Source organism: Schistocerca serialis, chromosome 1, assembly GCF_023864345.2.
Source record: "Schistocerca serialis cubense isolate TAMUIC-IGC-003099 chromosome 1, iqSchSeri2.2, whole genome shotgun sequence".
Lineage (NCBI taxonomy): Eukaryota > Metazoa > Arthropoda > Insecta > Orthoptera > Acrididae > Schistocerca > Schistocerca serialis.
In genome coordinates this window covers 1,249,361,900-1,249,650,257 of record NC_064638.1, presented here as the reverse complement: position 1 = coordinate 1,249,650,257, position 288,358 = coordinate 1,249,361,900, and the positions used below count along the sequence as shown (strand labels likewise).

Here is a 288,358-nt window from a genome sequence, read left to right as displayed (position 1 = left end):
AGTTGCATTACCCATAGACAGGCTGTGGACATTGAACAAATACAATGACAATTGACGGCAGTAGTAAACGTCAGTTGTGGTCAAATTAGGTAAGCTTAAATTTTTTTGAAAATCAATGTTAAGTGCCTCGGTATCCTCCCTTTTCCTTGAAATTTTCCTACATTTTTTCTTTGTGCCATAAAACATGTTAGCTTTCCTAAGTGTAGTTCATTCTCACATTGTTTTGCCTCAATGCTGATTAAAATATTTGCTTCTTCCTTGTCATTATTAGTCTGTTCGAGCTGGAGGTTCAGAGCTATCAGTTGTGCTTGGTACTTGTCACATGCACTGCAGGTGTCGCTTCTGGGATATCCGAAAGCTATGTTAAACTTAGATACGAATATCTGTCTATAATATCCATAGGACACAATCTTACGACTAGGCATACCTGTCTTGTACAATGTGTAAATTTTTTTTCAAATTTAAAGTGTCTGGCAAGTATTTTTTTTAGTTTTATCAAAACTATAATGGCTTGTACGGCCCTTAAAAGATGCAATGTGATCAATGACACTTTGCTCAACTTCTTCTGAGGTCCTACAATTTATGTGGTCATACTTTTCTCTCTTGTCTGTTGGCGGTTCACCTGTTTCTTTCAGACTCGTTTGCATAGTTTGAACCCTTCTCCCAGTTACATCAAAAATAGACTTAAATGCTTTATAACACACAGGGGTGTCGTTAAAATTATCACCATCTTTCATTCTTACTTTGTAGGTGTAGCTCTTATCATTAAAACGTGATTCATTTTCAGGGTTTCTTGGTCTGCGATTTTTGACCTCATAAACATTGATAAGCCCAGCCAAGTATGTGCACTGAGCATCATTAGATTCTAAACTATTAAAATGAGAAATTAATCTTTTTCTTTCACCTTCACAAACTCTATCAAAACACTGTAGTCTTTTACATCTACAATCGTGCCCAGTTTCGTGAGTACACACTTTAAGTTTTTCAGCACATCTCTTACCCTTCAATGGGATTTTCTCTTCTTTGTGCTAGGTTTACTGACGTTTTCGCAATCTTTATCCACACTTGACTCACTTAATTCACTCATTTTCACAGAAACTACTACCAAGAACACAAGCTATAGATTTTGGCAACTTTCTAACCACAAACAAAAACATGAAGACAGCACGTTGAACTCCTGATCAAGCAGGTTTTGCCAACCTTATGAAATGACTCTCATCATATGTGCCATGAACACAGATGACATTCATCACTTTTACCGTGCACAACAAAAATAAAATGGCAAATAACTTAGTAACTGCCAGCATTCTTGCCGTGTACAGCCCTCTACAAATTCGGCCTATTTGAGCTACAAATTGCTGTCCTGGCCTGAAAATGGGGAAAAATTGACTATCATCATTTTTGCCTTGTGCTCTTCATATATGCCTGCCTAGAAAATTACCTAGCTATTTTTCGCTGCGTATCTTCATAAAAATTATTTCACTAAACTCGCCTTTCTAAGAGGTTACTAATAAATAACTGATGATAGTCGAAGTAGAGACGATATAAAATGTAGACTGGCAATGGCAAGGAAATCGTTTCTGAAGAAGAGAAATTTGTTAACATCGATTATAGATTTAAGTGTCAGGAAGTCGTTTCTGAAAATATTTGTATGGAGTGTAGCCACGTATGGAAGTGAAACATGGACGATAACTAGTTTGGACAAGAAGAGAATAGAAGCTTTCGAAATGCGGTGCTACAGAAGAATGCTGAAGATTAGGTGGGTAGATCACGTAACTAATGAGGAGGTATTGAATAGGATTGGGGAGAAGAGAAGTTTGTGGCACAACTTGACTAGAAGAAGGGACCGGTTGGTAGGACACGTTCTGAGGCATCAAGGGATCACAAATTTAGCATTGGAGGGCAGCGTGGAGACCAAGAGATGAATACACTAAGCAGATTCAGAAGATTGTAGGTTGCAGTAGGTACTGGGAGATGAAGAAGCTTGCACAGGATAGAGCAGCATGGAGAGCTGCATCAAACCAGTCTCAGGACTGAAGACCACAACAACAACAACAACTAATCGCATTAGATTTCGGGGCATCCTAATTACAAGATTCACCTTGTATATTCCTCAGTATATAAATATAGGTTCAATGTCGTTTCTCAGGCGTTGTTTGTACATATTTTCGTACCCCTTCTCATCTCTACGCATGGTCATGGTAGACAAAGTGATAATTCGGAGCCATTGCTCCGTTCTTAAGTATCAGAGGAAACTGGCTCCAAGCGGAAAGACAAATACTGAGAAAACTTAAAGTACTTTCATAATTCCACATCAGGTAAAGAAAAACTAAGCGACTTGCTAGTACATGAAATGAGGAGTGCTGGTATGATACACCCGATGGAAGACTGTTTCCATGAGCAGTAATAGCTAACATGGCACCTGATTATAATATGTATTCATAAATTAGTTATTTGGTCAATGGAAATAGATGCAAATAACAAGGATTGCAAAGATAAGTAAAGCCACACTCTAGATTATGATTGTTAGGGAGGACAGACGCCGGGAAGGAAGAGATGTAGAGGCACAAGATGCAGTGCAAGCTCCAGTTGTTTGATTAGGTGAAGCGTAGGAAGTGTGAGGATCTCTGAGCGCAGCTTTGGAGTGCCTAGTAAACGAACAGTGGTCGGAGTTGACCGACTATCTCGTCCCTTATCGTCAGAGGTGGTGAAACAGGGCGACCTCTCAGCCTGAGGGGAGTACTAGATTAAAAATCTGATGCTCTCGTCGCAGCTGCCTCGGCTTAGAGGCAGGGCTCTGCTAGGATACTCTGACTTGGCTACGAGTGGTGTGGACGTTCCTCACATTTTAACTGAACGTTTAGCTCTGCGTTGTGGAAATCGGCGAGAAGAATATGCTTTTCCGGTTAGACCTTTCACCAATTTATCTTTTTCAAATCAGTTTTTGAGACGTAGTGTCTGACAGTTTATTTCGTAAAATAGAAATCTCGAATCTCAAGGAATGTCTTGAATTCAAAACTTTTTCTAGCCACAAGTTCCTTCAGATGTGGCACATAGAGCGTGCTAAATTTGGTGGATGTGACAATAAGTCATAGTTAAAATCTTTCAGCATTTCCGTGCTCAGAGCGGCATGTGATAAAATACGTGTTCCTTTCACAAACCAAACCCTCACTTTCGAGTTTACTAATCCATTTGATTAAAAAAAATTGCATCGCTTATGCCACCGGATATTTCACTCTTTTCAAGATGATCAATGACGAAAAACCCATTTCCATAGTATACAAAACTGGCCAGAAGCCTGCTGCCACGTGATGTCGACTTCACTTTTTTATTTATTTATTTTGGTGGATGGAAGATAGCCACTTCCACTCATTGATTTGATTTCCGTCTGGTATCTGGGTAAAGAGACAGACCACGTCAAATATACGGCAGGAACAACTGTTCTGCACTGCGGCTCGGCGGGGGATCCGAATCGCTGTCGGATGCAAGAGTTCTCTCTCTCCTTCTCTCTTTCTCATTAACAATGCTTTCTTGCTTACTTGTTAGCGAACCACTTCTGAGAAGTACGTTTTCGCAAACATTGTGCTCAATATTTAACAAATATAGCAGCAGTCCTTCACAGTGCTGTCCCATTTTCCTGTAAATTGTACTAAATCTACATCTACAAGCCACACTACGGTGCGTGGTGGTGGGTACTAGTGGGACTACTAGTCACTACGTTACGTTACATTAATACTTGTTCCATAGATCATGAATACGACATTCGTAATGATATGGAAGGTGTCAGTTTAACATAGGGTTTCCTTATACAATATAATTTTCAGTTACTACTTCTTATCAAAAATCTCATCTATTGAACAGAAGAAGCCTTTAATCTGTTTTTAAATGCTGGTGGGCTACCTGGTAGACTTTTATTACTAGTTGTTAAATGACCAAACACTTTTGTGGCAGCATAATTCACTCCTTTCTGTGCCAAAGTCAGATTTAACCCAGAGTAGTGAAGATCACCCTTTCTTCTAGTGCTATAGCTTTGCACTTCGCTATCATTTTTTAATTGGGACAGGTTATTAATTAGAAATTTCATATGTGATTGTATGCCTTGTGAACATACTCTGAATATCTCTAGCTCCTTAAATAAATACCTGCAAGGTGATCTTGGGTGGTCTCCAGCCGTTATTCTGACTACGCGCTTTTGTGCAACGAATACTTTTTCTCTTAATGAAGATTTACACCAAAATATGATACTATATGAAAGCAATGAATGAAAATAGGTATAGTAGGCTAATTTAGTGATGTGTTTATCACCAAAAGTTGTAACAACCCCAATAGCATAAGTAGCTGAACTCATATGTTCTTCCAATTCAATTTCTCGCCAATGCACACACGCAGAAATTTTGAATATACTGCCTTAGAAACAGACTTCTGTTCAAAGTCTATATTTATCAACGGCGTTATGCCATTTACTTTACAGAACTGTATATAATGTGTTTTCTCAAAATTCAGTGCGAGTCCATTTGCAAAGAACGACTTAATAATTTTCTGAAAGACATTATTTACAATTTCCTCCGCTAATTCTTGTTTGTTGGGTGTGATTACTGTGGTGTCACCGCCAGACACCACACTTGCTAGGTGGTAGCTTTAAATCGGCCGCGGTCCATTAGTACATGTCGGACCCGCGTGTCGCCACTGTCAGTGATCGCAGACCGAGCGCCACCACACGGCAGGTCTCGAGAGACTTACTAGCACTCGCCCCAGTTGCACGGACGACTTAGCTAGCGATGCAACACTGACGAAGCCTCCCTTATTTGCAGAGAAGATAGTTAGAATAGCCTTCAGCTAAGTCAATGGCTACGACCTAGCAAGGCGCCATAGCAATTGATAGTTATCGTATGAAGCATGTCTCATCAAGAACGATGTATACAAATGATGGATTAAAGTTAAGTATTCCAGCAGCTACGTACTTTTCTTTATAGCATTCATTACGTATCCTGTTTCAGACCTCACGCCATCCTGCGAGAGTTTAAGCGCGTGCCTTTCGGTTACCCGTCACTGTGGACTGGCTGTCTTGTCAGTCCACAACACTTACTATACTTCTATCATCAGCGAAAAGAACTAGCTTTCCACCTTCCTGTTGCACTTGCAGATAGAGCGAAGGAAAAACGACTATCTATATGACTCTGTGAGAGCCGTTATCTTACGTGAAATGTACGTTGACACCAGTAGAATCGATCTGTAGTCATCTTCAAATGCCGGTTCGATAAATTTTCTGATAGTGTTCCGCGGAAAGAATATAGTCTTCTCTCTCTGGATTCCAACTTCAGTTCACGAAGAATCTCTGCCTCCCGTGCTGATCGAACCCACCGGTAACAAATCTAGCAGCCTGCCTCCGAACTGCTTTTATGTCACCCTTTAATCCGACCTGGTTGGGCATCCCAAACACTCGAGAAGTATTGAAAAATAGGTCTCACCAATGTTCTATACGCGGTCTCGTTTACAAATGAACCAAACTTTCCTAAAATCCTTCCAATTCGCCTTCCCTAAAACCGGCCTTACATGCTCGTTCCGTTTTTTATAGCTTTGCCACGTTACGTCTAGATGTTTAATCGATCTGAATCTACATCCATACTCCGCAAGCCACCTGACGGTGTGTGGCAGAGGGTACCTTGAGTACCTCTATCGGTTCTCCCTTCTATTCCAGTCTCGTATTGTTCGTGGAAAGAAGGATTGTCGGTATGCCTCTGTGTGGGCTCTAATCTCTCTGATCTTATCCTCATGGTCTCTTCGCCAGATATACGTAGGAGGGAGCAATATACTGTTTGACTCCTCGGTGAAGGTATGTTCTCGAAACTTCAACAAAAGCCCGCACCGAGCTACTGAGCATCTCTCCTGCAGAGTCTTCCACTGGAGTTTACCTATCAACTCCGTAACGTTTTCGCGATTACTAAATGATCCTGTAACGAAGCGCGCTGCTCTCCGTTGGATCTTCTCTATCTCTTCTATCAACCCTATCTGGTACGGATCCCACACTGCTGAGCAGTATTCAAGCACCGGGCGAACAAGCGTACTGTAACCTACTTCCTTTGTTTTCGGACTGCATTTCCTTAGGATTCTACTGTAAGTAGGCTGTTTATGTTTTCTCTATGTAAGTAGGCTGTTTATGTTTTCTTATTGGCAACATTACGTAGCGCTCAATATGAAAATCACTGGCTGTGCTGTGTGCAGTCTGTGGCTGCTTTGCATTGTTGTAATACTCGCCATTGTAGTGTTAGGCAGCTGGCTGTGAACAGCGCGTAGCGTTGCGCAGTTGGAGGTGAGCCGCCAGCAGTGGTGGATGTGGAGAGAGAGATGGCGGAGTTTTGAAATTTGTCATGAACTGCTATATTTATATGTGATGATATTAAGGTAAATACATTGTTTGTTCTCTATTAATATCTTTCATTTGCTAACTATCCCTATCAGTAGTTAGTTACTTCCATAGTTTGAATCTTTTATTTAGCTGGCAGTAGTGGCGCTCGCTGTATTGCAGTAGCTTGAGCAGCGAAGATTTTTGTGAGGTAAGTGATTTGTGAAAGGTATAGTTTAATGTTAGTCAGGGCCATTCTTTTGCAGGGATCTTTGATAGTCAGATTGCGTTGCGCTAACAAAATATTGTGTGTCAGTTTAAGCACAGTCTCATATATAAATTGTTCAAAGGGGACGTTTCATATGTCGACCCTTAGCCTAGGATACCTCACTGGAATCTTCTGATTTTTTCTTGTAGTTTGTGTAATTAGTGTAGATTTTGTTTATTGCTAGCGCGTAATTGTAGAGAAAATCTCCTTTGTAGTTGCAGTCTTTCATTGTTGTACAGTAAAACAGTTGTGGCATGCATATAGATTTGCACCAAGTATTTCGCAGCTGTAATTAACTAGATATTATTTTCAGTGTTATGTTAATGTGTTCTCTTATTTTTGCTCTTCAAATTGTGTTTTTCTGTGTTGTCGTGTGAAATACTGTGACAATAATGGCGTGTGAAAAACGTAATACTAGGCTCCAAAGTAAACTGAGAAATGACAGTGAAAATGAAAGTAATGTGTTAGCGCCACCGAGTAATGAATTTACTAATGTTCAAAGTAGTAATTTGGTAACTGTGCACAGGGAAATGGAGCGGGCGTCAAACAATGGCGTGGACAGTGAAACAATTAGTGAAGAGGGAAGCATTATCGATCGATCGGTCGGCAATAGCTCGCCTCAGGAAGCCGAAATGACACGACACGATCTCGCAAATACTGTAGATTCAGGTTTTGGATCCTCACCGTTTTCTCAAATAAGTCAAGACACATTTTCTGCTTGTCAAAATGTGAATGTTTCCGGTGTAAATTCACTGCCGAAAAGCACTGAGGAACATGTTTCAGACACCAGTGCATTGTTATTACAATTAATGCAACAAATGGGACAAAAGCTTGAAAAGTTAGACACAATGGAACAAAATCTTAAAAAGTTAGACTCATTGGAGCAAACTCTTGAACGAACACGTGAGGATTTAACTGCTGAGTTACATCACATTGAATCGAAATGTCAAAAAGTCTGTAATGACGTAAAAACACAAATTTGTGAGCATTTCCAACCTATTTTTTCGCGTCATGAAAATGCACTACAGAATCACGAAGCAGCCATAAAAGAACTGCAAACTATTGTTCATGAAAATCATGAGACCTTGCAAGCAAAATTTGACTCAGTTGCATCTACCGATACGGTTATGCAACTTGCAAAAACTCAGGAAAACTTAAAGGTCACAGTAGACACGATTGCAACACAAATGGACACTCTGAAACTTGGTTCAGAAAAACATAGAGAGGCAATGATTTCACTATCGGATAAAGTAGCCGAACTTTCGGATCAATTCACTAACTTATCTATAAAGGTAGATGATGATCTGAATGACACAACACCTGTAGCCTTCATGGACACTGAAGAGTATGAACAAATTAGAAAATTCAAACAAAATCAAAATCAAATCAATACACAGTACAAAAGAGAAATCCGAGCAGTGCAAGATCAGTTGGCACAAGTAGTACAAGAATTACGTGTTTCAGAGGACACTCGCGCCCCAATACGGGAAGAGGGACATACAAATACGGAACAGACACAAAATAACAACACAGGGCACTTCGGAAATTGTGAAAGAAGTTGGCAAGGTACGCCGAATTTTGAGATGGAACCGCCGAAACGACGTAACAATGACCGACATGCGACTTGCCGACATGATGATTTTGACTATAAGCTGTTCATTACTACACGTAAATTCAAAACATTTAAGAATTCTGGCAACGACATTCATCCACAAGCATGGCTCCATCAATTCTCTCATTGTTTTCCTCCCAACTGGTCGTTAGAACACAGATTAGAATTCATGTGTGGCTATTTAGAGAATGAACCAGCTGTAAGAATGCGATCGGTCATTCACGATTGCCACAGTGAAGGAGAATTTTACCATGCCTTCCTCTCAGCATATTGGTCTCAAGCTACACAAGACCGTGTAAAACATAACATCATAATGATGAAACACTTCGAACAATCTGAATTTTCCAGTCTTGTGAAATATTTTGAAGACATGTTGCACAAGAATCAATACCTGTCAAACCCATACAGCCCCTCAGAACTCATCCGCATTTGCTTAATCAAAATGCCTAAACATTTACGACATATTATTTTAGCAGGACGTTGCAAAGACGACATTGAAGCTTTTCAGGGACTGTTACAAGAATTAGAAATTGACACTGACAATCGCGGAACGCGAAACCAGGAACACAACAATTACAGGTCACATCCGTCGCAAATCCGCGATGAAAGAAGTAATAACTGGACACGACAAGGCTATTCTCACAACACAAATCGTGACCAAAATAGACACCACCCGTATGACAACCGTTGGCAGAGTAGTAATAACTACAGGGAAAGATCACCTCTCCGTGGTAATGACTATCACAGAGACAATCAGAGAAACAGACAATATGGGAACCAAAATAAATATTATCAGGGGAGACAGAATAACTTTAGACGCAACGGTCCAGCGCGCAGTTTCGATTCAGGGAGAAATTCTCCACCACGTGACCGACACGAAAGAAACTATGTAGACTACCGACAAAATGACAGACGTGAATTTCATCAGAACTGGCGGGATTCTAACAGAGCTGGGCCCTCTCGGCAAGGCGAATTTGTAGAAGTTAGGTCTCCGAACCCGAATAACGGCGCGCGCCAACAAAGAGACAGACAATGACTCGCACAGCAGGCAGCCACGTGCGCCGGCTGGCTCCGAGAAAAATAACATTATACTGGTACTGCTAATGAGATTTTAATGCAACATTTTGGTTTACTTGAAAATACATTCGGAATTAAAGTACTTTCTGTGAGATACCAGATGACACAGTGGTTAGTTTATGTGACAGCTACACGATTTTTATCACGACGCTACTAATGAGTGACAATTTACAATGTTGCTTTTGCGGTGTATCTGTTTTATATCTGCACAGTTTTCTGAATTCTTCTGAAAGAAAAACATGTTTTAGTAGTAACTTTTGTGGTATAGCAACAATGAGACAGCCTTTTTCGTGGCATAACAATACGTTACTGTACAGTACTTTCCTCATCACGGCAATAAGCGTAATAACTAAGATATCTATACGCAAAGCATTTCACTTTTGTGTATCATGAGGTAAGTACATTGACTTTAGCAGAACTTTGCTTACAGAGGAAGATAACTACGACAGTTCCACAGAATTATCTTACAGCAAGACGCACATTTAGCGCTACAGGACACGCATTTGAGAGATTTTGTACTTAAGCCATTTATTTTTCAAGATTTTTGAATTACAAAGAAAGTTTTCCGTGATATATTTCATTCTATTCCTGTAATCTGTAACACCTGAGGGTATAATTACATTAATCCTCAGGGGGGTACACGTCTACTTTGTGTACCATGTGTGTGGCAACCACAAGGAACCCTAGCTAATATGGTATTTGCTTATACAACTTTACACATCGGTACCATATTTCTCTAACACACAAATGACACAGCTATCTGATCATGTAACTGAGAGAGACAAACATTTATTTTACTATATCAGTGACAGATGTTTACGTAATTACACCGTTGGATAACTTCACACTTACGAAATTGTATTTTGTCTGTACTGTGTGAACTCTTCATATTTTTTCGGAACCATTGTGATACTATGAGAGCTTTGAATGATGTATTTGGTATGAGATCATGATTTTTAAAGTACGTTTGAGGCAGCTGACACTTTTGACATGAGCAGAGAATTTTTTTAGGTTTTGATATTATTGCAGAAAGCTACGACGTTTTTGAGATTTGACTGAGGTGTTATGATGTTATTATTACGACGACGATGTGTATTATGCTGTTGAGGTATGTTTATGATCAATAAGATGATGATACCGTATATGAGGAATTTGATTATGCTACATGTTTCTCAGGATGAAATATTGAAGAAGTGTCGACGAATATGTATATGTATAATAAGGTAAGGAATAATGAATAGTGGTTAGGGACTCTGATTTATGAAAAGGATGTTGGAAACCAAGAAACGTACTTTAAGAGTTATGAAATGTGTGTGTATATGCGTGAATGTATTACAATGCAGACGAAAATTTTTTTGGACACTGTTATATCAATAGCATTTTGTTTCTACAGATTTGTAACGCAAATTCTTGACCTGTGAAATATTTTTATATCAGACTGTCACTTTAGCGGTAAATATTTCCGTAAGAAAGTTAAGTGACCAGCTGCACGTAATGCGTCGCGGGCACCCAGCTGTGTCAGACGCCTGGAGAAAAAGCCATTATTGCGAGCCCTTTTCAGCGGCACAGGTAGAAAAAAAGAGAAAGGGAAGGCCATTGTACGCGCTACTGACATCTCCTTGTTGAAAGCATACTGTGGAGCTCGTAATTTATGATATTTACTGAAATGCCTAATGAATCGATGAGAAACATTTCACAGCTATTGTCTTGCTAGTTAAGAAAAATGCCATATGGGTTGCTTTATGTATTTATTTACACATTTTGTTTAATATCAAGTTTCTAGCTGCACTGCAGCAATGGTTAAAATAAAATTTAATATATGTACTGATATAAATATTTTATGCCTACAGATCCAGTAAATAATTTTATGATCCATCCAAAACAAATGAGGGAGCACAAAAAGAAATTTCCCTTCACAGGAATTGCATAAATAATTTTTTTACGATTTGGTAACTTATCTACTAGCGTAAGTTTTTGTGATGCATCACTCTAATGTTAAGATGTGACATAGGTATTAGACATGGCCATTTTAGTGTAATATTTTTTCTGCTTGCGCTATGTCATGTTTAGGTATAAGTTGCTGCTGTTTGCCAGGCATAGTGTTATTGAATTTGACTTTTGCTCATTTATGCTGCTAGCTTTGCCAATTTGCATTTTTTTGCATTGCTGTTTGTGTTGATTTGTTATGTGATGCTGCATTGCCTCGTCTCTTAGTTTAGCATCTGAGCTCAGTAGATTTAAGTTAGCTTAAGAGGGGGTAGCCTCTAAGAGAATGAGTTGCGATGAATTGGAAGAAATGCATTGAGAAAACAGGTTTAGGTAGGATTTTCTTGGAAATAAATGTTGAGGTACGAAATGTGTGAACATTTAAATACAGAAAGCATGCTTAGATAGAATTTTTTTGGTGGAAACAACGGATGAAATAAAAGGAAAGATATATGAAGTTTTAGGTTGGACTGCAGTACCAAATGTTACACTGAAAACGAACCCTGTCCTTTCCTTTTGTGTTATCCCACTATATGTTTGTGTATCCTTGTGTATTTGTTTTCTTCCTGTCTCTGTGTAGTTTCATAGAATTTTTTCTTCTTTTAATATTAAGCTACATTCACTATGATGAGGAATACTGTTATCCTCAAATATAATTTGCATTAATAATATGTTATTTACCTTGTAAATATGCTTAGACATTATTGATTCTGGTTTGTTGCTCACATGTGAAGGTGATGTTTCAAAAGTTATTGTGATCTTTTATGTATGTACTCATGTCATAATTCCACTGATGTATATGTTAGTTCGATTCTTTTGTAAAGCCTGTTTTACTACAAATGTTATCTGTATTATTATGTTCTTTAATGATGTATTTTGTACCTTTGTAATTGTATTTTCATGTTGTAAATTTATAATTGTATAGACACCAGTTCTTCAAATTAAGTTACATTTCACTGCACACGTTTCTGTTGGTCATAGTATATGGACAATATGTGAGAAGTAGGGACTGTTAGTGTTTGCACGTGTGTTAATAATTCAGCAAGGGACTGGATAACAGCATTGCTGGTTCTAAGGACAATTCCAAAAACTTTGTGAGTGCACAAGTGGTGGTTTATGGACTTGCTATATTCTCCGCAAGACTCTTTGATGGTGATTGTGCACCTGCACAGATGGCTGCTGGCCATCTCTACAAGGACTACAGTGGGTCTGCACCTCTGGTGGCCCACCAATACCATTATCTCTGCAAGGACTGCAGTGGGTCTGCGCCTCTGATGGCCCACTAATACCGTAATCTCTACCAGGACTGCAGTGGGTCTACTCTGTGATGACCTACCTACCAATGTTCTTCAAAACGTCGAATGACTCTGCTGTGGGTTTGCTATGTTGTGGCCCATTATCCGTCAGCATGTCAAGAGTCAGCACTGTCTTTCTGATGGAAGGACACTACTTCGTCAAGACTGAATGGAAATCCACTACTTCTGTGTGCAATTTCTTTTACTAATGAGACTTTGTGAAAAAAAAACTGTAATTACTATTTTACCGTAATGAACGGTCAGGACTGTCTTTATGGACTGTGAGAAAACTTGAGCTTTTGACCAACATTGTATCGATAAGTGTGTGCATTTGATTTCTTTGTTATTGTAATTATGAAAAATTTTTTCAAATCTGTATTGGCCACTGCCCAATCCCATTTGTAAAATTTTTTGTGGGGAGCATGGGGGCTATGTAAGTAGGCTGTTTATGTTTTCTCTATGTAAGTAGGCTGTTTATGTTTTCTTATTGGCAACATTACGTAGCGCTCAATATGAAAATCACTGGCTGTGCTGTGTGCAGTCTGTGGCTGCTTTGCATTGTTGTAATACTCGCCATTGTAGTGTTAGGCAGCTGGCTGTGAACAGCGCGTAGCGTTGCGCAGTTGGAGGTGAGCCGCCAGCAGTGGTGGATGTGGAGAGAGAGATGGCGGAGTTTTGAAATTTGTCATGAACTGCTATATTTATATGTGATGATATTAAGGTAAATACATTGTTTGTTCTCTATTAATATCTTTCATTTGCTAACTATCCCTATCAGTAGTTAGTTACTTCCATAGTTTGAATCTTTTATTTAGCTGGCAGTAGTGGCGCTCGCTGTATTGCAGTAGCTTGAGCAGCGAAGATTTTTGTGAGGTAAGTGATTTGTGAAAGGTATAGTTTAATGTTAGTCAGGGCCATTCTTTTGCAGGGATCTTTGATAGTCAGATTGCGTTGCGCTAACAAAATATTGTGTGTCAGTTTAAGCACAGTCTCATATATAAATTGTTCAAAGGGGACGTTTCACTACCAATGAATCTCAGTATGGCATCTGCTTTACCGACGATCAACTTTATATGATCATTCCATTTTAAATCACTCCTAATGCGTACTCTCAGATAATTTATGGCATTAACTGCTTCCAGTTGCTGACCTGCTATATTGTAGCTAAATGATAAGGGACCTTTCTTTCTATGTATTCGCAGCACATTACACTTGTCTACATTGAGATTCAATTGCCATTCCCTGCACCGTGCGTCAATTCGCTGCAGATCCTCCTGCATTTCAGTACAATTTTCCATTGTTACAACCTCTCGATATACCACAGCATCATCCGCAAAAAGCCTCAGTGAACTTCCGATGTCATCCACAACGTCATTTATGTATAATGTGAATAGCAACGGTCCTACGACACTCCCCTGTGGCACACCTGAAATCACACTTACTTCGGAAGACACCTCTCCATTGAGAATGACATGCTGCGTTCTGTTATCTAGGAACTCTTCAATCCAATCACACAATTGGTCTGATAGTCCACATGCTCTTACTTTGTTCATCAAACGACTGTGGAGAACTGTATCGAACGCCTTGCGGAAGTCAAGAAACACGGCATCTACCTGGGAACCCGTGTCTATGGTCCTCTGAGTCTCGTGGACGAACAGCGCGAGCTGGTTTTCACATGACCTTCTTTTTCCAAACCCACGCTGTTTCCTACAGAGTAGATTTCTAGTCTCCAGAAAAGTTATTATACTCGAGCATAATACGTGTTCCAAAATTCTACAACTGATCGACCTTAGTGATATAGGTCTACAGTTCTCCACATCTGTTCGACGTCCCTTCTTGAAAATGGGGATGACCTGTGCCCTTTTCCAACCCTTTGGAACGCTACGCTCTTCTTGAGACCCACGGTACACCGCTGCAAGAAGGGGGGCAAGTTCCTTCGCGTACTCTGTGTAAAATCGAACTGGTATACCATCAGGTCCAGCGGCCTTTCCTCTTTTGAGCGATTTTAATTGTCTCTCTATCCCTCTGTCGTGTATTTCGATATCTCCCATTTTGTCATCTGTGCGACAATCTAGAGAAGGAACTACAGTGCAGTCTTCCTCTGTGAAACAGCCTTGGAAAAAGACATTTAGTATTTCGGCCCTTAGTCTGTCATCCTCTGCGTCAGTCAGTATTCTGTTAATACTATATTAGAACATTACGAGTTTGTTTTTCCTACTCATTCGCATTAACTTACATTTTTCTACACTTAGAGCCAGCTGTCATTCACCACAGAAACTAAAAATTTTGTTAAGTTATCTTGTATCTTCCTAAGGTCACTCAACTTCGACACCTTACCGTACACCACAGAATCACCAGCAAACAGCCGTAGATTGCTGCTTAGCTTGTCCGTTCAGATCATTTATCTATAGGCCTACAGACGACTCGTGACGGTACCTATGTCTCTTATGAACACTCGCCGTCGATGACGACGCACTGCGTTCTATAAGAAATCTTGGAGCCACTCACATATCTTGGAACCTATTCCGTATGCCCATAATTTCGTTAGCCGTCTGCAGTTAGGCGCCGCGTCAAATTCTTTCCATAGATCTAAGAATATGGGACATGCCTGTCGTTTTTATTCTCTACTGAGCAAGGTGGCGCAGTGATTAAGGCACTGGCGTCGTATTCGTAAGGATTGTCGTTCAAGTGTCTGTTTGGCCATCTCTGGTTACACCAGTAATCTCCAAACGGCTGTGAAGTACATGTCAGAGATCACTTCTGCCTGTACCGCTTCTTAGGACTACTTCTCGTTCCATCCTCGTATAAAGCACGAGAAGATTGATCGTGCTACCCTTCATTGCATACGTTCAATGTCCCTGATGGTCGTAATTGGTGCGCGTCCCAGTCACTGGAGCGGTACTCTGGGATGAGCAGCACGAGTGTTTTGTAAACAGTTTCCTTCACAGATTGATTGCATTTTCTTAGCATCCTACGAATGAACTGAAGTCTGCCACCTGCTTTACCGACTACTGAGCCTATGTGATCGTTCCCTAAAACTGTGACAACGAGGTATTTATGCGAGTTGACTTGTGACTTATTAATACAATAGTTTTACAGTACTACCTTTTTGTTAAGCCCACGATTCTGAACATTAAAAGCAAGTTGCCAATCTTTATACCGTTTTGAAATCGTATCAAGATCTTAATGAATATTCGTGCATCTCTTTGTCAGACAGTACCTCATCGTTGATAGCTGCACGTCTGCAGGAAGTCTGAGGTTAGGCCTACTATTAATGTTGTTTCTCAGGTCATCACTGTAAAGCATTCAACAACAAGTGTCCCAGCACTCTTCCCTAGCAGCACGCCTGTATTTCTTCCTACATCTATCAATGGCTCTCCTTCCAAGATAACACGCTACGTCCTCCCTACAAAGAAATCATCGTCTAGTCACAAATTTCCCTTAAAATCCTCTACTATCGTACTTTCATTAATAAGCATTGGTGTGGTAGTAAGTTTTGGGTGCTTTTCCTAAATCGCTTTAGGCAAATACCTGTTTGGTTCTTGAGAACAGACACGGCCGGGTCCTTCCTCAAGTAGAGCCTCGCCGTCGACGGGACGCTAAGCCCTAACGCCTAATCTTTCTTCCTTCCTTTATCAAAGGAATCATCCCAGCATTTGGTTTAGGCGATTTCGGGAAGCTACGGAACATTTAAATCAGAGAGCCTGGGCGGGAATTGGAACCTCCAGCCTCGCGAATGCGAGTGCAGTACCTTACCGCTGCGCCACTCGCTCGGTTTCTGCCTACCAGAGGCTTTAACAAGATTATTGTGTGTGGCTCCATCTTAGCCGTTTAATGAGGCAATTGGACTTTCACATACAGGGTGACTTCGAACTCCAGTGACAAAATATCGTACAGACTAATGACGTAATTATGAATTACTCCGTTTATTGCACCTATTACCTACAATTCTTTGAAAACACATTCACAACAGCAAAAGGGTCTGTAATACACCATCATCAAAACGTACAACAAAACACAGAGAGCAATGCAAAAGTACCCTCACGCAGCTCAGCATAGCGCCACGCCGTTGTGTGGCTGGCCTGCTCTACTCAGTGAGCCTACACACGATTTGACGAAGCAAGCTGGGATACTTTTTCTTCCCCTCTTGTTTTGCCGTCTGTCGCCTTAAATTTGTTTTTCCAATTTTAACTGATTACCGTTAACATACGCGAACAGAATCTGCATTTTCATAAAAGAGAGAGGTTGGCCCTAAGTTTTAAAGAATAGTTCACGCGTAATGGCGATTTCTACCAACAGCTGGAAGGCGTCGCCATGGGTAGATCTCTTAGTCCAGTGGTGGCCAATTTCTTCATGGAACAATTCGAAGTACAGGCACTGGACTTGACGACTTGCAAACCTAAGGTGTGGTACAGGTACGTCGATGATACTTTCGTTGTGTGGAGCAATGGTGAAGAACAGCTCGGTGACTTCCTAAGACACTTGAACAGCCTCCATGCCAACATAAAATTTACCATGGAAGTAGAAAAGGACAAAAAACTGCCATTTCTAGATGTGCTGGTCACAAGTGATGGTGAAAACCTGGGACACAGCGTGTATCGAAACTGACACACACGGACCGATACCTGCACAAACTATCAAACCACCACCCGAGCCAGAAAAGAGGCATGATTAATACCCTCGTAACGCGAGCAGGACGAATATGTGAGCCGCAGCACCTCAGACGCGAAATGCAACACCTGGAAAGTGTTCTGAGGAGCAAGTTATATTAGGAGTGTAACAGAGCCAAAAACACTCGGCGAAGTAAGGAATCAGAAAAAGAAATGTCGGGTACGGCATTTCTGACATACATTCCCAGAGTGACGGACAGAATCGGCCGTATATTGAGCAAACACGGCGTAAAGACGATTTTCAAGCCGACAAGGAGGATCAAAGAGTGTCTTAGATCGGCAAAGGAGAAAAGGGACCCTCTTGCAAGGAAGGGAATATACCGTATACCATGCACATGCGGAAAAGTTTATGTCGGAATGACTGGACCATCAATCAACACCAGGACCAAAGAACATAAGCGACACTGCAGGTTGGTGCAGGTGGAGAAATCGGCCGTGGCAGAGCACGCACTCAATGAGACCGACCACGTCATAAAATTCGCCGACACGGAAGTTCTGGCTGTAGAGAAGCACTATCACACGCGCTTGTTTAGAGAAGCTGTAGAAATACAAAAACACGCGAACAGTTTGAACAAGAAAGAGGAAAGCCTTAAGGTAAACGGATCCTGGCTTCCCGTACTGCAGCGAACGACCGTCGCAGGAAGCAAGAGGAGAACCGCACCGGAAATGACCGCGGAGAAGCCCTCGGACGTTGGCGCGCCAGGTACATATAGTCTGCGGCCGCGAGCTCGGCTCCAGTTCACCACCGGCAATGGAGGGTGAAGCTTTGTCAATGCCAGCCACCCGTGCTGGCGAAACGTCAGAAAAATCATTAGATGAACGTAGGTCGAAGAACCCGAGACAGAAGCCAATAGGCAGTTTGTCAACAAGTGACCACGAAAGCCTTAACAATTTTGTATCATGGGACAAGCTTATGAGGACTGTGGTAGGGAATGCGAAAGGTCGACTTGGGTTTATGGGGAAATTTTTAGGGAAGTCTCGTTCATCTGTAAAGGAGACCGAATATAGGACGCGGGTGCGACATATTCTTGAAAACTACTCGAGTTTTTTGGGATCCGTACGAGGACGGATTGGAGGCGGACATCGAAGTAATTCAGAGGCGAACTGCTAGATTTGTTACCAGTAGGTTCGAATAACATGTGCTACGGAGATACTCCGTGAACTCAAATGGGAATCCCTGGAGGGAAAGCGACATTGTTTACGGAGAACAATACTGAGAAAATTTAGAGAACCAGCATTTGAAGCTGACTGCCAATGAATCCACTGCCGCCAACATACATTGCGCGTAAGGACCGCGGAGATAAGATTCTCATTCTATTTGCGAGTGGAACAGGAAAAGAGATGACTAATAGTGGTACAAGGTACCCTCCGCCACGCACTGTACTGTGGCTTGTGGAGTTTCTATGTAGATGTAGATGTTAGTGCCGCGGTTTCTTACGCGTAGCATCTATCGAAAGCACATACAGTAATGCAGTCCCAAAGACGGCCAAATCTATTGTTCCTGTTTTTATCTCTTTTAAACTATGTCTTTCTGGCAATACAAAATGTCTTGCGAAGAGTTGGTAATTCCACAATGAAGGTACACTTCGAAAGGACTCGGAAACTACGTGAGAAGGGTGTCAAATTTTCTTTCAAAAGCAGCTAAATCCAGGACAACTATCTTCATATGTTCATTTCAGTTTGCGCTTCAATAGGACAGAAATCTACCCAGAAATAACGTATATATCAAGAGGAAATGCTATGGTATAAAATCTTGAGAAGTTCTTGATCAATTTGCATCAGATTTTTACACGACGTTAATAAATATTCGACCGGACGTAGGCACTATATTTTTTTAAACAATAAGAGAAAGAAAATGCTGTGGTGTGCTGTGAAGATGCGTGTTCTCATTTTCTTCAGCGACAACAGGACATTTAAAATATTGGACAAATTGTTTTCACATTTATATTGTTTCTCTGTACACCTAGTTTTAAACAAAAATTGTATTCAAAGCAATGTGCTGCTTTATTTTCTTCCTTCCAGTCGTTTTAATAGAGAGCCTATCCATTAGGGAAGTTGTATTTATGGTGTATGATTAGAATAGTACTACGCACTCCGATTAGTTCGAAACTTTGTAATGCCACCGGTTCGCAGATTAAAACTATGCGAATAATATCGCTGAAGTTACTACCCTCACAGATCTAGCAGCTGGACAGGTCTCTCTCATACTCTGTATACCAGTGATCCTAAATGATTAACCCACTCAATTTAAGCGAATCGGGCGTTCGCTTGCAGTGACAATAAACAAGGTTCAAGGGCGGACATTCAAATGCGTTTGAATTGACTTACGGTCAGACTGGTTTTCGCGTGGTCAATTGTTTGATGCCCTATCACGAAGTGGTAGTTCAGTAAGCCAGTTCATTCTCTTACCACACAGTATCGAAGAAATCAAAAATATTGCATATTCTGAAGTCTTACAATTGTATTTCGTACAAAAAATAAAAAATCATTAACAATAATATAACGAAAAAGATAACCAAGGAGCAATTTTCATTCGTAGTCTATATTATTTATTATAATTTCGAGTTCTATACCTTCAAAGTAGGCGAAGTCACAACGAGGAGTCGAAATTTGGGCCGTGAAGCTATTCCTTGGAGTGCCCCAGGTGAGGACGGATATACAGTTCCCATACAGTAACTACGAACCATTGCCGGGTTCGCTAGTATATACATACAGCCAATTATGGAACCTACACTCTTCATAAGGAAAGTCGGATGTCAGTTTACTCAACTCTGCTGTAGTTTCTTGTGCACAACAGCTATTACACGTACCTACAAAACCAAGTGCCCCTCCGACATATCGGCTGCATACGCTTGCGGTAGGGGCTGGTGCTTTAGAAAGCGGTTGCCAACGCAACCACGAGAAACTTGGCAGCACATCCCGCGCGATGACGCGTCGCAAGACGCAATATTTCTTAAGGGAAAGCGACCGCTTCGCCGCCGTTCACTACCTCTAAGTGTTTGCCCGCAAGCTTCTTGAACACTCCACAGAAGAAGGCCACACGTATGTCACTCCATCAGACGTAAAACTGTCTAACCGTCATGGTGATACGAGGGATACGTTCGTTGTTGGCTTCACGTGTCCGGGCGCACCAGATTTCACCCTCTCTCTCCTCTCGTATCGTATCACACAAGTATGACACCACACTATGCACAGATCTATTACAGATATCAATACACAAAAGAATACAAAAGAAACAACTCCACATATCACAATGAAATGAGCCATTGCGCGTGGGGAACGAAACCCCTTTCCTATCAGGGGCTGCACCAACAACTTGGACTTTCCCCGCCTACAGTTGTATATGGCTCTTCCTGTTTTTTCTAAAATACCTGTGCAAACCAATACACTCATTCTCGGGCTGTATCGAGAACACAACTTTACCTTCCAGAACACAGCAATCAAATGACAGAATCAGCGAGTCCAACAACCTTTTCTCTGGATAATAGAAAAGACCTTAAAACTGTTCCGACAGCGAGCACTGTCCCTCCACCTGATCTTTCATTACATTTATTTCACTAACAATCTATAGCGTAATGAAACTAAGCTAAAATCTTACCTGCATACACACCCACACCCTGTAAACCAATGGGAAGTGCACAGAGAGAGTAGTTTCAGTCGAAACACGTATTACAGCCCCTTCCCATTCCACTACGTGTGGGGAAAATGATTGTCTAAATGCCTCTGTGTACGCTGAAGTTGATCTTGTCTCCGTGGTCCCAACGAAAGCGATAAGTAGGGAGTTGAAATGTGTTCTTAGATTACCGTTCTTGAAACTTTACAGGTAGGCTTCTGCGGGGTGTTTGGCTGCTGTCTACTGCAATCAGCATTTCCGTCACGCTCTCCTGTGAGTCAAAAAGACCTATGACCCACCGTGCAACCCTTCTTCGTAAACATTCAGTGACACCTGTTAGCCTTTATACTGGTGATGGAGATAAAGTGATGATCGTACTTTCTTACATCGCGACCTGTCAGTTGCGTACTGTTAACATCGTTTATACCGGCTGAAAATTTCTGCCCAGAGTCAGATCGCTCATGAGTGTTATGTTGGAGCAAAGCATTCGTGTGAGGGAGAATGAAGTTCAGTGGCAAGCTACTGAGAAAAGCATGCCTTTTTTAACCTGTAGTTGTGGTTTCTGTTGTGGCCTGTAGTCCGAAGATTGGTGTGATGCAGCTCCCCATCGTAGTCTATCCAGAGCAAGACTTTTCATTTGTTTATAATGAGTGCAACCTACATCCATTTCAAATTACTTACTGTAGCCAAATCTTCGTCTCATCGTACAATTTTTACCCCAACACACATTCCTCCATAACCAAATTGATTATTGCTTGATGCCTCAAAACGTAACCTTTCAACCAATACCATATTTTCGTCAAGTTCTGCCACACGTTTCTTTTTTTCGTCAGTTCCTTTCAGTAAATCCTCCTAATCTTCATCATTTTTCTAGCACCACATTTCAAAAACTTCTTTTCTCTTCTTGTCTGAACTGTGTAGCCGCCATATTTCAGTTCCGTACAAAGCTACATTCCAGACAAACATCTTCTGAATATATTTCTTAACACTTAAATTTGAGGGGTTGCCGGCGAAAACCCCACCGCTCAGAAAATCGCAATTTTAGGGAAAACAAAAAAAACTGCATATCTCTCTCATAAGTAGCTAATTTGTTTTTGTTTTGTCTAAAGATTCCGCAGACATTAGGAATGTTATCAGAACTAAATGAGTGATATCAAATTATATTCTCTGGATGTGGATAAGGAAAATTGATTGGACTAGTTGGGGTTTTGTGCAATTCCATATAAACGCCACTAATATAGTGCATAACAATATTATAGTTATGTACCACATGGATGTTTTTGTCAGGCTGAAGTAGTATCTTACGATTTGCATTAGTTAAACAAGTATTTGCTAAAGAAATAGAATGAAAAATGTGATATATAGCATACAATGACATCTCAAAACATTAATCTTCACATCCATCACAACTGTCATCATTGTCTGTTTCATAGACAGAAATGGTTGTAGGTGAATCCGCTGATGCAGCTGTGCCAAGCAGTCTTGAGTAGTATTCTTTGCTTGTAGGATATTCGAGGTATTCGGCAAGTTTTAATATCTCCTTAGCCTTCGCATGTCGCACTGCAGGAGGGGATGTGAAAGCTCCTGGTAACTTGATTGTGTCGGAAGTAACAATAAGAATGACAATAATTAAGATGACCATTCTTACTGGTTTTTCCAGTACAATACTCGTTCTTTCGTCATTGTCGTGCTTAGTCGTGAAATGAAACCAACATGGTTGTGAAATCAAAAAAGTAGGAAGAGTTTAAACATTAAATATATATTTTGTTTTGCAAAATTACTTTTATAACATAAGTAAAAGAAGTACATTTATGGCGTTCTTTATCTTAAATTTAAATGAAAGATGAAGACAAAGGAAGGTAAAAACGAAGTCTGAGCTATTTCAAAAGTACTAAATTAATTTTTTTTAAATTGGTCACCTTATGATAATGCGCACGATGCCAGTGACTAACGACAATACAATAAACACACAGTACTATGAACTCGCTGTCGCCCCAGTTATGCGAGCTGGTAACAATTTCCCGACGTGATTAATGTGTTCTTCCCCGCGTACTTTGGCATCAATGATATAATCCTTCTTTCTTGTGTTTTTTGCTTTTTTTTTCGCGGCCGCTTTCAACCGTTTGTGCCCATATTAACGTAAAAACTTGGAGAACAGGAGTATAAGCTAGAAGAACGAGGGCGGTTGTAAATCAAGTGTAGGTTATCAGTGGTTTATCGGGAACTGAGCCGCTCTCGAGGAAGCTGCCTAGTGGTGTTCTTGATAGGGAGACAGTCCAGACTTGTTGGGGTTTTTGCCGAATATATATGTATAACCTTTGTCCGTCAAAGCACTTATTGAGAGTACTGTATAGAAATTTGAAACATCATAAAGATAGTTTCGAGAGCCACGCTAACAATTTTTGCTTGGTAAATATTTATATAACATGCATCCTATGCCCGCCCAAACATTTAATAGAGTATCGTGTAAAAATCTGAAGTGAATCGGTCAAGAATTTTTTAAAAGTTTTGCTAAAACCTTTCCCCTACATGTATACAGGGTGTTACAAAAAGGTACGGCCAAACTTTCAGGAAACTTTCCTCACACACAAATAAAGAAAAGATGTTATGTGGACATGTGTCCGGAAACGCTTAATTTCCATGTTAGAGCCCATTTTAGTTTCGTCAGTATGTACTGTACTTCCTCGATTCACCGCCAGTTGGCCCAATTGAAGGAAGGTAATGTTGACTTCGGTGCTTGTGTTGACATGCGACTCATTGCTCTACAGTACTAGCATCAAGCACATCAGTACGTAGCATCAACAGGTTAGTGTTCATCACGAACGTGGTTTTGCAGTCAGTGCAATGTTTACAAATGCGGGGTTGGCAGATGCCCATTTAATGTATGGATTAGCACGGGGCAATAGCCGTGGCGCGGTACGTTTGTATCGAGACAGATGTCCAGAACGAAGGTGTCCCGACAGGAAGATGTTCGAAGCAATTGATCGGCGTCTTAGGGAGCACGGAACATTCCAGCCTATGACTTGCGACTGGGGAAGACCTAGAACGACGAGGACACCTGCAATGGACGAGGCAATTCTTAGTGCAGTTGACGATAACCCTAATGTCAGCGTCACAGAAGTTGCTGCTGTACAAGGTAACGTTGACCACGTCACTGTATGGAGAGTGCTACGGGAGAACCAGTTGTTTCCGTACCATGTACAGCGTGTGCAAGCACTATCAGCAGCTGATTGGCCTCCACGGGTACACTTCTGCGAATGGTTCATCCAACAATGTGTCAATCCTCATTTAAGTGCAAATGTTCTCTTTACGGATGAGGCTTCATTCCAACGTGATCAAATTGTAAATTTTCACAATCAACATGTGTGGGCTGACGAGAATCCGCACGCAGTTGTGCAATCACGTCATCAACACAGATTTTCTGTGAATGTTTGGGCAGGCATTGTTGGTGATGTCTTGATTGGGCCCCATGTTCTTCCACCTACGCTCAATGGAGCAAGTTATCATGATTTGTTACGGGATACTCTACCTGTGCTGCTAGAACATGTACATTTACAAGTTCGACGCAACATGTGGTTCATGCACGATGGAGCTCCTGCACATTTCAGCCGAAGTGTTCGTACGCTTCTCAACAACAGATTCGGTGACCGATGGATTGGTAGAGGCGGACCAATTCCATGGCCTCCACGCTCTCCTGACCTCAACCCTCTTGACTTTCATTTATGGGGACATTTGAAAGCTCCTGTCTACGCAACCCCGGTACCAAATGTAGACACTCTTCGTGCTCGTATTGTGGACGGCTGTGATACAATACGTCATTCTCCAGGGCTGCATCAGCGCATCAGGGATTCCATGCGACGGAGGGTGGATGCATGTATCCTCGCTAACGGAGGACATTTTGAACATTTCCTGTAACAAAGTGTTTGAAGTCCCGCTGGTACGTTCTCTTGCTGTGTGTTTCCATTCCATGATTAATGTGATTTGAAGAGAAGTAATAAAATGAACTCTAACATGGAAAGTAAGCGTTTGCGGACACACGCCCACATAACATATTTTCTTTCTTTGTGTGTGAGGAATGTTTCCTGAAAGTTTGGCCGTACCATTTTGTAACGCCCTGTATAATGTGTGGCCTATAACCGTCCGAACGTTGATTAGAGTAATATGTAAAAATTTGAAGCAATTGGTTAAGAGCTTTTCGAGATTTTTGGTAGCAAACTACACCACCGTCACATTTCATTGAATTTTCGTACAAATTTCCAACTTTTCCAGAGGATTTGCCAAAAATTTTCTTTCCTACAAACCCTGTCCTGACAATTGCATTCACAAAGAAAACCAGTCAAATCAGCCGAGCCATTCTCAAGTGATGATCTTTCATACATGCAGGAACTGATTTTTATTTACCAGGTGATCAAAAAGTCAGTATAAATTTGAAAACTGAATAAATCACGGAATAATATAGATAGAGAGGTACAAATTGACACACATGCTTGGAATGACATGAGGTTTTATTAGAACCAAAAAAATATAAAAGTTCAAAAAATGTCCGGCAGATGGCGCTTCGTCTGATCAGAATAGCAATAATTAACATAACAAAGTAAGACAAAGCAGAGATGATGTTCTTTACAGGAAATGCTCAATATGTCCACCATGATTCCTCAACAATAGCTGTAGTCGAGGAATAATGTTGTGAACAGCACTGTAAAGCATGTCCTGAGTTATGGTGAGGCATTGGCGTCGGATGTTGTCTTTCAGTATTCCTAGAGATGTCGGTCGATCACGATACACTTGCGACTTCAGGTAACCCCAAAGCCAATAAACGCACGGACAGGGGTCTGGGGACCTGGGAGGCCAAGCATGACGAAAGTGGCGGCTGAGCACATGATCATCACCAAACAATGCGCGCAAGAGATCTTTCACGCGTCTAGCAATATTTTTTTTTTTTTACTAATAAAACCCCATGTCTTTCCAAGCATGTGTGCTCTCTATCTACATTATTCCGTGGTTTATTAAGTTTTCAAATTTATACTGACTTTTTGATCACCCGGCATATAGATGTTAACAAATTCCTCTTTTCTTGCTTTAGCTAGTCACCATTTTATATCCGAAATACTGCAGCCGTCATTAGTTATTTTGCTGCCTAAATAGTGAAACTCATTCCCTGCTTTTAGTGTCTCATTTCCTGAGCTAATCCCCACAGTGTTGCCTGAGTTAATTGCACTGCGTTCCGTTAGCCTTGTTTTACTTTTGTTAATGTTGTCTTATAACGGGACAAAAGAAATGTATGTAAGAAATTCTTTAGTGATGACGGATATAACAGAATGCGTCGTATATATGTGACATACTTCAACAGAACAGCCCTCTTAATTTAGGCATATCTACAATAAATTAAATAAATTAGCTCCTTGTTTGCCTTTATTAATTTGAGTGGTACCATACTTCCACTAATCTTACGAGTCCCTTTTATATGGCGTCAGCGCTCGTGCAACTGGTTTCAGTAATTTTTGTAGTGTCTCTTAAGTCGTTATGATACGAAGGACGTAGTTCTAGCGCGATCTCATTTTCAAGAACTAGATTTAAACAATCACGAGAAGGTAGTTTGCAGTTTGTTGTCTTCCGTTTAACAAGCCCAACCCTGTTCCTATCTTCTTCCTTGCGTAACTGAATTGCTGTTCTGTCTCACTACAGGCAATACATTGTAGCCTTTCAGCCTTTCCTCTTTTTTATCTTTGCTAAAACTTCGATGAAACATACCTTCCACGACGTGACTGAACATAAATCTGTCAACGCCACAAATGCTAAGACCTGGAGACACCGGCTCATGGAGTTTTTCATTCGATGACAGTCAAGTATCAATTCGTTGAATGACGTCTTCACAAAACGTCACACAGGATTGGAACCCGGGACCTCTCGCAGCCGAAGAGAGAATCACACCCCAGCCCAACGAGCCACAGAGTACCGTAGATACCTCTGCCTCAGTTTCTGTCTGTAGTTAAAAACATCGTGACAATGGTACACAGCTAGGGAACACATCGGCAGCGCATACTAGAACACAGGCGACCGTGTACCGGAACACGAGTTGTGTGTTGCTTTCACGGCGACCTGGATTCCGGGGAATTCACAGAACTTTCCCTTTCATTGTGAATATCCTGCCGTCCACGATTCACCTACGAGACCTTCGGAATCGCAATTAATCGCACACGTTTCTTGCATCGTCATCGTAGTTTATTCCCTTGTCAGATCAGTGGCACACATAATACATTTGGACACACCATTCTCCAGCCGTGCTGATCATTTTGCCTTCGCGCACAAATTCCCGCGACTATATCGTGCGCAGGAAATGCGCAAACATCACCTCGCCGAGAACACCTCGGAAATGGCGAAATACATTTGATCCAAGAAACAGCAGCAGTTGCTCACTAATCACATCTTTAAGTACTATTCAAAAAAGCGTGTAGCGCCCAGCAACATAGGTTTTTAGTAGGCTTTGACGAGAAGTTAAAAGCTGTTAAGTGTGAAACAGTACATTTTCAATCTCATCTCGTAGCAAAACACTGCAGATTGGGGCGGACAGAGTTTTGTACCCGCGGGCCGCCCGTGCTACACATGTTCCCAACTTAATATTTTAAAGCTTCGAATAAAGAATAAGTTACATACAAGATACTTTCCACAGCACCACAGAATAAAAGAGGCTGTCACAGTTAACACAGATCAACAACTAAGAGACTACAAAGCAGGATTCATCTACATCTACATTTATACTCCGCAAGCCACCCAACGGTGTGTGGCGGAGGGCACTTTACGTGCCACTGTCATTACCTCCCTTTCCTGTTCCAGTCACGTATGGTTCGCGGCAAGAACGACTGCCGGAAAGCCTCCGTGTGCGCTCGAATCTCTCTAATTTTACATTCGTGATCTCCTCGGGAGGTATAAGTAGGGGGAAGCAATATATTCGATACCTCATCCAGAAACGCACTCTCTCGAAACCTGGCGAGCAAGCTACACCGCGTGGCAGAGCGCCTCTCTTGCAGAGTCTGCCACTTGAGTTTGCTAAACATCTCCGTAACGCTATCACGCTTACCCAATAACCCTGTGACGAAACGCGCCGCTCTTCTTTGGATCTTCTCTATCTCCTCCGTCAACCCGATCTGGTACGGATCCCACACTGATGAGCAATACTCAAGTATAGGCCGAACGAGTGTTTTGTAAGCCACCTCCTCTGTTGATGGATTACATTTTCTAAGGACTCTCCCAATGAATCTCAACCTGGCACCCCCCTTACCAACAGTTAATTTTATATGATCATTCCACTTCAAATTGTTCCGTACGCATACTCCCAGATATTTTACAGAAGTAACTGCTACCAGTGTTTGTTCCACTATCATATAATAAAGGATCCTTCTTTCTATGTATTCGCAATACATTACATTTGTCTATGTTAAGGGTCAGTTGCCACACCATGCACCAAGTGCCTATCCACTGGAGATCTTCCTGCATTTCGCTGCAATTTTCTAATGCTGAAACTTCTCTGTGTACTACAGAATCATCCACGAAAAGCCGTATGGAACTTCCGACACTATCTACTAGGTCATTCAGGAAAAGAAGGCCATACGCAGAACAAAAAAAAATGGTTCAGATGGCTCTGAGCACTATGGGACTTAACATCTGTGGTCATCATCCCCTAGAACTTAGAACTACTTAAACCTAACTAACCTAAGGACATCACACACATCCATGCCCGAGGCAGGATTCGAACCTGCGACCGTAGCAGTCGCGCGGTTCCGGACTGCGCGCCGAGAACCGCTAGACCATACGCAGAACAGATGACCACCAATAAGACTCTGTTCCTATCCAAAATGCTAGTAAGAGGTCAGGTGATCGTGATATTCGTTGATTTTAACAACTCAACAGATCGAGACACGCTTATAAAAGTGCTGAAAGAGTTTCGAATACGACAAATATTAGCGATCACACTATCACATTCTAAGGTGAGCTAATCATTTGCAACACAGTCACATTCTAAGGTGAGCTGCCGACCATTTTCAATAAAAACGGAAGTAAGCTTAGGAAATGGCCTCTCACCACTCATATTTGATTGTGTCCTGAAGAAAATAATTCAAGAATGACAGAAAGAAATGAGTTCACACAATGCTCCAAACTTTATCATATTGGCATATCAAAAGAAAGGCCCTTAAAACTCTGATGCCTCACTGCATTTTTTCTCATGCATTATCTGAATATGACAACCAAACAAATATGAAACTCCAAACAGCAAAGAAGACAGAATTATAAATTTCGTTTGAACAAGCAGAGTACATAAACATAGACGCAAAAGTACAGCTTGGGAAGTGTATGGCGACATCAAAAGAGCACAGAAGTTTAAGTACTTAGGTGAAATTCTCACCCCAAAAATCAATGAGAAGGCTCCCGGACGCATTAGGACTATACCAGAATACATACACATCCAAAACTCATTTTTATCACGCTAAATTCAGGCACTACAGTGCCATAGTTAAACATCACTGTTCATACGCCGCTAAAACAGTTACCTAAAAGAGACTCCCTGAAGGGAAAAAAGAAATACTCCTCAGGAAGGTCCTGTGGCGAGAAAAGTAAGCACAAATTTGTCCACATTTCACTTGAGATCAAACAAGGAATTATATGTAAAAGTTGAAAAGATTTCAACCACAATCTCCCTCGTATTTAAGCTTCTTATGTCTCCGACATAATTATATTTCGCTTACGAGATTTCTTGTATACTTTTAGATTAAACATTTGTAGTTTTTGACCAAGTGTGTATTTCTTACGTTTTTCATATCTTGGACGAAACAGTCGTGGTATTAGATTCGTCAAGATGCACTCCATTTTTCTGAAGATGATAACTACGTCATGTGTAGTTTTATTCGAAACTGACGAACCAGGCAGTGCTGCGCAATAGCTAAACACGTGTGGGCTCTCTATATCCCTCTCCTTCCCCCGCTCCTCCTTTTGTCCATCTCCTTCTCCTACCCTCTGTCACTATCATCTCCCTCCCCGCACCCTTTACATCTCTATCTCTCTCCTCCCTAATCTCTCTGTCCATATCTGCCTTCCCCTTTACAACGGTTTCCTCTCCCCTTCTCTGCCCATCTACTCCTTCTCCATCTCTGACCTTATTTATTATTGTTACAAACAGAACCTTGATTGGGAACAGAAGCCAAAGGGAATGGGTAAATCGGCGGGTGTCTTTAGTACACGGGGTATGAGAGAGACCTTTCCAGCTGCTGGATGTGTGAGGATAATAGCTTTAATGGTAGAATTTCATATGGTTATAACTGATGAACAGGTAGGACTCCCATCTGCGGGTCCAGTGGTTAGAATAGGCCCAAGGTATTCCTGCTTGTCGTAAGAGGCGACTAAAAGGAATGTCATACTTTTCGGCCTTTATGTGATGGTTCCCTGTTGGGTTTGACCTCCATCTTTCTAAATTTTCCCGAAGAGCGAGCCAATTGGCGAAGTGCGCCTTACATAGTGCATCATGTCCATCGTGCATTGAGATCTTTAGCCCACTTTCTCGTCGTCACATTGTAGTCCCACTCATTCTCCATCTCTTGTGCGAGGACACCTTCCTGGGTGCGTTTTCCTCCATCCACTATGCAGTGTCGTTTTCTGCGTCGACGATGACCATAGGCTTGTTAGCACCTCATATCCAGCACGGTAGCCACTCCGTTGTGGTGGGGCTGCCATGTACCCTGTTGGTTGTAGCTCCCTGACAACACAGGGATCTCTCTGCTGATGACTGGGCCGTTAACTCCCCACGTATGCCATGGAGTAGATGCCCATCTCCCTGGGACATCAGGACTCCTTCCATGACCATCCTGCCAGGTGGCCCTTGCTGACACTGGGTGGCGCCTGTAGGAAGGTCCCCTGGTTGGAGGGGATGGCATCAGGGTAGATGACATGCCATGAAGCGTAGTACATCATCTCTTGCTGGTGGTCCACCGCCAGCAGTCTCTAAGTGGGCAAAGTCTAGCTTCAATGCTAAGAAATATGACCCCAATCGTTTCCCTCCCTGGCCACACCATGGGAGGAACATCAGGCTAAGGATGGCAGTGAAGCTTATTTGCCCCGATACCTCGTCTGTACCCTGATGGGTAACCTTTCATGTCCATGAAGCCTCAGTTTTTTGTGGAGCATTTGCACGACAAGTTTGGGGAGGTGGAGGGCTTGTCCAAAATGCCCTCTGGGTCAGTCTTGAATTTTTCTGTTTCGAACTTAACATTAAATGAGAAAAAATTTTTGTGGGTACACTAAATGTGAATGCATTTCTGCACAGAGATTATGAATGGGAACCAATTTTGTTCAGAGGTTACAATATTTTCAAATTCATTTTTATTATTTTTGTGGGAGGTTACACTTGGCGACATCCGGTCAGGATCGTATTTCTTTGTGAATCTTCTTATAAGTAGTCATATATCTGCTCTTATTTACTTAAATGTAGTTTGCATCTGGCGCAACGCATTTACTAATTTGTCACTCTTTCTTTCACAGATCATTGGCAATTTGTTGCTCTTTGTTGTAATTGTGTTTGTTGCATTTTTGCATTGTCCTTGTTTCATTTGTGCTTAATTTTGATTAGTGAAAATGCCGCGAAAAACTGTTAACAGTACATCGCGATGTACAATGAGTGAAATAGCCGACTCGAATAATTTGACGGGTAGTATTTGCGACACTCAGTGTAATGATGATAATCCCCTAATTGTAGACAATCAGTGCGTACCGACCACTAGTAATGATTTTGATCCTAATGATGAACAAATAAATTCAATTGTGTCGTCTGTCAATTTAACGACAATTGATGACGCGGCACGTTCTGTTACAATGAACGCTGCCCAGTTTAACACACCCGATTTGCAAAATTTGAATTGTGAACAAATAGATTTTTCTAGCGAAAATGAACAGTGTACTCAAAGTACGACAGATTTATTTGATTCCGAGGTAGTGACTAACAGTGCACATTCGATTGGGAAACCTTTTCGAGAATCACAGAATGACCGAATGGTTACACAAAACGTGACAATTGCTGGTATGCCATCAAACAGCACAGAGAATAGAGTAGGTAATATTGGCTTGGATCAAGTTATGGCATTAATACTACAACTCAATGAAAAATACGACAACCATTTCAAACAACTTAATGAAAAATACGACAACCATTACAAACAACTTAATGAACTAATTAATGAAAGTTTCAAACAGTCGAACGAAAAACACGACAACCTTAATGAACAGAATAAACAACTTAGTGAACAGATTACAGCCGTTACCGTGCAACGTTATGATACTAAAGAACAATTACGTGAGGATACTAAGACTTGTGCTACGAACAATAGTGAAGAAACTAGATCTGTTGCACAAGAATTAAGTAATACACATGCAGCCACAACAGAATCACTTAGAGATGAAATTAATGCAGTCACTGAACAATGTTCAGAAAACGCAACACAGATACGCGACGAGTTTAATTTAAAGTCACCGGAACTTTCACACACTCTGGATACGGAAGTCGATAAGAAATGTGAACAACAGAACAACCAAATTGACGAACGTATTAAAGTGACAGAAATGAAAAATGTTTCAGTCACAGCATACAGCACATTCCGAACATTTGTCACATTCACACAGCCAGTGTAACTTAGGTAATTTACAGAGACTACATGACTTTGAATACGAAGTGTCACAGACAAACAGATTCTCACACAATCCTGAACCTGTTCACACATTCAGAGACGATAACGTTGATTACGAGCAATTTTTATCCGTAGAAAAATCTAAGGTAATTAAAAATGACAGAGCACAGAGTCACGCTTTGGACTGGGTACGACAATTTGCTTTTGTATTTTCATCAGCATTTCGTGTAATGCAGAAACTAGAATTAGCATGGATACAGCAATTTGCTTTTGAATTTTCACCGGCATTGCCTGTAACGCAGAAGCTAAAGTTTATTTGCAGCGCGTAATGAACCTCAGGGGATTCATTACGCTTTAATGAATATGTGCCGTAGCGTGCACAGGGCCCCGAGCCGTAGTAGTGCTGTTTCATCTTTAGTTTTCTGCACTGCTGCCTTCTCTTCTACTATCCTTTATATCTATCAAAACAGCTCTTTAACTATCGCCCTATCTATATTTATGAAAGAGTAAAGAAAACCTGATACGACAAGTTTTACCGAAAGTGACAATTTTATTAGACACTCCCGAAGTGGCAAGAACTACCAGTATAACTTTAATAACAGACAAAAATTTAATCATCAGTATGTGTAAAATTATCAGCAACAGCGAACGCATTTTGGTAACAATAGACGTTTTTCACCGCAATAGCAACAAAACCAGCCGGTTAGCATACTTAACCAACAATGTAATGTACAAGGTCACCCAAGCTTTAATGTTTCGCCGCCTACGCGTATAGCGTCGGCCCCAACAAATAGTAATGCACAGCAACAAGGAAATCAGTACGTACAGAAAACACACCATTTCAATTCCTATCGCAATGCACCGTATAGAAATGACTATCATGACAGACGTAAAAGTAATGAGCACAATTTTCAGCGTACGTTTAATAACAGTCGGTCTTACCAACAACAAAATCATCCACAACAACAAATTATCATGAATGAACCAGACAGTAGATATCATCCCGAACGTAATATGTCAGGAAGAAATAACAGAACAGTACAAATAGTGGAAATGCCACAGCATCCTCCCGAAAATAACAGCACGTCAGATAGAATTTGACTAGATAATACAGTACAGGTTGCATCTTCCAGCAACGTAAGCAATACTTCAGATACAAAGAATCTTGTTCACGAAAATGTTATTTGAAACATGCTTTGTTGAATGCACCACTTTTATCACATCCAGATCTTACTAGAAATTTTTCCATTGCCACCTATAGTTCTAACACCGCTTTAGGCGTACACATTTTTCAGAAAATTGAAGAAGATGGTTGTACAGTAATTAAAAACATCGCCTTTGCGAGTCGCATTCTGTCACCTGCTGAACGCAATTATTCTGTTACAGAACTTGAAACATTATGTGTTGTATGGGCATTTACGAGATTTCGGCATTTTCTTTATGGAAGACATACGACCGTTTACACAGATCATAGAGCGATACAGTTTTTACTTTCCGCTAAATTTACACACGACAGATTAAGTAGATGGAAACTTTATTTGCAGGAATTTAATTTTACAATTGTTCACATTCCCGGTACACAAAATATTGTAGCAGACGCACTATCGCGTTCTCTCAGCAACAATCAGCAAGACATCGCAACCAACTTCTGCAAAGCAAATTTCAGCGTCATGTACATTCAACAAGTTGCATTTGAGAATTTCATTTCGTCGTCATTACAAGACATAGCACAAGAGTAGAGTAAAGACAACATATGGAAAGAAATTAAACACCTTCGGCAAGATAGGAATAATGTTACCATTAGAAACCATTACACTGTACGCAATAACATTGTTAATATGATTTGTACTCATTGCCTATACATTTTGTGATTTGCTGATATATTCTGAACTACAGTGCGTGTGCACCTTATGTCATTTGTTAATATGATTTGTATTCATTGCATATACATTTTGTGATTTGCTGATATGTTCTGAACTACAGTGGGTGTGCACTTTATGTCATTTGTTAATATGATTTGTACTCATTGCGTATACATTTTGTGATTTCCTGATATGTTCTGTACTACAGTGCGTGTGCATTGTACTCATTCCGTATACATTTTGTGATTTCCTGATATGTTCTGTACTACAGTGCGTGTGCACTTTATGTCATTTGTTAATATGATTTGTACTCATTGCGTATACATTTTGTGATTTCCTGATATGTTCTGTACTACAGTGCGTATGCATTGTACTCATTCCGTATACATTTTGTGATTTCCTGATATGTTCTGAACTACAGTGCGTGTGCACTTTATGTCATTTGTTAATATGATTTGTACTCATTGCGTATACTTTTTGTGATTTCCTGATATGTTCTGTACTACAGTGCGTGTGCACTTTTGCCATTTGTTAATATGTTTTGTACTCATTGTGTATACATTTTGTCATTACTTGATGTGTTCTGTACTCAGTGAATGTGCACTATATTTTATTTCATGTTCTGCACTTATATATATGTATATATTCTGTGATTGTAAACTTAGTTAATTTGGAAAAATTTGTTGCTCATGGCAAGTCCAATTGACTCACCATCGCTGCCAAATGTTTGCCCCCCCCCAGTGGAGGGTTATGTAAGAGGTATGCGCTATATGCACTGCCTGCAACAGGCAAGACATAGGAGAGTCTCTGACCAGAGAGCAGTATGATGTTAGTTGTCGCTAGTCAGCATTAGTCTTCAGTAGTGATTTGCTGATATATTCTGAACTACAGTGCGTGTGCACTTTATGTCATTTGTTAATATGATTTGTACTCATTGCGTATACATTTTGTGATTTCCTGATATGTTCTGTACTACAGTGCGTGTGCACTTTTGCCATTTGTTAATATGTTTTGTACTCATTGTGTATACATTTTGTCATTACTTGATGTGTTCTGTACTCAGTGATGTGCATTATATTTTATTTCATGTTCTGCACTTATATATATATGTATATATTCTGTGATTGTAAACTTAGTTAATTAGGAAAAATTTGTTGCTCATGGCAAGTCCAATTGACTCACCATCGCTGCCAAATTTTTGCCCCCCCAGTGGAGGGTTATGTAAGAGGTATGCGCTATATGCGCTGCCTGCTACAGGCAAGACATAGGAGAGTCTCTGACCAGAGAGCAGTATGTTGTTAGGTGTCGCTAGTCGGCATTAGTCTTCAGTAGTCTTGAGTAGTCTGCGTGAGTCGGCAGTAGTCGGCGCGTGTCTGCGCGTGTCGGCAGTCTGCTCTGGTCGGGACTCTGGAGGATGAGTATTGTTGTAGAAGGTAAAGAAGCAGCCTTGCGCATATCTAGTAATGTATGTTAACTGTCATCCAATTTCTTTCAAAAAATGCCCCAATAATAATTATTATAATATAAAGTATTTTTTTTAAAAAAAGCATTCATTTCAATTTAAAGATATTGTCCAATGAATAATTAATTCCTTTCACGAGTCATAAAGCATAGGCCAGCATTGCCGAAAATTTTTTAGGTAAGAGCAGATATATTTGCAGTTTTTATTGAGGTAAGAATTTTTGCTTTTTTTATTCAGAGTACAGGGCCGTGGCGCAGCACTGCTGTCGTCATAAAATTTACCAGGTTACTGATTTTTTTTAATTATTTTTGGGCTTAGGAGTTTTTCTGTTTCGAACTTAACATTAAATGAGAAAAGAATTTTTGTGGGTACATTAAATGTGAATGCATTTCTGCACGGAGACAATAAATGAGAACTAATTTTGTTCAGAGTTTACAATCTTTAAAAATCATTTAATTATTATTTCCGTGGTGAGGTTACACTTGGTTCATGGTTCATTGTAATATTTTTTGGGGAGGTTACATTTGGTTCATTTAAATTATAATATTTTTGTGGGGAGGTTACAAGTCCTCCCAGCCAGGGAAACCCAAGGAGCAGCGAGAGAAATCCAAAAAGAAGGTCCCCGAGACCAAGGAAATTGCGGTGGCACCCAAAACACTGCTACCTACAAGCTCTGTGTCTGCAGATGAAGTGAAGATTCCGGCGTCCACTGAGGGCCAAGATAGCGCTGGACCCTCAGACACAATGTATATAGACTGCTCAGGCAAGAAGTCGGTTGCAGCAGGTGGCTCTGAGCCATAAAATGCCTCATTGAATGAATGTTCCGTGGCTTCCCATTCTCACGATGACGTCATCCTCCAGTGGAATTTCGGCGTTTTTTTTCTACTGCTTGGTGAGCTACGACAACTATTAAGCTTTACACCTGCTTTCTGCATTGCCCTCCAGGAAACCTGGTTTCTGGCAATGCAGACCCCTGCCCCCACGGGTATAAGGGATATTACAGGAACTGTAGCAATTGTAATCGAGTGTCAGGTGGAGTTTGCAATTATGTCCTAAACTCAGTCTGTAGTGGAACTGAGCCCCTTCAAACCCCTCTTGAAGCTGTGGCTGTCAGAATCAGGACGACGCAGGAAATAACAGTCTGCAGTGTATATCTTCCGCCAGATAATGCAGTATCCCTGAATGTATTAACTGCACTGATTGATCAACTTCCTAAACCGTACCCACTTTTCAGAGATTTTAACGCCCATAACCCCTTGTGGGGTGGCACCATCCTTACTGGCTGAGGCAAAGATGTGAAACTTTACTGTCTCAGTTTGACCTCTGCCTCTTAAATACTGGTGCCACCACACATTTCAGTGTGACTCATGGTAGTTACTCGGCCATTGATTTATCAGTTTGCAGCCCAGGACTTCTCCCATCTATCCACTGGAGAGCACATGACGACCTGTGTGATAGTGACCAATTCCCCATTTTCCTGTCAGTGCCCCAGCATCAGGCACACGGATGCCTGCCCAGATGGGCTATAAACAAGGTGGACTGGGAAACTTTCACCTCTGCTGTCACCATTGAATCTCCCCCACACAGTAACATCAATGTGATGGTTGAGCAGGTGACTACAACAATCGTTTCTGTTGCAGAAAACGCGATCCCTCGCTCTTTAGGGTGCCCGAGGCGTAAGGCAGTCCCTTGGTGGTCACTGGAAGTCATTGAAGCAATTAAGGAGCGTCGGCGAGCTCTACAGCGGCATAGTGGCACCCTTCTCTGGAGCACCTCATAGCCTTTAAATGGCTCCGTGCCCGCGTTCTTATCAGACGACAGAAGCAGGAGTGTTGGCAAAGATATGTCTCGACTATTGGGTGCCATACACCACCTTCCCAAGTCTGGGCAAAGATCAAACGTTTTTTCGGGTACCAGACCCCAACTGGTGTTCCAGGTGTTAACATAAATGGCGTGTTATCTACCGACGCAAAAGCGATTGCCGAGCACTTCGCTGAGCACTATGCTCGAGCCTCTGCATCGGAGATTTACCCCCCAGCCTTTCGCACTCTCAAACGGCGGATGGAAGGGAAAGTCCTTTAATTCATTACACGCTACAGTGAATCCTATAAAGCCCCATTTACAGAGTGGGAGCTCCTCAGTGCCCTTGCACATTGCCCTGACACAGCTCCTGGGCCAGATCGGATCCACAGCCAGATAATTAAACATCTCTGATCTGACTACAAGCTACATCTCCTCGTCATTTTCAACTGGATCTGGTGCGATGGAGTCTTTCCATCGCAATGGTGGGAGAGAAACACCATGCCAGTGCTCAAACCCGGTAAAAACCCGCTTGATGTGGATAGCTATCGGCCCATCAGCCTCACCAACGTTGTTTTTAAGCTGCTGGAATGTATGGTATATCGGCGGTTGGGTTGGGTCCTGGAGTCACGTGGCCTACTGGCTCCATGTCAGGGCAATTTCCGCCAGGATCGCTCTACCACTGATAATCTTGTGTCCATCGAGTCTGCCATCCAAACAGACTTTCCCAGATGCCAATACCTGGTTGCTGTGTTTTTTGATTTACGAAAAGCATATGACACCACTTCTTATGACACCACCTGGCAACATCATTTCTTTGCCACATTATGTAAGTGGAGTTTCCCCGAGGCCCACTCCCGATTTTTATCCAAAATTTCCTGTCTCTTCGTACTTTCCATGTCCAAGTTGGTGCCTCCCACAGTTCCCTCGATATCCAGGAGACTGGGGTCCCGCAGGGCTCTGTATTGAGTGTCTCTCTATTTTCAGTGGCCATTAATGGTGTAGCAGCAGCTGTAGGGCCTTTCGTTTCACCTTCTCTATATGCAGACGATTTCTGCATTTCATACTGCTCTATCAGTACTGGTGTTGCTGAGCGGCGCCTACAGGGAGCCATCCACAAAGCGCAGTCATGGGCTCTAGCCCACGGTTTTCAGTTTTCGGCCGCAAAGTCGTGTGCTATGCACTCCTGTCAGCGTTGTACCGTTCATCCACAGCCAGAACTTTACCTTAATGACGATCCACTCACTGTAGTGGAGACATATCGATTTTTAGGACTGGTTTTCGATGCCTGATTGAATTGGCTTCCTCATCTTCATCAGTTCAAATGGAGTACTGGCAGCACCTCAGTGCCCTCTGCTGCCTGAGCACCACCAACTGGGATGCAGATCGCTCTACGCTGCTGCAGCTCTACAGAGCCCTTGTTCAATCCCGCCTTGACTATGAGAGTCTGTTTTATGGTTCGGCGGCGCCCTCAGCGTTACGTTTACTTGACCCAGTCCACCACTGTGGCGTTCGTCTAGTGACAGGACCTTTTAGGACGAGTCCAGTGACCAGCGTCCTTGTAGAGGCTGGTGTCCCTCCATTGCAGGTTAGGCGTGCACAACTGCTGGCCGGTTACATTGCACACATTCATAATTCTCCTGCGCGTCTAAATCACCGTCTCCTTTTCCCACGCACGGAAGTCCATCTCCCGCATCAGTGGCCCAGGTCAGGGCTTCCAATTGCAGTTCGTGACCGATCCCTTCTTTCCAAACTAGAGTCCTTGCCTTTACCACCTATACTTGAGGTCCATTGTCGTACACCTCCATGGTGTCCACTTAGACCACAGCTTCGCCTGGACCTTTCACATGGCCTAGGACTCAGTTAACCCTGCAGCTCTCTGCTGCCACTTCCTCTCGATTCTTGAGATGTACCGAGGCCACGAAGTGGTTTACACCGATGGCTCGATGGCTGATGCTCACGTCGGCTTGTCATATGTCCATGGAGGACATATTGAACAGCATTCCTTGCCCGATGGCTGCAGTGTTTTCACTGCCGAGTTTTTGGCTGCATCTCTTGCTCTTGAGCATATACGTTGATGCTCTGGGGAGTCGTTTCTTCTGTGTACTGACTCCCTGATTAGCCTACAAGCTATCGACCAGTGCTACCCTCGTCATCCTTTGGTAGCGACCATCCAGGAGTCCATCTATGCACTGGAACGATCCAGTCGTTCAGTGGTGTTTGTCTGGACCCCAGGTCACCTCGGAATCCCAGGCAACGAACTTGCCGACAGGCTGGCCAAACAGGCTGGCCAAACAGGCTACGCGGAAACCACTTATGGAGATCAGCTTCTCAGTATCTGACCTGTGTTCAGTATCACGCTGCAAGGTTTTCCGGCTTTGGGAGACGAATAGGCATAACCTCAGCACGCACAAAAACCTGCGTGCCATTAAGGAGACTACGAATGTGTGGCAGTCCTCCATGCGGGCTTCCCGCAGGGACTCTGTGGTTATCTGCCTGCTCCGCATTGGCCACGCTTGGGTGACACACGGCTACCTCCCGCGCTGTGGTGACCCACCTCAGTGTCAGTGCGGCGCCCGGCTGACAGTGGCCCATATCTTGGTGAGCTGTCCTTCTCTGCCTGCCCTGCGACGGACTCTTCAGTTACCGGACTCGTTGCCATTAATTTTAGCTGACAACGCCTAACTTAGTTTTACGTTTTATACGTGACGTCGGGTTTTATCATTCTATATAATTTTAGCGCATGTCCTTTGTCCCTTTGTGTTCTCTACTCTAATGCTTTCAGGGTGGATGTTTTAAAGTGTAGCAGAGTGGCTGGCTTTTCCTTTTTATCCTCGTGGTTTTTACCCCTTCTACTTGTTTCTTGCTTCTCTCTGTGGTTTTCTTTTCCTGTTTTTGTCCATAGTAGTGTTGGTTGTCCTTCTGTCGTTCTTCTGGTTCTTCCTTTCTCCTGTTATGGCGCTGTATGTCTCCTTTCTTTTCTTCTTTCCCTTGTGTAATTATTTTACTGGGAACAAAAAAATGTTCAAATGTGTGTGAAATCCTATGGGACTTAGCTGAGAAGGTCATTAGTCCCTAAGCTTACACACTTCTTAATCTAAATTATCCTAAGGACAAACGCACACACAAGGGAGGACTCGGACCTCCGCCGGGACCAGCCGCACAGTACTGGGAACAAGACACCGATGACCTCACAGGTTCGACCCCCCCCCCCCCTCTTTCTCTTTTACATCAACCAACCAGGTAGGATTATAAAGTTAGCCATGAGCAGAACTTTCCATTTTCTGTTAAAAATAAGAGCGAAAAGGAAAACAAAACAGTACATTTTCACAGCACAGCTTAGCATGTTCTTTCTCACATCCGATTAAACAGAAAGCGTTTACTGTACTGAATAACATATCTGTAATCTCCAGTGGTTCAGGCTGTGCGTTGTCTTGCCAGTCAGGCAGTCGAGAAGGGATTCATCCAACTCAATCTTTCCTTGAATTTCTGTAAACTGAAACAAAACAATTTCATAAAGATAATTTATTTATTTATTGAAATGAAATACGCTGGAATTAACTTTTTTACAATAATTTCTTGGTGTTTTTAATACGTTCGTAGCAAAGCTTGGTGAGGAACGATATTTCTTATCTTTCCGTCCGGAAAGAAAACGAGTAGCGACAATGATTTACCGACTCTCGGCCACTTCACGTACGGCTGCCCATGGTGAGAACCCGGAAAACCACACACTTCCAACGACTGGTCTTGCGATTTATTAACCGTCACTGCGAACGCAAGGCGAGCCGAAAACTGGACGCGCTTAAACTGAAACGGCAAGTCGGTTGGAATCAGTAGTATTCTTGGAAGCAAAACATTCTCGCCTTTGAACGTTCCTATAATTATCGTTGCTTCAGTCACGGTGTTCATCAGCTTCTTAACAGTAAGCCTTGCTCGACTGCAGAGTTTCGGTTGGTCCATATTGTGTAACATCATTATCACCGAGGCGACACTGAGCTGCAAATTATGCAGTGGCATTCCTGGAAAATCCAATGAATTCAGGAATTCGGATCGGTAATGGGATTGATCGAATTAAATTAATGCTATTGGCCTGCGATCTGACTTTGAATTTTTACGTTCAAATCATCCACGTCCTTACTTTTCGCTGCCAAAATATCTCAACCAAACACGGCTTTTGTAATTTTCAGCAGTATTCGGAAAAAATTTCGTGACCAGTTCTTTTCGATGCTGTGAATTGACAAAAATTAGTTGGAAACGAAATGAGGTCAGTGGAAGTATCAACCGGAATTTTTATATTGCCAGTATCTAACAATTGCTTGAATAACATTTCCGCCGATTCGTCATTTTGTAACGCGACTCGCCTATTCGTTGTTAACTTGAGAGTTTTCACGTATCTCTATAATGTCGATGACTTCAAGCAAGCGCTTATTTCATCGGCAGCTGTTGGAAAGACCGGCAGCATTTGGCGAAAATCGTCGTCCAGCTGTATCCTCGTACATCTACATCTACATGGATACTCTGCAAATCACACTTAAAGTGCCTTGCAGAGGGTTCATCGAACCTCCTTCACAATAATTCTCTATTATTCCACTCTCGGACAGCGCGGAACAAACGAACACCTGTATCTTTCCGTGCGAGCTCTGATTTCCGTTACTTTATTATGATGATCGTTTCTCCCTATGTAGGTCGGCGTGAACAAAATATTTTCGCATTCGGAGAAGAAAGTTGGTAATTGAAATTTCGTGAGAAGATTTGGCCGCAACGGAAAAGTCTTTGTTTTAATTGTGTCCATCTCAAATTCTGTATCATGTCCGTGACACTCTCTCCCCTATTTCACGATTATACTATACGTGCTGCCCTTCTCTGAACTTTCTCGATGTACTATGTTAATCCTATCTGATAAGGATCCCACACTGCGCGGCAGTATTCTAAAAGAGGAAGGACAAGCGTAGTGTAGGCAGTCACCTTAGTAGGTCTGTTACGTTTTCTAAGTGTCCTGCCAATAAAAACGCAGACTTTGGTTAGCCTTCTCCACAACATTTTCTATGAGTTCTTTCCAACTTAAATTGTTCGTAAATGTAAATCCTAGGTATTTAGTTGAATTTACTGCCTTTAGATTGACTGATTTATCATGTAACCGAAGTTTAACGGATTCCTTTTAGCATTCATGTGGATGACCTCATACTTTTCATTACTTAGGGTCAATTGCCAATTTTCGTACCATTCACATATCTTTTCTAAATCGTTTTGCAATTTGTTTGAATCTTCTGATAAGTTTACCAGACGATAAACGACAGCATCATCTGCAAACAACCTAAGACGGCTGCTGAGATTGTCTCCTCAATCGTATATATAAATAAGGAATAGCAGAGGGTTTATAATACTGCCAAAGAAGTCCAGATTATTGGGCAAATCTCTCAACGCTCGATCGAGCGCCCCTAATACTCGTTTGTGCACCGTCGTACACTCATCCCTAATGATTATTTTGCAGTTCTGTAGTACTTTCGCCATTGTTGAATTTTTGTCAATGTTGCACGTCGGTTCGTGTATCGTTTGGAAACTTAGTGGCAGTTTCAATTCAGAAGGAGCTGTTTGTCCTCCTAACAATGTGGCTGCAATCCCAGATGATGCTACGACCAACGCTGTTTGGCTTTCCACACAAACCTAAGCTAAAATCAATGAAATAGGAACGTTTTGGTAGTTCCGCCGTGTGCACCGAGGAAGAATATTGCTCTGTATCCGTCGTTGACTGCTGTCATCAACGGGTGGTACACGGTACTCTTCTGCTGATTCACCAGTTGGACCTGCTTTCGTACTGATTGACTCAAAGCATCTCGATTGTATAGCTGTTCTCGTTCAATTTCTCGATTGAAGTCATCATGCATGGGGCGGTACGACGCTGGCATTCATAATTCGTGCAACACCTTGCTGGAAATCATCAAGCGCAAGACCTCTAAAGGAATCAATGCCTCGTCGTAGTTCTCCGCGTAAAACACAAGCTAGGGATTTGCTATTGATGTAGGCATTCGATGCAGAGTGTCTTCAACCCTGAAGTTGGTTCGATAGAAATCACGCTGAAATGATGTCAAAAAGTGATCGAATTTGATGGACAGAAGAGGAAATAAACGCATTAGCGAGTGTGTGAGCCAAATGAATGCCATCCTCGAGCAAATGTAAACACTGACAGGCTTCTCTGTATGTTGCGCACAACTCACCATTGAAGTTCATAAAAATTCGAATGAAGTCGGTCCATGAACATTAACCAATAAAACACAGGTAAGCCGCCCGGGGTAGCCGAGCGGTTCTAGGCGCTTCAGTCTGGAACCGCGCGACTGCTACGGTCGCAGGTTCGAATCCTGCCTCGGGCGTGGATATGAGTGATGTCCTCAGGTTACTTACGTTTAAGTAGTTCTAAATTCTAGGGGACTGATGACCTCAGATGTTAAGTCCCATAGTGCTCAGAGCCAAAACAGATAAAAACATTCGTCATTGCTCGGATGAGAAGTGTAAATGCGCCCCAATGCACTAGTTGAATATACATTCACGTTTCCAGATACAGGGTTTCCGAGTTTCGGAAGTTGGATTTTTTTTCCATCTGCAATGTCTCGACATCGAGAAAAAGCAGTGTTCTTGCAAATGAATCACTAGCGCATTTAGTGACGAATGTTTCAAACACAACAAATTACCACGAACTGGCACCAATTCAATCTTTGCAACACACATCACCCCGAGCAACACACTGAAATATCGCTTTCGGCTGTACTCTTTTTCGCGAAATATCATTGCGGAATTTGTTATTATTATGAAAACATACGACAGCAGAACGGTGAAACTGAACGTCACTTTGACTTCTTTTTTTCGTTACGAAAACATGTTAGCAGTTAAGTCCCATAAGATTTCACACATTTTCATTTTTCACGAAAACATGTGACTGCAGAACTGTCAAACCAACTGTCACAATTCTTTCATTGAGTCTGTCATACAAACATACAATCCAAATATCTGACGTTTCCCGCAGATTTTCCAAAAATTTTCTTTCATACAAACCTTGTCCTGACAATTATGAACACACAAAAATCAATCAAATCGGTCCAGCCGTTCTCAGCTGATGATCTTTCATATATACGGTAACTGATCTTTATCTATATAGATGCGGAACTAATTGTTTTAATCTCCTGTATACCAGCACAGTGACAAAATCCGCATAAGGGCCGCATTTTCCTCTTTTGCCTGCGGAATTTATGTCTAAGATAGAAAGCTGCAATGCCATTTGACGGTATATCATATGAATCGCGTGTTTACACTGTAATGTGAATGATGCGAAATAGTGATATATACACAGGTTGTGCCCGTAACTACCTTGATCGTTGGATGCCTTTATTAAGAAAGCCTTCAGATACACCATATTTCACACAGATGTGTTTAATATAAAATGTTGTGGGGTTACAGTTTGACGCTGCGATACAAGTAACAGAAGTGTGAAAATTTTTATGTGTATTTTTTATTTTGTTTTTCTCTGTTGTTGGAGCTACTACAACTTTTGGTTTTACTACCAGTACCCGGTAGCTTGAAAATTTCCAAGGACGCGAAATTAACTAAAGCTGAAGCAGGAAATACAGTAATTACTTCAAAAATAAAAGTAGCCTACGCAGGAAAGCGACTTCCCTCATGAAAAGATGACTGACTTTCTCCGGAAACATTAAAAGAATGAAACCTGAAAGGGATGCAAATAAAGTAGTGACTCACAGAGGAAATAGAAAGGTTCAAAGCAAAAACAGTGTGTGTGGTTCGTCTGTCCCAGGATTTCTCCACTTTTTCCGTTGTTCCATATTTTTCTTTCCTTCCGTGCTAAGATAAATGATGTAGTTAATAGGGTAGTCAGTAACATCAGCACGTGTCTTCAAGAGAAAAGATTAACAGTTAACAAAGCGCAATGCTTACAGCTTCGGACACGGAACTGCAGTAAAAACAAAATTTTACTGTCCGGAGGTACTCAGTCTGAGAAGTCGACCATTTTAAATTCTTAGAACTGGCGTTAGATGGGAGGCTTTGTTGGAAGTGTCACGTTCAAGATCTTGTGACGAAACTGAATGTTACTATCTTCACTACACACGTCTCCATTGTCTCTGATACTGAAATCGTGAAGGCTTGTTTACTTTGCTTTCTTTCATTCTATTATCTCACGTGATGTTTTACAGGTATATATACCATCATGGAATTGGTTGTTGAGAATACCAACTCATTCAGAAGCAACGGCAACACTGATTCACTGAACACTAGACAGAAAAACGATATGCGTTTGAGGAGTACGCCTGTGTAGCTTCAGGGCAAGTGTTTATAATCTTAGCGCCGAACCGTGCATGTACCGTCATGGTGACGTCACAGGCCCGGATTGTTTATATGCAGAAGCAGCCAGTGGCTGGTATAGCGGCAATGAGACGCTTTTGCCAGTATCAAACACAGCCCCAGTATTTTATTTGGTACCCTCTTGACGCAAGGCAAAATGGACCCTCAAGTTAAGTGTTACAATGTTATTTCCACATCCAAGTTGTCTGCATTATTTATCAAAAATATTTAAAGATTTGTTCTACATCATAATCTGACTGTGATTCACTCTTTCTATGCAACTGGTGCAAGGCGCAATGAACTCTCAAATTGAGAGACACAATGTTATTTTTGTTGTGACCCAGACGAAACTACAATCGTCTGGTGTAATTGTGGGTCTTTGATTGCTCTGGGAGATGGTGGAGTGGAACTACAACATATGAAATATTAGTTGACATTATTACATGAATGATGAAAAGATTTACTTAAGTTTAAACACATAATTGCCACAGGAATGTATCGAATATTTACACTTGATGTTTACTTTTACTAGCTGTTCTCCTGAAGTATAAATATCACAAATTTCTGAAATATAGTTCATTCTAAGTCATTAGTAACACGTGTGTCGTAACTAGGCAATGTTGTCTGCTGCATCGTAGGTCACGAACTGGGCTGAGTGTTCCTCTGCTCAGCTATACAGGGTGGAGAAAAACTGTCACGAAATTTTAACTCTGGATAGTCGATGCCAGTAGGAACCAAAATTACTAATGTGAAAACATTCGCAGTCATGCTTGTCCAGAGCATCTGGCAACAGGGCAATCCTGGGGCCAATCGGAGCGTGTGCACAATTTTTAATATTAATATTTTTAATATTTTAATATTAATATTAATATTTAATTTATATTAATATTTATTAATTAATTATTAATATTAATTATTTATTAATATTAATATTTTTAATATTAATGTTTAATTTTGAATATTAAACCATCACTTGATGTTTACTTTTGCTAGCTCTTCTCCTGAAGTATAAAGATCACAAAGTTCTGAAATACAGTTCATTCTAAGTCATGAGTAACATGTGTCGTAACTAGGCAATGTTGTCTGCTGCATCATAGGTCATGAATTGTGGGAACTTGACGCCACGCGCTCCGATTGGCCCCAGGATTGCCCTGTTGCCGGATGCTCTGGACAAGCATGACTGCGAATGTTTTCACTGCGAGAGGTCGCGATGTATCCAAGGCGGTGACGTGTGTGTGCTCCGAGGTGAGGCTTACGTGTGAATGCCTCTCATGTGAGGTGTACACAAACAGCAATACCTGTTCGACACATGTGGGTATCACGTTGCGGCAGTGACAGGGCGAGGGACATTTGTATGTGTGAACCGACGACAATAGCACTGCCCGTCAACCGACGAATGGCAACAGGGCAATCCCACAGCCAATCGGAGCGCGTGGCGCCAAGTTTCTGTAGTTTAAAAATGGTGCGTTGTCGTCCTACTCAACATTAGCAATTTTGGTTCCTACTGGCATCAGCTATCCAGGGTAAAATTTCGTGACGCAGTTTTTCTCCACTCTGTATACCGATCTCCGCTTTGGCGCTGGGAGAGCGAGAGTGGCTTCGCCAGTGCTTCCCATTCGTTGTTGTGGAGCGCAGCAACACGAAATTAACTTCTGTGCTATCGATGCGAGGTGCAGACTTTATTATTGCACCATGCCCTTTGGAACAATACCACAATTTCCATACCTAAATTGACTGTAAGATGGCTAATCAGAGTTTCCTGCACTAAGGATGAGCAAGAGGGGTGGAAAGGGAGGGGGGATGTGCTTGATATAATTCTCATCCATTGATGATGACAACTGCTTAAGATCTTTACGTGACTGTCTGCAATGTATAAACTTTGCTTGTCCTTACACATGCACTTTCTGAAAGCTATCACATGATAAAATATATGATCTGTGCAACATTATACAGGCATGTAAGAGATGGAATATTCTGTCTGTCACAGAGGTTCAAACAGACATGATAGGCCACAAGAAAAAAACACTGAAATGTTTACCGGTAGCTTAATATATTATGGGATGTAACACTGTCATAAAACATATACAACCAGTAGGTTACAGTTTCATTTTCACAGTACATCTACAATCAGTGTGTTGCATTTTCTAACAGCTTCAACACATTGGTTACAATTTCAGTGTATTATACTCATATTAACATCGCATGTAGGTTACACTTTTTATCCACATGAGCAGTATTTTACTGCTAAAACAATTGTAAATCCTTTTGTTGTACACACAGAAGCCGACTAGATCTACCTTCTCGAAAATGATCCCTCATGCTGTAGCGCCCACTTTATCATTGAGTATAATGCCTTCATCATTTTTTATCAATTGTACCAATTTACATTTTTTTATAGTGGAAGTTTATTTAATTGTCCTATGACTTTTTGACACATCCAAAAAACTGACATACTGTATAGACAATAATACTGACAATACAAAATCTTACAATCATGTAGAGCATTTATGTAATCCGTTGACTTTAGAGTCACAAGCGGGAAGGCTGTTGGTCCACTATTGTATCATCTTGTGGGGCGTTCTTCTGTGCTTCATTGTCCGTGATTCTCAAAGTCACAAAGTGGGGATGGTTGCTTACCCCATTTGTATAAAAAAAAATTCACATCAGCGATGTCGGTTCCTAATTCTATATAGCATTGAGCATGTTTTGCATGGAAAGTCAAATCCTTGTGGTATTTTGTTGTCCAGTCCATTCTTGACTCCATGCTAGTAATGTTGAACTCATCTTCTACAACGACCCTTGCTGTTTTTGTTAGTGATAGTCTAGAGTGGGGTTGGTTCTTAATGGATTGGTAGATTTTTATAAGCCATGATGTTTTTGCTCTCGGTTTGTAAGAGCATTTACATGAGATAGTTGAGGGACTGGACTGTGGCACATATTCTGTAGGTGTCGATTAGATAACGCCCGCATCATTCTCATGGCGCTATTTAGATAGACATATATGTTCTCTGCGTATGGACTGTTTAGTCAATCTGGGACACAATCTTCAGGAGTTCAGAGGACAAGACCCACAGCAGAGCAACGAAGAGTGGACACCAATGCTCTCCACATTGTACCACAAAGCTTTTGAGTGCTGTTTGTTGTTCCCAATTTTTCAGCTGTCTTTGTTAGATGCTCTCTGAAAGATAGAGTTCTATCAATGGTTACCCTCAGGTACGTTGATTGTTTATTACATGTGAGCATAATCTGTATTAAGTTTTCTTCCGGCAACTTTATTATTTAGGTGGAAACAAACCACTGTTTTGGTTGTTGTTGGTTAGAGTCTCCATTAGTGAACCTATAGGGTTGGTGCACAAGTTCGTAATGCTTTTACATAAGTTTATTATAAACACAACAGGTACACATAACAGGGACTTTAGTCATCATTGATATATTCTCTTTCACTATCCACAACAGTCTGCCAATGTGGGGTAAATTTTCGATTCTGCGAATATAGAAATCATGTGGTTTTGAGGCGAATGTTCAGAGTGCATTTGCATCTGGAAAGAAAGTTCCCTGAAGTTTGTTCGATAGAGAGCGCAAAAAGTAAAAATCTGAGGGCGCAAGATCAGGTGAAGGAGGTTGGTGCAAAGTGCTTTCCCAACTCAGCTCTTGTATAGTGTGTTTTATCAATCAGCCAAATCACGGCGGTCTTGGAGTAGCATCACTTCATGCACTCCTTCTGGTCACTGTTCGAGGGTTGCGTCTGCAAGATGTCACAGGTGTTAACAACAAATGCCAGCAGTAGAACACCACATCGTCGCTGTTCCACCAGATGCATAACATTATCTTTCGTGGATGTGCGCAACTCTTTGTACGGGGAGTTTTTGCTATGTCTGGGCTCAACTATCCCTTTCTTTTCCTTATGCTAGTGTAAATACACCATTTATCGTCACCAGTATAGAAATGGCCGGTGTTGTTCACAAGCCAGGTGATGACGAGCAAAAAGAGATGCACATATGGCCAGTTACTGATTTTTGTGATTTTGGCTTAAAGCATGAGGTACCCATACACCTGATTTTTTAACCTTCCCCTATGCATGCAAATGTTGCACGATGGCGAAACGATCACAGTTCATCACATTTGCCAGTTCTCGAGCACATTGACGTGGATCATTGTGAATTAATGCATTTTAACGATCTTGATCGAACCCTAAGGATCTTCCTAAATGTGGAGAGTCACTAATGTCAAAATGATCCTCCTTGAAATGAGAAAACCATTTTCTTGCAATGCTCTTTGTCCAGTGGCGCTGCACCGAAACAAGGCGCAAATGTTTCTAGCTACTTCTGTTGCTGTGGTCCCTCTATTGAACTCTAACATGAGAATATGCTGGAAATGTTCACACTTCTCCACTTGGCACTCTATTTTCTAGGGTCCACAGCTCCACTCATTATCTTCAAATGACAAAATGATGATATGTAAACTCAAACAACAAGAGTGAACTACAAACAAAAATGACAATCAATAAATAAATCCATAGCAACCGGAATAGTTACGTACAAAACAAAAACGCTACGAACTTATGCACCAACTTGATACCTTCCCACCCCATCTATGTCCTCCTTTTGGATTTGTTTTGACTGTTCAACTGAGATGCAACCTGTTTCAAGTACTCAATCATCAGCACAATCAGACTTACTCGAATTCGTTTTTTTGGCACGTTTGCTATGTGCGAGCTGAAGAGAAGTGGAGCAAAGACTGACACCTGTGGTACTACACCACTATTTATTTTTCTTGGAGAGCTGATGTTGGATCTCATGACAACTTGGAACAGACGGCCATTTAGAATACTGTTGGTTAGGTGAGTGACTGGTTTGCAGCGAATAAGCTTATATATCAAGCCTTCTCTCCACATTGCATCGTAGGTCGCTGATAAGTCAATGACTGCTGCTGTGATTTTAAGTTTTCTTTGAAATACTGCCTCAGTGTAGGTGGTGTGTAACAGAACTTGAACTATGCAGCTTCATTTTGGCCCGAAGCCTGCTTGTCTGACTGGGACAATGTCGAGCAATCTTGTATTCTATTATGGATAAGCTGTTCTAGTAGCTTGCAGGTCACAGAAAGCACAGCTATTGGTCTGTAGCATTTAGAACTATCAGCTGGTTTGTCTGGTTTTAATATAGCGATTATCTTAAGAATTTTAGTTCTTGTAATATATTGCTGGTTTGTGTAATATGTGTGAAGAAATGAGACATCCACACTTGTGTGTAGTTGTCACAATTTATTAGGAATTTTGAGTGGATGTTGTCAAACCCTGGAGCTTTTCCTGACTGAACATGCTTACATGCTGTCGAGATTTCTTCAGAAACAAAAGGAAGGATTGTTTGTTTTCTGTGGCTTCGGCTTTTATGGTTCTCAATTCTCATTTCGCTTTCACTGTCTGTGCTTTGTCTTTTGGCACCCTGGGTGTCGCTACTAGATGTGAAACAGTGACATTTGGATTAACTGTTGTCTTATTCCTTCGTGTGAGGGTCTTGCTTCCTCGCTAACTTGATAATGTCCACCTTGTCTACTAGATGTCTGAAAATTCAGAACTTTTACTGTTTCCACTCACTTTTGCCATCTCATCACATATAGATTGTGTTTTCGTTCATCTGATATTTCTTTATCTTCATTTTTGAAGAAATCTTAGTACAACTCCTAACTGTTTTTGGGATGAGCCAGGGCTGTACTGCTTTTGGTATCCTCTTGTTGTACACTTTTTGGCAGCCCTAAACATAGTGCTGGCAAATCTTTTATAGTTTCCGCTGGTATAGGGTATCCAGCCTAGGCATTTATCTATTTCTATGTTGAACTTGGGCTGGTTGGCTTTCTTTAGATTTCATCTTGGATGAGGGATTCATGTGATTAGAGGGCTATGTGATTAGAGGGATTTATGTTCTATATCTGTTATCACTGATCAGTGCTGGCTGTGTGTGAAATCTTCGAGTACTTTTCATAAGACTGTTAGGGTCTGACCATTGTTGTTTCCCAAACGAAACATAGATTGGGATGGTATTCCTGCCTCCATGTTGTTGGTTAAAAGTAGGTCGCTCTTTAGCACTGGAGACAAGCATAAGGTGTTTATCTTCTGCCCATTATATTAGTGTGTCCCCATTATCGTTGCAACTGTCCACATATGGAGCACGATGAGGACGTGTGTGGATAACTTGGGCTGGCCATGATATGGCTGTGTATTTGTGACTGTTGCTATATCATATGATGGATGATATGTGGCACCTTAAGTTCATAGCCCCTTAGTTTTCCTTTTTTTGGAGTTGGTCTTCCGTTTTGCGGTGAGTTACCCGTATGGCGACTACGTCGATATTATTACAGTTCAAAGTTTTGATAGGCACTGACTTTTAGAGTAGCTCATGTTTTCTATATTAACATGACAAATTCGGACAGAGGTTTCTGGTTAGTCGAAAATGTATGTAGCATGGGTCAAATTCTATTCTGAATATTCGCTTTATCAGCATTATTAAAAAAAACATTCTCAGTAACCAACAACGCCCAATGCTGACGAGCATTTCATATCTTTCGCTCTACGCATTATATGTTGCGTTTCAATTTTGGGAGCATAACTTTTGCTGGTGACAGCATAATTGACCCTCTTGCAGTTTCGAAACAGGGGGGGGGGGGGGGTTGGGGGGAGGGGGGGGCTAACTGCGGTGACGTGCAGCCCAGCGAAGCACTTCGGCAAGATACAACACGAACGCGGCAACTGACTCTTGTTTAGATAACATCCCGCACGTTCCCTGCACGCTAACTCTCAGAGACATTCACCTTTCGTGATGGATCTGTAGTACTGGTCCTAGAATTCTGCCTACATGTACATACCTTCTTTGAAATCGAATACGATACGTCCTCAACTGTTCCGAAGGTCCCAAGTGTAGCGTCTGACAGGCAAATCCCGCGCAATAATTTCATGAATTGTTTCCAGATGGTTCGATTTTGAAAAACGTACGTTTTGTGATTGTCTCTCAATTGATGGAATGTTTTCAGACACAGCATCCCAGTCTGCATTTGAGTCTTTCAGTTCATTTTCCGTAGTTATTTTAATCTTGGACCAATACTCGCCACTTTGCGAAGTTCATATTTAATGGATATTATTTCATTATCACGTGAATTATTGTCTGCTGCTTTCGATGTTAGCAAGAAAAGTAATCCCTCTAATAATTCATTCGGGTTATTCCAGCGGAAATAGTCGATATGTGCCGACGATTCGTTGCAGCCGGTCTTACAGTCTCAAACTTAGTTCGATTTCATTCTCTGCTTGCCTGCACACTCCCACGCCGAGTTGCATTTCATCATCTCTCAATAATGATCCACCAATTTAACCTATTGCATACTTAACGATATTGGTATACTTGTAGTCTCTGCTGGAATTCACTGATACGTAGAAGAGAGAGTTTTGTTTATGAGTATTGACAGCCCTGACAATTTTAGCGCAATTCTGAAAATGTCGTGTTGTCTAACTCTTTTATTGGGTTTACTTTTAAACAATATGATAAGTACCCACTCGTTTCTGGGTATCTGACATTTTGAATTATTAAATTGTCTTCAGCAGGATCTGCTGGTGTTTTAACAATCATCCAAGCTCTTATTATTGGAACAAATCTGGTGCTGCACACAGTAGCGCCCGTTTTGTCTGATGTTTTATTAAAAAATTATACTGCCAGTGTAGCTCGGCTACAATTTTCTTTCGTAACTCTTCTTCATCTACACTGTAAAGTAGTTGGGTGTCAATGAAAAGTAGATGGTGTATGAGGATGGTTCTAATCTGTGCCAATTGGAACTATGGTGCCTCGGCTAGCTAAAAACTTTTATGTGCTGTATCTCGTTTCCTTTTCATACTCAGCTGCTGAATAATGCCAAGACTGAAGTCCAACATGAGATCAGTAATATGTTTGGCCATTGATATCACATCTCCCTCCTGACACAACAGACCATACTAGAAGTGATTCTTCCTGGAGAGACCTTTAATTTACTATATCACCTGAACTGCATATTTCCGTAATGCGTAAGTGTAACTACAAACACCACCAAATACGACATGTTAGATTCGTAAAAATCTAGATCAACATGACGGCTACATGTTTTGCTTCTGTCAACTAATCAAACTAATCACAGAACAGGATCTGTGACAGGATCTGACAGTTATAAATTCTCCAAATGGCTTTATTGTTGCTAGATGCACAATATCAAGACCGCCACATTCAGATACAATGCAACCCTTTGTAGTCGGAACAGTAAGTAGCGCGGACTGAATTGTGCACTGAACAGTTGATTTATCTACATCATTTAATACCTAGCCTGAGTGCTAAAAGCTGAAACGATTTTCTCGAACTTGTTTTGAGGCTCACTCCTAATGCTTAATTCAGCTAAACCGATATGCTACCCGCCAGAGCCTGGTGATCAGGGCACAGCTTATGCGATGGTTAATGTGTAGCTTGCCTCCTTGGTACCGAAACTTGCACAACGTCAAACACTGCTTGCGAACAATCTACAACATTCAGTGGCGGACTCTTATGATCAGATCTCAGGGTAAGCGGCGACCTGGAGATTGCCTATTTTGCTAACTTGTCTATTTTCGAGATGGCTATTGTGACCAGTATGTACTTAAACACATACGTTAACGTTGCAGGCGTCGCAACGAGAAGGTAGCTTTATTTCATATTTTGCGAGCAAAAAGATTTCGGTTTACAACTGTTTCCACAACGACTTTTGTTTTTTCATATTTGACAGTATAAGTTATGCGAATGATTTAAATAACTTGGACGAGTGGGAGTACAATTTAAAATGTGATAACTGCTTGACAAGATGTTAAAATGCAGTCTTAACAATGGTCATTGATTGATAGGTGGCTAACATCGCAGAATACCTTTTCACGTTTTAGTTACACATGATGTTGTTGCATGTAAGACACTGGAAACAAATGACTGTGCACAACGCGTATAGCATGAAAAACTATGCATAAAGCTGATGGGATACAAGTAACACATGAATAGGACAACATATATGTCAAGTTATATACATCAGTTTATACAGCACATTCACAATCCGCCTGACGTGACTGTTGAAAACCATAACTTCCGTAGAAAAATACATGCGTTTCCTCTCGAAAAGTTTATGAACGTGACAAACGTAGGATGAATTATTTTTATCGATAGTTGATGAGCGGTTAATCGCCTAGAAATCGCGTAACAAAATCATTGTTTCCGTTCAGTTAAGCATTGTGCTGAGTAGGAAAAACAGTCCTGTAATGTTCGAATACGGCCATAATTAAACTTTCGCTACTTGAGCCAGTGTAGACAGGAAACTATGTACCGTATGGCTACCCAACTCAACAGGAATGACTTTCAGACTGTGCACGGCATGAATTGCATTCTTAGTAGATTTAGTGTCATGACTTGCCATTAGGTATCGTGACTTGCCTTTAGGTGTCGGTAATGGTACGGCGAAGCAGGGCTGAAGCACAACTAGCATCAATATGCCTTAAAACTGTTGATGTTCTTAAGAATAAGGGAAATACTTTACATCGATATTTAAGAAGATATTATAACCTGCTCTCGATATATCAAAAAGAGTATCGACGGAAATAATATCGACGTACGTGTCGATAAAAATATCGGATGCATATTGTAAATATACTGCCAGTTTTAGAGCTGTATATGTAAGTATTCATTTATTATTAGCTATTCTGTAAATCAGCAAACTAGCAGCCTAATTATCCTAATTAGCAAGAATTGAAAGGGTGAGGATGCACGTCACACTTGGCGGTAACCACTTTGCTAACAATGATAACTGCAGGTAAGTGGAACAATAAAAAAATATGTCCGATGGGTCTGTTGTTCGGTTTCGTCACATATCGGAGTTGTCTGGAATGCTTCATGCTGACTTCCCTGTTTTTCCATTTTTGCAAACGCCAGCGACCTAGCTGTTGTAGTGCCAAAATTGCGTGATGAAGCTAAGTGTTGCAGTTTCTGTTGGTAGCGCCGATTACATCAGTATTTCCACTCAGATGTCTGTGCCCACCGCAACGATCAGTACTGTCATTTAGATTTTTGTTAATCATTTTCAGCTACTATTTTTGAAGAATGTCGATGTGACGAAATAGCACACTAGTGGCGTTAAAAACTGTTTTTTAACGCAACCGGTGTGCTGTCTCTTCACACTGGAAATCTTGTTATTCCATTCACACTGCCAACCCCCAATGCAAACGGGGTCCTCTCTTTTGTGCCACATATACTTGCTTCACACAGTCAAAGATAAAGATTGGAAGTGATGAAAGCTCAAAAAGTAGTAAGACTTTTTCAGACAGTGAAATTAAAATGATGTCTTATTAAAATTTCAAAAGAACAATTTTAAATGTTTTCCATAAATTGTGAAAAAAATATAAAATAAAAGTATCGGCCCACGATATTGCCGTTTTGATGTCGATATCTCGGGGAATATATAACGCCGGTATATATCGATGTTTTTTTGGAAAAGTACAGATATTTTATCAACAGCTCTAGTGTGCATTACAGTTGCAGACAGTCAATATGGGTCTGGAAAACGTGAGAGAGTTTTACTTGTAAAGCTGTTTTACCGAAAAAGCAACAACTTTGCGGTTGCTCTTGACGAGCATCAATGCATTAGAAGAATACAGAGAGGTTCTCTTTCTGTTAAAGAACATGGTCCGGAAGTTCGAATTAACAGGCGATTTGAGAAATGCTCCTGGGGGAAGCGACTGCCTGTAGCGCCACATATTGTTGACGTTTTTAGTATTACCATGGCTGAGAATGCTGGACGCAATGTGCAATCTTTAAGCAGTGCACAAGTTGTGTTATGAAAGCTGAACATCCCGTGGTACACCATTCGAAAGGTGCTGCGAACAGTTGTGAAACGATACTCATACAAACTTCACATTACTCACCAACTTTTGCCATGTACCGCAGACATTTGAGTAGATTTTGCTCTTACATTCCTTAACAAGGGTTGAAGCTGACAACCTGTGGCCTTGGAATATTTTGTGGAGTGATGGAGCACACTTTACGCTCACAGGGGCAGTGAACACTCACAACTGTCGCGTATGGGGATCGTCCCCACCAACGAACATTCATGAAGTTCAAAATTGTTAAGGCTTTCGTGGCCACTTGTTAACAAACCGCCTATTTGCTTCTGTCTTGGGTTCTTCGGCCGAAACGTCAGTAAAATCATCAGACGAATGTCAGCCGAAGAACCCGAGACAGAAGCAAATAGGCAGTTTGTCATTCATGAAGTTCCCCTGCATAGTGAACGTGTCATTGGGTGATGTTTCACGGCACAGTTCATGACTGGACCATTTTTCTTTGAGGAATTCGGACCCCAAGGATCAAGGACATGCAGCACGAATGGCACACGTTACTGTGATCTGCTTCGCTAATGTGAGATACCTGCTCCATGGAAGAGACGTGCTTTGGACTCAGCTGTTTTGATGCACGATGGTGTTCCATCTCACATTGCTCGTGTGGTCACTACATTACTCTGTAACACATTAGGAGGAAACCGAATCATCGGCTGATCTTTACAAACTGCAGGGGCACCAAGATCACCAGACTTTAACCCATGTAATTCCTGGCTGGGGGTTACTTGAAGGACAGAGTTTATCAAAGGGCCGCTAACACCTATTGGAGGTTGAAGATCAGCATAGCGAGGCAGGTAGCACTCATCCCACCTAAGATGTTTCAGGGGACAGTAGAGCAATCCCTAGTGCGGTTCCAGGCTGTCATAGATGGAGATGGCCGTCACACTGAGCAACATATGTAATCTTGAAAGCAAACATAGTATGAAATTAACAAATACTACCCTCTTGTATGGCAATTAAAATGTGTTTCTTTCAATGTCTTATTCATTATTTCTTCTCTGCATGTCTTACAAATGTTTTCACAAAGTTTTATTGTCTGAATGTACACGTGCAAAGTATGCAGCCCTAACTGTTTCTGCACGATTATTGTTGCAAAGAATTCTTACTACATAGCTCATTTCGGCTAGTTTTGAATTTAGGGATGTGATATGAGTGCTCCATTTAAGATTTTCCTGGACATGAATCCTAAGAAATTTAGTTTCATTGACAGCACTAATGTTTTGGTTTTCTATACATATTACAGGTTGTGCCACATTTTTATTTTGATTGATGTGGAAATTAGTGAGTACCGCTTTTTGAGGATTAGCTATTAGCCTGTTTTTGGTAAACCGTTAAGACACTCCTTTTGTAATATCTTTTGCAGATGCTGTAAGGTTTTCTTCTTTATTCCCTTCAATCAATAGACTGGTATCACCTGCGAACAGTACTGGTTCAGAATCCCTAATGTGTGATGGGAAATCATTAATGTACACCAAAATAAGAAAGAGAACTAAAATGGAGCCCTGTGGAACACCATGACTTAGTCCACATGGTTCTGAAAGGTGTGCCTGGAGTTCATTTCCTTCCATGCACTTAATTTCAGTTACCTGAGAGCGATATTCCAAATATGATTTAATTCATTGATTTGGCAACACTTCTTACACCTCAGGAGCACAAACTGATCAATAACATCAAAAGCTTTTGTTAGGTCCAAGAATAAACCTGAGATATTTCTGTGGTTGTCCACTGCATTTAAGACATGGCTTATCAGATTAAAAGGGTTTGTTTCAATTGATCGCTGTGGTCTGAAGCCATGTTGACATCCAGAAATAATACACTCCAGGAAATGGAAAAAAGAACACATTGACACCGGTGTGTCAGACCCACCATACTTGCTCCGGACACTGCGAGAGGGCTGTACAAGCAATGATCACACGCACGGCACAGCGGACACACCAGGAAACGCCGTGTTGGCCGTCGAATGGCGCTAGCTGCGCAGCATTTGTGCACCGCCGCCGTCAGTGTCAGCCAGTTTGCCGTGGCATACGGAGCTCCATCGCAGTCTTTAACACTGGTAGCATGCCGCGACAGCGTGGACGTGAACCGTATGTGCAGTTGACGGACTTTGAGCGAGGGCGTATAGTGGGCATGCGGGAGGCCGGGTGGACGTACCTTCGAATTGCTCAACACGTGGGGCGTGAGGTCTCCACAGTACATCGATGTTGTCGCCAGTGGTCGGCGGAAGGTGCACGTGCCCGTCGACGTGGGCCCGGACCGCAGCGACGCACGGATGCACGCCAAGACCGTAGGATCCTACGCAGTGCCGTAGGGGACCGCACCGCCATTTCCCAGCAAAATAGGGACACTGTTGCTCCTGGGGTATCGGCGAGGACCATTCGCAACCGTCTCCATGAAGCTGGGCTACGGTCCCGCACACCGTTAGGCCGTCTTCCGCTCACGCCCCAACATCGTGCAGCCCGCCTCCAGTGGTGTCGCGACAGGCGTGAACGGAGGGACGAATGGAGACGTGTCGTCTTCAGCGATGAGAGTCGCTTCTGCCTTGGTGCCAATGATGGTCATATGCGTGTTTGGCGCCGTGCAGGTGAGCGCCACAATCAGGACTGCATACGACAGAGGCACACAGGGCCAACACCCGGCATCATGGTGTGGGAAGCGATCTCCTACACTGGCCGTACACCACTGGTGATCGTCGAGGGGACACTGAATAGTGCACGGTACATCCAAACCGTCATCGAACCCATCGTTCTACCATTCCTAGACCGGCAAGGGAACTTGCTGTTCCAACAGGACAATGCACGTCCGCATGTATCCCGTGCCACCCAACGTGCTCTAGAAGGTGTAAGTCAACTACCCTGGTCAGCAAGATCTCCGGATCTGTCCCCCATTGAGCATGTTTGGGACTGGATGAAGCGTCGTCTCACGCGGTCTGCATGTCCAGCACGAACGCTGGTCCAACTGAGGCGCCAGGTGGAAATGGCATGGCAAGCCGTTCCACAGGACTACATCCAGCATCTCTACGATCGTCTCCATGGGAGAATAGCAGCCTGCATTGCTGCGAAAGGTGGATATACACTGTACTAGTGCCGACATTGTGCATGCTCTGTTGCCTGTGTCTATGTGCCTGTGGTTCTGTCAGTGTGATCATGTGATGTATCTGACCCCAGGAATGTGTCAATAAAGTTTGCCCTTCCTGGGACAATGAATTCAGGGTGTTCTTATTTCAATTTCCAGGAGTGTATTATTCTTCTCGAAGAATGTAGTTAGTTTTGAAAGGAACACTTTTTCAATAATTTTCGAACACACTGACAGTAGAGACACAGGCCTATAGTTACCCATACATTGATGATCACCTTTTTTATATAGGGGTATTAATTTTGCCATTTTCAGTTGCTGTGGGAAGATACCACATTATAAGGATGAATTGCATATGTCCAATAAAGGCGGAAGTATCTGTCTTGCTGTTATTTTTATAATATAATCTGGAATATCATCAATACCATTTGAATAATTAGTCTTCAGTGAATTAATGGTATTTAGGAGCTCTGGACTGAGGAACATGGATATATTATTTATTTCAATAGATGAAAGTTCTTTCCATGTTGTATTAGGTGGATTTCCAAATTTTTCCTTCACTAGTTTTCCAGCAACAGTTGCATAATAAGAATTGAAACTGTTTGCAACTGCCCTAGGGTCAGTGACATTCTTACCATCATGTGATATCACAGTATTTTTGTGAGTTTTCTTCTTCCCTGTAAGATCCTGCACAGCTTTGCACATGGACTAGTTTTATGGGATGGCTTCATTAAGTACTTCGTAAAGAAAGGTATGAAAGCAAAGGACATTCGTGCCGACTTCCAGAATACACTGAGGGACTCTGCTCCTTCATAGTCAACTGTTGCCAAGTGGACAAATGAATTTAAATTTGGTCGGGAGAGCTTAGATAATGATCCGCGCAGAAATCATTGCAAAAGTGCACAAAATGGTCATGGATCATCGCTGATTGAAAGTGCATGTAATTGCTAGCGCTTGCCAGATGTCATCTGAAAGGGTATATCACATTTGAACTGAAGAAAATGATAAAATGTGTCCGTGATCGTCATCTACAGTCATGGTCTATGGAATGTTAATTACGATTATCGAAGTCAGCAGCTGGAAATTCAAGACAAAGAGAAACCTACCGTCAGAAATCCGACTTACCGAACGGATTAGAGTAGTTTACGTTATTGTAATATCGACGGACGCCGTAAAGGGCCTTGTGGATGAGGTGCGGATGAAGATACCAGTCGTCTTATCCTCGCAGACCTCCGTCAGTGAAGTCGAAACTGAAATTTGAAAATATTGAATAAAGACAGAACGGCTGAGAAAATCCTGTTCGATATCAACAAAAATAGCCAGCAAATGGCTCTGAGCACTATGGGACTTAACGTCTGAGGTCATCAGTCCCCTAGAAGTTAGAACTACTTAAACGTAACTAACCTAAGGACATCCACGACCGAGGCAGGATTCGAACTTGCGGCTGTAGCGGTCGCGCAGTTCCAGACTATAGCGCTCGGCCACTCTGGCCGGCAAAAACAGCCAGCTGAAATGTGCACTGATTGTACTCTTCATACAGGAGAAACAGAATTAAAATTTAGATACCGTTAACCACGGGCGTCTGCAGAAATTTATCCGGAGAGCGAGGGGGGTGGAGTGGGGATGGGAGGCCACACGCGAAAATTGCCATTGTTTTATATAAATGAGCTGGTCAGTTTCGAGATGTGTCACGCCATAAGAACTAAATCTTATAGGTGACACAAGAAACTTACTATATTCCAGAGAATTGATGGTTATCCACACAATACGTGAATAAAAAATACGCAAGTCCCCACTCTGCAAGCCTCCCCTCCGTTGAGAATTTCTGTTAACTTCCATTCCTTGGTATTGTTGGACGTGCTGTATTTTGTCATCCCTTCTATTTTTTACGTTGACTGGAGAAGAAAAGCTGAATAGTAGTCTTTTAAAATGTCAAATGTGTGTGAAATCTTATGGGACTTAACTGCTAAGGTCATCAGTCCCTAAGATTACACACTACTTAACCTAAATTATCCTAAGGACAAACACAAACACCCATGCCCAAGGGAGGACTCGAACCAGCCGCACAGTCCATGACTGCAGCGCCTCAGACCGTTCGGCTAATCCCACGCGGCAGTCTTTTAAAGATGCAGTTTTTGTTTCGTTTGTGTAAAGTCTGACCCAGATGACTAAATGGATGTGGGGAAAGGACTGTTCCAAGATGGTCCTCGTCTCACCAGTATGACACGTTACTGGATTTTTTAACTGCATGTTGTGCGTTATTGCACCCTGTTAAGATCGAAAATGTGTCAATAGCTTGTGAGGGCATCTTTTCAACCTTCAAATACCACTTCTTAACCTCGCCCTCTCTTCTAGTGCAGAAAATCGTATTTCCTCTTTCAGACTGATTCATTAGGATTCAAAGGTACATACACAATGCATTATGGCCGTGTTCTTTAGGTCTATTACGATCGCTGTGGCGTATTAAGCTAAATGTGGTCTTAGCGAGGCGACGCAGGCATTATTTATGCGGGGACTTACAGGGAATGGTGGCCACTTGTCTATATTGTGCCGATGAGAGATTAGAGGGGTGTCCCGGGATTGGAGTCGGCCTCCTTGAAGTCCTATTCTGCGGCTCCGCAATGTGCTGTAAGGGGAAGTGACAGAGAAAAATTTGGGGACTCCGTTCCAGCAATCTTGTGTAAAGATTCGCCTCGGCAGCAAGACATCGTCGAAACCGCTGTGGCGCTTTTCGCTATTGCATCAAAAGTGTGGCAACAACACGAAGTTACGTACTTGTAGCGATTGCTGGAGCCACACTGTTTCCGGTGGCAGCAGTGCTAAATGTGCAGTGCATTTCTATAAATGTGAAATAAATTAAAAGTATTACTTCAGACTCCACCAGGGCAAGAGATGATGTGGACGAAAGCACACATAGTAACGACATTGTTCAGTTGCTGGCGAGCGTATAACGTCGACGAGTCCGTTCTGTGCAACTTCACGGACAGTATTTTTAGCCCTGGTGATTTTGTTTTATGGGCATTAGGCCGTAGTCCAAAGCATGTTTCTGTGCCTAACATTTCGACTCCTAAAGCTGGTCGCTGGAAACAAACATTAAGCAAGAAACAGACTTTGCACCACAGCCTAATGCCCCAACACAAAAATTACCAAAGAATTTGCTTGGTTGCTTTCGTTAAAAGAAATTAGTTAATGTTCAGTGGTTTATCACTAATTCCAGAAATGTGCACATAATTCTAAAAAAAATATATTACAGTCAAAATGGGTGTAATTATGCTTGGGTTTGTTGATCGCTTCGCTCAAGCGTGCACTAGATGTGACATGTAATTCTAAAACAATAGACTCATTCCTCAAAGCCGATGTCATGATTTTAGTGACATTGTTTTACTAGTGTTTTTCATTTCCTTAATTTGAGTATTTAATGGAGGACGATATAAAATTCAATGATTTACGTAACTGACGTCATAGTATTTTTTAATAGGCAATATGGGCCAGCTTGTTTTCTGTTCTCTTTCATCATTTGAACATAATCAAGTTCCATAGATTTACGAGTACAATGCTATATTTTATTTCATTAATATTTATTTATAATTTCTAACCTGTTATAACGATAACAGAGATTTTCCAGTCTTTAAAGGACTTTTTTGTGTGCTTCTCTGCCTCGGCACATCCGTTACATCTTGCTTTCGAACGCCGTCTTTTGCTAGATTTCACGAAGTCCCACGCGTTCGTTCCCATTGTTAGGAATGGCTCACTCACTTACGGAATTGCCGGAAGTAGGTTGCGCATCCTATCCGCTTTTCATTCAAAAAGGGTTTCGTGCGCACAGTCCCGCTTGAAGCGTGACAAATTTGAGGTCACGCGCAGCGGGCGGCCTTCCAACTTGGTGTGCGTAGTCGGAATACATCATTGTGGAGGAAGTGGCCCGTAAAAATGAAAATGCCTCACGTATTTCTTGATACGTCCAACCAGGTCACTTCTCCATATTTGAAGGCATTCTCTCAGTACTCACGCAGGACTCAGCGACGTACTTTTTAAGTAACAAATCGTTAGGAACCGCACTTGTTTACCTTGCCCAGCACGAATCCTTTACCAAGGTATCTAATTAAGCAACTAATACGAGATTAAGGGATGTAAGTTCACGAATATTTATTTTAAGCAGTTCTAAGATGAACAAGATCCGCTTGATGGAATACTGATTTTATTATACGCCGTATTTAAACTATATATCAAGTGGAACAACGTCAGTCCACTGATTGCAAAGATTTCACCCTGACCAGACACATCGCAGCTGATGCAAATGACATGCACGACATAAACTCTTAAGAAATGTAGAATTGTTTGTTTCCACTTCGCTATTTATAAGTATAATCTGCTATGTTTACTCGTAAATAAGCGCAGTGTGCGGTCACAAAAATTAATGTGACTCACAAACTACCTACATTCTTCTCATCGTCTGAGTCAGTGGTCTAAACAACAATTCAGAACAAACAGACTCTTTTGCCAAGGTTGGGGCACATCATGACCTCGACTGTCAGACATATTCACAGCCGACAGTGCAATATTACGTTTACATGAGGTGTGAGCAAGAGAAAAGGTCTGTCATCTGCTTCAATGCCCTCAGTGCATATTACTGAAAATAGTGATACTGGTTTGTCCTATTTAATGATTGCAAACTAATGAAAGAGAAAAGATTTTAAAACTGTTCATTGAACAGAGAAATTCACAGCTACTGCATTGAATTACTGGTTTCTGTTGCCGCAATAACTAATAGTGCAAAACTGTAATTTAATGGGAGTGCTTAAAAATGTCTAAAGACGAATGGGTGCTTTTTTTTACAACATTAACAGTATCCAGTCACTTCCTTGTTGTTAAGGACTCTATCAACTTCCTGGGTATAGCCTTATACACTACTGGCCATTAAAATTGCTATACCACGAAGATGTCGTGCTACAGACGCGAAATTTAACCGACAGGAAGAAGATGCTGTGATATGCAAATGATTACCTTTTCAGGGCATTCACACAAGGTTGGCGCCGGTGGCGACACCTACAACGTGCTGACATGAAGAAAGTTTCCAACCGATTTCTCATACACAAACAGCAGTTGACCGGCGTTGCCTGGTGAAACGCTGTTGTGATGCCTCGTGTAAGGAGTGAAAATGCGTACCATCACGTTTCCGACTTTGATAAAGGTCGGATTGTAGCCTATCGAGATTGCGGTTGATCGTATCGCGACATTGTTGCTCGCGTTGCTCGATATCCAATGACTGTCAGAAGAATATGGAATCGGTGGGTTCAGGAGGGTAATACGGAACACCGTGCTGGATCCCAACGGCTTCGTATCACTAGCAGTCGAGATGACAGGCATCTTATCCGCATGCTGTAATGGATCGTGCAGCCACGTCTCGATCCCTGAGTCAACAGATGGGTACGTTTGCAAGATAACAACCATCTGCACGAACAGTTCGACGACGTTTGCAGCAGCATGGACTATCAGCTCGGAGACCATGGCTGCGGTTACCCTTGACGCTGCATCACAGACGGGAGCGCCTGCGATGGTGTACTCAACGACGAACCTGGGTGCACGAATGGCAAAACGCCATTTTTTGGGATGAATCCAAGTTCTGTTTACAGCATCATGATGGTCGCATCCGTGTTTGGCGACATCGCGGTGAACGCACATTGGAAGCGTTTATTCGTCATCGCCATACTGACGTATCACCTGGCGTGATGGATGAGGTGCCGATGTTTACACGTCTCGGCCACCTCTTGTTCGCATTGACGGCACTTTGAACAGTGGACGTTACATTTCAGATGTGTTACGACCTGTGGTTCTGCCCTTCATTCGATCCCTGCAAAACCCTACATTTCAGCAGGATCATGCACGACTGCATGTTGCAGGTCCTGTACGGGCCTTTCTGGATACAGAAAATGTTCGACTGCTGCCCTGGCCAGCACATTCTCCAGATCTCTCACCAACAGAAAACGTCTGGTCAATGGTGGCCGAGCAACTAGCTCGTCACAATACGCCAGTCACTACTCTTGATGAACTGTGGTATCGTGTTGCATGGGCAGCTGTACCTGTACACGCCATCCAAACTCTGTTTGACTCAATGCCCAGGCGTATCAAGGCCGTTATTACGGCCAGAGGTGGTTGTTCTGGGTACTGATTTCTCAGGATCTATGCACCAAAATTGCGTGAAAATGTTATCACATGTCAGTTGTAGTATAATATATTTGTCCAATGAATACCCGTTTATCATCTGCATTTCTTCTTGGTGTAGCAATTTTAATGGCCAGTAGTGTATGTATGGTATCATATTCCCTATTTCTATGACTTGCTTTCTTTTGTTAATGTACTCAGTGGCCAACCCACGTTCCTAAAGATTGTTCCTGTTGATATCGACGAAATAATTTAAATGACTGAATGTCGTGATATACCTGCATAATATATCTTCCCCGGACAACGATGCTCATGCACAGGCAGCCGCAGCTGTCCGCCCGTTCCCCTCAAGCTCTTAGGCAGAGGAAATGATACAGCTTAAGTAACAGGGCAACAGCGTCATCAGCACAATTTGTTAGTGTGGGCTGCTTACACCAGGGGCAACTATACACTCAGGGCACTCAAGAGTACAGTTGTCTCTGATGGTCTATCCGATTAGCAATCTCGAGGCTTGTGCCGTTCGCCATCTACAGCATAGCTCCCACCCGCACCGACCAGGACAGAGACCAACACCTGAGCACATGTGTGCATGCTATACAACTATCTGAAACAATAAATTGATCAAACGCGAATTTGACGTCGCGATTGGGTTTTTCAAGCACTACAGAATTCCTGAATTGGTTCTCTCCACTATATTCGGAAAGAGGGAGTAAGGTGCGTGATACAACAGAACAACAGCAAATAGCATTGCAAGAGAGAGTCCAGTGCAATGTATTGAAAAGCACTAAACATGAACACTTTAACCACGATCCAGTCCATAGCAGTAGTTGTCGTGACTAGACGTCGAAAATAGCTGAAAACACTCGCACTCTGCTGTCCTGAGGTACACACGCAGTGTGCCCACCCCCATGTACGCTGCCAGCGCCACGTAAAGAGGTCGGTGAAAATTACCGTCCCGGTCGCAGTCGTGGACTCGCATGTATGCCAGAGTGCACCACCGCTGGCCATGGTGAGTATAAGAGAATGATTGGAGCGGTAGGAATTTGGATGTTACCAATACCTCCAGCACAAACATCCATCATTTTGAGTCTTCTCTCACATAACACACACATGTCCGCTTCTGTCTCACTCACCCAGCACACTGCTCACTTCGCCAGCCGTCGCTGCCGTGGGCAGAATCAGACAGGTAGGCGCATTCTTTGTGTATGTCAAAGGCTGAGGTAACCATTACTTTCGGTTGCCGACTCCTCGTGACCGCCCTTGCAGGCAGCTGCAGTGCACTGCAAAAGAACCAGCTGCAGCTTGGACGTGCATAGTAATTGTAAACCATTCCGCCCCGACATAGACTACCCAGTTTTAAAAAAATCTACTCTACTCAACCTGAGGCAACGATGTTGTTGACCATACGCCTCGAATTTCTCACGCGAAATGTAGACTCCTCCCGTTTATACGAGTTATTTTCTAAGATAGAAGAAATCGTGCAATACACGCGTTTTCACGTCACTAAAGTGTCGTTACTTGTTGTAAAAGTACTGTATATACTACGGCATAGGCTACATTTCCTCTAAATATTCTTCTATCAGGTAGAAAAATATCTTTTCTTATCTATCACGTCATGCATCACAGGACTGGAATATTAAACTCATTTTTGGCTCATGACGGAGTGCTAAGATCTACCTGCGTCACAGGACGCCTGCCGGCCGGTGTGGCCAAGCGGTTAAAGGCGTTACAGTCTGGAACCGCGTGACCGCTACGGTCGCAGGTTCGAATCCTGCCTCGGGCATGGAAGTGTGTGATGTCCTTAGGTTAGTTAGGTTTAAGTAGTTCTAAGTTCTAGGGGACTGATGACCTCAGAAGTTGAGTCCCATAGTGCTCAGAGCCATTTGAACCATTTGAACAGGACGCCTTCTCACTTTCGAACTCTCTCTTAAGGTAACCAAATGCCTCGCCACACACGAAGTCTCGTAAGGTAACAGCACAGGGGGGTTGTTAGTAGAAGTTTTATACTATTTATCGGTTTATAAACTCGGTAACGCATCTCATTTTATTACAATGGTTGTCTCTCCCTGTATAGATGGACGACTCAAATACCACAACGAATAAAACACCAAGTGAAAAATCATATCTGTGGTGCCCTAGCCATCACCTACACTCACCAGGCGGCATGTGACTGATTTCTAACTGACAGGCTAATTAATTAAATTAATGACGAGAATCACTTTGCATGGCCAGTAATTTTCTTTTTAAGTAGTTGGATTACACTCACTAGGTAATTGAAATGGGAATCCCTGGAGGGAAGATGATATTCTTTTCGAGGAACGCTATTGAGCACCGAGATTTGAGGCTGACCACAAAAGGATTTTACCGCCGGCAACATACATTACATGTAAGGACCGCGCTAATAGAAAACACGATCACATCGACTATGTTACCGTCACCCTGCATAAAAAGTGGTCTTACTTCTGCAGGAACACACAAGAGTTGCTGATAGTGTTACGCTTTCTGGTAGAAACGCTATATGCGTTTTGGAATCAAGAACAACTAGAGAAAGAAGAGAGAAAAATACTGAGAAAAGAACTAGGTCCCAAAAGAGGTGGACAGAGGTGGATGCGAAGATCTAGGGAAGAATTGTACCGGAATATGAGAACAATATCCGGGGAAATCAGACTCAAAAGGGCAAGGTTTGCTGGACATGTAGTTAGGATGAGTATGGACAGAATGACGAAGAGCGTGTGGGAAACAACAGGGAGGACAAGGGGAAAGACAGGAGCCAAGTGGGTTGCTGAACTTCGGAAGGACTTGTTGGAATTGGGGATCAAGGTCGAAGGAAAGGAAAATTGGAGGAACAAATATACACCGACCAATATGTCGGAGATCAATGACAGAGAGGAATACAGGAAAAGATTAGAGTGTCACCAGTGGAGTCGACAGGAGAAACGGAAACTGAAGATCTCGGAAGAAGAGCGAGAGAGAAGAAGAGAAAGAATGAAGAGGTTCTGGGAGAATAAGAGGAAAATGCAGTCCACGAAGGGGCTACCCGTGGTCCTACAGAGGCCGTAACGCAAGAAGAAGAAGAAGAAGAAGAAGAAGAATCAAGTCTTTCCATTCAACCACATATCTTCTTTGGATCCTATGGAGATGTCTTTTAATGATTATAGCCACTAGTGAATCTTATTTGTGGCACTCTCATACTTCGAAACGAGTCACCCTTTTCGAACCTATCTGCTACAGTAAAGCTCCAACGTGGTTTTAGACAGTCCCTGCGCATCTTGTAACAGCGTCTCAGTCTCCTCCACCACAACTGTAGCTTCGCGCAGGTGATAGTTCCAGTTTAAGTCCGAACTGAGCAGAAGTCGGTGAGCGCTTTACCTACCACCATCTGCAACCCCTGTAGAAACAGGGTAAGCTGAGTTAATGCGACAGGACCGTGTTTTGACCTCTCGATGGAAATGGGGACATGTTGTCGTAGCTCCGCCAATGGGGTACGACGTTTAAAGCTCAGCGCCAAAACGAAGCAACCTCCTGCAACACGAGGTAATATAAAAAACAGTGCGAACAGTTACGGTAGTGTTCCTTGTTGGGAAAATTAGGAAAACTCCACAACACACAGGACCTGGAAGAAGGAAGAGGATTTTCCTAATGCATTGCAATGCGTATGCACACCACATAGAGGTACTACAGTCTGAAGGAGATCTGCGTCCCTCAGGGTGCATTCACGTCTGTCACATAAACGTTCTGTCATCTTTATTTTGTACCATCCAGCAGAGAAAAACTACGAACTGTAAAAGCTCTGCTAAACTTCATCTGACAGAGAACTCGATAAGATTTTTACCACACCTCTCTCTTCCAATATATCAAAAACAAATACCGTCTGCAGCTGGCATCGAGTAGATGTGGTGATCCTATTAAGTATACAGGTATTGATCCATTGGAGCAGGTGGCCGATGATCAAGTCGCTTGCACAGACCAGTGTAAAGTTTCATCGCCTGTACTGCAGGAGGGCCATATCCCACAGACTATCAGTCACAAGAGAGGGTCCCTGTTTCGTTGGGTGATACAGTGCTTCTTTGTGCTGTAACATGCTTTGTACACTACCATATTTTCGGTTTTTTCCACCATGACTTCGATGTCTGTGTCAGTTTCTAAACTAACATCAACATGTTTCGATCTGTTGGCTCTCACAGAAAACTGGACATCGCATGCTGCTGCTGCTGCTGCCGCCACATCACACACACTGGGCGGTTGAAATAAAAGACAGTCACAATGTAAGGAAACTGAAAGAGTTTTGCAGCATTGTGGAGCGTTTCCAAACTGTTGTCTGAAGGTGATTGACGCCCTCTGCAATTAAACTCATCTTGCACAGTCATGGGATAGCCGATGTCTCAGCGTTCCATTTCCAATGCTTCTTCATATTGCACTCACGTATGCAATCACTGTTTTGGTGCTAGCCATCTCTGGAAGTTGTTGCCCCTCCATCAAGACTCTTTCTCCATCTCACACAAGCGGTGTCAGCCATTATGTGATAATCAACAGCATACCAGTGGACGGATGGGACGGAAAAGACACCACCAACGTACCGTAAGAAGCATCACAGCTGATAGTGTGATCAGTTTTAGCAGTTTTACTAGCTTTTTACAATGCCGGCCAGTGGCACGTCGGCATGCTTCCCAATTTCTGTATCATCGCACAACCGCCCCTCCCCTACTTTGCGAGTACCATTGCGAATGTAGATAGAAGACTGTGCAGTACGTCCAGTCATTGCTAATTCTTGAACATATACGCCAAAGTATACCAGACAACGATTAACTTATTTCTAGCACTTCACTTCAGCCATAGTAAGTAATTTACGATTACGATTGCCCATCTTCCCCAAAGCAGATGGAAGTCACAGAGCATTCTCGTATTCTTAGGATAAAGTTAGAGACTGAAAGATATCTTCTTAGAGTATCCAAGCTCTGGAAAACTATTACGTATACGGAATATTGTAGACTTGAAGTTGTACCAACCAAGGATTGATTAATAGCACAGAATGGGTAATTTGTACAGTATGTAAATATAGGGTGTAAGATTTAAGGATTTGCTATGTTGCCATGCTTTTGCCTGACCAAGAGGTCATTAAAGAAGTTGTAATTCATATCTAATTAATTTTGATTGAATGATTTAAGAGTAACTAATTATTAATCGATTGCAAAATCCATGCTGCTAGTTTAAGTTTTCAGCTGAGTCACAGTAGATTAAGGAATGTAAATATGATTTTGTAACTAACTGTGAGATTTCGTCAATATGTGTTTTACTAGTCATTGCCGATGTACTTAGACGCTGTTTTAAGTTTCAGGCTAGTACATTTGTGGTGATGGACAGTGTCGAGTTATCCACTGTGATAGTGTTAATGGACTCCTGGAGATTACTCGGCAGTGAGTTTTTCCGAAAGAATTCAGTGAAACGGACGTTCTGGAAATGCCGTTACACGGGCGAGTGAGATCAAGCGTGCCGCACAGGCGGGCGCAACAATACTGGCGAGGCAGAGCCGCTGTCGGCTCTTGTGCCGCTCTCGGCATTCTTTGTACTTGCGGGTACGGAAGGCGGAGTTATTTTACTTCCCCGACAGCTGATGTGAAAGAATTCTGCTCTCAATATTTATGTTTTTTTTTCGATAGCTGTATATTATTTTCTTGTTTAGTGTTAAGTGGACTCTCATGGCGAGAATATTAATTACGAAAAGGTTATATGAAAATGTGTATTCTTTGTAATTAAATATTAATTTGCGCATTTTGATCTACCTGTTTTTATGACCATGTACTCTGATTAATTTTGTAAATAGTATTCCATTTCTAGATACTGTTAGGAATTTTGCTAGCTTTAGAATAGCTAAACCATTTTCTATGTTTTCTATGAATTTTAATATGTTGTCAACCTTTTTTCTTTTGTGCAAGGTGACAGAGTGGATTAGGAGTGTCTCCACTCAATTATTATGGTCTAAAAATTGATATATACTTAATTAGCCTAATGCTAAATTTTCTTGATGTTTTCAGCATATGCATTTCCACTGTCTTTTTTTTTCTGTTTTTTTTGGGGGGGGGGACATTTTCTGAGTGTTTAGTTTACACGAACATCCTCAGACAATGTGGGGCACGTGTAATGCTGGAATTCATATCCTCCTGTTTCCATCTATTGTACTATAAATTTTTTCCTTATTTTGTTACCTGAAGATATGACATTTCTGTGTCTTTATATATTGTAATTGTCTTACAATTTGTATATATATATATGTATATATATCGATGTATAATTGGTTTGTTTTGTAACTATTATTTGTATTTTAACGCTGGGTTTTGCCTAGGGAAAACTATGCTATCGAACGATTACATCGATAAGTCGTGTGGAGAACCAAAGTGTTTAGGATCTTGGGTAGTGTTAACTCTGCCGCGTGGAGCGCGGGCAGAGCAGAGTCTGGCTGGAGTAGTGCGGTTGAGCAGGTGTGTTGTGTGACGCTCCCGCGTGTTGCCGCGCTTTCGGGGTTTGGCAGCATGTAATTGCGCTCGACTTGCTATGATAGTTTCTGGCACGGTGTCGCGGACGGGAAGCATTAGCTGGCGCACATCAACAGCCCGTTTCGCCCGGTGACCGTGTCGAGAAGAAGGCGCGCCAACATCCAGCTTCTGCAACAGCGACGGCCGGCAATAAGTGATTGTCGCCACTTCCTCGATCGACGACTTCAAACCTTTAATCAACCACCAAGGAAGACTGAAAGCACATGAAGTTTTAGAACTGTATGGCAGACCTCAGCTTTTCAAACTGTTCCATTTGCGTCACTAAAATACAGCAAATTAGCATGAACTTTTGTTGCTCATTGTCCCAATTGCATTACCAAGCAGGGTCCCTTCCTTTTCCGAAATGAACCCGAGTGTCACTGAAATTCAAGTGCCAGCATTAAAGTAATATAATTCCATTTCACTGCTTCAATTTCGAAGTTCAGTTAAAGTATTCATAGCTGGCTACAATAACCAAACAGAACTGTATTTAGATTACACAAGCACGAATTAAGAGTGCAAGTTTTGTTACCATATTTTAGCTTACCTGTGACTGGAGCTCATCTTACTATTCTTAATTGTTTAATTCAAGTTCAAAGTTAAAGCTCTTATTTATAAATTGCGTAGATTCAAGTTGCTTTTGAGATGGTTGTTGAGGTAGCCCAAGACTAACCTTATTTTATTTTATTTCGTAGTGCTTCAGAAACAAAGTTCACTATTAATTTCAGTCACTAAATTAACTTTCAATTTTCCAGGTTTATTAACTCTTTTGCTAAATTAAGTCAGAGTGTAGCGAAATTTATTACTTCTGACAAACATTCAGTTTTCACACAACACATGTCAACCTTCAGTTGCGACGCTTTTAGTGCTAATTATATGTGCATTAACCTTTCTTTTTCAGTTATTATAGTAGTTGTCCATAGGACTGGCGACCGTAATTTTCTCCAAATCTCCGATATCTAATTAACGCCAGTTAATTGTTAACGCAATGACCGCACATTTACTTTCTTTATTAACTTTACCCTTTTTCAAAATTAATTTCCACCAATTTCATTTGCATTTTTCCTTTCATTTAGATGTAACCCTTCCTCCCTCTTTACCGACAGATTAACTTCGGTGACGACTGCTTTTCCCAAATTTCCATTAGGTACACGCGGTTTAATTTTTCACTGTCATTAAGGTCGATAAGTGACGGGGAGGTTACAAGTCTTCAGTCCTTCCGATCTGATCGTGAAGTGTAGAAAAGTTGTGGAATGATTTCAGAGAGATATTATCGACAGCAATTGAGAGATATATACCACATAAATTAACAAGTGATAGTACTGATCTCCCATGGTATATAAAACTGATCAGATCGCTGTTGCAGAAGCAACAAAAAAAGCATGCCAAATTTAAAAGAACGCAAGATCCCCAAGATTGGGAAAATTTTTCAGAAGTTCGAGAGAGAGTGCATACTTCAATGTGAGGTGCTTTTAATAATTTCCACAACGAAATTCTGTCTCGAAATCTGGCATAAAACCCAAAGAGATTCTGGTCATGCATAAAGCACACCATTGGCAAGACACAAGCAATACCTTCACTGCGCGATAACAGCGGTGAAGTCACCGATGACAGTGCCACTAAAGCAGAATTATTGAACACGGTTTTCCGAAACTTCTTCTCCAAAGAAGACGAAGTAAATATTCCTAAATTCCAATAAATTACAACTGTGAGATGAGAAACATAGAAGTAGATATCATCAGTGTAACAAAGCAGCTTAAATCACTTAACAAAGCCAAGGCCTCCAGTCCAGACTGTATACCGGTGAGGTTCCTCTCGGAGTATGCTGATACAATAGCTCCATATTTAGCAACTATATACTACCGCTCGCTCACAGAGAGATCCGTACCAAAAGACTAGAAAATTGCTCAAGTCACACCAATACCGTAAAAGAGAAAAACGAGTAATCCGATTAATTATAGGCCCATATCACTAACGTCGATTTGCAGTAGGGTTTTGGAACATATTCTGTGTTCGAACATTATGAATTACCTCGAAGAAAACGATTTATTGGCACCTAGTCAGCACGGATTCAGAAAATATCGTTCTTGCGAAACACAACTAGCTCTTTATACTCATGAAGTAATGAGTGAGTGCTATCGCCAGGGGATGTCAGACTGATTCCATATTTTTAGATTTCCGGAAGTCTTTCAACACCATTCCTCACAAGCGTCTCCTAACCAAAATGTGTGCCTATGGAATATCGCCTCAGTTGTGCGACTGGATTCGTGATTTCCTGTCAGAAAGGTCACAGTTCGAAGTAATGGACGGAAAGTCACCGAGTGCAACAGAAGTAATATTCGACGTTCCCCAAGGACGTGTTATAGGCTCTCTATTGTTCCTGATCTATATTAACGACATAAGAGGCAATCCTAGTAGCCGTCTTAAATGGTTTGCAGCCGTTGCTGCCAATTACCGTCTTGTAAAGTCAGATTGTTGGGAAGCAGCCTACTCGCGCCTTATAAAATTCACATCAGTCTTTCCATTGTGTGCCAGCCAGTCCGCTGTAACTAGCTCTGACGTCATAAATGTTGCACAATACTTTAAAAATCAAGTAAATGACCTGAAACATTTCTAGCATGTCAGGAGTAATACTAAATCAATATGTGTTGAATATCAGTTCAATAACTTTAACCATTTTCGAAATTTGGACGTTTTTCTGTAAAAATCACTGGCGCAACAGAAAAGAGCTAGAAACTTAAAAATTTATATTTAGATTCCTTTTGCATAATAATTTTGTAGAAACAGTATTCTGGATCTCACAAATTAAAATTTTAGTTGAAATTCATGATTTTCTGGTTTTTGTCTTAGAAATTAAGGAAGCAAGATAGATTAAGTAGGCGAATAAATAAAGCTAGGATGTTTAAATTTAAGTAGAAGGGAGATCCGCTATAATCATAAAGATGTGAGAAGTTTCAACTGAATAACTATAAAACTATAGCGATAGCGTATCTCCAAAGAGCAAGTTCAGAGCTCGTCTACTGCGTGTAGTGTAATTAAATTAATTCTCTCGCCCAAAGTATTTGACTTAGCCACATCAGACTTTTATTATGATTACTTACTTGTGTGCTGATTGCACAATTAAATTGAAAGCTTCATCAGCCATCAGCAAAGGAAGCAATGATTTATTCGATAACTTAAAGTGGTGCATTACTAGCCCAGCGGCTAGTCGGGAGAGCAGATTTGATCAGGCGTTCCCTTAGCCGTCCGCACCGCGGCTTTATATGTAAGAACGCTGCGCGAGAAAGGAAGGCCCCAGTTCTCTCCAGACGCTGATTAGCGCACCACCTGTGCCGGGAGTCGCATCGCGTCGGTACCCTTGATATAAACAGCCTCGGATGCAGTAATAAGTTACTCGGGATACGCGTAACCATGAAATCGTTTTCGAGTGAGGTGTTAATTTTGGGATGACGATAATGATCTATCTTTAGTTTGTGTATGTCGTATTTTCATGTGCCGCTGCAGGACAGACATTCTACCATTATTAGCGTGGCATTTGATGAACATGATCATCAAATTATGGCGAGCATTCACTTAAACATTTAATTTGAACAGTTATAGTTGCATCAGCGTATTAGACTCTCAACTGCTCTGGTAGTTGGATTGTGTGGATTCTTTTTGGTCTGTGACTTTCAGAATATAGTCAACATTTGAGAGAGAATGGTTTTTGATTATGAATCCCAGACAATCTCCTAATTCCTCAGAGCTATAAGCTGTAGCTATAAATGTATTTCTCAGATGAAGTGGGCACTAGGAATTCTAATTACAGGCTTCACGTTTTGTTAATCACTTTCTGGTTGCCAATATTGTAGTTATAGAGCCAGTGTTGAGAACGGCAAACAACAGCGTAAATACAAAACGACTATTCTATTATTCCACCCGCCGCCCCACAAGATGACCAAAAGGAATTGCAAAACGATTTAGATAAGTTATCTGTATGGTGGCAGTTGACCTGGAATAAAGAAAAGTGTGAAGTTATTCACATGGGTGCTAAGAGAAATCCACTAAATTTCGATTACGTCATAAGTCACAAAAATCTGAAGGCTGTAAATTCAACTAAATACTTAGGGATTACAATTACAAATAACCTAAACTGGAACGATCACATAGATAATGTTGTGGGTAGAGCAAAAGAACACTTGTAAGGTGCAACAGGTCTACGAAAGAGACTGCTTACACCACACTTGTCCGCCATATTCTGGAGTATTGCTGTGCGGTGTGGGATCCGCATCAGGTGGGACTGACGGCTGACATCGGAAAAGTTCACAGCAGGGCAGCTTGTTTTGTCATATCGCGAAATAAGGGAGATAGTGCCACAAACATGATACATGAATTGGAGTGGCAATCATTAAAACAAAGGCGTTTTTCGTTGCTACGGAATCTTCTCACGAAATTTCTATCACTAGGTTTCTCCTCCATTTGTGAGAACATTGTTGACACCCAACTAAATAGCGAGGAATGATCATCACGGTAAAAATAAATCAGGGCTCGCACACAAAAATTTAAGTGCTCGTTTTTCCCGCGGGCCATTCGAGAGTGGAACGGCAGAAAGACAGCTTGAAGGTGGTTCATTATTGTACCCTATGCCACGCACTTTATTGGGAATTGACGAGTAATCACGTAGATGTAGTTTGTGTAATTGGTAGGATTTTTTCATCAGTTATATTTATATATAAATTTTAAAAAATGAATATGAATATGGTTGTGTTTTAAAATGTTTGTGCTTATCTTATTTTTCTTGGCAATCGGACTTCGCTGACTTAGTTGAAGCTGCAGTGGCTGAGGACTCCGGGGACACCAGCGCTTGTCGTGATCACGAAAAATCCTCTTCAGTTCAATAAATAAAATGCTTGATACGGCTTTTTAACATTATATAATTCACTCACACATATAATACATCGAGATCGCACTACTTCGATTCTAAAATCGAACTCCTCATCGTCCTTCTACATACGAGAGAGTCTGTGTCTAAAACAAAAATACTGTGCAACAAATTGAATGAGAAAATGTTTTCGTTTGTCTGCACCTTACCGCGCATTCATTATTAACGTCTTTGCCAACCCTCTGGTTACTCGGTGTTTCAATTTTTTTTTAATCTTAATTTTACGGTATCCTGGGGGCCTTTCATTATGTACTTATACAAACGTTGTGGTGGAGCAGGGTGTTTGTGCTCTCAAACATTGGTGCGCACAAGACTTCAGATAAATCTAGTGCTATGATCTACTTGTGGTGTTAATTTCATTACTTGATTTGTATGATGTTTGTGTGTGATATTCAAACGCTGAAAATATGTTTATTATGAAGTAGGATCATCGTAAGGTGGGGGTGAGTGTTTTAAGCGGTCTGTTTGGCTCCTGTAAACGGTTAAACAATTAAATCGGAAGGGTAGTACAAATGGTTTATTTCACTCTATTTTTGATGTCGAAATTGCATCAGTTCTCCCTTTGTCTCCAGCATCAGCCAATAGGAACGCCGTAATCTGAGAAGAAGTGCAAACCTCCGTCTGCATGTTTCGGGATGTTGATTCACACAGTGACCTCGTAAGAAAGACAGACACCTGAAGTGAGTCTGGAATTTCCTGATCAACAGAATGCTGCCACCTGATGCTTTGTTTGGGGGCCGCAAGATCAAAGGAGGCCGACATGTAGTTCATGCTCAGTGGTATTTAGCAACATGATCTGTAATTAGGAAGTTGGGCGGTTTTGGCCCTCATTGCGGTGCCCTAACGATAGAGACATGCATGGGAGACGCCAAACGGTGGCTATTATACCAAACTTAATTCCATATGTGATCTGTAGAACACTTTTGCGGGGTTTAACTGTTAGTGAAATATGCCTGCTGTATGTGTCTCGATTTGTACAAAATAATTTTCCACTGAGATTCTGGTAATTTGTCCGTCTGAAGAAGGTTACGGTGGGTTTCGAAATATGTCATCAACTTTTAGATATGTAATTGTTTTGATTTTCCCGTCTGTGCTTAGCCACCAGTGTGCTTCGAAAAGTGAGGAAAACAAATAATAAGAGCCTTAGCATGACTGACTCTGGCAGCAAATATAAACTAAGCCTACCCAGTGTTTACAAGCGCGATCAGAATAAAAAAGCGCCGCAATTGGTTAAATGTTCCATACTGCGATCGATTCCCTGACAAATTCTTTTAATAAACTATATTCCATACTCCATCTTGTATCCTGTAACTTGCCTTAAATAAACAGTATGCCATACACTGCAGTCAATTTCCTGACAAATTCTTTAACTAAATTAAATAAACTATATTCCAGACACTGCCTTGTATCGCATAAATTGTTTAAAAACACTATTCCACACACTGTCTAAATTGTTTAAACAATATTCCATATACTACAATCGATTACCTGACAAATTCTTTAACTAACTGAATAAACAGTATTGCATACACCATGTTGAATCTAATTAATTGTTTGAATAAGCAATATCCAACACATTGCCTAAATTTTTTAAACAATATTCCATACACTGTAATCGATTTCCCTCAAAATGACCGATCAACTGAGCTTTTTCCCACCAATTTGCGGGAGGGGAGGACTGTGGGTTTTCCCAGAGGGTGGATTTAATTAAATAATCGATTTAATTAATTAGTCAATCAAATTTATATCAAAAGTGTTCTTGTATTGGAGAGGGGAGTTCCCTGAGAGATGGAGATGGAGGAAGTGTTGCAGGGGGAGGTGAAGGAGGAGGAGGTGTGGGGGAACAATAGGTTAAGGACCTGTCAGTCAAAACGATGGCTTAACCCCCATGGGGTCTTAATCCTCTTAGCAGAACAACAGGTTAAGCACCTATCAATCAAAAGAGAACAATGGGTTTGCTCCAGAATGATACTTGCTCCTGATGTAGGCAACCTGCACTAACACTGTGCTGATGGCACTGTTGCCCTACTACTACTGTAGTCAGGTGTTTTTCTTTCAAGGAAACAATTTAAAAGTCTTTATTACGCAGGTTTTTTGATAGGATCAGAACTGGAACATTTTGTAGTTACTTACAAGACGCCTTTCGTGTTCCAAAACATTAAAAATACTCCAAACACCCAGGTGCAGCCTCCTGCCCTTACATAATAGTGTGTGGGAGGCTTTGTCCCCAGGATTAAAAGAAATGATAGCTACAACGTTCTCCATACAATCGCTGTTCTTTGTAGTCCCTTATCCTGCCACAGTCCACACCCTCCATAGAAAACTGGTGTGAATATTAGTCAGGGTGTGATCTTTTACCAGAGTTGCTTCGAGTTTGCACTAAGCAGATAGTCTAAATATAGTACTGCTTCATAAGGATTTACATAGGACTGATGCATTAACACTGATCAATGATCTGCTCTTAGGAGCAGTGGTTCAAGGCGCTTCAGTCTGGAACCGCGTGACCGCTACGGTCGCAGGTTCGAATCCTGCCTCGGGCATGGATGTGTGTGATATCCTTAGGTAAGTTAGGTTTAAGTAGTTCTAAGTTTTAGGGGACTGATGACCTCAGCTGTTAAGTCCCGAAGTGTTCAGTGCCTTTTTTTAGGAACAGGGAAACACGCCCTCTTCAAATTTTGCGCCTGAGGATAGACTTGTGTCGCAGAGTATCTCTGGAGTCTCCAATTGCCCAGAAGTTTGCAGGCCTATGTAAACTTCTTCAGATAAACTATCGTTTCCCTACTGAAACAAAAAACTCGATCCAAAATAATCACCGTACGAAATGGGAACCCTTACTTAAAACCCAGTACACCATACGAATCATCACCGCAAAAATCCATTGCTTGATTCCTGCAACATATATCTGTTACCCAGACATGAATATAAAACATTAACATATTCACGACACTGTGAAATACGCAGTCGACACATGCAATTAAAATATACACTGACTGGAAAAAATAAATAATTAACCAGAAGTGATTAATGTCATCTTTTGTTCTGATCTTGATGTTCGATAAACCAAACGAGGCAGCACTGTTTTAACTGGTTGCCTGCCGCACGTATAGTGAAGGATGTATCACTGCCAGGGCATGCCGGACATACGGCGTCAGGTGAGAGGCTCTGCTGTGGCAGCCGGCAGGCACACCACATCAGGCGTAAACCGTCGGCACACGGACCGTGCATCCGAACGTTGAGCATTGAGCGTGCCGAGTTTCTGCACGTTCGGGAGTCTTTCCGAACGTGCAGAGAAATATCTGGCATATCATATATTCTAAGCGTGCGTCTGAGCATTGACCAATGAGATGGCACAACACCAACTACGTCACACGCACGCCGCCTCTCTTCAGTACACAGTTGTGAGGCGCCATATTGGCATTCATTTCAAGCCTGTATGTATATATGAGCCGTTTCTGAGCACCAGAAAATTGAGAATCACTGGAAAACTCGTTGAGAATTGTGTGATTTGTTCCAATAAAATAATGAGAAACATATTCGTCCCAAAAGAATTATTGTAACTTGCGTATTATGAGAGTAGGCTATTTGAAGGCAACGACACACTGAAGATCCACCCAAAACGCATTGTTCTCGGCACAATTTGTTATAATTAAATTTCAATTAGTAACATCTATGATTAAGGTTTTCAGTATGGGGTAACAAACTATGATTAGAACTAAAGGGGTGGTTGTTGGCTTAGCGTAATGAGTAGAATCACCGTTTTGTAGAGAGTTGTTTGTTGGGTCAGTGGTTCGCCTCTTGACACTTCCAAATTTTTTTCCTAATATTCGCGTATTTATTAGGGTCAGATACTTTATTATTAGTTTAATATAAGTATATACTATAATATTTGATGTCATGTAACTATAAGTTCACCTTTTTTTGAGGGGTGACTTTGTTCGATTGGCTTAATCTACTAGACAGCTTGCACTACTTGTATATTTGCTCCTTTTTCTTTTACGCTTTGTAATTCAAATGTTGCAAAGATTCTGTTAATGGGTAGAACAGTTATCAAGTAAGACTGACCTTGGGGTTTTACTAAAATGTGGGAATGATGACATAATAAACATTATTTATTACTCTTGTATGGAGAAGTATTCCCAATTTGTACCGCACTGTTTGTAATGGAACTTTTATAAGCCTGTGTCCTTCCTTATTGATTGAACATGGTACTTTCCTTTTCGTGGACGATTGAGGAAATGTGCGTTTTAGCAGAGCTAACATGGGAATTTTACACGAGCCCCTTGAGTAAACAGTGTGGTTAACGAACTAGAAACATCCCTCAACTGCCGCTGGAGTTCGTTGCGATCGTGTATACCACGTTGGGGCCCACGAACCGTATGCACAAGTCGCATCGTTCCTGAGTGTTCAGCAGCCCGTTGAACTTGGCACGCTCAACGTTAACGTTAGACAGCACCGTCCGTGTGCCGACGCCTTAAGGCTATGGCCACACGAGCCTGTTTTTCAGGCGCGCTGTGCAGGAATTCACGCCAACATTATAGACCACTGCTTGTTCATTGGGGCTGGCCACACGTCGGCCTTTTCGCACGCTGCGCTCCCGCAGACTTCTGCATTCACACCCTTGGATGCATTTTATCAGCGTATTTTTTACTCTGGGCACTGGTCACACGTGCAGGGAACGCGCTACGGTTTAATGATCCTCCCGGGCTCCCGGTCAGTAATTTATCTAAATCCTGCTCATGTGCGTTTGTTGCATTATTTGCATTAATTAGTAATTACTGTATTTTGTATAGTGCAATGCGTTAGTGAAAAATTAGCACACTTCAGACGTGTCTGCGATTTGCTAATTGCTCTGCGGAATAGTCGATAAAACAATATGCAACACCATTTACACTGATTGGGCAAAACATTATGACCACCTACTTAAAAGTGTGTTGGTCCACCTGTCGAACGCAATTCAACAGTGATTCTGCGTGCCATGGACTCGACAAGTACTTGATATGTTTTCTTGGATTTGTTGCACCAGATGCTTATGCAGATGTCACACACTTCCCATAATTTACGGGTGGTTGATTTGTGGGCACGGATCTGGCACTCAATACTGTCCCTTTCATGGGATTCGTGTAAGCCGAATTTGATGGCCAGGACATCAACATGAGTTCACGATCAAATGAGTAGCCCAACTGAGTGAATTGATTGTTTTCATTTGCTTGCTCCCAAAGACTACTTTCACTCAAAAGAATGAGTGAATAATTCAACAGATACGTATAACTAAAATTGAATGATTTGATTTTTTTCCAATAATTGAATGAATTGATTATTTTGATCCCATCAGTAGAACATTGCTGCACCATAGTGTTAGACAATTGTCATCTAATTCTGTAGAATAGTTTTGGTGTGTAAAAAATTTTGTAGTAATGGTGGTGGTTGCAGTAGTCGCACATGCCTTTCATTCAAGTGGATGAACTGGAACATTGTATCGAAACTGGGCAAAGTTGTAACAGGGAGGTACCCGTTATCCTTTTTTATATTAAACAGATGTATTTTCTGTCTGTCAAACACTGTTTATTTCAAAATGATCGATATTGGGCAATACTGCCAAACTTCAGATAATTTGTCATAATTACAGAGTAACCTATCCTGATGGAACTATCAGTTCATTGTCAAAGTGACACCAAGCTAATAGTTCCATTAGGAGAGGTTACTGTGCAACCATGACATTTGACCTGAGAATAGGCAACACTGCCCAAAACTGATAATTTTGAAATAAACAATGATTGACAGACAGAAAATGAGTCAAATTCTAGGCTTTGGATGATATTCTCTCGAAACTAAATTCATACAAACCTGGTGAAGTTTATAAGCAATCTGTTTTTCCAGCTTCAGCAGTTAAGAAATGGACAACTGCCATTTGATGCAGCTACACTTCTCTTTAGGATAATCATCATAAAGACACCCCAAAACTGCAATCACAGGTGGTTGGTTGGTTTAAAGGCGGGAGAAGGGACCACACCATGAGGGCATTGGTCCCTTGTTCCTAATAAAACAATGCCACCAGTATAAGAATAAAACAGACGAAACATATAACGCAAAACGGAAAGAAAGGAAAAGCCACAAGAATGAAGGGAAGGCAACGAACACTGAAAGGAACAAAAAGAGGACAAGAAAACAACAGAGAGATGCTAGAAACAGAAAGTAGATTACAGTAGCTGGCTAACCACGAGAATAAAAAGGGAAAGCCAGCCACTCCGCAACACATTAAAACCTCCACCCTAAAAGCACTAGGGTGGAGGACACAGAGGTACAAAGGACACGTGCTAAAACCTACATAGAAGTATAAAACACACTCTTACAGATAAAATGTGAAACTAAAGCTGCTGTGGAGGCATTGTCACTTAACACCGAAGGCAGGGTGCTGGGAAAGTTAAAAATCTGCTGCAGAGTGGCTAAAAGTGGGCAGTCCAGCAAGAGGTGGATGACTCATTTGGGAGCCACAGCGACACTGAGGTGGGTCCTCACGACAGAGTAGGTACCCAAGCGTTAGCCACGTATGGCCAATGCAGAGCCGGCAGAGGACAACTGATTCCCTGCAAGAGGCCAGCATGGAAGACTTCCAGCATGGAAGACTTCCAGCATGGAAGACTTCCAGCATGGAAGACTTCCAGCATGGAAGACTTCCAGCATGGAAGACTTCCAGCATGGAAGACTTCCAGCATGGAAGACTTCCAGCATGGAAGACTTCCAGCATGGAAGACTTCCAGCATGGAAGACTTCCAGCATGGAAGACTTCCAGCATGGAAGACTTCCAGCATGGAAGACTTCCAGCATGGAAGACTTCCAGCATGGAAGACTTCCAGCATGGAAGACTTCCAGCATGGAAGACTTCCAGCATGGAAGACTTCCAGCATGGAAGACTTCCAGCATGGAAGACTTCCAGCATGGAAGACTTCCAGCATGGAAGACTCCTAGCATGGAAGACTCCTTAATGACACGCAGTTTGTTGTGCGTGCTGTTATGCCTTTCTGCCTCCCAAAGCCGGAAAACGCTGTGGTGTAAGACAGAACACAGATCAGCTTTGGAGATGCCTGTCTCCAGAAGCGGTTTCTGCGTTGCCTGTTTGGCCAGCCTGTTTGCAAGTTCATTACCAGGGATTCCGATGTGTCCTGGGGTCCACACAAACACCACGGAATGACAGGACTGTTCCTGGGCGTAGATGGACTCCTGAATGGACGCTACCAGAGGGTGGAGAGGACAGCACTGGTCGATAGTTTGTAGGCTGCTGGATGTGTCAGGAGAAATGACTCACCAGGGCATGAGCGGATGTACTCAAGAGCACGAGATACGGCTGCCAGCTCTGCAGTGAAAACACTGCAGTCAACTGGCAAGGAGTGCTGCTCGATATGCCCCGATCTGGACCACCGATGCAGAAGATGGACTGCCGCGGGCGGGAAAAGGAGACGGTAATTCAGATGCTCAGGGGAACTATGAATGTGTGCTGCATAACTGGCGAGCAGTTACACACGTCTTATCTGCAGTGGAGGGACACCAGCCTCCACCAGTACACTGGTCACCGGACTCGTCCACAAAGCTCCTGTCGCTAATCGAACTCCACAGTGGTGCACAGGGCCGAGTAAATGCAATGCTGAAGGTGCTGCCAAACCATAAACCACACTCCCATAGTCAATTCGGGATTAGACAAGGGTTCTGTAGAGCTGCAGCAGCATAGAGCGATCTGCATCCCAGTTGGTGGTGCTCAGGCAACGGAGGGCATTGAGGTGCTGCCAGCACTTCTGCTTAAGCTGATGAAGATGAGGGAGCCATGTCAATTGAGCGTCGAAAACCAGTCCTAGGAACTGATATGTCTCCACTACAGTGACTGGATCATCATTAAAGTAAAGTGCGGGTTCCGGATAAACAGTACGACGCCAACAGAAGTGCATGACACATGACTTTGCAGCTGAAAACTGGAAGCCGTGGGCTAGAGCTCATGACTTCACCTTGTAGATGTCTCCCTGGAGGTGCCACTCAGCAACAACAGTACTGGAGCAGCAGTATGAAATGCAGAAGTCGTATGCATACAGAGAAGGTGAGATGGAGGGCCCGACAGTTGCTGATAGACCGTTAATGGCCACTAAATATAGAGACACTCAATACAGAGCCCTGCAGGACCACATTCTCCTGGATATGGATGGAACTATGGGAGTCACCAACTTGGACACAGAAAACACGGAGCGACAGGAAGTTTTAGGTAAAAATCGGGAGTGGTCCCCAGAGACCCCCACTCATACAATATGGCAAGGATATGATGCCACCAAGTTGTGTTGTATGCTTTATGTAAGTAAAAAATGACAGCAATCACATGTTGCCGTCTGGAAAAGACTGTTTGGATGGCAGACTCGATGGACACAAGATTATCAGTAGTAGAGCGGCCCTGGTGGAAGCCGCCCTGACATGGAGCCAGCAAGCCACAAGACTCCAGGTCCTAACCCATCCGCTACATACCATACATTCCAGCAGCTTACAAAGAACGTTGGTGAGACTGATGGGCCAAAAGCTATCCACATCAAGCGGGTTTTTACCGGGTTTTAGCACTGGAATGATGGTGCTCTCCCACCATTGCGATGGAAAGACGCCATTGCACCAGATCCGGTTGAAGATGACGAGATGATGTCGCTTGTAGTCAGATGAGATATGTTTAATCATCTGGCTGTGGATGCGATGAGGCCTAGGAACTGTGTTGGGGCAATGTGCAAGGGCACTGAGGAGCTCCCACTCTGTAAATGGGGCGTTATAGGATTCACTGCAGCTTGTAGTGAATCAGAGGATGTTCGCTTTCAGCCGCCGTTTGAGTGTCCGAAAGGCTGGGGGGTAAATCTCCGATGCAGAGGCTCGAGCATAGTGCTCAGCAAAGTGCTTGGCAATCGCGTTGGTACATAACTCATCATTTATGGTAACACCGGGAACAGCTGTTGGGGTCTGGTATCCGAAAAGACGTTTGATCTTTGCCCAGACTTGAGAAGGTGATGTGTGGCACCCAATGGTGGAGACATATCTCTCCCAACACTCCTTCTTCCGTTCTTTGATAAGATAGTGAACACGGCACAGAGCTGTTTAAAGGCTATGAGGTGCTCCAGGGACAGGTGCCACTGTGAGCTCACTGACGCTCCTTAATTGCTTCAGCGACATCCAGCGACCACCAAGGGACTGCCTAACACCTTGGGCACCCTAAAGGTCGAGGAATCGCGTTTTCTGCACAGAAACAAGTGTACTAGTGACCTGGTCAACCATCACATCGATGTTACTGTGTAGGATAGATTCAGTGATGACAGCAGAGGTGAAAGTTCCCCAGTCCGCAGTGTTCAAAGCCCATCTGGGCAGGCGTCCAAGGGCCTGATGCTGGGTCAGTGACAAGAAGATGGGGAAGTGGTCACTACCACACAGAACGTCATGTGCTCTCCAATGGATAGATGGGAGAAGTCCTGGGCTGCAAATTGATAAATCAATGCCCGAGTAACTACCATGAGCCACATTGAAATGTGTGGTTGCCCCAGTACTTAAGAGGTGGAGGTCGAAAAGTTTCAACATCTCTGTGTCAGCCAGTAAGCATGGTACCACCCCACAAGGGGTTATGAGCATTAAAATCTCCCAGAAGTAGGAAAGGTTTAGGGGGTTGATCAATCACTGCAGCTAATACATTCAGGGGTACTGCACCATCCGGAGGAAGATATACATTGCAGACATGTATTTCCTGCGTCACCCTTATTCTGACAGCCACAGGTTCAAGAGGGGTTTGAAGGGGGGCACATGTTCACTACAGACCGAGTTGAGGACATAAACGCAAACTCCACCTGACACTCGATTAGAGTCTCTACAGTTCCTGTAATATCCCCTTATAGCCATGGAGGGCAGGGGTCCACATTGCTGGGAACCAGGTTTCCTGGAGGGCAATGCAGATAGCAGGTGTAAAGCTTAACAGTTGCCGTAGCTCAGCCAGGGAGTGGATAAAACCACCACAATTCCACTGGAGGATGACATCGTGAGACTGGGAAGGCATTGAACATTCAATGAGGCAGTTTACGCCTCAGAGTCACCTGCTGTCACCGATTTATTGCCCGAGCAATCTTTATCGATTGTGTCTGAGGGTCTGGCGAGATCTAGGTCCTCATCAGACGCCAAAATCTTCACCCTATCCTAAGCCACAGAGCTTGTAGGTAGCAGTGGTGTGGGTGCTACAGCAACTTCCTTGGTCTTAGGGGTTTTCTTTTTGGATTTCTCTCACTCCTCCTTGGGTTTCCTTGGCTGGGAGGACTTCACTGGCTCAGTCTCCAGGACTGAGGATGAGCGTGAAGCCCTATCACCAGCTGCTTTTGAGCTCTTCAGCCACTGGTGGGTGCCGTCTTTCCCACTAGAAGAAACCTGGGAAGGGAGTGGCCCGAGGGACCCCTTCCTAGTGAGAGAAGGCGAAGAAGACTTATGCTTCTCCAGCTCAGAAGTTGGGATGGATGTCCCCAATGGTTGGGGGGTGTTGCTGTTGAAGTGGTGAAGGAGCAACAGGGAGGGAAATTCCGCCCCCCCCCCCCCACCATCAAGGGGGCAAGTGTAGTCTTCCAACTCTGAGAGCTGACCCGGATTGGCGGAGCTGATGGTGCCAGAACTGTTGTGGCGGCGGCATAAGACGATGTCATACGCGCAGTATGCAGGTGTTCAAATTTTCCCTTAGCCCCAGGATAGGTCAGTCTGCCCAGGATCTTGTACGCCATGATTTTCCTTTCTTTTTGGAGAATACTGCAGTCAGGCGAGCAAGGCGAATGGTGCTCTACGCAGTTGACACAGATGGGAGGTGGGGCACATGGAGTATTGTGATGTGATGGGTGTCTGCAATCTCGGCATGTGACACTGGAAGTACAGCAGGAAGACATATGTACGAACTTCCAGTGCTTAAAGCACCGCATCAGGGGAGGGATATAGGGCTTTACATCACACCAGTAGACCATCACCTTGACCTTCTTGGGCAATATATCATCCTCAGAGGCCAAGATGAAGGCACCGGTGGCAACCTGATTATTCTTCAGATCCCAGTGGACATGCCGGACGAAATGTACACCTCGCCGCTATAAATTGGTGCACAGCTCATTGTCGGACTGCAAAATATGATACCCTGGACCTTATTTAAGCTCTTATGGGGCGTGATGGTTACAGAAACATTCCCCAGCTTGTCACAAGTGAGCAATTTCTGTGACTGGGCAGAGGATGCTGTTTTGATTAAGACTGACCCAGATCTCATTTTCGACAAGCCCTCCACCTCCCCGAACTTGTCCTCTAAATGATCAACAAAAAACTGAGGCTTCATCGTCATGAAAGATTCCCCATCAGTTCTCAAACACACAAGGTACCAGGACGAATAAGATCTGCTGCCATCCTCAGCCTGACGTTCCTCCCATGGTATGGCAAGGGAGGGGAACGATTTGGGGGTCATACGTCTGTGCGTTGAATTGAGCTCGTGATCGCTTAGAGACTGCTGGTGTTTCACCACCAACAGATGATGGACTACGCTTCATTGTGTGTCATCCACCCTGATGCCACCCACTCCGACCAGGAGCCCTCCCAGCCACAGCAAAGGCCACCTGGCAGGATGGCCATTGCTGGGAGTCCCTATGCCCCAGGGGGATGGGCATCTACCCTTTGGCATATGTGGGGAGTTAGTGGCGCAGGCATCAGCAGAGCGATCCCTGTGTGGTCAGGGGGCTACAACCAACAGGGTACATGGTGGCCCCACCACCACGGCCTGGCTACTGTGCTGGATATCTGGTGAAAAGAAATCCACGGTCATCGTCAACACAGAAATCAACACTCACCCAAGAGATAGAGAATGGGCAGGACTGCAATGTGATGATGAGAAAGTGGGCTAAAGATCTTTATGCACAATGGGCACAATGCACCTTTTAAGCCGCCCTTCCCCAATTGGTTCGCTCTTCAGGAAAATTTTGAAGAATGGATGTTAAACCCTACAGTGGACCATCACATAAAGGCCGAAACATGTGAAACTCATTTTAGTCACCTTGTACGACAGGCAGGAATACCTCGGGCCTATTCTAACCCCTGGACCCGCAGGGAGCGCAATCACAGGTGGTGGAAAACATGTTATGGTGCTTAATATAATATTGGGTAACCAATGATCAAATGTGTATGAAACAGCTAACATGTAAAATTAACTGTTAGAAAAGTATGTGCCACATTGCTTGAATGCAAATGAGGAAACAGATTTCTCATCACAGTTTGGACTATTGTATTTATGTACATCAAACTGCTACTGAGATCTATGTAGGCCCGCTACTACCTAGCAAAGAAAACAGCTGGTGAGAGCTGGCAGTCCAAGATGAAAAACTGATAATGTGATTTCATTTACTGGAAGGGTTATGACAAGTGTTTTCTGTCATTAACTGGATGCAAAACAGAGATCTTGGATTGAAAAACAAAATCATATTTCATCAGGTCAACATAACAGCCCAAAAAAGTGCTTTGGTAATAGGAAAAAATGATCGTATGAAAGTTAGAAGAACCATTCTATTCACCAAAATTACAATTTAGGGATGGAAACTACTCACTGGTAAACCACGGGACAGAAAACATTGACGAAAGGGAATTACATTGAAAAACCACGAACATTTACTTCAAAGAAATGATTTCACTGCCAACAGACAATTACCTACCAACAACTGTCGAATATGTCACAAATACTCCCAACTGCACACTAAAGGTACTATTCCTATGAAGTGTACCTTGCATGCATCTGACAGAACATATTTGATCCTTTGTATTGCTATTCAGGAAAACAATTCCTTAACTTCCGGAATTAATCTTTCTTTCTGGTGTGTAGTATCCAGTATTTCACCATCTTCTAGACCAATTTCAATTTTGTGTGGATTGACACTCAAATCAAGAACTTTACCTTTTCATTACTAATAGTTCTGTTGGAAAGTTCAATCAGAGTGTACCATCTGGTAAAGAATGGCAATACCATTCTCTGAACTTTACTTTTATCAGAAGTGGATGACTAGCTACACACACAGGACCAATCTATAGATTTTAGATGAGCATTGTTGATGCCATTGAGCTGGGCTGCAAGACACACCATCTACACTAATTAAGATAGAAGAAGACACCTAGTATCTTGCTGCAAAAAGGAAAGGGTCACAGCTGATTTTTAGTTCAGTAAACAGTTATGTACAGAAATTTTCAGTTCCTTAGCTGCATCTGAATCTCGAGCAACAATTTCATAAAGCCAACTGAAATGCCATACACTGTCAAGGAAAGCAGTCACAGGTACAGCTACAGGAGTGGCCTCATTACCACGCATACTTCTGATGACTATGCCCCTGAACCAACTATGCCAAAGAAAAATTTTGCAAATAATTTTAAGAGTAAAGGAGACCACTCACCAAGTAGCAGAAACTTTGAACTGAGTGGGGGGGGGGGGGGGGGGATATGCAGCACACATGCACTCCTGTCGATTACTCAACTCTTCTGAGCAGTCGTCTTTACTTCTCCCTTATTGTATTTAAAGGAATATTTTGTGAATAAAGCATCTAACTTCCCTTTATTAATTGTGTGGTATTCCCAGTTCACAGGATTAAACAGCATGACAACACTGAGTATGCTCACAAAATCTATGTACAGATTTGGTAAAAAAAAGTGCAATCTTGCATCTATTTACAATATTTATTATTGTGGTACAAGTTTATGCCCCACTTTCAAATCTACACTAATTAAGATACAAGAAGACACCTAGTACCTTGATAAATTTTGGTGTTTGCTTACATATTTCATGAGTGAAGTTTGCACAGGTAAAACACTAAATTAAGCATTCATAGTTTTTACGTCCCATGTAGTTCTTGAGTTTAATTAATAATATTGTTAAGTTGTACTGAGTGAACAATAAATTACGAAATTAAAGCAATCGCTACTACAGAGAAGACCCTCACCAGTACATGGCTGGAATGAAATGACAAACTACTAAGCCTAATCGACAATGTTATGTAACTGGATTACATTAGAGAAACTGAGTTTCTAGCAGATCCATATGTACCAATTATGAACAGCAAAAGAAGTGTCCATGCCGACTGGATAGAACTGTTAAGAATAAATTTTACCTTGATACTGAGACTAGCTCCCTTTTTGTTGCAAAAATTTCTCAAGCAATGAACAGGACACATTTCAACAACAGCACTTCCCCACTGTTAATTTTCTTACTCGGTGAGCTCTCACATGACTGAACAACCATGTGTGCCATATTTCATCCACCCTCAGATTTTCCATTGTCAAGGAATTAAATCTTTCCAAGGTCCTCAAGATCTGACAGACCACAATGTTCGCACTGAAATTCAATACCTTAAATTTTACTGACTGCTCCAATGGCCAACTATACTTATGTATGATAATGAGAAAGAGCTGAAAAAATGAGAGGAGCAGGGACACAGGGTAGAAGGCTAAGGAGTTCATGTACTTAAGGCTGTGTGCATGTCGAAACTATGAAACAATATTTAAAAAGTGTTACCAAAAGGGAATTGTGTTACATTTTCTGATGAAACAATATTTAAAAAGTGTTACCAAAAGGGAATTGTGTTACATTTTCTGATAAAAATGCCAGAAATGTAATTTCTATACATATTTTTAATATATTTCACGACAAACAACCAGTCTCTAACTCAAAAAACTCAACCACAGCTACATCAGGGTTAAAAATGTCTGCAAATAATGAAGCTGATTTTCAATCTAAATGTTTATGCTATGGTTACAAAACACAGTACCCAGAGATGCATTTTATTCTGCAAACCAGAATGCAATGAAAATAAAATAGAAACATACACTCTGTTCATACAGATTCTGAAGAACATTAGGAAATTTTGGGGAGAAATGAGTATCAGCAATTTGAAAACATGTTGTTGAAGTGATTTATTATATAAAAATATGCTATGAAGTTTCAATAAATAAACTCTAAATACACATTAACAAAAATCACCAATACAAACTTTTTCATTTACATATATGTATACATAAAAATTTTAATACTTCTCAGACGATGGAGTATTTAAAGCCATAGCATATCTTTTGAGCCATGATGCATACTTGAATACACAAAAAGAGAATTAACATTCTACTTAAAATACTATCTCCAAATAATTCTTGTCTACTTGTCAAAGTAGATCACCCATCCACTACGGCCAACAAAATGGTGTCTCACAATAATAAAAAGTTCAAAAAGTTAATATGCTCTAAAATGCTTTCCAACTTCAGATCTGATAAAAAGTAAATAGGCCTAATATATTATTATGTATAAATAAATAAAACATACAACTTGTATAATAAGAGTAACAAGGTTTGTGACCAACAATGATACACCTGACACTTCCCATTGTACTACAATCTCCAGTACATTCCAACAAGAATTGTTATCTTTGGTAAACACATTAATTTCCAACTGAAGTAAGCCCCATTGTCATGACTGAGAAATGTATAAAAAACAGTACGGTAACTGATTTTACACACACATAACAGTATCAGCTAAAGCTACAATGAAGATACAAAACAAATATCAATAGCTGCCTATGGATATTAAAGTAGTAGAACTTGGCAGTTTAAGAGAAAATCATCTACCCTAAAAGAAACTATATGTGTGAATAAGGTGACAGTCATCTTGTGGAAGGAAACATTACAGGAATGTGAATCACTTGAAGGAAATGGTACAGTTATCAGAAGCCATGTAGTGCATAAAGAATATGTCACTTAATAAAAATACGTAAAATGTTAAAGAATGTCTTTCACTGTAATACACTAAAAATTTACTTTTTCAACTCGCCGAATAGTTGAAATGTTGGAGCTGTTGAAAGCTACATAAAAAGAAAAATTAATGAAAAGTTCGAAAGCTTTTGGATGAGTCACCAAGCATGATTTGTGTGTGTGTGTGTGTGTGTGTGTGTGTGTGTGTGTGTGTGTGAGAGAGAGAGAGAGAGAGAGAGAGAGAGAGAGAGAGAGAGAGAGAGAGAGATGTTGTTGTTGTTGTTGTTGTTGTTGGTGTGTCTGAAAAAGGGTTCACGTCCGAAAGTTAACCAATTTTTCATTCTTTTTGTGTGCCTGTCAACAATTCAACACTTCTGCTATTCGGAGAGTTGTTTTCTTCCCTCCTGCATCATTTAAATACTGCCAGAACCTTCCATACCATAATCAATTTTTTTCAACTTGTTTAAAATAGAATTATACAACTCTACAACCCATTTTGTGCATTTCATTTAACTGTATTGCAAACACTTCAGTTGAACATTACGGCAATTCTTGATGGATTTCCATGTGAACTGAATTCGTTCTTTGTTAAAGAAGCTACACATTATTAATAAAACTCTAACGACATATTCGTGAGTAATGAACAGTGTGAGGAATGGGCACTGCAACAGAGTGAAGCACATAATGAGCTTCATGTAGAGAAACATGCCCACATCCTCTTATTCAGTACTGCAATCCGTTATATTATCTGTACAGGTCTGCAGGGTTTTTAAAATCATGTTAAACAAGGTCTTCAGTTTTTCGTATTTCTATACTTCATCTTTCAAAGGCACAACACTTTCTTCCCTAAGATTTCTGAAAGCATAACCTAACAAATTGAAGGCACTTCATTAACCCTACAACATGAACAACCCAATGAGCTTTTCACATTTATTCACTGATGCAATTCTATAAACTTCAGCAGAAAGGCTTCTCACCACCTTGCCAATCATGCAACAAGTAGAATCCACACAGCACAAGGATTCAAAAAGGAACTGTAACTGTACATACACATATACACTTGAACTTTGGGGGGGGGGGGGGGGATGTGTGACAGCCTGAATACAGATAGTACTTACAGTAAATGGCAAATAGCTGCATTATAATGTTGCTTAAACAAAGCATAAAATTGTGCAGAGATCTCTCTTATGAAAAATAAATTTTGTAATACATGACCAATTCAATGACTGGAAACACTATCATTTGCAGATATTTAGGTTAGAGAACCACCCACTATCAGAGAAGGGCAAGAAAAAGAAAAAAGTCTACAAGAAATACAAATTCTTGGCAGAAAGTATCTAGTGGCACCAGAACACAGAAAAGTCAAGTGAAGTAAAGACGGGTGAACAACCCATCAAAGGTAAAGGTAAGCAAATGTCAGTTATTCATAAATGTGAGGAAAGTTTTAAATATGGCTTGAGCAGAGAACTAATTACGATAAAACTTTCCCTATAAACTCTACCCCCCTTCCTCACCTTTCCACCTGCCAATTCTTTGTTTAGATTACTTTTAGCTGCTGAGGTGAGGTGAAACCAATTCGCTGCTGCACATAGACAATCCACACTTCTCTTTAGAAATGGAAACTTGTCCAGCCAAATGTTACTATCAAGCAAACAATTTACTCACTAATGGATAACATCTAATTCACTGTTTTCTCTGCCCTTTAAGAAATGTAATCAAAGTAATCATTTCTGTGTGTGCTGTGACATTACTAGAGCATTAAAAGAAGGTTGCTTCATAATTCATTACAGCTCATGGAAATTTTTGACACATGAAAGATAACATTCATTAAAAAAGTAAAAAAGTTTATCCTAGTAACTAAGGCAACAATATGGAAATGACAAATTGCTTCTCTTAGACAAGCACAATGAAAAAGCCCTCCAAATATTTAAGCTTTCAGACAAACATCTACTTGCAATGTAGGAAACACACACATTCACTCTTTCACTTGTTTGAATGTGCCTGTGTGTTCCCCTTTGGATGACAGGGTGTTTTGTCCCAAAGCTTAAATATTTTTCATTGTGCCTGCCTGTGACTCAACATCTCCTCCATGTGGTGAATAGCAATCTGTTATTCCATACTGGAATTTCCATTGTTTGTTTATGACATATGACATTAATACCAGAAGTTCAAAAAAGATCTGGCTAATAGAGATGGCTAAAACCACAATTATTCCTGTACTTTCTAAATACTCTGTATTGAAAAAGAAAGCAAAATAGTGACGAATAACAAATAACTGATGGGGTCAGTGGAAAAAGTGCTCCTTCAAAAGAGTTTATTTTGACATATGGCACAAGATATGTCTGGTTAGATTCAACAATTTATCTAGCAGATAGTATTTTCTAGTGATACACAAGGAACTACTTTCCAGAATAAATATTTACTCTGAAGTGGAGTGTGCGCTGAATTGAAACCTCCTGCCAGATTAAAATTGTGCGCCAAACCAGGTCTCGAAGCTGGGATGTTTGCCTTCTGTGGGCACAGGCTCTATCGACAGCTTTCTGAACACGATTTAAAACCCACACACCTCAACTTCCGTCAGTACCTCATCTCCTAACTTCCGAACTTCAAGCACTCCTGGAAGAAATGATATTGCAGAAATATGGTTTAGCTGCAGACCTGTCTCAAAATATATCCTTTCTTCCAGATATTCAGGTAAACACCTATGAAGTCTGGAAGGTAGGAGATGAGGCACTGACATGTGGAATTGTGAGGGTGGGATGACAGTTGGGCTCTGATAGTTCGGCCAGTGGAGCACTTGCCTGTATAACACAAGGTCCCAGGTTCGAGCCCAGGTCCAACACACAGTTTTAATCTACCAGGAAGTTTCCTGTGAAAGCGCAACTTATCAGCATATGACAACTTCATAAACACAACAAATAAAGTTATTCATTTAATCCTTACTATATGGATGTTAGCACTTTCTTCCGCAGAACCCTCCAGTTATATTACAGGAGGTGACACACGGTACTCACCTATCAATAAATCTAAAAAAAAAAAAAAAAAAAATACAAAATAGATTTAAACATTTAGGTGGTCACCAGCTACAATCACATTTTCCATATTCAAATATGTGCATCTATCCTCCCTTTCCTCTTGCAATCCCTATTGTAAAGATGAAATGAGCAATTAACCATAGACACACAGAAGAAATCTTTATAGTACATGTGTAGTGATAAGGTCGAGGCTGCTTTATATGGAATGTAGTACAATATAAACCTGATTACATGAATAATGACCACTTCTACTGCAGTGTCCATTGATGAAGATGCTCTGTTAAGCACACATAGTCAATTGTGACATCAAGATAACCCTGATCTCAATCTCACTCTTTGGTATTATATGTCGTTATTAGTACAAACTGAAAATGAGACGTGCAGGTACAGAAACAAAACATTAAAGAGAGATAATAAGATAATGCCACTCTTATGTCATACTTTAAAATTCTGTGTTTGTTGCTAGCACATAAGCAACACATCAGGAACAATGAAGATCAACCAAATTGGATTGCTGCACGGGTGACTGACAGGAACCAGGAACACCTAGAATCAAAAACTTCAGGTATCAAAATAATGTCATCATTGTAAAGGTTTGAACAGCAAAGCGTTTTGGCATGACTATATCAGAAGTTGTATACCAGTTTTCCTGCAGAATGAGCACCTTAGTGAAATTTAGAAGATGGTACACACACACACACACACACACACACACACACACACACAGAGAGAGAGAGAGAGAGAGAGAGAGAGAGAGAGAGAGAGAGAGAGAGAGAGAGGATGAATTTAAACTGTGCAGGCAGGATGTGGGTGGTGGCTGGATAGCTCAGTAAGAATGAAAGGGAAGTCCTGTTATCAGCACAAGGTTTCAATCTGTCATTGAGTAACAGAACAACACACACAACACCACAGGGTAAAGTATTCACTGCAGCTCAAGTTCAAGACTATATTACACACTGCACGAAGAATAATAATTTTTACACTATTTTTAATTTGTTTTACTGGGTAATCCTGCATCCACTCAGAATAAATGTAGTGCTAAGGAATTTCCAAATTAATTCTGTAACTAATGCAGTACTGAGGTATTACTGATCACTTATAATAGCATTCACAGAAAACTGTCACAGTTTGAAGTCCTTCTAAAGAGCAGTGCGATTTATCATGAGTATAATCCACTAAAGCCAGGAATTCATAGCAGTGAGATCACTGGGACAAACCAAACAAGGCAGGCTAGACAGGTTGTGAGTGGCTTTTTTACATGTAAACATGTGAGCGACTTTTTTTACATGTAAACACTGAAGTACAAAATGGCTGGCACACAAAATGTTGTGAATATGATTTAACTATAAAGTTGGAGATGAATCTTCTTTGACCAGGAAGTTCACTTGCTGAAGTAACTAAAAACTGTGATTTTTCTCTGCAATTCAAAATGTGCACATTCTCATTCAAGCAGTAATATCTGGCGATATTTAAATAAGCATGATATTCCATGTTGTATGGGAACACAAACTACCATAATGAAATGTATCTCCACAAAACAAAATTAAGGAACATCACAATTCATAATGCCATACAGTTGTAAAGATGAGTGATACAGTAAACAGTATTGGTACTGCTGAACAGCAACAGAAATTGCTTAAGCTCAAAAGGACCATGGGGCTCAAAAGAATCCATGGGGGTTCAAAATTTGCAGGTGCATTATGTACATTATTAATCAATGGTCTTCAGATCGGCTGAAGAGATACCTTTTCCCAAAAACTGGATGGGAGCATAGATTGTACATTCTACAAAAGAGATATCAGACCTGGTCCACAAAAACCACCATATCATTTCATTCTCTTACAGCAAACAGAATTCTGCATGATGACATTATCCCAGGCAATAAGTGTGGATTTCATGCATTCTGGAAGTAATGATCCTGGAAAAATAATTGTGATATTCAGACCTGACACCCTGGTTCCTAGGCTTCTGAAAACCTTTCAATTCAATACCACAAAAACTATTGTGGCGGATTTAAAATACGGTCATGGAAAATCTTGGACCCTGTCAAACTGCAGTGCCAGTCAAATGCAATCAGCTAGAAAATTTAGCTGAAGATGTGTGTATGCTTACTCTTGTAACTCTGAAGGAGGATTCGTGCAAAAACTAACAGTATTCTCCATCTTGTTTATGTGCCTTATCATTGACCCCAGCTCATAACTATTTGGTGGAACTGTTAGCTTTCTCCTCCCTTCAACACAGGTAACATTTAGTCAAATTTGTGTCCACGAGAAAATTTTGATAGGTAGACTAATAATCTGGGATAGAGAATCGTCCACAGACATATAAATAACTCTTGATATGACTCGCAGAAGTGTAAAAGGGCTGCTACTGTTAATGTTACGTATGGACTGGTTAGTACTTACCTCCTGGAGGCATAATTCCCTGTACTGCCAACTAAACGGAAATCATTAACAGCACTGCTAGCTTTTGATGATAGACTATTATCTCAGTGAAGTAAAAGCCATTGGTTGTGATAGTGTGGACAATTGGAAGGCATTTGAAAGGCAACCGTGTACACGGAAGGGAGGGGTCTTTCCTAAATTTGCCTCATTTCCTGCTATTTTCAATTGAGTGTTTCTGTTGGCATTCCTGGCAGTAACCTTAAGGTAAATACTGACAAACCCTGTCATCTCTAAGTGAATTTAATTTTAATGACAATGACTTAGCAATTGTAATTTGACAATTTTTAAAAATGACATATCTAGGAGCTACCTGATAATTTTTAATTAATGTCCAATCAGACATTGCCAGAAAGACAGCCAGCTAGCTGCTAAGACAGAGAAACTCAACATAAAGCTCTATATACATTTCCCTCTCTGGCTGAAAGGAGCAATACACAGAACAGATTTAAATACAAAGACCAGTTAGATGGCAAGAGCCAAAGTATATACTGGACAGCCTGTTTCCAAATCTGAATGTTGGAAGCATTTTTTGTAGGCAAAAGGGGAATGATGACAACCAACAACAAGCAATAAAAGCAGCATCCAAATTCCTACTATTATTTTCTGCAGCACACTCAGAAACAGAACAATGATATTGCTGTTTAAGACAAATTCTCTGTGACCATTGATTCTGATACATAACCTAGTAATGGTCCTGCCATTACAAATTTTGGAAGCTGACTCTGTCCCAGTTTTTTCAAAGCTGTATAGAACCACAACATTTAAATGCAATACTGAAACACTTAATGGATTTTTCAGTTTCAACAAGACAACATTGATTTATTCCATCTAATATAGAATGAAACACCATACAGAAAACCATTATCTCATAACATCTGTATATTAACAGATGGTACAAAGGGACACTATGAGGGAAGTGCTTCAACATAACTACGACAATTTCAATTACATTACATCACTAAAAACATTTAAAAAATGTCAGTGATCTCTTCTGATTCTTATAAAGTATAATAGTCATTTTCTTCCATATGTAAATATCATCTGTACCAGTGCCATAAGGTCCATGGCTGCTGATGAGTTTAACACTGCAGGTGCACAATACTATGACTTTTCTGTTTTAGTGTGGAAACAGTTTTTAAAGGATATAGTGGAGTAGATGACTTTAGAGCTTGCTTCCAAAATTAACACACATGGAGCAAATAAGATAACTATGAGATCCCTACTGGTTCACTATCAGCTCCATCCTGGTGAGCATTAAAATGGATTTGGACTGCAAATGGTCTTGCAAGTTGCAGATTGTCATGAAACAGTTGTTTCATAGGAAATGGGGCAATATTACTTGCTGAAAATACCTTGACTACAGCGAAATATGCTCCAATCACTGTTTGTAGCAAATCTAATATAAATGAAAGGACAACATGCAAAATCTTCAAGAGAAGTTTCACTGGACTATCCTCACAGTTATAGTCAAACTGTAGGAACAAAAGCTCTTTCACATTAAAATAGACAAGTAGTGTTACATACCCAAATTCCTACCCAAAAAGAAAATCATCCGCCCTTTGCGTGCATTTCTTTGAGATAAAAATAAGATGAATAGTAACTTTTTAAAACGAGCAACTTCTTTCTAACAAGAACAAGAGACAGCAGTCTATTTTGTAAATTAAAAAATTCAAAGCAGTTCTCTTTGATTTATCACATGCAAGACTGGAGATACTAGTTTATTATATAACACACACACACACACACACACACACACACACACACACACACACACACACACACACACACAGGGTGTCCCAGGAGGAATGGTCAATATCCAGGTGATGCAGCAGGAACTATAATTTGAAGCTAACGAGGCTAGTAAACATGGGCTCTAAAACACAGGTAAGAGCAGTTCATCTCTGCTACTGTGGAACATCCCATCTACTGATCAAGAGCTCATAGTACTCTTTATTTATTAGACTTTTTCCTGTCATTATCTCTGAATATTGACCACACCACCTATGACACCAAGTATTTCAGAGCTACATCATCGTATTAGGTTTTATATGTAAAATTAGTTCATATCTTTACATACATCTTATGCTTTTCCATTGTGTCTGCTTTATCAATTTGGCGTGTGTGTCAAAATAAAATAAACATTGAGAATTATGAGCATTGCATCTCTCCAACTTATGCAGACTACAATAAACCAACATTTAAATGAATGAGGATTACTTAATTTGCAACTGACATACCATGTGTAAGGACTAATATCACAAATGAATTCAAATTATCAATAAGTGTAGGTTCTTCATCAGAATTTCACCATCATCTAAACACTGTTAAGCATGTTAATATTACACCTATTGATATCACAGTCATATTAGCATGTGACTGTTCATATACTTACCACAGTAGATTCATAAATGCTTTGGCAGGTGATACTGGTTGAACACTAAATGCTGCTGAAGAATTGTTGCTCTTGAATTGCGATTTTTATATGGCCAAGTATTTACATTACTTAATAACTTCCTTGGGCACAAAAGAAAATGTCAATCCATTTCATCTTCATGATAAACACAAAATCATGTAGAGCATAAGCAACACTTCTATTGGTTTCTCTCTCAATGAGCTAGTTCAAGCGAACACAAATCAAGGGATGGTACACTACTTCATATAAACAGTGAACTGATTGAGAAATATTTGATATTTAAAACTGCAATGTTTCTAAAAATATTACTACTTTAAACAAACATTAGGCAGCCTTTTTGTACACTCGACGATGCAGTTCATCTACTGATTCCAAATACCAGGTTCCTGGAAAAAGCGTATCTATGGGACCTTCAGGAGTGTATGGTGCCTTATGATGATTTTTTTCACGAAGTTCCAATATAGAAGAAAAATCGCTTGGAGACACACATGTTCTGCTTTTCAGTTGAGTGCTGATGTGACCAAGATTAGCAATAATGTGTCTCAAAGATGATCCTTCTGAAATATCTTCTGCCACCTTCACAGAATACATGGAGGAAGCCAACCCGGAGCCATAAGAAAAAAGACCAATTCTTTTTCCTGCAAGATGTTCAGCACTTTTACTTATAAGTAATGATACCAGACATCCATATAAAGATGGGGTGTACATATTGCCCACTTCCCTCGCTAACAGTAGAGAGGGAAGAGTCTTTTCTTCAAAGGCACTTTTGCTGCAAGTCATGAATTCCTTTTCCATGTCTCTGTCAAAATACGTGTTTTCAAGATCTAAGCCCTGAAATTTCTGAAGCCCTGGATACTTTGCAAGAATATCTTGAGGAGAACGTATAAAATCATTCAACATTAAACGTGCCAGTGATTTTTGCACTAATTTACAATAAGGGGAATGGAAGATCATTGCATCGAAGTATTCCAAGTTAATCTTGTTACCATTAAGATGTTTTTCTGCTTTGCTGCAGTACAGCTGATAGCAGTTGTCCAGTGCACTTAAATAGCACTTAACTGACAATTTACCATCAACTACTGGGTATTCAGAAGAGAGATTGGGCTTGTAAAAATCATAAGCATGTTTCATAAATGTTGCCCGAGCACCTGTTTCTATGATAAGAGGAGCATTAGCACCAACCAGCATAGCAACGGCTCCCGCCCCACCTGTGGGCCGAGCATTACCTTTCGCGTACACAGCAATATCACCACATACGACAAGGGCATAACGACCATCCCAAGCACTGGATTCGACCCATGAAACTGCGTTGAACAATGCAGACGTGCCACCATAACATGCATTTGTAGTGTCCACACCCTCGACATCAAAATTACCACTTTCCTCGAAAAGCTGCATCAGCACTGTCTTCACACTTTTCGATTTGTCTATAATAGTTTCTGTGCCTACCTCCAACCTTCCAATCTCCTTATATGAAATATTGTTTCTTTGCATCAGTTTCGACACTACTGTGAGGCACAGTGAATTTATATCTTCACGATCTGAGCAAAAACCCATTTTTGATTGTCCCAGGCCTATAGTGTATTTTCCTGCCGAAACTCCATCGAACGCTTCCAGCTCCGATTGGTCAACGTACTGGGATGGAAAAATTTGTTCAATGGCAACAATACCAACATTGGATGGTCTGGCACTCATTTTCGCTGATTTGATGACGAAAAATAACTGGTATTGGTTCGGCAGCGCACTGCAGTATCGCGACACTCGGTGGAAAGAACTGAAGGAATGTCAACAAGCACTTGCACACTTCACGACACCATCCAGGCGAGGAGAATCTCGCCTGTGTCGCCTCTCACGGTACTTCAAGTACTTGGCCTACTAAAAATACACGCATAACTCCTGTACCGTTACTGTGCACGTTGTCAAGATTCCATCACAATGTCAAAGATTAAACACTGTAGGAGGCTTGCCAACATGCTCATAAGAAAATATATAGATCTCTGCCACGGTGAATCCTATTTCGTTGTTCATGTGTATAACAAATGTTGCAACACACTGGCTGCAAATGGATTTCGAGAACAGTTAATACTCTTACATGACACGTTTCACAGGCGTGAAGTTTAAAGAAAAACTACCTTCAGGGACTTCCTTGCTTTCTCCCCTGTAATATTTCAGGCAGTTCCAGTTTAATACATGGCGAGTGGCGACACTGTCCGTTTGAATCAAAGCGCCACAAATTAATGTTTGGATTAGGCAGAACGCGCAAACTAAGCTACGCACTTCACACAAATTTTCCTCTCGGCGGCACTTAATAGGGACGCTCCCTCGTATCAGTCCTAATCGTGATATCTTACAATTTTCTTCGTGCGGTACTAAATACTAGGCCAAGTGTGCAGTATCCAGTGCTAAAGTACAGTGTCTAGATGGCAATACTTTACACAAAACAGATCTGAGAATTATGATTTAACTTTAAATAGTATTGTTTACTCCTCAGGCAAGTAACTCGAAGATAGCCATTGTACTCAGCTTATTTCTTTTTCCTTGAAATTTAAGAGCACATCTTGACAATTACCAGCTATTCTAACATTATTTGTACAGTAGTAGTAAAAGTTGACAAAGAGTCTGCAGCTCTTTGAACACTGTGCCATAAAAGATTTTCAGAAACTAGTTCCACTGTTAATATACAAGCCATCAATCCGTTCAGTTTTATAAAGCAATTGGAAAAGTTACGAAAGATTAACTCAAATGTCACTGGGGAGGTGTTACTGTTGATTTTCTGCCAGAACATACTGAGGACACTATTAGTAGTCAATGTTCATTTTTTTATTATTATTTCCTGCAGTGAGGTTCTCAACAAGGATTAAAGGGCATAATGCTGAATGAAACGCATTTGGCTGTCAAGAGAGCAAAGTGTGATCCCTTTAGTGACTGCCGTAGCAGAATATTGTCAAAGGAAGTTTCACAAAATCCAAAGAAATTCTGTTCGTACATGAAGTCTGTTAGTGGAACCAACATTAATGCCCAGTTCCTAGTGAATGAGATAGGAACTGAAATTGTGGATAGCAAAGCAAAGGCTGAAATGCTTAATTCGATTTTCAGATGTTCCGTTACAATGAAAAACCCAGGAGAATTACACCAATTTAGTCCTCATACCACTGAAAGGATGAATGAAACAGCTGAAATCATTAAAACTGGACACAGTTCCGGGCCCCACTGGAATCGCTGTCAGATTCTATGCTGAATTTGTGGCTGAATTAGCCCCTCTTCTAACTATACTCTATCATAGATCCCTTGAACAAAAAAACTGTGACCAGTTCCTGGAAAAATGCACGGTCACACCCGTCTACAAGGAGGATAATGGAAGTGATCCACAAAACTATCATCCAACATCCTTGACATTGATTTGTTGTAGAATCTTAGAACATATTCTGAGCTCAAATATAATAAAGTATCTTGAAGAGAATGGCCTCCTCAATGCCAACCAGCATGGGTTTCGAAGACATGAATCATGTGAAACCCCACTTGCACTTTTTTCACGACACACTGAAAGCTTGGACCAAGGCAACCAGGTAGATGCAGTGTTTCTTGATTTTCAAAAAGCATTTGACTCAGTATCGCACTTATGCTTATTGTCAAAAATAAGATTGTGACTGAATTGAGGACATTTTGATAGGGAGGACACAGCATGTTATCTTGGATGGAGAGTCATTTTCAGATGTAGAAGCAACTTCAGGTGTTGCACAGGGAAGTGTGTTGGGACCATTGCCTTTCAAGTTGTGTATTAATGGCCTTGCAGACAATGTTAATAGTAACATCAGGGTATTTACAGATGATGCAGTTATCTATAATGAAGTACTATCTGAGAGAAGCTGCATAAATATTCAATCAGATCTTGATAAGATTTCAACGTGGTGCAGAGTATGGAAACTTGTTCTCAATGTTCAGATACGTAAAAATTTTGCACTTTACAAAAACATAAAACATGTTGGTATCAGTCAATGCATAGAAATACCTGGATGTAACACTTTGTGGATTATGTTGTACACCTAGCCGCATCATCAGACCATTGACATCTCTACACACACATTGAATTCTGCATATCAAAATATTGAGCAAAGGAAGCACCTCTTGATCTGAAACAGGAAATTTTTGTCACTGGGGCTAGAATGTTCGGCTGTTGCAGTCTCTACCCCAAGAGTTCAGCTTCTGTTTCGGAAATTTTAGATTGCGAACCAAATTGTTCAGTTCCTTTTGATTAAAGAGCTGAGGCAAAGTGTCATGATATTGAGGGCAGTACTCTTCTATATGTTCGATAGTTTCTGATTCACTTGACATGGTGTCTGGTTCTGTGGCTTTCAAGTTACAGACAGGAACAGGCAACCTCTCGCCATGGCAAATTCACTGAAGATGCTTTTGGATACTTTATTTTATGTCTATTTTTGCTTTAATGTCCCAAAATATCTTTAAGAAAGAAGTAACAGTCTGAATAATGGTCATTGGGCTCACACCACACCATCAGAACAGCGAATGGCGTGGCTCCTCGTTTACCTTTCAACCACTCGGTTAAGGTTGTGGTACAGGTTATGCAGGCAACATGAGGTGCAAAATTTTTATCTTGATCACCAACAGGACAATCAAAATACAATTTATATGTGTTCTTTACCAAATTGGTGATTGGTTTTCTTTGGGCTTTTGGAGTGAATTTCCCACACACATAACAGAAGTTGTCGGGGTGGTTTAGACAGCAACGAGATTTATTAGTTGCCATTTTTCTTGGTGTAAGTTTTTGTGTTTAAAAATTTACACTATCTTTCACAGGAAATACTCACTGAGGATCTCTTTCACACCACTAGATTACCACACCAACCATTTACTGATGATTTGTGATCTTCTAGCTCTCCTCTGCAAATAAAAAACAAACAATTAAACATCAAAACAAAACAACACCAAAAACCGAAATACTGAATACGAAAAATAAAAACCTTTAAAATCTCAAAAATGGTAGACGCTATAACATTTTGAAAGGTATATTTGGATTCTCCACACCAAAATACATACTAGTTGATGCATCACATCCCAGATGCAAAATTGCTGTCGACTAAAGTATTCGAAGAGCTGTGTGGCAGAAACATAACCAATGATTGAGTCATGATACTTGACTAGTGCAGTGCAAAGAGATATACAAGGTAGACCATGTAGATAGATTGATTCTTTCTTAAACACATTCCTACAACAATAAATCCAGTTTTCTCTAAGAAAATGGGTAAAATTTGTCACAAGAGTGATTTGGTGGGGAACGGATAAATGGCACGTGTCAGTGATGTGTTTCATGTCTTGAGAGAGTAGAGCAGTGGGGGCTCTCCTTTGTTAGGACAGCCTGTAAACTAGAATTGTAAAAGGATGATGGAAGGAAGGTTGTGGGTTAACAGTTTTCTGATGATTACATTAGATGCAGACGATCACACTACTTAGAGCTAGTTGGAAAGCCATTAATTACATCTTGGTGATAGTTACAGGAACCAACTAGGGTAGATTCCAATGTTCATGTCGTACAGAGTAGTGTTTCAAGAACTTCCGCGCAAATTCTAGAATCACTCGGCCTTCCACCGTCTCGAACACACGATATTTTAGATGTGAGTGGGAGAAAGGAACCCTATCTACTGCGCATCCCCTGTCTGTGTGTGCAGGTCCGAAGTTTATTGTGAGAAGACAGTAGACATGGCAGTCGAACGGCACCGACAAGTACTTGTCGCTCGGTCCACGGAAGTCATAATGAAAGCACATAGCAGCACCAAGGAACTTCTGTGTTATTCTGTGCTGGTTTGTAATTGTGACTATTGTTAGTGACAAAAGTACAATTGAGATTCTGAATTGTGAAAAAACTCTTATCTTGGACTTGCTGGAGGCAAGACATATTTTATGATATGTTTGTAGTAGGGAGATGGTTGTCAAGCCAATGCTTTCCTAAATGGACTTAAATCTGTTTCTGATGTGAGACGAAATGAGTTACTTACGAGAAGTTAAATGTTTCTGTGCAAAGTGTGAATTTTGTTCTTATGAAGCTCAAATATACCAGTAGTTATTGAAAAGTATTCTTTGAGAACCGAATTATTTCGCAATTTGGAGAAGAAGTTTATAGAGATTCCAGAAGCTGGCTTTCCAGAGAAGAAGATTGGCTGACCACACCAAGTAAGTCGACTCGTATAAGAGAAGTGGGAAGGTCACACATTCTTGTCATTAAAAACGTTAGAACAGTTGCTAGAAACCACAGGGTAAAATCTTGATGGGGAATGAATATGGTTGACCAGCACATCACCCTGCATGGCAGTGAGTCAAAGTCTGCCAACTACTGTATTTAATACATTATGGAAGTGCTAAGTGACAATATTGATACGTGGTCCCTGTGGCACAAGAACTGTTTGTACTGATATGAGGTTCAGGGGCACACAGACATGGACTGAGACTTAATCCTAGCAGAGGTATGTTCACAGCAACATTCACATGGTTTGTGGAATTCTATAGCCCCTGACGAGCTAATGTTTAATGATGGGGCTGCTAGATGCCCTACTGCTCTGTGCAGGTTCTATATCTACATACATACTCCACAATCCATGTGGTGTATGGTGTCCCATTTCCTTGTTTCACTTTCAGGCAGAATGAGGAATGTCTATATGCCTTCATACGAACCCTAGTTTTTCTTATCTCATCTTCATGGTCCTTATATAAAGTGTACATTGGCGGTAGTAGAATCATTTTGCAGCAAATTGCAAATGACAGTTCTTTAAATGTTTGCAATAGTGTTTCATGAAGAGTATTTTCTACATTCATTCCCTACAGGGAATCCAATTTGAGTTGAAGAACCACCTCTACAGCACCAGTGTGTTGACTGAATGTACTACTAACAGATCTAGTAGCACTCCTCTGAACTGCTTCAATGTCTTCCTTTAATCTGACCTGGAGTAGATCCGGAAACACCAGAGCAGTTGAATGGGTTGCACTAGTATTCTGTATGCAATTTCCTTTAGAGATGAGCTACATTTTTCTAAAACTGTCCCAATAAACCAACATCTACCAATCACCTTCCCTATGACAAACCTCATGTGCTCATTTCATTTTATACTGCTTTACTAATTGTCGTGACTGTGTCCAGCACCACACCAATAATACTATATTTGAACATTAAAAGGTTGTTTTCCCTACTCATCTGCAGTAACTTACATTTTTCTACATACAGAGCAAGCTGTCATTGATCACACCAAATAGCAATTCTAAGCCATCCTGTATCCATCTACAGTCACATAACAGCAACACTTTCCCATTCACTGAAGCGTCGTCAGCAGTCTGCTGCTCACCCTATCTGTTGGATCATGTATGTATATAGATACAAAGAGGGGGTCCTATCACACTACCCTGGGGAATTCTTGGTGATATCCTTGTACCTGATGAATACTTGACATCCAGGACAAAGTGCCAGGTTCCATTACTTAAAAAGTCTTAGAACCACTCACATATCTGGGAACCTATTCCACATGCTCAGATCTTCTTTAACAGTTTACAGTGAGGCACTGTGTCAAATGGAAAGCTAGGAATACAGAATCTACCTGATGTTCTCCTTGATGGAATGTAACAATATTATGAAAAAGAAAGTTGCTACTCACCATATAACGGTGATGCTGAGTTGCAGATAGGCACAACAAAAAGGCTTTCACAATTAAAGCTTTTGGCGATTAATGCCTTCATCAACAACACACACACACACACACACACACACACACACACACACACACACACACACACAAAACTGCAGTCTCAAACCACACTGGTGGTTGCAGTAGTTGCCCGAGACTGTAATTGTGTGTGTGTGTGTGTGTGTGTGTGTGTGTGTGTGTGTGCATATGTGTGCCTATTGTTGATGAAGGCATTAATTTTCATTGTGAGAGTCTTTTTGTTGTGCCTATCTGTGACTCAGCACCTCTGCTATACAGTGAGCAGCAACGTTGCTTCTCATAATACTGATGCCCTCATTTGCAGGATATTGTGAGAGAAAAGGACAATCTGAGTTTCGCATGAATGATGCTTTTTAATTCTGTACTGAATTGTGGACAGAGGCTTTTCAAACTCAGAATATGCTCAAGAATTGTGCAGCATACTGATGTCAAGGATGTGGATCTGTAATGTCATGGGTCTGTTCTTATACCTCTCTCATACAAAATTCATGATACATGTTGTTTTCAACCCTTTAATTGTCTCTTTATGGCAAGGATGCTAGTTTCTATGTCTTTCAAACGGAAGGCTGTGTGATGGTCAAATAATGATGTATTTGTGTGATCCTCCAGTGTGAATCATTTTTTAAATGTAAAATTTAAAACTTCAGCTTTCCTTTTGCTACCTTCTATTGCCAAACCAGAGTAGTTGTTGAGTGACTGGAAACATTTGATGCACTTAATGAATTACATAGGACTGAAATTTTCTTGGGTTCTCTGCAAGAGCTTTTGCTAACATGTTGATGGTGGAAGTTCCTCTAGGCTTCTCACGTCAATCTTTTTATACGTGCATGAATTTCTACTATCTTTTTCCTGCTAACATGTCTGCATCCTTTTTGGAACCAAGAGTGCAACAAATTCTGCTTTCTCAGTATTTTAAAATGTTGTTATTAAGCTGTAGTGGATCTTTGCACTTACTTGGCACATACTTCTCCAGAGCACTAGTTACTATCAGTTTAAACTTTGCCCATAATTCCTCCAAGTCCATCGTAGTTGAACAAAATGATCTCCCTCATTGTCTACGGAGGATGCTAAAATCCATTTATCTACTCTTCCCAACATAAAACCTCTCCTAGCCTTCTTGATGGATTTATGAACTTAATAACAACTGTCGCTATGTCTGGCAACATCAGTATGCTGGTGCAGAGAAAAGAATTTTGGGAATAGCAGACCATACACAGACCCAGGCATGAGGTGGGAGGGACGGGGGGCAAAGTGTCAGCTGTTCTCCATTGCCGTACTGAAGACCAACCATTCACCTAGCCACTAAATGTGGGAGAACAAAGTGAGGCAACCATTTATGGAGGTGAGGCTATCACAGATGAAAATCTTGATGGTTAACAGTCATGTGATGTCAGGAAATCCACTGACGGCCAACGTGTCTGCATGCTAGTCGACTCAGGAGCTTCTTTTTCAGTAATGTCAAATGCTTATCATTGCCAGCTAAAGAAAGCTATGTTATACGGACCAAAAGGAATTGTGCTCAAAGTTGCAAATGTAAAATACATCCAGTTGCCAGGAACATATATTTGTTAGAAACAAGTATCAATGAAAGAACACAAAGGTTAAAGTTGGTCATTTTGGCAGAATGTAGACACAGTTTTCTTTATGGGACCTCTTGCAGGGATGACAAGCAGTCAGACTGGGGAACATCAGAGCTCCACATTGATAAGGCTATTCCAACCAGCACACTTAATTGCTTCAGGCAGTTGTTTACCGCTGAAAACATTGTTGTTCCACTGTCACCAATGACACTGCTCCCAACTGTAACTCTAGATGTCAGTTAACCTGTAAAGCTTTTGTCAATTGCAGAAAGCTACTCAGGCTCACATAAGAAATCTACATGCCAGCAATGTTTATAAGCATTGCATGTGGCCAAAGAGAACTTTGGATCAATATGTTGCACTAGAAGCCACAACTCGCCCCTGAAGGCACATGTGTAGGAATGGCCAAACCAGTCCAGGAAGGGCAGCTTGTGCCACTGATGCAAAATTGTGCTCTGCTACCACTACAGTAAGCACAATGGAGGAAACTCGTATCCAATTGCCAACAGGATCTGGCAAAGCTGAGGAATAATGTGGCAAATGTTATGCTTTATGTTTGGTTGCGTTCAAATCCAGGGTGCAGAATGGACTGAACAAACAGTCTATGGTAAAACACCATATCAACAGTGGGGATCAACCACTAACTGATGAGCATTTGGATAGGGTCTCACCAGCTGAACAACCCATAATCCACGAGGAAATGGATAAGATGTTTTCAAGACGACTTCATCGAACCTTCAGTGTCCTTTGTCCTCTCCTGCAGTCCTCGTGAAGGAGGAGGATGAAACGACATTTTTGTGACCAGTACCAACGACTGAATATAATCACTAACCAAGATGTCTGTCCATGCCACACATTGGTAACACCTTACACAAGCGACCATCAAGCTTTTTTGCTGAAGAGCCAATAGGGAAATTGTGGGGTGGCACCTCATGCTGCATATGTACCAATCTTATTATTAATTGGTAGCCTACGTAAAACAGTATATTATGAGCACCAATACACTAGCTATAGCAAGGGTGCAATAAGTTCAGTCCCCCCATTACTGTTTGTTAAAAATCAGCACCATTCAGAACACTGTTCTCTTTTTGCAGTTTGCTGCCACCCTCAGAGATTCAGAACTGTGACACTGTAATTGTCTGATGAAGTGTTGTTTTGTTGCCTGCATGAGCAGATGAATAACTGGTTGACACAAAGTAAATTATACATTACAACAGGCATTGTACCATGTTACATCTGTACTTAATGAGTGCTTAGGGAAGTTAAAATGTATGTAATTAAGTCCTATTAAAATAATATTTCCATTTTAATGCTGTTACAAAGTTACACCGACATTCAGGTTAGCTTTATACCAGGATTAAAAAACATAGTATTTTTCCTATATATACTGCTCTGGGTAACTTTAGCCCAGTCAGAAGGAAATTAGGTGTTAATAAAAACTAAAAGCTAACTGTTCATTCAGTACCACAGGTTTACTTCGAAATAACAAGATATTTGTATAGACCCGGCATTGCTCAATTTCAGTCAGTGTCGTCGGATGCTCCCTCATAGCCAACGCAAATAAAGAATAATTAAAAGCCTAAGCACTTGTAGGATGGTGGAAAGACAGTTAAAATGTGAACTAAAAATCATAAAGGCATTATGTCCCAGGATACTGTCACCAGCAAACACTAAAAATATGATGACCTAGCACCCAAACTCACAAGCAAAGCATAAGGACATCACGGAAGCCAAGAGATACCATCATCATACTAGTGACGAAGCGAAGTTTCATGAAATGCTAGGTACAATAAAATTTTAAGTATACTGGTGTCAAGCCAGCAGAAAAGAGCCTCTGAAAGGTGAAGCTGCAAAAGTCTGAAGTCACCACGAGAGCTGACGACAAAGAAAAACCAGGCCATAAGATGTCATAGCCGTCCCCACAGCCATGGAGCTCTATGGAAGTGGCAACATAAATATCCCACTCTTCTTAAAAAAAGTCTCATTGCTGATTGCTGACTGCCCATCGCATACTCTCAGCCCCTGTGTCAGTTGCAGCTGTCCAGTGAGAGGGGAGGCTATGGAGGTGGACATCGGCACACCAGTCTCCAATCGTCTATGGAACCACGAGTTCAGCTGGAATGACGCTGCTGCTGCCAGCTGCACTGCCAACTTCTGAGGCCATACTGATGGGGCGCGGAGGTCACCATCACTGTGTAGGTCTGCTGGATACTTGATCTGTATGACCTGGATGCTGTTTGTCATCTATTTTCGATTGGATGAGTGGCACCACAGCTCACCCCGTTCCTAAATGGGAGGCTAGGGCTGATCTCTGTGAACCAGTGAATACTTCAGGAGGACCTGGGTCTAGACTTCTCAGTGCAAATCCTCATCGTCAGTGAGAGTGCTTTGGAGATCAATACACAGAGCTGGGGACATTGGTTGCACTAACATCGTCTCCAGTCCTAGCAGTGTATGATGAGAATGCCGAAAAATAACTTCACACTGACACTAGAGGTTATGGGATTGATGCAGATCTAATATAAATTCAGAAAGTTACTTGAAAGATGATAGCTTCTGTTTCCACACTAGCATCCAAGTCCAAAGAAAAAAGATTAGGCTTCAACATCCCAGCGACAACAAGGTCTTCACGGACACAGTACAATCTTGGATGGTTTGTTAAGGATGAGGAAGGAAACCTGCTGTGCCTCTACAAAGGAACCATACTCTCCTTTTCCTGGAGCAATTTAGGGAAATCATAGAAAACCTAAATCAGGATGGGCAGGCAGGATTTTTTATTTTTTTTATTTTACACATCTAGTTCCGCAGGACCAAATTGAGGAGCAAATCTCTGAGGTCATGGAACGTGTAAGTACATGAAGTTACAGCATAAATGTAATAACTGATAAAAAAAATGTTTATGAACCCAAAAAAATTACGAGCTGTAAGTTTATGTAAATGTAATCAACAATACAACACAAGAATCAGCGTAATTTTTCAAGGAACTCCTTGACAGAATAGAAGGGTGATCCATGAGGAAACTCTTCAGAGTGCGGGCATTACTGCTATGATTTTTGAATTCCTGTGGTAACTTATTGAAAATCGATGCAGCAATATACTGCATACCTTTCTGCACAAGAGTCAAGAAAGTGCGATCCAAATGCAGAGTGGATATTCTGCTTCATATTAACTGAGTGAAAGCTGTTAATTCTTGCGAATAAGCTGAAATTGTTAACAAGAAATGACAGTAAAGAATATATTTATTGAGACGCCAATGTCAAAATACCCAGACTCGTGAACAGGGGTCAACAAGAGGTTCCTTACTTACACCACTTACTGTCCAAACCACCCGTGTCTGAGCCAAAAATATCCTTTCAGAATGGGAAGAGCTACCCCAAAATATAATACCATATGTCATTACCGAATGAAAATAGGCAATGCAGACTACTTTTTGTGTAGAACTACCGTTTGAAGAGTAAAATTGGCAGCATTAAGTATTTGAACAAGATCCTGAATGTGGGCTTTCCACAACAGTTTACTATCTATCTGAACACCTAGAAATTTGAACTGTTCAGTTTTACTAAGCACATGCCCATTCTGTGAAATTAAAATGTCAGGTTTTGTTGAACTGTGTGTTAGAAGCTGTAAAATGTGAGGCTTTCTGTGATTTAGCATTAGTTTATTTTCTACAATCCACAAGCTTATGCCATGAATTGCACTGTTTGAAACAGAGCGAGTGTTACACACAACATCCTTCATTACCAAGCTAGTGTCATCAGCAAGCAGAAATATTTTAGAACTACCTGTAATACCAGAGGGCATATCATTTATGTAAATATGGAACAGGAGTGGCCCAATCACTGATCTGCTTGCAGCCGCACCAATTCACTAAAATGGAATCGACCTCTTGGAGAGGTCCTAAAATTGACAAATGGGATCGACAGATTACAGTCTGCAATGACTATCATATCGGCTACACTGTTGGCAAAACTGTGCCCACTGCCACAGCTCCAGAAATTGCAAGGTTCCTTGTGGAAGACCATTTCAAAGAGAGAGAACCTCATGTGCTGATAGCTGATTGTGGAAAAGTCTTTCAATCAATACAATTGTTAGAGGTAACTTCTTGTTGCATCAGCACTCACAGGATGCCAACTGCCTACCACTCGCAGACAGACAGCCCCATTGAATGCTTATTAAGATGTTGGCACTTATGTTCCTGATGTATGTTAAAGCTGAACAGAGAGATGGGGATACAGTACTGCCTGTTGTGATATTTGGATAAAACACACTAAAGCAAGATACTACAAGCTGCAGGCCATTCTTTCTGCTCCATGGTCACGAAACTGAAACATAGATGGATTCACTGTTCCCATTTCAACATGATGATATGCAAGATGATGAAGTGAAACACCTCATCACCAGGGCCAAAGAAGCAAGGTGCTTAGGGACCCTAGATGAAGAACCGAGATTGCTGTAACACCAAGAGCCAGGCAGTAAGAGACAAGCCAGAACACCTGGTATGACTTTTTGCACTTGTGTAGAACACGGTACTACCAGTAAAGTTACTACAGCACAACCTCTGGTTGTACATTGCTTTTGGAGGTCATATATGAAGTCCAATAATATTACACTTCATCAAGACAACAAAAGTGCAGAGACATTGTCCCCATCTTCTGTATGAAGCCCTGCTACAATCCTGAGGTGCAGATCAATGTAGGGTCTTCTCGTTCACGGAAACAGAATACTCACGCCACAATTACAAAGCTTCAATGCGAGAGACTATCTACAATGCTCATCATAGTGGAAAGGATCTCATAATACAACCAAAATATGAGGCTCCGACCGTTATACCAAACAGGATACCACTGGCAAGATCTAGATCCAGAGTGCTACAGTCAGTCCCAATGAAAACTTCTCACGAGCTGTGCTGCACACAGTGCACTAGCAGTTAGCATCACTGAGTGGCGTGCTATGAGTTGCCAGTGCAAACCCTACCACCACCATCACCTGCAAGTATTTGTTATTTAGTATTTATCCATTCTGGACGGGTCCTAAAATTTATGTTTCTATATGATATAATATTCAGTGTTTGTGTTAATGGCAGCGCTCTTCCTCCTGGAGTTCAAACTTGTCCTGTATGTACGTTTGTGTTTGTACTAAACCTGCGTTCAGAATCCCTACATGCCTACAGCGACTTCTGCGAGATGTTAGTGTATCAGCTTTACACAATATTTTTATTGTACCCTTCTATAGAATAAACACTTTTTTTTCTGCTGAGTTCCAACACCTGAAAAGATTGTGCCATAGGAACCATTTACAAATCATGTATGAAATTATAAACACAACAATGATTTCGAGATCCACAGAATATAAGGAAGCTTTTGATTCAGTTACAACAAAATATGGACTGACAGACCTGAAGTTAATCAGTATCAGTAAGGTTGCATTGCTTCTATTCATGAAGTTCTCCAGATTATCAGATGCTTTCACTGAAGCAATGGAGGCTTAGCAGTGTGCGGGTGGGGGGAGAGAAGAGCGCTGCCTGGCAGGGTGTGCAGAGACTAGATGGAGACACAGTAAGACAGCTGTCAGGTGCAGCTTCAGGAGGTTGTGGGACATGGAGGTGAGGGGGAACGAGAGAGGAGAGAAGCAGGGAATTCAGGTCCTCTCACACTCACTGTGTGCCACTCCCTGCCAACGTGCCTGCTTGTATTTCACCTTCCCTCCTCCTTTCCTATTCTCCCCCCCTCCCCCCCAATCACCAACCTGTCGACACTGCACCTGGCAGAATCTTGTCGTGCCTCCATCTAATCCCTACGTGCACTGCCAGAAGCACTCTTCTCTGCTCCGCTTGTGTATTGAACTGGGGACCTACAAATGATGGAGAGGCTTCGTATCGCCGTAGCCCTCAGTGGTTCACAACCCCACAACAGGCCACAGCAGTCCACCCACCTCACTGCCACCCCACACCAAACCCAGGGTTATTGTGCGGTTCGACCCCCAGTGGACCCCCCGGGAACATCTCATACCAGACGAGTGTAACCCCAAATGTTTGCATGGTAGAGTAATTATGGTGCATGCGTACAGTGAGACAGTGTTTCTGCAGCAATCGCCAACATACTGTAACTGAGGTGCAACAATGGGAACCAGCCTGCATTCACCGAGTCAGATGGAAAACTGCCTTAAAATTCATCCATAGACTGGCCGGCACACCGGACCTCCTCGAAACTCATCCGCCGGGCGGATTTGTGCTGGGGACTGGCATGCCTTCCCACTCAAGAAGCAGCATGTTACACCGCGCAGCTGGCCAGGCGGGCGCCCCACCTGTACCCACTATCCCTTCCTACCCCTCTTCCTCATCCTCATCAAATTGCTACTTTCGTTCAGCATGACAGATGCATTCCGGGCTGAGCTGCCAGAGATTGCGTCCTCCCCCCTCCCCCCCCAACTTACCCATGCCACACAAACTTGTGAATCTCAACCTAAACATCCCCCTTCCCTCTCTTATCTTTTATCCCTACACACGCACACTACCATATCTCGTCTGTTCCTTTTCTCCCACATTTTTAACACTTTGTGCACATTTTTATGCATCTGTGCAAGTTTTTGTGTATCTTTGCGCTTCTTTTCTGCTCTCCAGCTCCCCTCACTACCATCTAATACCTTCATTTGCCCATTTTTGCATCAGTCCCATTTCCGATACACCATCACTGTCATAAGGGATCCCTGCTTCATCCTTCTGCTCCAAGTCACTCTGGATTCCACCCCTCCTTCATGTTTTCAGACTCTGCCAGTCCCTGGCCCTCACAAACCTGAAATGCAAAAACACATCTCCATCGCACATGCATCCCAGAAACCCCTCTGCTTCCTCCGCAAGATAATGCTAGTGTGCAATCCCTATCACATACATCACATCTCTGAAAGTGAATCCCTTGCTCTCCAGGAACCTGATAACATCCTACTGGCACATCGGGGGACCCCTATACAACCCCTATCCTACCTACAGTGTTCCTCCTCATCACTCCTCACAGCTCCCAGACCATGCCTAGCTGATCTTTTCAACTTGCCACATCCCCCAAAACTTCCTATCAATACTCCATCAAATCTAGAACCGGAACATTCCCAAACACTGCATTTTAACCTTTCCACCAAAACCCTCAATTACACAGAGGTTTCAGTCCTATCCAAAGGCCTCACCTTTAGTCATACACACAAATTTAACCAAGTTGAATGTGTCAAAGACCTACTCTCCTTCTCCTCATCCCTGCAATAGGAACACTTCTTTGCCATCAATCCATCGAATCATAACCAACCTAATTCCAACACTGAACCCTGCCTCTTCCAGATCATATCACAATCCAATTGCAAACCTCCCTCCCCAACCATAACCCAGTCATCTTCCAGGAATTCCTTACCTCCAACTTGACCTCACCATCTTTCCCTGGGTCCCTTCCAGAGAACATCAATCTTTCAGCAGAAGTAAGGACATCCATACACAGCCTCAAAACAAATCTTGACCTAATCATTCTTTCTGCAGATACAGATTCTACCTCTGTCATTATGAATCGCGTTGACTACCTAGTGGAAGGCGCTAATTATATGGCTACTACACCTATAAATGCTGCCAGAGTGATCCCATCCCAGAAGTCCAACAGAGCCTAAAATCCCTGCTTAAAGCCTTAGGCCCTTCACAGAACCTTTGCTCTGAATACATTTCCCTCTTCACCCATATGAAACCCAGTGTCTACTTGCTCCCCAAAATCCACAAACCCAACAATCCTGCATGCCTCTTGTAGCTAGCTATTCTGCCCCCACTGAAAGAATTTCGGCCCTCAATGACCAACACCTTCAACCAATTGCTCTTAATCTAGCCTCCCTCATCAAAGGTGCTAACCATTTTCTGCACTGTCTCTCCACCATCCCCATTCCTTCCCCCATCTGTATCCCTGCTCTTCACTGTTGACACCACTTCCCTATACACCAACATCACTCATGCCCAGAGCCTTGCCACTATTGAACACTATCTTCCCCAATGTCCTTCAGACTCCAAAACCAAAGTCTCATTCCTCATACACCTTACTAACTTTATCCAAATCCACAACTACTTCTCCTTTGATGAGAAGGTACACAAACAAATCTGCAACATGGCTGTGGATAATAGCATGGTGCCCTGTTAAGCCAACCTATTTCTAGGACATCTACAAGAGGCACTCATCACCACCTTCTGACATGCCAAACCCCTAGTCTGGTTCAGGGTCATTGATGAAATCTTCATGATCTCGAATCAGGGCCGAGACATCCTACCCTCATTTCTTCGCAACCTCTCTGCATTTTGACAGCTGTCATTCCTCCCATACAGCCTGGCCACACAGGGATGGCGTATTTGCAGTGACAAGAACCCCTTTACCTAGTGTGCTGAGGGTATCTCCAAGGCCTCCACAAACAGGCACTATCCCCCAGACATAGTTCGCAAAGAGATTTCCCTTGCCATATTCCCACACAGCCCGAATCCTCCTACCACCCCCGAGAACCATCTACAAAGTTGCGCACCCTTCGTCATCCAATACCACTCTGGACTAGAACAATTACACCACATCATTCGCCAGGACTTTGGTTGTCTATCATAATGCCTGAAATGAGGGACATCCTACCCAAGATCCTTCCCACCCCTCCTAAAGCAGTGTTCTGCCACCCACCCAATCTTCACAAAATTTTAGTTCATCCCTCTGCCACTCATAATCACAAGTCCTTGCCACATGGATCTCATCCCTGAGAAAGACCTATATACAAGACCTGCCCAATCCACCCACAAAGCACTTCCTATTCCGGTCCGGTAATATGTTTATCACAGACCGGGCCACTTCTGAAAGCAGCCATGTCATTTACCAGATCTGTTGCAATCCTTGTACTGCTTTTTATATTGGTGTGACTACCAACCAGCTGTCCACAAGGATGAGAGCTCACCACTGTGTGGCCAAGAGCAAAGTAGACTACACTGTGGGACAACATTCAGCTGAACATAACAAGCTTGACTTCAATGGCTGCTTCAACACCTGAGGTGTCTGTATCCTCCCCTCCACCACCATCTTTTCTGAACTGTGTAGACGGGAGCTGTAGTCTTTTTGTTGTGCCTATCTGCTACTGAGCGTGGTATCTTTACAGCGAGTAGAAGTCTATGCTTTTCTTTATATTGTTGCTATTCCAACCTGGAGTTCACAATGTCTAATTTTTTATTCGCAGTCACTACAACAGACAAGAGCTGGATGAAACAACACTTTTTATTCAAGCTAAAATGTGAGCACTCATTCTTGAGAGAAACACTCTTCATGATTGACACTGTCTTTCTTATAGTATTTCCAGCTAGACCTTGTTGAGCACACTGTGACACATTCATGATGAATAAATCCGTATTTACTCGAATCTACGCCTCACTTTTTTTCCGGTTTTTGTAGTCCAAAAAACCGCCTGCGGCTTAGAATCGAGTGAGCGGAAGTTCTGAAAAATGTTGGCAGGTGCCGCCACAACTAACTTCTGCCATCGAATATATGTAGCGCTACACAGGCATGCTTTGCAGGCACAAAGATAAATACTGGCACCAAAACCTCTGCGTCAGTAAATAAATAAAAAAAAAAAAGGTGGAAGACGAGCTTTTTTCTCCGCCTCGAGTATCGACCACTGCATTTCCATAAATTATCCAATGAAGGAAATACAAATTCTGTATTGTTCATCTTCGAATGTAGCAGCATTTCAATGTACTACGAAAATCCGACTGGCAAGACTGTTTGGGATGTTTGTCAATATGGCCAACTCTACGTTTTGAATTTTTTCCTAACTGTGAGAAGGGATGGTTGCTAATAGGAACTTTTATGAATTGTGAATCACATGCAGTATTCTCTTCACCATAAGAATAATACGAATATGAACATTTTGCCATGTATTCTTTCGTGTTTGCTGCTATCTCATTTAAATCCTGTCTGCCTAATAAACTACGAAACTAGAGCGAGACAACAGCAAACGCGGAAGAATATATATATCATGTCATGTTTATATTGGTATTATTCTTACGCCTAATAGAGATACAGTCAGAAATGAAGCATGGCAATTGACTAGATTTTTAAATCTACGATGACTAATCTCTGTGCAGAATGTAATGTACTAAAGAGACATCTGGAAAGATTTTCAAACGGAGAAAAATTGTCGTTAAACTTTCGTTCAGAACATCTATCCCCCGCAGTCTATTATTTGGTTCTGTTTGATCATTATCAAAGAAGGCAGCAGTGTAAGTAACAGCAAATAGCAGTCTCTTGCCATTGTTTCGCTAATGAGACGATTCCTCTCTCTCTCTCTCTCTCTTTTTTTAATTGTAAGTGGCGGTGGCGTGCACAAAAGCAAGCCATGCCGCGAGCGGCGACAGGCCGTAAACACTCATTATCACAATGCGACAAACAATGAGTGACACAGTACAGTAATGCGTTTTCAGCTTAGAGTGACGTAAAAACCTATAACAAAGAGAACGGCACTTATCAGATCAAAGAAAAATAAGCAATCAATTCAAACCAGACGAAGCACGTGAAAAAGGAAGGGTACCCGTATAAATACGGACAGAGTGCCTGACGCATAGCAATGGCTACCTGGTAAAGCTCAACTGCTAAGCTTACGACTCGAACCAAATTACTGTAGCTGTATCGTCATTCGTTCGACCAAAATTGTGTCTCATATTACAATGGACCAACTTTGTTTTGATTTGGAGGTGCGGCCTAAAACTTTTCTCTCCCCTTGAATTTCGAGTCTCAAATTTCAGGTGCGGCTTAGATTCGGGAAATTTTTTTTTCCTTGATTTCGAGTCTCATTTTTCAGGTGCGGCTTAGATTCGAGTAAATCCGGTAATGCTTGACATATTACACAGCTGTTTCTTTTTTCTTTTCTTTTTAAATAAAAGAAAAAACTTCTCTACGTCAACCTTTAATCTTACTTGGCCATGGTCACAAATTGAAGAACCTCACTCAACAAATAGCCAGACAACAGTTTCGTAAATGTTGGTAAATTACCCTTCCTTAGGATGTTTCTGATTAATGTAAACCTTGCATCTTCCTTCGTCACAGCTCCATTTGAGAGATTATTCATCCATACATCAATTTGGACACATACAACTAGACATCTACAACAAAAGTAAAACTTGAGAAAACTTCAAAATTATGAAAATTATGACAGAATAACTGGCCAGAATGTACCTTCAGCTAATAGAGTTCTTAGTGCTGCCAATAGTCATACATAAAATGTACTTTTAATTAACCTAATTTTTGAAGCTATTGAGATGTTCCACTCCTCTACTTAGTTACTTAAATAAATATAATCACTTTTACCTTTAATATCAACCCTTCCAACATCAACAACTATAAATAATTGGATCACTAGCCTTGCTGTAAAATGTTCACCCCATGAGACAATGGTATTTGTTTTAAATATTAATCACAGGCTGCTCTGACAGTCACAAAGACCCAGCATCCATTCATAAGGAACGTTGAACAGTACGGAAATCAATGTCGACAGACAACTAATATAAACTTAGAATATCACACACAGAGATTACGATGGAGATCTGGAAATGAACACCACATAGGACCTAAAAGTGTTTTTAGTTGAAAATACAAACTATGAAACGGATATGGCAATTTAAATTAAAATGAAAGGGTTTTATTCATCTTCTTTGCAAGTCATTTCTACCTGTTTTACACTTGGACAGTTCAGGTTTAATCTCACCAGGGTATTAATATTCTTCAATAAAAATTTGTAGCTCCTTTACACTTGGGCAAGTAATTTTTAACATGGCCTCAGCAACACACTTTGACACTCTCAGCTGTTCCTGACAGTTGGTAAAATAGAAAACGTGTGTCCTCCAGTCTTCAGCCGAACAGAATTACTTGCTCCCATATGTAAATAAACTACGAAGTTTCCTGCAATGGTTTACTTTCACAGAGAGCACAGAATGTTCCACTCTCCACTGGTCCAGGCTAAACTGACACCCACATCCTTCGGGCTGATTGCTACTCCTCCTGCAGCAGTCTGCACTTTCCATTTACATACGCAGCCCCAACTCCAGCCCAATACTGCTAGCCTCCTCTACTTTTCCAACTCCTTTATCTTGCTACACGTCCATTTCCTCTTATTTGATTGTCTCTCAAACCACCGCCAAGTCAAACCTTCATTAGTCACTCGCTTTCAGTTCCTACTACCCCACCACTTCACTTCATCTGTTCCTCCCAGGTGAGTTTCTCAATATAATTATTGTTTAGGAACCACAAGTACTACAGTTAATGGGGAAAAAAACTTGGCAACTATTGACTTACATTTGTTCTGTGTTTGCAAAATGGCCTCCGAGTTCTCACAGCCCTTACGGGTCCATAGGAATTCCAGGTCTTTTAACTTAGGCTTTTGTTTGTCAACAAGAACTTAATTTAAAAAAATAGAAAATCCCGGATGGAATGTAAGAATATTATGAAAAAAGGGGAAGTTGCTACTCACCATATAGTGGAGATGCTGATTCGCAGATAGACACAACAAAAAGACTGTCACAAATAAAGCTTTCGGTCAGTGAGGCAGCACAGTGGTTGCAGCTTGGCTTGTAGATCACGACTTGTTTCACAGGTAGTCTTGCCTTTGATGAGATACGTGATGTTTGTGCCCGGACTGGAGTAGATGGTGGTAGGAGGATGTACGGGTCAGGTCTTGCATCTAGGTCTATCTCACACACACACACACACACACACACACACACACACACACACACACACGAGACTGCAGTCTCGTGCAACAGAGGTCACAGTGCGAGCAGCAGCACCAGTGTGCATGATGGGTGTGGTGACTCTGTGGGTATAAGGAGCAGCCTAGTTTGGGGAGGGGGAGGGATAGTAGGGTAGGAGTAGCAGACAGTGAAGTGCTGCAGGTTACACTGAGGGCAGGCAAGAGACAGGGAGAAGGTAGTGGAAAAGGAGAGTAGTAAAAAGAGTGGGTGCAATTGTGGAATGAGTGCTGTGTAGTGCTGGAATGGGAACAGGGAAGGTGCTGGATGGGTGAGGACAATGACTAACGAAGATTGAGGCCAGGAGGGTTACGGGAACATAGGATATATTTCAGGGAAAGTTCCCACCTGCGCAATTCAGAAAAACTGGTGGTTGGGGGAAGGATCCATATGGCACAAGCTGTGAATCAGTCATTGAAATGAAGGCTGTCATGTTTGGCAGCGTGCTCAGCAACAGGGTGGTCCACTTGTTTCTTGGGCACAGTTTGTCGGTGGCCATTCATGCAGACAGACAGCTTGTTGGATGTCATGCCCCCATAGAATGCAGCACAGTGGTTGCAGCTTGGCTTGTAGATCACGACTTGTTTCACAGGTAGTCCTACCTTTGATGGGATACGTGATGTTTGTGCCCGGACTGGAGTAGATGGTGGTAGGAGGATGTACGGGATAGGTCTTGCATCTAGGTCTATTACAGGGTTATCAGCCATGAGGTAAGGGATTGGGAGAAGGGGTTGTGTAAGGATGGATGAGTATATTGTGTAGGTTCGGTGGACGGTAGAATACCATTGTAGGAGGGGTGGGAAGGATAGTGGGCAGGACATTTCTACAATGAGGGCTACTCGAAACCCTGGCAGAGAATGAAATTCAGTTGCCCCAGTCCCGGGTGGTACAGAGTAACGAGGGGAATGCTCCTCTGTGGCTGGATGGTGGGACTTTGGGAGTTGGTGGGAGACTGGAAAGATAAGGCAAGGGAGATTTGTTTTTGTACGAGCTTGGAAGGTAATTACGGTCTATAAAGGCTCCAGTGAGACCCTCAGCGTATTTTGAGATGGACCATTCGTCACTGCAGATACTATGACCACAAGTGGCTAGATTGTATAGAAGAGACTACTTAATATGGAACAAGTGGCAGCTGTCGAAGTGGGGGTATTGCTGGTGGTTAGTAGGTTCGATATGGACGGAGCTACTGATGTAGCCATCTTTATGGTGGAGGTCAACATTTAGGAAGGTGGTTTGTTGGGTTGAGTAGGACCTGATGAAGCAAATGGGGGAGTTGTTGTTGTGGTTTTTGAGGAATGTGGATAGTGTGTCCTCACCCTCGACCGAGATTGCAAAGATGTCATCAATGAGTCTGAACCACATGAGGGGTTTTTTTTTTTTGGATTCCTCTAGATGCCCATGAATAGGTTGGCATAGGATGGTGACATGCAGGTGCTCATGGGGTGGGGGTGGGGGGGAGGGGGGCACAGTAAGTGGCCACAATGGGACATCCTGGGTGGTTGGGTTTATGGACTTTAGGAAGCATGTGGAGGGTGGGAGTGCGGGGAGTTGTAGGGGTGAGCAGAGAGATGACTCTGGTGAGAGGTTGTGGGATAGGCCTAAGGATTTGAGGAGTGACTGGAGATCCTGCTGGATTTCTGGAATGAGGTCACTGTGGCAAAGTTTGTAGGTGGACGTATCTCACAGCTGGCAGAGTCCTTCTGCCAGGTAATCCTTGTGGTTCAAAACAACAGTGGTGGAGCCTTTGTTCACAGGTACGATTATTAGGTCGGGATCAGTTTTTGGATGGTGGACTGCAGTTATTTCTGCGGTTATAAGGTTAGTTTGCATGTTGAGGTATTAGGGGAATGATGGTGGGGCAAGATTTGAGGTTAAGAAATTCTGGAAAGTTAACAGGAGGTGATTCGGAGGCAATGGGGGTGGATCACAGTTGGATAGAGGAGTAAACTGAGTTAGGCAGGGTTCAACATTGGTCTTCGGTTGAGTCTGATTGGTAGGGTTGGTGGTAAAAAAGTGTTTCCACTGTGGGGATCGGGAGAAGGTCTTTAACAAGTGCTGCATGACTGAATTTGGGAGTGGCGCACAAGGTGAGGCCCTTGGAAAGGACTGGTATTTATGTGGGACAAAGGGTTCTGGAGGAAAGGTTCATGACTGTGTTACAGGTCTGTTTAGGTTCTGGATTCTGTGTGGTGGCGGGAAGGAATTTTGGAGGGTGGGATAAGTGTAGTAGGTCTGGGAGACAGGGTTTGTCAGCTGAGGGGACATGGGGAAGGTTAGGGGGTTGTTGTAGAGGTGGTGGACTGTGGTACTCCAAGGCGAGAGTAGGAAGTGAGCAGGATGGAGAGCTTTTTGAGGTGACGTGCATGTTGCTCTAGTTTCTGGAGGGCAAGAATTTCAATGTGTGTTATGGGTTCAAGGAATTTGGGATTGCATGGTAGGAGAATTTTGAGGATGGAGAGAAGCCGCTGCAAGGTGGTTTGACGTGGTTGACTGGTTTTGCAGGACTATGTTGGTGAGGGCTACGGATTGGCAGTATCTGAACAGGTGGAGGTCATTGTGGAAGCAGGGGTGGCAGCTGGAGATTGGTAATTTGATGGTAAGGCCATTTGGGAGGGATTCCATGAACCATGCAACAACGCACGGACAGTATGAGGGACAGGCTTCTAGCTAGGAATAAGGGAACTTTTCTGTACTGATGCAGATAGAAGGAGCAAGTATCCATGGTGGTGGAAAAAACCTCATGGCTCATACCCCCGTAATAGACCTAGATGCAAGACCCGTCCCATACATCCTCCCACCACCACCACCTACTCCAGTCTGGTCACAATCATCATTTATCCCTTCAAAGGCAACACTACCTGTGAAACCAGTCATGTGATCTACAAGCTAAGCTGCAACCACTTTGCTGCATTCTATGAGGGCATGACATCCAACAAGCCGTCTGTCTGCCTGAATGGCCACCGACAAACTGTGCCCAAGAAACAAGTGGACCACCCTGTTGCTGAGCGTGCTGCCAAACAGGACATCCTTTATTTCAATGACTGCTTCACAGCTTGTGCCATATAGATACTTCCCACCAACACCAGCTTTTCTGAATTGTGCAGGTGCGAACTTTCCCTGCAATATATCCAATGTTCCCCTAAGTCTCCTGGCCTCAATCTTCATTAGTCATTGTCCTCACCCATCCAGCTCCTTCCCTGTTCCCACACAGCCCAGATTCCACACCATCGCACCCAGTTTCTTTTACTTCTCTCCTGTTCCACTACCCCCCCCCCCCCCCTGCCTGCCCACCATCTAATCTGCAGCACTTCGCTGCCCACCACCCCTACACTGCTATCCCTCCCCTTCGCTGCCTCAGCCTCCTCCTTACCCTCACCCAGTCACCACTCCCATGATGCACTGGTGCTGCTACTCACTGTGTGTGTGTGTGTGGCCAATTTTTTGACTGAGGTCTTACTGGCCGAAAGCTTTATTTGTGTGACACTCTTTTTTGTTGTGCCTATCTGCGACTTAGCATCTTCGCTATAAGGCTTTAATTTCATTCTAATTAATCAAGTTGGTATCTATGCATACCTCATTATCTTCTATAGCATGTACTTATCTAGCATGTTAGTTACAGTATTTCTGAATTTGACTCTCAGGTTGTCAACTTTCTCCTCTCCAGAGTTGAATGTTTGTAGTTGATTGCTCAAGTTATTTCTTATAATTTTCTAGTCATTCATGTTAATCAGAAATACCTTCCACCCTTTATTACCTTTTCATTCCACACTAATGGTTAACGGATACTATCTCTATTTTCACAGAATCATGAAATTTGTGACCACTGGCAATACAATATTTCCCTGGTGGAGGCCTCTGCTGTCCATATAAGCTTTTGCAAAGCAATTTAGAATCACAACTATTTTAAATGCTTCAATCCACCTCTCAGGTCTATTTTTACTTCACAATCACATATGACCAGTTTGTAAGATAAAGGCATTGGTTAGTTGTCATGTAGGTCAGTTATTTGGCACTTGAATCACTGCAATTTGATTAGTTGTCAGTTAATGATTTATTTTCTGCAGACAGTCCCCTTTCCAACTCACTGCACAACAATAGAAGAGAAAAATACTCCACCAAGTCTGAAGTTTACTTCTCTGCTAGCTTTAGTGGTCATATGGATATTCTCCATATGTGATTTTGTGCCACTTTGTACTTTCATTCACTGCATTCAGCAGCAGCAAGTCAACATTTACTGCCTAAAGAGAAGCCTTGTTGGCCTTCCTCTTTTAAAGATTGCCTTTGAATAGTATGATCAATAATGTTAAACGCTTTAACAGCACCACTGAATCAGGTACAACACCACTTTTGACATATCTTTGCTCCTTCTGTGATGCATGAAAGACTGGTCAAGTTGCATATCATTGCTTTTAAATTACAGAGCCCTGCTTCTGCATCTTTCCACAAGATTACTAACACAATGTTACATCAGTTTGAGAAAGACCTTACTTGTACATGGAACCAAAGTGATGGCTCAAAAATCTGACATTTCAGTGTATCAGTTTTCTGGTATGAGCACTGATTTATTCCATTCCTTACTTATCACTGTGATAAGGAACAGAACACATAGGTCACTCACTCGTGTTAATTTCAGGGGTCCTGCGAAAACATTTTCCATTTCTCTGGTTTTATGACTTGCTACAGCACACGTGGGACTTCCTATTTTAGCAAGTCTGGCTCTAGTTCTTCAAGTGCAAAATGTTCAAACACGAACAGTTATTCTGTTTACTCTTCCAAACAGTTCCTCAGTGTTTGCTTAGATTCTGTTTGTAAAAGTGCATTTAAATAGGATAATTGTGTTCTGCTTATGGCTTTTGTCTGATTTTTTACTTAGCTATTACAAGGACTATCAGTTATCCTCTTAGCAGCTTTTGTCTTTTTATACAAAATGTTGTACAGATATCATTGAAAGTAAGTAGGCACTTAATGTTCTTAATTTGGGGAATTTATCATGTTACATTAACACTTTAAGGGGCTGTAAGGTATTGTCTTAAAAATTGCCAGAAGAATTGTCACTTTAAAGAAACTGATTTTGTATATATATAACCTTACCGAGAAGCCTCAGGCAAAATCAAATCAAAATAATGGTATCTAAGCTTACACAAAACAAGTTAAAGCTGAAAACCAGATGAATGGAGAATAATAAAATGAAGCAGATATAAAATAAGTAAATAAATTTAAATGGCCACTGGCATGTGTTTTCACTTTGCTTTTCTTAAAGACCACCAATTACTTGCAGCTGCTGTCCCTGCATTTTCTGGCAGTTCAGAACAAAGAAGACACTGATGGTTCATGTACTTTGCCAGTGTTACTGGCTTCCTTTATTTTCATGATGTACATGACTGTATATTTTTTTATAAAACAGTACACACAACATTAAAGCTTTAATGGTAAACAATTAAGTTTTTTCAAAAAACAACATCAGCTATTAACATCTCAAATACATTTTCAATAAAATACTGTATATGCGTTACAATCACAACACGAAACTTTTAGTTAAAAATAACACAAACATAAAAAAAAAGATCTGGCAGTGCATCTGGTCTGCATATGTGGTGAAATAATTTCAAAGGCAATGCAAATATAATCAGGAAAGTCTGTACTATAGCTGAGTGGAAATTAAATTTCTTCATGAAATTAAATTTCTGGTGACCGACGATATTGCAAAGTTATAGATAATTATTTCGGATGTTATCTAGAAGTTCACCACATAAGCAGATCTTGGCCCCTCAATAGTATATTCTGAGGGAACCAGAGATTCTTTAATCTTTCATTTAAGTGTCTGGTGGGAATGGGGAGTGATTAAGCATTGCTACTTTCATACTGAATATACTGTCAGACCATTTGGGTAAAATGTTATGAGACTGCCTCCTCTGTACTATAAAAAGTGAGTGCTTATGTCTGAAATTCATATGAATGCTTAAAGAACTATCACTTCACATCTACTACATATGAACATTTATGATTCTACATAAAGTGTGCTACAATTACAGCTGCACCTGAATAGTTTTCCATTTACTAGAACAAACATAAGACATTGGAACATTAGAACATGCAACTGCAAACTAATGGAACTTTTGGGGAGAAAGTATAAAGGCTAGAATACTGACACTGTTTGTACAACGAGACTGTGAAATCTCTATAGGATAATAAGAAGGTATTCACTAGTTCACTCAGATAAAATTTCTAGTCATGTTACAACTACGGCTATGACTCATTAAAATGGCAGTTGATTATGAGCATTTCTGAAAAAAATTTATCTCTAAAGAAACTGGTGCATTTCCAGAAACATTTCTCTATTGTGCATTAATCACACAAAAGACAGACAACATGGTTACCAACTGCATACATATGATTACACCTACATAACAACGCCAACAAATAGCATCACTTAAATGGAACATGCTTCACAAGCAAACAGTCTGCAATTTCGTAAATCAAATTAATCTTAAACAAATAATTAGCTACAAAACCTTTGTATAGCACAGTATCAATTTCCATAACATATGAAATTATAATCAATAAAAATGATGAATGGTGACAGGGCATCAACAGTGCATTACATAGTGCCCTTCCTAAGACCGCAGGAAGCGAAGGAAAATAAGAATTTTAGTCACTTTTGCAGGTTTGAAACTATTTTCTACTTAATACAATTGTTCCTGTAGTCAGTCGACTGTAATCACTATGAATCAAAAACTGTCGGTATTAGTTTTGGCCGACTTCATGGTTTGAAATATGAATACAAATCTCCCATGTGTATCTCCTGCATGAGGTAAGCTTATACTCATTTCACTGAAATATTGTTTGCACAAAAAGTATTAACAAAATTTCTGCATAAAGAGAAAAATTATCTCAGAGACAGCCACAATTTTATTCAAGTCTTATGACAGCAGTATGTGCATTTTTGCTGTATATCCTACTACAAATACTTTTCTGTTTGTATTATTACATTGTTTTACTGCAGGAGAAATGGGAGACAAGTGACTCAAGTTTGAAAATCTCTTGTAAATATTAGTGAGGTAGATAATGAAGTCTGTTATATGATGTTTCAAAATGGCAGTGAATGTCAGTCTATATATTTACATTCATTCTTATCACTGAATATACAGCTGGTGAAAACTGACAGTCAATTATATTTCAAGTTTACTTTTTGCATAGTCTATAAACTACAATTTCTCTGTAAATAAAACTGAGTATAACTTTGCAATACCATTGCTTTCATTTCATTTCATTGAATATGATGATGTTTGAAAATGTAAATGCATTAAGTTCAATTACAAATAAAAATGCTTTCAGTCACAAATGTTTAATTACTGAAGATGCATTTTCAATCTTGCAACTTCATCAACCTGCCATTGTTGATCTAAAAGCAAGCACATGACAATCACAAGAAGATTGTCATTTTTTGAATTAAAGAAAATCCTTTTAATTTTTAAATAATTCTTGATCAACTTTTTTTCTGTGATGTCAACACCTGCTTAGATGTTTGACATAACAGTGTTGTAGACAGTAAAACTGCAAATGTTCAACCCTCTTTTTGCTAATAGATTATATATATATGGCACAGTGTCCTAATCAGACTACACTTTGTATTATTCAGTAGGAAATCCTAATAAACAGGAAGGACTCAAAAATATGGAGTATGCTGCCTACTGATATTCTAAACTCTGCCATCTAGTAACGCTTACTCATGAAACTACTAGTTACCTCTCATAAATTAACCCTCTGACACACAGAGATTTAGCTAAAAAATTACAGGAAATAATTACACCATTTTAAAAATATATAACTAGCTAACACGGAATTAAATCAAATGCAATGAGTTCTCGACAGGAATTTTTATGTAAGTGCATTGCATGCAAGAGAGAAAGTTACAAAAATATTTATCATCTGGAATGTTATTCTGTCATGACACTAAAAACTTCCATAGCCTTCACACTGAGTTCTTCATAACATTATCTACTCATCTAAATTTTTTTGTCAGGTGAAACTGGACATTTAAGAACCACTACAAGCTAACTGTTATCTATACCCTCCATTTTCCAGCCCAATATTTTCGAACATTTGACTTCCCTCTCCAGGTTACTCACATCATACCATATACAGGAATTGAATGTCTACTTTCTTCACACTGCCTTCTTCCTGCACATCACCTGATTCTGACTAATGGGAACTCGTATTAAAAGAAAGGAATATACATCAAAAGGAGTACCTATTATTCAATCATGGAGCTCTCACAGCACCTTCCCATGTTAATGCCTGGGAGTGAAATAAATACCAGGAAAGAATACTGGCATGCACAACTTTTGGTGAGCAGACAGCAAGTAACAAAATAGAAAGCAGCAGTTACTTCTGTTCATTCAGCACATGATCCATTGTAAAAAAAAAAAAAAAAAAAAAACTGTAACTGAATAGTGATACCAGACAATCAATATTATCCAAAAAATGTAAAAAGACAACAAAAAAGGCAGATATTAATGTTCTGTCATCAGTTTGCTACCACTTGTTCGTAAGAAATGGAGCCCTGTTTCTTTTTTATAATATAACAACCCCAATTTTATTTTATGGAAAGGATGATGAAATTACAAAATTCACATTGTCATTGAAAATGTCCAAATATTACAGTTTTGTTACATGATCAAATCAGAGATATATTGATCAGCATGGCAGATTAAGAGCCTCAAATATACATCATTGATCAGCACTGAGCTCCAAATTAAAAAACTTCTAGAATCATAGTTCTAGTCAACTCATGCAGAATATAGCATTGTACCACATGATTTTGAAGCCAAAAGATACGTATGACTCACCTCTCCCGAAAAGGGAGCTATAAGAAATATAATCACAGCAAATCTTACCCTATTCCAATTTTCATTTAAACTCTGAAAAGAGAGACATCATTCTAGAGGTGCAGCAGTCGTGTTTACATTTGTGTTTTGTAACATCAAATATGGCACATTATCATTCTAGTGCTGAAGGGCACATTTCATTATGCCTTTTTGTTATCCAACAACCACAGAAAACTTAACAAGCAGCAAATTGCTATATTTAATAAGGTTTCCACAAAATACTGAACTCCATGTTTTGCAGCAGAGAAACCATAATTGCAAATTTTATCTACATTTTAACAACAAACAAAAGACGATTCTATATCAAATAGCTTAAAATGATTTTACTTTCTCCCCTACTTTGAAACATTAGAAATTTGAAAAGATGTCATAAATAATGTAGTACTGTTCAATGACAGGTGGACATCACACCTGTACATTTCCTGAACACTACAAATGTTTATAATCAATTGATTGTTTTAAAACTTAAAAATCTTTTCAGGTATCTGGTATATACAATGTCAGGCATGGTGAAACAATATAAAATGTCAAACCAACATCATGCAAAAATAAGTTTCCATCTGGCTTATACCAGTGATAATTAGCAAGAGGATCAAAACAAACTAGTTTTAAACATAATATAGTAATTAATTCATTGCAATAAGAGTTTTTAATTGACAAAATGTGGAAAGATGAATGTTGGTATGTTTTGACATTAAGTATCTGCATAACTAAAGGAACTCTAAAACTGATAAATGCTGTTACACTACTCAACCACGATATTATTGCACTTTGCCACTGTTGGAAACACACAGCTACAGTGCAGCAAAGTAGTACCAGGGTGATTAAGGAAAACACATCGCACCGTTAACATTTCCAGGTCAGTTGTGCCTATACTACCAATGCTGGTTATGTGTTGACTCGTGATAAGCCGACCGAAATGCCATCACTCTCAGGTACAATAATACCGTGGCTGACTAATACATAATAATCCATCAGAAAAGTCTTGACACTGATCATTTCCAAAATACATTTAATACAATTTTTAGCAGTTTCAGTGAAAGGATGTCAAAATTATACACAATCACAAACATGAAACAAAATTGTTACGTAAGTTAGTAATTACTTTGGGAAATATGCAGTATGTGTGAGTAATTTTGAAACTTACTGCCAGGTAACTGCATCATTAGTGATTGACTGAACATGGCTGTTATCATATAATGGTTGTAAAGTTTTACTAAAAGCAATTACAATAATGTAACAATACAAAACAGAGGCACAGTTCGTTTTTTTTTTTTTTTACTCCCCCCGGCCCCCCCCCCCCCCCCCCCCATGTACCATACCTAAATTCTAGTGAAAGATTTTCAGACAAATGCATCTTACAGCAGTGGTGTGGGGAGAGGGATGGAATTTCTTCTTCACATAAACAGTTCAAAACCAAATTTATAAATCCATTGCAAGATACACAATTAGTGTTCAAGTTCTGCAAGGCAATGCACTCTACAGAACATGCGACCTTGAGCCACACGCAATTTGAGGGGAAGAGCCCCTTAGTGGACATTGTGTGGAAAAATACAACAGCACAATATGTAAATATTTCTTAAATCATTCTATCTTTGGCAGTTCTGAATCAACTCTCTAACTTCCTCTGGCATATCTGACAAACCAATCAGCAGATAATGCAGTTTTGAAAGCATTTGCTAGATGCTTGTCAAACACTGGACTTAAAAACAAAAAATATAAGTTTTGGCACACTTTTGATATGTCATAATACCCCACTGCATACCAATTTCTGTTACTTACGCAAAACTCCTCTCATCCTCCTGCTATAGTATTATGGATAAGTGGCAGTATTTAATACTAGGTAGTGTCATTGCCTCCCCATTCTGAAGTCAATGTGCTACACTCTCAAACATCAACATACGGAGGGAAAGAAAAGTCTATGCTAAAGAAAAATAAAGAGTAAAATTCAAGGTACACAGATCACACATTATGGTTTACAATAGACAATAACTCTGTATCCCAAGTCTGCTTTCTTACAAGCCTTTGTGAACTGACAGCTCATTTTGTTCAATTGGTTATAAGCTAAAATACAAGGTATAGCCTTAGTACAGTGCTGTCTAGTTTTGTTGTTCTTTTTATTTCCTTACACTCAAATAATTCAGTGGCAGTAATCCTTTAGGATTTACTACAAATTATTCACAATATTTGCTCCAAGGAACACCAGTGGTTTATGACATAGCCTTCTGGAACATACTGGACAGTCATTTGTAAGTGGATTGATACCCTCAGGGTTATAAATACAAAAACATAAAAATATATGCAGTGCAATTTGATAAATAATGCAGAAAGGCAGAATGAATAGTCATACATTATTCTGGTAAATGAAAGAGATGTAAGAGAAATGAAAAGTTTGTGTTGGGTGACTATTAAAAAGATATGAAATTAGCAGCAATTGCTCAGCACAAGAACTAGCCTGCACAAAATGTACCTGAAATGTAAACCTTAAGAGTCTGTGGTGTTAAGTGCTAGCCTAGTGATTATTCCCAGCCACTGCTTCTGGTGTTCCTTGATATGATTTTTCAGTTTAGCTCTTTCCATGAATACCCTTCCACATTCTCCACAAAACAATGATTTGGCTCCAGAATGATTCCGAATGTGGTTGGTTAGATCTTCTTTAGTTGCAAATGTTTTACCTGTGGAATTTAAATTTGAAGTCATCAACTACACAAAAAGGATTAAAAATAAAATATTGTTATAAAATTATAAGACACAGGAAGCGAGCATGTGACATATAATTTACAAAATTCAGTAAATCTGCAACCAATAAATAAATTTACCACAACATCCACAGTGGAGTAATAAGTGCAAGCTCATTTTGTTTTATTGGTGGGATATATGTTTAATAACTAAACAAAATAAGTGTGAAGCACCAAACAAGCGAGTGGGAAAGTTGATAAATTTCTTGTCTTTAAAAGTTGCGGAGGATGGGGGGGGGGGGGGGGGGGCTGTGGAGTGAGCGTCAGGTTGGAGAATATGTCTCTGAAGCAGCTCTCAGAAAACTAAGCAATTTTTAGTAATTTCTGAATATGTCTACTGGCCAGCACCTTTTATATTTGACAGTTCGACTGATACAACAACAATGGTTACTGTAAATATAAAGGGACTGAACCCCCCCCCTCTCCCTCTACCCCCCACCCCTCCCCGTGTGTGTGTGTGTGTGTGTGTGTGTGTGTGTGTGTGTATTCAACAGTAAGAAACTGTTTCGTACCAAGTACACAATGGGTAACTATCTTAAACAAATTCAATTGTCAAAAATACAACTAAAATCACAGCGTGAAAGCTAAAATGGCAACCTAATATATGAAGTTAGTATAAAATGTTCAGAGACAGTGATAGAAGGAGAGATTTTGCTGTCTATGGCATGTTAAGGTGCAACGAACAGTCTGGGTGGTGCCTTATGGCTAAATTGGCGGTGAGAGGCACACCGTCCAATACCTGCCCCCCTTAAACTGACATAACAGTGTTGTCTTTAAATCTTGCTGTAATACCCACTCCCTAATAGGAAGAGTAGCAAATGCCTTATGGTTTTTTCATCAACTGCTAAACTCTGATGGGTAGCATCTTAGGTCCGTTTGATGTTGCAGACCTTGGGTAACTGTACAGTCTTTGAGGATATGGTGATGGGTTGGTTGGTTTGGGGAAGGAGACCAGACAGCGTGGTCATCGGTCTCATCGGATTAGGGAAGGATTGGGAAGGAAGTCGGCCGTGCCCTTTCAGAGGAACCATCCCAGCATTTGCCTGGAGTGATTTAGGGAAATCACGGAAAACCTAAATCAGGATGGCCGGACGCGGGATTGAACCGTCGTCCTCCCGAATGCGAGTCCAGTGTCTAACCACTGCGCCACCCCGCTCGGTGAGGATATGGTGAACAATAATATTAAAGTTTCTCCACAGATGCGCTACAGGGGATCATCTTGTCATGGTAGAAATTTATAAGCTATTTTGGTATGTCCAATTCTGCTTTGTAACGAAGTATGACAGACTTTAGTGGTGTGTTTGCAGACCCATAGTTTACTGGGTTGTGTACTATCTAGTCAGTTGTCTTTCCCATTTCTTCAGGATGAGACACTGAATGTGTGACCTTAAGTTAGCACTTGGAATATCTACTTGCACGTTTCCATCTCCATTGTTTTTTTGGCTAGTTTGTCAGTCAGCTCATTACTTGGAATGCCAATGTGACTAAAGTGTTCAGAGAAAAACGAGTGATACCCCAGTACTGTGTTTGGCATACAGTATGTGATGGATGGTAGGGATCAATGGATGTCTTCGATAGCACTTGCCTATTGTTAGCAAAACACTCGGGGATTCACTGCATATAATCAAATTCTATTGATGGAAAGTCATATTTTGTAGGGCTCTATTTATGGTTATTAACTACGCAACATCAATACTGGGTTCTTTTGGCAGAGAACATTATTCTCTATACCAATTGTGTATATGTGTAGCCGACTCGTTTGTTATGTTTGGAGCTGTCCATATGAAGGAGATTAAAATAAGGATACTCTTGGATGACGGAATAAAATGCATGGCACTAAAAATTGGGAGTTGTATTGTCTTTGGTTCATTCTTACTACTGGCTTGGTTACACACCACGGAGGTGTTATTGACAGTTTTGCATGTCGAGAATCAGAGGAAGTTTAAGTTCACATCTGAGGTCTTCCAATTATACTGCTGCCAGTTGTCTGGTTCTAATGCAGGCCACGAGTCACCAGATCGTTTAATTGTCAAAGAAAATGGTATGACAGGGTGATTTGGCATTTGATAAGTTGTGATTGTGTGATTAAATAAATTTTGTTGATACTGTTGTTTCGGTAATGGTACTCTCATTTTTACAAGAATGCTATCAATTGGGCTTGTTCAGAAAGCTCCAGTTGCCGAATGGACTCCTTTGTGGTGAACACGGCCTAGTATTTATGGTGAGCGGTGCTGCTGACCTATAAACAGTGCTTTCATAGTCCAAAACATGATAAAATGAGGACTTTATAAAATATCAATAGAACTGTTCGATTCGCATCCAAGGCACTGTTAGTGGAGGAGGAGGAGATTAGTGTTTAACGTCCCATCGACAACGAGGTCATTAGAGACGGAGTGGCACTGTTAGTGAGGATTGGGGAATATTGAGGTTCTTCATGCAGCAAGTCTTGAGGTGTCATACATATGGTCGGAATATTAGTTTATTAATAAAAAGAAGTCTTAGAAAATGGTACTGGTCCACTACTTCCAGTAATTGGGTTTCAAGATATAGTTCTGTATGAGGATGGGCAGAACGCATTCTAAAAGTGCACAGCATGCAACTGAGTTGGTGCGAAACAGTATCTATGGTTTAATCCATTTTTGTGCTTTTTGTATATACCACAAGCAGAGATCATCGATATATAATGCTTGTGCGATTGTATGCCCATCTGTGTATACTATGCCATTTACTTCAATAGCAAATATTGTGGCACTTACAATTGATCCTTGTGGAACTCCATTTTCCTGTGCATATCCGTTACTGATGATCAAACCCACCCTGACTCTTAACCAGGGTTGCCACAAGTTTCCCCAAGCGAAATTCCCTCACATTTTCCTGATTTCCAGACAAGTTTTAGCATTTGTCCCTGACAAATTTTGAGATCTCAAGGGTAAGTTGACAATCTGTCTTTGTAGCTACGGTACAAGAAACAATAGTGCAAACAAGGAAGTATTGAAAGAAAACTTGCAAGCAGAAGGCGTTTCCTGATGTGAGCAAAAATCTTCAGTACTAACTTCAACATCTTTTGCAATGAACTGTTTTTAGATGGAGAAAGCAAGCCAAATAGTATGTTTTATGTTAGAACCACTGATGTTATTTTATTACAATAAAACGAAACACATTTAGCGACAAAAATATGCATTTCCTTGGAGTCACAAGATTTAGAATAACTTCACTGATTTCAGAAACAACCTCAGGAAAAACTAGACCTCTTGACAGAAATCTATAATGTGGGGAAGAGCTGCATAAAGCAACACTGTAGGTGACCACCAATAAAATGTTGGTTGTGTTATGTTTGTTATTGTCAGTTATTACCCATAGTGTTATATCTATTATTTTACAGGTATTTTGTGATTTTTCCTTTTGAGGAATATAGAAGTACATAGTGTACAGTCCTGGGTCCATGGATAAACCATGAAAATCTGCTGCATTATGCCACACACAAACACACCCGCCAGTGGGTAGATAGGTGAGACTAGATCCGATGGGCAGGGCCTCCACATTAGTGGGAACAAAATGGCTTCAGATCAGCAGGGCCGATCCAATACAGATGCCTGCAGTAATGACTACAGTTTTGGCCCGTTGCAGAAATCCACTTGTGTGGCCAGCTATTCACGAGCCATAGACAACAAGTTGATGAAATAAGACCACGGTAATCAATCCTTGCAACAGATAATTTGTTCAAATACTCTGAGAATTAATAATAATGAGGATAGGTAGCAACTCACCTTAAAGATAATTGCTGAGCTACAGACAGGCACGTAGAAAAGACTATTACATTCTCACAACTAAATTTTCAGCCATAGCTTTTGTCAGAAAACGAGAGCACACACACATTCACACAATCACTCAGACAACTCACGCGTACATGACTGCCATCTCTGGCCACTACGTCTACAGTCTCAAATCAGATCCAAACAAACCACTTCTCATGCCTCCCTGCCTCTCATCGGCAGCTGCTAGGCTAGTGGCAAGAAGTGGTGACAGCAATGACTGCAAGCTAAGGGGAGTGATAGGAAGGAGAGAAGTAGTAGTAATGAGGGAGTAGGGAAGTGGCACACATACTCAGCTGCATCCAGCTAGTGGCGATGCACTACACCTCAGTAAACAAACCATTTCAGCTACTGAGACAAAAACGAGATTTTTCCCGTGTTTTTTCCAAATTCCCCTGATTTTCTTGGGGTGTTTGAAATTCCCTGATTTTGCTGGTGTGTTTGAAATTCCCTGATTTCCAAAACCTGTGGCAACCCTGTAAACAGTCTATGAGTTTAAAAAATTTGTATGAGGAATAGTAAATTTCCTTGGAAATCCCACTAATGCAAAGCTGATAAAATGTGACATTTCCACATCATATAGAACACCTTGTGTAAATCAAAAACTACTGTGACCATATGTAGGAGATGCACAAAAGCCTACTGAATCACAAACACCAATCGTAGGAGATGATCTTCGGTAGTTCGAGATCTTCAGAATCAATACTGCAATTGAGGAAGGAGGTCTCTTGATTCCAAACACCAAAAAAAGACACACATTAACCATCTGGTCTAATAATTTTCCAAAGTCACTTGTTAGGTTGATCAAATGTTGCTGTTTCTATTCTTTGTCTCTTGACTTGGTTTTGGTACTCTCACACACTCTCTCTCTCTCTCTCTCTCTCTCTCTCTCTCTCTCTCTCTCTCTCTCTCTCTCTCTCACTCTCGTGAGGGAACTTTTCTATCTTGCCACATTTTGTTGAAAATTTGTGGAACAGAGTTTTTTTTCTGTTTCTACCAAGCTGTTGAAGCAGTTGATCATGGATATTGTCTACATTGCATGTTGCCAGGTTTGGTGAGATGAAAGACAGAGTACAGTATAACCTGGCTATTACATTCCCGGAATTAATGTTTTCCTGCCATTTACGACATTTTTCATAATTCCCGTCAAATTTCGTATGTCCACAATGTTAATTTGCACCCGATTTGCATCAACAAATTTATCATTTACCCATGATTTATGCATTACAAAAAAAATTTTCCTCGAGGAAAAAAAATGATGCTGGCATGATGTTTGCCATCCAGTAGTGTTTAAAAATAATACGAGGTTAAGTTTCTTGACACCAGGGCACTCCACTCAGCGTATTTGAACCAGTAAACGTGTAAAATTTGGAACAATTTGTGCCATATCTCCCATGCTACCTAGCTCTACTTGGTGTGCTGGCTGATGGGAGTAACTAGGTTCGTTTGAATAAAGGTATCATGAGCAAACACAACCATTTCCAAATTGTCTCTACTGCGCAAATGCAGTTTTGTGATTGTTGTGATCATTGTGATACCTTTGTCAAACCATATTTAGCATATTTCGGTGTTTGGCCACTTGTAGTGCTAGTTGACATCATCAGTCACTTTGCTTGGCTCAAATGTTTTTAGTTTAAACACAGTGGTAGTTATGAACTTTTTTTTCATGCTGAGAAAAACATGTTTCGAGAATTTATTGTTGCTGTCAAGTGCAGTCTTTACGTACGTATTTTTTGTGATGTTACACAAACAGTGTGAGTGATAGTTTGAGTGTGTGGTTTTCCACATAACTGAGGAGGCACAATACCTGATAACCTCAAGAAGAGACTTCATTGCAAGAGATGTAGAATAACACAAAAAATACTTATATACAAATTTGCACTTGACAACGAGAAAAAATTCTCAAAACGCGTAACGCTAAGCTTGAAAAAACACATAACTAGTGCTGTACTTCATTATTTAAATAATGAATGACAGCTGCAGGCTTTCAAAAACATTGAGTATGAAGTCTGAAATTAGACAAACCTTCTTACTTCCCAGACAATTACCAGTTCCAGTTATATCAGCAGTTTTTATTAGATAATAAACCTTTATTAGATAATAAGCAAGTCCCAGACACTTCTTTTGGTGGCTGTTATGTACATTTATCATGCATAAAGTGCAAACATGCAGGAGTGTATCCTACACGTACAGCTTAAAATGTTATTTCCCACATTTTCTGAAGTCCCTTGAAAAGTGTAAAAGCGGGTTTTCACTGTATTACATTTTGTTAAAAGTTGATGATGAATGAAATTAGGACGTTAATTCTCAGATGCCAACATTTCTGGACAATATCTCATTGAAAGCTCACCAATGTCAGAGGAACTGGTTTAATTTTCTGTCAATTACCAATTCTCTGAATGCTTTTAGTGTCACGAAAGCCATTAATCTGCCATAATTTGGACCATACCTTTGCAGCTGGAGTATGTACTACCATAAAAGAAACATACTGTTACCAGCATTCTTTCTTCTTTTTTTTCACCAAGTAATATGCTTTTGCCCTTGGTCTTTTGAATAAAATTAAATTTTTGGTAGAGGGTGTTGCCCACGTCATTGTAGAGCCCTTTGTTGTTCTCTGATGGCATCTGTGATCTCTCTGCACCACCATGGAACAGGTTGCCATCTAGCAGGACCTGAAGAGAATGGTACTGCTGTATTCACAGCTTGGATGATCACGTCCATCGTGTCTTGTACTACTCTGTCCAACCCCTTCCTCCATTTTTATTGTAATATGCCCTTCAGTGGTGAAAGAATTCCAACTGTCTCTCTGCAGTAACCAAAGCGGTAAACTATGGGTGGGAGGTAAATTTGGGATCAATACAAAAAAACAGGTAATGGTCACAACTGCGAAGATCATTGCGAGCATTCACAGCTGGATCATAAATGTGTGGTTAAGCCTGCACATTGCAGAATAGGACTAGTGATCGGTGCTGAAAGACTCGAATTCTTTAGGCAGTGAATTAGGTCTCTCTCTAATAGTTCCCCTCCGCTAGTCTTTATCATGCTGTCCCATATGGGATTACAGATATTAAAATCTACCAGTAACACGAAAGGTGGGAGTAACTATGTAATTAGATCTTGCATATCTCTGCAGGAAATTTCTAAGACACAGGAATATAGACATTACAGACTGTCATCATTATGCTCAGTTGTACTCTAATGGCTACTGCTTCCAGTACAGTGTTTACAGGTATTTGTTCACTGACCGTATTTGATCTGACTAGTATGCAAACACCTCTGGATGGTTCTTTTTCTTCTTCAGTAGCTCTACAACCCTTGGTGAGCCTTGGCTTCTTCACCAATCTCCCTCCACACTTCTCAGTTATTTGCTGCTCTTTTCCACCCCCGGACTCCCATATTGCTGATATCCATTATTACCTCATCGATCCATCTTCTTCTAGGTCTCCCTTTCCGCCTAACTGAATGGATCATACCTTTCATCATTTTCTTTGGAATTCTATCCTCTGCCATTCTCTCCAAGTGTTCTAGCCATCGTATTCGCTGTGATTTCACAAATTTTACTATGTCCCTGCCTTGTATTAACTCTTGTAATTCAGCATTGTAGCGTATTCTCCAGCCTTCTTCCTCCCTTATTGGCCCATAGATTTTGCGTAGTATTTTCCGCTCAATGCTTCTTAGAGCATTTTTATCGTGTTCTGTCAATGTCCATACATCTGACCCGTATGTGATAACTGGGTGGACTAGGTAATTACATATTAGCAATTTAGTTTTTCTTGTAACAAGGCTATTTTTGAAAAGTTGCATATTTGCAAAGTAAGCTCTGTTTCCTGCTTGTATTCTTTCTCTTATAGCCTTTCCAATACTGTTATCATTTGTTATTAGGGCTCCCAAGTAGTTAAAAGAGGACATTCCATTGAAGCATTTCCCATTGATGTTTAGGTTTTTAGGGGTTCTTCTGGCCTCAGATTGTGAGATTACCATATATTTTGTTTTGTTTTCATTTACTATGAGGCCAATTTTTAAGGCTTCTGTTTCCATTGCCCGGTATGTTTCTAGGAGTGTATTGGTATTTCTTCCTACTATAGCAATGTCATCAGCGTATGCACATATCTGGCTAGTTTTCATAAATATGGTGCCTCTTTTGTTGATTTTATTTACTGCACTATGCAGGGCTATGTTGAATAGGACAGTGGAGAGACTATCCCCTTGCTTCACACCTTTATTAAAGTCACAGCTTTCACTTGTTCTGCCAAGGACCTTTACTTTTGCTCTTGTCTCTGCCATTGTCAATCTGATTAGTCTTATTAATTTAGCACATATACCAACTTCTTTCAGTACTCTGTATAGTTCTTGCCGATTTATGCTGTCAAAGGCTTGTTTGAAATCGATGAATAAGAAATGTAGATCTATATCATATTCATAGAACTTTTCCATCATTTGCCTTATCACACATATTTGACCAGTTGTTCCTCTGCCTGGTCGAAAGCCACACTGATATTCCCCTAGTATGCCTTCTGCACACTTCCGTATCCTTTCGTTTAATATACTTGTGAAGATCTTATAAGCTGTACTTAGGAGTGTTATACCTCTATAGTTTTCACATGCTGTTCTGTCCCCTTTCTTATAAATGGGGACTATTATTCCAATTTTCCAATTATCTGGCATAGTTTCTGTTTCCCATATCTCTGATATTAATGTGTGCAGTTCCTTTATTACAGCCTCACCACCAGTTTTTATTAATTCAGCAATTATGCTGTCTTCCCCAGGGGCTCGATTGTTTTTTGACTTGTGCACAGCCTGGGAGACCTCTTGTAGTGTTGGCTTTCTTGCCTCATTGGTTTCATTGTCTACTTCCAGCTCCACTCTTCCCTCCTTCCCTCTTCTTCACTCTTCCCTCTTCATCTTCTAGGCTGGTGCTTAGTGTATCTTTGAAATACTCTGCCCATCTTCCCACTATCAGTTCTTCCTCAATTATCATTTTCCCACCTTTACTGGAACAGGCCATTGTTTTTGGTTGGAATCTATTCTTCATTTTGCCTGTGGCATGATAGAACTTGCTTATTTCACTCTGTTCCTTTAATTCTTCTAGTTTTTGAAATTTCTTCTTATTCCACTCTCTTTTCTTTCTCTTGCACAGTCTGTTAGCTCTTCTCCTTAATTCTCTATATTATTCCACATTATTTCTGGTTTCTCTCTGTAGCACTTTTGTTCTTGCCCTTCCTCTATTGCTGACCTGCAATCTTCATCAAACCACTCCTGGGTTCTTCTGTTCCTTCTTATGCCTATTATTTCCTCTGCAGCATCCTTAATGGCTTTTTCAAACCTGTTCCACCTTTCATCTACTCCTATTGTGGTCTCTTCATTGCTCAACTTTCTGCTTAGTGTTACTTGGTATTTTTTTACTTCATGAGGGATGTTCAGTTTGTCTGTATTCCATTTCATCATCTTTCCCATTCTGTTGCCATTTGTTAGTGACAGTTTCTCTCTCAAGACTGATTTTATCAAAAAGTGGTCTGAATCACAGTTTGGTCCTCTGCAGCTCTGTACATCCGTAACTGATGTGGAGTGGCGTGCAATCACTAAAATATGGTCAATCTGATTGATTACTCCATTGGCTGCAGACTTCCAAGCACCCAGATGGATCCTTTTATGTGGAAAGCAGGTACTTTTAATAATCATATTATTCCTTGCTGTGAATTGGCATAGTAAGTCTCCATTCTCATTGTATTCTTCATGTAGTGAATATTTTCCAACTCCATACGGATGTTCATTCCTCCCTATTTTTGCATTAAAATCTCCTATTACTAGCATCAGGTCATATTTAGGTACTGCACAGTATACTTTTTCCAAGTCTTCGTAGAACTGTTCTTTAATTATATCCGCTTTTTCCTCTGTTGGTGCATGTGCATTAACTATTGATATATTCCTAAATTTACCTTTTAGTCTGAATCTGCACATCCTTTCATTTATGGGTTCAAATTATAGAAGGCTTTCCCTAACTTACCTAGTTATTATAAACCCTGTTACAAGTTGGCCTGTTCTTTCTTCTGGTCCACTATATACCGATGAGTACTCAGGTTTATCTATCTGCCCATTCCCCTGCCATCTTATTTCCTGTAGCCCTACAATATCATATTTGAATTTTAAAAAATAACCTCTGGATGATTATTCCATGTTTATTTTATTTTTGCCATATACCTTATATCCTCTAGGAGTAAGGAAGATGGTCTTCTAAAAATCTTCAGTCTTGTTTTGTAATATTTATTATGGGATAGTTTGTGATTATGTACTGAATTTCTTCCATGTGGTGATAGAGCCCTTGCAATTCTATTGTAAAATCATAGCAAAGGTATTGATGTTGTTAGCGAAGATGAAGGCGATATATGCCAATCTACGGAATGTTCCAATGTCTCCTGTGTGGTTGGCATCGTTTCTATAGATTCTTCTGCTGTCAAGGAGAGTTCTGGTTCCATCTTAAATGACATTAATTCTTTGTTTTGCCCTTTTTTCCTTCTTTTTCTCTTTTTGCTGTTTCTCATCATGGAATTTTTCAGATTATAGGTCTGGGTAAGGACTTGATCAGACACTTCTTCGGCCCAATGTCTTAGTCCCTTTTAACCACTGATTAGTATTTGTATGCCAGCAATGTTTTGGAAGAAGCAGTGGAGTGGGTCTCCCTCTCTTCTCCAGTTGGAGGCATACAAAATGTCTCCTGTTATATCCATTGAGAGGCTCTGGCTGGTTCTGCAAGATTGTAAGTCAAAAGGGGTGGGAATTTCTCTTGCACATAATTTTTGTTTTGTTTGCAAGTTCTTGGTTTACAGCACTTGGTAGATTAGGAGCTGAAAAGGTTGAAGTAGGTGGGCAAGAGCTGTGACTTTTGCAAACTTTGTCATCATGTCTACTGTATGCATGTGTCCATATTTTTTTCCGTGACTCAGCATATGAAAGCGATTCAGTGTTTTATATGCTTCGATTTTCTTTCCTTTTTTAAATACAAAGCAAACCGGTGAACATTGAGGTAGCATACCACACAGTTTACACACAAAAGCAAGTTTTGCAAGGCTGACCTTCATGAAGTGATCTTCCACAGTTTCTGCATTTTGCATCTGCTGTGCAGCTGGATGATATGTCCAAAACTTTAACATAGAAAATATCTCACGGATAGTGGAACATAAAGTTTTGCATCACTCATATACACCATAACCTTAACTTTTATTGGGGAGGACATCCCCTTGAAAAGCTAAGATGAAAGCGCCTGCACCTATTTAGTTATCTTTTGGACCTGTCTGACAAAATGTATGCCTCACCATTCTATACTAGCGCATAGCTGCTCATCTGTCTGGAGTGGAAAGTGACCTGACAGATAACTCCTGTACCAGATTCCAAGTTTTATGTGGAGTAATAGTCACTGCTATGTCACCCAGTCTTCCACATGCCAGAAGTTGGTTAGGTTAGATTGTTTTGGGGAAGAGACCAAACAGTGAGGTCATTGGTCTCATCAGATTAGGGAAGGACGGGGAGGGAAGTCGGCCATGCCCTTTCGAAGGAACCATCCCGGCATTTGCCTGGAGCAATTTGGGGAAATTACGGAAAACCTAAATCAGGTTGATTGGACGCGGGATTGAACCATCGTTGTCCTGAATGAGAGTCCAGTGTGCTAACCACTGCACCACCATGCCAGAAATGCTCGGGACTGCACAGCAGAGGAGACTTTAATTGAGAGCAACACATTCCACTTGTTTTCCAATGCATCTACTTCTGTAAACTTATTTTTACCTGTTCCTTGAATAATAATGACTTGGTCATTGCAAAATTATCTCCATCTGTTCCAGTACACAGAAGACATTGAATAAATTGTTTTATTGTCGGTCTTAAGGTTTGTCCATCTCCCATTTGTGTAGCCAGGGTAGGGAAAGCAGTTGATTTGTTAACTGTCCATTGTCTATGCATATCAGCTGAGACAGCCAAATCAGTAAGGCCATTATACTGATGTAGTCTGATGTGTTTAATGTGTGAAACTTATGATGTTACCTACTCCGAATAAGGACTTTCCCCACATATGCCACTCAGCCACAGCAAGGGTCATCTGGCACGACGGCTGTTGCCAAGAGTCCTGGTGCCTGAAGAAGATTGGCATCTACTCCTTGGCATGCATGTGGAGTTAGAAGCTGAGGCATCACAAGTGTGATCCCTATGTTGTCTGGGGGTTCTACTGAAAGGATATAAAACACCACCACCATGTCGGACTGATTACAGTATTGACTTTTAGGTGCATAAATGAACCTACATAGTTACACTGGGTGATTCAAAAAGAAAAACAGATTTATTACACACAAACTATAAACGATAGATACACATTGTGCATGTCACTGGATAGAGGAAGGTTCAAAGTTTTGATACAGCTGCACTGTTTATTTTCTGTAGCAACATAGTGACTATACATCACAAGAGAAATCATTTCGTGTATTGAAATTTGCATGAAGTTAATCCATTAAAGTGCGAAGTGCATTCAGTCATCAATTCAGCAAGAACTGGCATACAAAATTCTTGGAAGTTAGTTGCATTTGCAAAGTGAAGAGCACCGGTTGACCACACAAGTCTGATGAAAATTTTGAATGTATCTGAGATGCATTCACACAGAGTCCTCAGAAGTTCACAAGATAAGTGGGCCAGGGACTTCAACTTCCTCAAACAATGGTGTGGTTGTTCTGCATAAGAAGCATTTACAAATTGAAGTTACTGTAGCAATTACATCGCGGTGATCATTACGGATGGTAAAAATTTTGCAATTCATTTTTCCAGGATACGGAACAGGATACTTTTTACGAAGGACTCATCTTTTTGGACACACTGATGTTTCACCTATTGGGCACAGTAAACCCACCAAGTTATGAACCCATCATTTTTTGCAGATGAAACTGTGACAGGAATGTCTTACCTGGACTTGTTGCAAAATTGATCATTTCCTCAACTTCATGAAGATTCCAATGATTTCATTTTTATGCGATGGCACCCCACCGTACTTTCACTCTAAGGTGCAGCATTACACTAAGAACACCGTCACACAAATTTGGATTGCAAAGGGTGGACACAACAAGACCTTGTTCATTGCTGTTGGACTCCCAGGTCACATAATCTAACATCTTGCAATTTTTTTCTGTGGGAGTAGATAAACAACACAGTCTTTGTTCCATCTATGGCAGCTAAATTTCAAGAGCTGAGAAATCTAATGGCTGAAGTTGTCTAATCAATAAACAAGGATGTGTTGATTCTTGACTTGTGTGCAGAATGAAATGGACTACAGTTCTAATGTTTCTTGAGCAATGCTTGGCACTCATGTTGAGCGTTTGGTGCAGTGAGTGTGAACTTAAAACTATGAACCTTCCTCTATCCAGTAACATGCACAATGTGTTTCTATCTTTCATTGTTTGTCTGTAATCAACAACTGAAACCTCTCATTTCTCTTTTAATCACCCTGTAGTGTGCAGAGGATCTTTAATGCTATACACAGTTGGTGCTATTTAAGGTGTCCTTTCCCCATCAGTCAACACTTAAAAAAAAAAAATTATATATAAGATTACTTTAACTGAAAAACTGATTTAGAGTAAATAGATAAAGATGTAAAAGAAACAAATCTAGACACACAGATGGGCCAGCATCATCCAAGACTACCTCCATGGGAAGAAAAGCACAGAAGCAAGCATAGTTGGAGATGGGGGATCGCAGATACGAAAGGAAGTAGATGCCACAATAGCTTGGGGGCCTGCGCTCACCACAAATCAAAGACTGTCACCATGGGAAGGAAAGTAAGAGAAGCAAGGATACTCGGTAATGCGGATTGCAGCACAAGAAAGGAAGTAGGTGCTGCAACAGATTGCAGCCTCATGCTCACCGCGCATGTGTCCACAAAGTGTCATGTACCTGCTGCACGGACTGGACTGTTAAGCACTGGTACTTTGGAAGATAGGCCTAACCTTTTTGAATGTCACTGATGCTTCCTGACGATGCAATGGATGATTTTTGTTACATTTTCGTTTTAATGCCATGTTTAACATCAGAACAGCATTAAGATAATGACCACAAATTGTTGAAATGAAGTGGAAAAGAAGGAGGCAGTGTATGGAAATAAATAAGCAATGCCTGGAAGTACAATAATAAAGTAAAAATAGAAACTGAAAATAAATGCAGTGCTACACAACAAATGAACCCTAGAAAAAAGAGCCTACAAAGGTGAGACCTCTACGTCACTGAATAGTGATCAAAAATGAAACACTGTTGAACGTCAGTGACATCTATTACACTTCATTATCAGAACAATATGGTAGCAATACAAACAGTAATTTACATTGCCTGTAACACACTTACCGCATTGTTCACAAGTATGTAAATGTTTGCTGTGGGTTCCTACATGTTTTCGGAGACTGACAATGCGACGGAAGGCTGCACCACACCATTTGCAGCAGTAACACTTATCTGTGGACTTTGAACTCTTCTGATTAGGTGCAAGTGATGTATCATATGACATCTTGGATTCTGAATAAGCTGTTAACTTCTCACCCGTATGCTTCCACATGTGGCGCTCCTACAAAAGAGAGAAGAAAGACTGTAAGAAACGCAATCAAATTAAGTGAACATGAAGATTAATTCAAGCCCTATGTACGAGGGTTGAATGAAAAGTAATGCCTCCATCTTTGTTAATTGGGTTTGGATGAGAATATTTTAATAAATCAAATGCAGAAATAATCGTTAGCATGTGATCTTTAATTACCAATATTCACTTTTCCACATAATCAACAGCCAATTGAATACATTTCTGCAAACGATGAACAAATTTCCTGAAGCCATCATGGAAGAAGTTGAAACTCTGTTTCTGCAACCACAGTCTCTCAGTTCTCTCAACGTCTTCATCAGAAGCAAAATGATATCCCATGATTGAATGGAGAAAGGCGTCACCTTCATTCTCATAATGCGACAGGAGTTCCTGACAAATTTCAAGTCTGTGCACTTTCATTTCAGGAGTCAGCATCTGGGGTACCCATCGTGCACAGATTTTCAGATAGCCAAGCAAAGGAATAATTTGACCCACATGTTCTTGTGAAACGCCTATTTTGTTTGCAATTTCTCTGAGTGATATGACGATCATCCTGAATCATTCTGTCAACATTTTGCTTGTGAAACTCTGTGGTTGCCACGCAGGTCAGATGTTCCCGCCTCAACATCTTTCAACTTACTCGCCCACCGACGAACAGTAATCACATCAAAACAATCGCCATAAACTGCTTTCATTCTCTGATGAATCTCCTTTGGGGTGACACCTTCTGCTGTCAAAAATTCAATGACTGCACGTTGCTGAAATTCCATTGACTGACCATCTGCACAGGGTTCCATACTTTACACTGTTACAATGCAACCATTCAATGCTAAGGTTTCCCGCCAACTGGAGCTGTAGATAAGAGGCTACAGAACAAGTTAGTACTTGCCACATACCAATGCTGCCAACTGTTAAAGAGTTACAAAGGTGGAGGCATTACTTTTCAATCAACCCTCGTATGTTAATGTCCATCGTGTCTAATATCTGCTCTCTCTAAAATCAAAATGATATTTCTTAAGGGTAGCTGATTTTTGATTGTAGGCACAATGTACCAGTATTATGAAGCTTTTCAATGTATCAGAGTATGTCTTCTTTAGAGATTTAGATACTATTGGTAAAACTGAGATAGTGTGTCTCTGCCTCTACCAAAGAGGCTTGTTAAAATGTTAATTGTATATCCACTTAGTGTTACTCTAAAACCTGCATGGTAAGGAGCATCCAGTTACAAACAAAAAATAATTGAAGTAGTAATCCTTATATTCAAGCATTCCACTAAATATTTAACTACTTAAGTAAAGAAAGACAATTCCTGCTGTGAGTTAAGCACAATGAAAAAATGAAATGAAATAAGCGTATGGCATTGTTGGCCAGGAGGCCCCATCCGGGGAAGTTTGGCTGCCAAGTGCAAATCTTATTTCAGTCGTCGCCACATTGGGCAACGGTTTTGGATTAAACCACTTACCAGGTGTTCCAGTATGAAATGAGCCCCCCTCAGCCTTTTTGTGAAAATGAAACACTAATTTTGAATCGAAAAGTAAAAACATTATATTCAAAGTACTGACCATTGCTTTAGATACATTTTGACCACCTTTCTGGCAATTTGTGGACACCACGCCAATACAAATGTTCGTATTTTGAAGCAAACCAATTAGACACCCAATTTTCGACTTCTTTGTAGGAATCAAAGTGTTCCTCAGCCAATGTGGTCCACCTGATGAAAACAAATGGTAGTCAGAAGAGGCCAAGTCTGGTGAATACGGCGGGTGGGGCAGCAGCTCCCAGCCAAGTGTTTTGATTGTATCCTGAACCAGTTTTGCTTTGTGTGCAGGTGCATTGTCGTGTAAAAAAATTACTTTGCCATGTCTTCTGGCCCATTCTGGTCTTTTTTCGATCAATGCATAGTTCAAATTGATCATTTGTTGTCTGTAGTGATTAGTATTTACAGTTTCACCGGGTTTTAGAAGCTCATGATACACAACACCTTTCTGATCCCACCAAACGCAGAGCATTGTCTTCTTGCCGAATCGATCTGGTTTTATAGTTGATGGTGATGGTTGTCCCGGATTAACCCATGATTTTTCCCGTTTAGGATTCCTAAAATAAATCCATTTTTCATCGCTAGTAACAATTTCTTTCACGTCTTTGAAGCAAAATTTGACAAATGGTTTTTCGGTTTTCCATCTGTCTTTCATTCAATTTATGTGGCACCCATTTTCCACACTTTTGGATCTTTCCCATAGCTTTCAAACGGTCAGAAATTGTTTGTTGTGCAACATTTAGCATTGCTGCCATTTGCTTCTGACTCAAAGTATCTTCTTCATCCAATATTGCTTGCAATTTGACGTCTTCGAACTTTTTTGGTGGTCTTCCACGTTCTTCATTTCTTACATCAAAATCATTATTTCTGAACCGTTGAAACCATCTTTTGCATGTTGCTTCTGATAGAGCATGATCACCATATGCCTTGACAAGCATTCGATGGAATTCTGCAGCACTTTTTTTCAAATGAAAACAAAAAATTAATGCTTTCCGCAAATCATCACTTTCTGGTACAAAATTCGACATTGTTAACACGATGAAAACATATGATGTTGTTTGTTCCACGACTTTATGTATACTAAATATCTTTGACAGATGTCATACCAACCAAACAAAAAAAAAAAAAAAACTAAGGCTCGTTCACAACAAATGTTCCCTATCGACACATTTGTATCTTAACGCTCATTTCATACTGGTACACCTGGTAAAGGTATACAGCAGTTGGCTACATGGAGTAGGCTATGCTGGAGCTGCATAACATAAAATGTTATGGACAGTTCTTGTAGAATGTAAATTCTTTTGTCTTAAAGGAGACCATTCACAAAAAAGCAGAGGTGTTGAGATATCGATAGGCATGCATTCACAAAAGAAATGAAACTTTCTAGCTTTCGCAATTCCTGACCTGAAACAAGGAATACTCTACCTAAGATCCTTCCCACCCCTACTAAAGTGGTAATCTGTTATGCACCCAACCACTACAACTCCTAGTCCATCCCCAAACCACTCCCATTCCCAATCCCCTGCCACAGGGAACATATTGCTGTGGCAGACAAAGGTGCAAGACCTGTCCAATCCACCCACTCAGCACCTCCTACTCCAGTCCTGTCATAGGCTTCTCCTACCTCACTGGAGGCCGGAGAGTCTATGAAAGCAGCAAAGCATAAGCCAATTCTGCTGCAAAAACGGCACAGCTATTTATGTTGGTACAACTACCAACCAGCTACCCAACAAGATGAATAGCCACTGCCAAGTTGTTGCCAAGAACAATGTTGACTAGCTGATGGCACAAGATTCAGCACAACATGCTGAATCTCAATGGCTGCTTCACAATCCAGACAGTCTGGATCCTTCCCTCCACCACTAGCTTCTGTTGACTACACAGATGGGAGTTGTCCTTACAACACATCCTCTGCTCCCATAATCATCCTGGCCTCAATCTCAGGCAACTCACTGTCCTCGCACCCTCCATCCAACAGTTTCCCCTCTTCCTCTGTCCTGTCACCTCCTCCTAATTCGTGTCCCCACATCGCCTTCACAATGCATGGCTCCCCAACTGTCCCTACAATCACACCTAGCCTACACAGCTGCCACCTATTCCTCTTGCTTTCTTAGCCAACAAACTGACTGCCTTACTGTGAGCTGCTAGCCACCCACTCCCAAGCCCTTTCCCTCTGCCCATTTCACTCGACACTATCCACACCACAGCCAGGCCACCTGCCGAGAAACAAAGCACTGGCACTGTTAGTCCAGCTGGTGCCATGTAGGGGCAGAGGCATGAGTGCGTCTCTCTCTCTCTCTATCTCTCTCTCTCTCTCTCTATCTCCCCTCCCGCCTCTCTTTTCACCACTCCTGCTAATCAAAGGATAATTCCGAAAGCTAGCAAGTTTTCTTTCTTTTGAATGTGACTATTAACAACTCCACACTTCTGCTATTCCATCAGTGGTCTTATTTAATCCAAATGTAACACTACATAACTTATTTGTGTGTAAAAGTGTATATAAACACACAATTCCAGAACAAGGACATGCTCTGCTGCAGCATGACAGGCAGCTACAACATTAAAGATGCAGACAATAAATATGTAACTGTATTAAGTGAATTGAAGATTGTCTCTCATCATAAAGTTACAAAAATGGTTGCTTGCCATTTTCTTTCTTTCTTTCTTTCTTTCTTCCTTCTTCATGTGGCAAATACTACTTTACACCACACCAAATGTTACTCATTAGATGACTGATGCAACTCTCACATACCAAGTCCATACGCTGTGAATACAGCTTTCCACAATCTTCACACTGGAAAGGTCCCATATCTTGCTTATTTAGGTAAGCTTCAATAGCTTTCCTTCCAGATTCTTCTATGTCAGATGTCTCTATACATTTATCTTCTGTGTTGCTATTAACTACTGACTGCTCTGGTACTGGAAGCACAGTTGTGCAAGACACATCTTGCTCTGTCCTCTCACAAATCTGAACTGACTTTTCTGGATTACTGCATTCAACAGTGTCGTCATTACTTACAACCACAGAAGAAGCTGAAAATATAACATGAAATGGTAATTTTTGTACAAAAAATAGGGGAATAACTGTATCTCTTAGTTCCGCACATATAAAAATGTGATTTTAATTATTACGAATTCAAAATAAAAAGAATAAAAAAGTGGATACGGAACAGGCAGAATTTAGCCCCTTTACAGATGGTCCCATATAATGATCAGTGCTTCAACATAGAGTGCATTCTAAAATAAACTTACCTAAAACTTCAACAAACGTATACTCACAACAAAACTGTTTTTGAAACTGGAAGTAAATTAGTTAGTTTCATGTACCATATGCTGTTCGCACAGTTTCTATTGAAATGATGTGGAAAGAGTCAGCTGACATACTATGCATACATAATTTGTTTGTATGTAAGTGCTACTTATAGATTATTAAACAGGAAACAGTACATTTGCTTAAATTTAATAAATATCAACATATTAGTTTTTGTTGTGAGCCGAGTTACAAATGAAACAGATTTAACAATAAAGCAAACATGTTTTACTGTTGTACTACACATATTATCAGTGTTTAATATTCACCTACTGAATGTAAGGAGTTATCCAGAAGAAATTATTTAATTATTTCAGATTAGATTTACAATTTGCTTTGCTACCTGCCAGACATTTTACATTCTTGGAAAAAGATATTTAGCGACACAGATAGCTGTACCGTAGGGACGGGACAATCACAAAGGAGGAGTAAGTTGAGAAGTCAGACAAAAGTGTGGTTCCTGAAGAGGGGCAGCAGCCGTTTCAGTAGTTGTAGAGGTTGGCGTGTGAACGATTGACTGATCTGGCCTTGTAACATCAACCAACACAGCCTTGCTGTGCTGGTACTGCTAATGCCTGAAAACATGGAGAAACTATAGCTGTAAATTTTCCTGAAAGCATGCAGTTCTACTGACTGGATGAATGAGATGGCATCCTCTTGGCTGAATTACTCCCGAGGTAAAATAGCCCCCCATTCAGATCTCCAGGCAGAGACTATTCAGAATGAAGTCATCAGGAGAAACAAAACCAGAGTCTAAGGGTCAGGGTGTGGAATGTTAGATCTCCTTACCAGGCAGGTAGCCTATAAAATTTAAAAATGGAAGTGGATACATTGAAGTCAGATATAGTAGGAATTTGTGAATTTCAGTGGCAAGAGGAACAGGAGTTCTGGTCAAGTGAATAGAGAGTTATAAATACAAAACCAAACTGATGAGAAAAAAGAAAGTATAGAGACTGTTAAGAAAGACAAAAATTTAATTGTGATAGGAGGACTGAAACTTGACAGTGGAAGGAAGATATGTGAAAGCAAGAGGCAAATATGGACTGAGGGAAAGAAATGAACGAGGAAGCCACCTGGTACAAATCTGCGCAGAGTATAATTTAATCCTTGCTAACATTTAGTTTAAGAATCATGAAAGATGGTTGTATGTGAGGAAGAAACATGGAGACACTGGAAGTTTTCAGATTAATTTTATATAATGATGACAAAGAGTTTGGAACCAGACTTTGAATTACAAGACAGCCCTGCACCAAGTGAGAGGCAACAGTTTTTTGTGTACTCGCAACAATAAGTAATTTTGATCATAATATCAGTTAGTTCAGTACAGATCATTTAGTAAATACGTGTGTTAATGTATGTCATAAATCCCTGGACGTCGTGAATTCCATCGTTTCACTAGTGCTTCAATCAAAGAGTTGATAGTAAATGTATCTGTTTATGGCAGTATATGACATTATCGTTTATTTGGAGAGATGCATATGGGGCCTGAAGATGGCATAGCGAAATGCTGAAACTGGTAGTCTTCAAAATAAAATAACATCTTAGTTACATAGCTGTTGGAGAATTTCATTGATACTGACAATTACTTAACCAGCAGATGTCCCCTTTCCTTGATGGATAAACAGATATTAAATTTAAGTTGCTGATTCAGAAACTTTGCATTAGTACCAGTAGTTTGCTTCTGTACAGTTACATATTTTTGTAAACATGTTTTCTTGTTAATCTGTAGTTTAACTGACTTAGTCTTACTAAAGTATTATATTTATCATAGTGAAAAGTGCCTTACTTTCCATAGAACTGTTAGGTCTGGATTTTGGTGTGGGTGCAGTAGTTTTTAACATGTGAACAACTGCAGTGGCATGGGAATTGGGGACATAAATGAGGCTCTTCAGTGGTTTTGTGGGATACGTAGCACAGATAAGAAGATAGTGGAGCAGGAGGGGAAAGCTGCCACCCTTCAGGCTGAATCAGAGAAAGCTAGGGAAGATCTGGACACAATGTGGAGGGAGAAAGTACAGAAACGTGGGAAGTGGCAACAGGCAATAGGAGGAACAGGTTTAGAGCTACATCTGATGGGTGAAAGTGCAAAATAAGTCTGACCTGTTGCATCAGTTAGAAACTCATGGGCCTCAAGCAGATGTAAGTGTAGACAGGGCACAACAAACTTTCAGTAGCAGATTGAAGAGTAAGAATGTAGCGGCAGTCAAAAAGAAAAAAGGCACATGGGCCAACTTTTGCAGGATGAACTAGGATCTGTGTTTTTTTTAATACCAGGTCACAAAGTTTTTAAACCTAGTGCTGGTCTGGAGCAGGAGACAGCAAAGACTTCACAAGGAAGACACTTTGTTTATGGTGGGTGGACCAAGTAATAGCAATGACAAAGATCTTGGTTACATTACATGAGTGTGATCTGGCAAAGACTTCATCAGTATTGAGACATACCAATGTTGGGTTTGTATCAGCTCTCGGGCACCATGACTGACCTTATTTGAGCTCTTCAGTCATGAGAATTAATGTAGAATTGGAAAGGCTGCTTGTGTCGGGTGTTGGGTCACATACTGGCATCGTTCCTGTCGATTTTCTTCATAGGTGGGATTATAGTAGGCATGGACTTTATCTCAACAGCAAAAGGTAAGGCTTAACTGGCTGAGATAATAGCAGGGGATGTAAGGGGGCAGAGGCACTGTCATGAGTGATAAAATACCATTGGCTACAGGGTTCAGAAAAGCACCTTTTTCAGGGTATGAAGGACAGAAAGACTTTAGTTTTAAGAGAGGTTAAGACTGAAACAAACTGTCAGTTTGAGGAAGAAGTCAAGCAACATAATTCTGGGATACTGTACAAACTGCTGTTGGTTAAAAATTTTCAGTAATCAGCAAAAATGTTTTTTTTTCCCATTAAATTTTAATTCAGTCAATGGGGGATGTCAGCTATCTTTATTGCAGCAAAATATTCAAGGACTAAAAAGAAAAATCAATGAACTATCTACACAGATGAATTAGTCATCAAATCCAGTTGACATAATTTGCCTCTCTGAAAATCATGTGACCACTGGTATAGATGTTTTAAGTGTTACAGGATTTACGGTAGCACCTCACTTTTGTAGAGCAGAAATGGAGGAAGGATGATATGCCACATTCATCAGGAATTGTCACAAATTTATGAACATAAATATTCATAAATTTTGCCTAGGGCAACACATGAAAGCATATGCAACAGAAATAGAATTTCATAATAATGGTTCATAATAATAAGTGTATAATGAGCACCTGCAGGTAATTGTAATCTGTTCGTAAATCACCTTGGAGCTCTACTGAACTATTTAACAACAAAAAACAAAGAAATAGTGCTTCCTGGTGACTTTAATGTTCAGTTTCTTAAAAACTCTCCCAGCAAGACTATTGGAGACAGTAACACTACCATTCAACTTATTTCCTACCATAAACTTCCCAACTAGGATAGCTATTTGCTCACAAACAGCCACTGTTACCATCTTTATAGAAAGGTATAATGAACAAAATTGTACACTCCTGGAAATTGAAATAAGAACACCGTGAATTCATTGTCCCAGGAAGGGGAAACTTTATTGACACATTCCTGGGGTCAGATACATCACATGATCACACTGACAGAACCACAGGCACATAGACACAGACAACAGAGCATGCACAATGTCGGCACTAGTACAGTGTATATCCACCTTTCGCAGCAATGCAGGCTGCTATTCTCCCATGGAGACGATCGTAGAGATGCTGGATGTAGTCCTGTGGAACGGCTTGCCATGCCATTTCCACCTGGCGCCTCAGTTGGACCAGTGTTCGTGCTGGACGTGCAGACCGCGTGAGACGACGCTTCATCCAGTCCCAAACATGCTCAATGGGGGACAGATCCGGAGATCTTGCTGGCCAGGGTAGTTGACTTACACCTTCTAGAGCACGTTGGGTGGCACGGGATACATGCGGACGTGCATTGTCCTGTTGGAACAGCAAGTTCCCTTGCCGGTCTAGGAATGGTAGAACGATGGGTTCGATGACGGTTTGGATGTACCGTGCACTATTCAGTGTCCCCTCAACGATCACCAGTGGTGTACGGCCAGTGTAGGAGATCGCTCCCCACACCGTGATGCCGGGTGTTGGCCCTGTGTGCCTCGGTCGTATGCAGTCCTGATTGTGGCGCTCACCTGCACGGCGCCAAACACGCATACGACCATCACTGGCACCAAGGCAGAAGCGACTCTCATCGCTGAAGACGACACGTCTCCATTCGTCCCTCCATTCACGCCTGTCGCGACACCACTGGAGGCGGGCTGCACGATGTTGGGACGTGAGCGGAAGACGGCCTAACGGTGTGCGGGACCCTAGCCCAGCTTCATGGAGATGGTTGCGAATGGTCCTCGCCGATACCCCAGGAGCAACAGTGTCCCTAATTTGCTGGGAAGTGGCGGTGCGGTCCCCTACGGCACTGCGTAGGATCCTACGGTCTTGGCGTGCATCCGTGCGTCGCTGCGGTCCGGTCCCAGGTCGACGGGCACGTGCACCTTCCGCCGACCACTGGCGACAACATCGATGTACTGTGGAGACCTCACGCCCCACGTGTTGAGCAATTCGACGGTACGTCCACCCGGCCTCCCGCATGCCCACTATACGCCCTCGCTCAAAGTCCGTCAACTGCACATACGGTTCACGTCCACGCTGTCGCGGCATGCTACCAGTGTTAAAGACTGCGATGGAGCTCCGTATGCCACGGCAAACTGGCTGACACTGACGGCGGCGGTGCACAAATGCTGCGCAGCTAGCGCCATTCGACGGCCAACACCGCGGTTCCTGGTGTGTCCGCTGTGCCGTGCGTGTGATCATTGCTTGTACAGCCCTCTCGCAGTGTCCGGAGCAAGTATGGTGGGTCTGACACACCGGTGTCAATGTGTTCTTTTTTCCATTTCCAGGAGTGTATAACAAAACAATTAGTCAGTGGCCTCTCATATCATGACATGCAGTTCCTTTTGTTACGTGCCAATACTGAACAGTATATATAATCTATTAAATCTGAATTCAAGAGGCCGCTCAGTAAGCCAAAAATTGATTATTTTATGACACACCTCAAAGGAATGCACTGGAGTGATGTATACAGCACTCACATCATGAATGAAAAATACAAGACTTTTATTAATGAAGTACTTATCTTATTTGAATGCTGTTTTCTCCAAAAACTAAGCCAGATTAGACTGAACATTCCAAAGAAACCATCGATTAGGGTCAAGGAATAAAAGTATCATGTAAAACGAAAAGGGAAATTTATCTGTCGGTAAGAAACAGATCTGATGTTGATGCTAATGCACATTACAAGACACACTGCAAAATATTAAAGTATGTAATATGGTCGTCAAAGCAAATACATTACAAGAAAAGGTTATTCACATCAGATAACAAAATAAAGACAATATGGGATATAGTGAAGGAGGAGACTCTTAGAACCAGACATGAAGAAGGGCAAATAGCATTACGAGTAAGTGATACATTGGTAACATGTATGCAGTGTTGCAAAACCTTTTAATAAGCATTTCAAATCTTTTACTGAAAAGATAGGATGCTCAAACCAGACAGTACACGTAACTTCACTGACGTAATATGACTCTCACTACCCAAGCAGAAGTAATGTCCATAATAAAATCTTTAAAATCAAAAAATTCTGAGTGGGTATGATAAAACATCAACAAAGTTAATTAAAGAGTATGCTTCAGCGTTTAGTAACATGCTAAGCTATCTGCATAACCAGTTGTTTATCAGTGGAACATTTCCTGAGTGGCTGAAATACTGAAACATGCTGAAGTTAAGCCTTTGCTTAAGAAAGGAGTAACGAAATACCATCCAGTTTCTCTTTTTCCAGCAGTCTAAAATAATTTACAAAAGGTAATTCACAGTCAGCTTCTCAATTATTTGACAACAAATAATATATTGCCTAAGTCTCAGTCTAAAGGGTTCCGATACTGAGAAGGCTACCTACACATACAGTGAAAACTTACCTAATTCATTTAACAATAAATTAGAGGCCACTGGTATAATTTCTGATCTGTCAAAGGCATCTGCCTGTGTAAATCACAGTATACTATAGTGTAACAAGAAATTTTGCAAAATGATTCAATTCCTGTACCTCTGGCAGGAAACAAAAGGTGTGATTAGAAAAGAGACTTGAATTATCTGTCACTCTTTATCCAACTGTAAACTAATTGTATGTGGCACCCCACATGGTTCTATCTTAGGGCCCCTTGCTTTTTCTTGTGTATATAAATGACCTTTCATCAGGAACTTTACCCAATGCCAAGTTTGTTATACTTGCAGATGACACAAACATAGCAATTAAAGTGTAGTCTCAGAAATATCAGTTAAAGTTTCATGGACATTAATAAATTGGTTTCTAGTCAATTCTTTGTCTCAAACATTGGAAAAAAAGGACACTGCATGCAATTCAGAACTCTTAACAAGCTTCTCAACAACATATGCCTAAAAGAAGATGGAAGTTGACAGTGTTAAATTCTTCCCCCTATGAATGGTGAGGAGGCTTGCGTGCCTCAGTGATATAGATAGCCGTACTATAGGTGCAACCGCAATGGATGGGTATCTATTGTTAGGCCAGACACACGTGTGGTCCCTGAAGAGGGGTAGCAGCCTTTTCAGTAGTTGCAGGGGCAACAAACAGTCTGGATGAATGACTGATCTGGCTTTGTGACATTAACCAAAATGGCCTTGCCGTGCTGTGAATGGCAGAAAGCAAGGGCAAATTACAGATGTAATTTTTTCCCAAGGGCATGCAGCTTTACTGTGTGGCTAAAGGATGATGGCATCCTCTTGGGTAAAATATTCTGGAGGTAAAATAGTCCACCATTTGGATCTCCAGGTGGGGACTACTCAGGACAACATCATTATCACGTGAAAGAAAATTGGCGTTCTACAGATCGGAGCATGGAATATCAGATCACTTCATCGGGCAGGTAGATTAGAAAATTTAAAAAGGGAAATGCACAGGTTAAAGTTAGATATAGTGGGAATTAATGAAGTCTGGTGGCAGGAGGAACAAAACTTCTGATCAGGTAAATACAGGCTTATAAATACAAAATCAAATAGAGGTAATGCAGGAGTAGGTTTGATAACAAATTTAAAAAAAAATTTAAAAATTAAAAAAAAAAAAATAGGAGCATGGGTAAGCTACTACAAACAGCACAGTGAATGCATTATTATAGCCCAGATAGACACGTACCACAGTAGTACAACTTTATATGCCAACTAGCTCCACAGATGACGAAGAGATTGAAGAAATGTATGATGAGATAAAAGAAATTATTCAGATAGTGATGGGAGACAAAAATTTAATAGTCATGGGTGACTGGAAGTCGATAGTAGGAAAAGGAAGAGAAGGGAAAGCAGTTGGTGAATATGGAATGGGGGTAAGAAATGAAAAAGGAAGCCGCCTGGTTTAATTTTGCACAGAGCATAATTTAATCATAGTTAACACTTGGTTCACGAATCATGAAAGAATGTTGTATACATGGAAGAGGCCTGGGCATACTGGAAGGTTTCAGAAAGATTATATAATGGTAAGGCAGAGATTTAGGAACCAGATTTTAAATTGTAAGACATTCCCAGGGGCAGATGTGGTCTCTGACCACAATGCATTGGTGATGAACTGTAGATTAAAACTGAAGAAATTGCAAAAAGGTGGGAATTTAAAGAGATGGGACCCGTATAAACTGAAAGAACCGGAGGTTTTAGAGAGTTGAGAGCATTAGGGAACAATTGACAAGTACGGGGGAAAGAAACACAGAAGAAGAAGAATGCGTAGCTTTGAGAGATGAAATAGTGAAGGCAGCACAGGATGAAGTAGGTAAAAAGACTAGGGCTAGTAGAAATCCTTAGGTAACAGAAGATATCTTGAATATAACTGATGAAAAGAGAAAATATAAAAATGCAGTAAATGAAGCAGGCAAAAGGGTAAACAATTATCTCAAAAATGAGACTGACAGGAAATGCAAAATGGCTAAGCATGGATGGCTAGAGGATACCTACAAAAAAAATTAGACACACCTTTAGAGAAAAGAGAACCACTTATATGAACATCACGAGCTCAGACAAAAAGCCAGTTCTCTGCAAAGATGGGAAAGCAGAAAGATGGAAGGAGTATAGAGAGGGCCTATACAAGGGCGATGTACTTGAGGGCAATATTATGGAAATGGAAGCGAATGTAGATGAAGATGAAACGGGAGATACGATACCGTGTGAAGAATTTGATAGAGGACTGAAATACCCAAGTCGAAATAAAGCCCCAGAAGTAGACAATATTCCATTAGAACCACTGATAGCCTTGGGAGAGCCAGCCCTGGCAAAACTCAAACCATTTGGTGAGCAAGATGTAGGACACAGGCTAAATACCCTCAGACTTCAAGAATATAGTAATTCCAATCCCAAAAAAAAGCAGGTGTTGACAGGTGTGAAAATTACTGAACTATCAGTTTAATAAGTGACGGCTCCAATATACTAACATGAATTGCTTGCAGACGGATGGAAAAACTGATAGAAGCCAACCACGGGGAAGATCAGTTTGAATTCCATAGAAATGTTGGAACACATGAGGCAATACTGACCCTACAACTTATCTTACAAGATAGATTAAGGAAAGGCAAACCTACGTTTCTAGCATTTGTAGACTTAGAGAAAGCTTTTGACAATGTTGACTGGAGTACTCTCTTTAAAATTCTGAAGGTGGCATGGGTCAAATACAGGGAGCAAAAGGCTATTTACAATTTGTAAGAAACCAGATGGCAGTTGTAAGAGTCAAGGGGCAAGAAAGGAAAGCGGTGTCAGGAAGTCTGTTCTGAAAGAATTTGTATGGAGTGTAGCTATGTATGGAAGTGAAACATGGACGATAAATAGTTTAGACAAGAAGAGAATAGAAGCTTTCGAAATGTGGTGCTACAGAAGAATGCTGAAGATTAGCTGGGTAGATCACGTAACTAATGAGGTGGTACTGAATAGAATTGGAGAGAAGAGGAATTTGTGGCACAACTTGACTACAAGAATGGACTGGTTGGTAGGACATGTTTTGAGACAACATGGTTCACCAATTTAGTATTGGAGGGCAGGGTGGAGGGTAAAAGTCATAGATGGAGACCAAGTGATGAATACTCTAAGCAGATTCTGAAGGATGTAGGTTGCAGTAGTTACTTGGAGATGATGAAGCTTGCAAAGGATAGAGTAGCACTGAGAGCAGCATCAAACCAGTCTCTAGACTCAAGACCACAACCACAACATCTTTATAATAAATTCAACTGGGAAGAGCACACCACAGAACTGCTGAAGCACCTAAACAGAACTCCACTGGCAATGCAAATGTTGTCAAATAAAAGATTTAGAGCAGTAATGTGAACATCCAATTGGGATCTGTGGAAGGTACATTACATTAGCATACTTGTTTTTCATTGTAAATGTTTATTCTTGTTATTCTGAACCATTCTACACCCTGGAGGACCACCTCACTATGGATCATTTGGTATAAGTAGTACAGGGTGATTAAAATTACGGTTAAACTTTCAAAACACTGTAGAAATAACACTACTGGTCAGAATGACGTCAAATTACAACAGAATATTATTGGAGAATGGGGAAAATGTATAGTAGAAGAAAAAAAATAGTACCCAGCTAATCTTTTTGTTATGCATGTCTGACCTATCAAGGGGAGTCCTACAGATCACCACCCAATAACACATGTCTAAAAGTCTGCAGCCAATACCGTCACACAGTCACCGAAGCCTTTGGTTGAGACCCTCGTCAGTTCCTTGCCAAAAGACCCTGATCAACTCTAGGAACAATGCTACAAATTGTGAGCTCTGCTTGCTTTCGTGCTCTATGCACTGATGCTCTATTGGTTAGTGGTTGTATTTCCTTTATTTTACTTATGACTCCAAGCAGGAATTTCCATTATTGTGGGCCACCTACTTTCAGACGACCATCCTCTTCATGGACTTCGTCCTAAAGGAGCCAATCCTTGGTGTGGTTACCCAAAAGCAAAAGAAAGTGGTCAAATCTACCATCATAAGCATTTTCTTCCTGAGCCTGCTATGAGTGAAATAAAACCAATTTTTAGAGACCTGAGTGACCCTGTTTTGCTTAGTAAAAGTCTTCATGGGAGCACTCAGAATAAAATGAAAGTTTCACCCATCGCATATGGGAAAGATTACCCAACAATGTTTTTGTAGGACTAAATACTTTAAACGTTAGTGTACTAGATGCAATGATATGTTTCAATGATGGAATGATACGAAGGTTGGAAGTCCTGAGAAATTTAGGCACAAAATGTGGCTCTAATATTGAAGATCAATTGCTTGCGTGTGACAGACAACGGGTGCATGAAGCTGGAATATTCGCTCTTCAAGTTACCAAAGAAGCAAAAAGTACTAAAAGGAAAGCCAAGAGGGAGCTTGAAGATGAAGAAATGCTGTAGGATGAAGACTATGCTTCAGGGATGTTCTGAGGCACAGTTTAATTGGACTCGTTGTATTTTTAAGAATTCAGGTACAAATATTTCCTAAACTTTATAAAGCAATACTCTAATTCTTTTTCTGTAACTTGCAATAGTCCATACTTATGTAGTACACCTAAGATTTATTGCAGAATCAACTAAATTATAGAAAAAATAACATTTTTATTAGGAAAAAATTATAAAAATTAAAATGTAAGATGTGATATTTTTTTATCCTTGTAATATACATCATAGGTGGAATAAAATAGGCCTAGTACCTCACCCATCATGTCATGTGTATCTGGTAAAAAATGTGGTCTCCTTCAAATGTATAACATTGGAAAAAAAAATTGCATCAATTTCTTTGTAATTTTTTTTAATAATCCTAAGCAGGTTCAAAAATATTCAAAATATTTGTAATTTGTTCAGAAAGTGTGCTGCATTACCTGACCAACAAAAAATCTGTAAAATGTATACATTATAAACAGTGCCTGAAAGAAATAGGTGTTGATTTTTATGTAATACTGAGCCAGAAAAGCACCCTGTATCCTTGAGATTCTTTGTATTGATCTCAGTCTGGCACCTGCTTTTCCTATTATTTGTTTTATGTGATCATTCCACTTTAGGTCCCTCTTAGACTGCTACTCCTTGTTTTATGATAGTTACTGTTTCCAGCCACTTGTCACCAACAGTGTAGTTTTACAGTAGTGGATCTCTTCGCCTAAATAAATTATATTTGAATGGAATCTACCTGCCTGAGTTTGTAATACAATTAGTGTCAATCTACACAATAAAATGCCTTGGACCAGTCACTGACAACATCAACTGATTGTATTTTAGATTAGATTAGAGACTAGATTAGGTTAATACTTGTTCCATAGATCATGAATAAGACACTTCGTAATGGTGTGGAACGTGTCAGGTTAATAAAAGATGTCTGTACAAGATATTACATTACACAAAATATTGCATGACACTAATGTTTAAGTTGTTGCTGATGAATTACATGTACCACTAAGGATATGCTTCACTGAGTTAGAACAACTGTACAAGATTATCTTTGAAATTCCATCAATACCACACAATCTTTCATTTCGGTGGGCTTTAAAAATTCTTATTAATTTAATTCATGAATGTTTGTGCTACTTCAGGCTTATTAATATTTTGTAGAATGATAAAACTTACAAGTGTCAGTGATGTCATCTAGAGCATCTTCAGGAGACTTTCCCTTGTATATTACTTCGTCATCTTGATTAAATGTACTTGCATCACATGTAGCCTGGCTGCTTTTGCTTGAAATACTTAGACTGTTTGTATCACTGTGATGCCTTTCTTCGTAAAGTTCATCATTTTCTTCACAGGAATTCGTCTGACTTCTAAAAACAAAAGGAAATTTTAATTTCTCTGTGATATATTTTTAAAAATGTAACGCATGGATTTTCATTGTGCATTGTCTCATTGTGAGCAACTTTTACATTTCATCATCGGTAATGGCATTCGTAATACTTATCATTATGATCATTAGACATGATAATATGATAAATAATTTTTGCAAGCCAATGAAGTATAAACTGAAATAAAAGTACAAGTTTTTGTAGAAACTTAAATATCTGATAATTTACTTTTGAGAGTTATACTACAGAGGTCAATTTTAGCAAACTGCATGCATTATTTCAAGCCACATAATTCAAAAGAAATTAAATGTTAACTTAAAGAAATACAGATGCAGATAAGTATCTCTTTCTTCACTCCTACTTCTTGCTTACTTCCCAAAGTCCATAAACCTAACCACCAAGGACACCCCACTGTAGCCGGTTACTGTGCTCCCACTGTGACAATCTCTGCACTTGCAGAACAACAGCTTCATCCTATTACCGGCAACCTGCCCCCCATCATAAAAGACAAGAATCATTTCCTCCAACGACTCACCATAGTGGCTGTTCTTTTACCAATCAACACCCTGCAATCGCCGTCAATGCAACCTCCTGTTACACGAACATCCCCAATGCCCATGGATTGCCACCATTGATCACTACTGTTCCCATTGCCCAACTGACTCCAAAACTGTAATCTCCTTCCCGGTCACCATTAAAAACTGTATCTTCACCCGCAATTTCTTCTCCTTTGAAGGCATCACCTACAAACAAATATACAGTAATAGGCACCTACATGGTATGATCCTATGCCAACTCATTCTTGGGCCATCTACAGGAATTCTTCCTAACCATCAGATTCCCAAACCCCTCACCTTGTAAAGTTTCACTGATTACATCTTCATGATCTAGACTGATGGTGGGGACAGCCTACCCACATTTCTCCAGAACCTTAACACCTTCACCTGGTCCAACAAGCTACCTTCCTCATGTTGACTTTTATCCCAAAACTGGCTACGTCAGTACCTCAATGCATGTCAATCCAACCAATACCCCACTCTGACAGCTGTCACTCGTTCCATATCAAGTAGTCCTTCCACACAGCCTAACCACCCACCGTTGTCACATCTGTAGTGACTAGCAGTCCCTCTCCAAATATGCCAAAGGTCTCATTGAGACCTTCACAGACTGAAATTACCCTTCCAATCTTGCCCAGAAACAGATTTGCAATACCTTATCTCTCCAGTTACCCACCACCTTTCAAAATTTTACCATGCAGCCACAGATGAACATTGCCCTTGTGACCCAGTACCATCTAGAATTGGAGCTAATGAATCACATTCTCCACCAGGAGTTTGACTACCTCTTGTCCACAATCGCTGTCCCAAGCCCTTGCCTCATAACTCATATCCCTGTAACAGACTAAGACGCAAGACGTGTCCCCCCTCCCCACTACCACTTACTACAACCCCGTCACAGGCATCTCCCATCCCATCAAAGGCTGGGCTACCTGTGAAATCAGTCGTGTAAGCTATAAACTAATTTGCAACTATTGCGCTGTTTTCTATGTGTGAATGACAATTAACAAGCTGTCTGTTTGCATGATGGCCACTGCCAAATTGTGTCAAACACCACCCAATACTCATTAAGATTTTCAGCTTCATGACTACACACCGGCATGTTACCGAGGTGGAGCTTGGTGGGCTTATAAACTCAATCGGCAATCAAAATTTCTCTGAAACAAACGAGCACAATCTATGCTTGACAAATATCAAATAAAGCAGCACACTGCCAAAAATACGACAAACATGTGAAGCTTGATCATCTATGGGGGTCTTTATGATTTTGGGCACACCACAATGCAACAGCATGGGGACTACTGGCTAATACAGGTGAAATAAATCAGTAACCTATCTATGATATCTCATAGCTTCATAGGTAAAACCACCTCCTACTGTGTATGGTTGGTTACCATCATCCAGTTGCCTTCAACTTATGCTAAGCTCTTCACTCATGATGTAGACCATTATCATTTTATGTTTTCAACACTACTGACCTTTCTTTCTCCTTATAGTTCTCTGCTCTTTAACAATTAACCAACTTTTTTATTATTTTTCCCATTGTGTTGTATTCCAGTAGCTTTATTCTCTCTTCTTATTTAACCCTCTCTGCTCGCCATTGTCTTTAATGAATTTCCTCATCTCTGCTTGCTTTACTCTGACCTGTTTACGCTGTCTTTTACTTCTAATCTATAGTCCTTATATCTATAGAGTGTGTGTGTGTGTGTGTGTGTGTGTGTGTGTGTGTGGGGAGCAGCGGCACATGCACATACTGGTGTTGAGAACTGAAAGAACAGTGAAACACAACTAATGGATAAGCCAAACAAAACTGAATTGTTTTTTACAAGACAGGCCTTTTATTCAGAGGATGGAGACTCTACTCATCATCCAGTCATCCTAAATTAGGTTTTTTGTGGTTTCCCTATTATTTCAGGAAAATGTCTGTTTAGTTCCTACTATAAGGCCATGGCTGACTACCTTCCTCATCTAGCCAGACTCAACCTGTCAGTGAATGAATACCCCATGTCAAATACCAAACAGTCTTGCAAAAGTGATCCATGGATGAATAAAACTACTATAACTTTTCATTATATGTTCTGGGATGTCACTTGGTTGCATGTATGTATCAATTTCCTTAGTAGCCCCTCAAACATTTTTCCTTCCATTCTTTTCCTTCTTTACAGCTAATGGAATGCCTAGTTTTGAAAGCTTTCTGGTTTTGTCATGAAGGTGTAACAGACTCTAGGTGTGCAGTCACCTTGTGGTGTTACAAGTAGACAGTTTTGAACCTCAACAAGATAAACAAACACAAAAATGTATTGTTAAGTTCCAAACTTTTATACATCCTAAGAGACAATTTTTTTCTTGTCAATTCAAATGCCTTCTGCATAAACTCTGAACATTAACTATACTTGACTTATGCTGCCTTATCTTTCTTGGAGAAAATATTATCTACCTGTTTGTACTCCTCTACCCTCACTGTATCCTTTGCTTAGTAATGTTCCTCCAATTCCCTCAATCCAAATTATTTCCAACTCAGTATTTGCATATCCTAATCTTTTCTCATTCCACCATCCTCTGAATGGAATGTAGACAGATACTGAGTAAAATTCTGGCATTTCTCACAATGTTAAGTTACTTGTACTTTCCAAGGTGTGTATGTGGAGGGAAAAAAAAAAAAAAAAAAGTTAACTGAGAGTATACTTTCCCACGGAACTATAAAACTTATCAAACCCTTGAAAGTTAACGTTTTATACACCGGCATAGAACTTCCCGACACTAAAAAAATAAACGCATTTTTGAGAGATCTTTGACGTGCAGCAACATGTATATTTTCATATTACGATACACTACATATTTTCGTACTAGGAAAGCATAAACTGAAACTCCACCAAACACAGCACGTTAGTTTCCGAAGCACTGAAATCGAGACTGTGATGCCCTTCTGTAAGCCAGTCATGGCTTATCTCACCAGCCAATGACAGCAGATATCCAGAGCATAGGACAAGCAATGTAGTCAACCAATAACAACATCACTGCTAAGTAGCATGAAAACACAATTAGGAAAAGTTAATGGTTTAAATTAATATACATTGTAGCTACAAGAAAATCTAAGCTTTCACATACAATATTTGTCTTTTTTGCGTGTGTTACATTCTAAGAGCTTCCCCACGAACCATGGACCTTGCCGTTGGTGGGGAGGCTTGCGTGCCTCAGCGATACAGATAGCCATACTGTAGGTGCAACCACAGAGGGGTATCTGTTGAGAGGCCAGACAAATGTGTGGTTCCTGAAGAGGGCAGCAGCCTTTTCAATAGTTGCAGGGGGCAACAGTCTGGATGATTGACTGATCTCACTTTGTAACACTAACCAAAGCGGCTTTGCTGTGGTGGTACTGCGAACGGCTGAAAGCAAGGGGAAACGACAGCACTAATTTTTCACTACGGCAGCTTTACTGTATGGTTAAATGATGACTGCGTCCTCTTAGGTAAAATATTCTGGAGGTAAAATAGTCCCCCATTCGGATCTCCGGGCGGTGACTACTCAGGACGACGCTGTTATCAGGAAAAAGAAAGCGGGTGTTCTAAGGATCGGAGCGTGGAATATCAGATCCCTTAACCAGGCAGGTAGGTTAGAAAACTTAAAAAGGGAAATGGATAGGTTAAAGTTAGATATAGTGGGAATTAGTGAAGTTCGGTGGCAGGAGGAACAAGACTTCTGGTCAGGTGAATACAGGGTTATAAACACAAAATCAAATAGGGGTAATGCAGGAGTAGGTTTAATAATGAATAGGAAAATAGGAATGTGGGTAAGCTACTACAAACAGCATAGTGAACGCATTATTGTGGCCAAGATAGATATGACCGCAGATGACAAAGAGATTGATGAAATGTATGATGAGATAAAAGAAATTATTCAGATAGTGAAGGGAGACGAACATTTAATTGTCATGGGTGACTGGAACTCGATAGTAGGAAAAGGAAGAGTAGGAAACGTAGTAGGCGAATATGGAATGGGATTAAGGAATGAAAGAGGAAGCCGCCCGGTAGATTTTTGCACAGAGTATAATTTAATAATAGCTAACACTTTGTTCAAGAATCATAAAAGAAAGTTGAATAAATGGAAGAAGCCTGGAGATAGTGGAAGGTCTCAGATAGATTATATAATGGTAAGACAGATTCAGGGGCCAGGTTTTAAATTGTAAGACATTTCCAGGGGCAGATGTGGTCTCTGACCAAAATCTATTGGTTATGAACTGTAGATTAAAACTGAAGAAACTGCAAAAAGGTGGGAATTTAAGGAGATGGAACCTGGATAAACTGAAAGAACCAGAGGTTGTAGAGAGGTTCAGGGAGAGCATTAGGGAATGATTGACAAGAATGGGGGAAAGAAATACAGTATAAGAAGAATGGGTAGCTTTGCGAGATGAAATAGTGAAGGCAGCAGAGGATCAAGTAGGTAAAAAGACGAGGGCCAGTAGAAATCCTTGGGTAACAGAAGAGATATTGAATTTAATGAAAGGAGAAAATATAAAAATGCAGTAAATGAAGCAGGCAAAAAGGAATACAAACGTCTCAAAAATGACATCGACAGGAAGTGAAAAATGGCTAAGCTGGGATGGCTAGAGGAGAAATGTAAGGATGTAGATGCGCATATCACTAGGGGTAAGATAGATACTACGTACAGGAAAATTAAGGGGACCTTTGGAGAAAAGAGAACCACTTGTATCAATATCAAGAACTCAAATGGAAATCCAGTTCTAAGCAAAGAAGGGAAAGCATAAAGGTGGAAGGAGTGCATAGAGGGCCTATACAAGGGAGGAGGAGGAGATTAGTGTTTAACGTCCCGTCGACAACGAGGTCATTAGAGACGGAGCGCAAGCTCGGGTGAGAGAAGGATGGGGAAGGAAATCGGCCGTGCCCTTTCAAAGGAACCATCCCGGCATTTGCCTGAAGCGATTTAGGGAAATCACGGAAAACCGTCTATACAAGGGCGATGTTCTTGAGGACAATATTAAAGAAATGGAAGAGAATGTAGATGAAGATGAAATGGGAGATATAATACTGCGTGAAAAGTTTGACAAAGCACTGAAAGACCTAAGTCGAAACAAGGCCCCAGGAGTAGACAACTTTCCATTAGAACTACTGACAGCCGTGGGAGAGCCAGGCCTAACAAAACTCTACCACATAGTGAGCAAGACGTATGAGACAGGTGAAATACCCTCAGACTTCCAAAAGAATATAATAATTCCAATCCCAAAGAAAGCAGGTGTTGACAGGTGTGAAAATTACCGAAATATCAGTTTAATAAGCAATGGCTGCAAAATACTAACATTAACTCTTTACAGACGAATGGAAAAACTGGTAGAAGCCAATCTCGGGGAAGATCAGTTTGGATTCCGTAGAAATGTTGGAACACATGAGGCAATGCTGACCCTACGAGTTATCTTAGAAAATAGATTAAGGAAAGGCAAACCTACATTTCTAGCATTTGTAGACTTAGAGAAAGCTTTTGACAATGTTGACTGGAATACTCTCTTTCAAATTCTGAAGGTGGCAGGGGTAAAATACAGGGAGCAAAAGGCTATTTACAATTTGTACACAAACCAGATGGCCGTTATAAGTGTCGAGGGGCGTGAAAGGGAAGCAGTGGTTGGGAAGGGAATGAGACAGGGTTGTAGCCTATCCATGATGTTATTCAATCTGTATACTGAGCAAGCAGTAAAGGAAACAAAAGAAAAATTCGGAGTAGGAATTAAAATCCATGGAGAAGAAATAAAAACTTTGATGTTTGCCGATGACATCGTAATTCTGTCAGAGACAGCAAAGGACCTGGAGGAGCAGCTGAACGGAATGGACAGTGTCTTGAAACGAGGATATAAGATGAACATCAACAGAAGCAAAACGAGGATAATGGAATGTAGTCGGGTGATGCTGCGGGAAGTAAATTAGGAAATGAGAGGCTTAAAGTAGTAAATGAGTTTTGCTATTTGGGGAGCAAAATAACTGATTATGGTTGAAGTAGAGAGGATATAATATGTAGACTGTCAATGGCAAGGAAAGCGTTTCTGAAGAAGAGAAATTTGTTAACATTGAGTATTGATTTAAGTGTCAGGAAGTCGTTTCTGAAAGTATTTGTATGGAGTGTAGCCATGTATGGAAGCGAAATGTGGACCATAAATGGTTTAGACAATAAGAGAATAGAAGCTTTCAAAATTTGGTGCTACAGAAGAATGCTGAAGATTAGATGGGTAGATCACATAACTAATGAGGAGGTATTGAATAGAATTGGAGAGAAGAGAAATTTGTAGCACAGCTTGACTAGGAGAAGGGATCGGTTGGTGGGGCATATTTTGAGGCATCAAGGGGGCAGCAATTTAGTATTGGAGGGCAGTGTGGAGGGTAAAAATCATAGAGGAAGACCAAGAGATGAATACACTAAACAGATTCAGAAGGATGTAGGTTGCAGTAGGTACTGGGAGATGATGAAGCTTGCACAGGATAGAGTAGCATGGAAAGCTGCATCAAACCAGTCTCAGGACTGTAGACCATAACAACAACACACTCTAAGATCCATCACACAAATTTCCCAGTAAAATTTAAAATGATGACATAAATGACTGGTCTTCTGGGTTCGAAATTCTTGTAAGTGGCTGGTACTCACAATGTTGAGTTTTAAATGAGACTCAAATGCTCTGTGATTTAAGGACTTCATCACACATTCTCACACGTAATATAATTCATCTTGAGTAAAAGGAAATTTACTTTGTAAGTAACGCTTCTCAAACCATCATCTGCAATATTTTCCCAATACCTGTTAGAAATAGTTTCGTTTCAGCATTTGTCAAAGAGCACCAGAAAACAGGCGTTACTGCACGAGGGCAGCTGCGATGGCGTAGGAAGCCCATATGTTCGTACTTACATAACGTCATAAAGGAAGCAGGGCATCAGAGGATATTCCAAGAACATCGAACTTCTGCAAACCACACTAATAATTTGGCTTGAAGTGCACATTCGTATATACAGATTCACAATGAAGTAGGCTCCAACCTGATATTATGCTTTCCTGTGTGGTTTTTGGAATGGAAATTTTCTTGGAGAACTAGTACTGTTCTATCACATGTTTGTTTCTTTATTATGGAATAGTGTGACACGTATCAGAAGTTGAAAACGCGCACATGAAATTGGCGAACAGTTTGAACTAGCCTATACCGTGGAACAAAATGCATCGTTTCAAATAAATTGACTGCTTCAGTGGAAAAAATTGATGAAAGCCAAATTTTTTTTAGCAAACCAACAAAAATAACTTCATTACTCTGCAAGGCTATTAATGCTTGACCACCAAAAACGTGGAAATAAAATAAAACCAGAAAACATACTAATAATATATTTCAGCTTTCCATAGAATGTATTTTAATTCACTTGATAGCTCCCGGCCTCAGAACCATGAATGAAGAGGAAACAGCAAAATCACTAAACGTAAACACAGGTCACGTGGAGATTAGCGCTCCCCACTACAACTCAGACTGCCCTGCACATGGGCAAATCTGGCAGCTTGGGCATGTCAGATAAATTTTTCCAGTTAGCATCTGGCTTCGAGTAGGCAGAAGTGGGAGAAGGTATTGCTCATATATATCTGAACAGTAAATGCGCACGAGCCTGCTGGCAACCGCTCAAACGAACCTAAACGATTGTGATGTCACGCTCATCGGGAGCAGTTTGTTGTTAAGAAGTATTGCATAGTTTTCGTCCTAACGCCTTTGACACATTTTACTGTTGGCAGACACAGGTGCTTGCATAGCGTTTTGTTGTAAATGGCGTATCTCCTTTACAATTGAAGTTTTATACTTTTTTTCTCTTGTTTTCGTTTTATTGCCCCAGTATTATTCTTCAGTATGTGATACAGTAATATTCTTTGTTAGATTATCAGATCTTACCAGTCAAAATTACAAATATTAAACTGAAAACTAAAATAAAGAAGAATTCGCGGAATTCTGAAAATTCCCAGGTTCTTCCTGGTTTTCTCCTGGATGAAAATATTCCCGGGTTTTTCCTGGATTTCCCGACTATTCCAGAGTGTATACACCCTGTTTCAATACATCATAACACTGTCAAACATTTCCCTCTCTTTTAAAAAGTCACTGTGAGTATGAATGCCTAAGTTACTATCTACTCATATTCCACATAATATTTGCTCTGCATGGTCACATTAACCAGCTTGTTCCATTCATGTAAAATATGATTCCACAGAGCCCTACTGTTTCAACATATTTTGAACAGCTTCATTGGTTCATTTCCAGCACATATTTTGAAGAATTTAGTAATTCCAACAATGCTGATCCAGTTTAACAAATAATCAGTGTACTTACAATTGCAGCACAAAGTATTAATATTTGTGCTAAACTTACGTAGTGCTTACAGTTTCTGGGGTTAAATCGGCCTGCATTTCCATTTCCACATCACAGGGCTCTTCTTGGTGAGAACTGTCAATCTATTTAAAAGGGAAAAAAATACTTTATGCAATGTCTGAATAAATGATGCAGATTTACATGTGTAAATTTACAAATTAATATTTCTTTTGCAATGCTCTACATATGGTTACAGACTTTCTAACATGTCTCATCACAATTTCACTTTCAATATACATACCACAGAAAATTCGTAACACAATTATAATTGTTTCACAATACATACATCAGTAACTTAGAATCAACAGGCCAAAACTAAGCAACTAAACAAAAACTCTTCAGCATTTGGAATGTAACTAGGTGTATGAGGACGGCCCACTACTCTTCAAACAGAAGAGACTTTTAGCACCATGATATATCGAAAATGATCTTTTTTATGGGCCTTTCTCCTCCTTAGTATCTGTTCTATTTCAAGAATAGGTTTTTCCTCCTAAAAGCAAAATATAAAGAAGAATGTAATTTGTGATAAAAGGTGAAGCAGAATAGGTGAAAACCCACAACTTAGTGTCATAGGACGCAGGTGGCATTTATGATTACGTTGCTTTCTACAGCATGAGCTTTATCTTTCCCTTCATGATTAACTTACTTAAAACTGGGAATAGCCACAATTTTCTAGGTATCTCATGATATATATCTAAAGCTATGGTGCATTTTTCTGGCAGTAGCAGATCATCAAAACATTCTATGACAATATTGTGAAAAGGGGAGATTGCTGCACACCACACAGCAGAGATGCCAAGTTGCAGACAGCTGCAACAAAAATATTAGTAAACGATTAAGCTTTCAGCCCAAAGGCCTTCTTCTGCATTAGACAAAATATCTCACTTATATCCCCTAACACGAAGTTCAGGGTTTTCACCTTTTCTGCTTCATCATCTACCATAAATTACACTCTTCTCCTTTCTCTCTTGCATTTTGGATGGCAGACATACTGTTGATATTTGTCAAATTTCATTTGTTTGTGATAGGGTCGTCCACAAAGTAATTTCCGTTTCTATTTCCATCTGCAGCAGCGCTACGATTGCAGTTCTGAGCATGCGTGGCAGTTACTCTGACTCAAGGAAAAGACATGTACACCATTTTCAGATCACTGCTGCTGATGTGCGTTTTGTAGTGCTTCTTTATACTGTCAGCCATAATTGAGAATGCTCCCGCGTGTGAAATCAAATCTGTGATTTAGTTTCAAAATGCAAAGAAAGTTAAACCAAAGGAAATTCATCGGCAAATCTGCGAGGTTTATGGACAAAATGCTATGTGTGATTCAATGGTTAGAAGATAGGTCAGACTGTTCAACGAAGGACATGATCAAGTGCATGACGAAGAACGAAGTGAATGCCTGTCTGTTGTTACTGATGAACTGGTTCACACAACTGAAGAGAAGATTATGCACAACTGTAAGTTTACACTTAGTGCCCTTGCTATGGAAGTTCCGCAAATCTGTCCCTGGTGGTCAACACTTCAACGATGATGACGAGCTGAAAGAACATGTTACCACATGGTTCTATGAAGAAGGCACACAAAAACTTGTGTCATGCTATGACAAGTGTCTATAAAATTTCAGAAGCTATGTAGAAAAGTAGTTTAACAGTTGCAGATTTTTGTACAATAAATATTTTATCTGTATCTGTACACTTTTTTTTTATATAGCCGAAAGGAACTTACTTTGTGGACGGCCCTCTATATATATTTTCCAACCATCTTTCACCCACCTGTCCCCTTCCCTGTTCCCACTCCATCACTAAACAGCCTTTTATTCCACCAACACATTCAGTCTTTTTACTTCTTTTCTGGTTTCTGGTACCCCAGCAGGTTTAATGTTTATTGCTACCCCGAGGAAGCTATCACTGAACCATTGACTTCAGTGCCACATCATTTCTATTAAAAATAATTTTTCGGAATGTAATTTAATTTATCTCATTCGTTTTGTTTGTCGTCTGATACTGATTCAGAGGCATTTTCCTTTAGCCTTCATGAGTGCCGTGTACTGCTGGGTCACTTCTGAATTACTTTTGTTGCCTAAAAGCTTTATTCCACAGCTCTGAAGCCACTGGAGAAGTCTAAACTGAGAGTATGAAGACTTGCAGCAATTGTAGGATCTGATTTAATAGTCTTCAATGTAACTGAACCTTTAGATCTAGTTCCTACATTACTACTGAAAAATGCAGCTAGGAACTGTGGTCTCTCTGTTTCTGCCAAATGATGAATCAGACTAGTTTCACGATTATTCTCTCTTTTACACTTTGACATACATACACCAAAAAATGTTTTGCATCACCCCAGTCTCCTGAAGATAGACGTTGACTGTGGATATTGTATCACAGACATAATACCTTTGACGGTTCAGTCACTAAAGCAGCCCAAAGATACAAACAAACATGCATGAACAGTGCCTGTTAGACAGAGGGGGTTCAACAGCCATTCAGTTCTAATGATTCCACCAGGAAGGAGGTACATGGCTTGTGTTGTCTGTAGTTCAACCATGCCTAGATGGTCAATATCACGGTTTGATTGTGTCCGCATTGTTACTCTGTGCCACACAGGGCTCTCAACAAGGGAAGTGTTCAAGTGTCTCAGAGTGAACCAAACCGATGTTGTTTGGACATGGAGGAGATACAGAGAGACAGGAACTGTCAATGACAGGCCTCGCTCAGGCCACCCAAGGACTACTACTGCAGTTGATGATCGCTACCTACGGATTATGGCTCAGAGGAACCCTGACAGCAACACCACCATGTTGAATAATGCTTTTCGTGCAGCCACAGGACGTCGTGTTACCACTCAAATTGTGCACAATAGGCTGCATGATGTACTACTTCACTCTCGACATTCATGGCAAAGTCCATCTTTGCAACCACGACACCATGCAGCACATTACAGATGGGCTAAACAACATGCCGAATGGACCGCTCAGGATTGGCATCACGTACTCTTCACCGATGAGTGTCAGATATGCCTTCGACCAGACAATGGTCGAACACGTGTTTGGAGGCAACGCAGTCAGGCTCAATGCCTTAGACACACTGTCCAGCGAGTGCAGCAAGGTGGCGGTTCCCTGCTGTTTCGGGGTGGCATTATGTGAGGCCAACGTACGCTGCTGTTGGTCAGGGAAGGTGCTGCAAGGACTGCCATTCTCTGATTGATAGTGCAACCATATTGACAAAGAATTCCTCTTCATGGACGACAATTCGCGCCTCCATCGTGCACATCTTTTAAATTACTTTCTTCAAGTTAACGACATCACTCGACTAGAGTGGCCAGCATGTTTTCCAGACATGAACCCTATCCAACATGCCTGGAATAGATAGAAAAGGGCTGTTTACGTACGATATGGCCCACCAACCACTCTGACAGATCTATGCCGAATCGCCATTGAGGAGTGGGACAATCTGGACCAGCAGTGCCTCGATGAACTTGTGGATACTACGCCAAGACGAATACAGGCATGAATCAATGCAAGAGGATGTGCTACTGGGTATCAGAGATACTGGTGTGTACAGCAATCTGGACCACCGCCTCTGAAGGTCTCGTTGTATGGTGGTACAACATGCAATGTGTGGTTTTCATGAGCAATAAAAAGGGTGGAAATGATGTTTATGTTCATCTTTATTCCAATTTTCTATATACATTCCAGAACCCTAGGAGCCGAGGTTATGCAAAACATTTTTGATGTGTGTAGGACACAAAAGCCACCACTCCACATGTTTTTCTCGGTTCACCTCATGTCACAGGATACAAAGATCAGTATGGGTACAATAATACTTACCATTAGATAATCGAAGTATGTAAAAAGGCTATGTGCAATCATGAATCAAGGTACACACTTGTACATAATGAATGCATGTCAAGTATGTATGGGGTTGCAGCCAAAGACCCAATACTGCATTATTCAGACAAGTGGTATTGGGACTATTTACAGCAGATGAAATGAGTCCCCAATAAATACTCCAACTACCCTTATCAATGAATGCAAAAAACTACTGCCCGATTCTGTGCATCCATTTATTTGCTTACATTCAACAAGACAATACTTGACAGCATCATTCCTGAATTGAGGTGGAGTAACTTGCGGAGTTTTCAAGAGATATAAGGGTGTAAGTGTGTGTGTGTGTGTGTGTGTGTGTGTGTGTGTGTGTGTGTGTGTGTGTGTGTGTGACTACGTCACCTCATTCCAATCCTATTGAGCACTTATGGGTGTGGACATGACAATTTTAGAAAATGGTAACATGAAAAATAACGTAAATTAGCAGTTTTAAAAGACATAATGAAAATTCTAGATTTTCCATTATTTGATAACACAAAATTAGTGGTTTTTTATGAGATATTGTGAAATTTGTAATTTTGCCACTTAAAATTGTTATAATTCTGAGGACGGCAGTTTACTAACATTTGTAACTGGTAGTTATTGAATGTTAAAACTACCTCTAAGCTGTTCAAGGCAGAGGTCCATGTATAAACTTACACCAACAGTTCATTTTCCATGTAACTAACTCTGATATCATGTAATTAACTCTGATGTGACAACTAAGATAACACTGATATTACCACAAAAAACCAGATCTGGCAAATGGCTCCAAATCTGGCAAATCTCCCTGAATCTGGCAGATAACTCCAAGAAGTTTGATGACCACGGGTGGATCCAAAGCCTTTGTGAATTTTTTTTTAATGAAATCATTCCCCTTTAGGCTGTTAAAACATTATTTATTGTGACTGCAATTTTGACACGTGGTCATTTTTGAGCATTTAGGATGTTGTAACCCCCTCAACAATACTAAGTTGCGACATGCTGTGTAAGAGTAGTTGCATTTGGTGGTCTGAATTTATCTGCTCTTCCATATACCATAAACAATAGAAATCTGATGAAATAATGATATAAACATTTAAATTTAAATCTCATGTAGCACATTTACATCTTTGCCACTTGTGTGGTATATTTAAACTTGAATGTTACTATCATTATTTCACAATCTTTCTAATGTGTGTGATCTATGGAACAGTAGATAAATTCACATCATCACATGCAACAACTCTTCCACAGCATGATACAGCTTTATATTACTGAGTGGGTTACAGAATCACACAATGCTTGAACGTGACCACATGTCAAAATTCCAATCGCAATAAATAATGTTTCAATTGCCTGAAGTGGAATAATTTCATTCAAAAGTAACATTGAATTTGGCACAAAGTAACACCAACTTCAGCACAAAGTAATGCCAACTTTTGCAACAAGTGTCATCGAATCAGGTTATAAAATGAAATGATTTTTTCCTATCCCTACTTTGCATTATTACTCGAACTTCTTTTAACAACATGCTTACTTTGACATTCAGAAATCAGCGGGACACACTGAAGGAGATGTGTACACTTCATACCTAATTTTGATCAGTCTCTGTAGCTTGTGGGCAGCATTTAAGCACACACGAATACTCAAGTGACACAAAATTAGTAACTCTAGAAATATATTCACAATATTATTCTGTGAATCTGAGCTAAAACTGGTCTTTGACAAGCTGCACTGTTGGAACATATGTCTTAAGCATAAGTTTTAACACAGACTTCACTGTAAGATTTACCATAGGGGGGAGCTGAAAAATCCTGTTTTTGGGAAGCAGAGTGTTAGTTAAAGTTGTAGGAAGAATGTTCTTTTAATAAAGTGTAAAATACATGATCCATCAGCTACTTGAGTATCAAAATTAATAACTGATGGTAAATCTTAAGTGGCTAATAGCACTTCATAATCACTTCCCCTGAAGTTTTCCTTAAAATATTTACATTATTATTACCAATTTCAATAATCCTTTTGTCTGAAGAACTGCACTATTGATAATCAGAAATATTTACCCTGATGCAGAATGAAAGATTCGTTTTAGGAACTGGACAACTTTTTTCTTTAATACTCCTAATATTATGATTTTCCTCTATCTTAATGTAATGCAAAGGTAATTCACTATAAAGTTTTATTTTTTAATAAGTCACTGCATTAATTCAGAATTAAACCTGAAAAACGCTGACTCCTGACAGACACTTCCTGTAAATAGTCAAGCTAATGTATCCAAATTCTCTAGTCAAATGGAGATGATAATTGCACACCCCGTTTCTTAACAGTAAGTGCTGGGATAGATACATCACTGCTATCCAAAGAAGTTTGTTCATTTATATTCATGCACCTTACAGCTTACCTCAAACCTATGGTACCTTTCATGGTACCTCAAACCTACATTCCTATGCTCAATAGTTTCTCACATTTCTTGCAAGATGAACTTAATACTTTTATTAGCTTCACGACTATCAAAAAATAGCCTTCTTTGCTGAAATCCTTATACCATTATAGATTTCTTATTATCTTGTCAACATCAACGCACGACTTTATGAAATTTCTGATCAATATCCTAAATCTAATGTCTCCTACAGCTGTTTGCCTATATATCTCCAACATTACCCAAGTCAGAATATTTCATTTCCTATTTTATTTTTCACTTCATTTAACCTAAGTTGTTTTCTTTAGACCCTCTGCACAAGGCTGCTCTTCTCTTTTTGTAACAAGGGAAGTCTGCCGGTTAACTGAGGCACAAACACATTCAATGCTTTCATCCAGAGTCATTCTGGTTTGCATCCTTTATAATTCATATAACTCAAGTTTTTCTTTTTCTAAAATCTTAAGGACACAAATGTTGTCCTGTTTAGTGGTCTTCCTAACTCCGTTCCATAAATTACATTTATATGGAGTAGCCCTCATGCATTACCATCTTCACAAAACACTTCCAGTTCAGGCGATCTCTGGAAACACTTACTACACATGGCTTTTCAGATGTTTAAATGTAGAAGATAACAAAGTAAAATTAAGAAACAGGTGACAAAAACTTTGCTATAAATGCCAGACACAAAATGTGAACTTTTACACAAACAATTAGTAATAAAGACAATTTTTCAAATACCTTTGAATTATTAAAAGTGCTGCACAAATTGAACTTCAAATATTCGCATTACTTAAAAAGTTTTTATAAGGGATATCAGAACTTAGCCACCTGCAACATGATTCAAAATGAGATGAAATGACCAACCATTCTTACTGTTTATCTAACTGAACATTTAAACACCCTTAAAACTGCTTGATGTGGTGAGACAAAACAATTACTACTCTATTAAGTAAGCACATTCATTAATTGTATTCATTAATAGAAATTAGACAAAGCAAAATAACTGCGGTCACCATGACTGTCTGACAACAATAAACAGATCATCAAACTAAAATGATGAATGTATGACAATATCATTACATTTGGTCAGTTGTATGACAAATGAATCAAACATTACTTAATTGGATAGATAAAACATCTACTCACAAGCGGCAGCATAACACACACATGAAAAACTGTCGTAATTGGCAAGCTTTCAGAGCCAGTGGCTCCCTCTTCAGGCAGAAGGGTTGAATGGAAAGGAAGAAAGGTGAAGGAAAAGAACTGGAGAGGTCTAAGAAAAAGGACATATTTTGGGAAAAGTGACCGTGAACCGCGGGAGACTTTCTGTACAGACCTGCGGTTCTGAGTGACTTTCCCGAAATCTACCCTTTTCCCAGGCCTCTCCTGTCCTTTCTTTCACCCTTCTTCCTTCCCCTTCAACGCTTCTGCATAGAAGAAGGAGCCACTGGTTCCAAAAGCTTCCCAATTACAACAATCTTTTACATGTGTATTCTGCCGCCACTTGGTGAGTAATTTTTTTTTTTTTATCCATTAAATTAAATAAATTTGTCAATAAATGAAACAAACAGTAACATTATTTCATGATGAAAGTTTTGTGAACCAGGACTGCTATGGAACATTTATACTTACTGAAGGTGAATCGGGAGCTTCAATAATTTCTGTTATTTCTCCAGAAGTAGCACTAGTGGCAACAATTGCAATACCAGTCTCACTCACAGGGGCAGTAAAAGATGGATATAACACTGGTTGCATAGCCATTGCGCTGCTCTGCTTCAGAAGGTAGAAAACGAACCACGCATCAGAACAAATCCACAAAATATTTTCTACATAAATTTTGCTCACAAAATAATTAAAAATTGTGACATAGAAAAACTGAACAAGAAAAATAGGTCCTTATTTGTGTATTACTCTTATTTATGATCTGCAGTAACCTTTTATGATCCTGGTAAAGCATCTCTGAATTCATTAAACTTTTGCTTTCCAGCCCACTTAACAAGGGACCTAACTATTAAGCACCACTCTAAAAATTATAGGATTAACACTTGTATGAAGGTTCCCCTATAGAAGAACTGAACCTCCCATACAGCCTTCAGAAAAATCTAAGTCTTCCAGAAGTTTATAAAACCGATACTATTACATTCTCTCTCTCTCTGACAGAGTGGACACTGAATGTTACTTTCACTTCTGTTGAATGCCTACTGTCAGTACAGCACATTGGATTCTATTAGCCAAAAATTATTTGAGACTTTGACACACCTGTAAAGATACACCATATAAATGTACTTTATCAGCCAATGTAGTAGAGTCTTTCACAAATACAGAAGACAGACATACCAATTAGGACAGGACAGTGACTTTTGGTGTTAATGGGCTATGACAATAGACGACTGATATGAGTGCCTTTGCTAATAGCACAACGTCGCCTGCAGCACCTCTCCTGGGTTCGTGACAATATCGGTTAGACCCTATATGAATGGAAAACATGGCCTGGTCAGATGAGTCCCGATTTCAGTTGGTAAGAGCTGATGGTGGGTTCGACTGTGGTAGACCCCATGAAGCCATGGACACAAGTTGTCAACAATGCACTGTGCAAACTGGTGGTGGCTCCATAATAGTGTGGCTGAGTTTACATGGAATGGACTTGGTCCTCTGGATGTTTGATTACTTGCCTAATCCACAAATTCATTTAGGCCTCACAATGTAAGTGTGTGGTGGCAGTTCATGTAATTTGCTGACAGCAAATTTTTCCCTAGTCATCGTTGCTGCTGCGGCAGTATTGAATGTGAGAGATTTTTATCTATGTCACTGCTGCTGGTGCGAAGCAATGCAGATTTTTCTTTTTTTGTCCTGCTTCTGTATAATCCTTTTAAAACTGTGATTTCAAACATTCCAGAGGCACTCCCCTGCCTTGTAGTGTGCGACAAGTTTATTAATTTTGCTTCTTGCCCCCTCACACACAAAAACAACATGCAACACTACAGACTAAGCAAAACCAAACACTAGCACTGTATAGTGGCATTTAGTCTAGTTCCTTTCATCTGTACCGACACAGCTGTAGCACACTGGTTTCGTATTGCCACGATGTTGACAATATGTTGCAAACATTGGTAGTCCAGTACTAGATGCGAACAATGTTGCGAACAATGTTGTGAACAGTGTTGTGAACAGTGTTGCAGGACATGTTTTGAACTCGATGCCTTTAGTAAGCCATGGTGATGAAATTATTCGTAGACAGGTTTACTGTGTACTCAGAATGGAAATCATTACAATCTATAAAACGTTTTAGCACCACATGATTAGTGAAATGTAACTTTTAAATTTTTTATAAAATAAATAATTTTACTAACTTCCTTTAACTCTGTAACTAAGGTAGTAAATCCATAATTATGGACAATCCATAATAGTTGGCAACCATATGACATACAATAAGGGAGGCTTGTGCTTACTGTTTATGATCCAACTTCCGTAACAGGAGTCTCACTCATAGTCGTAGGCCCAGGAGTTAATTACTAGCTTTTCATCTGTACTAACAGTTTGGGGATGTCCATCAGGGTTACCATCACAAGAATTATAGTCACATTTACATTTAGTTGCTCAGTTCTCAGCCATTGAAAATAAAGTTAAAAAATGAAATAAAATAAAAATGAGCAGACTACTTATAATCGTTCAAAAAATGTGGATGACTTTTCATTTGTAAAAATTCATTCAAATATAAATTATAACACACTGGTCCAATTTATCAATTTGAGCTAAACACATACCGCACAGCTACTTTGAAACTTTATTTACATTATGTTGCCTCATTTCTCAACAAACTATTTAATCAAAATCATCAAAACACCCCAATGTAATGCAGAATTGAACACTAGATGCCACGAGAGGTGGTGACATTAGAGAAGCAGTAATGACGGAATGAGTTGGAAAGGACAGCTCAGTCTCTTTGAATGTCATGGATGTTACCTAAGCAACAAAGCCATTAGTGACATTTCAACCCTTCTGAAGCTGCCCACATTGATTGCTGTGACATTTCAACCCTTCTGAAGCTGCCCACATTGATTGCTGTGGATGCGATAGTGAAGTGGAAACATGAAGGAACAACAACAGCTAAAACGAGACCAGGCAGACGCAATGTACTGACGGACAGGGACAGTTGAGCACTTCAGAGTGTGGCTCTAAAAAGACATCTGAAATTAGTGGAAGCAATTGCTCTCGAGCTCCAAAGTGCTACCAGCAATCCACCTAGCACAATGACAATATGAAGGGAGTCGAAAAGAAAGGGATAAAACATTGAACAGCTCCTTGTGAGCCACACATTTCTGTAGTCAGTGCTAAATGAAGCTTCAGGTTGAGTAAAGAGCAGCGCCACTGGACAGTGGATGAATGGAAATGAGTGACTTGGAGTGATGATCGCACTATACCTGTGACAATCTGGTTGAAGGTTTCGGGTTTGGTGAATGCCTGGAGGATGTTCTCTCCCATCAAGTGTAGTGTCAACAGTTAAGTATGGAGGTGGTGGTGGTACACTATAGTGTCATTTTTCATGGTTAGGATGTGGTCCCCTTATTGTGCTACATGTGCAGGATACGGACACATTTTACAGCACTGCGTATTGTACAGGAACAGTTTGGAGATGACGATTGATCAAAATAGCATGAAAATACAATGTCATTAAGCAGCATCTGTGAAGCAACGGGTTGTGGACAATGGCCTGGCCAGCTCAAAAGTCCCAACATGAAACCAGAAGAACACCTTTGGAATGATTTGAAATATTGCCCTCACTGCAGACCCTAGCATCCAACGTCACTACCTTCTTTTGTTTTGGTTCTTGCGAAGAAATGGGCTGCCATTCCTTTGCAGGCAGTCCGACACTCCACTGAAAATGTCCCCAGAAGAGTTCAATTCAGACATTAAGGTGAAGGGTGGGTGCACCCTCTATTAATGTCCTCTTAATATGTGTACAGAAAACTTTAATTAAATAGTGTAACAAATACAATATTTCATTAATATTAACGTTATATTGATGCCAGACTGAGAAATTTTCACTTAGCCCTCATATCCAGAATTTATGACAGCTTACGTCTGATCAACCAAATGACACTCTGCATTTCATTTCATCAAGTGTACTGGTTCAAAATAAATGCTGAAACCTGGTGCTTATCCCCAAGTAGTCACGTCATTCGTGAAGTTCTCACATGTCTTCACCTGCTGTAAACGTACGTGACAATGTCTTTTGTTAGTGTGATCATTTCAAGCAGTCATTTTTAGATGAAGAGAAGGTTGGTTACTATAGCAGAGATTATTTTTAACTTATATAGAAAGGCTTTGGTATCTATAAACAATCAGATATGAGTATCTGTAACAATTAACAGATGCATGAAAGTAGTACACAAAATATAATTAAAAAATAAGAGAGACAAGTATTTATGACAAATCATTTAAAAGAACGGCCAAATTTGGTAACAATACAAAAATATTATTTCTAAATTTCCTGCATGACCTTGATTCCATTCCAGAATGCAAATTTACCTGGGCCTTTTCCAAATTGCTTGCAAACTTCCACAATGTTGATGTTCACTTCTGCAGAACCCACCTTGACACCTCTGTCCACATTAAACCTACCAACAAAAAGCAATACTGACATTTTACATTTGCCACCCTTTAAATATTAAATTTCCCTTTCCCAATACTAGTTCTCACGACACGAATTTTCTTTAATGTAGGATCTTGTTGTAACAACAATTTTATAAGAAATTTAATTTTCTAAATTTTCTAGAAGATTTTTTTGGATTGTTATGGTCTGAAAACTTAATGTGATACACAAGTGCAAGAGGAATATTTACCTTGTAACATAGTACTAGTCTAAACTGTGAGACTGATAAATGTTAATATACGTATTAAGGTTCAGATGTGTGTCTGACATATCATGAAGTGAAAATCAAAAAGTAGAAATACAGTTTTCGTCCCTTGCCACAGTCTTCAGTTACTTGTCCAAAGAGGGCAGCTTGATGGTCATGCTCATAACGATGATGTGGCTTGTCATTACCATTGTCATCGTCATCATAGTGGAGTCTCAGCAGGGTTGCCACAAGTTTCCCCAAGTGAAATTCCCTGATATTTCCCTGATTTCCAGGGGAGTTTTAGCATTTTTCCCTGACAAATTTTGAGATCTCAAGGGTAAGTGAAGACATAAGTTGATAAAAAATGTAAGGACTTCAGTATTTTTAAATGTGTGACCAAAAATCTTAAGTACTAACATCAACATCTTTTGTAATGAACTATTTTTAGATGGAGAAAGCAAGCCAAATGGCATATACGTTTCATTTAGACCACTGATGTTATTTTAATTCAATACAGCGAAACACATTTTATGACTAAAATTCACAATTTGTTGGAGTCGCAAGACAGATTTAAAATACCTTCATTGCCTTCAGAAATAACCACAGAAAAAGTAGGTCTCTTGAAAGAAATGTATAAGGTGGGGAAGAGTTGAGTAAACCCTCACTATAGGTGACTGCCAATAAAATGTTGGTTCTATTATGTTCGTTATTGTCAGTTATTACTCACTGTGTTATGTCTATTATTCTACAGGTATTGTGTGATTTTTCGTTCAAGAAATACATGTGTACATAACGTACAAACTGCCACAATTTTCTTCTTCTTATTATCCATACTTCCCAATATATAAACTACTTTCAAAGTGCCAAAATGTGTTAGAATAAAATGTCTACAAAAGGCCACACTGAACAATGTACTTGCGGTGAGACAGTTGCAATTCCTGGAATCCTTTGCCCATGGATTCTGGTTGGCCAAGGAGCACCACAGCCCTGTGTCCTTGGATAAACCACAAATATCCAATGCATTATGCCACACACAGGCAGACCCAGCCTGCAGGCGGATCGGAGGGACTAGATCCAACAGGCGGGACCCACACATTAGTGGGAAGCTATGGGCTTCAGATCAGCAGGCCCTATCCATTAGAGATATCCACAGAAATGGCCTGTAGTTTTGGCCCATCATGAAAGTCCACTCATGTGGTCAGCTATTCACGTATCACAGACACCATGTTGATGAAATGAGACCATGGTGATCACCCATGTAGCAGATAACTTGTGCAAATATTCTGAGAATCAATACTAATGAGGACAGGTAGAAACTCACTGTAAAGACGATTGCTGTGCCACAGATAGACACACAGAAAAGACAATCACACTCTCACAACTAAATTTTTGGCCATAGCCTTTGTCAGAAAACGAGAGTGCTCACACAATCACTCAGACACAATCACTCAGACACAACTCGTGCACAAATGACTGTTGTCTCTAGCCACTGTGTCAACAAGTTCTGAGAATCAGATCCAAACAAACCACTCCTCACACCCCGCTGCCCCACATCAGCAGCTGCTAGGATAGCAGCAAGTAGTTGTGGCAGCTGAGGGGCGGGATGGGGAAGAGAAGCAGTAAGAATGAGAGAGTAGGGAAGCAGCATATGTACTTGGCTGCGTCCAGCCAATGACGAAGCACATCTCAGTGAACAAATAAAATTTCATACTACTGGAACAAAAACGAGATTTTTCCCTGATATGTTTGAAATTCCCTTATCTCCAGAACTTGTGGCAACCCTGCTCAGAGAGCTAGGAAGGTGTAGGAAAGTTTTAGAATTCGGGTGAAGGAGCGACATGACTCTCCATGGAAGCAAAATTGGGATTAAAGACAGAAACACAAGGGACTTTTGATGAAATGGAGTGCTGACTTTAGGGCATTGGGATTGAGGGATTCTAGATGTGTTGGAGAACAGCTTCCACCTGTGAACTTCAGAGTAGCTAGTGCTGAAGGGAAGGGTGCATTAGCCACAATTTGGTAAAGTCATTTGAGCCGACAGATTGTTGGTTTATTACATCCACATACAAGGGTGCAAAATAATTCCAGCTCAACTGATAACATGATGTGGCTGCTTTTACATGTTAAATATCTTCGATTGGACAGGAAACACCTATTGTAATACTATTTCCATTCCAACTTTAGTAGCTTTTTCCACAGTGCTACTTCACTGGAACTCACTCTGCCTGTCTTGCATTGTACATGTTGTACGTGTGTTCCTACATTGTGTACACAATGCTGATCCGGTCCTGGCACATTTTCTTTTCTGTTCCAATAAGACTTAATGAGTGAATGCCTTATACAGACGATTTTTATTCTTAAGTCCTGTTGTGACAATTTCTGTTCCATTTTTATATAATCTGCTAATGCATCACAAGGGCGAAATACGTTGGTTGGCTGATTTGGGGGAGGGGACCACACAGCGAGATCATCGGTCCTATCAGATTAGGGAGGGATGGGGAAGGAAGTTGGCCATGCCCTTTCAAAGGAACCATCCAGGCATTTGCCTGAAGTGATTTAGGGAAATCACAGAAAACCTAAATCAGGATGCCAGACATGGGTTTGAATCTTCGTCCTCCTGAATTCGAGTCCAATGTGCCAACCACTGCGCTACTTCACTCGGTGCGAAACACGTAATTGGTATTTATAAAAACAGTTTTCCTACTTGCTTTGCCTTGTGCCTCCTAAAGGATACAGCGTACTTATAAATGGTGGAAAAATCAAAAATTTTTTTATGACTTTATAAAATTCTATAGTCTTTTCTGATTACATTGATACATACATTATAGGGTTTCAAATGAAAAATAACCTATATATATCAAATTTTAAAGTTACAGTCAGTATGCCGCCATGGCCTTTATTTCTGTTACAGAAACCAGTATTATTTCGAAAAGAACTGTGAACATTCTGTTTCCAGCCATTATACATATGATGCATTGTATATGTTGGTAACAGCGAAGGTTTATAGTTTCTCTAAATGATTATCTTTGCTAGTATTTACTTTTGTTTCACCGAAGCAGTTTGTTCACATGTTACTGAATGTTTGTTGTCCAAGTGCTACATATATTTGTGGAAGTACATATCCTTTAGTGGGCAACAAATACACACTATGCCACGCATCAAGAAATTCAATAAAAGGAAATTCCGTGGTAACCAGTTCACAAACAAAGCAAGCCACACTGTTGAAAGTAACCTATGTATCAGTTCTTGAGGCAAGAAACTTCCACAATGCACGCCTCCTGGTGATTCGAATTTTTGTGTTAACAATGATACTGTTTGTAGTGGATTTGTTGTTGTTGACGTGGGCATCTTACTACTTTGATGAACAAAGTGGCGAAATGTAAACAAAGTGATGGTGTTGATGGTGTAGGCTGTTTGTAAATAACTGAACAGCAAAATAGAAGGGAGGGTTTAGCATCAAATTAGTTGTTCTGTGTAGATCCTGCAATAAATCTACCTCAAAAATGACTTCAACCATTGTGCATAATTCATATGATGTGAATTTGAAGTTGGTGCATGCCCTGCATGCAATAGGAAAAGGAAAAAAGGCTGCTCACACGTTTTGTTGTTAGATGGACCCTCCTCGTTCCAGTAGGTTCAATAAGTACATAAAAATACTTTTAGGTGCCTTGACGGTTGTATCTAAAGCATCTATGAAATGTGCAGTAGCAGAAACTGTAAATATTAGTGGAACCTGCGACATTGTTGTCGCACTTGGTGGGACATGGCAACATCGAGGACTTCGTTCCTTGAATGGTGTTTTAAGTTCTACTTCTCTGGAGAATGGAAAAGTAGTTGATGTTGAGTGCTTGTCTAAGAACTGCCTCACCTGCCATGGTAACACTGAAGGACATATTGAACATCAGTGTTCTAAGAATTAAGATGGTTACAGTGGAGGCATGGATTGTAATGGAGCTCTAAAAATATTTCAGAGGTTGGTGCCCGTTTATAACATTAGATATACGAAGTACCTAGGCAATGGGGGCTCTGAAGTCTGAAGCTTTCAATAAAATTAATGAGTTCAATGTTTATGGTGATACCTTGGTAACAAAACTGGAGTGTTGTGGACATGTGCAAAAGAGCTTGTGTGCTAGATTGAGGAAGCTACGAAGAGAAATGAAAGAAAAGTTGCAATGTGATGGAAAATCGGTCTGGCCGAGGCAGATTGACAGAAACTGAAATAGACCACCTTCAGAGTTATTATGGACTAGCCATTAGACAAACTGCAACTCCGAATAATGTTACAGCAATGAGAGAAGCTGTATGGCCCACGTACTTTCATAAGTTGTCCACAGATGGCCATCTTGTTCATGGACTTTACCCTAATTAGTAGATTCGTGGTGTGGTTACCCAAAAGCAAAAGGAAGTGGTCAAATATACCATCATAAGCATTCTCTACCTGAGCCTCTTATGAATGAAATAAAACCAATTTTTAGAGACCTGAGTGACCTGTTTCGCTTAGTAAATGTCTTCATGGGAGCACTCAGAATAAAATGAAAGTTTCAACCATTGCATATGGGAAAGATTACCCAACAATGTTTATGAAGGACTAAATACTTTAAAAGTTAGTGTACTAGATGCAATGATATGTTTCAATGATGGAATGATATGAAGGTTGGAAGTCCTGAGAAATTTAGGCACAAAATGTGCCTCTAATATTGAAGATCAATTGCTTGCGTGTGACAGACAACGGGTGCATGAAGCTGGAAGATTCGCTCTTCAAGTTACCAAAGAAGCAAAAAGTGCTAAAAGGAAAGCCAAGAGGAGCTTGAAGATGAAGAAATACTGCAGGAAGAAGCAAAAAGTGCTAAAAGGAAAGCCAAGAGGGAGCTTGAAGATGAAGAAATGCTGCAGGGATGTTCTGAGGCATAGTTTAATTGGACTCGTTGTATTTTTCAGAATTCAGGTACAAATATTTCCTAAACTTTATAAAGCATTACTCCAATTTTTTTCTGTAACTTGCAATAGTCCATACGTTTGTAGTACACCTAAGCTTTATTGCAGAATCAACTAAATTATAGAAAAAATAACATTTTTATTAGGAAAAAAATTATAAAAATTAAAATGTAAGATGTGATAGTTTTTTATTCTACATAATAGGTGGAATTAAATAGGTCTGGTACCTCAGCAATCATGTCATGCATATCTGGTAAAAATTTGGTCTCCTTCAAATGTATAACATTGGATTAAATGGAACCTCAATCTGAGGAAGCATTTTGGGAAAAAAAAAATTGCATCAATTTCTTTGTAATTTTTTTAATAACCCTAAGCAGGTTAAAAAGAGATTCAAAATATTTCTAACTTGTTTAGAAAGTGTGCTGCATTACCTGATATCAACAAAAAAAATTCTGTAAAACATATACATCATCATAAACTGTATTATACGTTTGTTTCTGTGACCATCTTCCACAGCAGCTGTTAACATATGTTATTATAGGTTATCTGTAATTAAAAAGAATTACACTAGATGCGTTTCGCTTTTATTTACAAAGCATCTTCTGTGGCATCCTGTAAATTGGATACACACGTTTGTACATTTATTTTTTGATTCTTTCAGGTTAAAAACACTGTGTTCTATATGAAGTTAGTCTGTAAACTACTTAAGGTGTTTCTTTACGTATTCTGCAACTTCCACTCTTGCTAGCAGTGGTTGATGTCAACAGGCTTCGTTTCACATCTGCAGTTTTTGGCATTTTGCGTTATTTCCTGCACTGCACTATTTATAATTGACTTTCTTAACTGTTTTTCATTCATCACTGCTACAGCGTTTATGCCTCTTCATTTGTTTTCATTCACGTTGTGAGTGTTGCCAACCTATGAAACGATTTTGGTGTGTGTGTGTGTGTGTGTGTGTGTGTGTGTGTGTGTGAGTGAGAGAGAGAGAGAGAGAGAGAGAGAGAGAGAGAGAGAGCGAGCGAGCATAGTACAGGTCCCACACCCTGCTAAGATTACAGCTATTGTCCTCATTATAAACACTGTTCAAAAAACTGGAAGTGTTGGCAACTATCACAGTCTCATCAATTTTCATCATGTCCTTCATATAAGCAATCTTCTGCTACAACTGATTTTTCTGGCTGTTGTAGCCTCTTGTGGTGGTGATGCTCCACCCACTTGTCCTGGAATGTGCAAATTGACGGAAGGCTAATGTAAGACTTCCCACAATGACAGAATTTTATTTATACCAGGCTTCCAAAGTTTCAAATCATCTTTTACAGAACCGAGTAATGCCCTAATCTTGGAAGGTGGATGAAACATACTCTTATTACTGAAACTCTTTAAAATCCTTCCAGTCTTAAACGATAAAATAGCTCCCTACTTGGCAATCATATACAACCGCTCCCTCACCGATAGATCTGTACCTACAGATTGGAAAATTGCGCAGGTCGCACCAGTGTTTAAGAAGGGTAGTAGGAGTAATCCATCGAACTACAGGCCTATATCATTGATGTCTGCTGTAAATACTGACCAATGTTCCGGAAGGCAATACCAAAAAAATCAGTGCCAATGACGAAGTCACAACCAACACCAAGGTCAGTCTGAGAGCCCTTAGAGTACACAAAGGTACTATCACAAAATTCCATGCAAAGGTTGTGAAACTGAAGGTGATAGAGCGAGGCTGGAGTAGTGTCCTTAGAAAGCCAAGGTGAAAATGGGCCGCTGCAGGAAGGTGAAAATGGGCCATCGCAGGAAGCCAAGATAGTGAAGGGTTCACACCCACCAGGAAGCACGAATTTAAGCTGCCGGAGCAAGAGCCGAAAGCGAACAACAGGAGGTAACAGAAGAGGGATGCGTCTCATACTGGTGATCAAAGGAGTCATTGAGGAATACGGCAGATATCTTCATCCTGTATCAGGCCATGCAGTACATATGGCGACATAGGTTTTTCAATTGTTTCATCTACTCTCTCGGCCCCCTCAAAGCCTCTGTGTGCTGCACACCGTCCATCCCTTAGTGCAGCAGGTCCAGGAAAGCTGTCACTTGCTCACTCTTGAGGGAGCCACAGTGACTTTTATGTGGGTTCTCGGTCACATTGGTTGACAGGAAAAGAGGCCGCTTGATACGGGCAAGTCTTCAGGTCCAGATTGTATACCGATTAGGTTCCTTTCAGACTACGCTGATAGGCCCCCAGAATAAGGAATAAAGGCCACAGATCTGTGCTCTTCTTCGTGCACCTCCAGAGATGGCCGAAACTACATAGCTGGCGGATCTGCTTCTCAGAGTATCCATTTTCCTTAAAAACAGCCATCAAATGTACAAATTCTTGGGTTCAACTGTCCGTGTCAGATCATTTATGTATATAGAGAACAGGAGCGATCCTATCACACTTCCCCGGTGCACTCCAGACGATAACTTTGCCTCTGATGAACACCCCTGACACGTCTAGATATTACTGACAGATGATACTTATGTAAACATCCTGTCTGATCACCTGCATTCATCCACATCTGTTGTGCAATCCGATGGACTTGGGCAATTTCAGCAGAGCAATGCGTCATCCCACACGTCCAGAATTGCTACAGAACATGCTTCCGAGTTTAAACACTTCCACTGGCCATCAAACTCCCCAGACATGAACATTGTTGAGCATATCTGCAATGCCTTGAAATGTACTGTTCAGATGAGATCTCCAACCCCTCACATTCTTACGATTTACGGACAGCCCTGCAAGATTAATGTGTCAGTTCCCTCCAGCCACTACTTCAGACATTAGTTGAGTCCAGGCCATGTCATATTGCAGCACTTATGCTTGCTCGCAGGGGCCCTACACGGTATTAGGCAGGTGTACTAGTTTCTTTGGCTCTTCAGTGTAGAACTGAAATAGTGCTCCCCCAACTATATGATGATGGTGCTGTCTTTGGATCATGCTGTTCCAATAAAAATAACTTTTTTCTTGACTTTTACAATCTTGAAAACACAATTTTCAAATTAAGTGAGACAAAAAATAAACAATAACCACATATTAAGGAGAAAAAAGGCATTGAATCATCACATTGGAATATAATTTCTACTTTTCAATATCCTAGTCAGCAATCTCAAACTGAATGACATACAAATCATCATCATACACAGAAATTCTTATATAACAATATCTTTTTTATGGTATATAATCTGAAACTTGTATAAATACTTTTTCTCCTCATAATCACATAATCTTTCACCACATGACAAAGATTTCTTTTTAATTTATACGAAATTGTAAGAATTTCAATTATGAACTCAAATGGCTCTGAGCACTATGCGACTTAACTTCTGAGGTCATCAGCCGCCTAGAACTTAGAACTAATTAAACCTAACTAACCTAAGGACATCACACACATCCATGACCGAGGCAGGATTCGAACCTGCGACCGTAGCGGTCACGCGGTTCCAGACTGAAGCGCCTTTAACCGCACGGCCACACCGGCCGGCAATTATGAACTCAGGTCCACTCAAATGATAAAGACAAAAACTGACTGGGAACATGTGAAACATGGTGACTGCCCTATGGTATAGTGTAAACCATGGATTCTCTGTTCTATTTGTTGTTTTATAAAAGTATATGTATACTCGCACGATGAAGTTGTGTCAAGTTTTTTTTCTGTTATAATTATGTGAAATGAGATAAAAACGTATGATGTTAACTTACATAGCTCTTATTATAGAGGAGAGCATACAAATCAAATGAACTTCTTCAAGTTAGGTGAATATTTTTAAGGTAGTCAAATTTTTGAGAAAGCAATGAAAACTGGAAATACTGAGCATTTCTTTTTTTCCTCTGAGATAACAGAGAAACGTTTCACGGTCAGTCACACTCTATACGATTCATTGTGATAATGTATCATTTGCACACAGTGTTTGAGCATGTATTTCCTACTAGAGCAGTTATTTGAAACTCAAATGATTTCTCCTCTGGCAAGAAAACAAATAATTTAATACGCCAATGTAATATAAATAAAACAAAGGAAAATAATGTTACCTGTTGAAGGCTAACAGCAAGAGATGTTGGAACATTTGCAATAGATCCTGGTGGAACGGTGTTAGTAAACTGTGTAAACCTTTCAGTATCAGAACTCGTGAAGGGTAATGGAATAACACTGCGGTTCTGTGGACAAACAGAAGTGAGAAACATGTACACACTTCATGTCATGAAACAACTGCACACAAAACTCAAGTCTGTTGAAAAAGAGCACTTACTATTAATGCTGAAATAAAAAATTTATGGGTTAAAAATATGAAGCACCCAGTACTAAGAATCTTTCAGTTTTGTTTATTTAACCCGGTCCGATTACGGACATCAAGCCCACTCTTACATCAGACGAGGGATTCATTCATAACAGTACCTTTTTTACATCATAGTTACCTCAGAAACAACAATTTTAAAAATGAGATATAGCATTAAAATAATCTGAGTGTCTGTAATGCCAATGTGAATAAGTAATACTGACTATTAAATAATAAATTTAATACTGGCAGTACTCCTGCTACTGCTGCTACTGCTACTGCTGCTGCTGCTGCCGCCACCGCCGCCACTTATAGTGATGATGAGGGTGGTGGTGGTGGTGGTGGTGGTGGTGGTGGTGGTAGTAGCAGTAGCAGTAGTAGTAATGATATTGGAAGATAGAAAAAAAGAATTTATAGGTGTACAGACTAGATGTTTTCTGATAAAATGAGTTCTGAGGAAAGGAAATTTGAGGAGTCTGCACCAGCTAAGAATACTGGCAAATGAAGAATATCTGGTTGGAAAAAAGGATGTAAAAGGGTGATGGAGTGGGTTCATGGACAATGGAAATTCTTACTGTGGTTTTAGTAGATAGGTCATTAACTGTCTCCTGAAGCTGGAGGTGGGTGGTTATTCCAGAATCAGGTTGCTGCAAAATAGGACTTCAAGAAAGTGGCTAAACGATGGAGTGGGTCAGAAAGGATTTTGCTCTGACAGGAATGGGTGTTCCTGCCAATGGAATGTGCACTAAAGGATGTCTGGCTCAGAGCTGTCCATCAACTAACTGATTTGCAAGTTTGTTGTGTCACTGAGGTGCCAACTGCTGCCCAAATTGCTGCTGCAGATGCAGTACTTTATGCCAGAGCCATATGCCAAACACGATGGTCTTACCTCTCGGCAGTATCACATGGCTATCCAGAGTAAGGTCTTCTTGTGACTGTACATTCTCATGACCACCAATGCCAGCAATCATGTAAAGTGGCTACATTCCTGCCAAGTCTTTCAGCAACATCACGGAAGGAACATCCAGCCCCTCATAGCCACATTACACGAAATCGTTCAAACCCAGCAAGGTGGTGTTACTAGCGTCATTGTTGCCTTAGGCTTTTGGACTAACATCTACTCACTACACCCATCTCAAAGGTAACTAACGCTCATGACCATTACAGCATGTATTTAAAGCAAACCTGATTTGAAATTTTTTCAAACAATTGCCTTCTTTCTATCGGAAAGTTAGTGGCTATAACAAATTTTAAACACTGATTTATTATAAACAGTCCAAACACTTAAAGATGTTCATTTATTTACTGGTACTGGTTTCGATCACTGTTCTGGTCACAGGGTGTATACATGGACAAGGAAAAAAAAAAAAAATCCTGAAATTTTACCGGATATCTCAGTTAAAAATGTACTTTTTCCTGGGCAAATACACAATTTTTCTGAGCTAAGTGACAGTAGGTTTCCCACTGATTTTCCCTCAGAACTGAAAAACTTATCAATCCTTTGAATGGTTAACGTTTTATACACTAGCATAGAACTTCATGGCACTTTGGGAGGGGGGGGAGGGGGGGGGGGAGATAAGTTTTGGAAAGACCTTTGATTTGCAGCAACATAGCATATTTTCATATTACGAAAGTACGAGGGTTTGGACATAAATAGTGGTAGCTATTTATTCACAACCGATACAAAAGAGTTACATGTTTGCACCTGTTACTGTCCTACAGAGTAGTCACCAGCGTTGTTGCCTCCGCCACACACCGTTGGGTGGCTTGCGGAGTATAAATGTGGATGTAGATGTAGATGTAGATGTGTAGAGCCCGTTGCCAGCTATGTGTAAGGCGTAGCATACCGTTGGCAGAGCCTGTTCTGCTGATGGTGCCAATGGAGCAGTCTACTGCCTAACGAATCTCTGGAACAGCACTGAAGCGAATGCCACAAAGTGGTTCCTTCATCTTCGGCATCAAATCAAAGTCACAGGGCCTTAAGTCCGGGGAGTATGGTGGATGGTACAGTACTTCCCAGTCCCATCGACCGAACAGAGTAGCCACAGGTTGCGCTGTATGCGCCCTCACATTGTCGTACAAAATGATTGGTGGGCTGCGCAGAAAGTGTCGCCGCTTCTTTCGCAAAGCTGGCCGCAGACGGTGCTCCAAAAACGGACAGTAATACTGTGCACTGACGGTCTGCTGTTAGGATAACACCATCACAGTTGTACACGAGAATCACCATAGCTTTCACCATACTGGGGCTCTGACACACTTTCGACTTTCGCAGAGACCCATAAATATGCCACTTCACAATCACATCACTGAAGGTCAACTTAGGTACCTTTAGAAGAGTTGAAACATACTGATGAAGTTGTTACTTGTGGCATCTAATGACGATAGACTTCACCGAGTTCTCCTTACTGACTCATTCTGCTGTTAACGCTTCTGCAATGACAACACAATACTTCCCACCTCCTTCAATACTGGCACATTCATTCAGTCGACAATTCCATATTATATTGGGGTGCCCAGATACCTTTGATCAGATGGTATAAATTGCTTAATCAATAACATACATGTATCACAAAATATACATTTAAAAATACCATGGACCTAATTAATCCAATTAAAGGTAGGAATTACCAGTAAAAGGAAAATTCATCTCATTAGACATCACAAAGATGTATGCAAATGTGCCAAATCATTTTCACCACCAAATGAATAAAATGAATACTAATAACAAATTTATCATCAAATATTAAACAGACAAGAGCATAAACTTCTTTGACCTAAAATATCTAATAATAATGGTGGCTATAAATTCGTCACACTTTGTAAACCAACCACAAATGACCATATAATACGTAACTCCTTATGTCCCCTATTAGCAAATAAATTTCATGCCACAGCTGATCGCTTCATTAGAATTCCCCTTACTAAGGGAAACATTAAGAAAGGACTGAATACAGTTAAAACTGAAGTTGCTAATAAAGGCTACGGTCCTAAAATACTTGATAAAATACACAGGAAGATTATTAGGGGCAAATTTGCAAACACAAAGGACAAAATAACATAAGCAAAAGTAGAAAGAAAGAAGAAAGGATGAAGAAAGAAAAATCTCTTAAGCTACCAAATATGTATAATGTTTCAGGTATCAGCTAGCAAGCCCCCACCCCCCACTTATTCCCACTGTCAACAAACTTTAGCTCCTAACTGAACTTTAGAATTGAAGAGAGTTTTCTTTGAACACTTTTACTTGTAAATTGACAAAAAGTATGCGACACAGTACTTTGTTTGTTAGGTATTTCATTAAAGCACAAACTAACGAGGCAATGAGAAAATGGGACTGCTTACTTCAAACAACCTGTGTTTATAGAGTAACGAAGCAATTCTCAGTGCACAATGTGTGCTACCTACAACTCCCTCTCAGCAAAGAAAGCTAAATATTCACAATGACAGTAGACACTTGTTACCTAACATGCTTCCTCTGCATTACTCCTCTTCCTAGGGACAGGTGCTTACCCAAACTTTGTACTCACATTTAAAATCAAGTAAGTTAAAAGAGTACTCCACACCTTATGTTTGTAAATCCTTTGATTTTTGGACTCCTTACTTCTGAACTGACAGTATTTTGTGTCTGACCACTGCGACTAATAATAATAATAATAATAATAATAATAATAATAATAATTACTCGGTTAATACTTGGCAGAAATCAAACCTGCATTTGGATTAGACTTCCTTAACTCTTGTGCAAAAAGGTGTGCAGTATACGGCTGCATCCATTTTCAATAAGCTACCACTCGAATTCAAACATCTTAGCAGTAATCCATGCGCTTTCAAATCAAAACTGAAGAGTTTTCTCATGGGTCATTCCTTCTATTTTGTCGAGGAGTTCCTTGAAAATTAAGCTGATTCTTATTGTATTGTTGATTGCGTTTACTTAAACTTACGGACTGACTTTTTTCATTTCATAAACATTTATTTCAGCTGTTATTAGTTTTATGTTGTAATTTCATGTACTGACACGTTCCATGACTTTGGAGATTTGCTCCTCATTTTGGTCCCATCAAACTTGAGGTGTAAATAAATAAATAAATAAATAAATAAATATGTAATAATAATACTGCATGCGCTAGACAGCAGTGTAGTAGCCATTACACTGTTACTATGGTATTGTGCTGTCAATTAGTTCATTTATCTGTTGCAAAGTGAACAATGAAGAAATTTCTGGTCCATTGTGAGAATTACCTAGAACTTGCAGAAGGTATCTTCAAGATCTACTTAAGTATATGTGACGTATGTGTCCCAATTTTATTGCTATAGATGCATAGTTCAAAATACTAAATGTGTGTGTACTGGTTAGACTATGTGAGGAAGATGATATTCACACATTTGTTTTACAAGCTGTAACCACCACCACATTGTGTCACGTGTTAATGCTGGAATTTGACAAAAAATAAAATAAAATAAAAGAATTGGCAACTTATGTGATAGGCATTAGTCTTATAAATTAGTGATAATAGTAATGTTCTTTTGAAGAATAATGTAGTTTCATAATCGAAATAAAATTGAACCCTTTTGTTTTCACCCCTTCAAAAATTACATTTTACCCTTCAGAGTGCACTTACCCCAAGGTGGGAACAACTGCCTAAGAGGAAACAGAAATCTACGCTTGTTTGGCAATCAAATAACATTTTTAACAAACAGCAAGGGCTTGAAAATAAAAATATATTGAGCACTTTGACAAAAAAATTATCAGTGATAGAAATTCAAAACTAAAGGCAAATCAAATTTTAAATAGGAAATAAACCCATTTTCATCGAAGATATAAATTTAATAACAAACCATATCATCAAATGGATTGATTTTGGACTGTTTTGAGGTTATTTTCACCATAAATTGCCTAGGTTATGTTAGGCTGCAGATAATGACACAGCAGTCAGTCAGCACTGTTGGGCCTTACCAGGCCTGGCTAGATGGAGTTAAGTTTTTAGTCTGCACCAGAAAAGATGGAAAAATATCCCTGCGACTGTACTACTACCATTCACTTAATATAGCTTGCCACACTGCTTTCACTAGTCTGAAGCAGCTTATATCCAGCAGTTGGAGAATGTGGGTGTTACTATGGGAAGGAGAATGCATGAGATGCTGTTCCATTCACACTCCTCGATAACGTGTAAAGACATGTGATGGGATAAATTATTACCAATCATCACTGTTGGTTCATTTTCCTTCTCCAAATAGGGCAAAGCAACTGTAAAGAACTAGTCTTCTTCTCTTTTCGACCAGATCAGTAGATCAAACCATCCACTCTTGTTCCTTTTGAAACGGACTCCCTGTGGGCCACCTTTTTGCCATGTGTCCCACAAATGCTCGGATTTATGAAGTATATATGAAGAAAGCAATTTACCATCGGCACTTGCTGCAATCTTTATCAAAATATGAGATTTCGATGAATCTATCACTTTTTTAGCATGCTAACTCCCTCGTTTTGTAATTATCTGCTACTTGACCAGATTTTGTATCATCATAGTTGATTATGTTACTAGGTAGGGGATTTTTCAACGCTGGCTTTATAATTGAGAAATACATTTTAACAGTCGTCTTAATCATTGGTGCACAAGCTCTTTTAATATTTTTGCTTAGGTGAACAGGGATTTTCTGAATGCTGCTTGAGAGAGAAATTCGCCCATTCTTCTCTTGGTATATTGTTAGAAAATTTCTTCTCTTTTCGACCAGATTAATCAATGTAGCCTTTCACTAAATATCTAATATCCAATGTAGTAAAAAGAAATCCCCAATATGCAGCACTCAAAGTACCTTACTTCAACAATTCTTCTTCTTCTTCATTTAGTACTGCTTGTCTTCCCAATCTTTCTGGATTTTATTTTATAGAGTCAATCTAGATACGCCATACAAAATCATGCACTTTTCTATACGATAATTTGCCACACTGAGTGTCATGAAAAGCTGTAACATTTATGGGTCATAATTAAACAGTATTTTAGCACTTTTCTTGTTCTCGGCATTGTTCAAAATCACCCACACACTACCCAATTTAAAAAACGTATATTTTGCAACTTTACACGAAAAACTGGACAAACTTGTATGGCATTGTCTCAGTGTCACAGGCTACTGATCTCATTGACAACTGAATTTATAATACTTTTCTGCCGGTCGCAAAAATAGAAAGTTTCCACTTTATGATACTGCATGAACTTTGAACGATGGGACTGTTCATCATATATTTACCCAGGTAAACATTCAACCCAAAATAAAAGTCACAGAACATGGGAAATACACCCTCGCATTTGAAATAATTGGTGCGCAAATGTGAAAATTAAAGGCAATTCATTGCTATGAACCCAAAAAGAGCAAATAAACCACACCATCGGTACTGCTTGTTAGTGAGCCATCATTTTAAGCTGATAGCAGCAGATAAAATACAACAAAAAGCACCTGTTGTGGATTACAATTACAACAGTGTGTATGTCATACAATTTGTTGAGAATGCAGAACAGCATATACAAGAAATATATGAAGAGTTGTTACCATGATTCATTCCATTGTCTGGGGTTCAGTTATTTCTATGACTGATTAGATTTTGGGATTGAGCCCTTCAGTGAAAAGTAACACAAGATCAAAACCTTTGTTCTAGGTTCGTATTTCACATAGCAAGGGAGAAAGAAAGGTGGTGCAATTGTACCATGCTGTTTTATTCCATGTATGATAAAGAAAGATACTGACATATTATGTGAATATAATGTTTATCCATCATACCAACAATAAATGCCTGAACCAAGGCAATAAAAGCATCTCAGTTAAGGCCACATAGTAGATCTCTCATGATTGATTTCAAAATTTTCTCCAGCACTAGTAGACTTAAGACAATAGGTGCTGTTGTTCTGTACATTTTTATTGGAATGGTATTGAAAACAAAATCATTTCTGTTGCACCTCTGGATGTTCAGTAACCCCACTGTGACTCCAGAAGTGTGTTCTTAAGATATAAAAATAATGAATTTATTTATTTATTTATTTAAGATTCTAATGAGAATTTTACCTGTGACAGACAGCAGCAAGACCAACCAATAATTTCTGCTTACCATTATTATCTTTTTTAATCTGACAACAGCATCATTTTTCAAGTTACAGATAATTTTTAATTTCTCAGTTTAGAGGACAATTTGACAAGTATTGACCTGAAGGGTGAACCACATCTTTGAATAACCTCTAAGGAGATGTTATCCGAACCAAGAATCTCTCCATATTCCAGTCAATGTAGAGTTTTTCTCAAGCTCCATATTTTGGTTTAGTTACAATTCAGATATGATAGTTTGTTGTTGTTGTTGTTGTGGTCTTCAGTCCTGAGACTGGTTTTATGCAGCTCTCCATGCTACTCTATCCTGTGCAAGCTTTTTCATCTCCCAGTACCTACTGCAACCTACATCCTTCTGAATCTGCTTAGTGTATTCATCACTTGGTCTCCCTCTACGATTTTTACCCTCCACGCTGCCCTCCAATGCTAAATTTGTGATCCCTTGATGCCTCAAAACATGTCCTACCAACCGATCCCTTCTTCTAGTCAAGTTGTGCCACAAACTTCTCTTCTCCCCAATCCTATTCAATACCTCCTCATTAGTTACGTGAGCTACCCACCTAATCTTCAGCATTCTTCTGTAGCACCACATTTCGAAAGCTTCTATTCTCTTCTTGTCCAAACTAGTTATCGTCCATGTTTCACTTCCATACATGGCTACACTCCATACAAATTCTTTCAGAAACGACTTCCTGACATTTAAATCTATACTCGATGTTAACAAATTACTCTTCTTGAGAAACGATTTCCTTGCCATTGCCAGTCTACATTTTATATCCTCTCTACTTCGACCATCATCAGTTATTTTACTCCCTAAATAGCAAAACTCCTTAACTACTTTAAGTGTCTCATTTCCTAATCTAATTCCCTTAGCATCACCCGACTTAATTTGACTACATTCCATTATCCTCGTTTTGCTTTTGTTGATGTACATCTTATATCCTCCTTTCAAGACACTGTCCATTCCGTTCAACTGCTCTTCCAAGTCCTTTGCTGTCTCTGACAGAATTACAATGTCATCGGCGAACCTCAAGTTTTTACTTCTTCTCCACGAATTTTAATACCTACTCCGAATTTTTCTTTTGTTTCCTTTACTGCTTGCTCAATATACAGATTGAATAACATCGGGGAGAGGCTACAACCCTGTCTCACTCCTTTCCCAACCACTGCTTCCCTTTCATGCCCCTCGACTCTCATAACTGCCATCTGGTTTCTGTACAAATTGTAAATAGCCTTTCGCTCCCTGTATTTTACCCCTGCCACCTTCAGAACTTGAAAGAGAGTATTCCAGTTAACATTGTCAAAAGCTTTCTCTAAGTCTACAAATGCTAGAAACGTAGGTTTGCCTTTTCTTAATCTTTCTTCTAAGATAAGTCGTAAGGTTAGTATTGCCTCACGTGTTCCAACATTTCTACGGAATCCAAACTGATCTTCCCCGCGGTCGGCTTCTACCAGTTTTTCCATTCGTCTGTAAAGAATTCGCGTTAGTATTTTGCAGCTGTGACTTATTAAACTGATAGTTCGGTAATTTTCACATCTGTCAACACCTGCTTTCTTTGGGATTGGAATTATTATATTCTTCTTGAAGTCTGAGGGTATTTCGCCTGTCTCATACATCGTGCTTACCAGATGGTAGAGTTTTGTCATGACTGGCTCTCCCAAGGCCATCAGTAGTTCTAATGGAATGTTGTCTACTTCCGGGGCCTTGTTTCGACTCAGGTCTTTCAGTGCTCTGTCAAACTCTTCACGCAGTATCTTATCTCCCATTTCGTCTTCATCTATATCCTCTTCCATTTCCATAATATTGTCCCCAAATACATCGCCCTTGTATAAACCCTCTATATACTCCTTCCACCTTTCTGCTTTCCCTTCTTTGCTTAGAACTGGGTTGCCATCTGAGCTCTTGATATTCATACAAGTGGTTCTCTTCTCTCCAAAGGTCTCTTTAATTTTCCTGTACGCAGTATCTATCTTACCCCTAGTGAGACAAGCCTCTACATCCTTACATTTGTACTCTAGCCATCCCTGCTTAGCCATTTTGCACTTCCTGTCGATGTCATTTTTGAGACGTTTGTATTCCTTTTTGCCTGCTTCATTTACTGCATTTTTATATTTTCTCCTTTCATCAATTAAATTCAATATTTCTTCTGTTACCCAAGGATTTCTATTAGCCCTCGTCTTTTTACCTACTTGATCCTCTGCTGCCTTCACTACTTCATCCTTCAGAGCTACCCATTCTTCTTCTACTGTATTTCTTTCCCCCATTCCTGTCAATTGTTCCCTTATGCTCTCCCTGAAACTCTCTACAACCTCTGGTTCTTTCAGTTTAACGAGGTCCCATCTCCTTAAATTAGCACCTTTTTGCAATTTCTTCAGTTTTAATCTACAGTTCATAACCAATAGATTGTGGTCAGAGTCCACATCTGCCCCTGGAAAAGTCTAACAATATAAAACCCGGTTCCTAAATCTCTGTCTTACCATTATATAATCTATCTGATACCTTTTAGTATCTCCAGGATTCTTCCAGGTATACAACCTTCTTTTATGATTCTTGAACCAAGTGTTAGCTATGATTAAGTTATGCTCTGTGCAAAATTCAACAAGGCGGCTTCCTCTTTCATTCCTTCCCCCCAATCCATATTCACCTACTATGTTTCCTTCTCTCCCTTTTCCTACTGACAAATTCCAGTCACCCATGACTATTAAATTTTCGTCTCCCTTCACTAACTGAATAATTTCTTTTATCTCGTCATACATTTCATCTATTTCTTCTTCATCTGCAGAGCTAGTTGGCATATAAACTTGTACTACTGTAGTAGGCATGGGCTTTGTGTCTATCTTGGCCACAATAATGCGTTCACTATGCTGTTTGTAGTAGCTAACCCGCACTCCGATTTTTTTATTCATTATTAAACCTACTCCTACATTACCCCTATTAGCTTTTGTATTTGTAACCCTGTAATCACCTGACCAAAAGTCTTGTTCCTCCTGCCACCGAACTTCACTAATTCCCACTATATCTAACTTTAACCTATCCATTTCCCTTTTTAAATTTTCTAACCTACCTACCCGATTAAGGGATCTGACATTCCACGCTCCGATCCGTAGAACGCCAGTTTTCTTTCTCCTGATAACGACGTCCTCCTGAGTAGTCCCTGCCTGGAGATCCGAATGGGGGACTATTTTACCTCCGGAATATTTTACCCAAGAGGACGCCATCATCATTTAATCATACAGTAAAGCTGCATGTCCTCGGGAAAAATTACGGCTGTAGTTTCCCCTTGCTTTCAGCCGTTCGCAGTACCAGCACAGCAAGGCCGTTTTGATTAATGTTACAAGGCCTGATCAGTCAATCATCCAGACTGTTGCCCCTGCAACTACTGAAAAGGCTGCTGCCCCTCTTCAGGAACCACATGTTTGTCTGACCTCTCAACAGATACCCCTCCGTTGTGGTTGCACCTACGGTACGGCCATCTGTATCGCTGAGGCACGCAAGCCTCCCCACCAACGGCAAGGTCCATGGTTCATGGTTCATGGTTTATAGACACTAAAAATGAAGTCCGAGTTACCAAAACAACCAGTATGAAGAAATATTCTTTGCATTGTTCCAAGATCACTTTACTGGGTCAGCTCAGTAGAATTATTGCACTTGAGCAGCAAGCTGGGTCATGCAGTTTTAAGCAGAATTTCTTTCACTAACATTGGGCACACTTTGAAGTTCATGAACCTTCCAGCAACTGTTCGCTTTTTTCTTATGTCTGTCAGATATGTACAACTTCATAAAATGCTGCTGCTCTGCGCTGGAATTAGGATATTGATGAAGTTTTACATAAGGCTAACCTTCAGCATCAATTGAACACATAATTTCTCCGCTGTTGTCATCATCCTGCCTTATCAACTTTTCACAAAAAGAATGGTTCCTTCTACCGTATAAAAAAACACACACACTGCCCATCACTTACGAATTATATTCTGGAACTCCATGGCAATGAATACATTCTGAATTCTTTACAACTTCCAGGAGCAATTCCACTGTGAATCTGTCAGACAAATTCTGCCACTGCTGGTAAACCACTAGGAAATATCATGTCAATACACCAGCAAAAATTCAAAACTTTCTCTACAGCATCACATTTTCTTTGGCACATTTTTCCACTCTGTCACATCAACTCCGTGCCCGCATTACACACAGTGAATGAGAAATATTGTGCTGCACCACCTGTGGAGACTCTGAACAATGAGCTGCACTTTACCAAAAAAAATCCCTTGCCTACACCTTGTTTTAGTCAATTTGTATACATCCAAACATGCAGAAACTTTGACGTGGCAGTTGACTAGTTTTTTGTACAGCTAATGCTTATTATTTCCTGAAAAGTAATGCAAAATTTCACTGAAGGTTGTTGGGAATTTGACAACTCTTAACAGCAATTCTCTTATTTGCTGGAAGATATGGATCATTTGGTTGTGAAACCACACAAGCAAGCAATCTTTCTATGCTAAAAGGGGAAGGAATGTAAAGAAAAATCGCCAGTGCACAGACAGACACAAAAGTAAGGGACCTGAAAACCTGAAACTAAGTTCAGTTACACATGATTAAAAATTATTTTAAGTTTACATATTTTCACACATGCATGCAATTTCTGCATGAACAGTATGGCAAGGAAAATATAAGATACTAATATCCATGCTATTGAGTACCAAATGCCTATAACAACAACAGAAATTGATGTTTTCATAAAAAAGAACCCATGAAGACAATAACAATAATTAAAAGATGTAAATATATTAACAGCTCTCCAGACAGGCATAAAATGGTTATATCTCAAGGTTTGCTACTACGTGCTTACTTATGTGAAAATGTTTATAAAACATTACTAAAATGTTAAGCAGAGAGCATAATGCAATTGCCAAATATATACAATAATTTATTGGATTTTTAATTGCAAACGTTCTCAGCAAAAATTGGAGGGTTTCAATAAATCTGCCACAAGCTGCATCACGATATTTAAAAATTGTAAATAAACATCAAATAATACTTCACTATAGCTGAAAATAGTGTTTAAGAAAAATTAAATGCAAAAATTAAATGAGCTATTTAGCACCTGGAAGGTTGCTGTAAAACAGCAAGAAAATAGTAAAACTTGGGTAAAACTGAACAGGGATCATACTGCTACTGTAAAAGATTTTCAGGCCTTTCTGTTAAGAAAAAAAGGTTGAAACCGAACTGTATTGCTACATGGAGCAAAATAAAGTATTCCCTATGATGTGCAGGAGCAAAAAATGAAACATATAGTCATACAAAAATGTGACAGTATTAATTACTTCTGACCTGTTGAACATTCACAGGAAAACTGGAACTGTGAGAAGAACTATTAGAGAAAGTTCCCAATACAGGGTAACTGCCTGAACCTGAACAGCTAGGCGAAAGAGATGCTGGTGACTGTGTCTGAAAACCATAAACATTACTTCTGAAAGGAAAATGATACAGAACAATTTTGCACAGAATGGAAGAGAGGCATGAAACTAAAACTTCAAGGATGACTGATATCATCTTGAATGAGCTAAAGAAAGAGATATATTTATGCACACTATATACATAAAAGAAGTATCTTTTTCACAGTACATTTTGGAGAATCTAGCTCTCCAGACAAATTACAATTGCTTGTGAATCAATCACGGGTTTGTAAAGGCTTGTTATATTGTTTGAAATCAGATCTCGCAAAAGTACACACTTTAAAATCAGTCCCCCCCCCCCCCCCCCCCCCTCCCCAATAATGAATATCAAGGATGCTGGGGCAGAAAATGGGCAATATAGTCAACTTTACAAAGACAAGATATATGTCACAGTATTACTTCGTCAAAGCCATAACCCATGACCATGCACTATAAAATTTTAACTACTGTTTCATTATCATACTGGGTTGGTTGGACATGATTATTAGAAATATTAAATCTGATTTTGGTTCATCACACTTATCACCGACTTTGGTATCCTCTGCCTTTTCCTTCTGTAGATTGATAAATGTAAAGGGCATCTTAATATGTTATCTTTTAGTACAATCTGATTAAAAGGTAAATAGTTACAATCCCAAAAATAAAAATGTTCTTCAGTATCACAAATCCATCTGTGACGTAGAATTCATATGTAATTCCCCTCAATGTAAAGCCACCTTTGATAATTAAAGTCATGCATATCCAATCGCACTCACCACTAAAAATCTGAAGTTGCCGTTTTGCTTTGATATGATCACATTACTTCTATGTACCTGTATGTAACTGAATACTGTAACATAAGTTAATTAACACACTACAAAGTTACTTGATTCTGGATTTCCAGCATACTGGGTTAATAGAGGGACAGCAACTTGTGTTAACCAGTTAGATGCAGGAAAAGTTAAAGTTGCAAGATACAGTGAATTTATTATTATTTTATTATTATTATTATTTTTTTTTTTAATTTTAAAAATTGATGAATAGTTTTGGTTCACCTGAATCCATTTTCAGATCATCCTCTGTGTACATTAAAACTACAAATTGCTACAAAAATTGAGTGCTTACTACAGGATAAATAGCCTATTGTATTGGGATACACACACACCAGACAGACAAAATGGCATTTTCCTTAGTAACATCCAAATCATGTTAAGCCTGTGTATGTACAAAGTCAAGTTTTTATGAACAGTGGGAGGACAAACATATAACTGATAGTCTACTTTGTACACTGCCACAAGGTAACCTCACAAAGAGGGTGCACTGTCAGGATGCAGGAATTAATATTTCCAGTCATCAACGTTAAAACAATTACTACAATAACATTGTCAACTATCGCACTTAAGCTTTTTAAATTGTTTTCCATAAACAGCAGCAGCTCCACATATGCAGTATACAAACAACAATCATATGCAGCAGTGACACACAGTCATTCATTGTAAACCATAAAGAGAAACAATAGTACGACACTGACAAACACCACCACCCCTCAAATTACTTCATACTTGTAAAAAAAGGTTAACTAGAAGTAGAGCCAACTCAATGTATACATATAAAAATCTTTTTAATAACATTTCAAAAATAAAGCAAAAATTAAAACATGAGATAGTCTTTTCCATTGTACCAACTGCTATGGCCCATAATGGCGCATGACAACATAATGTACATCCATTTAATCTAACAGTAAAGCAAGGATGTTAGATACATAAAATGTATGAAGGGTTAAAGCCAAAGAGCAACAGCATTCCAAGGGAGGGGCAAAAAACAGAACCACTCTGGAGAGAAAAAACCAAGGAGGGGATAGAGACGGGAAGGATGAAGGGTTTTGTTTTTCTTTTTCTTGTGTGTGTGTGTGTGTGTGTGTGTGTGTGTGTGTGTGTGTGTGTGTGTGTGGAGGGGGGGGGGGGGTAGGATGCACGAAATATCTCTATTACAATTTACAATTATCAAGGACAAAACATTTCATGCAGTACAGTACAAATCAACTACCACACTTCTGCTCTTACAATCCCCCCCCCAACACCCACAAACAGCAGCACTTTTAAAACCGTAAACAGCACCACCACTTACCACTTATATGAACAAATATCATATGGTATAGCGATAAATATCATCAACCACTGTGAACCAAAAAATTACTTGTTTCTATCTATTTTTGTATGCATACTGCCTTAAAATAGGGCAAAAGGACACCAATATGAATCAAGAAAAATAAACCCAAGTGACAAAATTTATCAACTTTTGCTATGGTAATGGAAGAAAGCTGTAATAGTCAAATTAAGAAAGGAAAATCAATGCTTAGCAGGCAGAGGCAGATGACTGGTTTTACAATGTTGAGCAATTTGTACATTGTCAACTGTGTCACTTTATTTCGTTTTATGGGATACTATTTTGTTATATGGTCTCAACCAATACTTATCTTCTGTTTTAAATTATTTATTTACTTTTAAGAACAATCCTGGTATTCTGGAACCAACACCACAAAGAATCTATGGAATTTTTTTGTATCGTCATGGCAAATTTGTAATTGTTCTCTTCATATATATAAATTGAAGTTCTCTGTTTTTTTTTTTTTTTTTTTTTTTTTTTTTTTTTTTTTTTTTTTTTTTTTTTTTTTCGTCAGTCTACTGACTGGTTTGATGCGGCCCGCCACGAATTCCTTTCCTCTGCTAACCTCTTCATCTCAGAGTAGCTCTTGCAACCTACGTCCGCAATTATTTGCTTGACGTATTCCAATCTCTGTCTTCCTCTACAGTTCTTGCCCTCTACAGCTCCCTCTAGTACCATGGAGGTCATTCCCTCATGTCTTAGCAGATGTCCTATCATCCTGTCCCTTCTCCTTATCAGTGTTTTCCACATATTCCTTTCCTCTCCGATTCTGCGTAGAACCTCCTCATTCCTTACCTTATCAGTCCACCTAATTTTCAACATTCGTCTATAGCACCACATTTCAAATGCTTCGATTCTCTTCTGTTCCGGTTTTCCCACAGTCCATGTTTCACTACCATACAATGCTGTACTCCAGACGTACATCCTCAGAAATTTCTTCCTCAAATTAAGGCCGGTATTTGATAGTAGTAGACTTCTCTTGGCCAGAAATGCCTTTTTTGCCATAACGAGTCTGCTTTTGATGTCCTCCTTGCTCCGTCCGTCATTGGTTATTTTACTGCCTAGGTAACAGAATTCTTTAACTTCACTGACTTCGTGACCATCAATCCTGATGTTAAGTTTCTCGCTGTTCTCATTTCTACTACTTATTACCTTCGTCTTTCTCCGATTTACTCTCAAACCATACTGTGTACTCATTAGACTGTTCATTCCGTTCAGCAGATCATTTAATTCTTCTTCACTTTCACTCAGGATAGCAATGTCATCAGCGAATCGTATCATTAATATCCTTTCACCTTGTATTTTAATTCCACTCCTGAATCTTTCTTTTATTTCCATCATTGCTTCCTCCATGTACAGATTGAAGAGTAGGGGCGAAAAGCTACAGCCTTGTCTTACACCCTTCTTAATACGAGCACTTCGTTCTTGATCGTCCACTCTTATTATTCTCTCTTGGTTGTTGTACATATTGTATATGACCCGTCTCTCCCTATAGCTTACCCCTACTTTTTTCAGAATCTCGAACAGCTTGCACCATTTTATATTGTCGAACGCTTTTTCCAGGTCGACAAATCCTATGAAAGTGTCTTGATTTTTCTTTAGCCTTGCTTCCATTATTAGCCGTAACGTCAGAATTGCCTCTCTCGTCCCTTTACTTTTCCTAAAACCAAACTGATCGTCACCTAGCGCATTCTCAATTTTCTTTTCCATCCTTCTGTATATTATTCTTGTAAGCAGCTTCGATGCATGAGCTGTTAAGCTGATTGTGCGATAATTCTCGCACTTCGGAATTGTGTGGATGATGCTTTTCCGGAAGTTAGATGGTGTATCACCAGACTCATATATTCTACACACCAACATGAATAGTAGTTTTGTTGCCACTTCCCCCAATGATTTTAGGAATTCTGATGGAATGCTATCTATCCCTTCTGCCTTATTTGACCGTAAGTCCTCCAAAGCTCTTTTAAATTCCGATTCTAATACTGGATCCCCTATCTCTTCTAAATCGACTCCTGTTTCTTCTTCTATCACATCAGACAAATACTCATCCTCATAGAGGCTTTCAATGTATTCTTTCCACCTATCTGCTCTCTCCTCTGCATTTAACAGTGGAATTCCCGTTGCACTCTTAATGTTACCACCGTTGCTTTTAATGTCACCAAAGGTTGTTTTGACTTTCCTGTATGCTGAGTCTGTCCTTCTGACAATCATATCTTTTTCGATGTCTTCACATTTTTCCTGCAGCCATTTCGTCTTAGCTTCCCTGCACTTCCTATTTATTTCATTCCTCAGCGACTTGTATTTCTGTATTCCTGATTTTCCCGGAACATGTTTGTACTTCCTCCTTTCATCAATCAACTGAAGTATTTCTTCTGTCACCCATGGTTTCTTCGCAGCTACCTTCTTTGTACCTATGTTTTCCTTCCCAACTTCTGTAATGGCCCTTTTTAGAGATGTCCATTCCTCTTCAACTGTACTGCCTACTGCGCTATTCCTTATTGCTGTATCTATAGCGTTACAGAACTTCAAACGTATCTCGTCATTCCTTAGTACTTCCGTATCCCACTTCTTTGCGTATTGATTCTTCCTGACTAATGTCTTGAACTTCAGCCTACTCTTCATCACTACTGTATTGTGATCTGAGTCTATATCTGCTCCTGGGTACACCTTACAATCCAGTATCTGATTTCGGAATCTCTGTCTGACCATGATGTAATCTAATTGAAATCTTCCCGTATCTCCCGGCCTTTTCCAAGTATACCTCCTCCTCTTGTGATTCTTGAACAGGGTATTTGGTATTACTAGCTGAAACTTGTTACAGAACTCAATTAGTCTTTCTCCTCTTTCATTCCTTGTCCCAAGCCCATATTCTCCTGTAACTTTTTCTTCTACTCCTTCCCCTACAACTGCATTCCAGTCGCCCATGACTATTAGATTTTCGTCCCCCTTTACATACTGCATTACCCTTTCAATATCCTCCCACACTTTCTCTATCTGTTCATCTTCAGCTTGCGACGTCGGCATGTATACTTGAACTATCGTTGTCGGTGATGGTCTGCTGTCGATTCTGATTAGAACAACCCGGTCACTGAACTGTTCACAGTAACACACCCTCTGCCCTACCTTCCTATTCATAACGAATCCTACACCTGTTATACCGTTTTCTGCTGCTGTTGATATTACCCGATACTCATCTGACCAGAAATCCTTGTCTTCCTTCCACTTCACTTCACTGACCCCTACTATATCTAGATTGAGCCTTTGCATTTCCCTTTTCAGATTTTCTGGTTTCCCTACCACGTTCAAGCTTCTGACATTCCACGCCCCGACTCATAGAGCGTTATCCTTTCGTTGATTATTTAATCTTTTTCTCATGGTAACCTCCCCCTTGGCAGTCCCCTCCCGGAGGTCCGAATGGGGGACTATTCCAGAATCTTTTGCCAATGGAGAGATCATCATGACATTTCTTCAATTACAGGCCACATGTCCTGTGGATACACGTTACGTGTGAAGGTTACTCTTAGGAACCAAATTTTGTTACTCCTGGCTGATTGACACTGGGGTCAGCGATTTCTCAACAGACATAAATGTTATCTGTGCCATACTTAACTGGCATTTGGAGTGAAACTTTGTGGCAATAATAGGAGCTGCGAGCTAACGCATCCCTTCCACTGGTGGGACATCACCCTGAATGCGTGGTTTGCTTCGTTAATGGGTTGCTGTTGAGAACTCCATGCGCGATTTTTGCCGCTGGAGTATGTTGAAAAGTGGGATATGCCACTTAAATCGTTTAACTTTTAGGAAAATAATGATATTCAGTTACCTAATATTGTTCTCCGATTTCTGATCATAACTCTCTGCCTGGCCCGTAAACAAAATTACCGCTAAACCGGACAAATCTTCCAGCCGTAGATATTTAGTGCTACCGGTGCAAAGTTGGGATAGGTTTCTAGTTCTATTTACAACCTTTTCCACCTTTTATACTCCACTGCTGTTTTCTTGTACTACCTCCATCCAGGTTTTCCTGGAATATTGTGATAGGCTTTGCACACGACCGACCCCCCCCCCCCCCCCCCTTTCTCTCTCTCTCTCTCTCTCTCTCTCTCTCTCTCTCTCACACACACACACACACACACACACACACACACACACACACACACACAGTGGAATGGTGGTCATGATTCTCATTAATGTTGCTCCTCCTCTTCATCCATCCATTCCTGTCTACACATTTCCTGCAATATTTTCCCTTCCAGTTCTCTAACAGCTTTACTTATACTTCCCTGTGGAAGGACTAGAGTTCAAATACTTGTTCAATCAGCAAAATTTAGGTTTTGCATGGTTTCCTTCAACACTCAGGCAAATGGCAGAAAGATTCTGTTAAAGGATGCAACCCATTTCCTACCCTGATTCAAGTGTGTGCTCTCTAATGACCTTTCTGTTGCCAGAATGTTAAGCTCTAATCTCTCTTCCTAGCTGTATTTTTATCTACATTGCACTGCAAAACAAGGGGGAACATTGGCGAAACTGACAAACAATGTAAATTTTCAATTTATTTTTTATTTGTTAGTACAACTCATGGAGAATAAGTTCCCAATGTTTCAACGTTGAAATCGCATCCAAAGTGCCTGAAAATTAATTAAAGTGTGACGTGGCCTCCCTGCCAAGCCAAGCTCAGAGGGATAACAACCCCTACATTCACAAGGAGAGGCTTCCAAATTGTATATTGGATCTTGTCAAGCCCAGTGACAGGTTTCTGGCCGATCCCGCACTTCTCAAAAAGTGTGTTCATGGCAAAACCCAAAATCCAAATGAGTCTCTAAATTCACTCATCTGGAAAGGATGCTCTAAAAACACATTTGCATCTGCTACAGTTGTCAGAAATGCAACTTATGATGCAGTTATTGTATTTAATGATGGGAACATCAGGAGGATGAAGGTATTAGAAAGAATGTGCTTCACGATAGGAAATTTTACTCTAGACATCCTGAGAAAAATAGATTTACAGTGCATCTCTGCAGCTGAAAAGTCAGTTGAAGATCTGGTAAAGGAAAGAAGACAGACAACAAGAAGAGAAGCCTTGAAGGGAAAGACAACTCAGGCGCCCTCCGCCACACACCGTCAGCTGGCTTGCGGAGTATGGATGTAGGTGTGGACGTAAATTTCTGAAGAAGTGACATAAGGAAAAAAAGTTAGGTTGAACTTCAAATTGCGTTTCCTGAAAAAGTTTGTTTTTTAAAGTTTATGTACCTTTTCCTCGGATTCTATGAATGCTAGAATTATGAAATTTTGTACACATATTTCTGTAAACCTAATAAACATTGTCTCAAGTGCAAATTTTGAAATTCTGATTGCAAGCTGAGATATACGACATATAGAGAGATGAAACACAGAAATTTTTGTAGAAATCTCTAATACTTTCTGAGAAAAAGGAACATACATTATTTTTTGAAAATAAAACTTCAAATTTCATTAAAAAAAAGCTGAATATATATATACACTCCTGGAAATGGAAAAAAGAACACATTGACACCGGTGTGTCAGACCCACCATACTTGCTCCGGACACTGCGAGAGGGCTGTACAAGCAATGATCACACGCACGGCACAGCGGACACACCAGGAACCGCGGTGTTGGCCGTCGAATGGCGCTAGCTGTGCAGCATTTGTGTACCGCCGCCGTCAGTGTCAGCCAGTTTGCCGTGGCATACGGAGCTCCATCGCAGTCTTTAACACTGGTAGCATGCCGCGACAGCGTGGACGTGAACCGTATGTGCAGTTGACGGACTTTGAGCGAGAGCGTATAGTGGGCATGCGGGAGGCCGGGTGGACGTACCGCCGAATTGCTCAACACGTGGGGCGTGAGGTCTCCACAGTACATCGATGTTGTCGCCAGTGGTCGGCGGAAGGTGCACGTGCCCGTCGACCTGGGACCGGACCGCAGCGACGCACGGATGCACGCCAAGACCGTAGGATCCTACGCAGTGCCGTAGGGGACCGCACCGCCACTTCCCAGCAAATTAGGGACACTGTTGCTCCTGGGGTATCGGCGAGGACCATTCGCAACCGTCTCCATGAAGCTGGGCTACGGTCCCGCACACCGTTAGGCCGTCTTCCGCTCACGCCCCAACATCGTGCAGCCCGCCTCCAGTGGTGTCGCGACAGGCGTGAATGGAGGGGCGAATGGAGACGTGTCGTCTTCAGCGATGAGAGTCGCTTCTGCCTTGGTGCCAATGATGGTCGTATGCGTGTTTGGCGCCGTGCAGGTGAGCGCCACAATCAGGACTGCATACGACCGAGGCACACAGGGCCAACACCCGGCATCATGGTGTGGGGAGTGATCTCCTACACTGGCCGTACACCACTGGTGATCGTCGAGGGGACACTGAATAGTGCACGGTACATCCAAACCGTCATCGAACCCATCGTTCTACCATTCCTAGACCGGCAAGGGAACTTGCTGTTCCAACAGGACAATGCACGTCCGCATGTATCCCGTGCCACCCAACGTGCTCTAGAAGGTGTAAGTCAACTACCCTGGCCAGTAAGATCTCCGGATCTGTCCCCCATTGAGCATGTTTGGGACTGGATGAAGCGTCGTCTCACGCGGTCTGCACGTCCAGCACGAACGCTGGTCCAACTGAGGCGCCAGGTGGAAATGGCATGGCAAGCCGTTCCACAGGACTACATCCAGCATCTCTACGATCGTCTCCATGGGAGAATAGCAGCCTGCATTGCTGCGAAAGGTGGATATACACTGTACTAGTGCCGACATTGTGCATGCTCTGTTGCCTGTGTCTATGTGCCTGTGGTTCTGTCAGTGTGATCATGTGATGTATCTGACCCCAGGAATGTGTCAATGAAGTTTCCCCTTCCTGGGACAATGAATTCACGGTGTTCTTATTTCAATTTCCAGGAGTGTGTGTGTGTGTGTGTGTGTGTGTATATATATATATATATATATATAAAAACAAAGATGAGGTGACTTACCGAACAAAAGCGCTGGCAGGTCGATAGACACACAAACAAACACAAACACACACACAAAATTCAAGCTTTCGCAACAAACTGTTGCCTCATCAGGAAAGAGGGAAGGAGAGGGGAAGACGAAAGGAAGTGGGTTTTAAGGGAGAGGGTAAGGAGTCATTCCAATCCCGGGAGCGGAAAGACTTACCTTAGGGGGAAAAAAGGACAGGTATACACTCGCACACACGCACATATCCATCCACACATACAGACACAAGACAGACACAAGCTTGTGTCTGTATGTGTGGATGGATATGTGCGTGTGTGCGAGTGTATACCTGTCCTTTTTTCCCCCTAAGGTAAGTCTTTCCGCTCCCGGGATTGGAATGACTCCTTACCCTCTCCCTTAAAACCCACTTCCTTTCGTCTTCCCCTCTCCTTCCCTCTTTCCTGATGAGGCAACAGTTTGTTGCGAAAGCTTGAATTTTGTGTGTGTGTTTGTGTTTGTTTGTGTGATCTATCGACCTGCCAGCGCTTTTGTTCGGTAAGTCACCTCATCTTTGTTTTTATATATAATTTTTCCCACGTGGAATGTTTCCTTCCATTATATATATATATATATATATATATATATATATATATATATATATAATATATATATATATATATACACACACACTCCTGGAAATTGAAATAAGAACACCGTGAATTCATTGTCCCAGGAAGGGATTTTATATGTAAATGTGTTACTTTCATGTAAAGCTTGGTACAAAATTTCATTGCCTTATCTCCAAAACTGTGGATTTGGTGCATTTTTGAAATAGTGTGTGTTTTTAATCAACATCCCCCCTTAAAGATGAGATAGGTAAAGTAACTTCGTGGAAATGCTTTGAAAGTGCTGGAGTGTGTTGCCCAAGGTCTCTTAGTCATACATAGAAAGCTTGATGTCATACACGTGAGGTCAGTATGGCTATAGAGTCACAAGGAGGCTGGCTCCAACACAAGGCACATGAAGGAACGGGAAAAGATGTGTGTGTCAATCAGTCAACAGTTACAGTGCACTGTGGTGGTTTCCTTCATTGCAACATGGCCCCGAGACAATATCTGGATCACATCACATGCAGATAACTGGGAAACTGGAAACTGAGGCAAGTGCAGCCCATGAGTTTTGGTATTGCTCACTGCATTGTTTTCATGTTTGAAGATGTTCCAAAGCCACAGGCAGTTCAATCTGAAGGAGTGAGGATGGTCAACCACAATCAACTACAGCAGCACATGACCACTACATTGTGCTACAGGAAATAATGGACCCAAATCACACAGTGGACACAATTGTAACTACATTTAACAGTTCTGCAACACACACAACATCATGGTCCACAGTGACACAGCAACTGCTTGGTGTGATCTCTCTGCCCAACAACCAGTATGTTATATTCCAGTGATACCCATACATTGGTAGCAGCATTTGTGATGGTGCCAAGAGCATAAGGACTAGACCAACGAGGGGTGGGGTCACATGCTCTTAGCGAATGAGAGAAGATTCAGTCTGAGTATGGATCCTGGATGTACCCTCATGCTGCTAGATGCTACAGATAAGAACATGTAATGTGGAATGGGGCATCCTTGCACAAGAACTTCTTAATAATCTTGTAGCCAGTGTGGGAGCATTTCGCAGCATACACTGCCATCCATGGCAATCATTCATCCCATTAAGAACCATGTCCCGTTTTTTGTAATGTCCAAGGACTCTCACAAATCCCGGTGACTTCAGTGTAATTGTTGTGTCTGAATACAAACTTCATTTCTCTATGTCCCACTTTGTATTTCTTTCAGTTACCTTCTGCACTACACTGTAGCAGCTCTTTCTATGTATGGTCCAAGTTTCATAAAGCTATGCTTCTTGGCAGTGACATTTCATGCAAAAGTTACCTTCATCCTAAAATTTTGCACATCAGTGTATCGTAAGTGGCTCAACCTCAGTATCTTTAAGACCTGTGGCAGTGTGTAACCAGTCTGATAACTTGTAGCTACTTTTTTCACCATTTCTTCTCCTACCTAATAAACCCCTTATCATCAGGTACTTTACAGATCGTCTTTCTTGATCTCCTTGACAGGTATTCTTAGCTCTATGTTAAATTTAATATACCGGTATATACATGTGGGGGAAATGGAAGATCTGAAGACAGAGATAGGCAGGCTCAAGTTATGTTTAATGAAGAGAGGGCATATTTGTAGTTGGACCACTACAGGGTATTACCAGGGAATGGTTTAGGAGATATTGGCATTGTTACGAAAAGGAAAAGTACCTTAGAATGAAATTAATCTGAAGTTAAATCAGACAATGTGAGAATGCAAAGACACCGAAAAAGGAGATAGCCATAGTAAAATCTGTAGTGGCTTTCCAGCAGATGAAACAGTTTCAGATGAGCACGAAGTAAAGGCATTAACTTACAAGATGCAGATGGAAATAACAAGAATGGCAGATACATTGCAGGAGTACGTCAAATATGATAGAGAAATGCTCGCTTGAGGCACAAAAGGAGATGAATAGGAAACGATGTGGACAAAAAGTGCATATATGTAATGCACCAAATGATCTCAGGTCAAGTTGGCAGGTGTTATAATTTGCCTTTGGTGTTACTGAAATTTCTGGGATACTAGAACTAGAAGTTTTTTGATCTAGTCTCCTACCGTAAGCTCACAGAAGATCATTATCAGAATGCCAAAGAAAGTACTAGTGGATAATTGTCAATACCAGTTTGACAGATGGCTGCCTTGAAGAGTATACAAAAAAATACACAAAAGGAAGTCACGCTTCATCAAGGTCCGCGTCACTTTCCCTTTTTAACCAGCCATAACGTCTGAAAAAGGAAAGAATAACAGTAAATAAATAATAGTAAAGTGATCCACTTGCTATCCAGAAAAGGTAACTGAAGCAATTCTGACCATGCAGTTAGAAATGGAAGAAAGAAAAAGAAAAAGAAAAGTTGAGACACCTTCCTTCAACTGTGGATCTAGAGAATGCCTCTGGCTATGCAAGCTGAGGTAACATGTTAACTAGTGGAGTACAATGACAGATAAGTAACTTATAACACCCGAAAAAACCAAGCAGGTTGATGATGATGATGACGATGATGATGAGACACAACAAAAAGTAAACAGTCCATGGGCTTACTCCCAGTTCAAAGTGTCCAACAGGCACAGGATTTCAGCTGGTTCCCAAGCACTGTGCTAGGACTGTAGCCGCAATCTTGGTTGATGAAATCCTCCCTGGTGCAGATTTCTATGGCCTCTCAAAAGATACCGTCCTAGTACTTGGAAGTCTGTACTAAGATCCTGGTACGATCATGCTCATGATTCTCAGATGAACAGTGCTCTACGACCGCTGACTTGTTGGAATGCATCAGTGGAGTGTGCCTCTGGTGGTCTTGACAACAATCTTCACTGGTGCACTCTGTGTGTCCAATATATGTCTTCCAACAATGACACGTAATCTGGTATAAGCCGGCCTTCTGCAAACTGAAATCATCTTTGATGTTTTCCAATAATGCTAAGTTTTACTGGATGGGCAAAAGACATTTTTACTCTGTACTTCTTCAATATGCAACCAACTTTTCCCGATAGTATACCACTTTATGGTATAAAGGCATTGGCTGCCACTTCCTCCATGACTTATTCCATCTCCACAGGTTGTACAGCTGTGGTGGGGCAGATAGCGTGCCAGGATGCCATTAGCTCTTCACTTGACCATGATGTCCAGGAATGGTAATCTTCCTTCTGCTTTGGTCTTCACAGTGAATTTGGTGTTAGGATGCATGGAGTCCAAATGTGTAATCAAGTCAGGAAGACTTGGTCCCTACCATGGGGCAAGATGACAAATGCGTCATCCACATAATGGAAAAAACATGCGAGTTTCCATTTGGATGATGCCAGGGCTTCTTCCTCAAGGTAAACAAAGGTATACAATATACAAATTCGCGACCACAGGTGAGATTGGACTGCACATTGTGACAACTGTTTGTTGATAGTATTCTCCATTAAACAGAAAATACGGGAGGTCAGACACACCTGAAAAGGTCGGTATTCTTGTAAAATTTCTGACAATAAGCTCTAGTACTCTTTTAGAGGTACCCTGTGAATAACAAAATCACATCAAAACTCCCCAGGATATCAGAGTCTTTCACCTGAAGTTGTTGAGGTATTTTACTAAATCCACAGAACTGCGGACATGATGAGTGCATTTACCCACTTAAGAACTTCTGTCAGGTATTTTGCCACCAAATATGCAGATATCATAATGTTGCTGACAGTGGGGTGCAATGGCATTTGATCTTTGTGAACATCAGAAATTCCATTAAATCTTGCCGGTACAGGTCCACGAGGTTAACAGTTTTTTTTGCTGATCCCTTCTGGTAAATCAGCGTCCTTGAGAAGAGCCCTAGCCTTGTTCTCCACCTTCTTTGACAGGCTCTGCATCTTCTCAATTTAGTCCTTGTGTGAAAGAACAGCAGTAGCACTGTCTTTGTGAGCAGGTAAGACGACAATCTCAGGCTATTTTCTCCAGTCCCAAATAGCCGCCTTATCTCTGCTGCCAATGTTCAAGTTCTTGTCAGAGGGGGAGAGAGGGGGAGGGAGGGGGGAGGGAGGGGGGATGAGAGAGAGGGGATGAGAGAGAGGGGATGAGAGAGGGGGGATGAGAGAGGGGGGATGAGAGAGGGGGGATGAGAGAGGGGGGATGAGAGAGGGGGAGAAGGGGTAGAGAGAGGGGGAGAGAGGGGGAGAGGGGGTAGAGAGAGGGGGAGAGGGGGTAGAGAGAGGGGGAGAGGGGGTAGAGAGAGGGGGAGAGGGGGTAGAGAGGGGGGGTAGAGAGAGGGTAAGAGGGGGGAGGCGAAGGACAAAGAGAGGGGGAGGGAGAAGGATAGGGATGGGGAGTGGGAGGATTGGGAGGGCAGAGAGGGAGGGGGAGTGGGAGGATGGGGAGGGAGGGGGGAGAGGGATGGGGAGGGAGGGGGGAGAGGGATGGGGAGGGATGGGGGAGAGGGATGGGGAGGGATGGGGGAGAGGGATGGGGAGGGATGGGGAGGGAGGGGGGAGAGGGATGGGGAGGGAGGGGAAGAGGGAGGGGGGAGAGGGATGGGGAGGGAGGGGAAGAGGGAGAGGGATGGGGAGGGAGGGGGGAGGGGTAGGGATGGGGAGAGGGAGGGAGGGTGAGAGGGTAGAGGGGTAGTGGGGGAAAGTGGGAGGGGAGGGGGAGGGTGTGGAGAAGGGGAGGGGAAGAAGGGGGAGAACAGGGAAGGGGAGAGGGGTGAGGGGGAAGGGGGGAGGGAGAAGGGGGAAGGGGTGAGGGGGAAGGGGGGAGGGAGAAGGGGGAGGGAGAAGGGGGAAGGAGAGAGGGAGAAGGGGGAAGGGGAGAAGGCATATATCCAATTCCCATACATATTTAGCAATTTCAAAACATTCCTGGGTTCGCTAGGATCTTCATGCAGACCAAAAGAGTGGTATGGCATGTTTTCTATGGCTAGAGTTGAATTCAGAGGAACATTTTGAATAAGACTATTATAAAATGACTTGACGAAATCAAATAATGTTAATTTCCTCACTGCAGTTGTCTTTCTTTGAGAAATCAAACAGGAATTCTCAGTTTTGATTGAATGATAAGTGTGGCAGTGTTAAGACAATTATAATGGCAACTTTGCCTGATAGTGATTTTGTTGTTCCTTGTGCTGCATGGTCTCTTCTGTCCAGTTACGAGACAAATTAACCCAGGTCTTTTCAGGCCACATAATATCACTAAATAAAATGCTTCTTGCCAGATGCAAATACAGTAATTTGCAATCCAGTTCTCTCAATGACCAATGTCCAGGATGAAATTTTTTTAATGTTGGAAACCACCCTCATGAAGCCAGCTTTGAAGTAATGACTTGCATCCAGAAAACTGCCTGATTTCTTTGACACTAAATAGGAGTTTGTTTAAAGTGGGATCATCACTGTACTGATTGTAACTACAAAGTATAATCCATATCAAACCCTACAGGAATGTGTCAGTCTTACTTATCTGTCAAATTTTTCTTGTCCCAAGTGAAGAATAAGCTGGTGTTGCTTCAGCAATCCCTTTTTCCTTCCTTTTCTCCTTTACGATTTTCAGCACAATGAATTTTCTGTGCCATGAGTGATCTATTCACTAATCTTGCAACATTTAAAATCATCAGAGTACCACTATTACATTACAGTTGGGAACACTTGCACATGCAGGGTGTATACATGGACAAGGAAAAAAAATTCCGATTTCCCGGTTAGAAAATACACTTTTTCCCAGGTGACCGTATACTTTTCCCTGGAACTGTAAAACTTATCAATCCTTTGAATGGTTGACATTTTATACATCATTGGCGTAGAACTTTCTGCCACCACTTTAGGAAGGGGGAAAAGAAAGAAAAAGTCTTGGAAAGATTTTTGGTGATGTGCAGCACCATATACGCTGCATATTTTCGTATTACGATGCGCTACATTTTTTCGTAATTACAAAATTGCAAATTTGAATGCACCAAACACACCATGTTAATTTCTAAAGCATGGAAACCAAGATTATGATACCCTATTGTAAGCCAATCATAGCTCATGTCGTGATCTCGCTAGCCGATGACAGCACATATCCAGACCATAGGACACATGATGTAGTCAGCGAATAGCAACATCACTGTTAAGTAGTGTGAACACACAAATAGCAAAAGTTAATGGTTTAAACTAATATACATAGTGTAGCTACAAGAAAAGCTAAGCTTTCACTTATAATATTGACCTCGAAGATTAATAAGTGACAAGCAAGTGGTTTTCACATGCAATATTGATCTTTTTTGCACGTGTTACACTGTAAGATTCATCACACAAATGTGACAATAAAATTTAGAATAATGAAAATAAATATCTGGTTTTCTGGGTTCAAAATTCTTCTAAGTGGGCAGTCCTCAAAATGTTAAGTTGTAAACGAGAGTCAAATGCTCTGTGATTTAAGAAATTACTCACACATTCTCACACAAAACATAAAAGGAAATTTACTTGGAAAGTAATGCTTTCAAACCACCATTCGGAATATTTTACCCGAGACCTGTTGAAAACAAATTCTTTCAGCAGTTACCAGAGTGTACCTGAAAACAGATGTTACAACTCTTGTGCAGCTACGATGGCATAGGAAGCCCATGTTGGTACATATAAAGCATTAAGACATCTTACATTATGTCATAAAAACAACAGGGCATCAGAGGTTATTACAAGAGCACCGGAAGTTTGTAAACCACACTAAATTGCATAATTCGGCTTGGAGTGCCCATTCGTATGTCCAGATTCACAATGAAGTAGGCCCCAACCCGATATGTAGCTTTTCAGTGCGGTTTTCGGAATGTAAATTTTGTTGGAGTACCAGTACTGTACTATCTCTCATTTGATTCCTTATTATGACAACATGCCATACGTGCCAGAAGATGAAAATGTGCTATTGAAATTCTGCAAACAGTAGGAACTAGCCTATACTGTGGAATGAAATGCTTTGTTTCAAATAAATTGACAGCCTCAGCAGAAAAAGTTAATAAAAGCCAAACTTGTTTAGCAAACTCATAAAAATAATTTCATTGTTCTGCCAGGCATTTATTGCTTGACTGCCAAAAATGTGAAATGAAATAAAATCAGAAAACTAAAACTATAATATATTTCAGCCTTCCGTAATTATGTGAATGTTTTTTTAATTCATTTGATAGCTCGCGGCCACAGAAATCAGTTTTGTTTTCATTTGACATGGGCACTGTACACGATACGGGAATTTCACTAAATGTAAACATGGGTCAAGTGGAGACTAATCCCCCCCCCCCCCTTTCCCCTCCCCAGTACAACTTAAAACTGCTTTGCATATGCACAAATCTGGCAACTTGGGTGCATCAAAAAAACATTTTTTTCCAGTTAGCATATGGATTCAAGCAGTCAGAAAAACGGGAGTAGGTACTGCTCATATGCGAGTGAAATGTGCGTGCATGTGATCGCGCTGGCAACTGCTCAAATGAATCTAAAGTGAGCACTTGTGACATCACACTCATCAGAAGCAATTTGTTGTTACGAAGTATTGCACAGTCCTCATCTTAATGCCTTCAACACATTTTGCTGTTGGCAGATGCTTGTGTGTGAAAGGTGTTTTGTTGTTGCAAATGGCGCATTTCCTTTGCAACTAAAGTTTATTTTGGTATTTTTCTCTCATTTATGGTTTATTGCTGCAGTATTATTCTGCTGTAGTATATAGTAATATTCTTTGTTAAGAGTATCAGTTTTTACCAGTCAAAATTTTTAAAAAAATAACTTAAAATTAAAACCATGGAAAATTCCCAGAATTCCAAATAATTCCTGGGTTTTTCCCAGATGTCCTGGGGCGTATACACCTCAACAGGGGGCACAAATTCACAAACCATGTCCACAGATAGAAAACTTCTTTCCAACCCAAGATGCCTTTGAGGCTGGCAAACATGTTCTCAGACAACCTCTTTTTCCAGCAAACCTATCCACGGATATTGCTCGGCTAGCAACACAAAAAAGGTACAAAAACACTATTTCACAACAATGCTGAAGAATCCACACACATTAAAAAAAAAAACCCTCACAATGAGAGCAAAGGAAATTAGAATCCACTGAGTGAATAATGCTCTCCTCAACAAAAAGAGGAAGAGCTAACATAAATTTACATAGAATCTCAGAAGACACATTATCAAACAACAATTATAGTTGGATAATATTTTCTTAACCAGGAGATCCTTACAATAGTTGTCAGCCTTTTACTGTACTGTATTACTTATTCATTCAATAAAAAATCTGTAGTTTTTGAACTTTTTGTTTAATTTGCAAGTGTATTTTATCCGTATTGGATGCTCTTGAACTACATAACTTTCCCTAAAAACTGCTTCCAGTCACAACAACTAAAAATCATTTATTTAAATTACAATCAGTTTCAAGCTTATGCTATCCTCAGGTCTTCCAGTTTCATATTTCCACATTAAATATTTAACAGTCAACTCCAACAATGAAACTGAATGTATAATCACCTAAGAAAGTGCAGAAGTCTGGATAGGGTTATAAATTAAATAAACCATCTTCAATTCAGATTTTATTTAATAATCCTGTTCAATTTTTTCAGCGTGCTGTGAACTAAGTAAGCATTTACTCTATGGACGACCAGCTTTAGCTCACATGAGCCTATAGAAATTTTGAAAAAATAATTATATATTCATTACAAGAGCATGGCAATGTATAGGAGCAAAATGTGAATAGTGGTAAACAGGGAAGTAAGGAACTAAAAGCACTAAAAGTAAAGCAATTTAAATATGTGCTAGATAAATAAAGACAATAAACAAATGGTACTAGGAAGAACATATACGGAAAGAACTCTACAGAAAACCCTGACCAGAAGGTACTTGTTAGTGAAGCACTTACTATAGTATTTAAGGCTAATTTACCTTAATATGGGAAAAATTGGTGTGTGTGTGTGTGTGGGGGGGGGGGGCAGGAACTGGAGGTATAAAAAGATTACATTATATAAATCAGATAGTGGAAAGTGTCAAGTGCGACATAGTGTGAATGCAAATTTAGTTTAAAATAAGAATAGACAGAGGATAACAAAACTATTCAAGAGACTGAAAACTTTAATTTACCAATGGACACTAAAATTCCAGTACAACTACCACATAATCACAAAAAGGCTTTTTAAGAAAATTTAAATGTAATAAATGTTTTAAAAATGCAACTGTATTGTGTTATAGGCATATTTTATTACATACAGCAGCTTACTTCCCTAATTAAAATACGTATACTGTGTATAAGTTTCATGTGCACATGCATACCAAACTGCATTCTACAATTTTATTGTAAATTGCTCTCTTCTCAATCAAGTTCTTCTCTTATACAATGTAAGGCCAGATTTGTTTACCTGCTGGAATGTAGTCGTGAATCCTGCAGATGAAATGCTGTTGCTGAACTGAGGGTGGCCAGGCGCAGGAACATTAATGACTACAGCAGGTCGGTCTGCCCCCGTGCCGACAGGCGGAGTTGCAACGCGAACCTGGAATTATTTGCACTAAGACCTCATGACAAAAAAAATTCTGCAGCGAGCAAACATCTATATGACACTGATGATGAACAAAGAATAAATTTTAACAGTAATAAATATTAGTACTTGCTAAGTGTCACTGAATCTTTCATTAATTGTAAATAGCAGGCATGTGCACAAACTGTCTGAAGTGTAATTCTATTTTGTCTGTAGCAAAACATTTAGTAAATTTGTCATCATAATAATTAAGTGTTCAACAGAAGTTGCTTGTCAGTAGTATTTCATTTTACCGAACTAGTTTTGGGTGTTGCCTATCATCAGCAGTATCTGTTTTACACAAAAGAACATTTCTTATAATAAATTACTTACAGTGTATATAGCGATGTTTTATGCATATGAGAATTTTCAGTTCATTGTAATGTGAAGAATGTTCTTTAGCGTATGCCAATGACAATATTTTGTAATTTTCATGTAACGATGTCATTACACGATTTATATATACATATATGTAATCAGTATAAAACAATGGAAATTCCAGGGTGGAATATCAACAATATAAGGAAAAGACGGACTGCTACTCACCACGAAGATGGCATGCTGAGTTGCAGACAGGCACAGTGAAAAGACATTAGCTTTTTGCCAAAGCCTTCATCAAAAAAGGAAACACACGTGCATTCAGTCACACAAGCAAGCATACATTGTGCACATATAATGGCCATCTCTGGCAGCTTGGACTAGAATGCAACTGTCACATAGAAACAAAGTAGCAAGCTGGAAGGGGCGGGGAAGGGGAAGAGAGAGCAGTGTACAGATTGGGGAGAGAAGAGCACTACTGGCAGAGTGTGCTGGAACTACACTTCCAACACATACAGCATTGGAAGGCCAGGTATGGGGGAGAGGAATGGGGAGGGAAAGAGAAGAGGAGCAGGGAAGACCAAAACCAGCAAGCACATAAGCACAGAGTATCACACACAAATGGTTAGGGGATGAGAAAAGGGAGGAGGTGATAGGACAAAAGGGGTGGAAACAGTCAGTTGGAGGGTGCAGGGGATGGTAGGTTACCATAGATTTAGGCTGGGATAATTCCCATCTGCGCAGTTCAGAAAAGCTGAATGTGGGGGGTGGAATCCATGTGGTTTGAGTAGTGAAGCAGCCACTGAAATCAAGCATATTGTGTTCAGCTCGACGTTGTACCACAAGATGGTCTACTTTGCTTTTGGCCTCAGTTTGACGGGGCCATTCATCCTGGTGAATAGCTGGTTGATAGTCACACTAATATTCCGGTCTGAGCTGCTACCAGAGATGGCGGTCATGTGAGAGTGAGTCGTACTTGCTTGAATGAATGTGTATGTGTGTGTGTGTGTGTGTGTGTGTGTGTGTGTGTGTGTGTGTCTTTTTCCAAAGAAGGCTTTGGCCGGAAGCTAATGTGTAACTGTCTTTTCGTTATGTCTGACTGCAATTCAACGTGACATCTTCACTGTGAGTAGCAATCTTTTGCTTATACTGCTGTAATCAGGAATTTTCTTTACAAAATATATGCAGTTGTCATTGGTAACTGCTGTATAGGCAATAACATCTATATAATGCTACTTCTGATTAGTGTAATCTCTGTTAGCAGAGCAAAGAAAGGTTGTCATTAAAGAACTCTAAGGAAACTTTCATGGAATTTCTTGTTTTTCATATCAATCCGTTTGTTTTCCTCTACAGTATTTAGTAAGCAGGCTTTTTTGGCAAAATGTAGGACTGATAGGCATTGTGTCATGTCACTGTCTGTATAGTTTTGTTCTTGTAAGTGTGTACTAACTGAAGATAGGATCTTCAAATATTGTTTTGAAATATCACTCAGTTTGTCCTATGTAAATCTACTCAGAGTCATTGTGTTTAATTTATGGGCACCTGAATGTACAAATATACAGGATTGTTCAACATTATGACAAATTTGTGAATGCAATGTGTTCTGATGCCTATTTTTAGGCTGCTTTTCTGAAGTGTTAGTCTGATTTTATGCAAAATTTTTCTTCAATGGTATGGCAGTGTATGTTTCTTGTAATTTGTTCTTATTAAGGTAATGTTTTATTTTCAAATGGTTCAAATGGCTCTGAGCACTATGGGACTTGACATCTGAGGTCATCAGTCCCCTAAAACTTAGAACTACTTAAACCTAACCAATCTAAAAGGACATCACACACATCCATGCCCGAGGCAGGATACGAACCTGCGACCGTAGCGGTCGCGTAGTTCCAGACTGAAGCGCCTAGAACTGCTCAGCCACAGCGGCCAGTTATTTTATTTTCATTTGTGGGCAGTTTTCTGGTGTAAATTTTGTCGACTATGATGCGCTGTAACCAGTATTTTTTCCTGTTGCATTTAGTCCCATTTGTGACAGAATTCACCATATGGTTAGCTTATCAATACTGAGATCAGCAGCTTTTTTGTGAAACAGGAGATTGTAGGAATACACCTGCGCAACTAACCTGCTGCAAATTTGGTTGAAGGTTCACAGATGAAGTTATGCTTGGAGACTGTGGTGGAGGGGGTACAGCAATGTTGCCCTGAGGTAAAGATGGCCCTATGCAGACCTGAAATCAATAAGCGTTATTAACTTAGCAAACTGAACTTAACATAATGTCTCTGTTAATAAAGCTCTCTAATAAAATGTAAAACTCTGCTAAATCTCAAACACTGACAATAAACAGGAATTTGGACAATGTCAATTAACAGCAACAAGTACAATTTTTGCACAACAACACTTCCACATAAATCTAACTTTTTCTATGTGATGGCCACATTCCCCATTCTTTATCTACTAGCAGTCATTCGAAATTAACATTAACACAATTTTATTATTATTATTTATTACGATTGTTAAATGTCTTCAATAATGATTCAATATAAGGACATGTTCCATCATCATGTGATAAAGCAACGTAGGTCCTATGAAACAACTACTGCATAAATTTCATTATGCACTTTTAGGTACATATTCGTGATGGGTTCATGTGAAGACTCCATCAGAAGACAATTGGCAACATTTACAAAGATAATAGAGCACAGAGAAATCTGAAAAATTTGTCCATTCTGGCTTCTTTCCATCTGAGTGACCAGAGAAATGCATTGTCAAGTGAGACCTCTGTTTAAACAGTCTCAGTTTGTTGGATTCCATTATCCAGTTAATCTCCCACTGTCATGACAAATTACGTAAAAGTGACACTGGCAAGTCCCAGGTGGAATACAAATAATGAATGGTGTACACCTAACCATTTACCAAATATTGGATGTGTTGAGTGGTCATCAGGCACATAAACAAGATTGAAACTGTAAAGTTTCATGCTTTCCCAGCGATCTAATGACAACTTGGGTTGTCTGGCATTCTGCCGGATATCGGCGTCGTACTTGCACGCTCCAGCAGATCACAGTGAGCAGGAGTGGACTGCAGGGGTAATGCCTGGTGCCTCAGACGGAATTCCAAATGCACCAGACCAAAGATGGAACACCCAGGAGCAGGTCTGGTGGGTGTGGATCACAGTAGGAACACCCAGAACTGTAGCGGACCGATAACAGAACAGCAACATTCCAGAAGATCACAGCAAGCATATGCAGACTGCAGAGGGAACATCTGCAACCGCTGGTGGAGGGAGAAGTTCACAGTCATAAATACTGGACCAGGTCAGCTCAAGGAGCAGTCTCAGGTCGCACTGATGAAGGTTACGAGCTACACTGCTAAATTATTGTGCAATTACGACACTGATTTCCAGTAGAATACCTGACAACCCAAGATGTCAAGATTTAAATAAATGGTAAGCTTTTGGACAGTGTAGCCCTAGTAGCTAACATTCAAATGTGTGGTTACGGTGTCCTAGCACTGAACCCCACCCAGACTTGTCAACTGCTGAACACCTCAACTATACAATGAACTTCTAATAATTCCATTATTTAAATCACATAAAAGATTTATGAACCTCTGGAAATTGGTTAAATTTAATATCAACATCTGCAATAGCTTCACTGCTCTGAAGGTTGTACAAAAGTGAGCACAATTAGGTGGAGTCTGGTAATATAGTTTAGTTTAGGGAAGGTTTGATAAAACAATATGGGAGTAATGGAGCCACTGAGTGGGCAACTGGCACAAAGCAAAGACTGAAAATGTTGTTAAACTTTTATACTATGTCCCCCAGAGCTAACAAAAACACAGACCCCCCCCCCCCCCCCCCACACACACACACACACACACAAAGTGGTAACCATTGTGCACTGTATCTGTGAAATATCCTGATCTGTCCTTGTGCCATGTCCTACCTTTACCCTGTGCCACATGGCCCTATATACGACCCAGAAACAATACCCGTCCTATGCACCCACTAGCACATCCTTTTCCAGTCCCATTACAGGCATGTTATGTATAATCAGACGTATTATTACCTGTGAAAGCACTCATCTCACATAAAAGCTTCCACACGGTATTTTAGTCGCCATGACCAACAACTAATTCTCCACACAAATGAACAGCCACTGTTGAGCTGTGGCCAAGATATCCAACCAAGTCTTCACTCTTTCTACACTCACATCGTCCTCTCCACAGCCTCCTTCTCTCTTTTTCCGATCTCCCCCTCCCAGTCCACTCCTCAACATCACTGAGTGCCACACACGACTCAACACATTAGTGCCATTTTCCTATCCTGAGTACTTGCTGCTTCTCCTTACCAGCTGTTAGCCATCATTCCCTGCAACTCTTCCTCCTCCTTCATTCTCTCATCACCCAGTCCACCTGACACAACCCCTTACCTTAGTTTCAGCTGCATTCTTGATACATCGCAGTGAACCAGTACAATGTGGCCATGCAGAGAGGGTGTGCGCGCGCGCGTGTGTGTGTGTGTGTGTGTGTGTGTGTGTGTGTGTGTGTGTGAGAGAGAGAGAGAGAGAGAGAGAGAGAGAGAGAGAGAGATATGCCTCCCAATCTTATTTACACACCTATCAACCACTCAACTTCTCAACTATACAGTGAGTTATTACTTTTACTCCTTCCATTATTGTTATTCCAAGAACAACTTCCTGTCATCATGTAAGATTAATAAAGCAATTCAGAGCTATAAATCAGGATTTAGAAGCCAACAATGAATTTTGTTGCATGGTAGTTGTAGGATAGTGCCTTCAGGCAAATCAAGGACTCAGATGTCTGTGGCCATCAGTTACTGGATAAGGTATTGGTGTACAAGATTCTGCTATAATTACCTAGTTGCAGTCAACAGTTATGCAGTTAAGTAAAACATTAACAACACTACAAGAAACACTCTTCATATTATGTGGATATAATGTTGCTGTGACTAATGAGGCAAGCTCTCTGGATGACACTGTTTCCACATATAATTGTAGAAACTGAGGTACCATCTGGAGAGTATGGCTGCCACAAATGAGTGTGGTCTGCATGCAACTTCTCATTCAGACGCATGGCAGCATGGATTAAATCCAAGTTGTTAAGGAACGAGCACTATTTCACCACTAATTTCCAGAAGGTACAAACTCATCAGAGGAGTACTCATTATAGTCCACTAATTTTCACTAGTTACAGAAGGCCTTTTCAATGTAACTGTTTTCTAAAGGCTGAGCTGTAGAGTAACTAAGATGCAATACAATCAAATATTTATAAAAGAAAACCAAACAGCTGCAAGGACAGTACCTGAAGTGTAAATGATCACTCTTTTAGCATATTTCAGCCTGAAGTGTAACATATCAGTTCATAAAAGTAATAAAGTACTAGCTTTATCTGTTACCAACTAATGGTGATTGTCATCTGCACGTAGAAATTTTGTTACGGGGGTAATAAATGCAAACACACATATTGTGTGAGAATTGTTTTATAGGTGCATGAAATTGGGAGACTGAATAACATGTTTCTACAAGACGGGGCAGGGTGACTGACAGAAACACGCAGTGCGCCATAGAATCCTGAAGCTCAAGACGATAAAAGGATAACATCACGAGGGGACACTGGAAGATTCAGTCTGTGTCTATCCCGTGAAGTGGAAAAACTGTTCAGTTAATGTAACAAATGTTAATGTTCATCAACAGAAATTTATTAAAAGAAGTGTTTCCTGCTGTCGTATTCAGTTACTACATAATGTTTCAAGAAGAATCTATGTTTCTAATCTTGTGGATTTAAGAGATAGTTTGGACTTACATTTTCAGCCTCAAGATTTCAGTCCATGGAGATGAAGTCAATGAGAAGAAGCAGCATGGTAAAGCAAAAGGGGACCTCAGGTGATCATATTATGGTTTCTGTACCCTATCAGCTCTCATTCTTAAGCTGTCTACAAATTATCTGAGGCAGAACACAGGTAACACTTCAGTGCAAAGTTTCGTAAATAATATGGAAGCATTTTTAACATCAATGCTACCATGTGTAAGTGCAAATTAATCTCTGCAAACATGTTATGCATATCAGACATTGAGCTGAAACCACAGTAATTGAAGAGATACACCTGAATGGATACAAAATAACATTACTGCAGAACTAATGAAATTGTGCGTGTGATTTTGGAGACAAAAAATTGAAATAAAGTCTCAGCTCTTGGATTGAAAAAATGTTGCACTCAACTGCTCTTTAAATATTGCAGCACTTTATGCTATTGGGACTACACAAGTTAGAGATCCTGACAGTATACACAGCCTGAACTGAAAATGTTTTATTTCATCAAGAATAAAGAAAATAATTGGCTTTCATCAAATAATAGAAAATTTAGCGAATATTTATTTTGTGGGTACAGCACTTTCTAAAATATCCCTAAATATCGATTAAGATGAAGAGGTGACAGGAACTGCAAGACTACAAGAAACGCTGACCATGGCCGCCTGTATTAGAGGCTGTAGGGCTGAAATGTGTCTGTGTTACATTAAGTACTGCCATATGGCTGTGATGGTATGGTAGATATAGACGTGTTTGTAGTTGTAATGTCATGTCTTGCATTTGACCCGAATTTTCTGCGGAAGTGCAGCATACTGGATATAACAAAAATCATAGGACACAGCCATGACTAAAGTTGAATAGAAAACACAAATGTAAGTACAGTAAAGAAAGTTCTGGCAGAATCTAAATAATTTAGAAGCAAGGGAGACCATTCACTGTGCAACACCCGGTGAGCTCCAGTACATTGTGCTCAGCAGAATGTGTGCCACTGGGTGGAAAACTGTGTTCCTAGTCACAGTTTGGTGATGGCCATTCATTCTAGAGGACAGCTGGTTTGGGACCATACCCACATAAATTGCTGTGCAGTAATTGCTGCAGAAACAGTGTATGACATGACTGCTGTCACAGATGGCTCTGCCTATGATGGCACAGGATACACCTGTGAGGGGACTAGATTAGGATGTGTTGGTTGGGTCAATCTTGCACCTGGGTCTTCCAGTGGGATATGACCCATGGAACAAAGGATTGGGAGTGGGAATTGCATATGGATGGACCAGAATGTTGTGTAGGTTTGGTGGATGATGGAATACCACATTAGGACAGGTGGGAAGGATGTTAGGTACGATGTGTCTCATTTATGGGCATGAACACACATAATCAAAACCTTGGCAAATAATATGGTTGAGTTGCTTCAATCCAGGATGATACTGGGTGATAAACGAGGCACTACCTTGCAGCTGATTCTTCGAGGGTGGTTTAGGAGGGTATGAGGATATAGCACAAAAAATCTTTTGCAGACTATTTTTGGGAGGGAGGTAAGGTGGAGAGGGGAGGGGGGGGGAAGAGCCCGTTTTTGTGAGAGTGTCAGTGTGTTGAGCAAGGAAATTCTGTTCACTGTAGATGCACTGTCCACAGGTGGCCAGGCTAGATGGGAGTAATTTTTTTAGTGTGGAAGGGATGACAGCTCTCTAAATAGAGCTACAGTTGCAGTTAGTGGGCTTAATAGGAGACATCAGAGGGATGGAGATCAGCATCCAGGAAGGTGGCACATTGGGTTCAGGAAGACCAGGGTAAGCAGATGGGAGAGGATGTGTTGAGGTTATGGAAGAATGAGGATAAGATGTCTTGACCCTGGGTCCAGATCATGAAAATATTATCAATGAACCTGAACCAGAAAGAGGTTTGTTGTTTGAGATGCTAGGCAGGTTTCCTCTAGATGGTCCATAAACAGTTTGGCATATGTGCCAAATGTTGGCACCACCAGCTGACTTACAGAACACTATCTAGTGACCCTACAGAAAACAGTAAATGCAAGACTCTCTCTGTTTTGAAAAAGAGGATGTTGTTGGAAGATTCACACAAGAAACTTTATCCTGGTGCTGGCATTCTGCCTTTGTTGTATGATCTGCCAATGTTAAATAAGGCTGAGGTTTCTTTATGCTTTATTGTTAGTAATTTGGGTGCACCCACTTATAATCCGGCCAGGTATTTTACATCTGTTCTCAGCCCATATGTTGACCACGTGTGAATATCATATCTTCAATTCGATGGATTTTACTTGACGGTGGAAATCTTTGAGGCTGGGTCCTCTGGCTTTACTACTGAGTTTTGTTGTGGTATCTCTATTTACATGTGTCCCTCTGGAAGAGTCCTTGAGTCTGATTAGTAAGAAAATGGATGTACAACTGGTGAAGCTGTATCATCATGTGCTGTCAACAATGTATTCATTGTTTAATGGCAACATTTGTTAACAGAATGATGGAGTGGCTATGGGTAAGTCACCAACTGATGGAGGACTTTGAGGATAGGTCACAGAGGACTTCAGCTTCACAACCAGTGTGCTTCTGGAGATATATAAACAATACCTATTTTGTATGGCCTTACAGATGTGATGGTCTCAACAGATAATTGGACCAATTCAAGTGACTCCATCCCAGCATTAGATTCACCATAGAGGTTGAAAGTCATGGGACACTTCAATTTCTGGATGTCAGCACTTACAAAAAACAAGATGATGATGATATGGGACATAGTGTTCACCAAAATATGACACACACCAATCAGTATCAGCATACTAAGAGTTGCCATCCACCGTACAAACATAATGGCACCTTTAGGATTCTGGTACGCAGAGCGTATGCCATTTCTGACATGGACAGTTTAGACCAAGAACTTGCACATTTGACGGCTGTGTTTAAGGAAAATGGGTACTCTGAGAAGCAGATTCGTTGGGTTATGGAGTTTGGACATGCCCTGGAGATGCAGGAAGAGAGGCATAGATCTGTGGCATTTATTTCTTTTCTAGGAACATATGGTTAAGACTGGAAGAATTTAGGAAATTTTAACATTAAGAGTGTGTTCTGTCCATCTTCCAAAATTAGGGCAATACTTGGCTCTGAGAGATAATTTGGGACCTCGGAAGCTTGGCATAAATAAATTTCTATTTCACTGTGGTAAGGCTTACATCAGCTGTTCATTCACACAGTTCAGGACAGTTGCATGAAATATCGCCATCACACAAGGCTACAACAGCCGCAAAATCAGCAGCAGCAGCAAAACATCGCCTAAATGAGGGACACAGGATGAAATTTGACAAGACTGCAATAGATGTCAATACTTTCAGTTTTTGGAACATTGTTTATAAAGAGGCCATGGAAATTAAGTCAGCAGACAGTTTGATTAAGATAGAGAATGGTTTTCCTCTTAGCGGGATGTGGAACCTAGTACTATCACATACAAAAACACGCTGTTTTTCAATTCGGCCAGCCTGAGTGTTTGAAAATAGTCTTTGAGTGTGATATATCATTACTGCTGGTATTCTACTAAGGGCAGAGCCACTAGCCCAGTCTTGGAGGGCAGCAATTGTGGTGGACGGCACACATGATGTGTTGCTGTTGTGGTCTTCAGTCCAGAGACTGGTTTGACACAGCTCTCCATGTTACTCTATCCTGTGCAATCCTCTTCACCTCTGAGTAACTATTGCAATCCAAATCATCCTGAACCTGCTTAGTGTATTCATCTCTTGGTCTCCCTCTACGATTTTTACCCTCAATGCTGCCCTCCAGTACTAAATTGGTGATATCTTGATGCCTCAAAACATGTCCTACCAATCGATCCCTTCTTCTAGTCAAGTTGTGCCACAAATTCCTCTTCTCCCCAATTCTATTCAGTACCTCCTCATTAGTTACATGATCTACCCAGCTAGTCTTCAGCATTCTTCTGTGGCACCACATTTCGAAAGCTTCTATTCTCTTCTTGTCTAAACTATTTATCGTCCATGTTTCACTTCCATACACTGCTACACTCCACACAAATACTTCCAGAAAAGACTTCCTGACACTTAAATCTACACTCGATGTTAACAAATTTCTCTTCTTTAGAAACGCTTTCCTCGGCATTGCCAGTCTACTTTTTATATCCTCTCTACTTCGACCATCGTCAGTTATTTTGCTCCCCAAATAGCAAAACTCATCAACTACTTTAAGTGTCTCATTTCCTAATCTAATTCCCTCAGCATCACCTGGTTTAATTTGATTATATTTCATTATCTGCATTTTACTCTTGTTGATGTTCATTTTATATCCTGCTTTCAAGATTGTCCATTCCATTCAACTGTTGTTCCAAGTCCTTTGGTGTCTCTGACAGAATTACAATGTCATCGGCAAACCTCAAAGTTTTTATTTCTTCTCCACGGAGTTTAATTCCTAATCCAAATTTCTCTTTTGTTTCCTTTACTGCTTGCTCAATATACAGGCTGAATAACATCTGCTTCCATTTCATGCCCCTTGACTCATATAACTGCTATCTGGTTTCTGTAGAAATTGTAAATAGCCTTTCGGTCCCTGTATTTGACACCTGCCACCTTCAGAATTTGAAAGAGAGTATTCCAGTCAACATTGTCAAAAGCTTTCTCCATGTCTACAAATGTTAGATATGTAGGTTTGTCTTTCCTTAATCTATCTTGTAAGATAAGTTGTAGGGTCAGTATTGCCTCATGTGTTCCAACATTTCTACAGTACACAAACTGATCTTCCCCACAGTCGGCTTCTACCAGTTTTTCCATTTGCCTGTAAAGAATCTGTGTTAATATTTTGCAGCAGTGACTTACTGAACTGATAGTTCAGTAATTTTCACACTTGTCAACACCAGCTTTCTTTGGGATTGGAATCATTATATATTCTATACACGCAACGTGTATGGTATGAAGGCCTATATAGGACAATGATTTGCAGTCTCAGCATCAGTTTTTAGTGACACTCAGCAGCAGAGCCATTCTCATGAAGATTGCAGACAGATGGATCACCAAAATATTGTATCGTGTTGAATTTAGGATCCGACAGCTAATCCAAGTACCCTTAGAAGCCTCCTACGTGCATAACTGGTGTGGCCAGTATCATATGAAAGATGTGGATATATTGTCATTTGTTTGCTTCACACTGGCATGTTATAGTTAAGTTGACTTCACATGACTATCATGATACATTCTTTACGTCAAACATTAGTGGCATTTTATGGATGTAGGTAGTGCAGTGCAAGTTGTGCATTCTTTCTATATAGATGCCACCTTGTTAGACTGAAATATTTACCACTTATATGTGATTGTTTCATGACTATCTTTCTGACTTTGCTCTCGCAATGATGAGCAATTAGTGGAGTATGGAATTTTGTTTGAGTGTGCTGGCCGTGAAACTGTGTTGTGGGTGTGTGTAAACCAATCATTTGAATTGTTTCTAAAATATGTATGTTTCAGAGTAAGCTCTGCACTTACGTAAGAAAATCTTATTCATACACTTATTAGCCAGAACTTTATGACCACCTACCTAACTGATAGCTAGTACAGGGTTGCCACAAGTTTCCCCAATTGAACTTCCCTAATATTTCCCCGATTTCCACAACATTTTAGTGTTTTTCCCTGACAAATTTTGAGATTTCATGGATAAGATAAGACGTGAGTTGACAATCTGTCTTTCCAGCTATGGTACAAGAAACAATAGTGCAAACAAGAAAATATCCAAAATAAACTTGCAAATAGATGGCGTTTCCTGATTTGAGGAAAAATCTTAAGTACTAACATCAACATCTTTTGTAATGAACAGTTTTTAGATGGAGAAAGCAAGCCAAATGGCATACGCGTTTCATTAAGACCACTGAAGTTAATTTATTTCAATACAATGAAGCACATTTGGTGACAAAAATATGCATTTCTTTGGAGTCACAATACAGACTTAAAATACCTTCACAGATTTCAGAAAAAAGTAGGCCTCCTAAAAGAAATGTATTAGGCGGGGAAGAATTGTGTAAAGCAACACTGTAGGTGACCGCCAATAAAATATTGGTTCTGCTAAGTTCGTTATTGTCGGTTATTACCCACTGTGCTATATCTATCATTTTACAGGTATTGTGCGATTTCAAGAAATATATAAGTACATAGCGTACAAACCACCAGCAACTGATGCAATTTTCTTCTTTTTATTGTCCATACTTTCTAACACACAAACTGCTTTTGATGTGCCAACATGTTCTAAAACAAATAAAATGTCTATAAAACGCCATACTGTACAACATGCTTGCAGTAACACAGTCGCAGTTTCTGAAATCTATGCCCATGGTCTCTGTCCTGCTGAGCAGCATGTAGTCCTGGGTCTGTGGATGAACTACGAAAATCCACTGCATTATGCCACACACAAACAGACCTGGCCTGCAGGCAGATCTGTGAGGCTAGATCCGACGAGCAAAGCCTGAAAATTAGTGGAAAATGAATGGCTTCAGATCAGCGGGCCCATTCCATTACAGATACCTGCAGAAATGGACTCCAATTTTGACCCGTCATGGAAATCCACTTACATGGCCAGCTATTCATTGGCCACAGACAGCATGTTGTTGAAATGAGACCATGGTGATCAATCCATGCAACAGATAACTTGTTCAAATACTCTGAAAATGAATAACAGCAAGGGTAGGTAGCAACTCACCATAGAGATGATTGCTGAGCCGCACACGGGCACGTAGAAAAGACAATCGCACTCTCAACTAAATTTTCAGCCATAGCTTTTATCAGAAAACACGAGCGCACACACATTCACGCAATCACTCAGAGACAACTCATGCACACATGACCACTGTGTCCGGCTGCTGAATCTACAGTCTCTGAGAATCAGATCCAAGCAAACCATTCCTCATGCCCCCTTGCCTCTCGTCAGCAGCTGCTAGGTAGTGGCAGCACTGACTGCGAGCTGAGGGGAGTGGTACAAAGGGTAGAAGCAGTAGAAATGAGGGAGTAGGGAAGCAGTGCACATACTCTGCTGCACCCACCTGGCAAAGATTCGTGACACCTCAGTAAACAATCCATTTCATCTAGAGGCAAAAATGAGATTTTTCCAGTCCCCACCCCCCGCAATTTGCCTGACGTGTTGGAAATTCCCTGACTTCCAGAACCTGTGGCAACCCTGCATTATGTTGACATTTGACACAGATAACAGTGGTAACATGTCATGACATGGAAGTAATGAGGCCTTGGTAGGTCACTGGAGGGAGTTGACACCACATTTGTGCACGTAAGTCACCTAATTCCCGTAAATTCCAAGTAGGGGGTTGGGGACGGGCGGCGATGAGCTCTGATGCCACCTTCAGTCATATCCCAAATGAGTTTGTTTGGGTTCAGATCTGGTGAGTTGAGGTGCTAGCACATCAACTGGAGCTCGCTACCATGTTCCCTTGAACCACTCCATCACACTCGTGGCCTCCTGACATTGTGCATTAACTTATTGAAAAATGCCACTGCCATCTGGAAACTTGATTGTCATGGAGCGGTGTACGTAGCCTGCAACCAGTTTATGACATTCCTTGGCCATCATGGTGCTTTGCACAAGCTCCACTAGACCCTAGGATGCCCATGTGAATGTTCCCCTGTGCATTATGGAGCAGCCAACAGCTTGTCTCCATCCTGCAGTACAGGTGTCACGGACCTGCTCCTCTTGAAGATGACAGATTCGTGCACTCCCACTGGCATTATGAAGAAGCTATCAGATTTCATCAGACCACGCAATGCTCTGCCACGATGCTAACGTCCAGTGCCGATGGTCACATGTCCAATACAGTTGTAGATGCCGATACTGTGGTGTTAATATTGGCGCTTGCATGGGTTATCGGCTGTGGAGGCCCATCGTTAGGAGCGTTCGGTGCACTATGTGTTCAGACACTTTTGTACTCTGTCCAGTATTAAAATATGATGTTATTCCTCCCATAGTTCACCACTTAACCCGTTTTAGCAGTCTGCCCAGCCTACGATGACCGACACATATAATGAGGAGTGGCCGCCCAACCCCACGATGTCTCGACGTGGTTTCACCTTTGTTTCGCCAAGTGTTGAAGGCCTCATCACAGTGCTCCTCAAATACCCGGCAAGTCGTGCAGTTTCTGAAATGCTGGTGTGAAGTCTTAGGGCCATCACAATCTGCCCTCGGCCAAACTCAGATTGACTGTGTGCCTCCCCACTCTACACGTGGACAGCATGCTCACTGATACTACATGCACCACGTGTGTGTCTGACAAGCAGTCATTCCTCACCAGGTGATGCTGCTATCGCCTGGACAGCTTCATATCAATAGTAGGTTGGTAGTCATAATGTTGTCATTGATCACTGTATGTGAAATGGGCATGGCCTGTTGGTGTGGATAATGGAAAGTAATCAATCCCAACCTGCAAACATTCCAAAGTGAACTTGAAACAATTTCAGTAAGAGGGAGCTGCTACAGATTTTGTTGTGATGCGGTTATACCTTTCATGTACAGTATTCCGACTACTGTGACTTATATATATATTTCTTTTGGGATGCTTTGAGTTTTAATCAAAAGATTTGTTAAAGACACTGGTCAGCATAAATAATATCTTGATTATATTGTCTGTATATGGCTATCTTAACTTGTTACCTTTTTCAAACAATTTCTGGTAAACTGCTGATTATAAAGATCTCATTTGTTAACGTATCACGGTAAATTTCACCAGAGCTTCTTATCTTTTTAAAGTTAATTTTAGTAAATTTGTAATAACAATAAGATGGTTTTCGAACGTAATAGATAACTTGGAAGTGGACAGGTTGGTATGGAAAATTCTGCAGAGGTTATTCTATTTCAAAAGAATAAATGAAAATTACTTTTTTAAAAACAAACTGTTGGAACCTTGGTTGTCCACCAACACTTTTCCTTAATCAGCCACTGTCAGTTAAGTTTTCTTAATCAGCCACTGTCAACAGGGTCTGGGCTCAATATCACCAGATATAGGAGGGCACAATATGGGTTCCCATAGCTGTGCTGCAGATTTGTTTATATACCTTCTCCTCAAAGGAGAAGTACAGTCTGCTCACAAAGAGATGAACAAATTCTGCTTGGGTGTGGGAGTTCTGCACACAGACTCCACTGCACAGGATACCAACAGGTAAGGGGCAGAGCAAGGAAGGAGCCACCCTTACATCATGGAGTGCTTGTTTTACATTTGTATTTGCATATCAATACTCTTGCTCATAACATTCAGCAACATTATTAATTATTTTTCTAGTTCCACTCTATAAAGTACTATGTCTTGCCCTATCCCTCTCTCAGTTGAGCCCATGATGGGCCAGGAACCACTCCGTCACTCATCAAGATATGTATTAATTCGTGATATGACACAACATGGCACAACAACCACTTCACAATACCTAAATAGGCAAGGTCCTGTTTTACATCGCTGAGGTTGCCCGGTTCTGGACACAAAACATTTAGTCGACTGACTTCTGTCGGTCTAAAGCTAGAGAGCCCTCGTTCAGCTCTTTGTGGACAGACTATAGTTGGGTGTGAGGATGCTGTTGGTGAAGTGTACGAGGAACAAGCTGGAGTCCCTCAACGAGTCCATCACCCTCCTTATCCCATCAATTTTCTACATGCTTCCCAGAGTCCACAAACCCAACACACTGAGACGTCCCACTGTAGCCAATTATTGTACTTCCACTGAAAGGATCTCTACCATTGTTAACCAACACCTCCAATCAATAATCCAAAGCCTATCATCCTACATCAAAGAGACAAAGCACCTCCTCCACATACTCTAGCCCATTACCACCCCATGACCAAATGGATGCCTATCAGTCCCTCTGATCCCACCTTCCTAGACACCATTACTCATTCCCATGGCCCCAACATCCTTCCAACTCCAAACCCACGACCTCATTCCTTGAACACCTTACCAATGATATCCTCACACACGACTACCACTCCTTTGAGGGAAGGTATACAAACGAATCTCTAGCACAGTCAAGGGTGCCTTTATTATGCCAACCTATTTAGTGGCCACTGAAAGAAAACCTTCCTAGCCACCCCAAAACCACAAACCCTTGTCAGGTTCATTGATAATACCTTCATGGTCTGAACCCAGTGTCAGAAAATCCTTTCCTCATTCTTAAAAAACCTCACCACCTTTTGTACCATCCACTTCATATAGTCCTCCTAAACCCAATGTGCCAACTTCCTGGACATCGACCTCTGACACTCCAATGGCTCCGTCCACACCTCTGTCCATCTTAAGAACACTAACACTAACCACCAACATTACTCATCCAACTGACTGTGAGTGGCGTGCCAACGGTAGATCTAGGTGTCCTGTACAGGGTGGACAACATCCAGGAAGGATTCAGGGTGTTGTACCGATCCCTCTAACCAACAAGTCTGAGGTACTCTCTCTCACTGAAACTGAGCCAGTGACTCTCACTTCACCTGTTTTGGGGAAACCTGTTTTGTCCAATGTGAAGAGGACACAGATGCAAAAGGATAGTGGTATATTAATTGTTGGCAGTTCAAACATATAGGGAATGATAGTACCCCTTATGGAAATGGCAGCATAGGGCAGGAAAGGACACCAGGTGCACTCAGCGTGCATGCCTGGGGGCCTCATTGAACACGTTCACGTGCTATTCCAGCAGGCACTGAGTGAACAGGTTGCAACCAAATGCAGAGTTTGGCACATAGTGTAACAAATGATGCCTGTCATCTCGGCTCCGAGGTCATACTTGAGTCATTCCAGCAACTGACAGGCAGTTGAGAAGATAAGCCTTGCGCATGGAGTTTCAGTGGAGTTCACAATTTGCAGCATTGCCCCCAGAACTGACCGTGGTCCTTTGGTTCTGAGGCAAACAGGAGGACTGAACCAGAGACTTCAAAGGTTCTGTGACAAGCTAGGCTGTGCCTTCCTGGACATACACCATAGGGTTGAGAATTGTAAGGTCCCCCTAACTGGGTAAGATGTGCACTACACATCAGAGGCTGCTACTCAGGTAGCTGACTGAGTGGGGTGCAGAAAAGCGTTTTTTAGATCAGGCAACTACCCATTAAATCCTGATAACAATAGGTGTAGTAAACCCATACCTACCATGAAAAATTGAAAGAAATGTCTCCCACAGGTGAGAATATTAAAATCATAATGGTAAACTCCCGAAGCATTCACAACAAAGTACAAGAGTTTGAAGCACTCCCGAAAAGCAGTGAAGTTCACATAATACTAGGTACAGATAGCTGGTTGAAATCTGAAGCTGCATGTAAGATTGCTTAGGCAAGACTCAGTATCAGGAGTGGGCATAAAATTATAATTGGATCCTTGTATCTCCCAACAGACTCGTCTCCTGACTTAGCCCAAAACTTTTAGAGAAAATCTCAGTTCACTTGCACGTAAGTTCCCCAATACTGTAATCAGTGGTGTAGACTTTAATCATCCAACAATTAACTAGAAAAATTACAGATTTGTTAGTGGTGCGTGTGACAAGACATTCTGTGAAACTTTAGTAAATTCCGTCTCTGAAAACTAACTAGAACAGATTGTTAGGAACACCACTCATGACGGGAACATAACGGATCTAATAGCAATAAACAGATTTGACCTCTTTGAGGATGTACACATCGAAATTGGTATCAGTGACCATGACATAGCTGTGGCAACAATGATTACCAAAGTACAAAGGTCAACTAAACCAAGCAGAAATATACATATGTTCAGTAAACTAGATTAAAAATCAGTAGTGTCATATATCAATGAGGAACTTGGAACTTTCAGTACAAGGCAGGACAAAACCAGGATGGTTATTTGCATGTCACTAGAAACTTAACATCCACAGATTGTGCTTGGTGTTAAACATGTCTGATCAGTTCTCATTATTCTACAGACAATAAATGAAGTTTTTTATTATTGCCCACAAATATCCATGCACGTTATATCATTTGTCAGCCTGTACCACCCTGCACTGGAACAACTGACCCAAATCCTTCGTCAGGGCTTTGATTATCTATCATCATGCGCTGAAACAAAGGACATCCTACCCCAGATCCTTTCCACCCCTTCTAAAGTGGTGTTCCATTCCTCAACCTTCACAACATAACTTGTCCATCTCTATGCCACTCCCAATCCCTACCACTTGCCAGAGGGCTCATATCCCTGTGGAAGGGTCAGGTGAAAAAGTGCCCAACCCATTCACGCAGCACTTCCTATGCCAGTTCTGTCACAGGCTTATCTTACCCCATCCAAGACCAGGCCACTGTGAAAGCAGCCATGCTGTATACCAGCTATGCTGCAACCACTGCACAGCTTTCTATACTGATGTGACTATCAAACAAAGTCCATTAGGATGAGCGGCCACCGCCAAATTATAGCGAAAGAGCAAAGCAGATTACCCTGCAGCAAATGAAGCTTACCATAACATCCTTCATTTCAATGGCTGCTTCACAACCTGGGCCATCTGGATGCTCCCCTGTGAACTGCACAGTCGGGAGTTACGCTTACAATACATTCTCCGGTCCTGAAATTAATTCAACTTCAACTTACGGTAGCATACCGTCGCCATGCCCTCCACTCAATCGTTTCCGTCCACTGATCCTATCAACTCCTCCCTTTTCGCATTCCCTCACCCTCTTTGTGTGCTGCCCTTTGCCAATGTACCCACCTGTCCTTTCCTGTTCCCTGCTCCACTCCTTTTCGATTCATCATTCCTTCCTTCCTCCCTCCTTCCTCCCCCACCAGCCTACTCCCAACTCTACACTTGGTAGTCTAGTCCCTGCATACCCCACCAGACAGCACTATTCTCTCACCCACCCACACCTGGTATCCATCCCCGTTCCATGCACCAATTCAGATTGAGTAACTTTACTGTAGAAATTATTTATATCACTATTGCAATTTTGACCTCTGGGAGTTTTCCAGTGGTACTGCAGAAGATTTTGCTTCACACATGTCTGAATTTAACATATTCTGATGTGTAAACATGTCATCATCTGGTGCTACTGTATTTCTACAGTGAAAGGCCTATTTTTGATGACGACATGTGTACATGTCGGAGGATCTTAAAAGTCCAACATATACTGAAGTAAAATCTTTCACAGTGCCACTTGAAAATGGCCCACAGGCAAAAACTGCAAAATAAAAATAAATAATTTCTAGAGTCAACAGCGAATATGATGTCCCGTTTGCAGCTGCCAGTGATAGCAGTCGTGTGTGTGACATATGCTTGCTAATGTGAATGTGTGTGTTTGTTTTCCTTGCTGAAGAATGCTTTGGACGAAAGCTATAATGTGTAACAGTCTTTTCGTTTTGCCTGTCTGCAACTCAATGGGCCATCTTTATAGTGAGTAGGAATTTATCATTTTACAAAGATAGTTAATCTTTGACTCTAAACACACGGCATATTGTGATCCCTCATCCATGTTGTCATTAGCCCATTGTTACCAATCTGTTCCAGCGTCATTTTTCTCACTTAATAACTAAGGACTATTCTGACAATATTAGAGAAGGAAAGTTGCTACTCACCATATAGCGGAGGTGATGAGTCACAGATAGGCACAACAAAAAAATTCACACAATTATAGCTTTCGGCCATTAAGGCTTTTGTCAACAACAGACACACGCATACACTCACGCAAACGCAACTCACACACACAACTGCAGCCTCAGGCCTATCTGTGACTCAGCATTTCTGCTATATGGTGAGTAGTAACTTTCCTTCTCTAATGTTGTTACATTCTATCCTGGATTTTCCATTGTTTGAAGGAATATTTCGAGTTTCACAGCAAGCACAACTACTTTACATAACACAAGCTGAGATCTTCAAGTTGGGGCCCTAGCAAACACTGACAGCATAAAGACAAACAAGTTCTGCACATTAAAGTTAATAATGCCTCACCTGCTGAATGGCACGAGGTGCACGAGGTACAGCTGACACTAAGCCAACAATATGACTAAGGAACTCTGCATTGACATCATTCATTGGAGTAGATGAAGGAGTCATCACCTTTCAATGAAGAAAATTATATAAATAAATATCAAAAACCAGAAAACAAAATAATGAACCTGAAACTAAAAAAATAAAGAAAAATGAAAAAAGTGAGAAAAAGAATTACTTATCTTTTATGCCTTTCTGGTAAGGTCACTGAAGATGCATGGGTGCATTTGACTCACTCATACCACACAAATAATGACCCAACTATTTGGCCACAAACTAATTAAATGAATTCACTGTTTTACTGTAAACTTACAGCACTAACACATTCACACATTTAGTTGAACATTACAGAAGAATACTGAACTGCATCAACACCTTACAAAAAATAGTTTACCAGCAACACCAACACTAAAAAACAAGCAAGCTATCAATATATAGCAAATGCAACTTTCTTCTCATGGAGGAAAATCTGTCAGACAAAATGATCTAAAATGGTGTTACCAATTTGTAAGTTTGGTATAGTTTACATGACACTTACTTGTGCTATGGAAATATAGTTTAAAACATACGATAATATACATGCTAAGAGTATATACGAGTGCTGAATGCCAGTGAAGCGTACAATGTTGGCTTGAACTACTACAGAGAAAAACTACCACTATTTTCTGTGGGTAAAGTAAAGCAACAAAAACAACATACTGAATACAAGGTTCTAACAACAGATGCACTGTAGGAAGAACACCAGATCTATAATGTGATTGCAATAACTTTCTTACTCACAGAGTAGGTGGAGAGGGTGGAAGCACCACTTTCAGTCAACATGCAGCATGCTATATGGCCACAAATAGTAGTGTGCCACATGGGGAGGGAGGGAGGGAGGGAGGGAGGGAGGGAGGGAGGGAGGGAGAGGGAGAGGGAGAGGGAGAGGGAGAGGGAGAGGGAGAGGGAGAGGGAGAGAGAGAGAATTACAGGTGCACAATTATATTACTTGCGATCAAAAAAATCTCATTTTTCATAAACACGAAATAATAAATTCTGCCTCAAAATACAAAAATGCAAATTTACCTAACAAATGCTATTTCATACAGAATTTATCCAAATGAACTATGAAATCAGGGTCAGTTTGAAATAGCTTTATTTTCTACATATAAATATTGAAAAAGTAACCAACTTCCAGTTACTGGTATTACAGAACATCTGGCAAAGAAAAATTTGGAAAGAAACCCTATGTTAAGAAGGTGTTTGCAAAATAAACAATACAGCTATGCACAAATGCAACGAAGTATCAGTGTGTTCATAAATTGAGCTCACGTGCCACGCCATCTGTGAGTGGTTGAATGGTCTCTATGACTTCATTATGTTGCCAAACTCAACAAGCAACGGTGCAGCATCCATTATCAAATGCTTTGTGGCTCCACTCTGCTTTCGGTTGTGTGTTGGTCATCATGTGGAATGTGTGAATTTGCTAACCCTGGTCCATCACAGGGTTTGACTATGATTCTCACAACACCAGAAGGGATTAGTGATCCCTTTGACAGCTCTGTATTAACATAATGTGGGTGTAGCCTGGCTGTACAGTGAGAAATGGGTGAAGCTTGTTCCCCCACACTGCTCTTCTCACCTCGGGCAGTCTTTGTTCTCGTTTATTTACACTTGCATCCAACTGTCACGTTATTGTATCACAAAACCAGTAATATATTTTGCCCACATCAAAACTTTCCCTCTAAATTGTAAATAAGGTTACTTTAAGTTCTACTATAAGCACCTTATCGGTGCCAGCTGTAGCATGTCAGGACTGTGTCACACAGCTGTGAGTGTCCACTAAACAGCTCTGCGATACGCTAATCAGAAATTATATACCACAGATTCAAAATCGATGTTCTGTTAATTTTGTAATTATTGAAAGAGGAGGAAGAAAAAAGATAATGTCGAGAAAAACACCTTAAATCAGAGAAGCACACTGTTCACCAGCAAGAAAACTTTACTACTTCTCAACATAAACAATCATTTGTTGAAAGCTTGCATAAAGCCAAAAGAAGAAAACAAGCAACAACCATTTCAGAAAGAAAACGGTTGAAGTTTTTCAAAAAGCAAACATTCCACTTAAAAATCTCTTATTACATTATATTATTTTATCTCCAACCACTTTTTTTTCCACCAATCAATTTCATCTTCAAGCATGTAGTGTGGGACTCTAAGTTTATATGTTTAATCATTTACAAAATGATATAGATGCTAATTTCCCCAAAAGCACAGCAGAGTCAATTTCCTGAGAAATGTCAGTATCACTGTCATCACACGCAACCCAACACGAACTGTGACTTAAATAATGCAGATAACTTTTACTTAAAAGAGGATATGGAAATGCAACAGATGAGCCCAAAAATGCTTCACTTCACCACTTGTCTAGCTAGTGCCTTGTCATGTAATATGCAGTATATAAGAGTATGAATAATTATTTATAGCCCTGGACACAATTTCATGGAAGAGGATTTTTCACCTTCCAAAACTGCACACTTTATTTCAATTAAACAAGCAGGACAAACATATTGTACCATTTCCACACTGCTTCTCAAGTTCCTAACAAAAGATGTAACACAACAAGCTTGTAAAACCCAAGAAAGAACTGTGATTGGATAGTGGCTTGTCCTTCACTGCAATATCACTGCCCTAATACATCAATCACATAATTATTAGCAGAGTTTAAAAAGCTTACTAAAAAAGAACAAATTAAAAAATCTTAAGAAATTATGAGAAACTATTACAGAAAGAGTTAGATAAGATTTGAGTAATCAGTTAAGCTAATTACATTGGTTTCTCTTACACTGTATTAGACAGATGAATATATTAATATTTAATATCTGTCAATGTAGTACAACCTATAGAAAGGCAGTTCCATTTTATTGCATTTCTATTTCATACTTTACAACACACTTGACCTAAGAAAAGTTCATAAATCTGAGGAAGTGATACTACATGGTTCAGAGTAAACAGCCCACAAAATAAAGAGGATACTCTACCCACACTTTGGAAAGAGAGAACATTTAAAGCAGCAGAATCTTCACGTATTTGTCTGCTCACAGTTTTTAGCAAATTATACGGAAATAAGGAAAATAGGGACTATTTTCCCCTCTCATAAAAAGGAAGTTTAAATAACATGCAGCACAAACCTGTTGATATCTCACTGGTGCAATGCTAAGTGATGGGCGAACTGGACAAGTAAATTGTTGAGCAAATGCATCTGGACCTACAGTATTGGTTACCATTAATGGTTTGCTCTGTTCCTGGAAAATGCAACAGTAGTTAGCACAGGCGAGAATAATTTTCCACTCAGAATTGTGAACTTAACCACAATATTTAAAAAAACTTTTAAAAATAGTCACTGATCATACACTTATTTACATTAACTCATGCATATGTCTCTCCCCCCCCCCCCCCCCCCTTCCCCCTTTCTTCCAACCACACACATTCCTTGGTACGTGCATTCAAATTTCAGCCTTAACTTCAACTGCATGCACAAAAAGAAAGTTCATCTGTTTCACCAACAGTTTCCGAAAAGCTTGACAGGTTTGTGGGACTTGCACTGTGTGAACATAAACCCTGTCTGATATCTGTGGATCCAATCAGATTACCAGTACATTATTAACAGATAAAGTTGCAGGCTGAACATAACTTGAAATTCTAGGTTAGCAATATATTTTATTAATAACATCATATCTTCAGTCACAATATTTTTTTTCCAAATTACTGCCCAAAATGATTAAGAGGTAGAGATATAACATCTATCCCTATCAACGACAACAACCAAACAGTGGTCATGGAACAAGTCCACCTGGTTGTAAAGCAAACAGCTCGACAAACATAGCTGACAAAGTGTGAATCTGGCACTGTCAAATACAAGACAGTGAGAACTTGTGTCACGCAGCATTTTTTGTGACTATATATTTCTTGCTTAGCACTCACAGTCTGGTATTTATTATTCTAGTTATTGGTTAGTGCAAGACTTGGTTCTCATTTTAAGGTCCGCCAAGTTTAACTCACATTCTGGTATGGCCATTTCAAGTTCAACAACAACAACAACAACAACAACAACAACAACAAAGCCCCTCTCTTAATCATATATTGAGACCCCTGCAACAGAACACTGCTAATTAGTTGGCCCCAAGCACAGGCCTTATCCTTCTATAAGGAGGCTAGCAGAAGCAGTTCACAAAATTACCATCCAGTATCACTGACATCCACCTACTGTAAAGTCAAAAATGAGCAGAGGAAAAATTTGTTGATTTTTACCATACCCGGTGTGGTCGGTTCATGACAAACCCAGTGCTGTTGGTTCACAACAAACTCTGAAAATTTTTTTTTGCAAATTTGGAGCCATTTTCATTATTAAATCTCAGTCCGTTGCATGTTAATTCAACTAATATGACAATAAAAACAATTTTTGACAATATTATGTTGGACAGATAAAAAAGCACCAGCAGAATATGTACATGAAAGAAAGTTATAATTATGCAAGCTTTCAGAGCCAGTGGCTCCTCCTCCTGGCAGAAGGGTTGAAGAGTAAGGAAGTGAGGTGAAGGGAAAGGGCTGGAGAGGTCTAGAAAAAGGGGTAGATTTTGGAAAAGTCACACAGTACCGCAGGTCAGGGGAGCCTTATCAGATGGAAAAACAGATTGTTGGGAATGCACTGGACGAGATTTGAAAACCTGAGGGCTTAAAGATGGAAGACAGATTACTGCTAATGCATCAAGCATGAGTTAATAAAAGTGAAAAGCTAGACAGGAAAGAAAATGAAAGATCGAAAGATGAAGAAAACTGAAATGGAGTGAAGGAAGTACTAGTTACTGTGAAGAAATGCTGAGGTGAAAGAAATGAATGTAAATTACAGCCAGGTGGGTGGCAAGAACCAAGGACATGTTGGAGCAGAGTTTTGAAAAACTGGTGTGTGTGTGTGTGTGTGTGTGTGTGTGTGTGTGTGTGTTGGGGGGGGGGGGGAAGCACCCAGATGGCACATGTGATGAAACAGGGTCCGAGGTCACGACTGTCATATCGTAGAGCATGCTCTGCAACAGGATATTGGGTGTTACCAGTATGCTCCTTCTACCTATACCCATTCATCCTAACTAATAACTTGATGGTAGTCATGCCGATGCAAAAGGCTGAACAGTGTTTACATAACAGCTGGTATAAGACGTGTCATTTCACAGGTGGCTCTCCCCTTGGCAGTATATATTTTGCCAGTTACAGGACTGGTATAGGTGGTGGTAGAAGGGCTAGTCTTGCAGTGGGAATGGTCACAGGGGTTGGAACCATAGGGTAGGGAGATGGGTGCAGAAGACGTGTAGGGTCTCCCTACCCTGTATCTCCTCTCCCTACCCTATGGCTCCTACCCCTGTGACCCTCCTCACTGCAAGACATGCCCTATGCACTCTCCTACCACCATCTATACCAGCCCTGCAACTAGCAAAACATATACTATCTGAGAGAGAGCCATCTGTGAAACAACACATCATATCGGCTGTTATGTTAACACTGTTCAGCCTTTTGCATCAGCATGACTATCACCACATTATTAGTTAGGATGAATGAGCATAAGCAGAAGGTGTATACTGGCAACACACAATATCCCGTTGCAGAGTATGCTCTACAACAGTAATGACCTCAGTGCCGGTTTCACCACAGGCGACAGCTGGATTCTTCCACCACACACCAGTTTCTCACAGCTCCGCAGCTGGGAACTAGCTCTACAACATGTCCTTGGTCTTTGCAACCCACCTGGCCTTAATTTACGTTAATTTCTTCCATCTCAGCATTTCTTCACAGTAACTACTCCTTTCTTCACTCTGTTTGTTTTCTACATCTTTCATTTCCTACCTGCCTATTTTTTGCCATCCAACTCTCACTTAGCTTTTCACTCTTCGCAACTCGTGCATGATATTTTAACAGTAATCTCTGTCTTACATATTACTCTGCCTTCCACTTTTAAGCTCTCAGGTTTTCAAATATCATACAGTGCAGTCCCCAACAATCAAGTCTTTCCTTCTGATCCCATCCAGTAAGTCTCCCCTGACCCGTGGTTCCAGGAGACTTTTCTGAAATCTATCCCTTTTCCTAGACCTATCCAGTTCTTTTCCTTCACCCCTCTTCCTTCCCCTTTAAACTTCTGCTGGATAAAGGCCACCAACTCTGAAAGCTTGCATTATTATACCCTTCTTTTATGTGTGTTCTGCTCCCGCTCTGTGAATAGATTCTTGATCTATCTAATTACATAATGGTAACTGAACTGTCATTTAAGGGTTGTATGAGAATCTGAGTCTTAAGAGGACTACAAGTCAAAATGCAGTTTTAAAATTCAATAAGTGTCAGCTACAAATATTAGTAAACTGACATCCTCATCCTCAGATTTAAAACCTTTTTATATGGCAAAATTACAAAGTTCACATTATTTCACTAAGGATGTTAATTTTGCATTATTTTTTGTTTTATAATTTCTGTGAAACTTTCCTGTCCCTAGTCTTAGAATATATTCTGAGATAAAACAATGACCTGTCCGAAAAAAATTATTCCTCCCATCAAAACATCATCTTGTAAGCACAGCAATTAGGTGGATGTGTAATTTTTGCCTTCTGAGAAACATCTGACTCACTACCACAACAACGCTTATTAACAGAAGTATCATAATATGGTGAAATGAAATTTGTGAATGGACTGAATGTTTCTTGGTAGAGATGATGCAGCACAGTATTTTGAATTAAGAACTACCGACAGATGTAACTTCAAGTGTGCTCCTGGGGAGTATGTTGGATCCTTGCTGCTCATACTGTGTATTAACTACCTGACAGACAAGATTAAAAGCAACCTCACACTTTTTGCAGATAATGCAATTATCTATAAATGAAGAGCTATCTGAAAAAAACTTGCACAAATGTTCAAAGCTTGATAATATCTGAAAGTGGTGAAAAGACTGGTAACTTGCTTATAATGCCTAAAAACGTAGAACAGTGTGCTTTGCAAAATATAGAAACACAGAATCTAGGGATGATTATAATATCAATGAGCCTCAATTGGAATCCATCAAATCTTAAGAATACCAAGTCTAACAATTTGTGGATACACTAAATGGAATGATCATGTAGGCTCACTTGTAACTAAAACAGGTGGCAGACTTTGATCCTTAGTACGATACTGGAGAAAACACAGACAGTCTATGTATGAAATTAATTACAAAATACTTGTGCAACCCATCATAGCATATTCCTCAAGTGTTTGGGATCCATAACAAATAGGACTGATTACATCACATTCTAAACTGGCAGCTGGTTGAAGACACACATCAATTATTTCACACAACACAAAAGCTTACTTACAAAGTTTGAAGGACCAGTATTAAGTGAGGAATCTAGGGATTCATCACACACCCTTACATATTTCTCCTGTAGGGACTACTATGACAAGGTTAGGCTAATTACAGTGCACACAGATTTTTAAGCAGTAATTCTTCTCACACTCCATATGCATGGGAAATTGGAAGAAACCATAATAAGAAGTAAATAGGTAATAACTTCTTTCATGAACTTCACAGTGATTTCTTGTGTGATTTAGTTGACTGAGTTGTTGATTCTACATTAACTTCAGCAAATAGACTAACTTCAACAGCAGTCACCTGAAGATGGCCACAAATATCACTGCCAACAATCTGTGCAGAATCAACAACTCTGCCTGTGCCAGTTCTATCAAGAATAACATCGATTATGAATTCACATGGAAGCCTTTCATAATAGGAACCGCAGCCTTTATAAAATCTTTTGCACATGATAAATACCACTTATGGTTGTCAATGTTTTTATTAGTTGTGAATGCATTTTCAGCTGTTTGGCATTTTCAAGCATTCATACAAGTTATGGCATGTGCTGGCAGTATTACAAGCAAGTAAAGTTGGGTGGACCGTATTTTGTGGTCATGCAAATAAACAACTGTTACCAACAGAATTATTATTATTTTGTGGGGGTGTGGGAGGGGGAGAAGAATGAGAGAGGCCACACGAAGTCACTTTTGCTGCTCCATTTGGCAGATTGAACACACATGCAACCACTGGAAGGCACCTAACTATAGGTTCCATGTTTGTTAAAAATCACATTCTTAGACTCCCATATTAGAAGCAACACCTAAATAAACAAAATACATTAAACAGTATCATTTGTAATAGTAGTTTTCCTGGATTGTATAACCAATTCATCCAATAAAGCATCATGAAATAAAAACAGGGCCTAAAAGCAAACAGTGTTGTAACACCGAGTGGTAAGGAAACCAACCTGTTGCAAGGCAGAAGGGAAGAAATTGCCACTGTTAACACTGGGTGCCTGAACAGTACCAGATGAAGTAACAGCAGGAACTTGCGCAAACTTCTGTGGTCCAGCACTGCTCAACAGCAGAGGTGTGACAGAACGTGCCTGCAAAAACAGAAAGAAATTTCAGACAACAAGTCTGCATGTGTAACAAACTACAACACACAAATGGCTTTGTGGATGAAGATCTACCCTGCAATAAAGTGAATACTGTATTATAATAGCTTAAAATAACAGTTTTCGAATAAGAGATAGGTATCAAAGAGAGAAATAGAAAGAATCTAAGAGAGTAACAGACTATTCAGAATTATTAAAAATGACAAATCTCATGCACGGCAAACAAAAGAGTAGAGTCAATGTTAAGAGCAGGTCAGTTCACGTAACTGTAAAATCTAAAGCTGTTTTGAGGTCAGAGACCATCATAAAGAAGAGTTACAGTCAAAGACAAACCAAAGTCATAGAAAAAAGGAAGGAAAGACTAAAACAGAGAAAAATTAATATATTACCCACAAAAGGGATTTACGGAGAGAATGTTGAAAAAAGATTAATATGACTCAAGTTGTTATAAACTATCCATACAGATCCATAGTTTCATTCCATTCGTTTAGAAATCTAAGTGTGCCATTTATATGAAAGGAGAAAATGAAAGAATTTCTGCAATCTAATAAGTAACATTGGTGCTTTCAATAGTTGTTCCACAATGAACAAGCATTCTCCACAGGCTCGATTGGAAAAAAAGATTAAAAATTAATATTAGGTATATTTTGTAGCAATGGTATGATGGGGTGAATAGCATCAAAGAGCTGCACATCAATTCAAGACTTCTAACAACTGATGATAATTTTAATGAGCATTGCTTTTTTTCTAAAATCATCAACCAATGGAGAGAAAGATTTCCTGAAAGATTAAGTTGTAACAGTGTGATGTGATTATGGAACTACAGTAGTACAGGGTGAGCACAAAGTCTTGCGCTGATTATAAAAATTTATAACAGGATAACCGTTCGACATAATAAGTTACATTTGATGCCATTACATAAGTTAGTGTTACTAGTTGTTTTTTAAGACCACTTACGTTAGTAAACCTCAATGTGTGCTCCCTTGGTAGCTCGGAGAATATCGAGGCGGTATTCCAGTTCCCACCAGGTGTTTTGTAACATGTGTTCTGTCACAGTACCCACAGCATCTTGTATCCTAGCCTTCCGTTCGTCGACATCAGCAACTGGTGTGATGAAGACTCTGTCCTTGATATAGCCCCAAAAGTCAAGGGGCATAATGTCTGGAGAGTGGGGTGACCAGGGTGTTTAACCGTTCCTTCCAAACCACCGATCTGGACATTACTCCCCTCTCCTGACATTACGCCCCTTGACTATTATTTCTGGGGCTATGTCAAGGACAGAGTCTTCTTCACACTAGTTGCTAACATCTACAAACTTAACACTAGGATGGATACAAGCTGCTGTGGGTACTGTGACAGAACACGTTACGAAACACGTGGCGGGAACTGGAATACTGCCTCGACATTCTCCGAGCTACCAACGGATCACCCGTTGAGATTTACTAACGTAAAAAAAAAAAAAAGGGCTAGTAACACTAACCAATGTAACGGCATCAAATGTAAATTTTTATGTCAAACAGTTATTCTGTTATAAATTTTTATAACAAAATGACTCGGTATGAAACTCATATCATACCCTAACTAATAGTTCCTACATTTGCCACTAGTCATGGTCAAATTTTACAATATTTGTAAACAAATGCAACAAAATAGCTCAGCCTTTCATAGACATTACTGACTGCCAGTTACCTATAACAGTTAAGGTTATCTTTTTTAACATAAAAGTATGAGTACGACAGTTAACGTTCTACTGACAAGTTGCAAGTGTAATGACCTCTTGCACTGCTGGCCTGTAGGTGGTAGTAAATACTTTTATACATATGGACCAGGAGTAGTTTCAGCCAGCATGCAATGTGAAATAAACTAAAACTGACTACTGCAGTACTGCAACCAATACTTAACAGAAATTATTTTTGAAAAGTATGAAATGTATCACAACTAATGTGGAACATTCTGAATAGTAGCTGATGTCATTAATTTTTCATTTCTCATTTTTTCATTTTATTATTATTTGTTTGTGTTCTGTGTAAATGTCATATGATCACAGATTGTCATTACATAAACACAACATATTAACACAAGATGATCAGAGTATTAAAAAAATTAATAGTATGAAATCCCAAAATGAGTATAACAATGAAAATAATAATATTAAAGCATAAGAACTTACTTCATTTTTCTGATTCAGATTTTCTTCATTTTTCCTACTCAGATTTTGTTTTTTGATGGCAGTTATAGTGGTCAAAACACTTTATCTTGCCATCAATATCTAATTCTACTTCTTTTAATGATAATAATAACAGCATTCATCTGATAGGCACAAATAAATTCAGAGCAGATTTATTTTAAATTTTGTATCATCTTCTTCATGAATTAACTGTACTGTCCCGAAAATATTACCAACCTAAAATGTATCAAGCATTTACAGACATTGTATCAGTAGAATAACCCAGTCTTAGGTTCAATCATAAAGGTCTTTATTCCAATGGAGGAACAATTTTTTCTTAATAAGTGATGTAGAGTATATTTTCTTTCCTTTCAGTTGGATAAGAAAGCTACAGTGTCAACACTGATCACTTGCTGTAATCGATACATGAGGTCTGTGGAAGATTTAATCCTTAAAGGCAGGGAGGTAGGCAAAAAGCCAGATAGCTGGCTAAACATGTATGTTCAACAGAAGATAATTGGAAACTGTATCTTTATATGAGCCTGCAAAATAACATTTACTTTTCTCGTTAAAATTTACATATGACTTTCTAATGTACAGAGGCTCTTCCAAAGAGCCACACAGACCAAATTATGAAGCACTTACTGGCATGTAATAAACATGTTCAAAGCCACAAAGTTTATAGGATTTTAGTATTACAAAAAACAATTTTCACTTATTCTCTGTCAGCATGCCAACGTGGGAAGAGTTACAAATTCAAGTATAGTCGAGCTTGATACATGTGTGAAGATGCCACTGATACACAGATCACAAGATCCATTGTTGTGGTGGAAAGAAAATCATGTGTTGTTTGCCACACTGTTTGAAATAATGAAACGACGTCTTTGTATTATGGCCACATCTGTTCCATGTGAGCATATATTTTCAAAGAAGGGGCAAACAATAACAGACAGATGATCCCATCTTTCAAGCAAAAAAGTATCAAAAATGAAATTTCTAAACTACAACTTAGAATAGGAACACAGATCTACTCAGAAATGAACAGTAAAATTTCAACTGATTTTGTTCTTCTCTGGACAATGTGCACTGAATTTGTATTTGACTGTATTTTGTTTAGTCCACTAAATCCTACATGTAGCTACCATACAAGAATATTTTTCAGATTTGTTGCATACAGAAGACATGTTTTTGCTCACCATTCAGTGAGTAACTTTTTTGAGTATGTTATTTATTTATGTGTTTGAGAATAATTATCTGATTTATGTATGTATATGTTTGTGTGTTTATTTTTGTAAATGTGTTATGTTTGGTTATTACACTATACGCATCTTGATACTTGTGTATCATAAATAATTCTCAGGCAAAATCAACAATGGTACTTTCATACTTTTGTTTTTGGCGTTCAGATACTGTGATAAAAATTGCATTTCAACAGCACCTTAACCTCATCTCTGATTTCCTGGGGAAGTTTATAAAGAAATGATAATACAACTGCTTGCCATGTATACCTGAGAGAACTCCATATATCTGTACCTCAAACTAACTTCTTTAGCAAGAACTGTAAGTGGTGCATAGCCAGGCCTGCCATGATATAGGTACCACAAAGGCATTACACTGTATGAATTGTTTCAAATTTTAGTCTGGATTTTATACTTTGGGGAAACGTACTGATCTCCGCATTTCAGTTACCATGATATGTTTTAACATGTTTTCCAGCTCTATCAAGTGAACATATTATGAGATTTATTCAGCTAACTTGTGAATTTTTGATGAAAAACTGCCATACTTGACCATTGCGCTATATGCTCCAGCCTGTTATGGTAATTTTTTGATATGTGTGCATCAGTCACTTTGCATCCTGCTCTGTGTGACAAACAATGGAAAATTTAACTGTGAGTAAGAAAAGTGTGAATGGCACACCCATAAATGTTAATTCAGTGCCTTGCTTTCCAGAATGTTACTCAATGAATTCTATCTCATGATATGCCTTTTCAAGAGCACATACAGATTATCACTCATAAAACTTGTCAAAATTATGGAACATGTTTGGAAAAATCTCTTATGTCAAACATATGAAGTATTTCCTCGGCCAATTGGAAAGCATGAAAGTCACGACACTGAAGCAGTGCATTTGCTATAGGAAATACGGAACTGCAGACACACCTAAATGAAAGTTTCCTACTTTCTGCAATATGATTGGTGCTCTTGCACCTCATTTGTGTTTTTATGACAATGTTTATACAGCAGACACTCAAACTGATATATGTAATGTGAAGACCTATACTATTACAAAACACAAACTGTTTCACTGTTTTGAAACATTACAGTGTTCTGTTTCATTTGTTTCGAAACAGTTGTGTGTTTCAGTTTGCCCATCTCTAGTGTGTTGAAAAGTAATCGAACTCAAACGTATACAAGCACCTCAGCCCCTCCCCCCCCCCCCCCCCAACCCCACTCCTTATCTCCTTTACACACACACACACACACACACACACACACACACACACACACACACAAACGTACTTTACTAATTAAGAAATTTACCTGGGTACTGCTATAATATATGTACTTGAATATTTTTAAAATTAGAAATGGAAAATGAAAACAATGCCATTTTTGTAACCATAATCCAATTAGCATAAAGGAAATGCCCTTGTTACTTCTGACTTATGACCACATGGAAAACATCAGACAGGTGCTGGAAACTGTAATAAGATGGTGATGGAAGCTAACACAATCAAAAATTGGGTCGACAGAAGCGTCCGATCCAACGCGTCGGCTTTGACCCGTGGCATAAGGGTGTTGTCGTGTGTGACGTCATGACGGCGCGGAGTTTGGTTTGAGTGTGGCTGTCTCCAGTTCTGTTTTATCTTATTTTATTTACTTTTCTGATCTGTTCGTTCTATCTCATGAGGTTTTTTTTAAATTTAAAAACACTTATTACTTATTTTAATTATCTGTTTCCTCGAATTTCTGTTTTAGTTTATTATATTTATCTTTCTGATCTGTTCGTTCTATCCCGTGAGATTTTTTTTTTTAAAAGACAAAAAACACTAATCAGCTACTGAAGCATCTTTATCTTCTATGGGTTGCAGGGGTTACGACCCCTGGGGAAGTGGGTGGGTATTCATGCATGGCCGTCTTCACTTACACATTGTAGCTACGCAAGGCGTCTAAATTTGTTTATATTTAGTTTGCCCCCCACCCAAAACACCCCATTTCCCACGCTTGTCCCATTAGTGTCATTAGGCTTCTTGTGGAAAGTGTGTGTGTTTGTTTCCGCCATATTTGCGACGTCATGGGTCAAAGCAGACGGGTGGGATCGGACGCTTCCGTATTTCCCAAAAATTTGGTGTTCATTCATTTCAATAGTGCACCCTAAGAGTACAGTGCTTTAAAAGGCATGATCCTTTGGAGATGGTACGCCATTGCTCTCCTTTGACCTTAGAACTCACTAACAAAGCTAGTTATGGAAAGTAACTAGATAAAAGAAATTAACACAATCACCTGACAGGGAATTAAAATGAAATGTAACAAGCAGTGAAAGAGTATTTTCAGCAAAGACACAGTATGACAAAGAATGTTCATATTTGCTACTATTTTTCTCATATGTATGATAAATCCAGGTAAAATGGAAAGGAGATTCGTGTAACCTTAACTGTTCATGTACCAATCCATTTTCATTCAACAGCTAACAAAGACTAACTGTAAAGAGTATCACCCAAGTGGCCATCACCTGCTTCACCACATAAAGGTTATTTAATTCACCTGAAACAAACTTGTGTGTACCACTGAGCACATTTAGCTGCCCAGTACTGTTATCCTTGTGGTCACCGAAATTGAATTTTCTTCAATTAAATGACACATTAGGAGCCTTAGTAGGACAAGTTCTATTTACATGGCTGTATATTTCTTGTAAGTTCAACTATTAATTCTACATTCGTTTTTCTGTGAGACTAATGGACCAGCATAGCAGTTCACATTTATGTAACCTACCAGAAAATTGTCATATTAAAGACAAATGGGCTGAAAAACCAGGTTAAGTATTTATTACCCTCCCATATTAGTTTCACTGTACTCAATATCATTAAAACTATATTTCCTTTTGAACAAATACTTCAGCATTTGGAACAGATCTGAGCTATAATATATTCATTAGCTGCTATGCCACTGGTGTAATTTCACTGTATCATGCTAGATACAAAATGAATGACATCAAATACTCTTCCCACACTAATCATCTACACACTATGACACACATGTTGAGGCTTCTGATACCTCAAAACATACCTTCTCAACTAAGTCACCTTTTGCTTATTATGAGTGTATGCATTTGTGGACTATACAAAAAAAGTCTTGTCTTATCAATGCGAAGTTGACAACGGGGATAATGTAAGAATCAGAGCATTGTCATGTGAAATAGTTTTCACATGTCAGTAGATGCCTGAATTTGGCAAAATTGGGGAGAGCAAAGAGGGTTGCATTTCTGCACCAGACCTGAAAAGAGGGCTCACTCGCTCCCTCCCTCTCACAATCACCATCAAATCCTGCAAATTGTAGTGGAATAAGTATATCAATTAAATGGACAAAAATGAACAAAATGGGTGAAAATGAATGAAATGGGCGAATGAATGAAACGAATGGGTCGTCAGAGACAGCTCATAAGCTCAGATTTGGGAAAGAAATTGGCCTTTCAAATGAATCATCCCAGGACACGTCAAACTACTGAGAGAAGTGTCACAGAAAATCTAAATATGGATGGTCAGACAGCAATTTGAAGTGTTGGCTTCCCAAACATGATTCCAGAGTCTTATCCCAGGTCTGCATGATTCAGCATAAAGGCAGCATGGCTTGTTCTACTTCTGTCTCAGGTGTGGGGGCACTGAACAACATTTTCTTTTATTCGTGGGAAGCTAGTAAGAGGGATGGGTAATCTTATAAATAAATGAATAATTGTGTTCAGGGCATTTATAGAAAAATGAATAATCGTGAGATTATGTGCTTTTGGGACACATGAAGAAATTAAGAGTATTACTGTTACTATTTCATATTTTCAAACAAACATGTTACGTGGCATCACTGACAAAACTTTACAGATCGGACTACACACTTGATACACACACTTTATGATACACACTGCTAGTGAAAACATCGGTAACTGAAGGTGACAAGGGGAATCATACATGGTAAGTCTAAGAAATTTATCAAAGTTATGTAGTCAGCAGCATTTGCCACATCTTTTGCAACAGTTCTTAAAAAATCTCATCAAAAACAGTGCCCTGACTAAAATTTGGACTTCAGTGTGTGGTTAGTGAACCTACAGCAACGTAACTAGTATGAGTGTTTCAAAAACTGAAATAATTAAATTATTTATAATTTTAAATAATTACATTTCAACAAACAATAAAAATGTATACGATTGTCAGCAAGCACCAAATTACGATAGTCTTAACATAATATATATACACACAAAAATCAAGAGAGCTGGATAAAAATACTAGTTTTCTTCCATTTACATGCAGCTGACTGACACATAAAAAAAAAAAGAAGAGGAGGGAAGGAGCCAGCAATTTGAATCGGTCACCTACAGACTTTTAAAAGAGTCCTGATACCTCACAAAATGTTGAACTCCGTGATCCACTCAGTCAACTACCTCATCAAATAGAGGGCAAGTCTCTAGCAAACTCCTTTAATGCCCTCTGTCAGCATATGAACAACATTCAGTTAATATGTGGTGCACTGATACAGTGACACAAATTGTGGTGCATTCAGCAGACTTTTTACAACACAGTAAGAAGCTATGTGTCAATGGGCTCTGCACTATACAAAGGTGACATAAAATAAACTTGTTTCATCTGAGTGATGGGATGGAAGTGTACTACAGCCAGGTGATTTCCAGCCACTTTCTCTCCCTTATACTAGCGACGGCCCTCTCTATCTTACCCAGTTACTTAACTGACTGTACGCAGGCCTTGAATGATCACAAGCCTATATGAAAGCTGCATCCGCAATCCCATTCCTTCAAAGTCCGGAGTGCCCCAGAACACAACAGAGTGACACCTTCTAGCTCTTGCTTCAATAGAGAGAACAAGGTGGCCTGGATAATCTGAAAAAGATTTCCTGCTCAGTAAATTCTCTGGATGGACTCCAGAACACTGGAAGTTGGAGCATGTGAGGGAAGTTTTCATACGGGCACATCTCACCTCTTGAGAGCCACGACGATTATATATAGCTTAGCACTGAAGCCACTCCGTTAATCCTTAAGACTCTCTGGAAACATTCAACTAGAGCTATTCCTTAGAGTCATCTAAGTAAACCACTGCCACCAGAAGGGTCAGGTTGTCTAGGGTCGAATGATACTTCCTGAACTTACATGGGAACTGGATAAGGTGTTCCTTGAGATCATATATAGTTCAAAAAACGATATATACTAGATTTCTGTCCTGTACCAGGTCATGAAGTTAAAGAGAAAAAAAGTATCATCATTCGTTGTGGCAGAGATAGATGTGAATCTACCTTTAACAAAGATCATCCTGATTGATTACCAAAACTTTGAAGCAGGTATGGACCAATTAATGGAATTCAGAAACTCTTGCTATGATCTTTCTCTGCTATCTCTAATTATGTGCTTTTTTTTTCTTCATTACCTGAAAGATCACCAAAGTCTCTCTTGGTGTTCTGGTCCAGTGCTTCTGCAGTCACCCATTGTCTCTGAATGCTGACTCACATTTGTTATTCCATTGTAGAAGTGAAGTATTAATGTCTCAGAGGCATAGTAGATCACATTTGTGACGTGGTCCACTCAAGTCTTGACCTGAAATCCATAGCTTGATCTCAGCTTCAAGATACAAATGTCTTGTGATTCAATGAGTTTCTTGAGGACTTCACCCTCTAGTCAGGTTTTATCCAAATCCGAAAACATATTATGTAAAATGAAATCCCCAAGAAGTACCCATGATGGGAGGAGTTACTTATTACATATTATTGTTGTTGTGGTCTTCAGTCCTGGGACTGGTTTGATGCAGCTCTCCATGCTACTCTATCCTGTGCAAGCTTCTTCATCTCCCAGTACCTACTGCAACCTACATCCTGCTGAATCTGCTTAGTGTATTCATCTCTTGGTCTCCCTCTATGATTTTTACCCTCCACGCTGCCCTCCAATACTAAATTGGTGATCCCTCGATGTCTCAGAACACGTCCTACCAACCGATCTCTTCGTCTGGTCAAGTTGTGCCACAAACTTCTCTTCTCCCCAATCCTATTCAATACCTCCTCATTAGTTATATGATCTACCCATCTAATCTTCAGCATTCTTCTGTAGCACCACATTTCGAAAGCTTCTATTCTCTTCTTGTCTAAACTATTTATCATCCACGTTTCACTTCCATACATGGTTACGCTCCATACAAATACTTTCAGAAACGACTTCCTGGCACTTAAATCTATACTCAAGAGTCTATTTATTGAGAGGCCAATGAGGTGAAAATGCTATGTATATGGTGATTATCAGTGAAATATGAATGACAATTGCTGTTGCCTTCGAGCTAGCCATGAATGGAACGGGTGACATGTGGCATGCATTACTCATGAATAACACCATCCTATTCTTGGCTCTATTGCCATTAAGATTTTCTTGCTCATGGAGAGAATAGGCTCTTAACACAGAAATCATTACAGCTTTCCAAGTGTCTCCTGCAGACAGAAGCATAGAGGTTTTTCCAGTGCTATCAGTTTGAGATCCTTCATGAAAGTTCTAAACTCACTAAAGTGCCTCTGATCAGTTGAGGTTTTCATTCTCCTCCTCATTTTGTCTGCTATGATGATGTGCAAAAGATGGTGTGAAAAATGGTAGTTGGGCTTTTTGGTTTTTCCAGCATGAGATCAATATTGAAGCCACTGCCTTCACCACTGTATTGTAGCAGTGTTCAGTGAATCAGTCTGTTTAATTTGATTTACTTGGTTTTCTCCAGTTTCTGGTTTTTCTCTTTCCTTGGAGGTGGTGATATTTGTGTGAACAAGTTTGTTGACAGTTTACATTATTGAGATTGAATGTTTGGAAAATCTGTTGCCTTTGAAGCATAACTTTTCAGAGAAAGTTTTCCCTTTGCAGCTGCAGCTGCAACTGCAAGAACATGTACTCAGGGCCAATTCTGAAGTCCAAATTTCAGTCAAGGCACTGTTTATGATGAGATTTTTTAAGAACTGTTGCAAAAGATGTGGCAAATGCTGCTGACTACATAACTTTGATGAATTTCTTAGCCTTACCATATGATTCCCCTTGTCACCTTCAGTTACCGATGTTTTCACGTCTCAGCTTAACACGGCAATCCCTACTTCAGCATAGGATGATCAACTGAACAATTTACACACTTTGGTGGAGATGTATATGATATACGAGATTCCTGCACCTTTGTTCCATGATGGCACAAAAAGTTTCCCCGCTGCAGCAAACATACAACAAATGATCACAGTTTTGGTAATTAAAACATAATGTAGTGTCTGATATAGAGGGTCTGACACTGAGTCACATAAACTCAGTTTTAATAAAGTATGGAAATGTGGGAGAGCAGATGTTCCAAGTAAATGCAATTTTTTTCCTAGCGATCCACTTACTTTCTCGGTTATGTTCTTCACTTCTGTGGTACCTACATTTTCCCATTCACATTTTTTTTCAGGTCAGCTTTCACTGTATTGTGGCAGATAACTGCCTCCTTCCTGAAATTAACAATGCTATACATTTCATTTGATTTTAAATAATCAAATATTTTTAGTGCCTAAAAACAGTATGACACTTCTGATAGCTCTATCTCCAACTGTAGCATGCTATTTTGAAGTAGTCTGAATCCTTTCAAAGACGAAACAATTGCTTACAAACCTTTGCTACTTTGGGAAAAATTTGGAGGGAAAATGTCCATCCAGACAGAGCTCTGTTTATCTGAATCAGCCCCATGGACTATGATGCTTCAACAGCTGCCCACTAGCGACAGCCGCCTAAAAGCATGCAGAAGGCTTTGAGGTTTGTTTTTTATGTAAGTTTTTACCAACCTTGTGATCCGAAGCAGATAAACTGAGAGTCATGCTCATGTCAACTGTTATGTCTCATATATTTTCTGCATTATGATATCTCTCATGATATGGTTTGCAGGAGGGAAGGAAAAATTTTGTACAATCATGTATCTTAACTTTTATCTCTTGTTATCAATAAATCTCTGACTGCCAAAGAATGACTTTTTTTCAAATTCCTGTGAGTCTAAGGGATTCAGGATGACTTCTTACTTGTGTGCATCTCCACACCTCCTGTAGTTTCTACTTCTGTACTGGTAAGTAGAGAGACCTCTGGTGTTGCAAATATTGTTTGTATAACACCATATAATTAACAATGTATGTGTTGTTGTTGTGGTCTTCAGTCCTGAGACTGGTTTGACGCAGCTCTCCATACTACTCTATCCTGTGCAAGCTTCTTCATCTCCCAGTACCTACTGCAACCTACATCCTTCTGAATCTGCTTAGTGTATTGATCTCTTGGTCTCCCTCTACGATTTTTACCCTCCACGCTGCCCTCCAATGCTAAATTTGTGATCACTTGATGCCTCAAAACATGTCCTACCAACCGATCCCTTCTTCTACTCAAGTTGTGCCACAAACTTCTCTTCTCCCCAATCCTATTCAATACCTCCTCATTAGTTACGTGATTTACCCAGCTTATCTTCAGCGTTCTTCTGTAGCACCACATTTCGAAAGCTTCTATTCTCTTCTTGTCCAAACTGGTTATCGTCCATGTTTCACATCCACACATGGCTACACTCCATACAAATTCTTTCAGAAACGACTTCCTGACACTTAAATCTATACTCGATGTTAACAAATTTCTCGTCTTCAGAAACGATTTCCTTGCCATTGCCAGCCTACATTTTATATCCTCTCTACTTCGACCATCATCAGTTATTTTACTTCCTAAATAGCAAAACTCCTTTACTACTTTAAGTGTCTCATTTCCTAATCTAATCCCCTCAGCATCACCCGATTTAATTTGACTACATTCCATTATCCTCGTTTTGCTTTTGTTGATGTTCATCTTATATCCTCCTTTCAAGACACTGTCCATTCCGGTCAACTGCTCTTCCAAGTCCTTTGCTGTCTCTGACAGAATTACAATGTCATCGGCGAACCTCAAAGTTTTTACTTCTTCTCCATGAATTTTAATACCTACTCCGAATTTTTCTTTTGTTTCCTTTACTGCTTGCTCAATATACAGATTGAATAACATCGGGGAGAGGCTACAACCCTGTCTCACTCCTTTCCCAACCACTGCTCCCCTTTCATGCCCCTCGACTCTTATAACCGCCATCTGGTTTCTGTACAAATTGTAAATAGCCTTTCGCTCCTTGTATTTTACCCCATGCCACCTTCAGAATTTGAAAGAGAGTATTCCTGTTAACGTTGTCAAAAGCTTCCGCTAAGTCTACAAATGCTAGAAACGTAGGTTTGCCTTTTCTTAATCTTTCTTCTAAGATAAGTCGTAAGGTTAGTATTGCCTCACGTGTTCCAACATTTCTACGAAATCCAAACTGATCTTCCCCGAGGTCCGCTTCTACCAGTTCTTCCATTCGTCTGTAAAGAATTCGGGTTAGTATTTTGCAGCTGTGACTTATTAAACTGATAGTTTGGTAATTTTCACATCTGTTAACACCTGCTTTCTTTGGGATTGGAATTATTATATTCTTCTTGAAGTCTGTGGGTATTTCGCCTGTCTCATACATCTTGCTCACCAGATGGTAGAGTTTTGTCATGACTGGCTCTCCCAAGGCCATCAGTAGTTCTAATGGAATGTTGTCTACTCCCGAGGCCTTGTTTCGACTCAGGTCTTTCAGTGCTCTGTCAAACTCTTCACGCAGTATCTTATCTCCCATTTCATCTTCATCTACATCCTCTTCCATTTCCATAATATTGTCCTCAAGTACATCGCCCTTGTATAAACCCTCTATATACTCCTTCCACCTTTCTGCCTTCCCTTCTTTGTATAGAACTGGGTTGCCATCTGAGCTCTTGATATTCGTACAAGTGGTTCTCTTCTCTCCAAAGGTCTCTTTAATTTTCCTGTAGGCAGTATCTATCTTACCCCTAGTGAGACAAGTCTCTACATCCTTACATTTGTCCTCTAGCCATCCCTCCTTAGCCATTTTGCACTTCCTGTCGATCTCATTTTTGAGACGTTTATATTCCTTTTTGCCTGCTTCATTTACTGCATTTTTATATTTTCTCCTTTCATCAATTAAATTCAATATTTCTTCTGTTACCCAAGGATTTCTATTAGCCCTCGTCTTTTTACCTACTTGATCCTCTGCTGCCTTCACTACTTCATCCCTCAGAGCTACCCATTCTTCTTCTACTGTATTTCTTTCCCCCATTCCTGTCAACTGTTCCCTTATGCTCTCCCTGAAACTCTCTACAACCTCTGGTTCTTTCAGTTTATCCAGGTCCCATCTCCTTAAATTCCCACCTTTTTGCAGTTTCTTCAGTTTCCATCTGCAGTTCATAACCAATAGATTGTGGTCAGAATCCAGATCTTCCCCTGGAAATGTCTTACAATTTAAAACCTGGTTCCTAAATCTCTGTCTTACCATTATATAATCTATCTGATACCTTTTAGTATCTCCAGGATTCTTCCAGGTATGTGCCAAAGCTATTTTATCATATGACGTGTAATGTTTTAGCTAGTCAGCAGGAGTGAACTACGATATCTTCTGAAAACTGAATATAATGTAACAGGACAGATAAAAAAACTACTCACCAAGCAGTGGCAGGAGAGCACACATATAAAGGTATTGAAATTTGCAAGCTTTCAGAACCTGTGGCTCCTCCTTCTGGCAGAAGGGAAAGTTGATTATTTTCAATGACATGATGGAATGTGTTACACTAAATACTATATTCATGCTGTTTTTAAATTACAAATATTTTTAGTAGATAAGTGTGGAATGTATAGCAGGTGTGAGTGCTGAAACCAGTCTACTACACACTGCACTGAATCATAATACTTCACATTCAGACAATGAAACTAAGATCTCTTCAACAGTACCTTTTTTCCATTTCATCGCCAAAAGCATAGCCAATATAAGAATAATTTACATACTTATCTGACACAATTAGAAACTGCTGCTACTAACCAGTGAAACATTTCCAGGGAAAACAGTCTTAAGTGCAGGAGGACCAGCCGTTGGGTTAGGAGGTAGAAGTGCAGCTGCTCCCAAGCATGGTGTTTGAACTTCAGCAGGTACAAATTTTGTGATGAAGATTGGTGTTCCAGGTGTAAGACCCTGAAATTTAATTTGTTTATTAAAATTTAAAACAAAATTAACTCAGTTGTGAAAAAAAGTACTTTTAACAGTTGTGCATCCTTGATGATGAATTTTTAACAACTCTTAACAGAAAACTGATCCAGGCATGACAGATATTCCATCTTCGCACCAATAACTCTTTTTCAATCAAGGTATGTATAGTACTGACAGGACTTCTCCAAGAGGTAAAATGGTATGAAATGGAAATATAACAGTTACATTTGTTGCACTATAAAAACCTCTAGTGATTTAACCACAAACCCCACCCCCTCCTCTCCCTTCACATTTCATGGCCCCATCTTGAGCCAAGCTACAAGGTCACGAAACAAGTTACTACATTCATAGTTAAAAAACAAAAATTCAAAATGAGATTTATAGTTTCATATAGTTCCTAGTATTACTGTATAGTGAAAAATTAAGTGAAAGAACTACTGCACAGAATAAAAGGAGTGTGCCAATTCAAAATCTCCCATCTTAGGCTTGAATATCTCAGGTTTAAGGTCACTTTAACTGTGTTCCAATTGCTGTTATGTTGCATTTGTCAGATCACTCCAAAGCACAAAGAATGTCTTTGAAAGACACTCAAAAACGTGTTGGAAAGGCACCTTGGATGCCTCTCACAATATGCAACCAAACATAGCGCCCCCCCCCCCCTCCCAACACAAAGTTCTTTCCCAGCAGCTTGTTTTGCAGGAGTGTTTAACAATTCTCAATTACATTTTTAATCATGTTGAATATAAAAACTATTTGATGATATGTAGTCCATCAGCAAAGATCTGATTTACAAAGTGCATGGTGAATTTAGTTATGGATTAAAAAGGAAAATTTACTTGAGAAAACAACAAGATGAAATTGGTGGCCAGTACCTACACCTAGGACGTAACATTTTTAAAACTGCCCGCCCTGGGATCTGAACGACCAGTCCCTTTTTAAATTTACCCAACTTATCCTACTTTCCTCAGCTCTGAAAGCCTTGATGGTTTTGTGTACATTCAACATCCGCTTATCACTAGTACTAAAAATTTTACCTCCTGAGAGTAAGTATTGGTCAGTAAATTTGTAACTCTCTTACATTTATGGATCTGGTAAACAATTATTTTGAGATTATAATAATGACATAACAAACTTACTGTATGATGTAACAATACGAGGGAAGGAAAGTTGTTACTCACCATATAGCGTAGATGCTGAGTCGTGATAGGCAAAATAAAATATTCACACAATCATAGCTTTCGGTTATTAAGGCCTTTGTCAGCAGTACACACACACACACACACACACACACACACACACACACACACACACGCAAGCAAGCAAGCGTAACTTGCACACACGTCTGCAGTCTGAGAGAGCTGAAACTACACTGCGAGCAGCAGCACCAGTGCATTATGGGAGTGGCGACTGGGTGGGGGTAAGGAGGAGGCTGGGGCAGGGAGGGGGAGGGATAGTATGGTAGGAGTGGTGGACAGTGAAGTGTTGCAGTTTAGACGGAGAGCAGGAAAGAAGGTGCGGGATGGGTGGGGGCGGGGGCTAAGTACCAGAAAGAAGAGAAATAAAAATAAATTAAAAGACTGGCTGTGGCGGTGAAATGACGGACATAATTCTACTTTCGTATGTATTTTTTTGCACTTTTGCCCCACCATGGATCTTTGCTCTTTCTATCTGCATCTATACAGAAAAGTTTCCTTATCCCTATTCAGATCCCAGTCCCACATACTGTTCCTGCGTTGTTACTTGACTCATGAAATCCCACCCTAATAGCCTTACCATCAAATTACCTATTTCTGGTTGCCACCCCTCATTCACAATGACCTCCACCTGTTCAGATTCCGCCAATCCTTAGTCCTTGGCAACACAGTCCTGCAAAACCATATCAACCAAGCCCAATCCTCCTTGAAGTACCTTCTCTCCATCTGCAAAATTCACCTGCTATGTAATCCCAAATTCCTGGAACCCATAACACACAATGAACCTCTTGCCCTACAGGAACTTGAGCAACATGCACAACGCAACCTCAAAAAGCGCTCCATCCTGCTCAATTCCTACTCCCGCATCGGAGTACAACTGTCCATCACTTCTACAACCACCTCCAGCCCTCCCCCATGTCCCCTCATAGCTGACAAACTCTGTCTCGCAGACCTACTACACTTATCCTACCCTCCAAAACTCACTCCCACAGAACTCAAAACCTAAACAGACACACAACACAGTCTTGAACCTTTCTTCCAGAACCCTTAGTCCCTCAGAAATATCAGCCCTTTCCAAAGGCCTCACCTTTTGCCCCACTCCCAAATTCAACCATGCAGGATTAATTAAAGATGTTCTCCCCGTCCCAACAGTGGAAACACTTTTTGCCACCAACTCGACCAATCGGACTCAACCAAATGACCAATATTGAACCTTGCCTTGAACCTTGCCTAACTGACTTCACTCCTCCATCCAACTGTGATGCACCCCCACTGCCTCCAAACCACACCCTGTTAACTTTCCAGAATTTCTTATCCTCGAACCTTGCTTCACCATCATTCCCCAAATCCCTCAACATACATACTTACCTTACATCTGCAGCAAGAACTGCAGTCCACCATCTAAAAACTGATCCCAATCTTATAATCCTACCTGCAGGCAAAGGCTCCACCACCATAGTTTTGAACTGCAAGGATTACGTAGCAGGACTCCATCAGATGTCAGATACTTTCACCTACAAACCATGCCACAGTGATCCCATTCCAGCAATCCAGCAGGATCTCCAGTTACTACTCAAATCCTAAGGCCCATCCCAGAACCTCTCCCCAGAGTCCATCTCTCTACTTACCCCTACCACTCCCCACACTCCCACCTTCTACATGCTTCCTAAAGTCCATAAACCCAACCACCCAGGACGCCCCATTGTGGGCGGTTACTGTGCCCCTACTGAGAGAATCACTTCTGTCATAGACATAGACCAACACCTTCAACCTATTACCCAGAACCTATCCTCCTATATAAAAGATACCAACAATTTCCTCAACCGACTCTCACAAGTTCCTTTCCCTTTACCACACAGTGCCCTGCTCGTCACTACTGATGCCACCTCCCTGTACAGTAACATTCCTAATGCCCATGGCCTTACTGCTATCGAACACTACCTTTCCAGACGCCCTATGGATTACAAACCGACAACCTCCTTCCTAGTCTCCATGATCAACCATATCCTCACCCACAATTACTTCTCCTTTTAAGGCATTACCTACAAACAAATCCGCAGTACGGCTATGGGCAGCCGCATGGCACCACCCTATGCTAACCTATTCATGGGCCATCAAGAGCAATCCTTCCTAAAAACCCAGAATCCTAAACCCGTCACCCAGTTCAGATTCACTGATGACATCTACGCTATCTGGATTAAAGGTGAGGACACCTTTTTCACATTCCTCCAGAACCTCGAACAACTTCTCTCCAATTTGCTTCACCTGGTCCTACTCAACCCAACAAACCACCTTCCTAGAGGTTGACCTCCTCCTCAGAGATGGCTACATCAGTACCTCCATCCATAACAAACCTACTAACCACCAGTAATACCCCCACTTCGACAGCTGCCACCCGTTTCATACCAAGAAGTCCCTTCCATACAGCCTAGCCACCCATGGTCATCGCATCTGCAGTGACGAGCAGTCCCTCTCAAAATATACCAAGGGTCTAACTGAAGCCTTCACTGACCGTAATTAACCTCCCGTCCTTGTACAAAAACAAATCTCCCGTGCCTTATCTTTCCAGTCTCCCACCACCTCCCAAAGTCCCACAGTCCGGCCACAGAGGAGCATTCCCCTCGTAACTCAGTACCATCCGAGACTGGAGCAACTGAATTACATTCTCCGCCAGGGTTTCAATTACCTCTCGTCGTGCCCTGAGATGATTTAGTGTCCTACCCACTATCCTTCCCCCCCCCCCCCCCCTTCCATGGTATTCCGCTGTCCACCGAACCTACACAATATACTCCTCCATCCTTACACAACCCCTGCTCCCTATCCCTTACCTAATGGCTCATACCCCTGTAATAGACCTAGATGCAACACCTGTCCCATACATCCTCCTACCACCACCTACTCCTTCCGGTCACTAACATCACCTATCCCATCAAGGGCAGGGCTACCTGTGAAACCAGTCATGTGATTTACAAGCTAAGCTGCAACAACTGTGCTGCATTCAATGTAGGCACGACAACCAACAAGCTGTCTGTCCGCATGTACGGCCACCAACAAACTGTGGCCAAAAAACAAGTGGATCACCTTGTAGCTGAACACACTGCCAAACATGATACCCCTCATCTCAATGACTGCATCACAGCCTGTGCCGTATGGATTCTTTCCACCAACACCAGCTTATCTGAATTGCGCAGGTGGGAACTTTCCCTGCAATACATCCTACGTTCCCATAACCCTCCTGGCCTCAACCTTCGTTAAGTCAACCCCTCACCCATCCAGCCCCCTTCCTGTTCCCATTCCAGCGCTACACAGCCGTCATTTCACCGCCACACCCAGTCTTTTAATTTACTTTTATTTCTCTCCTTTCAGCTACTTAGCCTCTCCCCCCTCTGCACCTTCTCTTCTGCTCTCCGTCTAAACTGCAACACTTGACTGTCCTTCCCTCCCCCTCCTTCCTCCTTACCCCCACCCAGTCGCCACTCCCATCATGCAGTGGTGCTGCTGCTCGCAGTGTAGTTTCAGCTCTGTGACACTGCAGATGTGTGTGCAAGTTGCACTTGCGGGAGTGTGCGCATGTGTGTATGTGTGTCTACTGCTGACAAAGACCTTAATGGTTGGGAGCTATGATTGTGTGAATCTTTTTATTGTGCCTATCGCTACTCAGCATCTCCGCTATATGGTGAGTAGCACCTTTGCTTCCCTCGTATTGTTACATTCCATTCTGGATTTTCCATTGTTTGATTTTTACTACATGACTGATATTAATGACTTTACCATTATTGATTGGCAGAATAAGAACATCAGAATGTAGTAGGAACTGTCAATGTTCTTCAGTCTTTATTTTCAGTTTACAATGCCATCAAACAACAACTGATTATGTAGTCAATAATGTTTTTAATAGTGTTTTATTACTAGATCTTGCATTGAATTACACATATTTCAATGATGTATCTGTTTTCCATCCTCTAATAAAATGCCCTACGTACCTCACCAAACAAGAGTTTACCCCAATCCATGGGCCAAAGACAGAACACTCCTCATGTGGCAAAATCTGTATAAATGTTGTCTTCCTAATGGTGCCTGGTATACATAAAGTGTCAATATGTGGTAAAAATAGACAAGAATGATGTAGCCCCGTCACAAGTTGCAATTTAATCACACTGCTGGAAACAAAAAAGTTCACTGCATTTTAATACACAACAAAGCAGGATTCCATATCTTGCTTAAAGGGGAGTTCTCGTGTTTCTAACAAGCATGCAGTATGTCCTTTCCTCAGTCTATATGCATTGAGGGGGGGGGGGGGGGGTCAGGAGGTCATCCCTGGAGTAACATCAGTCCACTAACTTGAACACAGCATATCATCTGAGGACAGCTTCCACCTTTTCCTGAGGTGGCCTGGTTGCTTGCACATTAATAATTATTCAAGGAACTGAACTCCATTCACCCCTAATATTCACTCTAATGGGTAATCACTAATTCAGGCTTTCAGAGTCTGGTGATATTTGGTGCAAGTGAGCTAGGTGTTCTGCTTTCGAAGGTTATATTAAGAGTTGATAGACTTAATTCTATGTCCCAAATGGTGATGTCCACAAAATATCTGTGTGGTGGTGGTCGTGCACAATCCAAGTTTCATTTGCGTTAATCTAAGGAGTCGAAGCAGACTGAAACCCACAATCTTAAGTTGGGGAGTGATTAAGCGATTGAACAGTGAGGTTAGCCGCCCCTCGTCATGCAACAGTTCATCCGGAATTAGTGACATCGACCAGAAATTTGATCAAAATGTGATAGTATGTAGGTGTGGTAAAATCATGGCATTGACAGGATTCACGGCAGAGAAGGAAAATAACTGAATAAGAGATAAAAGTATATGGGTTGAGCTGGTCTGCAGGCCAGACAGCAGACGGGGCCCACTGGGGTTCATCTACAGTTTGAGACACTGTCTTCATGCCTACACCCCCCCCCCCCCCCCCCTCTCCTGACCCAATGCAGTGGTAATAAAGTAAAATAAATAAATAATTCTATCTAGCAGAGGTAGGGAGGATATCTGTAACAGCAAAAGTGAAAAGGCTAAAAATGTAACAAAGATCAGCAGGACATATAGTAGCAACATAAGGTTTCCCTAGGGATCAGCATGTGGCAGGAGGTGTCCCTTCCACTATTGTTCCACCTCCTGTCTGTTGTAGCGGAAGTGTAAAAGATGTGAATACAGCCCACTCTCTCTCAGAAAGCACAGAAATGTCTTCAACTGGTCTATCATCATCAGTTAGTATCAAGGATAATAAATCCTTAAGGTCTTGGCTAAACTGGATTGCTATATAAAGGGGAACCCCTAAAAAATTAAGATAGGGTGTGACAAAAAAGGGCTAATGACATCCAAAACTAATTAAAAACAGAATAAAGAGGTGTGACCGAGGCAGCTGGTGGAGTAAGTTGGGTCAAGGTTGTAGCACACTAAAGGAGACACCCCAACCCCCACAACCCAACTCCGCCATTAAAGCACTATAAAACATTAGACCTGAGAATAAAAACCAATTTCTTCTACGTTTCTACGAATAACCATTTCAACTGTTTGTACATCATCTGCTAACATTAGAGACAAAGAATCGGAAAGATAAACTTGGCATGGAGAACCAGAATGGGCGAGCAGTGCAGTGGGATGTGAGCTACTGTCTGTAAGGGACAGTGTATTCCTTGCAAGAAGAATTGAAAGAGAAGCGCCTTCTAGCCGTAGTCTGCTTCATAATGTTGAATTTATTAAAGGGGGAGTAGCTCACTAGATGATCCAACTCTTAACCAGTAGAGGTCTTACTTGCACACACAATCTGCACCTAGGATCATAAAAACGAATGTTTGGTGGGTAAGCGATTCTCTAACCATGAATGGTCAGCCAGATCATTCACTGGGACACACACAATTTGGGGCCCAGAAAAAGACAACTTAGCAGGTAGTATCACTAATGTCAAAGAGAAGATTCTGAAAGCAGATATCACAGGATGACAAAGGCATCACTGATCAACAGCTTGGAGACCACTCATGAAGACACTATAAACTACACCACAGTCGAGGGAGAGCTGTTTAATAAAACTTAGGGCTCTGCTACTAGCTATGAGTCCAGGGGTTCCATTACAAAAACACTATGTCCCTTGCAACTTAAGCCATTCCTGACCAGTAGGAAATGTAAAAGCATTTACCACTCCATCCATGATTTCATTGCCATCATTGTAAATGATGGCAGCACCCTGATATGACTGAAGAACTGAGAGAAACAGATAGTAAAACACCATGGGAGAGACAAACTTTAGATCCTTGATGTAGAGCGATTCTAGTACTAAAAAAGGAGGATTGCACAGAAATACAGAAGTAGCATTTTCTAAGGTGGGTGTAGGAAGACCCTGGAAGAGGGGCTCAAGGTGCATTCCAACTGGGAAGCCCACCCGAGGTAAAGTGACGGGGTCAATATCCCCTGTATTCAAAATAATTAAATAAGCTGGGTGATTAGGAATTGTCATTTGGTGATTTCATAATTGAGCAAGAGTTGGTAATAAAAGAAATGAAGAAGTAAGAGGCCCACTTTGACAAGCAAGACTGTGTAAGGGACTCGTCTGGATAGTGCCAGTGGTGAGTCTTACTTCTTCATACTGATGTAATGGGCCCAATAATTTCAAAGCCATAGTTGCTGCTGAACAATACATCTGGCAACCATAGTCCAGCCGGGATGAGACAAGTCCCCAGTACAAGCAGAATAGAACAGTGCAATCCACAAACAGTGCAAGAGGTCAACACAAGGAAGCAGAGAACGTTCAGCTTTCGAATGCAGCTATTCTTGAATGTCACGTCAGCTTTTTATGAATGATGAGTTCCAAAAATAGAAACTGTGCAACAACATTGGTACTTGTCAAGGGATACTGAGTTTTTACCTGGTTTAAGGATTGGAATTATGATACTATGTCTGTAAAGACAAAACACCTTCTAGACAAATAGGGTTAAGGACTTTGAGTTGATGGACCCCACGAGTCACATTCACATGTCGCAACACCTGATTGTGAATGAATCAGTGCCCGGGGCCTTATGTGGTGAGTCGAGAGCCAGAAGCAGCTCTCAGTCAGTAGAAGGTTCATCATATATTTTGTGGTTATAGAGGCAAGGAATAAGGGCATGCCTACAACTTGTCTTTTAATACATTTGAAAGATAACTGGGTAAGATGACAATGCCAACACTGTTGCAAAGTGGGTCAGGAGCTGTTCAGCAAGAAACAATGCATTGGTAGAAATACCATGATGGAGGAGGAGACCACAAACAGTTGTTGATCACTGGTGATTCAGCAGACTATAGAGCCTGGCACAGGCTTGGGAGAAGGGGCATATGTTCCCAAGCAGAAGATTAAGCAGTTCCAGCATTCTTTCTAACTTTGTTTAATTAGGTAGTGAATTTCTCGACAGAGCCTCTTGAAAGGAATGAGGGTGGTCTGTCAAGGACGTCGCTTTAGACATTGTAGGGCTTTTTGATGGTTCTGAATAGCTGTTGTAATGTCTTTGGTCCACTATGGTACGGGCAACCTATGGACAGGTTAATAGAAAGGGGGTATAGCAGTTCCCGTGATACAGCTTATTGCTTTGGTGATATCTCAGACCTCATCAATGCAATATGACAGAGAAGGGACGAAGATGATGGCAGAGGTATACACCTGCCAGTTTGCCCTTCAGGGAGCACAATGGGGCAATTGTTCTTCCACCCAATTACAAGGAAGTGACAATCTCTGGAAAGTGAAGACTGTGGTATAGCAACCTTTGTATCAAAGCCATAAGAATGGGGAATGACACTGTTGTAAGGTCAATACCTGAATCAGTTCCATGGATAGGGGTACCACCACTGAGGAGAGAGAGATCAGGAACAGAAAGAAGTTGGTCAATCAGACTGTCTCTGTCAGAAAACATGGACACAGGGAGTGGTCGCATTGAAATCCCTAAGTAGGAGAAAGAGTGGAGGGTTGTAGGATTAAGGTGGCCATCTCAAAGGTACATCAGTGACCTGCCTAGGGATAAATAAACATTGGAAATGGTGATTGCTGAGTTGTTCACACTCACACTGTTATTGTTCCCTATGTAGTATGGAGATATTCTTCTTAGCGACGACATCTGTGCAAATTCAATACCACAGGGACGAGATATAAGTTCTCCGGGCTTCAAAATACGAGAGGCAATCAGAGACCTTAAGTTTCAGGAATTTATGTTCCATAGTAGGGTAACACACTTCAGAGATCAGGTAGGGTGATCACCTCCACACCTGACACAGAATAGTGGCAGTTTACATGATTAATTTTCATAAAGCAGCAGACCACAGTTTCCACAAATTGGGCTGTTGGCAGAACAAGAAGACATGTGACCAAAATGTTGTGGTAAACCACCATTTTGACTTTCTCAGGAAGTGCATCCCACACAAAAGCTAGGATGCTTGCTCTGGTGTTAACCTTATTGTCTAGCAGTCCTGATGTACACAATGTATGAAGTGGTACCCTCTCACTTCTCCAAGTTTTTCCGCAACTGCTCATCTGTCTGCAGCATTAAGTCCCATTGCAAATTAAACCCTTTACCAGATTCAGAAGTGGTGTAATGGTAACAGGTACATCACTAACTTTCTTACAATGGAGTAACACTTGTGACTGGATGGGTTTTTCTGCTTTAACTAAGACAGAACAACTTACTGAGGGAATCGATAACTCAAAACACACTTTCGATAGTGTATATAAAGATGTGTACTAGAAATTTTCAATGATAGATGCTCAATAGATAATCTTGGTGCATCAGTTATTGTAAATAATAAAGAGCAGTTTTGTTTTTCAAAGACAAGAGTCACTCTTTTTACACAGCCAATACTTAACTTGCATTAATTAAATATTGAGCCTGAATATTTAAAGTTACTCAGCATTTCAGAGAATTACTAACAGTGCCCTACATTTGCCTTAAGTAAATATGCAGATCATAAGTAAATTTTACAATCCAATCTAATCAAGACAATAACTCTGAATTATTTTTGGTACCTTAAACAGCTCCTCACAGTTAGGTTGCTAACCAAATTCTCTTTGTAAAGAGCAGAAAAAAACATTATATCTAATTTTACAGTGCCTCAGATAATAATCTTAAAAAGCGTAATTTTGAATCTAATTAATCTGGACTCTCCCTTATGTCAGAAGTTTATGGTATTCTAGTATTGCACCAAGCCCAAAACCTGAACGATCCAGTCTATGTTTAAAAGAAAAAAAAAAAAAAGCTAAGATTCAAGTAACCTCACACTTTTGTTAGCTCAATTAGCTACTCAAAATATTCCTTTTTGCATGTGTCCATAGCCCTACCATAACACCTATGGAGTCCTGTGTTCAGGGGAACTGGTAGATATTAATTTATTCTTAGTGGCCTGACTGACTGTGTGAGTTTGTGGCTCCTTTACCAACCGCACAGAGTAAAAAAACAGGAAAGGAGTCTTCCAATCACCAGAAATCATTCTCACCATGGCCGTGTTAATGAGGACTAATTGCACTGACTAGCCAGCTGGATATCACAGAATCTATTAGGCATGAACGGAGGTTCCCTAGCAGGAGCCTACAGAATGACCAGTAAGTCTACTCCCATAATGGGATGTATCACACCACTGACAGCAAACAGCTGCAAATTTGTCGAAGATGAAAACTAACTGATATAATGAGGTAGATGGGGGTTTTGATTGTCAACACATTTGTGGTATACAAGTAACTGTCATCAGTGTTACACTATGGGAGATGAAAGGATAAGTGCCTGACACAGTAGCCCATCTCCGACAGATCTTAATTTCATTGAATGTTCCATTACAAACAGTCACCTGCCATCTCTCATCTAACCAGTTACTGTTTATACACTTCTGTGGATATGTTTCCATGTTCATTTTTTCACAAGGGGGTATGGGAGTGGGGGGAAAGGGGACGGAAGAAGAGCAGAGCATCACCTCCAAACTACACGCGATACCACCTTCCAATGCTTAACTATATGATTCTCAGTCTTCACAGGCATGGCAATGATGCCCACAGATGGATACATCTGTACAATATATGTTGCCTGCCCTAAAGTGATGAAGTCACTGGGGCACAAAGTGTCTGTCTTAAGGGTAGGTATGGTAATCAAATTCTTGGGATGTTGTCACTGAATGCACAGTCCACAGAAGCAACACAGTAGATGCAACTTTCTGCAACTACCTATTCCTCCTGTGCAGCACCGCACTTCTCAAGGTGCTTGGCATTATAACTGTGTGCCTGATGATTTCGCAGATTTTACAAAATGGTGAAGCTAAAATGCCCTTACCCTTGTAGTCATCTACTGACAGAGCTGAAGTGATAAAGCTGTACTTGTGTAATGAAAAGTAATGTGTGTGAAGACAGATTATTTCTTAACAGAAAAAAGCCCAATGATAATGATCAAGAATGCACCAAAATTGTTAACTTATTAATAAAAAAGTGTGACTTGGACTTTTGATTTATTAACACTGTAGTATCAGTCATTTAATTCCAACTGATGTTAGGTCCTACCCGAGTGGTTTGCTGCAGTCACATCAACGTTTGGTAGAAGATCTGTCATGATGAATGAGTTTTTGTGATAAGTTCCTATGAGATCAAACTGCTGAGGTCATCGGTCCCTAGGCTTACACACTACTTAATCTAATTTAAACTAACTTACACTAAGGACAACACACACACACACACACACACACACACACACACACGCCTAAGGGAGGACTCGAACCTCAGACGAGGGGAGCCGCGTGAACCATAGCACGGCGCCAGACCGTGCAGCATGATGAACAATGATGAATTATTTAAGACACTGCTATTGCTGGTCTTGTGCCACATGCCTTTTGCAGCTAATTGCATTGGCATCTGCTGTGGCTGATTATGCAAAGTTTTATTTTATTTGCATCAGCTAAGAGCAGGTAGTCTTTATTGATCCAAGAGATTACAGATGTAAGCCTCGAGACTATACAACAGACACAGTGCACATGAAAACAATAAGAGCCTCATACACACAGCAACTGATAATAATGTGTGTGTGTGTGTGGGGTTTGAGGTTTTCGGGCGCTAAACAGCGTGGTCATCAGCACCCAAACGCATAGAAACAGGAACACATGCGGTGAAGGGACGAAGACGGACAGCGAACAAGGACAACGGCTAAAAGACACAGGCCTGACGCAATTCCAAATCCTCACATACAGAAGCAAAACAAGAGGAGAAGAAACGCCCTAAAAGGGAAAGAAAACACAAGGAAAAGAGAACAGAAATCGAAGTGAAACAAGTAGGTAATTGTGACTGGCGGACCTCTTACCTTGTTGAGCCAGTCACCCAGCAGCACATTAAAATCCTCTCCCTAAAATCCGAGGCAACAAATTGGACAGGACACAAAACCGTAAGACCTTAACCACAGTCGTTGCATCGTCATAGCAAAATAGAGGGCAAATCTGGTGGCAAGGAAACCACCGCCCTCTGGTCAGAGAATAAAGGACAGTCATGTAAAATGTGGCGGACAGTAATCTGGACGCCACAAGCACTACAGATTGGGGGGTCCTCCCGCCTGAGTAAAAAACCGTGCGTTAAGGGACTGTGCCCGATGCGGAGGCGAGTGAGGAGAACCTCATCCCGCCTGCATGACAAGTGTCTAACATTCATACTGTTTCATTAATTTTATCTTTCGCAGTTGCATAATGTACATGGAAATAATTATAATCAACTCCAACTAAAATTATTTAGCTATCAGTCTGATCTGTTAACTGTCATCGGGCAGTGAAAGTATACCTATAACATATATTGCTGGAAGATCACAGCTGATACAAAGCTGACAGTTTTAGATTTTGCATTATTTGATATGAATGAGTGGTAGGCCTGTGTGTGTGTAGGTGGATTTATGTGAAAATGAGTGTGTGTGATTGCAGTTTAAAAAGAGGTTAGTGTTTTACACATTGTTCCTTACAGCTGTTTAACAACATTTGTCTCAGACTATTCTTGCTATTGCACTAATAACCTCACTGTTGAGTGCACTTAAATAAAATAATAATAATAATAATACAGTAAACACACACACACACACACACACACACACACACACACACACACACACACAGTCTGAAACAAATGAAGGCAGTCTACGGTTTAATACATCATTGATGTTGGGATTATTGACAGAGCACAGGTGCTGACCGTTAAAGGCTTAGGATGAGAACACACAGTACGCGTTTCAAAGGAAACATCCCGGTATTCGGATTAATTAATGCTGAGCAATCCTGTAAACCATATTTGGACGTCAGATTAAAATTTTTTTAATTTGCAAAACCAAACAGTAGCCAGTTCAGTATCGCTCCCACTATTTGACTGCTGTAAACTTCATGTGTAATCCTTAAAATGTATATTCATCACGTAAATTCAGTTTTCACATAGCATAAATACTGCAACTAACGATGCAGAATTACACTTGTGAGACGCTTATTTTGAATGTTTGTCAACATCGGCAGCTTTTCGCCAACAATGGGCACAATTAAGATTTAAGTTCTTGCAATGTTGCAGTCTACCGGCTAAGCAGTCCCCAGTAATATTTTGGCATTGTTAACATTTGCGGAACTCTAAGATTGTGTTCGGATAAAATAAGATCGCAGCAAATATGACGCAGGAGGCACATAACCCTAAACTTGTAAAATCCTTTATACACAGAAATATTTCATTCTTGACGAATGTAGGGCTACCTACAGCCTCTATTATGGGAGAGAACACATTCAGAGTAGTACGCCTTTATCTGTTTTGCGTCTCGATGAACACAGTAAATTTTCTAGTTAGTTATTCCCAATATTATTTTCCTAAAAGAATCTTTCCTGTAATCGACCGAAGAAAACAAACAACGGCAAATTAGGTGACTAAAAAATAGGCAGCAAAGATTGACCTGTCAACACAGTACGCATGTATATATGTGATCAAATAAAAAACCAAACGCAGTATATAATTTCAACTTACCTCTACTTGATATATACTTTCCACTACAAATGGAACTCGATCAACCATTATATCAAAACAAGAGGAACTCAAAATGGTCAAACTGTGATATATTCTTTGCAACTACTGGACCCTCTTCAATTTTATTAACTAATTACAATAGAGTGCACCACCACATAAAAATAGCGTAATCGTGGTGGCACCTCTACATCTTCCAAACACCTATCATTCATCCCTATCCATCACAACATAAACCTACATACAATCATCTACACCAACGGAAGATATTACAGTCGCTTCACTAGAAATGTCAAAGCCGTATGCCTTGTTTCCACAGGCAACGAAAACTTGCACATAAATCCCCCCCACCACTACATCGGCCAGTCAAATGGCCCTTGGATATACCGTAGCTGCTAACTTTCGCGCCAGTTGGCCTAGAAAAGTTAAAAGTCTCATGCACCTCCACTATCATCCTCTAAGAGCTTCAGCAACTACAGCTAGGTAGATCTGCTATCATTCTGCTTTGATTTTATTTTTAGAGTTGATCGAGGTTCTGATAGAGCACTTACTTAATTTTATGGTTTATGTGCTATATAAACTGAGAGGTTGTGTTAGTGAAACTTTCCCACTATGTGCATAGTTCGCTTTCTTTACCTCCCATCTCACATGTGGAAACTTGCTACGGGAAACTCACGGGGATCTAAGACACTATTAAAGGGCAAAAAAGGCTATCAGATGCATATCGGGACTCATACCGCGAGAATCACGTAGAAATTATTTTAGGGAACTGAATAGCAACACAATCCATAGTTTACATGTTTATAGTTGCCTAGTATACACCAAACAAAATCTGAGTACTTTCACCTTAGGCTGTCAATGCAACTTCATAATACAAGAAGCAGACACACAATGAGCATGTCATAATCCAGCTGGAAAAGAGCACAACAGCCATAAATATCTTGGTCTTGGCATATTTTAACAAACTACCTAAAATGTGCACTCAGTACCATTGAAAAATTTGAATGCATAACAACAAAAGTGAAAAATGAAACTTTTTATGTGGTGAAGTAATTTGAAGAATATATAATACATGACTTGGTGTTTTGATAAGATACAATACAAAATTATAACTTGGAATATTTTATAAAGTTACTTGTGTTATATGTTGAAACATTGTGACAAGGTGTATTAGATCTGCAAACAATGGTCAGTTTGTGTAACATTGTGCTTTCCTAAAGCAGTTACTTAAATAAATACCTTCTTGCAACATAATTAGGCAAAGATCCATGTATGAACAGCCTAAAATAGTAATCATTAACGTACATACATTTTTTATGATGGCACTGATTGCGCAGAAACATAGTTAAAAATGAATAAATATATTTTTCAATTCTGTCCCATTTAAACTTTGCACTACTTTGCAAAACAGATATACAAACACTATTCTATTTAAATGGTTTTTAATTAGGTCAAAATGAGCTTCAAATTAAGGTACAAATTCCACTTAATCATAGTATTTACACTCAACGACTAAAATGAAACATTTTTATCATTAATCTGAAATTAAAATACTTTTATAGTATTGACGGTTCTATAATAACATGAATGCCAGCAAGTTCATTCTCTCACGGCACATCATTAATCTGTTTCGTCACTTCAAATGATGCTTAGTCACTTTATTACAAATAAGTAATTATAAGGCATTTCTGAAGGCTTGAGATTCCTGTCACAAGTTTCAAGAACATTTAGTAACTTTATGAAGCATTTATTTAAGTACTTTTTATGACTAGGAGCTTTGTTGTGATGTTAACTATTGACATACAATTCAAGATCTGTGCCATCAAATGAAAAATGATGAAATAGGTGTACAGTTCCCAGGTCTCTTGGGGTTACATATAACTTCTGTTCAGAGTAAGAAACTATCTCAAATGGCTAAAAGGCTTCAGGGATAGTTTTATTAGTTCATTTACTTATTTAGCACCGAGCGAGGTGGCGCAGTGGTTAGCACACTGGACTCGCATTCGGAAGGACGACGGTTCAATCCCGCGTCCGGCCATCCTGATTTAGGTTTTCCGTGATTTCCCTATTTCACTTCAGGCAAATGCTGGGATGGTTCCTTCGAAAGGGCACGGCCGATTTCCTTCCCCATCCTTCCCTAACCCGAGCTTGTGCTCCGTCTCTAATGACCTCGTTGTCGATGGGACGTTAAACACTAATCTCCTCCTCCTCCTTATTTAGCGACATTTCATTCTCTTTGGACAACGCTTTTATAATGGTGTCTGTTGCCCTCAAATGATATACACGAGAAATCCATTTACACTTCTGTTATTTGAAGGGCTTATTTCAACAGTGGTACAAGTCCATTACCTCCACTTTTCTGCCTATAATGCTTTTTTACGAATAAGTATTTCACAATGAACAAAAATGGACTTGTACCACTATTGAAATAAGCCCTTCATTTGCGAGACTACATTCCTTTCATTCTTTGCGCTAAACACTACAAATTTGCTTGCATGACGTCTTGAATACAATTCCAGTAGAGAATCAGATCGCATGTGTGGAAATATTTGCCGACAGGTGTGGCCGAGAGGTTCTAGGCGCTACAGTCTGGAACCGCGCGACCGCTACGGTCGCAGGTTCGAGTCCTGCCTCGGGTATGGGTGTGTGTGATGCCCTTAGGTTAGTCAGGTTTAAGTAGTTCTAAGTTCTAGGGGACTGGGGGGGGGGGGGGAGGAAGAGAACGGTTGGGCAAATTTTCATTGCCTGTGTGCCTGTGCAAACATGTCTATGTTCAGTATCGCTTTGACAACTGTAAAGTTATGAGCATCGCCGTTTGATTAGCAAGAGCTAAACAAACAACAAATTGGTCAAACTCCTGATGCTTAGAAGAAAGAATTATTTAGAAGTTTACATTTCGTAATCCACTGTAAGCCGGCCGGTGTGGCCGT

General features: G+C 40.5%; 2 protein-coding genes across 2 annotated transcripts; both read right to left on the bottom strand.

The window, feature by feature from the left end:
• Nucleotides 1-92,531: 92,531 nt before the first annotated feature.
• Nucleotides 92,532-103,183, bottom strand: LOC126419397 (hydroxymethylglutaryl-CoA synthase 1). The gene is made up of 2 exons (XM_050086589.1): nucleotides 101,240-103,183; nucleotides 92,532-96,949 (listed from the first exon to the last, which is right to left on the bottom strand). The coding sequence occupies exon 1, from the start codon at nucleotides 102,953-102,955 to the stop codon at nucleotides 101,585-101,587; it is 1,371 nt and encodes a 456-aa protein (XP_049942546.1). The 5' UTR covers nucleotides 102,956-103,183; the 3' UTR covers nucleotides 92,532-96,949; nucleotides 101,240-101,584.
• Nucleotides 103,184-133,533: 30,350 nt separating this feature from the next.
• On the bottom strand, nucleotides 133,534-285,670 carry LOC126419386 (zinc finger protein 37-like). The gene is made up of 14 exons (XM_050086577.1): nucleotides 285,432-285,670; nucleotides 271,061-271,210; nucleotides 256,580-256,717; nucleotides 251,438-251,551; nucleotides 248,229-248,336; nucleotides 230,610-230,714; nucleotides 228,016-228,147; nucleotides 196,160-196,285; nucleotides 182,957-183,097; nucleotides 175,068-175,150; nucleotides 165,913-166,103; nucleotides 153,664-153,944; nucleotides 149,149-149,365; nucleotides 133,534-134,905 (listed from the first exon to the last, which is right to left on the bottom strand). The coding sequence occupies exons 1-14, from the start codon at nucleotides 285,477-285,479 to the stop codon at nucleotides 134,715-134,717; spliced, it is 2,025 nt and encodes a 674-aa protein (XP_049942534.1). The 5' UTR covers nucleotides 285,480-285,670; the 3' UTR covers nucleotides 133,534-134,714.
• Between the last annotated feature and the right edge of the window lie 2,688 nt (nucleotides 285,671-288,358).

Bases quoted from the DNA above. Each gene is read 5' to 3' on its own strand.
- LOC126419397 (XM_050086589.1), bottom strand. From the start codon at position 102,955: ATGAGTGCCAGACCATCCAATGTTGGTATTGTTGCCATTGAACAAATT.
- LOC126419386 (XM_050086577.1), bottom strand. From the start codon at position 285,479: ATGGTTGATCGAGTTCCATTTGTAGTGGAAAGTATATATCAAGTAGAG. The intron at 256,718-271,060 runs GTTAGTAGCAGC...CTGTTTTTGCAG, and splicing joins TCCCTGGAAATGTTTCACTG to GCACGTTCTGTCACACCTCT. The intron at 230,715-248,228 runs GTGAGGCATTAT...TATTGATTTCAG, and splicing joins CACCTCGTGCCATTCAGCAG to GTCTGCATAGGGCCATCTTT.